The sequence below is a fragment of the Arachis hypogaea genome, chromosome 20 (genome assembly GCF_003086295.3).
Source record: "Arachis hypogaea cultivar Tifrunner chromosome 20, arahy.Tifrunner.gnm2.J5K5, whole genome shotgun sequence".
NCBI classification, from domain to species: domain Eukaryota; kingdom Viridiplantae; phylum Streptophyta; class Magnoliopsida; order Fabales; family Fabaceae; genus Arachis; species Arachis hypogaea.
Window position 1 is genome coordinate 141,211,625 of NC_092055.1, and position 264,587 is coordinate 141,476,211.

The 264,587-nt window shown below is 30.9% G+C and overlaps 27 protein-coding genes across 44 annotated transcripts; 13 read left to right on the forward strand and 14 right to left on the reverse strand.

Annotated features, from left to right (window-relative positions):
- Positions 1-1,078: 1,078 nt before the first annotated feature.
- Positions 1,079-2,940, reverse strand: LOC112786651 (NAC domain-containing protein 87). Its single transcript, XM_025830016.3, has 3 exons — positions 2,650-2,940; positions 2,275-2,552; positions 1,079-1,895 (listed from the first exon to the last, which is right to left on the reverse strand). Exons 1-3 carry the CDS (start codon positions 2,807-2,809, stop codon positions 1,500-1,502), a joined length of 834 nt encoding a protein of 277 aa, XP_025685801.1. The 5' UTR covers positions 2,810-2,940; the 3' UTR covers positions 1,079-1,499.
- Positions 2,941-6,750: 3,810 nt separating this feature from the next.
- LOC112784188 (apyrase 2) lies at positions 6,751-11,902 on the reverse strand. The gene is made up of 9 exons (XM_025827312.3): positions 10,970-11,902; positions 9,647-9,775; positions 9,490-9,546; positions 9,314-9,406; positions 8,056-8,261; positions 7,855-7,946; positions 7,518-7,735; positions 7,254-7,443; positions 6,751-7,169 (listed from the first exon to the last, which is right to left on the reverse strand). Exons 1-9 carry the CDS (start codon positions 11,276-11,278, stop codon positions 7,057-7,059), a joined length of 1,407 nt encoding a protein of 468 aa, XP_025683097.1. The 5' UTR covers positions 11,279-11,902; the 3' UTR covers positions 6,751-7,056.
- A 1,632-nt stretch (positions 11,903-13,534) lies between these two features.
- Positions 13,535-17,310, reverse strand: LOC112784189 (aquaporin SIP1-2-like). The gene is made up of 3 exons (XM_025827313.3): positions 16,877-17,310; positions 14,613-14,885; positions 13,535-13,762 (listed from the first exon to the last, which is right to left on the reverse strand). Exons 1-3 carry the CDS (start codon positions 17,189-17,191, stop codon positions 13,613-13,615), a joined length of 738 nt encoding a protein of 245 aa, XP_025683098.1. The 5' UTR covers positions 17,192-17,310; the 3' UTR covers positions 13,535-13,612.
- Positions 17,311-18,617: 1,307 nt separating this feature from the next.
- On the forward strand, positions 18,618-24,643 carry LOC112786559 (uncharacterized). The gene is made up of 15 exons (XM_025829929.2): positions 18,618-18,717; positions 19,417-19,511; positions 19,585-19,698; positions 19,987-20,091; positions 20,208-20,279; positions 20,797-20,909; positions 21,669-21,800; positions 21,901-21,969; positions 22,215-22,302; positions 22,395-22,466; positions 22,677-22,777; positions 22,886-23,003; positions 23,680-23,739; positions 23,894-24,004; positions 24,448-24,643. The coding sequence occupies exons 1-15, from the start codon at positions 18,618-18,620 to the stop codon at positions 24,574-24,576; spliced, it is 1,479 nt and encodes a 492-aa protein (XP_025685714.1). The 3' UTR covers positions 24,577-24,643.
- A 1,549-nt stretch (positions 24,644-26,192) lies between these two features.
- On the forward strand, positions 26,193-32,219 carry LOC112783247 (uncharacterized). Its single transcript, XM_025826093.3, has 9 exons — positions 26,193-26,513; positions 27,264-27,614; positions 27,706-27,921; positions 29,041-29,687; positions 29,939-30,035; positions 30,133-30,186; positions 30,272-30,378; positions 30,527-30,723; positions 31,394-32,219. The coding sequence occupies exons 1-9, from the start codon at positions 26,346-26,348 to the stop codon at positions 32,029-32,031; spliced, it is 2,475 nt and encodes an 824-aa protein (XP_025681878.1). The 5' UTR covers positions 26,193-26,345; the 3' UTR covers positions 32,032-32,219.
- Positions 32,220-32,286: 67 nt separating this feature from the next.
- Positions 32,287-33,828, reverse strand: LOC112783248 (probable NAD(P)H dehydrogenase subunit CRR3, chloroplastic). The gene is made up of 3 exons (XM_025826094.2): positions 33,370-33,828; positions 33,019-33,149; positions 32,287-32,640 (listed from the first exon to the last, which is right to left on the reverse strand). The coding sequence occupies exons 1-3, from the start codon at positions 33,573-33,575 to the stop codon at positions 32,516-32,518; spliced, it is 462 nt and encodes a 153-aa protein (XP_025681879.1). The 5' UTR covers positions 33,576-33,828; the 3' UTR covers positions 32,287-32,515.
- A 9,903-nt stretch (positions 33,829-43,731) lies between these two features.
- LOC112783951 (peroxisomal ATPase PEX1-like) lies at positions 43,732-51,470 on the reverse strand. Of its 2 annotated transcripts, none has more exons than XM_072229973.1 (3): positions 51,185-51,470; positions 50,823-51,099; positions 43,732-45,254 (listed from the first exon to the last, which is right to left on the reverse strand). In XM_072229973.1, the coding sequence occupies exons 1-2, from the start codon at positions 51,383-51,385 to the stop codon at positions 50,866-50,868; spliced, it is 435 nt and encodes a 144-aa protein (XP_072086074.1). In that variant the 5' UTR covers positions 51,386-51,470; the 3' UTR covers positions 43,732-45,254; positions 50,823-50,865. The 2 variants fall into 2 exon arrangements, with proteins under 2 accessions (XP_072086074.1, XP_025682825.1); XM_025827040.3 differs by having other exon boundaries at positions 43,800-44,105; positions 50,926-51,099.
- Positions 51,471-56,912: 5,442 nt separating this feature from the next.
- Positions 56,913-57,889, forward strand: LOC140183280 (uncharacterized). The gene is made up of 3 exons (XM_072231316.1): positions 56,913-57,107; positions 57,218-57,305; positions 57,501-57,889. The coding sequence occupies exons 1-3, from the start codon at positions 56,913-56,915 to the stop codon at positions 57,887-57,889; spliced, it is 672 nt and encodes a 223-aa protein (XP_072087417.1).
- A 4,012-nt stretch (positions 57,890-61,901) lies between these two features.
- On the forward strand, positions 61,902-63,233 carry LOC112786561 (F-box/kelch-repeat protein At3g23880-like). The gene has a single exon (XM_029296662.1). It carries the CDS (start codon positions 61,902-61,904, stop codon positions 63,231-63,233), a length of 1,332 nt encoding a protein of 443 aa, XP_029152495.1.
- A 7,641-nt stretch (positions 63,234-70,874) lies between these two features.
- On the reverse strand, positions 70,875-81,728 carry LOC112783898 (serine carboxypeptidase-like 20). Its single transcript, XM_025826974.3, has 14 exons — positions 81,595-81,728; positions 79,266-79,411; positions 77,961-78,037; positions 77,687-77,809; positions 77,124-77,226; positions 76,987-77,027; positions 76,509-76,610; positions 75,641-75,721; positions 75,292-75,543; positions 74,158-74,223; positions 73,385-73,506; positions 72,416-72,529; positions 71,222-71,267; positions 70,875-71,132 (listed from the first exon to the last, which is right to left on the reverse strand). The coding sequence occupies exons 1-14, from the start codon at positions 81,726-81,728 to the stop codon at positions 71,049-71,051; spliced, it is 1,491 nt and encodes a 496-aa protein (XP_025682759.1). The 3' UTR covers positions 70,875-71,048.
- Positions 81,729-96,927: 15,199 nt separating this feature from the next.
- On the forward strand, positions 96,928-98,251 carry LOC112783066 (uncharacterized). The gene has a single exon (XM_025825820.3). The coding sequence runs from the start codon at positions 97,027-97,029 to the stop codon at positions 98,113-98,115; it is 1,089 nt and encodes a 362-aa protein (XP_025681605.1). The 5' UTR covers positions 96,928-97,026; the 3' UTR covers positions 98,116-98,251.
- A 2,711-nt stretch (positions 98,252-100,962) lies between these two features.
- On the forward strand, positions 100,963-116,053 carry LOC112786798 (DNA gyrase subunit A, chloroplastic/mitochondrial). Its single transcript, XM_025830170.2, has 27 exons — positions 100,963-101,608; positions 102,267-102,336; positions 102,457-102,522; positions 103,373-103,474; positions 104,705-104,749; positions 104,862-104,960; positions 105,062-105,148; positions 105,604-105,674; positions 106,663-106,771; positions 106,861-106,923; positions 107,630-107,695; positions 107,813-107,901; positions 108,708-108,756; positions 109,330-109,416; positions 110,086-110,179; positions 110,364-110,434; positions 110,547-110,636; positions 111,383-111,508; positions 111,607-111,764; positions 112,330-112,411; positions 113,442-113,606; positions 113,714-113,815; positions 114,157-114,293; positions 114,606-114,726; positions 114,814-114,868; positions 115,020-115,119; positions 115,606-116,053. The coding sequence occupies exons 1-27, from the start codon at positions 101,184-101,186 to the stop codon at positions 115,712-115,714; spliced, it is 2,838 nt and encodes a 945-aa protein (XP_025685955.1). The 5' UTR covers positions 100,963-101,183; the 3' UTR covers positions 115,715-116,053.
- A 190-nt stretch (positions 116,054-116,243) lies between these two features.
- On the reverse strand, positions 116,244-119,040 carry LOC112786801 (protein C2-DOMAIN ABA-RELATED 7). Its single transcript, XM_025830172.3, has 4 exons — positions 118,815-119,040; positions 118,519-118,651; positions 117,222-117,317; positions 116,244-116,837 (listed from the first exon to the last, which is right to left on the reverse strand). The coding sequence occupies exons 2-4, from the start codon at positions 118,627-118,629 to the stop codon at positions 116,532-116,534; spliced, it is 513 nt and encodes a 170-aa protein (XP_025685957.1). The 5' UTR covers positions 118,630-118,651; positions 118,815-119,040; the 3' UTR covers positions 116,244-116,531.
- Positions 119,041-120,386: 1,346 nt separating this feature from the next.
- LOC112786800 (3-ketoacyl-CoA synthase 20) lies at positions 120,387-125,934 on the reverse strand. Its single transcript, XM_025830171.3, has 3 exons — positions 125,159-125,934; positions 121,158-121,617; positions 120,387-120,952 (listed from the first exon to the last, which is right to left on the reverse strand). Exons 1-3 carry the CDS (start codon positions 125,777-125,779, stop codon positions 120,624-120,626), a joined length of 1,410 nt encoding a protein of 469 aa, XP_025685956.1. The 5' UTR covers positions 125,780-125,934; the 3' UTR covers positions 120,387-120,623.
- Positions 125,935-137,520: 11,586 nt separating this feature from the next.
- LOC112782436 (salt stress-induced hydrophobic peptide ESI3) lies at positions 137,521-138,357 on the reverse strand. Of its 2 annotated transcripts, XM_072229393.1 has the most exons (3): positions 138,128-138,357; positions 138,006-138,095; positions 137,521-137,741 (listed from the first exon to the last, which is right to left on the reverse strand). In XM_072229393.1, the coding sequence occupies exons 1-3, from the start codon at positions 138,230-138,232 to the stop codon at positions 137,658-137,660; spliced, it is 279 nt and encodes a 92-aa protein (XP_072085494.1). In that variant the 5' UTR covers positions 138,233-138,357; the 3' UTR covers positions 137,521-137,657. The 2 variants fall into 2 exon arrangements, with proteins under 2 accessions (XP_072085494.1, XP_025680597.1); XM_025824812.3 differs by having other exon boundaries at positions 138,006-138,222.
- LOC112782434 (uncharacterized) lies at positions 137,521-143,673 on the reverse strand. 4 transcript variants are annotated; one of them, XR_011878264.1, is made up of 10 exons: positions 142,962-143,673; positions 142,542-142,605; positions 141,764-141,908; positions 141,482-141,597; positions 141,249-141,330; positions 140,831-141,064; positions 139,616-139,950; positions 139,379-139,415; positions 138,650-138,749; positions 137,521-137,741 (listed from the first exon to the last, which is right to left on the reverse strand). XR_011878264.1 is itself a non-coding variant. In XM_072229391.1 (8 exons), the coding sequence occupies exons 1-8, from the start codon at positions 143,671-143,673 to the stop codon at positions 139,388-139,390; spliced, it is 1,716 nt and encodes a 571-aa protein (XP_072085492.1). In that variant the 3' UTR covers positions 139,254-139,387. The 4 variants fall into 4 exon arrangements, 3 of the variants coding, with proteins under 3 accessions (XP_072085492.1, XP_029151954.1, XP_072085493.1); XM_072229391.1 differs by lacking the exons at positions 137,521-137,741; positions 138,650-138,749 and having other exon boundaries at positions 139,254-139,415; XM_029296121.2 differs by lacking the exons at positions 137,521-137,741; positions 138,650-138,749; positions 139,379-139,415; positions 139,616-139,950 and adding an exon at positions 140,109-140,272.
- A 504-nt stretch (positions 143,674-144,177) lies between these two features.
- LOC112782435 (UDP-N-acetylglucosamine transferase subunit ALG14) lies at positions 144,178-146,991 on the forward strand. Its single transcript, XM_025824810.3, has 6 exons — positions 144,178-144,323; positions 144,906-145,129; positions 145,218-145,357; positions 146,048-146,194; positions 146,278-146,337; positions 146,598-146,991. The coding sequence occupies exons 2-6, from the start codon at positions 144,952-144,954 to the stop codon at positions 146,772-146,774; spliced, it is 702 nt and encodes a 233-aa protein (XP_025680595.1). The 5' UTR covers positions 144,178-144,323; positions 144,906-144,951; the 3' UTR covers positions 146,775-146,991.
- A 3,783-nt stretch (positions 146,992-150,774) lies between these two features.
- LOC112784566 (uncharacterized) lies at positions 150,775-155,571 on the reverse strand. 3 transcript variants are annotated; one of them, XM_025827821.3, is made up of 7 exons: positions 155,431-155,571; positions 155,254-155,297; positions 155,009-155,160; positions 154,183-154,377; positions 152,299-153,856; positions 151,287-151,361; positions 150,775-150,845 (listed from the first exon to the last, which is right to left on the reverse strand). In XM_025827821.3, exons 2-5 carry the CDS (start codon positions 155,257-155,259, stop codon positions 152,422-152,424), a joined length of 1,788 nt encoding a protein of 595 aa, XP_025683606.1. In that variant the 5' UTR covers positions 155,260-155,297; positions 155,431-155,571; the 3' UTR covers positions 150,775-150,845; positions 151,287-151,361; positions 152,299-152,421. The 3 variants fall into 3 exon arrangements, with proteins under 3 accessions (XP_025683606.1, XP_025683607.1, XP_029152334.1); XM_025827822.3 differs by having other exon boundaries at positions 155,254-155,291; positions 155,431-155,565; XM_029296501.2 differs by lacking the exons at positions 155,009-155,160; positions 155,254-155,297; positions 155,431-155,571 and having other exon boundaries at positions 152,299-153,915; positions 154,183-154,322.
- A 1,054-nt stretch (positions 155,572-156,625) lies between these two features.
- On the reverse strand, positions 156,626-160,671 carry LOC112784565 (uncharacterized). Its single transcript, XM_025827820.3, has 6 exons — positions 160,423-160,671; positions 160,230-160,321; positions 159,941-160,040; positions 158,306-159,134; positions 158,078-158,211; positions 156,626-157,526 (listed from the first exon to the last, which is right to left on the reverse strand). The coding sequence occupies exons 1-6, from the start codon at positions 160,518-160,520 to the stop codon at positions 156,680-156,682; spliced, it is 2,100 nt and encodes a 699-aa protein (XP_025683605.1). The 5' UTR covers positions 160,521-160,671; the 3' UTR covers positions 156,626-156,679.
- A 3,828-nt stretch (positions 160,672-164,499) lies between these two features.
- Positions 164,500-167,527, reverse strand: LOC112784752 (mediator of RNA polymerase II transcription subunit 31). 2 transcript variants are annotated; one of them, XM_025828068.3, is made up of 7 exons: positions 167,166-167,425; positions 166,723-166,757; positions 166,564-166,624; positions 166,207-166,304; positions 165,703-165,799; positions 165,345-165,423; positions 164,500-164,898 (listed from the first exon to the last, which is right to left on the reverse strand). In XM_025828068.3, exons 3-7 carry the CDS (start codon positions 166,611-166,613, stop codon positions 164,605-164,607), a joined length of 618 nt encoding a protein of 205 aa, XP_025683853.1. In that variant the 5' UTR covers positions 166,614-166,624; positions 166,723-166,757; positions 167,166-167,425; the 3' UTR covers positions 164,500-164,604. The 2 variants fall into 2 exon arrangements, with proteins under 2 accessions (XP_025683853.1, XP_025683854.1); XM_025828069.3 differs by lacking the exon at positions 166,723-166,757 and having other exon boundaries at positions 167,166-167,527.
- A 234-nt stretch (positions 167,528-167,761) lies between these two features.
- LOC112784836 (8-amino-7-oxononanoate synthase) lies at positions 167,762-172,553 on the forward strand. The gene is made up of 11 exons (XM_025828168.3): positions 167,762-168,138; positions 168,248-168,390; positions 168,516-168,623; positions 169,226-169,464; positions 169,576-169,617; positions 170,006-170,093; positions 170,218-170,351; positions 170,477-170,565; positions 171,362-171,512; positions 171,589-171,657; positions 172,210-172,553. Exons 1-11 carry the CDS (start codon positions 167,850-167,852, stop codon positions 172,334-172,336), a joined length of 1,479 nt encoding a protein of 492 aa, XP_025683953.1. The 5' UTR covers positions 167,762-167,849; the 3' UTR covers positions 172,337-172,553.
- Positions 172,554-174,569: 2,016 nt separating this feature from the next.
- LOC112783083 (ceramide kinase) lies at positions 174,570-186,363 on the forward strand. Of its 6 annotated transcripts, none has more exons than XM_025825842.3 (14): positions 174,720-175,163; positions 175,659-175,778; positions 176,527-176,685; positions 176,771-176,938; positions 177,045-177,137; positions 178,025-178,117; positions 178,289-178,389; positions 178,710-178,885; positions 179,269-179,362; positions 180,797-180,946; positions 181,982-182,083; positions 184,606-184,980; positions 185,876-185,942; positions 186,021-186,363. In XM_025825842.3, exons 1-14 carry the CDS (start codon positions 174,987-174,989, stop codon positions 186,156-186,158), a joined length of 2,013 nt encoding a protein of 670 aa, XP_025681627.1. In that variant the 5' UTR covers positions 174,720-174,986; the 3' UTR covers positions 186,159-186,363. The 6 variants fall into 6 exon arrangements, with proteins under 6 accessions (XP_025681629.1, XP_072085497.1, XP_025681627.1 ...); XM_025825843.3 differs by having other exon boundaries at positions 179,275-179,362; XM_025825844.3 differs by lacking the exon at positions 178,289-178,389 and having other exon boundaries at positions 174,570-175,163; positions 178,660-178,885.
- A 1,874-nt stretch (positions 186,364-188,237) lies between these two features.
- Positions 188,238-196,017, forward strand: LOC112782838 (cellulose synthase A catalytic subunit 1 [UDP-forming]). The gene is made up of 7 exons (XM_025825464.3): positions 188,238-189,271; positions 191,462-191,657; positions 191,744-191,943; positions 192,630-192,744; positions 194,200-194,380; positions 194,549-194,705; positions 195,521-196,017. Exons 1-7 carry the CDS (start codon positions 189,200-189,202, stop codon positions 195,578-195,580), a joined length of 981 nt encoding a protein of 326 aa, XP_025681249.1. The 5' UTR covers positions 188,238-189,199; the 3' UTR covers positions 195,581-196,017.
- Positions 196,018-200,426: 4,409 nt separating this feature from the next.
- Positions 200,427-215,353, forward strand: LOC112782839 (probable cellulose synthase A catalytic subunit 5 [UDP-forming]). The gene is made up of 13 exons (XM_025825465.3): positions 200,427-200,545; positions 201,384-201,579; positions 201,739-201,833; positions 203,358-203,602; positions 205,055-205,321; positions 206,685-207,036; positions 208,183-208,320; positions 209,717-209,842; positions 210,394-210,624; positions 211,420-211,714; positions 212,535-212,731; positions 213,556-213,906; positions 214,307-215,353. Exons 1-13 carry the CDS (start codon positions 200,465-200,467, stop codon positions 214,898-214,900), a joined length of 3,168 nt encoding a protein of 1,055 aa, XP_025681250.1. The 5' UTR covers positions 200,427-200,464; the 3' UTR covers positions 214,901-215,353.
- A 2,927-nt stretch (positions 215,354-218,280) lies between these two features.
- Positions 218,281-225,434, forward strand: LOC112782705 (E3 ubiquitin protein ligase RIN2). Of its 2 annotated transcripts, none has more exons than XM_025825228.3 (12): positions 218,281-218,469; positions 218,691-218,768; positions 220,309-220,395; positions 220,495-220,616; positions 221,540-221,636; positions 221,748-221,853; positions 222,938-223,095; positions 223,197-223,334; positions 223,422-223,489; positions 223,573-223,803; positions 224,567-224,945; positions 225,075-225,434. In XM_025825228.3, exons 2-12 carry the CDS (start codon positions 218,694-218,696, stop codon positions 225,129-225,131), a joined length of 1,518 nt encoding a protein of 505 aa, XP_025681013.1. In that variant the 5' UTR covers positions 218,281-218,469; positions 218,691-218,693; the 3' UTR covers positions 225,132-225,434. The 2 variants fall into 2 exon arrangements, with proteins under 2 accessions (XP_025681013.1, XP_025681012.1); XM_025825227.3 differs by having other exon boundaries at positions 218,286-218,558.
- Positions 225,435-227,628: 2,194 nt separating this feature from the next.
- Positions 227,629-234,798, reverse strand: LOC112783606 (U-box domain-containing protein 35). Of its 4 annotated transcripts, none has more exons than XM_025826629.3 (10): positions 234,453-234,798; positions 233,443-233,674; positions 232,652-232,773; positions 232,452-232,573; positions 231,817-232,007; positions 231,131-231,453; positions 230,656-230,757; positions 230,101-230,529; positions 228,638-229,390; positions 227,629-228,456 (listed from the first exon to the last, which is right to left on the reverse strand). In XM_025826629.3, exons 2-10 carry the CDS (start codon positions 233,639-233,641, stop codon positions 228,280-228,282), a joined length of 2,418 nt encoding a protein of 805 aa, XP_025682414.1. In that variant the 5' UTR covers positions 233,642-233,674; positions 234,453-234,798; the 3' UTR covers positions 227,629-228,279. The 4 variants fall into 4 exon arrangements, with proteins under 4 accessions (XP_025682414.1, XP_025682417.1, XP_072085498.1 ...); XM_025826632.3 differs by having other exon boundaries at positions 233,467-233,674; positions 234,453-234,789; XM_072229397.1 differs by having other exon boundaries at positions 233,467-233,674; positions 234,360-234,555.
- A 4,533-nt stretch (positions 234,799-239,331) lies between these two features.
- LOC112784434 (cell number regulator 6-like) lies at positions 239,332-244,419 on the forward strand. Its single transcript, XM_025827636.3, has 5 exons — positions 239,332-239,452; positions 239,559-239,663; positions 241,306-241,420; positions 242,605-242,873; positions 243,807-244,419. The coding sequence occupies exons 2-5, from the start codon at positions 239,559-239,561 to the stop codon at positions 244,050-244,052; spliced, it is 735 nt and encodes a 244-aa protein (XP_025683421.1). The 5' UTR covers positions 239,332-239,452; the 3' UTR covers positions 244,053-244,419.
- The last annotated feature ends 20,168 nt before the right edge of the window (positions 244,420-264,587 follow it).

A 264,587-nucleotide genomic window follows, 5' to 3' on the forward strand; every position in this document is an offset into this window, starting at 1 on the left:
TTAATCAGCAAAAAAAAGTAAGCAATTTTATGTCATTAGATATAATCTTATACCATTAAAAAATATTAATAATAGTTAATTAATGAGTAATGACTATAAATTATAAAATTTACTAACTTTCTAATATTTTTTTAATATATTACAATAATTATTATTAAAAGATAATAAAAAATTAATTTAAATTATCTAAAATTATTTTTTTAATATTTAATAATTATTATTAAAATAATTATATAATTTTAGATATAATAAATATATAATTATAAATATTATGTGTATAAAATTATAAATATTATATTATATAAAATAATTTTAGATATTTTTCTCTCTAATATTACCGTTTATATGATTATGAAAATCAGATTAAATTGGCTTATCTAACCAAGTTATACCAAAAAATAATTGTAAAAAATCAATAAAAGAGTGGTGAATCAGTTGAGCGGTTCATTTTTTTTTTTGGTTTAGAAATCGATAAAAGTTATATTTTAAAAATTAATTTTTTTGGAAAATATATATTTTATATAAAAATATACTATTTTATTATATACAATCTAATTTCAAATAAATTTCTTTTGAAATTTTAAATCTTTGAATATTTAACTTTATCGATTTTAAGATGATTTGATTTTCACAACCTTGCTACTCTATTTGTTTGTTCTATCTTGTTCATCATAAAATAAAATAAAAATTTGCACATTCTTTATATATATCTATATATTTAGGTGGATACTACAATGAAGATGGCAAAAATATCTTCTCATGAAGATGCTTTGGTTAAAAGTGTGGTTTATTTATTTAGCCACACTTTAAACAAAAACAACACTTTTATAAATATCAAAATCTAACCATACAATCCATCATCCAAAGGTCAAAAAGAAATATACTCATATGAAGACAATTATGCCATCTTCATTGTAGTATCCACCATATATTTATATTCTCATAAAGCGTTACACCCTAAATAAATGACAATAAGTGCTCCATATACAAGAAGATTTACAACACGCAAAAGTTGGAATCATACATACAGTAACGATGATATGATGAGCAAAAATAATTATTAAACAAAAGAAAAGAATAAAACAAAAACACACTTACATATCAAAAGAATAATGTACATACATACAAGATCCACATTAGCTGTCTTCTATGAGAAAATCCTAAAACTCTTCTGACAAATCAAGTTTGGATATTACAAATCTATATATAGATATATCCATCCATGAACTATATAATATATATCATGCTGTTATGGAAGAAGGAAAATATGGTCACACAGTCAATCCTAAATTAAATTATAAATAGATAAAAACTTACATGCAGTTATCTCTATATAAATATAAAATTAATATTAAAAAATCGTTAGATAATTTAATAAATTTAACTAAATTATTATCTAACAATTTTCGAATATCAATTTTATATAAAGACAATTGCACGTGAGTCTTCATCTTATAAATATCATCAGAAATAATGTTTAATAATGTTTTGGTAAGAAGTTATAAATCCCAGAGGCCTAATTCCAAGTCAGAGAGAGGAGGAGCAACTACTTCTGATGATGATGATGATGGACCGTCGTACATTAACAATGCTCTAATATTATTATTATTATTCCTTATTCCCATCATATCTTTCTTGTTTTGCTGAATAGTAATATTATAATCTGATGATGATGCAAACATACTATTGACATAGTTGTTGTTGGTGGTGGTGGTGTGTTCATCATCATAATTATTAGAAGGATCCATGAGAGGTGGGAGAGAAGAAAAATCTACAAGATCATCATCTCCAATTGAGTTCATGTTCTTCATTATCCTAAAGAGGCCAGATGGAATAGTTGGGTTCAATTTTTCTGTTGTGTTCTTATGGAAAACCCTCGACACAACCCATTCCTCCTGCAAAAGAGAAAAGCAATCCTTGAAAAATACAATATTAAAAAATCAGGTGAAAACTCAGGTGCAGTCGATTTTACGTGAAGTTGATACATGAAAGTCTGTTGGATAAAAATTTAATCAAATCAGTCAAATTATCTAACGGCTCTCAGGTATCAACTTCACGTGAAGTCGACTGCAACCTGAGTTTCCACCTTTTGAGACTACATATATATAATTAGGTGAATATTCACGTATAGTTGTTATTTTTCTGTAAAGTTAATAGTTAAAAATCATTAAATAATAATTTAGTCAACGTATCAAATCATATAACAATTCTTAACTAATAGCTTTTCACGAACACAATTGTTGGTGAATTTTTACAAAAGAAATTGATGAGTACCTTAGCAGGTATAGGGAGGTTGTAAGTAGCAAAAAGGCCTTCCAATCTGAATTCATGCATAACCCAATTGGTTTTGTGTCCATTAGGGGCTCTACCTCTATAGAACACAAGGGTTTTCTTCATACCAACAAGGTTTCTCCCTTTGTAAATCTCTTTGTCTTTTCCGGTGGCCTTCCAATAGCCGGATTCCGTGGCTCGATTCGTTCTGATCCCAGTTGGATACTTTCTATCTCTTTGCCAGAAGAAGTACCAATCTTTCTCCCCCATCTTTGCTTTCTCTAAATAAACATTTACAATTTTATCAAATATGTCAACTGCACGAGAGTTTTCACTGCCAGAAAACAAATAAAGAAGAAGCAAGAAATGGTGACTTACTAGGCAAGTCCCAAGGCTCACACTTATTGAGATCAACTTCTCCAATGGCAGTTGCGGTGAAACTTGTGTTCAAAACCTTGTGAGTGAGATAATAAGAGATGATCTCCTCATCTGTAGGGTGGAACCTGAAACCGGGAGGCAAATCCAAAGCCGCATCCATAGCGATGAGCAATTAATTATGAAGTGATGAAAGATTAAGAAAGTAAAATAATGAAGGGAAGAAGGTGTGCTTAAATACACAAGACAAGATAGACAAGAGAAGAGAAGAGATACACTACACGCACCTCTCACACGTTACGCTTCACGGATCCGTGCTTTGCAAGCCACTTCCTATGCAAGATTACAAACATAATAATATTTAACGATTCTCAACTATCAATTTCAAATAAAGTTGACTGAATCTAAAATTTCACGCCGTATTAATTTATGTGTATAAAATTCTAATAAATATAAAATTAAATATAAAATTATTTTTATTTTTATAAAAAATATTTTTTTTAAAATTATTAAAAAAAGATTTTTTCTAAAATTCACGTGCAAACAAATTCTAAATAAACTATATTATTTAATATACGCCTTCTTATGTAAAACTTCTGTTACCTTTTTAACAAGTTTAAACTATTAAGTAAAAATATATAAGGAGTGTCAGGGATAAGTAACTTTTGTATTTTGTAATCATCAATTGACTATCAATAGTATTTTTAATGGTGTGAGATTACATCTAATAGTAGGAGATCACTTACTTTTTTTTATGGTTAAGTGTTGACCATAAAACACAAAAATTACTGCCCCTAGACTTTCTCAAAATATATAAATAACTATATATATTATCTAAAAAAGCGTATTATCTAAAGTTGTGAAAAAGTGTGATTCTTGTCCTAATTAATTAATTCTGTATTATGTGCTCTTTTAAAAATATAGTAGTAATTTTAGTAGTAGCTGCTGCTTTAGTTGAATCTATATATATTTGATTTCTCTATATTCTTGCGCAGCTTTAGGTGGGTGATGGTGGTTGTTTTTTTTAGCTAGGTAACTACAATTTCTAATAAGGTTCGGCTATTTTATACAATAAGTTCATATTTGCCACCCAACCACGTTGAAAATATTCTGAGTATGTATATATACATAATTGACGTTTAAAAAAAAACAAAGATATAAAAGACTAATAAGAAAATAAAATATTTAGTGTATAAACAAATTTAAAACATACTTAGGTTTATATAACAATAGTTAAAATATTTAATATGAAATGTTAGTTGCTGCTTCCAAATTATTAGGGAGGTATATATGTACGTAATTATTATTAAGTAGAGTAATTTTCTTCTAAATATACTACTAAAACCTTTTTTTTATAGTGCAAATTTTGGAATACGATTCTCCAAACAATAATACAGCTGATTAAAAAGCATTATTATTGCCTCCTTTTGAAAAGAATCCAAAATTATAATACTTTTTTATTTTATTATTCTATACAAGATATTTGATTATTCTACTGTAATAAATTTGATCATTTTTATTAAAAAAAATTCACTCACACTATTTCTCTATATTTCAACCAAAATATTTAATTTTTCACTCCCTCAAACATGCAAATCACATAATCTCACTCAACAGGGACAGTTTCAAGTATATTGGTGTGGTCAAGCACCCCACTACAATTTAGAATTTTTTTTAGTTGTATATGATAATAATATTTATTTGTCCTTATTAAATTATTAAATTTGACTTCATAATAATTTTTTACTTAACTTTTGGTACTTAATCGTTAATTTAAAAATTTTATATTAGATATTCGTTAGAATGATCAATTCTCAGATTTAAACGAAATTAGTGTTCTTTTTTTAAAATCAACTCAAGAGAATATTATTTATCTTCTTTTTAAATTAGCTTTAATTTTTGCGTAGCAACTATATTAATTGAAAGAACTTTCTTAACTATGAATATCAATAAGAGTCGGCTTTTAATTGTGTTGGGAAGTGAATTTTTAAATAATTGTTTAGTAATATATATGGAAAGAGCGAAAGTTTGATGGTAGTGTTAAGAGAAAAATTACTTAATTTTTTAAAAATATAAAACCTAAAAAAATAAAATTTTAAATTATATATTATTATTTAAATTACTATTTAGTGTTTTAATTTGTATATTAGATATTTTGAAGGTTAATCATATTTTACAATAATAAAATATAATCATAACAATAATCATGTTATATTTGCATAAAAAATAATTATCTGTATAAAATATATATTAAAATATAAAATACACATTAAAATTAAGTTAAATAATATATATATTTATACATATATATAGTAGTTAATAGATAATTTAATATTTACTTTTTTTTATACATATATTATTTTTATTATAAAAATTATTATCATGTTATATCAATTTTATCTTACTATCAAAATTTTCTAGATCCGTCACTGTAGCTCATAAAATGTCCAAAGCTCATAAATCATAAGTTAGATACGCATTTTGTAGCATTGAAACTTGATTTTTATTCTTCACCGCAACCCCTAACACCTTCCATTTTCTTCAATTCTAATCTTATATTCTCATATATTATAATAATAATTGTATTTTCATGACATACACCATCCTCAAATGAAATCCAAACCCCCAAGATTTAAATTAGCTACGCGGTCTCTAATGGGTGGATGATATTAACATTAATTATTAACTTGTGAGACAATAATCATATCCCATTATCCATCACCTCATCCTCATGATACGGAACAGATTCCGCTGAAGCATTCTTTATTTTATTCAACATGTTTATTACTTCACTACTAATAGTAACTCTGTTAAAATAATTCGTATGAGATAATATAAATTATAAAGTAACTAAAAATAGAGATAAACCAAATAAGGAAAACGTGTGGACCCCATTCTAGGGTTGTAGGTTCTAGACCTGACATGACATGGCTTATTATGAAGCTCTTATTATTTTATTTAACTTGATCTTAATAAAAATGAAAGTTTGACTTTTGCTCAACGAAAGGAAACGAAACTGAACAGCAAAGCAAAACGGAAAAGGGTTGGTGTTTGCCATAGATAGAAGAAGTAGAACTCAGAAAAGAGAAAAAAAAGGGTGACGTTTTGTGACGTAGAGAGTGAATGCTTGGTAGCTAATAATTACTACAAGGGAGAATCTATGACTATGCCCTATGCCCCTATCACTCAATCATTGGCGCCACCTAAAATACCCTCAACCGTCCGATCAGAAAACTGTCAAGTTATCCACCGCTAGCTGCCGCGGTTATTATGTTAACGAATATTCGGTGCTTCCTCCTCTCTTGCGTGTAAATAACATGTTGATGTTGCAAAACTTTTTTGTTATTTAATTTTAATTTGCCATATTGGTATTTTAGGAAGTAAATTAATGAGGAGACTAAAGCAAATAATTCTAAATGAAAAAGTCTAGGGACTAACAACTTTGTTAAATCCTGACCAGCATGTAACTAGCAAAGAAAAGTGAATCATTCTCACACAATTAAAATCATCATTGATGGCTATTTGATGACTACAAATCACAAAAGTTGTTGGCTCTAGCATTCCTCATTTTAAATTTTACAGAATAAAACTAAAGTTAAATATTTTTATACAAATTTATCTAACAATTTTCTTTTTTACAACTTTTTTTTTTTGTCTTTTCTTACTTATCATCTATTATAATTGTCTCCTCTTATCATTCATTTCAAAATTTTTGGAAGAATTAGATCATGACAAAATATCAGTTTTATATTCAAAAAATTTAAAGTTCAATTCTTGGTAAATTCCAAAAACATCAGTCAAATAAAAGGAAAAAAAAATTATGTAAAAAATAAAGCAATCCAAAAAATTTTCTTGCTTAAAAAATGTATTAAAAATATAACCATTCTATTTGCTTAAACTATCACCTCTTAGCCATGAAAAAGACACATAGTGCATCAAGTGTCATAGCAAACACATCAAATTTAATTGTGAATAGTAATTTAGTAGCAATTATAGGTGTAAAATGACACTAAAAATTTGTAATAGTGACTCATCTTAGGGCATGTTAAACTAAATTTATCTTGTTACATCATAACATAATTAATCAAACACTAACACAGCACATTCAGCAGTAACATTTTATTGCAATTCAAACTGAAATGACAGGAACGAAGGCAATAATTAATTGCTTCCATGAATCAATCAAAATTGGAATAATATCAATATCACCATTATGTAAGTTTGTCTCTACCTATTACAAATATGAATGAACAAAATGAATCGAATATGGAAACCGATATTTTTCCAAAATAATTACAAATGAAAATTGACGAGTCTATCTTCTTCTCTGAAAGATTTGTGATAGTACTCCGTTTGAGCTGTATTTTGAACGAATAATTCTAATAGTAATTGGTTTTCATACTGGCCTCATTACGAAGATGACACAGCTTCTATGGCGCTGCCGAGGGGCCATGCTGCTTCAACAAGAGCATCACGGTACTGAACCTTTTTCACCAATGTAATCTCTTGCCGTGGATCTAGACCTACAGATAATCGGAAGAAATCAGGGAAACAAGAAGATAAGGTTACTAAAATTTTGCATAATTCATCATTGCAGCAAAACCTACCAAATCCAGCTACAAGTAATGTATACTGGTATACGAGATCCATGCATAAATATGGTAGGTTCCCCTCCTCCACACGTTGATAAGCTGATTTTGCTTCCTCAAGTTTTGTTTGACAAGCTCGCTTAGCTGCGACCTCGAAGTCCACAGGACGAACTTTTACAACGGGCAAGTTTGGATTGGCAAAACCCGCCTATGAGTGATAAAGTGATTAGCATGGCAATATTGCTAAATTATATGATTCCATGAATATGAATAATAAAATACCTCCGCAGCACGGTCAAAGAAAAATGAGGCAACAAAAAGGTTTTTCTGTCCATCCCCGCCACCACCATTCCAAATCCCTCCGAATGTGCACTTCATATGTGTACATTTTGACTCATTAACTTTGAGAGCTTTAAGAGCCATGGTTTCGCATTCATTCAATCTTGAGCCAGATGGGGAGGATGAGGAATTGAATGACTTTCCTCCATAATTGTAATACCCTAAGTCGAACCAAAACGATCTAATTGTCATTGGATAACATATGCTGAAAAATGCACAAGAAATTCGGAGTTCTCTTTCCCTGTTGATTAACATAGAACCTGGCATGTCAAAAGCTTACCATCAAAGCCAGCTAAAACACACGGGTTCCCAGAATCATCAGAAACCTTTAAAATTTCTGCGCGAGCTGCTAGCAAACCATAGTGCAAGTAACTGAAAGTAAGATGTTAATATCATTTAGTCATGGATGACGAAAAGCTATTTCAGAATACTCATATCAGAAAATCAGGATTAACACTAAAAATAAGGACACTCTCAGAACCTGTGAACATAGAGGTAATATTTTCTTCCCCTTAAAAACATCTCCTTGACATATGGATCCTCTCCACCAAGTACTTTTGGAGCCTTGGCAGAATCTGTCTCTGAGATGGCATATGCCATTTGAACAGATCCACCTCCAAGATCAACAACCCCAACAGTCTTTGAATAATCTTTTCCCAAGTTCCCCAGCAAATAGTTAATAGTCACCTAAGCAAATTAGAAGGCAAGATAAGAAAAACAAAATACTGCATTTGTTCTTTCAAGGAGAGTACAAAGACCTCAGTTTCCCCTTTTTTTTTTTATCTGCAAGAGGTGTACATAGCTGCATGTCAAGTAATATTAATTCAATAATAGCAGTGGTTTACCATTTGCTTTTTGGATAGATAAAGAAATTATATTAGAAGAGAAAATAATGCATAAAAGTCTATAAGTCATCCACTCATCCAAATAAATTGAAAAAAAAAAGAGTTAGCCAAACAAAAATGATCCCCTCTTATAAGTACCAAATGGTTGCCAAATAATTAATCCTATCCCAACAAACAACTGGGCTTCTACATATCTTCTCATTTGAGACCCTACCATCTTTTTTCATAGATTATATATGCTACTTACAACTTCTCCTAATGAACTCATTTTTAATCCTATTTTGTCTAGTGTGTCACTCATCAATGCAACCAACATTCAAATATCTAATTTTCAACTTATTCTTCCATTAAATTTTATTGTTTAGCAATCAGTTGTATGAAACACTATAGGTATTTGTATCTGCAAAGAGCAGGTAAAACTTCCCTTTAATTAGGTACAGCTTTTCTACCACAAATACAATTAAAAACACTCCATTCATTCATGCTACCCAAAGCTATAGTTCCAAGCTCCCCATATTTCCGTCATTAAGTATGACAAACTTGAGATAATTAAACTATGTGATTTGTGATGTAATGATATGGTCCCAATTTTCACCTCTAGCTAGATTTGGTATGCCTATTGTCAAATTACACTCATTAGTCCATGTTACTTGAAATTAAAAAACAAGTTCCTCTAAAGCCTGTCTCCACAACTCTAACTTTACAGTTATTTATACACTCACAGCACTATTTGCAGTTTGTACATTATCACAAACCTAGACTCACTGTATACCAAATACTGGAACAGGCTTTTAACCATCCAATCAATGTCACCAAAAGATGGTCAATTTTCCCAAGCCTACGTGCATTGAAAAGTTAAAACTAATCACTAGTAATTAAGTCAGCAAACCATACCCATTGAAAAGCACCTTCTTGGGTTCCATCCAGCACAGTAACAGCATTAGGCCCAGATTTCAAAGTGCTCCTTTGCTTAAGCAATTCCCTGACCTTAAATTACCAAAATTTAGAAACAACAGTCAATACAAGAGGGGTGGAGGAGGGGGATTCAAGTAGATGAAAGAAATATCTACCGCTTCCAAGATCCTGTCAGAAGCATCCCCTTCCAAAGCTCTCAATCCTGCAGTTGCCTATATTAGGATACATATTCAATCTCCATTTGACAGTTAGCATGTAAAAGGAAAGAAAGAGAGAATAAAGATCATACACATGTCATATGTACATACATACCCCTACTCTAACAGGTGTTTTGGGGCGAAACTCCAGAGGAACAACACTTTCAGCTTTGTCCAGAAGTGTAATCAGAGACTCCGCTGCCTGTTGTGGATTCTGTGCATACGCACTCAAACCTGGTTTAATCTGCAGCATCAGAAAACAATGACATCAGAAAGGCATAAAAAGAACCATAATAGGCATTAGAAAAGAAAATGAGCAAGTGGATTGAATTTAAAAACTTAAGAGAAATATTACAACACATAATTTAAATTTTTTATTCTTTTGGTATGAGAAATTCCTACTAATATATATTGTGTGTGGATCTAATTTTGAATCCAAAATCACTTGAGATGCAAATTATAGTCTACTTGTAGGCCACCTGCTATCCATGCACTGCAGTGATGTAACTTCTTGTCCGTCATAGATTTATCCTTCATTGGATTTTATCTGTTTGATAGTGCATGTTTGGTTGCATTTCCTGAGATGAAAGCTGAAAAGGAGCAGCACATGTGACTTTAACTTTGACAAAGGAGCACGAGGCTTCAAAGTAAGCATAAACCTGAGAAAACCCTGAATCAGTTGATTGATTTCTTTGTGGCAATTTCGTCTTACTTAAATTTCTTACAATCTCATCAAGCTCCAATAAACAAAGAGCTTTGATTGCTTCATAGCAGTTTTCTCTATCATCCCAAAGCTTCCATGACAAATATAATAACCCCCTTCATTGATAATAATGTCTCTCATTTTATCAATAAAATAAATAAATAAATATCTTTGATCAAGAAAGCTTCTCAATCTTCAGTATAAGATTCACTCACTGCTCAGACCAACTAAAAGCCATTAACCTCGAGTGATGTTAGTTGAGACTACAGGATGCCCGCACACCAAGTTTCTAGTTAGTTGATGCTGCAGCTTAGCTGGCAGTTTGTACAGCTGCCTAATTTGAAAACTTAACAGATTTGCTAGTTAATCACTTAGTTTGCCATTGATAAATAGTTAGAACCATAGTTAATTAGTTGTTAGACGTAGAGTTAACTTAACTATCATGAGTTGAGATCTTCCAGGCTTGTATATATACAGTTTTGTCCACATTGAATCATTTGAGATTCATCACTCAATTCAGAATCCATCAACTCTCCACTTTCATCACCTTCTGTGCCTCGTAGAACAGAGTCTTAACAAGTGAAACGAATGTGTGGAAGTGTATAAACTCTATTCTAAAAAAGTAAAAATAATGAGTACAACACAAATTGTAAGTTTAATATCTTATTGCTTATACATGGCAAATCTTACTATGAACTAGTGAAGCAAAATGCAAATCGGCAGAATATCACCAACCTGAACGAATAGCTCGAGATCTTTGCCAATGTGAACAAGGTCGAGATTGCGGTCGAAGTGGAAAACGTGAACGCGGCTGCCGGAGCTGCCAGCATCGAAGACGACGGCGTAGGAGCTAGAGGCTCTGTTATCGGGCGAAATCTTCCGGTGCGTGAGGGTGTAATCTTCGATGGACTCGTTGGAGGAAATGGAAGGCAACACGTAAAGCACAATCGTGACGAGCACCAAAGGAACGGCCACCATCATCAGCGCTCCGCGTAGCTGGTAAATCTTGTCGGAGGACGACTCGTGCGGCAACCGCTTCAGCATTCTTCCGAATCCGAGTTCTGGCAGCTCCACGGAGGAGGACGACGGCGAGGTGGCAGTATGGCCGTCGAGGAGCTCGGTGGAGGATGGCGACCGGTGGCGGATCTTGCCGTTGCAGGAAACGGCGGCGGAGGAGGGAGAGTTCAAATGCTGCGAGTCCAGCTCTGTTAGCGTAACGGGAGTCGAAGAGATGAAGGAAGAAACCGATAAACGACGTCGTTTTGGCAATGAGAGTTTTTTCCTTTGTGATTCGTGTGAGTGAGGATGAAGATGATAAAGAGGATGTGGATGGGGGTGCTAGCTGTCGCTGCCACTTGGTACTCACTGTCTTGTCACTCACTCAATTTTTTATTTTTGATTATATAACTAAATAGGTCCTGAAAAAATTTGCATTGAAGGTTTTTTTTTTCTAAAAAAATTCATTAGATTGAGGTCTTTAAATTTTATAAATATAAGATATATAAATATTTATTTTACAGGTTATGTTACACATCTAATATGTTAAGTGCCAACTTTAAATGTTTTATACTACAAAGGATATTTCCTGCAAAAAAGAACTCAAAGAAACTTTTTCTTCATGAGTTATTTGTTTTTTTGTGCATGCAGATCTGGTGAATACTTTGGAAACAATTGTGAGGTCTCCGATGAAAAAATTTATAAAGATGTTGTAGGTCGATGCTGATGTTAGCATGATTGAGCAATTTGGTATTAGATTCTATTCTGCATACTTGGTTACTGAAAAGAAGATTATAGCAACCAAGTATAACGATGATGAGCAATATATTTGATAATCGTAGGCTGATAGATCATTCACTGTGACTAGTGATTCCAGTGAGAAATAATTTGGAAGAGAAAAGAAATGCTTCCTCTTCCTTAGAAAAAAATCATTGTGCATGCTTAGTTTTTAGACTTAGAAAAAAAATTTATAATGTTTTCGAAATTTTTTTAATTGAAAGTTGATTTAATTTGACTTGCAATAGGAGATAATAGCCGAATGATTAATATTGTTTTTGGTTTTAATAGTTAGAGCACTTGGAGGAGAGGAGGATTAAGAATCTTGTAAAGAAACACTTATAATTCATTCGATATTTCATTTATCTTTGAAATGAGAAAGTTATTGAAAAAGAGATCAGTGACAATAAAGATGATGAACCAAAGAAAAAAAAAAAGAAGATGATGTTGAGAAAGTTGATAAAAGAAAAAAAAATGACTCCAAGAAGATGAAGATCAATGAGGTTTTTCATGCAACACATAAACAAAAGATGAATAGGAGAAGAAAAGACAAAGAACAGAAAAAAGAGATGATAAAAATTGGGGACTAAGAAAGGTAAGAATTTTGTAATTTAAGATGGATTAATTTGGGTATTAAGATAACAAAATTAGAGTCGAATTTGATCACATTAATATACAGGTGGAATGTCAAACTGGCACTTAACAGTACATATCAATTCTGTTAAGACAAAAATTTATTTAAAAACGAACCAAAATTAACGTTTCTCAATTTAAAAAACGTAGTTGGTCATTTACAAAAATAAGAAATTTAATTGATACATAATTTAAATATCAGAGACCAAATTAAACATTTACTTTTAAATATAATTCAAAATACTTTTTTAACTAATAATTAACAAGTAAAATAATTAAATATATTTTTCCTAATATATCTAATCCTACAAACATAGAATTAATTCGTTATGAATCTAAATATATCATGTGATGACCAACTTATATTTTAATAAATTAATTAAATCTAAAATAAATTAATAATTAAACCTATTAATAATATTATAATAACCATTTTTATAAAATATCAACACGTATTTTTATATATAATGATTGATTTATAGTCTAAATTTTGATAAATAATTGATTATTTTATTATACTCTATTTAATTTTAATTAATTTTTTTATTTTATCAATTCAGTTATCCATCTAACTTTTAGAAACTTAAACTAACCTAAGTTTACATATCATTGCAATATTCGTAGGGGCTATACATGTTTACTAATTAATCACTTTCTATATATTTTGTCAGTCCATGCAACATATGAGTCTTATACTTCTCGTTTGAATTGTTTTATGCATATAATAATTTATTTGAATAAAATTTAATATCATGACGAATTAATATTTGTCTTGTCGAACTAAAAATATATACCATGAAAAACCATTTGAATTAATTTATAAACTTAAGTTTATTCATTAAAAAAAGATAAATATATTTTCAATAAATGAGGAAAAACTAATTATGAGCATAATATACACATAATTAAACAAATTTAAAATTACACTAGCATGGCATAGGAGTACATAAGAGTGAAATCTACTGTAATAGTTCAAGCTTTCTTGTGTTTTACTACTCTTGGTGGAAAGACAATACGAAATAACCAAGAAGCCAATATTGCACCAATGAAAGGGGCAATCCAATAAACATAAAATTGCTCCCATGTATTGTGTGAATTCTCTAAGTATGCCCAACCAAAGGCCTGAAAAGTCAACATTCAAAAATCAGTGAGGTTTGCTATAATAAAAATTAGAATTCACTTAAAAAATAAATTCTTTTTTTTATTTTATTTAAAATTTCTAATTTTTATATTTATTTTATTTATAAACCATACTAAAAATTTTTTGTTTCCAAATTAATTCTCAAAATAATTATATTTAATGTTTGAAATGTTAAAAATATTTTTATTTAATTTATATGTGACTGTTTAATGAATATGTTTTAATTTTATCAATAATAAAATTGTAAAAGAAGAAAATTCAACTCATTTAAAAGTTATTTTGAATAAAAAAAACTGAATTCAGTTTTACTAATATATTAATATTATCTTAAATTGTTAAATTTAAGTTTTAAATAAAAATAAATTCTTTTTTTACGTTAAATTTTTTAAAAAATATTCGGTATAAAAAATTAAGTCACATTAGTTATTATATATATATTATTATATACTGATCATATTATGCATATATAAAAAATAAGTCACTAAATTAGTTATTAATATAAAATATATATTAAAATATATATTATTTAATTTATTATTAATATATATTTAGTGAAAATTCAGTTACAGTCGACTTCATATAAAGTTGATAACTGAGAGTCGTTAAATGATTTGACTGATTTGACTAAATTTTCATCTAACAGCTCTCAACTATCAACTTCACGTGAAGTCGACTGCACCTGAGTTTTTACCTATATATTTTATACAAAAATGATTAAGCATGATTGTTTTCTTAGACAACTATATGCATGATAAATGTAATGAGTGAAATGAAAATTTATTTTAAAATAGTTTTGTTAGCATGAAATAGTGAAAGAAATGATATACTGACAATGGCAGGATTCAAGGCTGGGCCGGTGTAAACAGAACCGAGATGGACAACAATGACAACTGCCATGGCGATTAACCAAGTCTTCATGATTGAACTACGAGGGCCTTTCAGTGAGATTACAAGTACCACAAAGGTAATCAGAAATGTCAAAACCCCTTCAACAATTGCTCCAGTTTGTGAGTCAACTTTCAAAGTAGGCCCACCAATCATGTGCCTGTATTTTAATGGCATTACTTCCATGATTGCCACTGCACCACCAACTGCACCCAGTGCCTATGTATGCAAACACATTTTATTCATATGTCATGCATAATTAATGTCTCTTTCTAAGACTATTCCTAACTAACAGCAATGAAAATACTAGTGTTTATTAGCTCCGGATTTAAACTCCGTTTAAGGATCTGCGGTTAATTATTTACTGCATGCACAAGGTGAAATTCAAACTCCATCATTTATTTAAACGAAAATGAATTGATTATTTAACTAATCCAAATTAGTTAGTGTTTATTATCAACTCTTAACATAGACTTTTACAAGATTGTTTGTTTAAAATAAAACCATATTTTTCCAGAGTACATAATACAGATGATACATTTTGATAATACTAATAAATTTAGGTCCCAATCTTTTAATTATTATTCTTTGTCAACTGAGATAATAATTAAAGAATTTGTTACTCATGTCCGTACAAAATAGTCTAATAAAAAACATTAACCAATTTATGTTGATATAATGATTAGTTCATACTAATATTTTTACTCGTAATACTATTACAAGAATATAAATCTTTTAAAATTATATAAGTTCTGGTATTATAAATTATGACACAAAAAATTTATAACATTAAACAACTTTTATAAAATGGTCGTAAGGGGAAAAAGTCCCTGTCGGCTAAAAAGACCAGAGTCTTAAACAAAATTAAATAATAAATTTTTTAGTTATTATTTTCAAATGAAAGAGTTTAATTTTTTCACTTAATTTTAACATTCGTTATCTAAAATTTAAAAGAATTTAACATGTATATTTTTTTATTTGATTAGGTATTAAATTTATTGCACAAATAGAAATAATTAATTTTTATGTTTGTTATTTAAAAGTAATATTTTTTTATATATATAAAAATATAATTAGATATTAACATAAAAAATTTATATTGATAGTTATAAAATTAACTCATTTTTTTAAAAACAATTGAATCTTGATTCTAACTTTTAATCACAACATTAATAATTTTTTTAAATTATATGTAATAAATATTTAAAAAAAAGAAGTGAAAATATATATTAAAAAGATAAGCAGTACAAATTTAAAATTAAATAAAAAATATGTATATAATAATATTTTTTATTTAAATTATATTATGTTGTTAATTTTATTTTTTGTAGAACATAAAGGTAGAGAAAAATAGAGAAGGAGAGAAAAGAGAGGGAAAGATAAAGAAGAAGAATGAGAGTGAGGGTTTATTAATTTTGGAAGCTAAGAAAATTTTTTATTTTAATTAGAATGAAAATATCTGGTGACATATTTTGATTTGTCAAATTACTAATATAAAATATGAATTATAAATTATATATAGAATGAGAATGATAGAGAGAAATAGAAAAAAAGAGAGAGGTAGATAAGAAAATATAAGAAGGATGTTTACTAATTTTAGAGGAAAATAGTTTTTCTAAATCTTAATAAGAGAGTGTTATGTGAGACATTTTAATTATTAAATTATTTTTTTTTACCAAAGATAGGAGACTCGACCCCGCAACCTCTTAATTAAGTATAGGGAGACTATGCCATTTGAGCTATAACTTATTAGCAATTATTAAATTAGTTAGTAATATACAAATATAGGAAAAGTATAGAGTACCAATATATTATCTACCAACTTATTTCCAACAATAATTAATCATTATATTTTAAACACATATATAAAAAGACACATCTAGAAAATATATCTATAAAGACATTTCTATTAAACACAGCTATAAAAAGATATTTTTATTAGACACATCTACAAAGACACAAAGACACTTCCATTAAGAACAGTTATAAATAAGAGTTGGCAAAAGTTGGCAGAAATGTTGTTGGTAATGTAGCTGAATTGATATATAATATATAATATAGTTATACTTCAATTTTAGTATTTTAATTTTAATTTTACTTTAATTTAAATACAATTAGAGAATATTATATTGTATATTTTGATTGTTAAATTGATAATTAGTCATTAATAATGATATATAAGACAAAGTTTCATAATGAAGTAATGTTACCTGAGCTGGAAAACGAAGAGCCATGGAGAAAAGGGAGTCAGAGCCAGAACCAGCAGCATAGAAGGAAGCATTACCAGTGGGGTTGAAACTGGCACCTCCAAAGGCATTGCAAATAGTATTGAATATAGAGAAAAATGTGAAGAACACTAAAGTTGTTACCATCATAGCAGGGTAATCAACACCACCATGTGATAGGTGATGAAGATCAACCATTTTTGTTATATAACTTGTCATCATCCCAAACGTCGCTGATATGAATACCCACATACATGTCACCGTTGCATCTGCAATCGCTACCTTTATTGCATTCACCATCTTTTCTTTTTTTTTTTTTTTTAATCTTTTCAGATTATTCTCCTTTTTGCATCAATTCAGAGTTTGAAACAATTTTTGTTTTGTTTTGGATGATATTGTGTGTGATTGGGTTACCAAAAATTGTGCCGAAATAAGCTCTTTGATTTGGATGTTGTTATTTAGAGTCAAAGGCTTTTTATGTAAATTATTAGAAAGCACCAATGTTTTAAGTGACTTGATTGTTTGTTTGTTTCTATGAAACACGAACATATTGTGGATGTCTATTGTATAGAACTGTGTTTTAATAAAAAATAATTTTTTTACGGATACGTTTAGACATACTAAATATCATCACGTATTAATGTGTTTAATCTTATTCTTAACATGTATTTATGAAATAAATTTAGAAATATTATATATTATTATTTATTAAAATAAAAAATAATTTAAATATTTTATATAATTAAAATAAGATATTAAAAATAATTAAAAATTAATTTATATTTTAATATCAATAAAATATCAAAATATCATTACAATTTATCTAAATGATATTTTATATTTTACATATATTAATGTTTTCGTATCTTATAAAATTTTAAAACTTACGTGTCGATGTATCCCGTGTCTGAGCATTATAGGTTTGTTTATTTTTCACTATTAATTACTTGCTTTATTTTTCATTTTACTTATTATTATAGACCAAGAGAATGAAATAATCTTCTATTAGTTAATAACTAATATATAATTAATTTAGGTTGGTCCAGTGATAATTTATTTGTCTATTTAATTAAATATTGAAAGTTTGAATTTTATTTTGTGCATGCAGTAATTCAATAATTAACGATAAATTTTTAAATGTAACTTAGATTTATGACAGATCAATTCTTAATTTGTCGAAGTAAAAAATATGGTCAGACAAAAAATTAAGATTAGTAAAAGATAACAAATTATTTATTCCATAGAATTTTATCAAACATAGTGGATAATAGGAAATTATTTCACATTCCCATGCTACTTAGAATGACACGTTGGCAAACCATAATCGTTGACCAATAAGAAAATATATTTGTTTTTGTTGAAAAAAAGGGGAATAATAATTTTGAATAGTTCAAACTATATATTTTATGTAATGTACGTGTACCTACTAGAATTTTTGTTAGCGCACATCTCTTGCAAAGAATAAATAATGGCCATGTATGAGAATTCCTCTTCCGTAGAAATCGAACTCAAATTTTATAGACAAGAATAATAATGTAAAGAGAAACATTATTTTCTTTCTAGCATTTCTTGTATTTTTGTTATCTGATGATTGTTACTTGAAGCATGCATGAATTTGCCTATGAATCTTAGCATATTCCATGATATTGTGTAACCAAGACTATGATTTGATATAATAAGCAATCTCTTAGTTGAATTCCAATTTAATTTGCAAATACATGCATGCATGGCTCACCAAAGGAACAATGAAGTCATAAGATTAGAGCGTGAATCTGTCATTCCTATTCTTAAACCAAGACTTATATTGACATTGGCCAATCTTATTAGTAAGTTTTCTTTTCATTTCTACTTCTTGCTTTTGCTTTTGGTAATAACAAAAAGAGGAAGTATAGAGAGCCAATGGAGTATTTGTACAATGTGTATAATAGGGGTTTAGAGATGTTCGATTCAGTAGAATATCAGATGTTTATTATTTCTGTACCTGGATGGTTATTCTGGATAGTATGGATGTATTGCGTTTGAGAAATTAGTAGTATTTTATCTGGATGTTCATTTTTTAACTCATATTGGACCAAATAAATAGCCCATTGTACACATTGTACAAATACTCCATTGGCTCCTTAGCGGAATTCATAACAAAAATTTTGAATCGAATCGAACCGATCACCAAACAAATTCGATTCAGATAAAAAACCGGTTAGTAATGAACGGATAAAAAAATTAGTTAATTGGTTGAACTAATTTTATACTAGTTAATCGATTTAAAATAATAGAATAGAAAAAAATTATTTTTATCTAAAGAAATATATTATTTTATTATATTCAATTCAATTCCGGTTGAGTTTCGATTGAATCTTTAAATTTTTTAACCGATTCAATTACCAGACACTATTCTTAGAATCTTTCTAATTTATTAGCAACTTTTTTGTTAAAACTAATTTTTGTATCAACTTGAGTTCTTAAAACATTCCAAAATAGTGTTAAGTGGTAGTTTGAGTTGCTAACATAGTTGACACAATGAGTAGAACATGGTTCGGACCGAGCTGAATTTCTGAAGCTGTGTAAGAGAATAGAGTATACAATTCGAGCATGGTATCATCTGCAGTTTGAGGATATGATGGTACTCATTCTTTTTTAATTTTACCTTACCAAAAACATTATGGAAACTAATTCATTTCTTTTTGGGCTCACAGCAACTCTATGCTCTTTTTGATCCTGTATATGGGGCTTCCAAATTAGAGCAACAAAAATTATCCAATGAAGAAATTGATCAACTTGAACAGAATTTTTTGAAATTCCTCTTTCAGGTATTTTAATTTAATATAATAAAATAATATATTTATGTATAAAATATATAAATTTTGTAAAAAGATTAATTTTTTGTGATTTATTATTTTAAATCGGTTAATTATTAAAAAACGCACCAATTTAATTAGTTAATCAATTTTTGACTGATTTACTATCAAGCGATTTTTATTTTAAACCAAACTGATTTAGACATTTAGTAATCGAATAAGACCGAACCAATCAATTCGATTTAGTTCTGAGAATCATGATATAAACAAGATAGAAATATTTGTGAATGATTAATACAGGTTATGGAAAAGAGCAACTTCAAGATTGCGACTGATGAAGAGATTGATGTAGCTCTTTCAGGCCAATATCTTTTAAATCTTCCCATTACCGTTGATGAATCTAAGGTTTGCAATTATTCTTATATATATATATATTTTTTTTTTAAGTCATAATATTATACAATATTTGATATGCTTGATTGTTTAAGTAGCAAATAACATTTTTTTTTTATTGAATGTAGCTTGATAAGAAACTTTTGAGAAAATATTTCGAAAGACATCCTCGTGACAACCTTCCAGATTTTTCTGATAAGGTATAATTTAAATCTAATAGTAGTATATATTAGTTATAAAGTAGTTTCATTATGTTATTCGTTTATGCAAGATGTTATTATTTTTGTTGTAAAATATACTGAACTGAATTATGTCTCGTTATTATGTTCAGTTTAAAATAAACATAGACACTAAAAGGTGAATTTAGAATTTAAAAAATTAAATAAGAATATTTTTTAAAAGAATATTATCAAAATTTTAGTTTTTGTCCTTAAAAATTTCACTCCCATTTCTATTTTCTAAAAATACTGAATAAATTAAAATTTTGTATTTTAAAATTAAAAATTCAGTTTCAGTATCTGATTACTAAATACAATATTTAAATTTCAATCTCTTAATTTCAGTATCTGAAAACAAACTATACCTAAGTTTTTTTTGGATATATATATTAAATTAAAAGATCTACAATAGCAATCAAAATTATTGTCCTTTTTTTTTCTTTTTCAAGTTTCTGAGTTATTTATAAAAATGAATAACTAACACTTGGTACTATTTTAGTATGTTATCTTTAGACGTGGAATTGGAATCGATCGCACAATTGATTTCTTTATAATGGAGAAAGTGGATATGCTCATTGCTAGATTTTGGGCCTATTTATTGAGAAAAACCAGGCAAGGAATTATTCCACCATCAGTTTATTTATTAATTAATTAGACCAAACATGATCCATTTAGCAAAGTCTTGATTACTATTAAGTTTAAGGCTTCTGCTACGTTACCAACAGCATTTCTGCTCATTTCTGTCAATTCTTATTTATTATTATATTTAATGGAAGTGTCTTGTAGATGTGTCTAATAAAAATATATTTTTTATGGCTATGTTTAATAGAAGTGTCTTTATAGATATATTTTTTGGATGTGTCTCTTTATATATGTGTTTACAATATAATAATTAAGAGTCCCGCTAGGAAGACAATGACTTATTTGTACAATGTATACAATGAACATCCCCATACTATCTAGAATAACCATCCGAGTACTAGGGATAATAAACATCTTCCCAAAAACTTAAACTGATTTTTGTATTCACCAAGGATCGAACTCTTGACCTTTTGGATCTAGAACTCTAATACAATGTCATGATACTACTCATCTCAAAAGCTTCAACTGATGGGAAAAGGTAACACTAATGGTTATATCTCTAATACTCTCTAAACTTCCATAAAAAATATTCTATTGGCTCCTCATACTTTTCCAATCATATAAACATAATTAACTTTTCTCATAAAAAAAATTCTTTAAAGAAAAAAAAAATTCATCTCATCTTCATATGTGAAGTTAATATTTAAAAATTCATCTGATCTTCATGTATGGGTATTTATTATGTTGATAAAGTTTTGTGACATATATATGGTGAATGCATGCATGCAGGTTGGAAAAGATTTTCTTAAAAAGGTTTAAAAGACATCATAAGAATGCTCAAAAGAATAATGACGACACAGACACAGAAGATTATCAAGAAGACGCATATGAACGAATACGCCTTGAAAATATGCCTTTGAGGTATTACTAAGAAATGTAATCCATTTCAACATCCCAAAATGCCCAATTTTATGCTTAATATTTTGATTGTCTTGTCTAAATTATTTGCTACAATTTACAGTTTTGGCAATTTGTTAAACAAGACCAAAATCCAAGAACCTACATTCGAAAGAATAATTGTTATCTACAGGTATTACTACCATATGTCTCTAGTCTCAATTGTGCTAATATTTTATGAGAAACTATTCTATCTTTAAATAAAAAGAATGATCATTAAAAACTAAAACCTTTTTGTTAATATACATAGAAATAATCAAGATTAGCCCAAAAAAATATATATCGTTTAGTATATAATAACTATTGTTTAGTATATACCAATCTTCAATTAATTGTAATATATTGAAGTGTAATTAGAAACAATAATTGTTTATTTAGGCAAGCAAGTTCAAAGTCGAAAATAGACCGAGGAATATTTGTAAAGCATTTCAGAAGCATTCCAATGGCTGATTTGGAATTAGTTCTTGTGAGTTACCTTATTATAATATATATGAAGCTTTAATTTCTGAAAGTATTATTTCAATTGTATCGTTACCTAAAAACTTTTGTGCTTGATAGCCAGAAAAAAAGAATCCAGGTTTGACACCAATGGATTGGGTCAAGTTTATTGTTTCTGCTGTTCTTGGCCTGGTTAGTATTATCATTAGATTATTTGTGATTAAAAAATATTATGTATATATATGCATATTGATCACCTATTTTTCAATTAAATACTTTGCCACTAGAATAATTAAGTAAAATAATCAAACTTGAAATTTTTTAGTAGTATAATAAAAAGTTATGAGATGTTAAATATGTATTTATATTCCGAATAATAATTAGTGACAGATTTTTTTTTAGGTTACTGTAGTTAGTACACTTGAAACGAGCACAACTGATTGGAAAGTCATTGGAGTTGTTCTCTCCACATTAATTGGTTATTGTGCTAAGACATATTTCACGTAAGTATTTTAATTAAATTTTATTAAATAATTTAGTAAAATATATCAAATCATAAAACAATTCTGACGGTTTAGTTAACGTTGCTATTTATATTTTACTTGAAATAGGTTCCAACAAAATTTGGTTGTGTACCAAAATTTGATTACAAAGTCAATGTATGACAAACAACTTGATAGTGGAAAGGCTACACTTCTCCATTTATGTGACGACGTAATTCAACAAGAAGTGAGTGAAAAAAATATACAGAGTAAAGCGATAAATAAATTTTTGAGAAAAGGATAAATTAATTTCTAATTTTTTGGTTTGTAGATGTTTAAGTTTTTGAATATTTGAAAATACAGTTAAATTTTGTATCTTTTCAAAATTTGGACACATCGATCCCTAGATCTAATTTGTTTCATTTTAAAAACTCTCCTACGTGTGTATCTTTATCGACCAAATTAGTTTAATGGAAGCCACGTTTGATTTTTTCGCTGAGTCTAACAGACCTAAATGAACAGAAGGATCGATTTGTCAAGATTTTAAGAAGGTTATTTGTTTAAATGTATTTTCAAATTCTCAGGGATTTAAATATTCACGAACTAAAATGTTAATTATCTATTTGTCCTTTTGTCTAAATCTTTAAAGATTTAAATTTTAGACCGACTAAAAAAAATATATCAATAAAGTTCTCTAGAATAACAAATGTGGATAAGTTAGTTCAAATTAAAACTTTCTACCATAATTATATAAAGCTAATTTAAAGATAGTGTGTCCACATCTGTTGTTCTAAAGGATTTTATTGATTTTTTTTTCTTCTTTAAGAGTTTATTTATCACTTTACTCAAATATATATCATGAGATGTTTTATTAATTGTTACATGTATCTTAAAAGATGCAAATCTTAAATGTTTATTTGCAGGTTAAGGAGGTAATAATTTCATTCTTTATTCTTATGGAACAAGGAAAAGCTTCAAGAGAGGTATTTAATATTTATACAACAATATTAATTGAGGAATTTTGTGTGTTTCATTTCCCTTATTTATTGCAAACTTTAATTTGTGTTTTTATAATATTTAAAAACAAAGAGGGTGTTGCTAATGCTACTTATAAATTTGTATGGCAAATTGATTCAGTGTCTTGATAATTGGTGTGAGGAATTGATTCGGGAAGAGTTTGGGGAAACTTGTAACTTTGATGTGGATGATGCAATTCAAAAATTAGAAAAGCTAGGAATTGTTACCCAGGTCAGATTTAATTTCCTCTATATTAAGCTAATGTTACTAAAATTAAAGTAATATTTTTTTAATATTTAAAAATACTTTTAATTTAAAAAAAATTATTTTTAATAATTTAGCAACCATAATAATCACCACTTTAAACTCCATCTTATATTAACTTAGTCACTTCAAAAATTTTATAATACTTTAGAAACCAATAACTTGATTTTGAAACTATATATAAAATAATATTTTTTATTTAACAATTTTTAATTTAAAAATAAAAAAAATTATAAAAATTAAAAATATAATTTTAATAACATTTTTAAGTATTACTTAAATTGTTTAGCTGCTATGGCCATAGGTATACTCTACCTTTTTTTTGGTGAGTTATTTTTTTTAACTCTATATAGATATAATTACCTTTGTTGATTTGAGTTTTTTTTTTTTTTTTTTTTTTTGAAATATAGGACGTGATTGGTAGGTATATATGTGTTGGGCTGAAACGAGCAAATGAAATCATTGGAACCACCACCGAGGAACTTGTCCTTAAGGCAAAACAAGGAACCATTAATCCTAACTCTAACTCTAATTCTTGATGATGCTGTTTTCAACTATTTTTCAAACTTATGCGATATGTCAATATGTATGTAAATTCTACATGAATATAATTTTATCATACTATGCCACTAACATGAATGTGTGCAAACATTTCGAATACTCAAGTTTAGTTGCATAGTTATATGAGATACATCGTTGTTTGAGAGGAAATTATTGTTTGTTAAATTATGTATGTGTTAACAATTCTGCTAAGTGAACAAAATTTGAGATACGGATAACGTAAATAATGGGTTGCATTTTAGGTTCATTGACCATTTAAATTAAGAATTATATTTAATTAATTCAAAATTTGATTTTTAAAATTAAAATTAACTTTTTTTAACATAATTAATTCAAAAACATTGTTCCAATTTTTTTTCAATTGTTTTTCTTAGCTACCAATTTTTTTTCTCTTGCAAATCACACATTTATAATAAGAGTGATAAACGAGCTAAATCCTACCTCCTTAATTACATGATCTAAGAATACAAATTTGCTTCATCTAATGACGACTTGATATGCTACAGTGTGATTTTGTTTTTTAAAAACCCAATCCAAATATTTAATACTCGTCAACGCAATAGTGATGAGGTGAGGTGAGACCTCACAAGCATGAGTAAACGAAAACAATTAGATAAAGAAGGGGACATAGATATTTTAGGACTCAAGTAAGAAAATGCATGACAAGAGAGCCTAATAGAAAAAAGGAGCCTAAAAAATAATTGATTGAATTTTTTTTTGGGTAGTAATTTAAAATATTTAGAATGAAAAGAATAAAAAAATATTTAGAAATAAATAGACAAATTTTTTTATTTAAATTAAAAAAAAATATTCACTGATTTAAATAAATGTATAAGTATTTATTAAATTATATTTAGAGTCATATCTCAGATACCATAGGAGAAACTGAAAAACAAACGTATCTCGAATGTAATGATTCCGTTTTGTGATACGAGACGCGCTGGTCATATTTCGGATGCACTCGAAATATAAATATTATATATAAATATACGTATGATTTAGTTTATTTTTCATGTGTATTTATGTTCTAATATGTATAATTTTATAAAATCCAAAATAAACTTAAACTTAAAACTAACATTAAATATTTTCTTAATTTACATTAAAGATTGTAACATAAATTTTGTATGCTACATTGATTATTATTGATAGGAGAGGCTCCCTTAATTTATTTCGTTTTACTCTATAATGTTTGACTATCAGATCCTTTTCCTATCCGTATTAAATTGTTTGTTTTTGTTATTTTTGGAATTAATATTTGGGTATTAAAAATACTTTTTTCATGAAATTTTATAACAAAATAAAATAAAATAATATTTAGTTAATATGTGTTTAGGAATATACGTTAAAACCAAATTATTTAGCTCTTTAAAAATATAATTATACTACGTGTATATTAAAATTAATTATTATAAATATATAAAATTATACATATTAAAATATAAATATATATAAAAATAAATTAAATCATACATATATTTATTTATTTAAGCAAGGCTTAATAGTTTAAATATCGTATATATAACAACTCATTAGACATTTTTAAATAAAATTCAAATATGCGACTAATTAGTTTTTAACCTGGGCGGGTCGAGATATATGGCAACCCAAAAAAAAATGCAAAGTAAAATTGGCCCAGATATGGTTTCCTTGTTGCCTGCATTAAGCTGCAAGCCTCCAACGCTAGTTGTTATGAATAGAATTTGTTGTTGAATGCCAGAAAAACCCAGAAACCACTCTGAATAACATGTTTCCGGCGGTTTTCACTGTTCTTACGCCCTCTAATCTCTCTGCTTTCATCCCAATCAACACAAGACTCTCAATCTTCTCAAAACCAAATTCCAAACTCTCTCTCCTTCCCAGGGTCAGTAGTAACGGTCCTGATTCCACCTCACAACACTCTTCATCCCTTTCAGTATGTTCAAATTCCCTCTCTCGTTTCTTTTCTCTTTTTATTGTGATATATGTTTATTAGAACCTTATAGCTAAGTGTCACACTTTTGAAGGCCATGCTGTTTCATTCAAAGTTGTTATGTTTGAACAATTTAGTGCCAATATGCTTTGCTAGTTGGTGATACCAGGAAATATTATTCAAAATTTAGGGTTTTTGATTTTGATACATAGATTGTTTGTCCCTTGAAGTAGTAAAACTTTGGTAGTGAGTGTGCATAATATAAATTCAATATAGACAGCTATTCATTTGATGTAATACTTACTTTTGATAGAAGAAGAAATCTGTTAAGAAACAAGAAGATTACAAGATAAGAGGACAAAATTTCTTCTTTCCATCGGTTAGCTAGAAGGAGAAATTTATATGGATAATTGTGTTATTATTTACTTGTCTTGATGTTTTTCTTTTATTAAAAAAAAAAGGTAACTCAGATAAAAATTATTGAGAAAAATAATGTAGTTCAATCTCTATGCACATCTGATATGTGAAACCGTAACCCTCTTAAGAATACAATGATTTGAGCACAGAAGTAAAGACAAAGTCCTGTCTCCACAATGCACCTTGAGAAATGCAAGCAGTTCTTTCCTGCTATGTGGACTCAGAATTGCAGAAACTACACAACTTTACAGAACCCTGAACATTTTCCTTCTCCAAAATTGTTCAAATGTTATAGTTAACATTTCAGTGATAATGAGTACTTGAATTTTGTTTCAGGGTATTGATGCAGTAGAGAGCACGTCTTCTGGCCTTGGTGATGGTTATGTGGCCTTATTTGTCCGTATGTTAGGCCTAGATCATGATCCTCTGGATAGAGAGCAAGCTATAATTGCTCTCTGGAAATATTCACTTGGTGGAAAGAAGTGTATTGACACTATAATGCAATTTCCTGGTTGTATTAATCTTATTGCAAACCTCCTTAGATCAGAGTCTAGTGCAACATGTGAGGCAGCTGCAGGTCTTTTGCGATCAATATCTTCAGTCAATCTATATAGGAATGCTGTAGCAGATAGTGGAGCAGTAGAAGAGATAAATAGATTGTTGAGGCAATTGTCCTTGGCCACTGAGGTATGTGACCTCTTATTCTGTAAATTTAATTCATATTCACATATTTCACTGGTGTTCAAAATTGAGAATCTTTTGTATTCATTTTTGGCAGGTGAAGGAGCAGAGTATGGGTACACTCTGGAATTTATCTGTTGATGAGAATCTCTGCAGGAGAATGGCAAAGAGTGACATTCTACCATTATCTATTAAATACCTTGATGATGAGGATATGAAAGTAAAGGAAGCTGCAGGAGGCATTTTGGCAAATTTAGCATTGAACCGCAATAATCATGACGCGATGGTTGAATCAGGTGTTATACCAAAATTGGTGAGGATTCCTTTGTGTTTATTGGAACGCTGTTAGTTGTTACTCTCCTAATAATATATACATATTACATGCCATTCTGGTTTTACATGCTGAAAAGTATTTTTTTGATCCTTCTCTCTAGTGTTAAGCCTATCAAAGTGCAAAAAGGTCCTATATTCTTTATTAAATAATCTCAAGGTACAGTGTGCATTATGCAATAAGACTATAACATTCTCTGTTCAGATTTATCATTGTATTAGTATATATGATTTTCCCAGTTGTTAGAGAAGATTTTATTGTTGTAATCCTATGGACCAGTTCATTTTGCCCAGTTATGCTGGTGTATATCATTTTCCCTTTTTCCCAGTTATTAGAGAAGATTTTATTGTTGTAATCCTATGGACCAATTCATCTTGCCCAGTTTTGCTGGCTTTGTTAAATGGAAGGAAGAAAATCCTTGTGTTAGTAGTAGCCTATGCCATTGTCTGGTCTATTTGGCTGGAGTTGTATTCTTATAATTTTAATAAGAGAATTTTGGGAACAAACAAATCATGCTCATTTTAGAATAATTTCTCTCTAAGATTTGTTCACTTGTTGAGAGATTCAAGAGCTTTGCTCTCTGGATATTTCCTTTTTTCCCCCGTAATTCACCTTTGTGAAGAGGATCTCTTGTTGTCCGAATTTTTTTACTCAATCTTTCTGATTCACATATAAAATTCTTTTATTAAAAAGAAGTGATACAAAAATTCTTCTGGGTTAAATCGACAGTTTGTTTGTTTGTACTCCCCTGGTATGGTGTATTTGTATTTTCTCTTAGTCATAACTCATTATCTCTCAAGGTTAGTATAACGAAAGGGGTAGATAAGTCTGTTTGTATTGCATTTATTTGGTATTTCATCAGCAGAATATAATTTTTACTGTTCATTTTCTTTTATCTAAAAAATTCTTACTGTTCAGTTAGCTATACCTTTTTCTGATTTCTGTAATACTGAAATTTGTACAGAACCCCTGGTTTTTATTCCTCACAATTAAAATTGAATGGAAATAAAAAACTAGGAGACATTTTGTAAAGTTTGTTGATAATTTAATTGGTCATTGGTTCCATCAGTTCCTAAATATGATTCTCTGAGTTTCTTTCAGGCAAAGTTCTTAATATCTAATTCAGAAGGTTCTAAAGTTATTAAAAAGGAAGCAAGAAATGCATTGTTGGAACTTGTTAAGGATGATGATTATTATAGAATTCTTGTTATTGAAGAAGGACTGGTTCCTGTGCCATTAATTGGTGCTGCAGCATATAAATCATTCACCCCACGATTACATGCGTGGCCCACACTACCAGATGGAACTGAAATTGAAAAGACTCCTGGACGAAATTCCAAATTTGGTGCATCAGAATTACTTCTTGGATTAAATATTGATGACAAGAATGCTAACATAGATGAAGCAAAAGTCAATGCAATCATTGGACGGACACAACAGCAATTCCTTGCTCGTATTGGGGCTATAGAAATGGAAGAGAAGACGGTATCTGAATGTTCAAATGATCAGCTGCTTACACTTTTGCCTTGGATGGATGGTGTTGCTCGTTTGGTGCTGATATTAGAACTTGAAGATAAGTCTGCAATTGTAAGGTCTGCTGAGTCAATTGCTGGTGCATGTATCAATGAACATATGCGCATTGCATTTAAGGAGGCTGGAGCAATTAAACATTTAGTACGTCTTTTGAATTGTGATCATAATGAGGTCCAATTTGCTGCAATACAAGCTTTGGAAAGGCTGTCTGCTAGGTAGGACCATTGTTAATTTTGTGAAGTCTGATATACATTATAGGATATAAGTGGAACAAAAGAAAATTGAGGAAAATCTTAACGTAGCACATAACAATTATATTTTATGAAATTAGAAAGCCATGGCCTCTGCTAAGGTAAGACTTGGTTGTCGTAATAAGATGAATTGCTAAAATAGTTTTAGGTTTATCCATTTATTGTGTAATCATAATTGGTAAACTGAATCGATGCATAATGATTTCTTGATGCAGCAATATTGTTTGCCGGATGATTGAAGCTGAGGGTGTTTTACATCCTTTAATCAGTATTTTAAAGTCCTCAGAAATAGCTGAACCTGTTGTGGAGAAGGTATATATGTATTTCTTGTTTTAGTTAATTCTGGCAAGAGCCTGGTTTGTTAAAATAGTTACGTCAATGCTTTGAGGTTGATAAGTTGCTTCTGCAGGCTCTGAACATAGTCGCTCAGATACTAGACCCCAGTAAAGAGATGCATTTGAAGGTTAGTATTACATATCTTGCTGCAGATTTTGAGCTGATTTTTATCTGGTTGTTTATTAAATATCAAGTACATTGATTCTTTTCAGTTTTATGACGGACCAGTTAATGGATCTGAGAAGATGTTTGACACAGCGAAAAGTGAAATTCCAGCTGGGTTAAGAACTGAACAAGCCATATCAGAAACAAACTCCAGGTTGACCATAAGGATCTAAAGCAGACTTCGATGGTGTTATTGAAGTTTAATTACACGGAGTTCCTAGATTGATCTGAGCAAGAAGCCATAAAACCTCTCCGAAGTTTTTGTTGACATTGAATTTTTTCTTTTCTATTTGGATCTTCAGGAATGCTATACTGGAATCTGATTTCATTGCACGTCTTGTTGAGATTCTGAAGTCCTCTTCACCCAGTTTACAAGAAAAAGCTGCATCTGTGCTCGAGTTTGTTGCACTAGCTGACCAAACGTTGGCCTCTGTTATTTCTGCAGATATTGAATCTGGTCTCAACTCTGTTTTTCAGCAAAAGCTTCTGAAAATTTCAGGTAAGGAATTTCTTACTTGTAATATGCAATACATGAATTGTTACAAGTACATATTCTTTTAATCTCTTGAGCAAAAACAATAATGTTTTCTGCTTCAATATGTGTGTACTTGGTTGATTATATAGGAATGATTAATTTGATGTTAGATATCCTCTCTCTATTTATATTGAAGAATAAAACTCACTACAAAAGTATGGTTATAGTGTCATATGAGCCCAATTCACTAGTCAACTAATACATGTTCCCCAAAAATATTGCTTAAGCATATGCTTACAAGTTCCAAATATGATTTATTCTATTTTTATTGAGTACTTTGGTGAAGGTGGTTGCGAGTAACGCTAGTCCATACATGTCTAGTGAATGGAAGTCTTTGTTGAATATTTTCGCATTCAAATTGGCAATTATGTTTAGCCTCAACATGCTTTGTTCTTTTCAACAATGGGTTTTGATTTCTTTGATTCCCAAAACCTTCTCAGTGATATTAGTCACTGTAAGTATCTTGGATATTTAGAGAACCAGCTCAACCGATAGACTTAGCTACTCGGCAAAAGTTGAACAAAAGGGTTTCTCAACATATTTATTGGGAAAATGATTTCTTGGCTGTTCGTTGATCCCGGGATATATTACCTATGGATCAAATTTTGGCTCATAATTTGTCTTGTCATTGCAGCGGACATGGAATCTGATGTTGAAGAGCAATTTTCAGAAGCATACACAATTGAATTCGAAGAAGCCGGTCGTGCCATATCTGCAGCATCCCGGCTGATGACAAGACTACTCGATAATGAGCAGTTCCGGCACAAAACAGATTCCTCCCATTTCATCGGCTTGCTTCGTGAAATACTCCGGTCGAGGATCCCTCTCTATCACAAAGATTGGGTAGCTGCTTGCCTTGTCAAACTTAATTTTCTCTCTAGTTCCAACACTTCTTCTGATCCAATCAATGTGGAAGTTACACTTTATGAGACAATTCCGAGGCTTCTGGAACAGATTAAAAATTCGTTTTCTCGAGAAACACAGGAAAATGCTGTAGTGGAACTCAACAGAATAGTGTCTGAAGGAGTGGTGGATTCCAGTGGAGCTATTATTTCCGAGGGAGCGATTTATCCATTGGTGAAGCTGATTGAAGAAGGGAGTGAAAAGGCAGTTGAGGCAAGCTTGGCAATACTGTACAATCTGAGTATGGACAGCGACAACCATTCGGCAATCGTGGTGGCCGGAGCAGTCCCGGCCTTGAGACGAATTATTCTGGCTCAGAGACCGCATTGGGAACGAGCCCTTCGTCTGCTTAGAAATTTGCCAACATGATGAGTTCAACTGTCTGTCAGGAGCAGTGCAGGGCTACAAATCTTGAAATTGCTTCTTTTTTGTTGTAATAGTATATTTGTTGTCTGAACCAGTGTAATATGCATGAGATTTTATGTTGAAATCTTAGTGCAGTTATAGAATATCTGATTTCAAAGATGTTGATAAATAAAACAAGTAATTTTTACAAAGTATCAACGAAACAGAAATTTAACTTGATTCATTGATTATCTATCAATTAAGTAAACTTAGTAGGCATTTGTTTGAAGGTTAAGAAATATATTTCAAGAAATTATATTCTTAGAAATATTATATTTGGAATTATTACATTTGGATATTATAAAAAACTTATTTTATTTGAGAGGCATGCTATGACAAGATATTTGTATACTTCTTCTATATACATGCATTTATATCTCAGAACACAGTGTTATCTGAACTTGGAAATTGACCTTCATTGAATCTGTAAAGAACAAGTGTACTAGGCTCACAAGAGTAGGTCATCAAGAAAAGGACTACTGAATGGTAACTTGATAACTCCACTAGCAACTAGTAGTGACATAATCCAAATTGGTAGCATCAATTGGAAAATAAACTTGAGAATTCCTTTGCCTGCAGCAATTTAAATGTTTGAAGAAAACATGTCATAAGCATTGGTCCACATTAACATTATTTCTTTTCTTTTTTTTTTTTTCACTAAAATTCTTTCTTTTAAAAGTCACTAATAATTGATAACATGACATGATATTACTCTTTTCAAAACCTTAAACTCAGAGGAGAAAACATATGAATGATTATATCTCTAATAAATTCGACAAAGTATCCAAAATCAATAGTAGACTGAGTAGTTTTGTCCAACTTTTTGGATAATTTTGTTGTATTAATTGACAAGTACATAACAGTTGATTTGGTAATTGATTTTTACACGTGCAAATAGTATTTTTGTAAAATTAATATTATAAAAAAAATGAGAAAGTGAAAATGGAATACCCGATTTTTGAAATCGAGGCTCAGCATTAGTAAGAAGCCACTCGCCAGTTGTTCTGATTTTCTTCTCCACTGGCCCTTCAAATGCTTGGCCCAAGAACAAGTCGAACACTGACTTCCTCACGTCCGAATCTCTGTTCATTCATTATAAACCAAAATTAAGAATGAATGAGTTAAGAAGAAGGCGGAAACGCACTTGCAGTTATCTTCGTGGGAAGATGATATTTAAAAACTATTAGATAATTTAGTAATATTTGACTAAATTATCATGTAACAGTTTTCGACTATCAAATTCACACGAAGACACTGCATGTGAGTCTTCACCAAATTGAAGGAAGAAGAAGAAGAGCATGCCCCGCTTGTTCGCCATCTCTAAAGCTTCCAGCACCAACAATGCGTTCAATTTGGATTACAGTGGGTTTTGGTGGTCTTCGAGGCCCAACTTTTCTTCTCTTGGACGAAGAAGAAGGAGGAGGAATAGGAACATCGTTATTGGGTGAAGAAGCAAGAATTGTTTTGTTTATGGGAATAATATTCGATAAGCAAAGCATCTTCATCATGCATACAATAAAGTAGTGATGTGATGAACGTTGTTCTTCAAATTAGCATATGCATGTTTAGAACTTCAACTTGCAATTTGGATAAGATATAACAAACAGGATTCAAAATATCTGCACCACTTGTCTGTTTTTTTTTTTTCTTTCTAATGCTATCATTTTGTTTGTGACAACTGAGAAATCAAAATGGAAAATTCATTTATAGAGAGACATGTAAAATTTTTTTGTTGTCCACAACATTTTGGTACAATAGGTCAAAGTTTGTCGTAGATTCAACTTCTATTTAAGAGTTTGTTACTAACCATTATCTTATAGGAGAGTGCTAAATAAACAATGAAAATTTTGAATAACATAAACAATCACCAATCAAATGAAAATATACTACACCCTAATTTAATGCTACTAATTAAAATTACTCTTTTAACCCTATTAATTCACATTGTTTACACATTGTTCAAAAATCTTGTTGGTTACCTATACTTTTCCTTATCGTAAACAAGGTGGTATTCAAACTGGACTAATGAGCTAGTGTACTTATTACTTACAAAATAAATACAATTTATTTTCTATATCAAAAATGCTAAGACTATAATTGGTAAAAAAATTTACATATTTGATAACAAGTTATAGCTCAAATGGCATATAATCTCTTGATATTTATTTAAAAAATCGTAGATTCGAATTTCTTTATCTTTAGTTAAAATTTTTTTAAATAATTTATATTTTAATTTTAATAAATATATAATAAGTATATTAAAACTTAAATTCGGTATAATCATTTTAGGTATACACAAAAAAAATTACTAAACTAAATTATTTATATAAAATATATATTTAAATATAAAATATATATTAAAAATAAGTTAAACAATTTATATATTTATACAAAAATACATGATAATTAATTTAGTAGCTAATTATAATATATATATATATATAATTTTTGTGTGGCCATATTGTAAATGGTAATTTATTGACGTGTTAGCTTAGATTAAAACTAAAATTGCTTAGACTAATTATTTAAGTAATTAAAAATTAAATAAAAAAATAAATGGTAGAACTCGTTTTATTTGTTATTTCAATATTATTTTATCATCAACACAAGGATTTAACCTTTTCTAGCTAAAAGCACATTTATATTAGCTAGTGAATTCTCATTCACTAATTCTTAATTAAAGGTGTACTGATTACCTAAGTCTGCCATCCCTTAAATTTATGCACAGATTTTTTAATTTTATTTCTTACTTTTATCTTTATATTGACCTCATGTTGTTTTTGTTCTTTTTCTCTTTTCTCTCTTCTCTCTCTTTATCTATGCATTAGGCTAGAATTTAGAGGGAGTTATCTTGATTTACGTATTATTTTTTACACCTCTTTGCTATATTTCTCTTCTATTATTAGATTAGGATATAGGATTTCAAGTCTGTCCTTCTTATTCTTCGATTTGATAGTGGCGGCTATGAAGATTTTGGATTAGATATTAGATGTTAGTAGGTATAGACAAATCTAGGGTTTATACTGTGTATTTTGAATGTTCGATTTCAAATATCTATTAGTTGTTTCTTTTCTTTTTTCTCCCAAATTAAAAAATTTAATTATTTCAAAAATTCAAGTTTCTCAATTGTATACTGCTAGATATTCCCTCCCCATTTTCTTTTATCTTCATTGGAATATGATATATTTTTCATTGAAAATATAATTATAGAGAAAACCTACTAAAATCATGATATTTAAACAAAAAGATGTGCTCATTACCTAAGTCTGCCACCCCCTAGATCTATGCATAGGCTTTTTTATTTTGATTCTTGTTTTTTCTCTTACACTAACCTCATGTTATTTTTGTTAGCTTCATGTTCTCTCTCTTCGTCTTCTCTTCCAATTCTTTTTATTACTTATATCTATTGCTGCTAGCTTAGGATTATAGAAACGATTGCTCACTTAATATACTAATTATTTGAATGAGGTTTTGGATGTGAAAAAAATAAATTATATGTTCAAGTAATTAATTTTTGAATATTAAGTAGGTTTTTAAAAGATGAATGGCATTAAATGATTCTCTAACCTATATAGTATCACTACAACAATTCCTTAAGATAGCGACGGTTATTTTGCGGCGGTAGTGTGAAACCGCCGCGAAAAGACAAACTGCGGCGCATATAGCGGCGGTTAGAGGTTGGGACTGCAATCAGGCCGACATTTAGCGACGGTTTTTTTAAACCGCCGCTATATTTCCATCAAATTTGCATTTCGCGGCGTCCTTTCGAAAACCGCCGCTATATGTGCGCCGGGTGACTTACTGTTTTATATTTTGCGGCGGTTTTGTTTAAACCACCACAAAATGCGTATTACCACATATTGTAATGTTTTCTTTAGTAATAACTAGGGGTGTTCAAAACCGATCCGGACCGATCTAAACCGACCAACCGAACCAAAAAAACCGAAAACCGAATAAACTGATAACCGAAAAAAATATATTTTGCTGTTTTTATTGCGGTTCGATTCGGTTTTCGGTTCTAACAATAAAAACCGAACCGAACCGGTCACCTGAAAAAACCCATTATCCCATTACCCCATTACCCCATTAGCCCAACCCCATTATTACCCCATGCCCCCACCCCCAAATCAGATTTCCCTAACTCTAACCTAGCGCGTTCAAACTCCCCCTCCCAGCACAGCGCCGAACCCACCCCTTCCAGCCCCTCCCAGCACAACGCCGATCTCACCCCTCCCAACCCTTCCCATCAGCGCCGAACCCAGCCCCTCCCAGCACAGCGTCGAACCCAGCCCTCCTAGCCCCTCCCAGCAGCGCCAAACTCAGTCCCTCCCAGCAGCGCTGAACCTAGCCCTCCCAACCCCTCTCAGCAGCGCCGAACCCAGCCCCTCCCAGCATCGCCGAACCCCCTCCCTCCCAGCACCGTCGAAGGTCAGAGTCCACCGAGTCAAATAAGGAGCCTCCAAGTCAGGTATTTGTTGAATATATTTGTTGAATGTATTTGTTGAATATATTTGTTGCTGATTATTGTTCATTGTTGAATATATTTGCTGAATGTATTTGTTTGAATTTATGCTTCTGATTTTTTAATTATTTGTTTAGTGTATTTGTTCAATGTATTTGTCATTGATTTTTGGAAGTCTTTTTCATTGATGCAGGGCACGAGATAGATTTATTGGCTTGGATCGAGGATTTGGGTCCAATGCTGTGAAAAACTTACCAAACAGCAGATTCTGTGATATTTTATTTCATTATAGTTTCAATCTTTATCATGTTGTTAATCTTTTTTTTTCCTTGATTTTTTATGTTCAACCTATTGATATTTTTGCTTCTGCTTCTGCTGGTTATTGGCTAAACACGTACCAGTACCAATATACTTGGTTCTAACCTTTTAGTTGGTTGTTTGTTATTATTTTTATGCTGTCATTAATGGATTAACATCTTTTCTTTTTGTATTGTTAAGATGTTATATATATTGATTCTGTATTATTATACTACTCTTTTTATAAACTGTTTAGAGGAATAGTTCTGGCTCTTATCTTTCCGTTCCTAAAATGTATTTTGCTCCACTCTCAGCCCTCAGCTCTTGCTCATTTTCATGATTAATTGAACTTGATTTTTACTGAAGAAATTCCATTGATTTGTCATGAATGTCACAGCCTTCACAACATTTTGTTGTTAATGGTGAAAGTGAAAAGTTGTACAATTTGCAGTAGGAATTTCTGCATTTTGTCCAATTCCAGTCAGTACATGAAATTAGGAATGTTTGAATGGAAGTGTACGTTCTAATGTTTGTTAGTTGCTTATACTTCAGTACTTCACTATTTTTTTTATATTTCAGTCTTGGCTCTAGTAGTTCTTGAAATTTTTAGACTTTTTTTTCAGTAATTAATTGGAAAACCGAACAAACCGAACCAAACTAAACCGATTTTAATCGGTTTGGTTTGGTTCGGATGACTTTGATAAAAAAATCGAACCAAACCGAACCGCAGTTTAATTAGACGATCAGATCGGATGACTTTTCTCTCAAAAACCGAACTAAACCGCACCGCGAACACCCCTAGTAATAACCATCTGGGTATAATCTAGTTAAGTAAACACTAGTATCTTAAGATACATATGTTTAAATCATTGTTACATCTATTTATATATGGTCCAAAAGTGTATAAAGAGTATAATGAAGAGTACATTTAATAATACCCATAATGAATATAATAAATAGTACATTCAATAATAAATAATAATAATAATTATAAATAGTTTTTATAAATTATTAAAAATCAAACATTTTCTAAAAATAATAATTATAAATATTTTCTATAAATTATTAAAAATAATAATTAAAAATATTTTCTACAAATCATTAAAAATGTAAAATTTTATATCTTTACCAAAATTATAATTTTAAATTTTAAATTTTTTATTTTAATAATTTGTTGAGCATTTATTAAAATAAAAAATTTAAAATTTTTATTAATAACAATCTTAAACTGTATTCTTAGATATAAGAATTTATAATAACAAAATTAAAAATTAATTAATATTTTACCAAAACTAAATACTAAATAGAATAAAAATATTTTTAAATAAAAACCAATTAATGATCTGCATATTATCATGGTTAATAAATTCAATAATGCTAACTGACCAACAAATATAATGTTTTTGGCAAATATTTCACTAATTTTAAATATTAAAGACTAAATTCTAAATCTTAATAAATATTTTTAGAAAATGTTAGATTTTTAAGAATTTATAAAAAATATTTATAATTATTATTTTTTATTTATTATTGAATGTACTCTTTATTGAATTCATTATGGATATTATTAAATGTACTCTTTATATACGCTTGAATCATATATAAATAGATATAAATTAATTCGATCTACTATGGTCCAAAATTAATTGAAAATGGACCGATTTGAATTACTAGGGACGTCCTAGCATGCATAATTTGAATCACCCTATTTCGAACTTCCCTAAGATTACATGCAAGCATAATTCGAATTGGACAAATTTGAATTACAAGCATCACTGCTAATTCGATTAGGACTAATTTGAATTAGTGTTGGTTTGTCTTATTCGAATAGGACTGATTCGAATTACATAAGAATGTACTTTTGGGATATCCTGGTAATGTTTTTCAATTTGGTAGATTTATTCTCTTAAAGAAAAATCTGCTAATGCCATGAGAGAAGGTGATGTTGTGTTTATCTTGTGTTAACTGAAGTTATTATATTGTGTGTGTGATCAAGTTGATGAAAGTGAGAAGATGATGATGTGTTTATTTGCTTATACAATATGCTAACTTTTATTGTTTAGTTTTTTTTAGATCTATTTGTATTAATTTGTCTAATTTGGTTTAAATTTTAATGGATTTATTGAAATTAGGAATATGTTGTTGGCTTTATACAAAGTTGTGCTCAGGATTACAAAAAGGAAAAGCCTCCCTTAAAGAGGTTGACAAGATCCTTGAAACTCAAATTTGATGATGCTGATATTTTTGAGGATGAATTTGCATTTGGTGAGGGGGCCAAATGACATGGTTTTGCATGTCATTTAACTAGAGCTACTGATTAAGATTTATAGGACATTAGATATAGGTAATGCAAATGGTGTCCACTCTTCTTTGGTATATAATGTGAAGTCTTTTGGTTGTCTCAAATTTAATTATGTAGCCCTTTATCTTTGTAGTTTAGCTCTATATAGACCAATAAAATGCAATAACTCTTTAGTGTTATATGTTAGATTTTATTTGGCAAACAATTTATATTTGAAAAGTTATATATATACTATGTTGCGAATTTTATTCAAGAGAAAGTTGAGAATTCAGTTGCAAATGATAATTGATGAGAATTTATATGGCATGTGTTGAATGTTTTCTCACAAGAAATATAAGAATTAATTATAGAGATTGAGAAGGATATTTAAATGATCTCATTTTGAGTTGTTTTAAACGATTTTTAAAGAAGACATAGAATGACTTTGTTATCAAAGTTATTGAGAGAACATAACGTAATAACTAGTTTAAACTCTAAATAGATAGCTGGGTCATCAAGACTAGGTTGAAAAAAAAATCAATTTGAAAAACGGTCATTACGTTCTTCGGTTGGATAAGAAAAGCTACTATTATGATTACCTTTCTATATGCTAAGTTAGAGTAGGTTATTAGTTTTACACCACATTCAGATGGAGGAGGTCTAACCATTTTTCTAAAAGTTATATTGTGATTTCAAAACACATCACACTTCTCACGTTTTGTGTTTTTCATTTTTTTTACTTTTTCATATGAAACCAAAGCTGCTAAATGTAATTTTTTCTTTGAGTGTGTTTATTCTATTTACTTCTTATTCTTTTATTTATACTCTTTAGCTAACAATATTATAAGTGAGTTATCTACCCTTGTTATAGAGAATAAAATATTTGCAATGAAGTGGAAAAGAGGCGAGACATTTGTCACAAAAAACAGTTAATTGATTCTCTTGGTGATTATTATTTATTTGATTAATGATATATTATTTATCTTTACATTAGTTGAAGCATCTCAAATTCTTTTGATTCTTACTCTTTTACATGAGCTGAAGCATCTCACATTTTTTTTATTCTTATTCGTTTTTTATCTTATATATATACATGTTTATTTTTTTTTTTTTGAGTTTTAGTAATAAATTTATTTGTATTTTTTTTATAGATCAAGAGGCTTTTTTATTCGAGAATGTACTAACTTTTCATGGGTCAATATCCAACAATGAAGGTATATATATATATATATATATATATATATAGAAAAGGTTTATTTGAGTTTTGATTCTATTGAAGTGATTGTCAAGATGGGATTAAAACTGATTGGTTGACAATCGAGTTTTTGAATCAGATTATATGTTCAGGGATACCAAATCATGTTCTTAAATTGAAAAAAAAAAATGCTCCTATTATTTTGCTAAGGAACATAAATCAGGCAAATGGATTGTATAATAGAACTCGACTCATTGTTTAAGATTTTGGAGATAATATTATTGGTGCTGAAATTGTGTCTGGAAATAAGATTGATGACAAAGTTTTTATTCCTCGGACGAATTTAGTACCTAGTGATCCTGTATTCCTTTTAAATTTCAGTGCAAGCAGTTTTCCATTAGTCTTTGTTTGCGATGACTATTAATAAGAGTCAAGGACAAATTTTATCTTTGGTTGGTATTTATCTTCGACGAGCAATTTTTTCTCATGGACAGTTATATGTTGCGATATCTAGAGTGACAACAAGATCATGATCGAAGATATTATTGTCTAACAAAGATGATAACTATCTTGGAACTCCACACCTAATGTTGTGTATAAAGAAATTTTTCAAAAAATATAATTTGGTAAGTGGATTATTCAACATAATTCTTTGTTTAATATATTTTTTTCCATACCCTATAGATCCTATTTTTCCCTAATTCCTATTGTCTTTTGTGTTTGGGGTTCGTTTTGTTCCATATGCCCTAAATTCTATATTTGGCTATTGTTTAGAAGAAGCATCGTGAATCTATTGACTGAGTGTTCTTTATTGATATGCAAGTCTAACATTGCTGACAATGAATGGGTTTGGATTAGGGTGCTGCTGATGATGATCACCACCTTATTAGAGGGAAACAAAATATGTATTTAGAAAGTTCTACTATTATTGTTTTAGTTCAGTTGTATTTGTTTGATGCTATTTTAAAACATAAATATTTCTACTAATGTAAAAAGTAATAATACGAGAGAATTAAAAAAAAGTTGAACTTATGTCGTGAATAGAAATTTTCTATCCGTGCGTTGCACGATTCTTCTGCTAGTATAGATAGATAGACAGTTAGTTAGTTAGTTAGTTAGTTAATGTGGTTGTAAGTTGGTTATACTTTCAGTTACTAGTTCTATTCTGTTATAACATAGTATACTCTAGATGAGATCAAAGTATATGTAGTATGTACTGAAAATTATACTCTACTAGAAGGAAGCTTTTGTATTTCGGTATGATTTGGGTGGCATGGTTATAGGAACATGTAGTGTTCTACTGTGCTTGTGTTTTGATCAGATCTTAGTTCTTATTGTTTGACATCCCCTGCCATTGTGCAGCGCCTTGTTTCATTGTTGCTGTAGATAGGGTTCTTCGGTTGGAAGACTTTCAAGAGGTGTGATGTTTTCTTGTTAATTCCAACAGTTAACATTTGAAATCAATGTGTTCTAGGATAGGGAATGGATCAGCTCTTTAGATTACAAAAACGCTCAACCTGATCCTCTACGACAGTTTGCAGAAAAGTTAGTCAGTGAGATTAACACAACAATATGGAAGACATTATTCGCTTTTGCACCTAAACTATATTTGTTTTACTTTGGTGCTGCAATTTGCTCCTATAGAACATTGCTTAACTAAATTAGTTCAAACCTTATGCAATGACTTGGATTTCTCATTGAAGGTCTTAGACTTGGGGTTTGATATGCGCTTGTTATCGACTCAAAAAGGCATATTCGACAAGTCACGGATGAAAAGGGTGCCAAGTCAACATTTAATTGTATGTCACAACTAGCTTGGGAGGTTGAAAGAAATTTCCAGCCTCTAGACTTTGAGAAGGTTAAACAATTGAAGCACATAAAGTCTTGAGTTGTAGTTGGTGTAACCACTTACTGGTTTGTCAACAAATACGAATCATCGGTGAAGCTATGTAATTCTTTTTATTTTGGAAGAAAGCAAACCTAATATTTCTATTCTTTCTGCTGAGAAAGCTAATCCTGCCATTCTATTATAATGCACAGCCTACATGAGTAACACAGAGTGATAAAGGTTCAGTACAGAAATTTCTACTTAGCTGATCATATCACCAAGATGATGATGACAAACTATTACATAACACCAAACAACATCAATCTCACATATGCGTAAACTCCTAATTTTCATTTATTACTATCATGAACATACTCTGCACACAAATATTGGATAGTATCTGCCTCAATTGTCTTCAGTCACCGGAGCAGCAACTTGCTCTACAGTAGTAGCTTCATCGATCACTAAGGTAGCGTTTGTTTTCGGACGCAGGACACAGAGAAATGGACAATACATGTTTAAAAAGTGTTTGGAAGCAGAGACATGGACACTGAACACATTGTCTCCAAGACAGTTTTTTATACATTTGTGTCCACTCTTTTACGAAGGACAATAATGGACACGGACTTTTTTATAAATTTTGTTTTTCTTTTTGTTCATAGATATTTTTTATTATTCTACTATTACCCCTTCTTATTTTCCCTACAGCGTTGTTCTCAAAGTGGTACTTTCTTCTTCCTGTTCTTTCTCTATCTCTTTCTTTTTCAGGTACTCTCTCTTTTTGTAGAATTTTTTATTGGGTGGATAATTCTTTCCTCCTTATCGTTTTTACTTCAATACCATTTTAACCTTGTATTATATTATTTGATTTGTAATAAAAATAATTAGTTTTAAAATTTTTGAGATAAATATTATCAAAAGTAAAATTGATCTTTTTAAATACTAAAAAATATTTATAAGTTGTAATTGATTTTATATAATTTAAAGAAAAATCAGTTTTTAGATAAAAAAATAATTTTTTAAATAAAAATAGATTTTTATGTGCAAAAACTATTTTTTTTCATGTAAAAACGGATTCTTTTTTAAACTGATTTTTTATTTAAAATTAATTTGACTTATTAACCTAAACAAAATTTTTTATTAATCAAATTTAGATTTATTTTTTTTGTTAATCGTAACCATATGTATTCCTAAATATTAATAATAAATTTAAAAATAAAATAATTATATTTATAAATTTTATTTGAATATAAATACTATTATATATTTTTTTATTAAAATTTTTTGCCTCTTCAAATATTTTTTCAAGTTCTATCTGTACTCCTACGTACTCTCATTCTCTATTAAATTAATTTATGCTTGATGTAGAAAATTTAGAATCACATGGCTATTTTAGTCATTTCATATAATATTTTAGTCTTATCAATATGTATCCAAACATAATACTGAATATTAAGAATAATTTTGAGTGTCTCTGTCCTATTATCTCTGTATCAGTGTTATGTTCTGTTCTATCTTTAAAAACACACGCAGCCTAAATATTTAAGCACTTCGAATCCATGAAAAAGTACTACGCAAAGAAGACCCCACACGATACCGAATTGCTCCAGAAAATCACGGTAGCTTCCCTGATCTAGTCATCAGTAATCTTTAGACCCAAGAGGAGACATGCAGATGAAGTATTAGTCAAAATATCTTAATGTTTTCGAGATAAACAATTCAACAAAATAATTTACTTTGAGTAACAGAAGAAAGCTGGAAATTGCTCATCATGAAGTATTCAACATCAACGTCAGGGTTGTATCCCAAATCTCCATCTTCATCTACATTATGCTCCTCTTCATCTATCTCCTTGGTCCTTGCTTTTTTTTTATTATCTGAAGAATTATTCTCGCTGGCAGACTTCCTCTTGTTTTCGTTGTCAGTAGTCTTGTTTCCCAGACCAAGAATATCATCGAGAAATAGTTGAAGAATTCTGAGACGAGAATTAGTTGAAAAATCCTCACTTAACAAGCAAATTATTATACTTTATATATTATGTACTCTTTATATACTCTCACTAAAAAAATTACAATAAAAAATTTTTTTGGAATAAAAAATTTTCTTAAAAAATATTTGTTAAATTATTACATCTTATATATTATGTACTCTTTATGTACTCTCACTACAAAAATTACAATAATTAGTCTATTATTGATAAAAAAAATAATCTAGATGATAAATAGCGTTGTCAAAAAAATAATAACAGATCCAAAACCAAATCAACGTAATAAAAGAAATGGTCACAAAGAGGAGTCAGATCCTTAATTACCTAGATTTGGTGGCCATATCAAGGAACTAAAAATTCAAAAAAGAAAAAGAAAAAGAGAAAGAGAAAAAAAGCTCAGGTGAATTCAAATTAAGTGTAAATTATATAAGCGCCAGTGTTTAAATTTAAGTGTAATCCTATTGGATGAAACGGAAATGAAAGTTCAATATCTATAACAATATATAAAATAGATTGAAGGGTTTGGTATCTAATTCTGTTTTCTTATTTTACTCTTTATAAACTAAAACAGTAAAACTACTTATCCAATTATGTTTTATAAATTGTCTATTAATGGTGTAACTCCTCCATTAACTTAAGAGTTATGCACCTGCTCACTCTCAATCGTAAAATATAATAAAAAAAACTCTTCTGCAAATTAATAATAACAATGTCGTTGGTTGGTATTTAATATTCTTACATCCTGTTTGAAACCTTTAAATGATGGAATTAGAATTCAATTCCATCAAGAAATGAATTCCTACAAAAATAGAATTCAATTTCATAGTTTTAAACAACTAACTCATTTAATGAGATAGAATTGAATTCCATTGTTTAGAATGACTTGTTGATGAATTATATTATTTTTCTAAAATATTTTTACCCTTCAATAAATATTAAGTATAATTTTATTTATCAATTAAATTAAATAATATAATTATATAAATCACTTATAAATAAAATTGGTCTAACACAACCTCACCAATTGATCCATTTTGAACTTAAAATCACCATTTCTCTCACTTAGTTTAAGATTTATGCCATCCTGTGAAATCATACTAATTCTAGCTGCCTATTTAACCATCTTTGCTTCTTTTTCTTTTTATATATTGTTGGGTTTTTCTCTCCTTTGTGAGGCCCAAGCCCAACATTTTGGGGGTGTATTCTTTCACCCTAGTGTCACAACCCTAATTTAGTTTTTTGAGGTTTTTTGAGAGAGAGAGAATAGCCACCAAGTGAGAGAGAAGAGGGAAAAACAGAATTCCCATTTTTGCCCAAAGCAGTAAATTTCAAATGGCAGTTTCTCAGTTGTTCACCGTTGGATCGGCTTGAAATTTAAACTGCGTGTTCTTATCATCTTGTTCTTCATTCTGAACGGTGAAGATTTTAATTGGAGGTCTGCAGAGGGAGAAATTGGCTTCGACATCAGCTCTGTTTTTTGGGTATATTTCATCTTCTTGCCTATTATTTGTGAGCTTTGGTGCATTGATGTTTTGGCTGGTTATTTGCACATTTTTTTGTGCTTTGTTTGAGACTCTCTTGTACCTCATTTGATTATAGTGGAGTTATTTCATTGGTCTGGACGACCCGTGGTTTTTACCTCTCACGTTGAGGGGGTTTTCCACGTTAAAATCTCGGTGTGTTCTTGTTATTGCTTTACTTGCTATATTTGCTTGTTATAGTTGCTGCCATATTGTGTTGTGAGTGCTTCCATATTGTTCTTGTGTTGGACATTGTTGTCGTTTCCGCTGCTAGGCTCTTTCATACTGGCATCAGAGCTTGTTGGTATTTTTCTGGGCTTGTGATTCTGTGAACAATGGAAGCTAATACTAATACTAGTAGGATGATCACTCTTAATGGTCCTAATTATGATTTGTGGAAGTCAAAGATGGAAGATTTGCTTTATGTCAAAAATTTTCATCAACCAGTTTTTGGTACAGAGAAGCCTAATGATAAGTCTGATGATGATTGGATTTTGTTGCATAGACAAGTCTGTGGATATATTAGGCAGTGGGTTGACGATAATGTGTTGAACCATATTATTGGAGAGACACATGCTCGGACCCTTTGGATTAAGCTTGAACAGTTGTATGCTCGGAAAACTGGGAATAACAAGATGTTTTTGATCAAGCAGTTGTTGGCTTTGAAGTATACAGATGGGACATCAATGACAGATCACTTGAATAATTTCCAAGGAATTATGAATCAGTTATCTTCCATGGGCATCAAGTTTGATGAAGAGGTTCAAGGATTGTTACTTCTTGGCTCCTTACCAGACTCGTGGGAAATTCTCAGAATGTCATTGTCCAATTCTGCTCCTGATGGTGTAATCTCTATGGATCTTGCCAAGAGTAGTGTTTTGAATGAAGAGATGAGAAGAAAGTCACAAGGTACATCGACTACACATTCAGATGTTCTTGTTTCTGAGTCTAGGGGGAGAAGCAAAAGTCGAGGTCCTAAAGGTAGAGATCAAAGCAGAAGCAAGTCTCGAGAAAAGTATAAGAATATTGAGTGTCATCATTGTGGTCAAAAGGGACATGTGAAGAGATTTTGTTGGCAGCTAAAGAAGGAGAAAGCCAAGGCAAGTAAAGACAAGAGCACAAATAAAGATGATGGTAACAAGGAAGACAAGGTTAATGTAACTCATGATGATTTTCTTGTTGTTGAGGAGTTTGAATCTGTTAACCTTGTTGATAATAGCACTAGTTGGGTGATTGATAGCGGTGCTTCTATTCATGTTACATCTAGGAGGGATTTGTTTACGTCCTATACTCCTGGTGATTTTGGTGATGTGAAAATGGCTCATCAAGGTATTGCAAAATGTGCTGGTGTTGGACAGGTTTGTTTAGAAACCTCCAACGGTACCAAATTGACTTTGAAGCGTGTGAAGCATGTTCCGGATATTCGGTTGAACTTACTTTCTGTTGGTAAGTTGTGTGATGAAGACTTGGATAGCTCATTTTCTCGTGATAGCTGGAAGCTCACCAAGGGTTCCATGGTTGTTGCTAGAGGTACAAGACACTCTACTCTTTATTTAACTCAAGCAAAGATTGTGAAAGATGTTGTTAATGCTGCTGAGTTTGTTGATGAAACTGATTTATGGCATAAGAGATTATGTCATATGAGTGAGAAAGGCATGAATATGTTATCCAAGAGGAATCTTTTATCTGGTTGTAAGGTTGCTTTGCAAAAGTGCAATCATTGTTTTGCTGGAAAACAAAACAGGGTCTCTTTTAAGAGCCATCCACCTTCAAGGAAGCCGGAGATACTTGACTTGGTGCATTCTGATGTATGTGGGCCGATGAAGACAAGAACACTTGGAGGGTCTATCTATTTTGTAACCTTTATTGATGATTATTCTAGAAAATTATGGGTTTACACTTTGAAGACCAAAGATCAAGTTTTGAATGTGTTCAAGCAATTTCAAGCTTCTGTTGAAAGAGAAACTGGGAAGAAGTTGAAATGCATTCGTACTGACAATGGTGGTGAGTACTCAGGTCCATTTGATGCTTATTGTAAAGAGCATGGTATAAGACATCAGAAGACTCCTCCAAAGACTCCTCAGTTGAATGGCTTGGCTGAAAGGATGAATAGAACACTGGTTGAAAGAGTTAGGTGCTTGTTGTCACAATCTGGATTGGCAAAATCCTTTTGGGGTGAAGCTTTGAGCACTGTTGTTCATGTCTTGAACCGGACACCATGTGTTCCCTTGCAATTTGAAGTGCCAGAGAAGGTATGGTCAGGTAATGATGTTTCTTATGATCATTTAAGAGTCTTTGGATGTAAAGCTTTTGTTCATATTCCTAAAGATGAGAGATCTAAACTTGATGTAAAGACTAGGCAGTGTATTTTTATTGGCTATGGCATGGATGAGTTTGGTTACAGGTTTTATGATCCTGTTAACAAGAAGGTGATTCGAAGTAGAGATGTTGTCTTTGTTGAAGACCAAACATTGAAGGATGTTGATCATGCGGAGAAGCCAATGGTTCAGCCTAGTGATGATTTTTCTGAGCTGGATATTACTCCCTCTATGCCTATGGTAGAAGATGGTAGAGTTGAAGCTCAAAATAATGAGCATGATACAAGTGCAGGTGAAGATGGAACAGTTGATCCGATACTTGATGAAGTTGGTGATGATGATCAAGATGAAGAACCAGCTTTGGAAATTCCTGCAAATGCACTCAGAAGGTCTACAAGAGAGAGGAAGCCTTCATCAAGGTATTCTCCACATGAGTTTGTTTTGTTGACTGATGGGGGAGAACCTGAATGCTTTGAAGAGGCTGTTGAAGATGAAAGCAAAGCTCAATGGCTTAAAGCTATGCAAGAAGAAATGAAGTCCTTGCTTGAGAATGATACCTATGAGTTGGTGAAGCTACCGAAGGGTATGCGAGTTTTGAAGAACAAATGGGTATTCAGAATCAAGAATGAAGAACACAATTCTATGCCTCGGTATAAGGCTAGATTGGTTGTTAGAGGTTTTAGCCAGAGAAAAGGTGTTGATTATGAGGAGATCTTTTCTCCTGTTGTGAGGATGTCATCCATTCGTGCTGTGCTTGGATTAGCAGCATCTCTTGATTTGGAGATTGAGCAAATGGATGTGAAGACAGCTTTTCTTCATGGTGATTTAGATAAGGAGATCTACATGGAGCAACCGGAGGGCTTTCTTGTTAAAGGAAAGGAAGATTTTGTGTGCAAGCTTAAGAAGAGTCTTTATGGGTTGAAGCAAGCTCCAAGACAGTGGTACAAGAAGTTTGAATCTGTTATGGGAAAGCATGGTTACCGTAAGACAACTTCAGATCATTGTGTATTTGTGCAAAAATTTTCTGATGATGATTTTATCATTCTTTTGCTTTATGTGGATGATATTTTGATTGTGGGCAAGAATGCTTTGAGGATTAATGAGTTGAAGAAACAGTTGAGCAGGTTCTTTGCTATGAAGGACTTGGGTCCTGCCAAACAGATTTTGGGCATGACTATTACTCGTTATAGAGATTCCAAGAAGCTTTATTTGTCACAGGAGAAGTACATAAAGAAGGTGCTTCAAAGGTTTGGCATGAATGATGCCAAATGTGTTGCTAGTTCTTTTGCTCCTCATTTTAAGTTGAGTACCAAGCAGTGTCCAACCACTGATGAGGAAAAACAAGCAATGGATGAAATTCCTTATGCCTCAGCTGTTGGAAGCTTGATGTATGCTATGGTGTGTACTAGACCAGACATTGCTCATGCGGTTGGTACAGTGAGTCGTTTTCTCTCTAATCCAGGTAAAGAACATTGGAATGCTGTTAAATGGATTATGAGATATCTCAAAGGTACAACTAACTTGAGTTTGAGTTTTGGTGGTGAGAAACCTTTGCTAGTTGGCTTTACTGATGCAGACATGGCAGGAGATATTGATTCTCGAAAGTCTACTTCAGGTTATTTGGTCAAGTTTGCAGGGGGAGCTATTTCATGGCAGTCAAGGCTACAAAAGTGTGTTGCACTTTCTACCACAGAGGCAGAGTTTATTGCAGCAACTGAAGCATGTAAAGAGTTGTTGTGGATGAAGAAGTTTCTTGCAGCACTTGGTTTTAAGCAAGACCGTTATGTCTTGTTGTGTGATAGCCAAAGTGCTATTCATCTTGCCAAGAATTCTACTTTTCATCCAAGATCTAAACATATCGATGTTAGGTATCACTGGATACGGGATGTGTTAGATTCTAAGTTGTTGGAACTTGAGAAAGTTCACACTGATGACAATGGTGCTGATATGATGACAAAAGCATTGTCAAGAGAAAAGTTTGAAACATGTTGTTTGATCGCCGGAATGGCGAAGGCCTCCACCTAGTCGAGAAGGGGGAGATTTGTTGGGTTTTTCTCTCCTTTGTGAGGCCCAAGCCCAACATTTTGGGGGTGTATTCTTTCACCCTAGTGTCACAACCCTAATTTAGTTTTTTGAGGTTTTTTGAGAGAGAGAGAATAGCCACCAAGTGAGAGAGAAGAGGGAAAAACAGAATTCCCATTTTTGCCCAAAGCAGTAAATTTCAAATGGCAGTTTCTCAGTTGTTCACCGTTGGATCGGCTTGAAATTTAAACTGCGTGTTCTTATCATCTTGTTCTTCATTCTGATCGGTGAAGATGTTGATTGGAGGTTTGCAGTAGGAGATATTGGTTTCGCAAGAGAGAAATTAGGTTTCCCGGTTTTACACAGAGCAGCAATTTTGGAACGGCAGTTTCTCATTCTTTCACCGTTGGATCGACGTGAAATTTGGACTGTAGATTCTTCACATCTTGTTCTTCATTCTGAACGGTGAAGATTTTAATTGGAGGTCTGCAGAGGGAGAAATTGGCTTCGACATCAGCTCTGTTTTTTGGGTATATTTCATCTTCTTGCCTATTATTTGTGAGCTTTGGTGCATTGATGTTTTGGCTGGTTATTTGCACATTTTTTTGTGCTTTGTTTGAGACTCTCTTGTACCTCATTTGATTATAGTGGAGTTATTTCATTGGTCTGGACGACCCGTGGTTTTTACCTCTCACGTTGAGGGGGTTTTCCACGTTAAAATCTCGGTGTGTTCTTGTTATTGCTTTACTTGCTATATTTGCTTGTTATAGTTGCTGCCATATTGTGTTGTGAGTGCTTCCATATTGTTCTTGTGTTGGACATTGTTATCGTTTCCGCTGCTAGGCTCTTTCATATATTATATATATACTTAATATTCACATGTTTCAATTAATCCAAGTCTTGAACTATGCCCTGTTGGAGAAGTGAATGAACAACAATCACAAAAACCTGGTTGAGGATAGCAGCCTCAGCTTGTTCGGAATTGAGTTCCAAAACCTCCCAATCATCCTCGGTGTGAGGCTCTATCGTAACAAGAGAAGCATGAGCCACATTGAAAGCAGCTCTCACCTGAACAGTACCGTGATTCGGCAACGAAATGCACTCCACAAATTGTTTCGAAACCTATACAACCGAATTGTTCAGAACACGAATCGAATTTAACAGAAAAAAACATGATAATGAGAACGGTGGTGGCAGCAGTAGTTACCTTGATGGCGGAGGGAGAAGAAGTGGCGCCGGACCAAGCGACGAACCATAGGTTGGGAGGGTGGGTGGGAGAACGAAGCTCGAGGGCGAGTATGTGAGGGAGAGGAGAGGAGCGCGTGGATTGGAGAGTTTGGATGAGAGGGAGGGGAAGGGAGACGAAGCAATTGTCGATGGCGGCAACAAGCTCCACCTCGAATTCCATGGATGGAATTGATGAAGTGTGATGAAAAGAAACAAACACTCTAATTTGGAAAGGGGTATTTTTGATATTACACCGTTTAAGTGAGATTTAGGTGAGAATTGATTTTGAAATCGGACCAAAGTAGGTTTGATTTGTAAATGGGGTAAAATGAGAATTGGAATGAGTTAATACTCAATTTGATCCCTGAACTTGTATACAAGTCTTAATTTAGTCCCTAAAATTTTAATTATTTCTATTTAGTCCTCAAATTTTATAAACGTGCCTCACATTAGTCCCTAAGACGATTTTTAATTCAAAAACGTTATTGGAGCGTTGAAATGGACAATCAAATGCCACACTGAAACATGTAAAATGATGTAGTTTTGGTTTTAGCATTCAAATAGCTCAAAATGATGTCATGCCACTTGTTTTGTTAGATCAAGTTTCAATAAGCACCACTTATGATGTTGTTTTTGGGTTACTCGAGTATCAAAACCAAAACAACATCATTTTACAAAATTTAGTATGGCATCCTCCTGTCCATGACAGCGTTCTATTAACATTTATACATTAAAAATTGTTCCAAAGACTAACATAAATCATGTTCGCAAAATTTGAGAACTAAATAAAAGCAATTGAAACTCCAGGGACTAAATTAAGGCTCGTATGCAAATTTAGGGACCAAATTGAATATTATCTCGAATTGAAATTCTCACCGGAATTCAACTTCATGTTTTTTTTTCTATTCCAAAGCAAAGAATAGAATTCAATTCATCTATAATTTCAAATCAGATGCATTCTAAACAGGTTGTTATATTCTGTAACAAAATTAATCAAATTAATATACAATGTTTATTATATATTTGAGTACTAATGTTTAATTTTAGATAAAAAATTATACATACACCATAACACCAATGTATTCCTTAATCAAACAATATAGAAGTTATAAAGTTAACAATATAAAAAGTCAAAATTAAAGTTTTGTGTCTAATTTTTTCAGACATCATTTGTCCTTAATAATAATATTTTTTTAATATTCCATTTCCATCATACAATATAATATATAATATAATATATAATATTTATATATTTATATTTATTTAACAAACAAGATTATGAATTCAATTATAAATACTTAAAAAAATAAAATAAAAAACATATTCATAAGACTAATAATAACAAATATAATAAGAAAAAAATATATAAATCTCTTATTTTTTGGTGTGTATTTATAAATTTGAATGAATAGATATATCTTACAAAGTAACAACTATAAAATAAAAATAAATTTATTACTCTAACTTATAAAAAAAATTTAATGAATACTCTTCAAGTCATTCTTTTATTTATTATACATTTATTACGAAAAAATGTATTCATATTTTAAACTAATGTAGAGTATGAGTTAAAGAATTAGAAATTAAAGAATATGCATTTGCATTCTTATATTAAATGAAATCCCTCCATATACAAATACTATTTTATATAAGATAACTATAGAAATCTCTCAACCACTCCCAATTAGTATAACACACAAAATTTGATAAGATATTAAACGGTACTTTTAAATTAAAGTTGATTAAAATAATTTTATAATTAAAATAAAATATATATATATTAAAATAATAAATCAATATAACATAATAATTTTTAATATACTTTAATTTAGTTTTTTTCTTTTTTATTTTTATTTATGTTCTTATATTTTAGAGTTTTGATAATGATATATATTTTTAAAAATCTACAAATAAAATCAGGATATATCTCACTTCAATACAAACACAACTGTTAAAAAAGAATATAAAGATATTCATATTTTATTTAATGTATTTAAAAATGCACGGCATAAATAAGATTAATTCTTTATATTATAAATTTTTTTTCCAATAAAAAAATTAACTAATGATAAAATTTGATAACGGTAAAATGTATTTTAATTAAAAAAAATTTAAATATTATATTAAATATTACAAGTTAATGGATAAACAACTTTTAAATTCTTGAATTAAAGACATTTATCGAATAACTAATTTAGGTACTAACTATTAAAAAGTGTTACTATATTAATCCATCACAATAATTATGAAACACCTAGCAACATTTATTACTAAAAAAAAATCTTAATTTAATAATATTAAATATATAATAAATACTTGATAAGATAAAAAAGATAGCAACGTAAACATAAAAAAAACAAAGATAAATTACAGTATAATAAATAAACTATTTTATAAAAATATTTTTGCATTCTTAATTAATAAAATACTCATCATATCATCAATTTATGGTAATAATTTAAAAAAATAAATTAAAATATGTGACACATTAATGAACGAGATTTAAATCTGTAAAAAAAGTCAACATATAAAAATACAATAGAAGCATAAAAAAAATAATTTGTTTTATAATAAAGATCTATTATATTGAACGCACTAAAATTACACAAAATTAAAATAATTAAAATCACTGAATATTTTGTTTTATGCAATCAAAGTTAAAAATATAGGTATGAAAATACATGGTAATAGAGCTGGTCCAAGTAACAGATCCTTACCTGATTAGTATCCTATATACTTAAAATATGTAAAAACATCGATATAAGTTAACTTACCTACACATTAAATCTTCTTAACATATAGGATTAACAAAATTAACTAACTTAATTTACACGATTTATTTTATTGCTGAGCACTAATTTTTTATTTTCCCAAAAAATATACAACATATAAAGTTTGTATTTTTTTTTTTATAAGTGTAGGTCGACCACGCTATTACTCATTCAATGCCTCAACCAGATCCTTATCATGAACCAACCTCAAACAATACTAGAAGCCATGTAAATATGAATGGTCAATACTCTATTTATATCTCTAATATTTTATCATTATCATATAATATTTATTTAAAATATTTTTTGTATCGAATAAATATAAAGGTTTGTTATTGTACACTACTATATAAAATGTCTAATGACAAATAAAATTATAAATTTAATAAAAAATAATTTTGTAATAAATAATTAACAAATAAAAAGATTTAAAATAGTCAATACATTCATGAGACTAATAATAATAAGAATAACTTTGTTAATAAAATTTTGGTAACAACATATATCTTTTAAAATTAAAAAGTATAACTAGAAAAAAAAATCAAATTTAAACACAAATACAACAATTGAAAGATAGTGTAAAAATATTGATATTTTATCTCATGTATTTAAGTATATTCTGTACAAATTATATGGATCTTTTTTATTATCAGGTCTTTATTCAATTAAAATTTTAATAAATGGTGAAATTTGATAATGACACAATGTGTCCTAATTTCTTAAAAAAACAAAAAGACTAAATACTAAATTAAATGTTACAAGTCAACAGGTAAATAAATTAAAAAACTTCAAATTAAAAACATAGATACGTATATATTTTTGTGAGTTACTAGATAAATTTTTATTGAATAACTAATTTAAGTACGAATTAAAAAAAATACTACTACAACTATTATCCAATAGCAATAATTATGAGATACATAATATCATTTAGTGATGGAAAATAAATTTTAATGTAGTTACAGTAATTAGAGAATAAATAGTTGATTATAAAAAATCATCAAATTAAAATTTAATAATGTAAAAAATATTAACATAAACACACAAAAAATAACAAAATAAAGTACAATAAACAAAGAAATTTTTATAAATATTTATGCAATTTTAATAGACAAAATCTTTATCATATTATTATTTTATCATAATAAATTTAAAAAATTAAATTAAAATTATTACAAATTAATAGGCGACATTTAAAACTTTCAACAAATTGAATAAAAAAAAAATACAATAGAATCATATCATTTTAAAAATACTCTTTGTATATTTTAGTATAATGCAGAATAAAAATATGCTCTATTAAATATTTTACCTCATATATTATCTAGAATTTTAAACTTTGATAATCTTATATGATTTTTAGACAACGAAAAAATCTATAAAAAGACACTACATCTTTAAAAAATATGTTTATTTTCCAAAAAATAATCCTCAATTGGAAAGTTGTATATATATTCTTTGTTCACTCTTGATTCTATTATCTAAAATATATGAAATAATTAACGAATTTTTTTCGAGTATCTAACCATACAATCATTGACACATGTTGAAAAAAAGGTACTATAACATAATATTTTATTTACCTATGCGAGTGTAGAAATTAGACACCATGTTCGAACATCTTACAATTATGCTCGGAATTCTCAAGAGAATACAACAGTGCTTCAAACTACACTACCTACTCCAAGGATATGTACCCACTGTAATGCACGTCTATTTCACCATGAAACATTTGACATGTGTTGTAATGGGGGAAAGTCTCTTTACCAGGTGTAAATGCTCCTCAAGAATTATTTAAAATTTTCTTAGACCCTTCTGCAGAAGGAACCATTTTAGGAAACACATTCGTGGTTACAATCATGTTTTTTCTTTCACTTCGTGCGGTGTACACATAGACGAACGATTAGGCTCCGTTTGATTGATGTATATGATGAGACATAGACATAAAGACACAGGCATTAAAGATATGGACATAAAATATTTGTGTCTATGTATTGTATTTGGCAAAAATAAGGAACAAGACACACATATTTAAAAAAGACTGAATTACCCTTTATTCAACCACAAGTTTTATCACCATCACTGTATACCCATTACCCCAAATACTATATATCATCACCATTAAATTTTTATTTCTTCTAATATTTTTTATTTCTTCTAATATCATCTTAAATTATCATTCAAATATTAAATATATAATTTTTCTTGAAAAAAAATAAAAAACTAAAGTTCAGAATTTATCAAAGATTAATCAAAATTTAAATAAATAAAAAAATTAAATATACAATTTTTTTTTGAAGAAAATAGAAGGATAAATTTGGTTGTAGAATCTAAAAGAAGAAGAAAAAATAGAAAGGTTTGGGGAGATAAGAGGACAAATTTTAAAAATTTAATAAGGGTAAAAGAGTAAAAAATCAGTGTCTCACCAAATTGGAGGTACACAAATTTAGTGTCTCCGTGTCCTCCCATGTCCTTCGAAGATTTGTGTCTCACCAAACCAAACAGCAGACATGTGTCACCGTGTCCATGTCATAATAAGACATGGACATCAACCAAACACTACCTACCTATAGCAAATCATGGTATATATATATTTTGTGCTCAAGGATCAATGTACCACAGTATAGGAGGATTTCATCCGGATCAAGGGACGCGGCTACGCTTCTTGCAACTGTATATGTATGATACTGAGCACGAGTTACAAAATAGGATGCTGGAATACACAACTGCATGAAAGTTTGGTTTTGAAGCTATAACAATTGTTGCACCGATATAATCCTTTTATCCATATATTTCGCCAGCTTGCACAACGACTAGATGTACAAGAGTGTAGCTTGGTGATTAGAGAGTGACCTGCTAATCAACCACAATAGACAATACAGTCTCCCAACTGCTTCACAAGTAACAACCATAATAGCCAGTGATGACATTGAAATAATGGTGCGTGGACGAGATATCAAGATTCAAACTCATGCTGGTAATTTCAGAAGGATTCAAGAATTTGTTGGCTATTATGATCCACTACAATATCCTCTTCTTTTTCCATTTGGAACGCATGGATGGGATATGAATACTCGAACTCAAAGTGGGAACAAAGTATCATGCCGGACATATTATAACTATATGCTCCAGGTACAAACTCATATTTGCTACATAATTTATTGACTTCCTTAGATGATAGTTTGAACCATTACATTATTTCACAATTTCTAACTATTTTCTAATATCCTCAAAATTCGTAGATCCGTCCCGATAATCACTCAACAGTTTTGCAAGTGGGGCGACTTCTTCAACAATATGTTGTTGACAACTATGTGAAAATAGAAACAGGTAAGTTAAGATGGGTTCGATAAAGACAACAGAAACTTCGAGCTAAACTATATCAAGGCTTACAAGATGCTTTGTACACAGGAGAGACTAATGTTGGTAAATATTTTTCAATTTAATAGCTACACGATTGATTATTACGTGTTTTCGAAGTTAAAATTTCAAACTAATAATACTTTTCTCTATAATTGGTTTCAGAAAATGTTGGTAGAAGAACGATATTACCATCGTTGTTCGTGGGCAGTCGTCGAGACATGACCCAACGGTACGATGATGGAATGATTATTGTTCTTAAAGAAGGCAAATCGGATATTTTTCTCACTATGACATGCAATCCATCATGGTCAGAAATAGCTTCGGAGCTCAGCCCTACTCAAACTCCACAGGATCGTTCGGATCTAACAACTAAGATTTTCAGAGCCAAATTCGAACAATTAAAGGAGGATGTTATTACCAAGGGTGTATTGGGAAAGGTGAAAAGTTATATTTATATCACTGAATTTGAGAAAAGAGGATTACCACACGTACATATGTTGCTAATCTTAGAAAATAATGACAAGTTGAGTGATCCTACCACATTTACATGAGGCAATGCTAAGACATATGGTCTATGGTCCTTGCGGAACACTTATTCAGTCTTCACCATGCATGAAAAATAGTCAATGTAAACGCAACTACCCAAAAGAGTTCGTAGCAGAGACACGACGAGGTCACGAGATGATGACTCATATCCTCAATATAGGAGGAGATTTGATGCTCCAATCTCTATAAACCAAAATGTCATATAAATAAAGCTACGTTAATTTTGAAATGATGAAAAAAATATTTATCTGACAAATTTAAAGGATGAATGGTATATTAACACCAATATTAAAATATGATATAAATAAAGTCACGTCAATATTAAAATAAAAAACAATAGTGATCTTATAAATTTAAAAAGTAAATAATATATTAAAAAAATAAAATTAATTTCTTAAAAATAATAAAAAAGCGGCTAAATAGGCACGATCGTACCTGTTGAGCCGTTAGTCACTATAATCCAAAACAATCGATACAGTTATCATTAATATATTTAGACATTTTAATAACACATTATAACAGCAAAAATAAAATATCTTTCAAATCTTTCGTTATATATTTTGGAATATATTAATTTTTAATTTTTCAATAAAAAAAGTAAAAATTAAAAACGACATAACTCATAAATATCAAAACTAAAAATATTTTTACAATTATTTTAACTCACTATATCTCATTAAGTTCTAGTATGAACATTTTTAAATTTTTTAATTAAAAATCTTATTACATCTACAATAGAATTAAATTTTATTTTTATAAAACTTATCGAAATATATTTAAATTAATTAGTTTAAATAATTCTTACCTAACATAACAGGTGTTACTTGGTCGATTTGTTATCTCTTGGAATATATGTATTCGTTTGGTATCAGAAAAAAAAAATGCTAGATAATTAAATTTTTTTAAATTAAGTTAAACCAAGTTAAATTTACGAACCGCACATTTTTTCTTTTCGTTCTTCTTCTTTCTCCTTATCTTCTTTCATTATCATTATAGTATTTTTTTTCTCCTTTTTCTGCATCTTTCTCTCTTTTTCCTTTTCTTTTTTATTATTTTTCTTTCTAAAAAAAACAAAAATAAAAAGAGAACAAAGAAAAGAAAATACATCACAAAAAAGAAGAGTAATAAAAAAAGAAAAAAAGAAGAATAAAAAGTAAAACAAACTGTAGCATTCTATTTTATATATCACGGTTAATAAAATTTTAGTGTAAAAACTAAGAAATTTTTGTGTTAGAAAAGAAATTTTGATGCTATTTTTTTGTTTGATATTTTTTTTCAAACTCTTCTTCCTCCTCTCCCACCTTCTTCTTGGTATCATAATTATTTTTGTTTTACACTCATAATTTTTTTTATTTCACCTTCTAAAAAATATAAAAAATAATTAAAAAAAAAAGAAAAAAATATCAAACAAAAAAAAGTATAAATAAAAAGAAGTAATTATGCAATTTTTTATTTTATTTTTTAGTTTACAATAAAAATACATAAATTATGTATGAAGAAGATTGAAAAAGAACAAAAAAACATTAAAAGAACTGTAACATCAAGTCGAGAAATCTTGAAAAATTTCAGTTTGAAAAATTTCGGTGTTAAAGTTAAGAAATTTGTGTCTCACAATTAAAATTTTTTTATACTATCTTTCATGCGAAGAAGCATGTAATTCAGACTGTGGTTTATAAGTTGTAACTACAGTGATTCTATTTATTGCATGCTGATATGAATAAAGGTGAATGTAAGTACACTCCTAATAAAATCATTAAATTTTGAATTTGAAATAAACGACTAATGCAACTACTGGCTGATTTTTTTTTATATAAAAAAAATATTGGTATTTTTTTTTAGAAATGGAATTATTTGGTATAATTATAGATGAATAAATTTTGTAGGTAAAAAGTCAACACGTGGGAGAGGTGTTGCAACACGTGGAAGGCGTGTTGGATAAGTGATAACATCCTAGCTAACACGTGGGGCGTGTTGGACACGTGGCAACATATTAGCCAACACGTAGGAGGCGTGTTGAAACACGTGGAGGCGTGTTGAATGATTTTCACAATGCGTGATATACTTCAAATATCAATATCCAACTAAAACACGATTTTTCATTTCCATATTAAAAATAACAGAAATATTTGATAACCAAAGAAAATTAGCCAAAAACAGTCATAACTTGCCTTATTTAGCATTTATTAATTGTTGTAATAATTAATAAATACTAAATAAGACAAGTTCTGACTGTATTTTTTGTCTTTCTAGCATTACCGTTCTATCTCTAACTAAAACAGCAAACATTGGATGCAATGCAATCATATTTCCCTCATGCATGACTTTGAGACATTAGCACGTTATTATCACTTGGCAGATACACAAACTGTATAACAAATCATTCATTCAATGAATTTATTTCTTCAATGATATCGGTATATTTAAAGGAAGTCCAACATTTGAAACCTCTTCAATCTCCAACTATAATTCTATGGTCAAAACATTAAAAAAATCACAATCTAAAAAAGTGAAGAGTGATACTATAAAAGGTTGACATCATTATGAAGATATTTCAAATATTGTAATTAGAAAATTTAGATGTTTCTTATCTTCTTTTAATTTTTTCTTGTGTATGGGAACATATTCTGTTGATCTGTCCTAATAATAGCTATTTTATTTTATCAATATGAACAATTGACACACCAGATTAATCATAATAGTTATTCAGATGTATGGATTGACTAAGAATTGCAAACTTAAGTTGTTACTTGTCCTATTTTTTTTTACTTTCTTTCTAGCAGAGAAAATTGACAAAAAAAAAAGAGTGTTCATCTCATCAATTACAATATTGCATGAATATACAAAGATTCAAGGTATAAATCAATTAAAAAGAGAAAAAATTTCATTCTCCTCCTCTCCTCAAAGATGTTAAAATGACATTTTCTTTCAATCTATTTATAAAATATACATTTTTTTCTTTTATAACTTTTAAAAAATCTCCTCTTTATTCTATTTTAAATTTTTTGTGTTAGCTAATATTAACTTTATCAAATTTAAAAAAAAAAATATTTTTTACAAAAATATACTTTAGTAAAATATTTATTTTTTTATTATTAAATTTTGCCTTACCAAAATATCAAAATTTTGCTTGCAAAGGCATCCATACATTTCTCACCCAAAAAGTAATAAACTTACCAATCAGATGTCCATGGGTTTACGGAGAAGTATCAATAAGATTAAAGTAATTTTTTAGTGTGGATAAATAATGAAATGTATCTTTATTTTATTTTTTAAATTATTTAAAATTTAAAATTATAGATTAAAATTAGTTAAATTTTAAAATTTGATTAATTTAAAAAAATAATTTTTGTCTAACATAAAAAAGATACTTAAATCTTTTTATAAAATTCAATAATCTTTTTTTAAAAAAATATAAAGGTATTTTAATAAAAAAAATTGATATGATATATATTTAAAAAATATTGTAATAATTAAAGTGCTCTTCATATTTTTATAAAACATTTGTCTCCTCAACTCTTCCATCTTAATCTCAATAATAAGCTTTGAGTTTTGGATATCTTTTATCCTTCAGCTTGGGGAGTATATTAAACAATTCTTCTACCTTAGTCCATGACAACAATAAAAAAGTCTCACGGCCCACAAATTCAGCCCAACAAAATTCATAAATTCAATTTTAATTTTAGCTTTTATCATTTTATCTTTTATATATATATATATATATATTATTATAGATAGGAGACTCGAACCCGCAACCTCTTAATTGAATATAGAAAGACTATACCATTTGAATTTCATTGACTTATTTTATTTTTATATTACCATTTTATCTTATCTTTATTTTTATCTCTCGTACAATACTCTATATATATTTAGTTTTACTTTTATAATTCAAACTATCAAAAAATACATAACATAGTATTCTTTATGTTTGCGTACTCTTTTGTTTCCTCTTTCAATTTTGTTATATATTGTTTTTGATTTCTTATTCCTGCTATATTGTGGAGTTTCCTCGTACGAATGAGGAGGGATCCGATTGCTGATGATGTTGATGTTGATGTTGATGTTGATGCTGATGCTGATGCTGTTCCGAGGAAGGGGAAGGTTGTCACGACAAAACCACCACCTATCCTTTCGGACGAGCTCATAGAGGAAATCCTGCTGAGGATACCGGCGAGGTCTCTCGTTCGATTAAGGAACAGCGTCTGCAGATCATGGAGAACCCTAATTTCCAGTTCCCAATTTGCCAAGGACCACCTTCGACGTTCAATGGCGGTGGATCCAGCCTTGACCCACCCACGTATTGCCTATTATAGCGAAACCTACGTATACCCCACAATCGGAGTGTTTTCCGTACGATCTGTGATGGAGAACCCTCCCCATGAACCCACTAAAGTAGTTCCCTATGACTATGAGGGAAGCTTCCGCCTCATTATTGGCTCTTGCAATGGATTGCTGTGCTTGCGCGATGAAGAGGGCCAGGATGGATTTATAATCTCCCATCGTGCCATGCTGTGGAACCCCTGCACTGGATTCACTTCTCAGCCGCTTGAAATTGGAGGTCTCCTCTCCATTTGCGGATTCGGTTATGATCATGTGAATGACAAGTATAAGCTTTTTGCACTTGTGAAAAAGAAATCAGGCGAATCCGTCTCCAGAATGTTTACATTCGGCCCAAATTCTACCTGGAGAACAATCCAGGATTTCTCCCATAAAATTCGTAACCGCAATTACAGGGGTTCTATGGTGGATCATGTAGGGCTTTTTGTAAGTGGCACTGGCACTCTTAATTGGCTTTTTCACCGCTATCTTAGTTTTGTGTGGGTTCTTTCCCTTGACTTGGTCAAAGAGACTTATAATCAGTTTTTCCTTCCCGGCAGGGATTCAGATGATGATCACTGGGTGGCTCCCCAATTGGGTATCTTGAGGGATTGTCTTGCTGTTTGTTATGAGACTAAGAAAACTCATTGGACTGTCTGGTTGATGAAGGACTATGGAGTTCCTCAGTCTTGGACTAAATTGGCCATAATCCCCCACCACCCGCTACTCGATCGTCGTCCTTCAAGCCTACGGCCTATATACATGTTGAAAAATGTTCTTCTTGTGTTTTCTCCGTGTGACAAGTTTGTTTTATGTAACTTAAGTGATGGCAGCGTAGATTTTCCTAATATTGACAGCTCCAGTGATGACATGCCCAGACATCGTCCTTTAACTCAGCGTTCATATGCAAGGATCTTTCAACTCTATCATGAAAGCTTAGTTTCACCGTCGCACTTTGGTCTTCCAAGCTGCTCATCTGAGATGCGGTTAGGGCTGCATATGGATCGGATAATATCTGCATATCTGCGGTAATTATCCGCATCCGATCCGAATTTTGCGGATATTATCCGATCCGCACTATGATAGGATCGGATTGCGGATTTGGCAGTGATATCCGCGAATTCCGCAAATCCGCATATCCGCACATCACATATAAATAGTATAGTTTAAGAAAATAAACCCTAATGTAATATGAATTTTAGTGTGTTGTTTTATGAATTTTATGATATCTTGTTTTTTATTTTTTTATGTTGTACTTCGACTTAGGATAATTAAACTTAAATCTTGTGTTATTTTTTTTTTTTTTTTGTTATTCAAGAGAACTTTATTGATAATATTTTAGAATTAAATATGCTTAAACAGGTGAAAAATATATTTTTTTTTTGTAAAAATAGCCAAATGGAATTTGAAAATATTTTTTTTAATTATGCGGATATACCCGATATCCGATCCGATCCGGATACTTAGAATTAAATATACTTGCGGATCGGATCGGATCTGACCTGAAAAATTGCGGATATCGTATCCGATCCGATCCAATGAGTACAGTGCGGATCGGATAGAATTTTAGGCTATATCCGATCCGATCCGTGTGCAACCCTAGATGCGGTTAATGAAGCTAAGCCTATAATCTCTTAAAGATGGTTTCCTACACTATCTCTTGAATCCATAACTTTATTATGATTAATGTAGTGCCTTGTTTTTTTGTATTTTATAGACTCTGGCTTCATGTTTAATGTTTTTTAATTAGGTTCCTTATGATATCGATCCTCGTTTGCTTTAGTTAGAATATGTATTTATCATGAAATGCTATATAATTGATGTTTTGTATCGGTTCGATTTGACAAAATTGCGAGTGCAACGTGCAAGTACTACGTAACACCATATTTAACATGGGAATATGTCAACTATAGAGATTAGTTTATCAAATAAACCTTTTCGTTATCATTAATTAGAATATAACAACGATTCAATCAATAATAATCTTATATGCCAATCATGGCCTTCCTAAGATGGTGAAAACAAAACCGTGTTCATGACAATTTGATTAAGAGTTTTAGTTCATTTGTATGCTGTGCTCTGAAGTTTTCAAGAGACATTTAGAATGAAAACAGGTTTAAATCTTATGTTTCTGTTTATTGCATGCTGATGTGAATAAAGGTGAATATGTAAGTACACTCCTAACAAAATCATTACATTTTGAATTTCAAATAAAACTAGTATTCATTTTTCAACCAGAATAATCAATGTCTACAAACTACTTTGAGTCTGAATAAGGATATAAATACATTGCTATGATCGAAACATTGTGGCATTCACTTCTCAATAAAGTAACCTCTAACAGCATGCTACTCTCTTGACAAGCTATACCCTCATGCATGCCTTTGAGACATTAGCACGTTACTATCACTTGGCAGATACACAAACTGTATAACAAATCATTCATTCAATGAATTTCTTCAATGATCTCACAATGATCTATAATCCTTCACCATTGAAATTTCACTGCATAATTTTCGTGGCACTTGCTCTATCTTTGTTCCCTCTTGCCATGCTTGACCTATACAAACCCCTAGACCTATATGTAGGGACGGACTTAGGGGGGCGCGCCCAGCTTTTTTAAAAAGAAATTAATAGTAATAAGTTATTAAGTATGATTTATTTTTTTAAAAATGTATTTAGTATTTAGTCTAGTATAAATAAAAATTTAGTCCAACCTAAATATTAATGATTTCTAATATCTAAAAAATAAGTAACAATATTAAAAAAATCTAAAAAAGATATTATTAGTAATATTTTTTAATTAAACAAAATTTTTCGAATTCCATAAAGTGGATTCTTTTTCTTCTTGTGATCGTCCTTCTTGATTCATTTGGTATTAATTCTCGTTGTTTCAACTGCTACAACTGAGAGATCTTTTTCAGCTATGAATATTGTGAATAATAACTCAGAAACAAGATGAAAGATGATTTTTTTGCTAATTGTCTTTTAATTATATTAAAAAGAAAATTGCTGAAAAATTTGACACAGATTCTATTATCGATAAATTTTATGATACGAAGAATCGACCACTTCGTTGGTAAAAAGTACATGCATTTTTTGTACTTTAAAATATATTCTCTATCGATATATTTTTATAATACATCTTACATTATATAATTTTTTTGCATAATTTTTAATATTATATACATTATTGGCTCCCCATAGTAATATTTCTGGATCCGTCCCTACCTATATATATATATATATATATATATAACAAGTTGATCGTTGAAAGGGTAAGGATGTTTAACTGCAAATACCAGAGACAACCGAAATTAAATAGCACCTTAAATGATGCATAGCCACCCTGTTTGTTATATGTTGTATAATCACATAACAGAATAAGAAACCTATGAAGTGGTAAAAGGGTCACCAAGAAAACAATAACACAGTAGTAGACCATGCTGAACTCTATCATAGAGAAGTTTAGAGTAAAATTATGGCAAGTTTAGAATTCAGGTAATGGTACGATAATAGTATGAAGATGCAATACGAACGTACAGTAAACACATTGTATGAAAGAAACAAATCCTGTGAGTCACGCACTCTATCGTCCTCGCCTCTTTTGCTGCCTCCAGAGCTACCGTCAATCCAATGTGCTCAAAGCCTACACCCGCCTTTGAAAAGTCGCGAAGTAACTCTTCCTTACCTATTTCCTTCATTTTTTTATTCTAATTTTTATCTCATTGAATTAATTTATTATTATGTGTTTCAGTGTGTTGATATAGGAGTTTTGAAATTGAAAATATGCCTGGGCTATAAATGTTTTGTATGCCATTGTTTATGATATTAAGTTTCTTGTTGAGAAGGTATCGATTCCCATTTCATTCTTTTTCTTCTAAAAGTTTATTGTGAGGTTTTGTGTCATGGTAGTCTAATAGAGAATTAGCTTCAAATGGGAAATTTCCAAAGAAATTGAAAGGAGCTGATTTGTTTCTTATAAAACTATTTGGTGTTCTTGCGGTATGTATTCTTCTACATAATGGTTATTGTTTCTACATTTGGTTCTTGATTTAAAAAAAAAAAAGAAGATGAAGAATATTTTGGAATTCAAAACTTAGTTCATGAAAGTGAGGTTTTTTGGAAAGGAAAATTTAGTTACTTTCTTTATAATAATAGCGTTTTGTGTAAAGAAATTGAAAATAACTTCGCATTGAATTTCAATTTTGAAGAAACAGAGGCTATAATGTTATAGGAATCTTTTATATTTATAAATTATAATCATAATCACAAATAGGATTATCTATTGTAAGACCTTGGTATATGCTTATTGTGAATGAGAGCACCGTGAATCGTGAATTTATGTTTGTTGGACATTGCTGGTGAGTTAGTTAACCATTTATCAAGTTTTGTTTTAGGAGGTCTTGATTTTTCTCTTTTTTTTTTTGAAATAGGCCAACAAGATTATAATAGATTAAGTCCTTTAAGCTATTGCGGAGCTAATGAAAATTAAATGTGATTATTATACTGAAATTATGCCATTTAAATATTTTCTTTCGTTTAGAGAATGTATCCATTTCTACTCTGAAGAAAACAAAAGAAGTTTATTGAATGAGAAAATATAGGCTTATATTAAGAATTGTTGGATATTAAGTTTATTTTTCTAATTTCCTTTTTTCGTCACGCAAGGAGCCACTTTCAAGTCTGTGTTTTTTTACTCTCATATTGGTATTTGTACTTTTTTAAAAGCAAGAAATTTGTATTTCAATATTGATATTTTTGTAATTTTACAAAATAAAAATTTATTGTGTTTATATTATCAAAAAGGCAAAGTCTTTCCGTTAGAGTTATGTTATCCTTGGTCTTTATGGTATAAGGGCTTAAACCTGCTGTTTTAGAATATATAATCTTCAATTTAATAACTTTTACTTGCAATGAAACTTGTCACAGAAGCCAAAGGAGTGGTAGAAGGAGGGCATACGAAAAGGACTCATCTTTATGAGCACAGATTCTACCATGTTATTTCTCCTTCACTTGTGTTGTTAGACCTTTTTAGCTATGATCTTAGTGTTTCAAGTATCTTTCTTTTCCTCATCCTTATTTCACTGTTTAATACTTTTATTTTTATTGAATCATTGTTGCTGAATTGTATCTTCTAATTTCCTTTTTTCGTCATGCAAGGGTCACTTTCAAGTCTTTGTGTTTTTTACTCTCATTTTGGATTCAATTTTTATGTTGATTTCGTTTAGCTTAGGCACGTTTGTTTCTCATAATAGTACCGACAATTGCAAACTGTATCATTTTATTTCATTTCAAAATATAGTCGCCAAATTAGTCTTCATTTTTTCTTCATATTCAAAGGAGCGTAAAAAATAAGTTAATGTGTTTATAGTGTACAATTTTGGCCGCTGGTTTATTTTGTTCTTTGTCCGTTTCTCTGATTTTTGGGTTTTTTATCTTCTTGATTATTTATTTTAGAAATATGTATTTTTTTTCCGTCTTTTATGAAATAGTTATTTTATAAATACATAATTTGTTTTAACATTGCCTTCAAAATTCAAATAGCTTCAAAATTCTAACACTTTCTTTTGCTCTGCTAGCAATTTTGTGTACAATAATGCTATTCATTGTGTATAGAACTATAAAATATCAGTATCACCAAGAAGAGGTACGAGATTGAAACCATTCTTTTTAGATGTCATCATATGTTGTTACTAAGATTCTGAATGTTGATTTATATAATTGGTTCATTGGTTGATAGATATTTAGTATTGCATAAGGGATCAATTCATATTACTACTTTGTATTGTAATCATGTCAGTATACTCATTTGATCAGAAAATGTCCATTGGTTTGGGAGAAAAGAGATTTTTAGATTTTTTTTTCTATCTCATTAAATACCATAAAACGGTATATGGTAATCTTACTGAGTGTGCTAATATAAGTTATATTCTGTATTTATCACATGCCGTCACCAAATAAGCAAGAGATGAAATTTATGGGGAGAAGGTAAAGTACATTATTTAGTTGTTTCAATAAATAAATTATGTTCTCTGTTTATCACATGCTATTTAGTTGTTTGAATTGGGTAGTAATTATTTAGTCACATGTCATGCTTTTAAATTAAAGGCAATTCCTAACCAAATACATACCATGAAACTGAATGCCTTTAAGCTAGGGATGTTATTACAATTGATTTAAAGACCAAAATTTTATTTTATTCTTTGTTTTGATTTTTCATTTGTTTTTTGAAGGTTATTTGTGGAGCTGAAAATACTAAAATATCTCCAATTACATGACGAGTTTTCAAATTTTTTAATTTTATGTTTTTTCCATTCCAATATCTCAAATGTCTTTTTGTTCTTTGTTTTCAGTCTTAGTGTATTATTTGAAGCCTTTATTTTTTTTTTGTCTTTTTTATTTCTTTATTTATTTATACCTAATTCTATGTGAATGATTTCTTTATACTAAGCATCTTCACTGTATTATTATCTATTTCAAGAGAGCTTTTCATTTCATTTTCTCCTTATACTATGCATCTTGACTGTTATTTTTTATTGGTTGGCAAGTATTCTATTGTGGACTTGTGGTAACTACTTTATCACTTGAAATTGTTTGTTTATATTTTTAGTAGGCAGCACGATTTGGTTAGACACGAGTGAATAAATGCAACAGCATACGGGGAGCAAATTGATAGGATTGCCAATTTACGGATTCTCAAGTTTGTGAATGTTGCTTTGGAGCTTAATTTGTTAAACATTTTTACATGAATCTCCCATTTTTTCCTTTCCTGCTTCTTCTCCAAGTAATGTAGTAAAAATGTTTGTGAAAGTGGATCTAACAGGTAAGCGAATTTCATTTAAAAATGCAATGATGAAGAAAAAAATCTAAAGTTGTTCACAACAATAGGGCTTCTTTTAATTTAAAAAATTACTAAGGTTTATAAACTAGGAAAGGATATGCAATCTTTCAGAATTTTAAAATCACAAATTAATCATTTTATACAAAATTTATGCATATAAAGGAGAGGACTAATATGCTGGCTTTTATTTGATATATTCTGTTTCTTTATGGTTATTTGTTTGTTATTTTTTGTGGGCCTTACTCTTTTTTGTTTATTTCTTTCTCTCTTAATTGAATATTTTATTTTTTTTAGTTTTCTGTTTCTATTGGGGTAAATAATGAGATTTTTATTTCTACATGATGTCCATGTTAATTTTATAAGTATCATAAACATTTTTTTTATTTTCGTTGTTCTGAGTTTTTGGACAGAACAGATTTGAGAGTGAAATTTAGCTTTGTGCCTTTTTTATTTTTTTCATATTAAAATTATTTGTTGTTAGTAACTAGAATTTATTTGTATAAAATTTGTAAGAATTTGAGGTCCATGTTGATTTTACAAGTATCATTAACATTTTATTTCTTTTTCCTTTTTTTGAAATTTTGCACACACATGAATTGAGAGTCAATTTTAGTTTCTTGCGTTTTTTTTTTTAATTCTAATTAACGTTACATGTCGTAAGTTAGTAGCCATATTTGATTAGTATAATAAGTGCTACTATTGTGAATGTGGTAACCGACATACCCTCGTATACATAATTGTACACCACTTGAGTTTTAATTACTTGGATGCTATTTATATACATTTTTTGTTTCCTGACTCACCTGTTCTTTAATTGTGGAGCAGCTCTTGGCTTGGGAGAAGAGACTTTTTGGGCAAGTTAAATTAAGTAATACTACTACTTGCTTATTTTTATATGAAATTTAAGGCATTAAATATTTATATTTGGGTGTCTCGTGTGCTATTTGGTGATGTTTGTATGGTGTTGTCAGGTTTGCTGGGAAATGGGAATAAGAAATAAATGGATGTCTTTAAAGGCAATGGGAAAGATGGGAAGTGAAAAGGTGTCAAAAGACCCAAATAAACCAAAGAGACAACTTAGTGATTTTTTCGTTCAGTGTGAAAGGGTAAATCATTCTTCACAGTTTTTACTTTTTTTTTCACCATAGTATGCTAATTCTGAATGCATCTTGCTAGTTGTCTTATGCTTAATTGTGCATGATGCATCTTACTTTGATTCTTTTAATTAAAAAAATTACTAAGGTTTAAAAACTAAGAAAAAATAAGCTATCTTTCAGAATTTTAAAATTACAAATTAATCATTTTGCACAGAATTTATGTTTACACAAAAAAGGACTAATATGTTGGCTTTTATTTGATATCTTCTGTATCTTTAAGATTATTTTTTTGTTATTTTTTGTGGGCCTTATTCTGTTTTGTTTATTTTTTTTATTTCTTGATTGAATGATCTATTTTTTTTGTTTTTTGTTTGTGCGGAATAAATACTCGAAATTGTTATTAATATATGAGTTCTATGTTGATTTTATAATTATCATAAACATTTTTTTCTGATTTTTGCAGTGAAAAGAATTCATAGTTAGATTTATATTTTTGCTTTTTTATTTTTTTCTTCTAATTAAAATTTTGTGTTTTAACTTAGTAATCGAATTTCATTTGTATAATTAACACTGATGTTGTGAATTTTATAATATGCCAGCTTTTATTTAGTCCTAACAAGTATTTTCACAAAAGACTTAATTGCTTTTATAACGGAATAATATGTGAAAATGCAGGATGTAATTAATTAATTACCCGCTAATTCATCAATACGATAAGTGAAATTAGAAGCAAAGTAGTTTAATTCCATGAAATAATTAAATGGATCATTATTCAGATCATATATTGTTGAATGAGGAAATACACAAATTTTACATATATCATCTCAATAACTTTAGAAAAATTTAATGATATATGGAAAATTTATAGACCACATTGCCTCTTGTTACAATTTGTGTACTGATTTCTCATATTTTCTTTCCATGAATAAATTGTTTGTAAAAGTGCAATGACTCTTTAGGCTTATATTCTGGAACAGTGTGGCCAGCTCCCTGTATCAAATGTAACAAAATAGAGTCAACATACATCAAATTAATCTAATATAATTTAGCATTAAATTTAATTTATTTTGTATACAAACCTTTATGGTTAAAAATGTAAGATTGAATTCGTATCCTTGTGTAAACCTTCAACCAAGAAAGGAAACTTAATTAATCAAATTTTGTTGGATCAAATTCATAAAATTGTTAACAAAAGATCTTATTTTCATAGTTATCAAACTCAATTTGACTTGGTCGGTCAAATAATAAAAAATCTGATCATTGGATCATCAATTTAAATTGGGTCATTATTTAAATCGGTTAAGCAATTAACCTGATAAAAAATTTAATTACTAGATTCGAGTCTGATAACTATATTCATTTTACAATGAGTAATAACTCAAATGGCATAAAATCCTCATACTCAATTAAGAGGTTGCGGGTTCGAATCTCTTATCTTTCCAAATTTTAGATAGCCAATAAGTAATAGCTCAAATGGCATAGTCTCGTCATACTCAATTAAGAGGTTGCGGTTTCGAGTCTCATATCTTTGGTAAAAAAAAAAAAACTATACTCATTTTACAACTCAAAGGTAACTTGAAAGAAAGACAATATATGTGGGAATAAAAGCTAGCTATTTTTTCTTTTCAAACATCTTTTTGTCTTTACATTTTTATTTTTGTCTTTATATTTTTTTATCTCAATACAGAAATCAAAAGTAGCTTTAAAGTTTGGATTTAATAAATCTGCATATAGTTCAACATCAAACATAAGACTACATTCATATTGTATTAATTCTGAGGATCTAGCTAGCTAGCCTCAAGATTTAGTTGGAAACTGAAATATTGCCAAAGTAATAACAATATCTATCTAGAGATATTATGCCAATATATGAAGTTCAACTCAACCAAGACCAATAAAATACAATCATGTTAGGTGAATAAAATCAGTTACTAAAATTAGTTATTTATATCAAGTATATATATTTTTTAAATAACATATGTATGATAATTAATTTTGATAGTTAATTTTAGCATATAAATAGTACTTTTAAATAAAATATAGATAATTAATTCCATATTTTTTTACTAAGTAAGTTTAACTAGGCAGATCAAATAATCAACACTAGAAAATAAACGATAATACTAAAAAAATAAAAATCAATTTATTCAAATAGTCTAAATTTATTTTATTTAATATTTATTTATTTTATGATATATTAAATAAAATAAAAATAATAATTTTTAATAATTTTTTTTATTAAATATTTTTGCAAAATAAAATTATGTACGTACCCGGCAACTTGACCATCTACAAACCAAGGCCTCCATTCATCTATAATCTTATATCCCAATGAACTTGTCCATGCTTGGCTTCCGGTGTATGGAACACACATGTCATGATCACCACTGCCAAACACACAATAGTGCCATTTTTAAATGAGTATAAAAAAAATTATACTATTTAAACTATAATTTGTTAATAGTCAAAATCGTCTCTAAAATATATCCTAATCTCTATTTTGATTTTCGAAAGATAAAATTAATCGAAATCGTTCCTGAAAGATACACGACTTGGTCACGTTAGTCTTTCCGTCAGTTGGATGATAATGTGTCACGTTAAGTGCCACGTGGCATAATAACGTGGTGGGTTAATGCCACGTGTCACAAGATGACTAAACTGACACGTCAACCAATCATCTTGTGACACGTGGCATTAACCCACCACATTATCATGCCACGTTGTACTTAACATGATACGTCATCATCCAACTAACGAAAGGACTAACATGACCAAGTTGTGTATCTTTTAGGGACGATTTCGATTAATTATGTCTTTCGAAGACTAAAATAGAGATCCAAATATCTTTCAAAGGACGATTTTAACTATTAACTCTATTAATTAAGCAACCAAAAAGTAGATGATTTAGGATCCAACATTTTAGAATTTAATAGGACATAATGAAAAGATTGAGAATAAATAAATATTAATCATAGAGGAGGGAGGAAAAATAATTATTTTTGTGAAAGCATTATTTTTTGTACCTGCTTTAAGGCTAGCACAATTTATTGTTTTCAGCTAAGAGGAACCAATAAATCTATTAATTAATGTCCAAATGTACCAATAAAATACTAGTATAAATATAGTACAGACTACAAATATTGGTCAGTATAAATAAAAATTGTTGACTTTTAAACCTTTTTTTTTTCTCTTTTTTGTGTGTTAATTTTTTGTAGGATGAAAATAAATTTGAGAAAAGTCACCTAAATATAAGTGCTCGATAACCGCGGAAGGTTAGGTATTGGTGATACTTGATCATGCTTCCAAGAGGATGGTGGTAAGTCAGTTTGTCTGTGCATAATATCCATTTCTTAACCAAACTTTTCTGTTTTCATACAATAATAATTATAATTTGTTACTACTTTTTGTGCTTTTTAATAAATAATTTATTTTAAAAAATTAAACTGATAGGATGAGACATACAAATAATTATATTTCTAATACATTATAATTAAAATATATTTTTTATTTTTAAAATTTGATAAAAATTTAAAAAATACTCCTAAGTTTATTTTGTTTTATTTTTTTCTTAAAATAAAGTTTTGGATTTACATCAAATATATTCCTGATGACTAATTTTTTAAAAAATTTAAGATCGATTCAACAACAATTTTATAAGAACAACCCTCAACACAAGCAAATCAAACATAATTTTCATACATTATTGTTATATTGGTTTTAAATTTTTTAGAAATTTAGCCGTCGAGGGTATATTTAATGCAAATAAAAAATTTTTAAGACAAAATTGAAATAAAATAAAATTTAAGAAGAATAAAAAATATACTTTATCTTTAAAAAATCTTTTTTGAATATAATAAAAATTAAATTCTAAAACTATTTTATTATAAAAATTATAATATCATGTTATAAAATACTTATACTAAAAGTTTAATATAATATAAGCTAACATAAAAAAAAATATATGAATTATTATATTTCTAATAATATTATAACATAATTTTCTGAAAAATCTTACATCTGCTGTGTGAAGTACTTTTCTAACTGCATCATTGTTCAACCATTCGGAAGCAACTTCATCATCCTAAGAATAATAATGCTCAAACTTGTAATTTTATTTTACAAACATGGAATAATGATTAATGTAGGAGATCACAAAAAATATAAATCAATAATGTTGGAAATTAAAAGTGAATATATACTTTATAATATTTTTAATATTTTTATTTTTAAGATTTTATATATTAGAAAAGATGGTAAAAATAATAAAATTTTATTTTTTATTTTTATTTCATATTTTTTCTTTTCTTTATAACTCACAAAAATTTGAAAACAAAAATATTAAAAATTAAAACAAAAAATAAAAACACAAACCAAAAATATCTTAATAAATAATAACTTTTCAAATTGTTGGTTTTCTTTTCAAATTCATTTAAAATGCAATGCTTAACAAAGATGAAAAAAACTTAATTAAACCGAATAATAATAATAATTGAGAGTTATTAGATGATAATTTAATTAAACCTATCAAATCATTTCACGACTCTCACCTATCAACTTTACATGAAGTTAACTGTACTTAAGTTTTTATTATTAGGATAAAGTATACTTTTTATCCCTGAAGTTTGACAAAAATTTTAAAAATACTCCTAAGTTTTATTTTATTTCAATTTTGTCCAAAAAATTTTCGATTTGCATCAAATATATCCCTACCGGCTAAATTTAAAAAAAAATTAAGACCAATCTAATAATAATGCATGAAAATTATGCTTAATTTACTTGTGTTGAGAGCTATTCTTATGAAATTGTTGTTGAATTGGTCTTAAATTTTTTGAAAAATTAGCCGTTAGGGGTATATTTGATGCAAATTAAAAATTTTTGGAACAAAATTGAAACAAAATAAAATTTAGGGATATTTTTAAAACTTTTGTCAAACTTCAGGGACAAAAAATATACTTTACTCTAATAATAAAAACTTAAGTACAGTTAACTTCATGTAAAGTTGATAGGTGAGAGTCATAAAATGATTTGACAAATTTAATTAAATTATCATCTAATAACTCTCAATTATCAACTTTCACGTGAAATTAACTAAATTAAATGTAGTTGAGTTTTCGGCTAAAAAAGTGCAAAGCAAATTAAAGTAACATACAGTGCATGGAACATCAAGACCTCCATGGGTGAGTTGTGGCCAAGATGGGACAATTCCATTTTTGACAATAGCTCCATAAGGCCATGCACGACCAAACATTCTCTTCCGAACTGGCAAAGCTCTCTCTGTTACACCCAATTGCTTAAAGCTTTCTGGCAACCTATTATTATTAGATCTTGTACTTCTTGTGTCTGTTCCATTGCTATGGTAACATGGTTCCAAAATGTTATATATGTTTAGCCCACTAATAAGCTGAAATAACCATAATCATCATTAATTAGAGCATTAGAGAACAATATTAGATCATTTCATTATAATTTCTACCATTGTCTTATAATAATTGAATTACCTGGTTTACTTTAGAAAGCTGTGATGCGCAATCCTTAGTTTGAGGATTGTAGTAGCTTCCTTTGCAAACACTTTCTGTCTCCTACATCATGTATGTACCATTTTATAATGAAGAACGTTTTTTGAAACCCAAAGACAAAAAAAATTGAAGTTATGGTGTCAGGTCTAGCCGTCAAAATGAGTCATGACTCGTAAGTAATACTCTAACCAATTCCTAACAATTATCTCAGAAGGACTACGAGATCCCTCAAAAAAAATGTCTAACCCGGTTCTTGATTTTTTTTTTTGATTGATTAGCTCCTGTGCCAAAAAAAATAACATTGACTTTTTTTTAGCACAGAGACTAATCAGTCCAATAAAAGTAAAAGTCAGAAGTCGGGTTGGAGTTTTTTTTGTTAAGGGTCTCGTTGTCTTTTGAGATAATTGTCAGGATGTTTAGGGTTTTTTTTTTCCTTAATTGGACTAATTTACTAGTTAAACTTGTGGAAACGAATCGGCTCGTTTATTTTTATTTAAGAAAGATAGATAAATTCTTTTAAATTTTTAGACTTTAGTTGATTGAATATAAAAATATATAAATGTATAATAAAAATTTTTGAATTTGCATAAATAATTAAATATTAACTTAAAAAATGTTAAAATTATATAATAATTTTTCTTAATATAATTTTTTTGAAAAAATAAAAAATAAGTCAACCTGTTTAATTCGTCAATTGGACTAGTCAAGTCGAACCAATATTTTTTTAATCCGTCAAAATATAATGGATAAACCTGATTTTTCAAATTTATTCAGACACACTCACTCCTTTGACAACTCTAGTATTTAGGGTTTAGGGGTAAATTAAACTAGGTTAATATACAAAGTTTACCTTGAATATTTCTTCAGAAATAAGACCCATCCCATATGCAAACGGAACAAGAGCATTGCCATCAAATTTATCATCACAGACACCATTTCCTATCATGTAACCCTACAATAGAAATATAAAGAGTGAATACCCCACTCGATCCTTGATAATTATTTCGAAATGACTACGAGGTCTTAAAAAAAAACACCCAACTTGGTTCCTAATCTTTTTTTTTTTTGGATTGATTAATCTCTGTACAAAAAAAAACAACATTGATTTTTTTTATACAGGGACTAATTAGTCCCATAAAAGTAAAGCTCAGGAGCCGAGTTGGGTTTTTTTATTTTTGTTAAGGACCTCGTTATCTTTCGAGATAATTGTCAGCGTTTAGAGTTTTTTTCCAAATTTAAATGAATTCGGATTGTATTAGGTACCAACTTGAAACCATATATAATATACATGTGAATTGTGATCACTTAATAAAGTAAAGGATCAAGACCTTGAAATTTATTATTGGCTGCATCCTTGCATCTTCAATTCCTGAGAAAGATAGAAAAAATATATATATAATAAATGTGATTCTAAATTCTAACACATGAAATTCAACACTTTCAGTTTCATGACATAAGTTATTACCTTTGACTATGTTATTAGCAAGAGTAGGCACATAAATCCCAGCAAATGATTCTCCAGCTAAGAAAAATTGGTTGTGTTGGAACTCGGGGTACAGTTGAAACCACTGGTTTAATTTGTTCAGGAATAAAAGCATAAGCATTCATTCATTTTATTTGAATATTTTTATTTTATTTTATTTTATTTTTTGAAAATAGTAAATAGATCTCTAATTATTTTTCATATGAACAAATAAATTTTTAACATAAATTAAATACTTATATATCTTGGTTTTTGAGTCATATAAATTTGTTTATTGAAATTCATAGATTCTTTTATTAGTGATCAAGAACACATAATAAGTATTTAATTTTAAGGTACATACTTTTATCATAAAATAATTTTTTACATACATTTAATAATTAAATAAAATATATTTTACATTGTCAACCTGAATGGTCATTTAAAAGAATAGATGGGATTGAATGACGGTCGTAAAACGTTTTATATTATCAGTGTATCAAAAATAATTAAACTATCTAAAAATTTATATATTTTATAAAAAATGTAAAAAAATCTATGACAACCTTAAGGAGAAAAACGTGTGTATCATGGGCAACTCTTATATCCCCAGTTTCATAAGCTGATTCATTTTTTGCGTAAGAGAACCCAACTCCAGCAGGAGAATCCAAGTATATGATATTTGAAACCTATAATAAAAAAAGGAGGTTGAATTATTTATATGTACAATTTGTTACAACAAATTATGTAAGATTTTTAGTTGAATATAATAATACAATTTATTACAACAAGAAACATATGTCATAGAGAGTTAGAGACAAAAGAAAATAATTTTCATACCTTTGACCAACTATATTTGTTGAGAGTCAACTTAGGCAAGACTCCTTTAGCCTTTGGTTTCTCAAAATTAAATGGACCTGAAACATATACAAATAAGAAAAATATACCATAGAAGAATGATTAGAATATCTGGATAATATGTGCTGAAACATGGGTAGAAAGACAGCTTTTTGACAGATGGTATTTTACGGCGATTAACAATTGCTGCCATTTATAAATAGACTAGTTTATGATTTAGTAGCGGTTAAAATTGTCGCAAAAATATATCGCGGTAAAATACTATTTAATGATGATTATTTCATGATTACTATTAACTGTTATTAAAAGTTTAACCATACGCTATTTTTCAGCGAATTGACAACCGCTGTTGCTATCCAGCTCTATAATCGCTACTAACTGTCGGATGTGATGTAGTAAATGATGTAATAATAATTTTTAAAATATAATTTTTTTATTAAATAATTAAAACTGTAAAAGACGGATAATTAAATTTGTTTACCGTAGTATGATAAAAAAAATTGAGATGTTAAGTAGGTATTCTTATATACAGTATTTGATTAATTAGTGATTATTTTTCATATAAAAATATAATTTATATACTAAAATCAATTACTAAAATTAGTGATTATATATATATATATATAATGGTTAAAATTTAAAGGATTTTTTAATTTATATTAAATAAATATAATATTTATGAAAATGGATAAATAGTAAGATATTATAAAAATACATCTTGAGACACATCTCGAATATTGAGAGAGTAGTTACAAAATAAGTATATTTTAGATGCTGTGACAGGGTCACAACAAGTCACATCTTGGATATACTATCCGAAATATGCATATGGGCTGATATTGGATATTGAATCTGCGAAATATGCGCGTTTTATGATGGGCTCTCAGCATTCGAGATATGCTCATTTCGTAATTGTCCCGAAGATTAATTTTTGTAATTATCCCACCATTTATTTATTTTTATAAATACTATATTTATTTAATTTAAATAAAAAAATTCAATTCCAAAATTTATTTAAGTATGTAATTGAACAAATCAGTAGTAAAAAACAAAACAAAAATCTTTTAATTATAAAAACCCAAAAAAAAAAAATTTATTTAGCTTTTTTTTTTTTTATGTTTGAATAATTTTCTATTTAAATTTTGGTAATCCAAATGAGATCTGAGCCAACAGAATGGGATGATAATTACATTTGTAAATGGAAAAATAGATAGATTAGGATGAAAATGTTATCATTAAAAAGTAGAAATGGAAAAGCAAAAATAATAGAGTACTAAAAAACTTTACCATGCTCATATACAAAACCATCGAAGCTGGAACAACCGGGTCCACCATTAAGCCATAGAACCACCGGGTCCTTTTTCGGGTCGCACTCTGATTCAACAAAATAATAATATAGGTTCTTTCCATGATCTTCATCTACCGTCACATACCTTGATTCACCAAATTAAGAATAAAAATATAAGAATTTTTGCAATTCAATATTTCATATATGTATTTATATATTATATATGCATCTTAAGAATTATAATTAGAGATAGTGAACGGAGAAATTCGCTTCATTAAAATCTGTTTTTTAGTGAGTTGGTCTGTCTCGCCCTACCTAATGAGACGGTCCTAACATGAGTAAAATCTCATTCCGCTCTGTTTAATAGTGGACTGGTAGGTCAAGACCGTCAAATCTCATTTTTTTATTTTTTTTGCTATTAAATATTAAACAATATAAATTACAAAAAAATATTAAAAATTATAATTTTTAAATAACAAACATTAAAGTCTTTATAATTATAAATATGTAATAAATATAATTATAAACTAAGTTTTTTGAAACAAAATAATGAAACTAAAATTGTCCAAAGTAAAATAAATATTATTTAAAATTAAACATCTACAAGTTTAGAACATAATCAGTCAAACGTAAAATATAATCCAAAACACTAAATTAGAATTAGGGGTGTGCATGGGTCGGGTGAAACCGGGTTTGATGTGACCCAGACCCGACCCGAAATATATACCGGGCCTATTTATTAGACCCGAACCCAACCCTAGACCCGATGAAACCTATACACTTTTGGGCCACGATTATACCAGGTGAAAACCGGGCCGTTAACACTACATTACCTTGATACTTTCTTATAAGTTAGCACGTGAAAATATCCAAATGTCCAAGACTCCAACCATTATTTGACATGGTAAAATTTACTTAGAAAAATATAACAAGAACCAACTCTTCTCTAAAATTAAAGCATAATCATAATCAATAATAATATTGTCTAATAACACCAAATATTTAAATCAATATAAATAACACAATATTATACATTAGTCTAAAATCTTACGCATTTTAAATATAAAACATTAACTTATAGTCTTATAATTACTAATAACACAAAATATTAAGGTTTACAATACTTAAATTACACATAAGAATAGCCATCATCCATCACTAATAACACAAAATATTAATTGTATATGATGACCGGGCCACCAGGCGGACTTCGGGTGACCCGAGCCATGGCCCGGACTCGACCCGAAATAATGACTGGATCTATTTTTGAGACCATTACCCGACCCTAGATCCGGTGAAATCACACCAAAATAGTCCCTAAAGTGTTCGGGGGCGGGTCGGATCTTCGAACCGGGTCAGGCCATGCACACCCCTAATTAGAATATCTTCAAAAAAATTCTAAGTCCGGCGGAGAAGCCCGCTTATCCCGCCAAAGTTCACGATTTAAACGGCGCGGGATTAGACAGACTTTTGATGTGTGCTGGTATCTATTTTTTATCCCGACCTGCCTTTTTTGGCAGGTTATGCAGATCAACTTGGCAAATTTATACCCGTTTACCACCCCTAATTACAATCTTAGTTATTGAAAGATTATGTGTGCGTTTAATTTAGCTTTTGCAAAATTAGACGTTTCAATTTGTTCATGAAATATCTAACTAATAGAGTAATAAATCTCAATGTTATATCTAACTAATTAAAAATATACAAACGAAATCACACTTGCTCCTTTATATAAGGATGTACGCGGATTAGATCGAATTGAGTTAGAATTTTAATTTTATACCCACTAAAAAAATCAAATTTAATATACACCTTTTTTTTTATCTTTAGATCTGATCCAATTTAACAAATTTTGGATATCCAAATACGACGCATTTTAAAATTTTAAAAAAATAATAAACATTGTTTTTAATTATTAAATATTATTTGCTTAAATAATATAAATAAAATAACTAATATTAAAAAAAAGACAATCTAATAAATATTTTTCTATCAGATAATATCTAATTCAAAATAGTTATAGATCAGATCTAAAATTATTCGATAATCTAATGTAGCGAATCAGATATTATCTGTAAAATTTAAATTCAATTTAGTATTTGACTGAATTTCTTTCTATAAGTTCTTATTTTTATAGACATTTTGAATCATAAATATATAATATTAATAACTAGATATAAACTAATAAAGCATATAATTTGTTGTCAATGAGTTATAGCTCAAATAGCATAGTCTCCCCATACTCAATTAAGAGGTTGCGGATTCGAGTCTCCTATTGGTAAAAAAAAAAAAAAAACATATAATTTGTTGATAGAGTTATTTGAGTACCCGGCATAGTGTTTGGAAGGTAGTTTTCCATCAAACCCTGGAACTTGATTCACAATATTTTTTGTTGGTGCTGATTGAGTCACCAAGAAAAAGTGAAATAAGAATAAGCTCACAATTCTATTGGCACCAACCATCTTTGCTAAATCTACAAAAGATACAGTGTAATCACAGCTATATATATAATTATATATAGTTAGAAAGGTATCCAATACATTAATTGCAATAAATACATAAATATTATTAACAAAAGTACAGAAACATTTTTAATGCAAATAAATCCACGGTTCAAAATAACATTAATTACCTATATAAAAAATCAGTAAATAATTAACTATCACGTATAAAAATATACGTATTATTCTTGACACAAGTACACAAAAATTTTTAATGAGAATTCACAGTTTACATATAGAAATATGTATTTGGTATATTACAAAAAAAAATTATTATACTACTATAAATACATTTTATTATTCATCTATTACAAATTTGATTCTTTTATTATGTTAGGTTTAATTATTCGGTTTGTTAATTATGTTGGAAAATAAACCATAATATATATACACAAAACATTATGCTTCCAACAAAAAAAAATTAAGCATAAAATAATCAACTATACTAAACATACCTAATTAAAAAATAGTCATTTATATAAAATTATATACTTTGTGTAAAATTATATAAATACATAATAGTTAATTTAATGATTAGTTTCTAATATGCACATAATGACACCTTGCGTGAAATTAATAAATTATATACTTGAAGAATGACCAAGAAAATAATTCAACAAACAATTAATGCTAGCTTTATTATTAAGGCAAAATACTAAATGATACAGATTTCACGGATGAATAAAACCCGCTAATACTAGGGGATACAAAAAAAGAGTTAGAATTTGTCTTATTTAATATTTATTAATTGTCTATAAATAAAACTCGGTAATACTGGAGAACAAAAAAAAAACTAAAATTTGGTTTATTTAACATTTATTAATTATCGTGACAATTAATGAATACTAAATAAGATAAGTTCAGGCTATTTTTGACTAATTTTTTTTTATTATCAGACATTTTCGAATAAAACCATAATAAGTTAACATAACTTAACAAGTCATTTGTTTTATTTATAGTTTTTAGAATCGAACCGGTTAAGACTATTCGGTCACTACTGAATTATTAATTTAAGCGGTAAATTACAAGTTAAATTGATTGATTTAATCATAATTAAATAATTATATAAAATTTAATTTAATTTTTTATTTTTATAATAAATATATTTTTTTAGTTATTTTGTATCAACTAAACTATTATATTTATATTTTAATAACTCATTAATTAGTTTATATTTAATATATTTCTAAAATATTTAATTTATAAAAAATAAAGATCATAATCATAAAAATACAAAATAATAATTAAAAAATATTTTGTTTTTAAATTTATAAATATAACTTAATTTTATTTATGTGATTTATTTAATAAAAAATATTATGCATAACAAATAACAATTTAATTCATTAATTAGTTCATATAATTAATATAAACTAGGGGGCAAGTTTTTTTAATAATTTGCCAACAAATTCATAGGCTGATGTCATGCTGAGGTCCTTACTCACATACGCTAACATCATCAACTTGCGGGTTGGTTGAATCTGTTTTACCGGTTTAAATATTGGCAAATTCTATAGTGTAGATAGTAAATTGGCATCCACATGTGTAGATATGCGGTGACAATCTCTAGTTATAACAAGTGGCATAAGAAGGAGACATAATGTTCAGTGCGCTAGAGATGTTGTAAAAAAAGTTCAATAGAACTACGTGAGGAGGTTCCTAATTTGGTTGGATAATGAAATGTTAGGATGAGTAATTAACTTTGGTTGATTATGGGCTCAATTTTTGGCTTTTTTTCTCGTTTTTTGACAAAAACTTGGTTTTGTGTCAAAGACCTTTCTACTCAATACCCAATAAACCCAAAATAAATATACTGTTCATTGTACACATCATTACTGCTAATTCGTCCATTCTATTTTTTACCGTAATTCGTACCATTAGAAAACTCCTCATTGACTCCTCACCAACCCACCCTATTATTATTATTATTATTATTATTATTATTATTATTTAGACTTGGCATAAATACTTGTTTCAATATCAATTTTCTGCACATGGAGGATGCTAATTAGATGAAAGCCCAAACTTGAAACGGCGTAGTAGCGGCACTGATGTTCTTTTTTATTTTTTCTGTGAGTAATCATAGTTGCAGTTATTTTTGAGTTTGTTGGGTATTAAATAGAAAGGCCTTTGACACAAAACTAAATTTTTGTCCAAAAACAAAAAAAAAGCTAAAGATTGGGCCCATAATCAACCAAAGTTAATTATTCAAACTAACATTTCATTATCCAACCAAATTAGGAATTTCCTCACGTAATTCCATTAAAACTTTTTCTATAACATCTCGGACACACTCTAAATATTATGTCTCCTTTTATGCCACTTGTTATAATCACAGGTAGCCATCACATATCTACACATGTGAATGTCAATTTACTATCTACACCATAAAATTTGCCTTAAATATTTAAATAGTCAGAATATTAAATCAGACCGATTTAAAATTTATTTCACTAATTTTTTAGTTAAACTGACAAGTTCAATCCATATTCAATGAATATGATTTTATCATTAAGTCATAAATTTTATTCCAAATTAAATGACAATATAAGTTTTAAATTTTATGTCTCTTTATGCAAAATTTTTTAAAAAATCGGTTTCTATTACAAAAAAATGGTAAAAATCTATGATGCACGGACACTTACACGGATACGGGACACGATACGATACGGGACACGCCGACACGCGAATTTAAAAATCTTACATGACACGGAGACACGCATACATATAAAATATAAAGTATTTTTTAGATAAACCGTAATGATATTTTAATATTTTATTGATATTAAAATATAAATTAATTTTTAAAATTATTTTTAATGTCTTATTTTAATTATATCAAGTATTTAAAATATTTTTTGTTTTAATAAATAATAATATATACTATATCTAAATTTATTTTAAGAATATATATTAAGAATAAGACCGGACATGCTGACACGTGATGGTATTTAGATGTGTCCAAGGGTATCCGAAGAAAAATTTTTTATTTTTTATTGAGATACGGTTTGGACATAGCAGACACGCGTGTCAGACGAGTGTCGGTGAGTATCGTGTCCAAAATGTGTCTGACACGCAGACACGACAATTCAGCAAAGTGTCCGTGCTTCATAGATAAAAATCGATAAAAATACGAAAAGACCATCAAGACCATCAATAATTTTTGGCACCATGTCAAACAATTGTTTTATTAAAGATAAAACATTAAAGTCTACGATTAAAAGCTGTCTAACCTTTTTTGCGCCTTCTTGCATGCGTTATTGCACGTTTATATTCTCGTCTTACTGATGACATGTGCGTGCATCGATATTTATTTTATAAAAATCGGTTAAATTGATTTTTAAATTTAATAATATCTTCAATGTTTGTCGTTGATAAATTTAAATCGTCTTTTTTTTTCACCTCTTACGGGTGTTATTGCGCATTCATATTATTGTTTAAAAATTAAAAGTCGAAATGTTCGTGCGTCCATATCTATTTTATAAAAATTGGGTAAATCGTTGATGTTTATTTTTTTAATTTTAACTCATTAAGGTGTGTTTAGTTTGCGTTTTTATTTTTTATTTTTATTTTTAATATTTTTTATTTTTTAAATTTTGTAAAAAAAAAGTAAAATAATAAAAACAATAAAATTTTATTTTTTGTTTTCACTTTCTGTTTTTACTTTTTTCTTCATAAAATTTAAAAATAAAAAATTATTAAAAATAAAAATAAAAATAAAAATAAAAATATAAACCAAATGCATCTTAATTGTGCGCTTTTCACCTCTTATATTTCACCCCTTTTCACTTTTCTTTTTCTCAAAACTCTCATTTTTGCAATTTAAAATACTAAATAAACATATAGAATTTTTTGAAAGCGAGGACACAATTTTCTGAAGAAAAACAAATGAAAAAAACATGAAAACTTATTGATGTTAAACATAAAATTTGTGTGGTGGTAAATACATAAATTTTTTGAAAATATTGAAGAAAACAAATATTTTAAAGATAAATAACTGGAAAAAACAAATAAATTTATTGATGATACACATAAATTTTATTATGATAAATGCAAAAAATTTTGAGGTAATAACAACTTTTTCTAATAGATCAACACAGGCAAAATTGTAGAAATTTATTGAGAAAAACGTAGAAATTTTTTAACTGAGATATACGATCTTTTGAGGTAATAACAACTTTATCTTGGATCATTGATAAAAGAAAATTATATATGTAGGCATTAACTCAAATAAAAAAGACAAGGTTAAATTGTTTTATTCTATTACCTCTTTCTTAATATTCTCCACATGTTCATTTGAATCTTTTATTGTAACATCTTTTTCATTCTTAGGATCTTCAGATAAAAATCTAACGGTCACTCAATAACACATTCTTCTTAGCATTGAATATCATCGTGTACTTTATTAACAACATTTTTTCTGTTAGAGAAAAAATACATTTTTTATTGATTGCATGTTTTCGTCTTGCCTATAGATAATCACATAATATTGACAAGTGATGTCAGCTTATTTATGAAGGTGGCACTGATTGATGGGTTTAGAGAAATTGGATCGATCAAGTTATAGTTGGAGTCTGAAATATGCATGTTTTGGATAACCTTCATTAGTTAACAAATACAATTAAGAATAACACGATGGAGTGGTCGTAACTCGAAGATGTCATTTTGTGACAATAACATGATAGGCTTCTCTAATTAGTTGAGGTAGCCAATAGTTAAAGCAAGAAGGTTAACTTTACAACATAATTAGAAGATTTATCTGAAAAAATAATAAACAATTGAAAGATTTGTACGGTGTAGCTGAAGACAACATTAGTTATTGTTTTTCGTTAATTATTTTTCCTGCATATATAAACCATGAACATGACATATCTTGTAGCAAAGGTAACGGCAACTGCTTCAAGGGGGTTCTATGTTGGCATTGTTGAGCTACACACTCACAAGATTGATGCATTGGGGATAGATGTTGCTTTTGCAAAAGGTCATGTGCTACTTCATTGTTTTCTGCAATGTGTTAGCACATATGAGATAAAGTTTGGTAATGTACAAACAGAGCATATAAGCAACAATGAAATTGTGTCATCCAATCTAAACATATACTTCAGAAGCACCTTTGTGGCGGGAATCTATTAGCTTTCTCTCTTTTTTTTTTTGGCTAGCTTTTCAAATCTGTTCCGCCTGGCTTCTTTGACATTGGGAAGATTTTGCTTTGTCTCTCTCTCATGTTAGTGTTGTAATGCTGGAGGTCTGAATGCTCAGGAAAAAATGGTTCGAAAGCAATTGAGTATAATTGTTTGGTGTTTATTAAGAATTAGTGAGATTTATGCTATTTTACATTTAAGAATGGAAATGCAATTGGAATCTTGACGTTGCGCTTCAGATGAAGTTCAGGCGTGACCCCATGGTTTGGTTGCTTCGATGAGGAGTCCACATGTGTCGCTTCTTAGGGAGAAACATAGGAAAATGAATGGTTTATGATGCTAGTTGTACTTAATTGGCACCTGGCCGCATTTTTCACTGCTACAGAGAAGTAGTGGCATATGTCTTTGAGTACAATGCTGAGACTGAAGACAATCCATTCTTTTAGTGCAGCTCTTGGCATGTATAATTTAATAGATGCTGAGTGAAAATTTAAAATGACATGACTTTGCACTGTAGAAAATGCAAGGTCCAAGATGGAGTGTAATATTTTGTATGTTTAATTAGATTATCCCTCTACAGACTTTAGAAGTTAACTATGCTTGCAATTGATTCTTATCCTCTATATTATGCTTAAGTCATGCGACAAAGAAATTTTCTTTTAAGGACTATGATTTAAAGTTCAGTGTAACCTTGGTTTGGAATGGCTTATGCTTACCTTCATGTGTAGATATACTTGGGACCTTTTTGTAAATCAATTGGGGATGCAACAAAGTTTTAGCAGCATGAAAACTAATACTAAATGCATGTAAGCTACTATATCATACCAAATAATTACACCGTTTTATTGTACACACATGATAATTTGTAACGAAAAATGCAGAGTACACTTGAGATAGAAGGTTTCTTTCTCAACAGGTTGCAGCCCATTTTTCAAGTTAAACCGAGAACAACCCTGGAATGTAGAGGAGGAGACCCTTTACTTGGATATCCGTTGGCCAGCTTTGAGAAAGCACATGTCATCGCTGATATGGACCCCATGAGCATCTTGAGAGCACAATTTCATTCGCAGCCATTTCCGCTTGCCTTTGTTCCTATGTTAGAGTTATAATGTCTTCATCCAAAAAGAGTTTTGGTTGCTCATATAGTCTAAAGCTTTCAAACTCATAAAGTGGGAACAATTGAAAGCAAGTTTCTTGTTTCATTTCAATAAACCAAATCGATATGCTATAGTGATCATTATTGGTTGTGTACGACATGTAGCAAGGCTTATCCTTCCGCAGAACCAGTGCATTGCAATATGATTTTGCCTTTCTAGGAATTCAAACACAACGCCATAGATAACTACTTATGAAGAATACTACTACAGATTATGGATTTCCTAAATTGAGGCCACCAAAATTAATCCAAAAAACAAACCCATTCTGTGAAACATAGTCAGGGCCCAACTTCGTGATATCACCATTGGAAACTCTTTTTGGTTCCCAGTGTTGGAATTGCCTGTTCCAGAGAGTATACCAATTTTTTTTGTCTTCAAAATTCTGTTTGAACACATGCACCATGCAGTACTGTGTGCTGGAGGGATAGTACAAAAAAGCAAAAATTGAGATGCATGTGGGTACTTTAAAAGAGCGTGATTATGGTAATTGGCGGACACTGCTTTTGAGGATGTTCCAGATGAGCAAATGTTCTTGCGGCAGCCAATAATGAATGTTAGGCAAAGGTTTCCAAAGCAAGAACCCACAAGATTAAAATCATTACACTTTGTTAGCTCTGCTAGGAGGCACAATGTTGTTGGTGCACCAGTTGAAGTATTAACCATGACAATTGCATTATTAGTTGTTCTCCATTGCGGGAACAAAATATGCAATATCAGCGTTTGTTCAAAAGGAGGAAAATTTCGGTGATGTTGCGATAGAAACTTATATTCCTTCAAATCAAAACACCAAAATATGTTCAATGCCCTGCATCTACAAATTGATGAAGTATTAGCTTTGCAGAAGATGTAGAGGATAACATCCTCTGGAAAAAAAATGGAAGTCGAATCAGAGTTTGCAAATACACTTTCCATTTTCTAAGCTGACTTAAAGATATGCATGATGTCGGTAACAAATGTAGAAGAAAAGCATAAAGAGACCTAAGTGGGAGCACCTACTATTGGAACACAATTCAAGATCCATTAATGTCGCACCCCATGAGATAAATGGCATCTTTGTGTGCCTTATGTGGCCTGGTTGAGTATTTTATTTCTTATTTTAATCCACTAACTTCTGGATATTTATTTTCATATTTGTGTGTGATAAAGAAGACTTGATGAAATTGTAATTGTGATTAATTGACATCAAATGACAAGTGAAATCATACTGTGCAAAATAGCTTTATCAGGCTTCTATGCATAGTTTCATAGCCATCCTGTAAATCCCATAAAATTAGCGACTAATTAATCAATAAATTAAATTTTAATAAAAGAAATTAGAAATATGAATTTTATAGTTTAATGAGGTAGAGCTAATTAAAATAAGAATTTTTATACTAATTTTAAAAAATTTGGCCCGAGATTAGGCAGAACGGACCGAAGCGGGCAAACCGGGCCCGTATTGTGCCCAAGGCCCAACCTACACTCCATTAACCCAATGAGCTTCAGCTCATTTCATCCCATAATCAAAGGAAACACATTCTTGGGAGGGAGAGCAAGGGAAGAAGAACTCAAACCCTTGGTTCCACTTCAAATCACCATATCTCCTCACTACGAGCTCCAATCGCCGCATCGTTTGCGGCCACGCGTCCATGGCGTCAAGTGTAACGACCCAATTTCTAGTACGTTATGATCGTACTAAAAGTAAGGCGTTACTAACCTATTTTACATATTAACTATTTAATATTGAGCCTTTAGCTCGATATCGCGTTTCAATCTTTAAGAAAATGCCAGAAAATTTTGTTTTCAATTCATTAAAAATCTTATATCAAAGATCACCAAGTAATGATAATCACATAATTATTAATAATAATAAATCTTATACAAGTAAATTAAAATAAAACTCAGATACAACACCTATCCCTCTGTATAAAATTACATGATATTGTAGTAGATGTGCCGTAGGAAAGATGCATTAACATGCCACTGCATAATTAGCTTTAATATATACCTTGTACTACTAATAAGGATGCCTAGACCATTTGATTAATCATTAACGACATAAACTAAAGACTAATATGAGACATGCACCATGCTTAGGCCTAAAACTAAGGTCATTACAAACAACAGAGGTAACTTTGAGGTATCTTAACATCTGGCTTCTTATAACCTTGCTGAAACTGAATGCAATCTCTGAGATCGACTTCACACTGGGTATATTGTCTCATAGTACACATGCAGTAACCTAAGCCTTACTTGATCTTCATATTCTACCCAACGAAGAGTTCTCCTTGTGTCGTTCATGGGAGTATATCAGCAGATATGAAAGTGTGAAAAGTGTGATTCATATGCACCCTCGGTTTCAAAATGTGTTTCCTTGATTTCTATTATATCTTCATCAACAAACATAGTAGGAGTAAAGAGAGAACCAATGCCATTATACATGAACAACCTAGTCCATGTTGGGTCTTCCTCGATAACATGAACATGCCAAATAGAAATGTGAAACACTTTCTCGTCGTGATCAGATGCAGCAAGACAAAGCTTTTGGTTGAAAATAATGAGCATGTAGCAATGAGCCAGAGCTTGTTCAAGAACAAAAATCTGCTGAAAAGTGTTAGATAATATAGAGAAGCATACAATATAAGGTTTTGTTCTTTCAACATCCTTATGTGAGTATGTTACCCAATAAATACACCCATCAAGTGTAACATAGGTTGCATCTATAGTTTGCACATATGGTGGACATGTCATTACCACATGCCAATCTCTTGTAAAGCTTGTATAGATGGCTAGTGTGCATGTAGTACTTTCCGAACTATGCTTGAAGACATGCATAATGGCATAATCAAGAGTGTACGGATAGTACATAAATGCATATAGATATACCATGTCAGGTTTAAAAACACAAACAGGATCTTGAATAATTTTGGACCTTCTGCTAATAGGGTTCCAAGCTAGCAGGTAAGACTTCCTTCCCATAGAGGAGTATCGTATGCAAAAGATGCCATCTTCAACGCTAATAATTTGGAACCAACCTTCATATGTCAACAAAAAAGAAAAATGAAATGAAATAGTGTAACCACTTGAAGAATCCATCCTTATGACCTAATCAAATGACTTCAGCAGAGAGGATGGATATAAAAAATGCAACATCAGTGAGCAGCCATGATGTTTTCACCTTTCAGCAATGATTGACACGAATTCATAGCTGTTAAGCTTCGCTCTCCAGTAGTGAGATGTGCAGCAGGCATTTAAGATGGTTGAAGCATCAGCAAGGTGGAATATGCCTAAGAGAACCTCATTAGGGAGTTCTGGTAGGGGAAGAGAAACTGGAGGAATATCACTCATCCTCTTTGAAATATAGGGATTGTACAAATTAGATTTATGGGAGTGGAAAGATATGAGAGTTTGGAATAGAAGTTTTAGCTAAGTATGAGATGTGTTCCTCTGCTGTGAGGACTGGTCTTCATTTATAGAGGAGTATAGCTTTAGTGACATGGTTGAATTTTTTAGATGTATTTACCCAATTCAATTTTCTTTAAATTCAAGTATACAGATATTGATGTGTCTTTTTTAGGTAATATTAGAGGTTGTAAAATAAACTATATATCACAGTAAATAGTGAGAACAACTTTCAGCTCTGCTATTATCAGTGGAGTCAGAGTTTGTGAAGCCAATTTGAGTGAGGCAAGGAATCCTTTAAAGATCTTCTAATGCTCATTCAGTAAATGGTATTTTGACATGTTCCATTTTTAGCAATTAATGTACTTTTCATACACTGTTGACATCTTTTATTTTATGCTCACTGATCTCGAAGTGATGATGGAAATATGCATGGAGAGTAAGTGGAGGTTTATTGTTTGCAAATGTAAGAAGATGAAATCTCAGCATTTCCAAGACATATCTTGATACAATAAAGAGAAGTTTTAATTCTAGCTATGAATATAATCAAAGATAATCTCGGTGAAGATTTACCATTAATGGTGACATGACTAACAAATCAGGCTTAAGTGTGTGTATTCTTTATTCTATCCCTCTGCTTGATTTGTTTACTTTCTAATGAGTTCTACTTTGCAAAGAGGGTAGTGTGTTTTTCATTTCGATTTTTCCTTGCTATTTGGTTCCTCTAACATAAACAGGCAAACCCTCCATTACTTTAATAGCGTTAGACTTCCATAATAAATATGTGAAGGGACTTCTTAGAAATGACAACACATTATGAGATAAAATTTTAAAAACCTGATTATAGGATATATAGATAATTATCTGTGTAATTAGAATGCCATAAATGAAGTAACCGAAATAAGATACAATTTGACAGAAGTGTGAATTCTTCATTTCATTCCAATGTATTTAAATTAAGTTGCATTAGTAATTGATTGAGGCACCATGTTGCTAAATTCAGCTAGACTAATTGTGGAGGGTTCAAGTTTAAATTAAACAACGAAACCACAATAAAAAATCTAAAACCTAATTTGAAGTATATTTAATTGACTCTACACTATTGTGTCTAGGGAATTTGTTTAAAGAGTTTTTTAAATGACTACAAAATAAAAACAAAATGTACAATTGAAAGTAGAGAGAAAATAGTAAATATTATTCTAGGTCTTCCAACTGTAGTGCAATACACTTGCTTTCTTTACCTGTGCATGTAATCATCCCCATAGCCTCTTCCTTTCCAACAACCTCTCCTATATAATTTGCATGTCACAATAAGGCCATTTAAATCTAAACCTGTAATAAAACTTAAGATCATATCTTAACAAAATAAGAAGTATGTCGATGTAACATACCAAACAACATATTTTCATCCATTGGAGCATTTGCCTCAAGTTCAACAAATGGGCAAAATTTGAATGGGTTAAAAGCGAAAGTCTTAATAGGAAGGACTTCCACCTCTATCTTTGTATAGAAGTTAAGCTTGTTCTTATGAGCAATTTTTCTTACCTTCCCATTATTCATTTACGTAATAAAATTTCGCATACTATACACGACATGCTCTTTTTGTTGGGAATAAATAGTATGACCACAATCCAATCGATCATGTGTCAAATAATTTGATATTGTTATTATATTAAAATATTAATATAATAATATCCTTGATTAAATTTAAGAATTTATCATTTTGATAGTGATCATAATATTGAGAGATAAATCTTTTATAATTTAATCTAAGTTGTTCTTAGTCATCGGATTATTAAAAAAAGGACATTAATAATCCGGAAAGATCAATATATATATAATCGTCTTCATTGGATGAAGATTAATAGATCTCTTTTATTAAATTATATATATAGATAGTGCATATAGAGATATGACCATTGAACATACTCAATTTGAGAATTTCTAATGGTTATAATTACCGCATATTTGTCAATAGGATATTCTCTAGATGAACATGGTAATAGTTTCCTTTGACTTGCGACTGTCATAGTAATTAACAATGTATTTATTATACTTTGATTCCGGACACCTAATTCCCTAAGGTGCTAGTTGAATGGACATTGGGTATGATTTAAATACTTGTAGAATAAATGATTAGTCAATAAGGAATCCGTCAACTCTCGGTAAAGAGTTTGAGCTCTATGATTATAGTGACTGAGATAAATAAAACATTGGTCAAGGAAATTGAATGAATGAAGAAATGAGTTTCTTAAGTCATTCACAGATCATTATAATAATGGTAACAAGTTAGAGTTTGACAATTAAACCATACTCTAAGAGTTAACCAAGAGCTGGAAAGATGGAAGGAATTATACTTTGTTCTTTTGAGATTCTTAGTAAAAATATATTACTTCATATTATCGGGTCGTTTAGGAGTGTTGCTAGACGCAAACCTTGATTAGTAAATTTAGTATGACTAATTTACTACCTACTTAGTATTGAATTTATGGGGTCACACACTAACGAGTGTTCTAATCTTTGCTATAGAATTATTTAATTATTATTTTGATTTGAACAAATAAATAATTATATTAATTCAAAATGGAGTATTATTATATTCTTTGCTAGCACCAAGAATTTAATAATAATATGATAATTGAGAATATTAAATGAGATTTGAGAATAATTAATTATTCTATTTCTAAATTTGGATGAGATCCTAACTGATTCTGTTTCAAATTGAGTTATGATATGATTCATGAATTTGAAAGATTCATATTTGGAATTTCAAGATATGATTTAAATTTGAATTGAGAATCAAATTTAAAATCAGTAACAAATCTCATACTATATATATGTATGCCAAAAGTAGAAGAAAAAAGAGAGAATAACAAAAGTTTTATTCCTTTACCTCTACACATATAAACGTATGTGAGCCTGATTCTTGAAGAAGAATTTTATGGCATGCAAAGAGTTGCAAGAGGTTTCTCAATTTAGATCAGATGTCAATTGGTCAAGGAGTTGACAGCAAAGGTTGGTCTCGGTGTGGATCGGATGCGCATAGCGCCTTCGTACCATCGAAGGAGAAAGCGATTTTTACTAGCGTACACAGGTATTTAGATTTGATCTATATATTATTATTGGAATAAAGTTTAAGCACAAAAAAATCTTTAGGATTACTTTCTTTTCTTCCGCTGCATGTTATGAACACATGGTAATCCTTCACTTTTATTCTCTCCCTGAACAAATCCAACATAGGCTTACATATTGTTACATGAATTCTATCATCCTGCAAAATATTTTGAAACCCAAGAAACCAAAACTTGTTAGAAAGGTATTAAAGAAGAAGATGCAACATATAACAATCACTCATCGAATACTTGCTCATCTTGCAAAACCATCTCCAAGCTAAACACCTCATTCTAGTTTCACTGGCTAAAAAACTCATACAATCGGACAACACCCATGACCAACGACCAAGCAAGCTTGGTTGGATTGATGTTTTTGATCAAGTCTGTTTTTGCCGCCATTCTTTGCACCCTAAAACTGTTTCAAGCAAAACTTCTACCAGGCACAATTAGCAATAGATTTATTTTTTCATGTAACATGTACCATTCTAATATTTATATAGAGTTGTTTCTTTATCAATAAATGAAATGGGCCAAAAAACTGGAATTTTTAAAGAGCACTGGTGAGCGTCAAAGTGGGATGTTCCAAATTCAATCCTTTATTAACCGCAGGTCCTTACACATGGGTGGGAAGATATGCTACTTGCATCTGGAATTCAATTTTGCCAGGACCTCTGACCAACGAAGCCGTCACCTCTGCACTTCTTTCGGAGGAAACACTGTAGCTACAGCTACCTCGTCTATTGGGATGTTACTTTGGTGACCAGCCCTGCTGAAAGGGCAACATTTTTTTTTGGATGCTAACACTGTTGGCGGCCAATTTTTGGAGGCTTCTTTATGCATAAGCCGACGCATTGCAATGGGTTTGCGTTTTCATCATAATGGAGGAAACACTATTCATGTCGGGCGACATGTCATCACCTCCGAAGCTTTAGAGTTTGGTTTTTTTGTGGGAACACTGTTCAAGTCTCGTGTAATGCTTAACTATTATATTATAAATAGAAAATAGATTATTATGTTGATCCCTATAATTTTACCGAATTTTCAATTAGATCCTTATATTTTTTCCTATTTAATTTAGTCTCTATACTATTTTTAATTTTGTAATTAGATACTTTCTAAATCACATCCTTTACTTTTTTCCTTATTAGTTACCTTCTTTATCAAACAATCATGGAAGGTTTTCATCACCATCCCCACCCTTTCTTTTACACCTTGGCCATCACCAATGGCACCACCACTACCGCTGCAACAACAAGCACCTTCAGTAACACACCATGGATGAACAGTAAAATATGGAGCAAGCTTCCTCAGAAGCTCATCTATCGCATCTTCGCCTTTCTCTGCTTTCATTCGAGCTCATTCTATATGAAAGAGATGATACAGCATTACCTTCAACAACTCTTTTCTTGAATTATTCCTTCAAGTCTCACTCACACGTCACGAGTTTATCTTCTTCAACCACAAAACTCTCGCTACATCTACAAGAAGAAGAACAACAACAATGACACCACTGTCACTTTCACCAACCACAACAACAAGAGTTCACCGATCTCATAGAAGATCTTCTCTTAAAGGAGCAAACAATCATGGATTTTATGGAACAAGACTCCCTTGCAAAGATACAAAAAGAGATTTGAATTGGAAGAAAAGGAGGGAAGCCATTGAAGCTCTCATGGTTAATGATGAATGAACGATTATAAAAAAGGTTTTGGATTGAAAGAAAATGAAAAAAACACCATAGAACTTTTTGTCGCCATCACTAAAGCTTTTTTGATGAACAGATAAGTATTTTTCGTTCATTATGACGTCATATTTTTATATTTGGATGTTTTGTCAAATTTTAAAATTTTTCAAAAATTATTTTATCTTTTGCGTCTTTTAAGATATTTTTGTTAGTATTAAAATTTTTGAGATATTATTTTAATAGTTTATCCTATCTTAGGAACTAATTTAATTGATAACATTTTTCAAAAACGAATTTAAAAAATAATCAATGTTTTAGAAATTAATTCGAACATTAACCGATATAAAATTTTGAGAAAAGGACAAATAGGTCCCTGACGTTTTGCCCCCACGGACATTTTCGTCTCTGACTATTGGAAAATACTTTTAAGTCTCTGATCTTCACAAAACTTGAACGGATCAGTGCCTGACAAAGACATTTGGACGAATCAGTCCCTGACGGAGGCATTTGGACGGAGGGACTGATCCGTCCAAATTTTGTAAAGATCAGAGACTTAAAAATATTTTTCAATGGTCAGGAACAAAAATGTCTGCAAAACAAAAGGTCAGAAACCTATTTGTCATTTTCTCTAAAATTTTTAAGGAATTTATATGTGTATATACTTTAACTCTAATTCATTAGTTTATTAACTTTATGGCCTGCAGGATTTTGGCACAATAAAAGAGGTGCATGATAAGAAAGAAAAAAGTGGGAGTGAAGAAGACAAGAGAGGGGTGAAACCAAATGGAGAGCAGTGGCAGCATGAAGCTCACACCAACAACCACCGCATTCCTCTCTTCTCTTCTCCCAAACCCAAAGCCTCATTCAATCCTCATCCCTTCTTGTTCCGCATTCAAACCCAAACCCCTCAAAACCCTCACCGTCACCACACCCAATAATACTCCCTGTATTCCCAAATCCTACGCCGCCGATGTCTCCTCTTCCATTTCCGCTGTTACAAACACAACCGCCGCATCGTCTCCCCGAGACCTCAGGTCACGCCTCCAAAACGGTGACACACTCTACGGCCTCTTCCTCCTCTCCTTCTCCCCAACGCTCGCCGAGATCGCCGGCCTCGCGGGCTACGACTTCGTCGTCGTCGACATGGAGCACGGCCACGGCGGAATCTCCGACGCGCTCCCCTGTCTCCACGCTCTCGCAGCCACCGGCACCGCCGCAATCCTCCGCGTTCCTGAGAGCTCCGCCACTTGGGCTAAGAAAGCCCTTGACTTAGGCCCACAGGGGATCATGTTTCCGATGATCGATTCCGCGGAATCCGCCATCGACGCCGTGTCGTTCTGCCGGTTCCCTCCCGCCGGGATCCGTGGCTCGGCTCACTCCGTCGTCCGGGCTTCCGGTTACGGCATCGATGAAGGTTACCTTGGTAGTTACCAAGAAGAGCTGTTGATTATGTGCCAGGTTGAGTCCGTTGAGGGAGTGAAGAACGTTGGTGAGATCTCAGCCGTTGATGGCGTTGATTGCATCCAAATGGGACCGTTGGATCTGAGCGCCAGTATGGGGTACTTGTGGGACCCAGGGAACAGGAAAGTGAGGCAGTTGATGAGGGAGGCTGAGGCGAAGATTCTGAAAAGCCGCAGCGGCGGTGGCGTCGGCGTTGGGACTTACCTGTCTGGGTTCGCTATGCCGCATGATGGGCCCGGGGATCTCAAGTCACGTGGGTATCACATGGTGTCTGGTGCTGTTGACGTTGGGTTGTTTAGAAGCGCTGCTGTGGAAGATGTGAAGAAATTCAGGTTGAGTTTGATTGATGAAGATCATGATAGTGAGGAGGAAGAGGGTAAAGATGGTGATGAGAAGTACTGGAGTGAGTGAGTGAGTGAATTTTGATTCTTAGTTTATCTTGTTTTCACTGTTATGTTCCTCAGATTTTGTAAATTAGGTCATGTAGTTGTTGGATATGCTGATTTTGCTGCTCAATGAATATTAAAGTTTTGACTTTTTGATGCTCTGTTTATTCTATGTTTATTCTATGTTATAGCTTTTGCTGCTGATAATGCATTTTGTGAATGATTTGAGAGTATGCATTTCCAAAATGATTTGGTTTCTGGAGGTGATAGTGATGATGGTCTAAATTGGGGAACTCTGTATCTGTATAGTATTTGGAATTAGAGAGAGCATGGCAAAAAAGCAAGTTACATAATCTCAACACACCATCAGCGCTGAGGAAGTTCAAGTTACATAGTCATGTCAAAAAAAAGAACAAGCAAATCCTTAACATTCCTTAGACATATGTTTGCTTTTGAACATACACTTTTACAGGCTGTTCCTCCTGAATACTGCAATGGTATAATTGTATATTACAGAAACATCCCTAAAAAATAAACAATGTCCTAAAAAATTAAGCAATAGAAGGAAAAATTTAAGCAATAGAAGGAAAAGGAATATCTTGGGATATTTTGTTAAACTTAACTCCTATTGGGTAAATAATTTAAATAAGTTTTTTTGGAAAAAGAATTTAAAATAAAAAGTTTTTTATTAATAACAACTTATAAATGAGTAAGTCACCAAAAAAACTTATAAATGAGTTATTTTGTGTTTGGATTTTTAATTATATAAATACTTATTTTAAAGTTGTTTTGGATAAATACCTCAAAAAATACAATTTTTTTTACACAAGAAAATAGAAATTAAAATAACGATGATAACAAATATTTTTCAATATTGAATGTTAATTTTATATAACCTAATCACTAAGATTATAATTGTTTAGGCAATTGATTTTTTTTTTGCTCTCTTATTAGTTTCATTTTTTAGACAATTAGTTTTTGCCACATAATATAATTAGAAATTGGTTCTTCTACTTCACCTTCACTTTCATAATGGTGTTTTTGTATGGAGTGAATATTAATAAAATTTTAATTCACAATAGTTTTGATGGCAATGCCAAAGAAATTAGTGTGTAGTTAGTGTTTGCTGTTTTATTGTGTATGATATGGTAAGTGAAAATAAAAAACAAATATAAAATGTGTGTCAATGTATATTTTGTTGCTGTTTTTTATTTTTTTTACTCTTATTAGCCTCCTCCTTCATTGGGCTCAAGAATTTGTTATAACTAACTATAAAAATAATAGCAAGTTATATAAAAATAAAATCACATGTGAAAAATAAAAATAAAACTGAAATTTCATACCACACACAATGTTAAATACAAGGTGGATACTCAGATGCAGTCAACTTCACGTGAAGTTGATAGTTGAGCACCGTTAGATAGTTTGACTGATTTGACTAAATTTTCATCTTACGGCTCTCAGCTATTAACTTCACATAAAGTCGACTGCACCTGAGTTTTCACCTAAATACAAATTTAATAATAAAAATAAAGTGATAAAATGATAAAAAAATAAACGGAAGGAATACATGCAGTAGGTGATTCAGATGCAATATTGTTTTAAAATTGTGGTGGTGAGTCAATACTTTCAGCAGATGAATCATTAGGTAAAGGTGGTGGAAGGCCAATATTTCCAGCAGATGAAACGTTACGTAAAAATAATGGTAGAAGGTCCGTGCTCTAACAGATGGAATGGTGGTTGAAGGGTCAGTTCAGCAGAAACAAAAAACATTTTCACATAGCCAAAGTATAAAAGTTGTGAATTAACTTTTTGAAAAGTTAAAATTTTTTTTAAATAATGTCAAACACGAATATTATGACTTTTCATAATTCAAAAAAAAAAAAAAAAAGTAGCTTCTACTATTTTTTAAATGGGATATAGCCAATGATAATTCATAAAAATATTAATTTACAGTTTTACATTACCCACATTTGTAAGACCTTTCTTGAATATTAAGGCCAACAATATAACTTTTGGGGCCAAATTAATATTCCTTTATTTTAAAATAAAATAACTGTTACTTTGATTTTTTTTTATATCGATCAAGGTAGTATTTTAGATTTTGTATAAAAAAAAAATAAAAAAGAAAAGTATTATAAGAAGATTTTGATTGTTTTTTTGATTCACAAAAATAATAAGATATAACTTAATTAATAACACTATTAACGTCTTTGTTATTAGTTCTAATAATTTTTTGGAGTAAATGGTTAAATTCATTCATAAAAGATATTTATTTTTTAAATTGGTTCCTCACAAATTTTTTTAGTTAAATTTGTCTTTCAAAAGTTTTAAGTTAATTACGTTGGTCTTTCCACCACTTTTTTTTGTTGATGGTATCAAAGTTTATTAAAGTAACAGTTAAATAATATCACAACATACACTTAAGAGTTAGGAGTCTTAATTGATTATTAACATGATAAGTTCATGAAATTAGATCAAACAAAACCTATTTAAGGGGACCTTGAGGCATTAGAATCGCTTGATTTGGAATTAATTTAATCTAATTTCATAAACTTATTATGTTATCCGCCAATTAAGACTATTGGATATATGTTGCAGTATCATTTAAAGTGTCACATCCGCAAACTCTAATGCCATTAGCAATGAAAATGACATAAGCACTATTATGACTAACTTAAATTCTTTGAAAGATGAATTTGATTAAAATAATTTTCAGAAACCAATTTAAAAAATAAATAATCTTTTAAAAACTAATTTATTCACTTACTTTATTTATCAGTAAATCAATATTAAATTTATTTAAAATATTAAAAATTAAATTAAAATTTAGCCCATATATTAAAAACTATTAATGATTTTTTTTCTCCCTAAATACACAAATTGCATACATTGGACCAAGAAGTGAAGCTTGGTTTGGCAAGAAATTATCCAAATCCAGGAGTTGGCGCGCAAGAACACTCACTCGGAAACCCTCTTCACAGTGAGGGTTTTAGGCTTTTAGCTCACTGACTCACTGTTTGAGCGTTTTGCTACCACTTACTGCTTCCACTCTTTCCTTCTTTGCCTTTCACACTTCCCAATGACAACCCTATGAAACCCTCTTCTTCTTCCTTCCAAACCCAAACCCTTATCCTCAGCTCCTCCGCCATGGCATTTCCCTCCGCTCTCAGACTCTCCGCCATCCTCAGACTCTCCCCCTTCGCCCCATCCCGCCTTCCCTGGCTCTGCCAAACCCCGTCGTCCGACCTCCGCTTCCTCTCCGTCTCGTCTAGACGGCTGTCGCGGCGGCCCGTTGCGCCTGTCCAAGCGAGGCGCCGCGAAGAGGCGGCGGCAGCAGCACAAGACGGAAATGGGAGTGTGATGGTGAAGGACAGCGGAAGCGACGGAAGGATTGTGCTGACGGAGCTTCACAAAGAGGCAACTGAGGCTTACATGGCGTATGCTATGTCAGTGCTCCTCGGTCGCGCCTTACCTGATGTTCGTGACGGATTGAAACCCGTCCATAGAAGGATTCTGTTAGTATCGTCTCTTTAATTTCTGTGGGAGAAAATTTACAAACTGATGTTTTTTAATATACATATTATTTATTAGCCTACTTTTTTCTTTGAACTTTTTATTTGTTTATTGTTGTTCGGTTTGTTTTTAGTTAAAATAGATTCATTGTTGGTGGTGGTTTTTAGTTTCATGCAAATCGAATATTAGTTGAAAAAGTCCATGGATTTGCACCTGTCTTGAATTTTCTCAATGAAATGCATCTTTGGTTGCCTTGGCCAATGAATTTTAATAATGTTTGTTGTAGTTCATGTTCAGCTTTTGCCTATCATTCCATATTTCATTCATCGTGTGAAGTTTCTGTCATGTTCTGTCTATAGTTTGCAGTCTGGCAATAACGAAATCTGTGGCATTGCTGTATTGACAACCAACAATAACTGCTTTTGATTGTAGTTTTAAAGGTTTCCCTAAACTACATGTGAATAGATGAATCAATGAATCAACTTGTGCATATTTTTATACCTAGAGAAATTTTGGAAATTATAGTTCAAAGTAGTTAGCTTAATAGTAAATTGGGAGTACATACAGTCCTAGTCCTGCGTACAGCTTCAACTGTGTTGGTGAAATTTCACAATTCTTATTGAGATACGATTGCAAAACAAGCTAATATTGTGAATGCAGATTTGCAATGCATGAGCTTGGCCTTTCATCCAAAAAACCGTTCAAGAAATGTGCAAGAGTTGTTGGAGAGGTTAATATCTAGCTTTAGATGTTAAACTCTTTGTAAAAAGAAGTGCATTTGGGAGGTGTAATATCCATTGTCATTTTCATGAATTGATTGATATCCTAATATTTGATGCTATTATGGTAGGTATTGGGGAAGTTCCATCCTCATGGAGACAGTGCTGTATATGATTCCTTAGTGCGAATGGCCCAGGTAAAATATTAATTTCCTTCTATTTGTTGTTCATCTTGCTTTGTATTCTGGGATATTGGCAGTTTATCTGTAGTATCATATAGCATGGGTTTCTAAGCCATAACTAATCATATTTTGCATGTGGGGTACCAGCTGTCCTTGCATGTTTCAATGTAGATCGATTCATTATGACAAGTAATGCTGGTTTTGGGAAGAGGAGGAATGCTAAGTGTTAGTTGTCATCTGCTACATATGCTACTGTTTGGTGTATTTGGTTAGAGCATAATTGTCACACCTTATCAACAGATTTTGAGAAGCTAGTTTTCTAGGATATGATTGGGTGCTCACGCTTGGCCTCTATTTGGTGAAAATCACATAATCTTAGGAAAATTTCCCTCTTGGATATCTTGAGTCTAGAAATCTCTCCATATTTTTTTTTTAATTTATTGCCTATTAATCTTCTTTTTAAATAGGGTCCCTTGCCCTCCGATAATTTTTTGTATTTTGTTCCTCTCTTCATTTCAAAAAAGTTCTCTATTACTCTCTTTCTTACACAAAATATAACAGTAATCAATGAATTATCCTAATTTAATTTTTCATTTTTAAATTTTCTTTAAATGTTGAGATAGGATTTATATATACTTGATGTTGGCTTGATGTATTTTAGCATTATATAACTTATTGATGTGGCTTCCTTTATGAGTTCTAGAGCTTCAAAAGTTGTAAATATCCTTTTACTGAGAGTGCTGTTTTCTGTTAGTATTTTGGTAGGTATTTTATTTCCTAATATATTTTTGTGAGCTAATATATTTTCTCCAACTCACTCTTTTCTTCTCCTTTTGTTATTGTAATTTACGTCTCTTTATTTCAGGATTTCTCGTTACGTTGTCCTTTGATTCAAGGTCATGGGAATTTTGGGTCAGTTGATGCTGACCCTCCTGCTGCTATGCGTTACACAGAGTGCAGACTGGAAGTATGTCTTAAAAAATTGATTTGGCTTTTGAATCCAGATTCTACTATTCTATCACCTTCATTTTTACTATAGAGTGTGTGTGTGTGACATAATGATTCTTTAATCCATAAAAGTTTGTACTTGTTAACTACCAATGGGGCATTTGATATGTGGAATGGTTTTACAGTATAGAGGAATGTGAAAATGAGTATGTAAGATTCTTGTGAGTAAATAGTAATCCATTTTTATTCCCACTTACCTTGTGGGAATGATCACTTTGCATGGGAGAGAATCTTTATGCAAAAGTAAAGTTTCAAAATTGTCCCTGCTGTTAATTGGCCATCACTTGTTGGTTGCTGGTAGTGTTGGATTGCCACTACATTGCTGCGGCTACCAGATTGCCATTGCCAACTTTGTCCAACCATTGCTGTCATTGGACCACTATTGCCATCTCTGCTGGATCACCATGTTTGCCTTGGATCACCAACACTTGGACATCGGACTTTCATCACTGCAGTGGGTGCCATGTCATCGCTCATCATTCCCTAAACGACAACTCCTGTTGCCACTAGGGCATTTTGGCTTCTGCCATTTCCATTGGCACCAATTAGCCGCCCGCCCCCGTGGGGTGGGTGGGGGGGGGGGGAGGATTATGATATTCCCATTAATGGGTGTTAAACAAAAAATGGATATGTACCCTGGTATGGTTTGCAAGTCCTGCATGGTCAGTTTGCATCCTGAACACATCTAAATGTCATTCATGAGAAAGCTAATCTTGGTAAAGGAAAACCATTCTGCATAAAAGATGCCCCTGATAGGTAAAGATATAGTAATCATTGTTTGCTCTGGGATTCTGATGTCGGCAAATGGTTGTTTATCTTTATCCATGTTTGTTGTCAACTGTTAGTAGTTTTAAGTATATGTAACTCTTCAGCTGCTCATGAGATCAGTTTTCTGTGTATGTAGTAAATGTAAATTGGACTTGTAAAAAAAAAGGGGTTTTTCGAGATATCCTGTTCCTATATCATGATTTTAGCCCTATTGCAGGGGCTGTTGAACAAATACTTCAATTTACAATAAATTTTTTAATCAATAGGACTGTTGAAGAATCAGCATCCTATTGCATTTAGTCTTGCATATTTGTCCTCTTTGTTGTCGTCGGTTTAGTTTTCGTTCATGTGTGTTTAGTTGATAATTATTATTTGCAAACATTTTGGAGTATGTTAAATTGTTCTTATTCTGAATTTGCAGGAACTGACTGAGGCAATGTTGTTGGCTGATATAGAACAAGATACAGTCAGTCACTTGTGTTCCTTTAGCCCTGTGATTAATGGTTTAGTTTTTCCCCCTGATTTAAAGTGTAACTGATCCTCTTCTTTTTGTTCCCTCTATTTCTTCCTGGTTACAGGTTGATTTTGTTCCAAATTTTGATAATTCACAGAAGGAACCATCACTTCTTCCCTCTCGACTTCCAACGCTATTATTGAATGGTTCTTCTGGGATTGCGGTGATTTTGGGTTTCCTTTTGCTTATTTGAATTAACAAAAGCTACTGTTGCTTATAAATTGTATCTTCTCATGTAGAGCTGTCAATGTTTACGTTCACTAGGTTGGCATGGCGACTAATATCCCTCCTCATAATCTTGGGGAACTAGTAGATGTGCTGTGCGTGTTGATACACAATCCAGAAGCTACTGTGAGTGCCATTGTCAAAATTTTGAGTTTCTTTATATCCTATAAGGAAATAATGGAATCTATTTATCCTCTATTGTCAAAAGCATACATTCTTAAAAGGATTTGCTATTGTTTTATACCTCCTACTACTGAAACCTATTTGATTTCAATATCAGTAAAGAAGTAGTGAGAAGGGATGGTAAAGCTGAAAAAGAAAGTAAAAACATATAACCTTAGAGGGTTGAGAACTTGGTCTCTCTAGTCTCTATCCAATTCCTCAATTCGACGTTTCTCTCCATACATTACCTCCCCTCCCTCCTTTCCATGGTGATTTAGTTATACTATACCCAATATCATATCTATTGTACTTGTATGGAGTTCAGATTTTCTGTTGCCAGTCCTTTTATTAATATGCTTTTTTCATTCACTATTCTATGTTTCTCTAATCAAATTTCCGATTACATTTGGTGTTTGTAGCTGCAAGAATTGCTTGAATACATGCCTGGACCGGACTTTCCTACAGGAGGGCTGATTATGGGAAACCTTGGGTGAGTCTTATATTAAGCCTTAAAGATGTTTGTCGGTATCCCTCTTTTGCGCTTATTTTATTATATTATATATTTGATATTTTTTGGGGGAAGTTCTAATTTACTCCCTCTCCAAATTCAGGGCACTCAAATTTTAATCCTTAAAAACCTATAAAGAAAATGCAACATAGTTGCTGAACTTTCCAACTCTTTCTGCTTTTTTCTAGTGTTCAGTTAAAAGTCAACAAAAACTCAGTCTGTCACAGTAATAAAACTCACACAAACATCTTTTGCACTGAACTTTTAATAGGAAAAGTTGAATTTACTGTACTCCAAGTCATGTTCTAGTTAATCTTATCCTAAAATTTACATCATATGTGAAGTTAGATGGTAGGACAAAAAGTTGCACATTGCAAACTTTAGTGCATGTTTTACACATTTTTAATTTGAGAATAAAGCTTTTTATCAAAAAGTTTGAGTAGAAAGGGTCACCTGATCATAAGCTGAATGTTTGTTGGTGATAGTTGTCATAAATGCCAATTGTCATGGGCAGAGATATTATATTCTGCAGAGTCTATCATGCTTTTCATGCACCTATGCTTACCATACTCTATTACATTGGATGCGACTATATGTTGGTGATTATATGCAGATGGCTTACATGCCATAATAAGCTGTTTGCACTTTGTCTGTTGTGCTCTTTAATTTGAAATGTTGATGATCTAATAAAAGTTATGACTAATGAATTTCATATAGGTATGCTACAATGAGCCTTGAGAAATATCTGGCTATATCACTATAACTGGAGCTTGTAAAATTTGAAACCCTTGTAACTAGTATTGATCGTGATTTTTTGTTAGTTGTTTTTGTTTTAATTTTCTTTTTTAAATTTTTTTTATAGGTTTATCAAGCTTTTTCAATTGCATTTGTGCTTCCTTTTATGTATGCACTATCAGAAAATTATTTTATAGTTTGATCTATGGTTTTATATATGTTTGCTTTTCTTAAGGATCTTAGAGGCTTATCGTACTGGTCGAGGACGTGTTGTTGTGAGAGGGAAAACTGATATTGAATTGCTTGATTCTAAGACAAAACGGGCTGCAGTAATAATTAAAGAGGTGCCTCTCCCAGTTATCTTAGATACTGTCTTTTGAAATAATTGATTTATTTTATGTGAAAGCTGATTAGAAAATTATGATGGAAGTAGATTCCTTACCAGACAAACAAAGCAGCTTTAGTTGAGAAGATTGCTGAACTTGTAGAAAATAAGGTATTGCATTTTAGTTAGTGCTCATTTATTTACTTATTTCCACAAAATCTTGTTATGGCCAATTTATCATATGAATGAATTTGTTTTAGACAATCTATGAGACACTGAATCCATTTCATTCATATGGCCTACACCTAACATGACAAGGTTAGTTCTTGTCATTAGTGTTGATTCACCATTATATTTACTTGTGTATGATGTTTTAAAGCTTCGCATGGGTTGCCTTTCCCTTTATATAGAGTGATGCCGGCCTTTTTCCACTTGTCCATTTGACACCACATTTCTTTTGTTTTGTCCACTTTTCTATAGCCATTTTGCCAAGTAATGGTTACCTGGTGTGTGGATAAATACAATTATTATGAACATGATAATAACTGAAGTGTAGGAAGAGGATGTTGCTTGATTTTATGTAAGCTTGCATATTTTGTTATCATCATATTCTTTTGTTGTTAAGACATGTGAACACTACACTCTTTGATTTATTTAAGTTCTTTATCATTCCAATTTAAGTATATGAACTCTCTCTCTCTCTCTCTCTCTCTCTCTCCTTTTTTTCTTCCATGTACTTGTTATTTTTGTTTGTTTGCGTGTCTGTTGTGTGTTGGGGGTGGGGGGGGGTGGGGTTGGTGTTGTTATAGGCCTTATTTACTGGATAGCAGCTACCATATATGTTTTGTATGCTAATTTTGAAGTTCTTTTATGTCAGAATTTAGATGGGATAAGTGACATTCGGGATGAAAGTGATCGCTCTGGAATGCGTATAGTCATTGAGGTAACATATATGTCTCTACTTGTTCAAGCGTTGCTTGTGAACAAACAAAACTATAAAAAGAGATGAGAAAATTAGATTATTGATTACTGTGTTAGACTAAATTCATCCACTTTGCAGCTAAAGCGGGGAGCAGACCCTTTGATTGTTTTGAATAATCTATATCGCTTAACATCACTTCAGTCTACATTTAGCTGCAACATGGTGGGGTAAGTACGTTCTAGTTTACAAATTTTGTCCATTTAAAATATTCTAACCAATGAACCTTGGGATAGAATTTTGATGGTTGATTGCAGCTATTTTAGTTAAGGGAACTATGAAGAATATGTGTTACTTTGGTATATAAATTTAATTCCAACATTCCTGCTTAGAACTTATGTGGGTATTTTGGAGTGTTTGAGTAACATAGAACTGACTTTATGGATATATGAGATTTGACAACAAAGTTTACGTAATTTTTATCACATTGCTATCAAACCAGCCATGTTATATGGGGCGGAGCTTGGGGTAACAGAAGGTGAACATGAAAACAAGCTTAGTATGGATGACATAAGGAATTTCAAATTGCTCTATCTAGTAAAGGAATTTTCTCTTCTAGGAGATATAGGGCCCATTTGGATAAAGTGTTTTTTGTGTTTGGACATGCAATAACAAAAGTGCTTGTCTTGAGTGTTCTTTTTGACTTCCTGAAAACAACTAAAACTGACTTCTTGGGAAGTAGTAGGCTCAATTGCTAATGGGACTGGAAAAACAACCCACCCACCATCCCCAAAAAAAAATAAATAAATAAAACAGATGGGAGCTGGTTCCCTTTTTAATCTTTTACCTTGTCTATTTACATAGTTTATTATAGCATACACTGTTTTTGATTCATGTTGTTGTGTCCACTCATTAGACCAGACTTTGTTATCATTGTTGTATTGTTTCTCTCTTCGTGCTTATGTTGTTATTATCATGATGTTTCATTTATATTTCTTATCATAATATGAACGCTTTTTGTTTGCTATCTCTGTAGTATTCTTAACGGGCAACCCAAACAAATGGGGCTGAAGGAATTACTTCAGGTAGGTACTGGCAGTAGCTGACCTCACAATAGTGCTTATCATATCCTTTTCGTCGATATTTGTAGAAAGCGAGATATTTATGTTTAATGTTACAACTTGACTCAGAATATATGGAGGAGACTTAGAACTTATAGCGTATTCATGGACCAAAACTAGTATGAAGTATAATAGTCTCCACACGGATGCTGACTTATATAGAGAAACAAAGAGAGAGAGAGAGAGAGAGAGAGAGAGGATATTGGCTCTTTGTTGAGAAGACGATGTGGTTTTACTCAAGACAAACATTCTCTGTCAAGTTTTTTTCAATGAAATAGGTGCTTGGTTCTGTCATGATGAACGGCTGTTCTTGTCCTCCTCAAATGTCATGGCCTCATGGGACAAAAGATCCTAGGTGGTGATCTATATAATTTCCAGGCAGTAGTATATAGCATAAGACAGTTGCCTGCTTTAACTAATTCTAACTATATTATAAAAGAACATCACTTGCTGCTAACTGCTGGTTATATTCTGATATTGTTCCATAGATTCGGCGAATTATTTTTGTCCAATTGCCTAATATTAACTTCACTCCAGGCATTCATAGACTTCAGATGCACTGTTGTTGAGAGGCGAGCAAGATTTAAGCTTTCCCATGCACAAGCGAGAAGACATATTGTTGAGGTATGTGATAGATTTTGTAACGTTTATCTACAGTTGCATTTTCTTATGTTTTTAATGTGCATAGGGAGAATAAAGTTTTCAGGCATATACCACCAGTGGAGTAGTTATTCTTGTGTGTTTCATGTTTCAATTGGTTTAAAAGTGATAGCTGTAGAAACCTTTGTGACACCAAAGATGTATTGTTTTCCCAATCAAAGCATTTGCTGTTGCATTAGAATTACCAGCATATGCTGTATTGGATGAAGACATCATCGTTGGTCAATGAGAGTGATGACATGGTTAGCTGGAACTTTTCTTGATAGGAGTCGGTCCTTCAAGGATTGTGTCTTTGTAGTTCCTATATACTATGTTGGGGACTTAGTGAATTGCTTGAGAGGAAAATCCCTCTAAGCACTGCTATTCCATACACCATGCAATGGGATCCCATGGATTTGATTTGATAAATATACAAAATAAACTAAGCACTAGATATCAAATTGTCATTCAACATTTTCTCTTCTATACATTTTGCTAATATATTTATAATTTTCTGTTATTTGAAATGCCTAAGGAAATATATGCTTTTGGAAAATCTGATGCCTGAAGATTGAACTAGCTTTAGTCTGTTTTACACTTTCATTTTTTCCCCTATGAGCACCTTGGAAGTAAGCATTTTTCCTGAAAACTCAGGGTATTCTTATCGGGTTTGATAATCTGGATCGGGTGATTCACATAATTCGTGAATCTTCAAGTAACTCAATTGCTGCAGCTGCTCTATGTAATGGTAAACTCCTTAATTTTGAAGCATGTTTATCTATTTTGCACGATTTTATTCCTCCTTTAAATGTATATCTTCTAGACATTATCAATTGGAAATTATCCTCTGATTCTTGAAATCCATTAAACTGTGGCTCCAAATGCTCATTCATTCATCTTTTTAATGTGAATTCTCTTATATATATTTGCAGAATTCGGTCTCTCTGGGAAGCAAGCTGAAGCTCTTATGGACATTAGCCTTAGAAGGCTGACCCTTCGTGAGGTTTGTTGAACTCATCATACCAATTGCTACACTAGAATAATTTACTTAAAAAGTTTTCTATAAAAATACTTATGATAAAGGTAGTGGTAGAATAATAAGTTGTGCTGTGCAGAGTGGAAACTTTGTGGCTGAAAGTAAATCTTTGATGGAACAAATTTTGAAGTTAGAGGAACTGTTATCTAGCAGGAAAAATATACTGGAGGTATGGCTTAACTTCAAGTTATAGGTCTCATTACATATTGTTTTGCCATGTTGGAGATTATTAACCTTTTGTGTTAGCATATTAAGAGTATTTATTCTGTGCGATAATGATGATACTTGATCGTTTTGTGTGGAAATTTGTGGAATTGAATTATTTTCAAGTAAAAACCCAATGGTTGAAAAGGGATTTTTATAAACCCACGGATTCCTTTCCACACTGATATTCATAACTTCATTATTTCTAATGTGACTAAGGAGTCATGACATGAAACATTAAACTATTAGTGACACTATCTACATTGCTCATAAACCTTGAGATCTAGCATGAGTGGTAGTTGTTTGGGTTGTTTAAACATCATGTCCTGGGTTCGATCCATAGGACAGCATGCAAGTTTCATGGTCAGCCTCCTACCCACCGAAATGTTAACTTAGACAGGGCTAGGGTTAGTCGTTGGCTCTCAGTTGACTGATACCCGAGGGTTTAAGTATATTGACCCAAAAAAAATTTACATTGCTCATAAACGTCATTTAATTATTAATAAAAAATTACAAATGGAACTTTTATCTTTTTGGTTTCCCTCCAATTCCTTGTGGCTTAACTTTATTCAAAACCTTCTAATGACCCATATCCTCTCTCTCTCTCTCTAGATTATTTCTACTTACTCCCAACTCATTGTTGGCTTTTGCAATTGTTTAAAGAAATCATTTATTGGAGATGTCTATCTGACCTTTTTCTCATACTTTTAGCTTATTGAACAAGAAGCAATTGAGCTTAAAAATAGGTTTGCCAACCCCAGGCGTTCTACGTTGGAGGACACAGATAATGGTCAACTTGAAGATATTGATATTATCCCAAACGAAGATATGCTATTGGTAGGTGCCAGCAAGAATATAATGCTTAATTTTTACTTAATTCATTTACTGGTCACCAAGTGATTCATGTGCTGCTGATGTTATGTTCTTACTTTCAGGCACTTAGTGAAAAGGGTTATTTAAAGCGGATGAAGCCAAGCACTTTTAACCTACAAAATCGTGGAACCATTGGCAAATCAGTAGGAAAACTGAGAGTGAATGATTCAATGTCTGACTTTCTTGTTTGTCGGGCACATGATCATGTCCTTTATTTCAGGTTGTGTTCCTCTTATGCTTTCAAATATAACATATGCTGCCTTGCTTAATTTTTAGTCCCTTGAGATGGTGACATGGTGTAGAGCGTAGGGGATGAAGACCCAAGATTTTTAAAAATTTGTTGTGTAATTTCAAGAGACTTGCATATCCAGAAGCACAAAAAGCCATGATCAAACTGTGTCTGAACCTAACAACTGAAGCATAAATTGTTAATTAGGAACCACATTACATAATCAATTATCATCTGTAATTAATATAGTATAACGAATGGAAATATTCACTTCATTTTTCATTGTAATGCGGGTAGGACCTGGACTTGGTTGTATTGGTATGTACATTCTTCCCTAAACAGCTTTCCTGAGTTTACAGACTTCCTAAGTAGGCTTTGTTTAGTTATTTGTTAACCCTTTGTCAAGGGAGTAAAATGATAGTGACTTCATTAGTATCATTTGTTTTTTATTCTCTTAATTGTACTCATTATTTTACTTGTCAGTATGTAAATCGTTGTATTTCAGCTGATGTAGTTGCATTCAAATATGGAATGGCTTGTGAAATTTAAATTTCAGTGATAAGGGAACGGTATACTCGGCTCGTGCATACAAAGTTCCTGAATGTAGCCGGACTGCTGCTGGCACCCCACTTGTTCAGGTATCTATTTATTAATATTATTGCTCTCTCTCTCTCTCTCTATATATATATATATATATTGTCCATGTCATGAAGATTTGACTAAGTTTTTATGTTGGTTGTCGAAGACCTAACGCAACTCTCCTTTATCTGGGCTTGGGACAGATATATCATGAATGTAACATAGGCGAAGTTCTATATATATATATATATATATATCGTGAATGAACTCTTTCAGAAGTTTAAACTGTTAAGTTGAGGCATATAGATGGTTTTAAATTGAGACAGCATCCGTTCAGTACTGGTTTTGGGCTTGAAGTGAGAAATTTGCACATGTTCAGTTTATGTTTTGAAATTTAAAATATTGAAGAAGGGACAACGTGGGTTAAATTGATGACCATTTGATCATAGAAGTTCTAATATCAGGTTATGAACCATTTTTACAAAAGTTTTAATTGTTTAAATAGAGGCATATAAATAATTTTTTTTATATAATTATTAGTAAAATAAAATCTTAAAATTGCCAAAAGGATTCGGATGAACTCATGTAGCTGTAGTAAAACTTGATTCCAACTCCCTAACAAAGAAAATGAATAATAGATACTTGACCCATTTATTTTGTAGTGAGCTCAATACTTTGTTTAAAGAAAAAAGTAAAAGTATTACTGAATGGATTAATGTCACAATTTTATTAACTGTATGTTAAGAGTTCCTATTGGAGGAAGTTGATCCCTAGTTACAAAACTTGAGAACATTTGCTAGAACGAAAAGTGGGCATACACATTAAGGGGGTGCAATAAAAGGGTTCGGATGCTAAACGGGATATTGAGGTTAAGATTTTAACATTCGTACCAATAAAGAATTATTAGCCTAATTTATCGAGAGTTGGGAAACATTTGTGATTTCTATGCTTGGGAGAAAATACTTTGAATGGTATTATCTTATCCTAACATTTTGCTGTCATTTTTTATCAACTGTTGGTCAAAATCTGATCTGAAGCACAAGTTGGTGATAATAACTACATGTTATTTGTTTTTAACATTTGAGCCAGATATTATCTTTGTCTGATGGTGGAAGGATAACGTCCATTATTCCTGTGAGCGAGTTTGCTGAAGATCAGTTTTTGCTGATGCTCACCATGCAAGGCTACATCAAGAAAGTTTCCTTGAATGCTTTTTCATCAATCCGGTCGACTGGGATCATTGCAATTCAGTTGGTTTGTTTTTCCAGACTGAGTTCTCTTCATCCAAATTCTATTGTAGATCTTCTAGATTAGTTGTTAACATCATTGCCTTAAGTATTATTCATTGTTTAACTTGAAAGGTTCCTGGCGATGAGCTGAAGTGGGTCCGTCGTTGCACAAATGATGATGTTGTGGCGATGGCTTCACATAATGGAATGGTCATACTGAGCTTATGCAGCAAGGCAAGTTTCTGCTTGTTATTTCTACTAAATGCAGAACTAACTTTTGAATTTTGTAAACATTGACATATAAGCAAATCATACATTGTTTACTTAAAGCTTTGCATTAATCTTAGGTTTTTATGTGTGTGTATATTTTTGTTCTTTTTTGTTGAAATTGATTGCTTATCCTATTGGAATTGTCTCCATGTCAGTGAATTTGTTCTTTTTATAGAGAATCAAAGCTTGGCATTAATCATATGTTGTTTCTTCAAGAAATGACATGTGATGTGAATAAATACTGTCAGAATTAACTGTTGAATAGCAGTATTTTGTTTTGACACAACTACATTGTTTAACCTCAGATTCGCACACTTGGAAGAAGTACAAGGGGGGCGCTAGCAATGAGACTGAAAGAAGGGGATAGGATGGCCAGTGTGGATATCATACCTGCAGCATTGTGGAATGACATGGAAAACTCCTCAAAGTTTCCTGGGAGCAAGTAATAATGCCAAGCCACTGAATTGTTTGTGAATTTGATAACTGCTAGTGTTTTGAGATTTCTATTTGACTTGGGTAGACTTGTTAATAAGCTAAAAAAAGGTTGTAATCTAGTTGTTTGGTAACAATTTGTTATATTTTCTGTCTTTATTCACCAAATTATTTAAATGCTTAGATATCATATACTTTTATTTGTTCCTTATCTCTTGAATGTCCCTTGATGAACTGATATGAACACTAGTCTTTGTGAAGGCAATGCTGGAGTAATTTATCACGGATGTCATTGTCTAATTTGCTTACTATATGCCTGCAGTGCAAAAAGCCAAAAGGGGCCATGGTTGTTGTTTGTGTCTGAAAGTGGCTACGGAAAACGGGTTCCTTTAAGCAGTTTCCGGATTTCACCTTTGAATCGAGTTGGTTTGATTGGATACAAGGTAATTCAACCATCACTCAGTTGTCAACTTCAACAGTATGAACTTGTCTGTTCTTTTAAAACGTGTGTTTCTTTGTTGGTTATTCAGTTTGCTGCTGAGGATCGCTTGGCTGCTGTTTTTGTGGTTGGATTCACATTAGCAGGTATTTTTTCTCAGTATTGCACTTAGTATGACATCCTTGGTTCCAGTTTCGATCATTAGTTATTTTTGTTTAATGTCGGTGCTGTTATTGTGATTTAAATTGTGTACTTGTGAGATTTCATTTAGTATCATTATCTGTATGACTGTATCAGAGGATGGCGAAAGTGATGAACAAGTGGTTCTTGTAAGCCAAAGTGGTACAGTCAACAGAATCAAGGTCCAGGATATTTCTATACAGTCTCGATTTGCAAGGTAAGATAAGGATTTGTTCTATTATATTAGCAGCTTGTTTTAATTTTTCCGAATGGAGTTTAATTCTTGAGTAGATTAATATAAACAAATAAATCAAGATATTTAGGGGAAACAAATATGCCTCCAAAGAAATAAAACAAGCAAAGATCTCTTTCATATATGAATGTTTGACTGGTTTCTGAGTGTATATATGTCTGGTTTGGGTATACTGATGATGTAATGTACCAATGTGTGTCTGTCCTTCAAGCCAATAAATATGCTGTGAACCAAAACATAGATATAATTCCTTTGACTTTGCATTTGGTCTAGTTGCTACATTTTGCGTCTTCCTGTTCCAACATGAAATTAACCTTGTTACCAGAGCAGGTGACCAGTATGTTACCCAATCAGGCACTGGAAAATTTCAATAAAATTACCTGTCGCATCATTATTCCGATACCTAGCTCTTGCTGGTTTACCGATGGTTGTTTTTGTTGAATCTGTTAGGGGTGTTATTTTGATGCGCCTTGATCATGCTGGAAAGATTCAATCAGCTTCCTTAATCTCAGCAACAGATTGTGAGCCTGATGAAGTTTTAGCTATCACTCAAAGCTAGTTGTAGATCAGCCTCCAAGCCCCTCTTATCTTGAAGGTTTTCTCTCCAGGTTAGGAGAAACCGTGGTAATTTGTTCTTGGCGCCTTGTAAATTTAATGTATGTGGCATTAGACGAGTGAAAAACATGCACTTTAGGTTATAGAATTTTTGAGTCACTAGGCATTATTAATCTGTGTCTGTCGGCCGAAGACAACTACTAATTCCTAGGTTTGTCAGAGTTTTCGGAATGTGATGTATGTATTGGTGCAAAACTACAAGATGTAACTGTACCACTATTGGATATCCCAACTGTTTCTGTTTGAAATTCTAGTTCTTAAATATCCGAGAATCTTATCCAAATTTGCCATGGGAGAGTTTGGTCTTTGGTGTATGAAAAATTAGCATGGAGTTCAGAATTTGGCATTATTCACAATTCAATTTTTTTATGCTTGGATTATGATAAAATTGATCATTACAAATTTCATAGCATTGAGAAATCAAATGAGTTCAAACTAATTACTTTTTAATGATACCAAAACTTGCCCAGCTGTTACCTGTTGAAATTATTTAAATAAATTAAATCTCAAAGGCAATCAAAAATGGATCAACCATACTCAAAAGTATGTTTGGGTAGTTACACTATCTGCTTTTGGATTTTGTCTTTAAAATAGAAACGTAAATGGACAGATAGACTTTTCTTTTCTATTCTTAAAAAGTATAGAAAATATTAAGATTCTGTCTTTCGAAGAGAAAAATTGTCTTTTCTTTCTCTTCATAACAAAATGAGTTTCTGTAATTAATATGTTTCTCTCCTAAAAGCAAAATCCAAACGCAGCCTTTAAGGTCGTAGCTCTGCTAGACCCTTACAACCAGGTACATCAACCCACTCAATTTCACAAACAAGTTCACCACACTCAACATTTTTCAATCTCAAGATCATCTCTTGGATTATAGTCCCTTCTTGCCAAATGCAAGAGCTCTCTTCAGCAAGGCAGTTAACCCTATTTGGCTGAATCCTCTTCACCACGCACCCATCTGGAAGCCTCTCCAACCCCATCACCAAGCACTGAAGATAAGGCCTCAGTTCTATAATCGCCTCACCCATTTTGTCGTCCGATGATAAGGTGTCTTTGTCGTAAATCGTCTGCATGGAGAAACAGAATGCAGAACTAAAGCCATTAACTAGTGTAATTCAAGAATTACCTTATTTTTAATAACAGATTTAAGTGCAAACAATTTTAGCTATGAAAAATATAAACTAACTCGATATCCATTAAAGATTGGATTAGTTCGACAAAACTATACAGAGTGGTTTGGTGGGTTTTTGTTAAACTAACTAAATATTTGAAATAAATATGATCAGAAGGGTTTTTATTTGTTTTTTTTATCTCCGCCACTTTATGAGTGGTAAAGATGCATTTATGCTATTGTTGTGACATCATGATGATGGCAAATTGGCAATGACCAATAACGGCATTCATGAAAAAGAAAAAAAGAAAAAAAAAAGATCATTTTGTTTAATACGTACCAAATTTATTGGAGTATTAATATCCTTAATAGAAAGAATCAGTTCTTCATTCCACTCTGGATTACAGTTGTCTTTGATGACCTTAGTTTTGAGCTTCTGCACATCAAATTTCAAATTAAAGAATCAATGTGTTACCTTATAAAATGCATGTATTTTCAGTGAGAAGATTCTACATTTCAATAGGAGATATGAGTTGTTTTCTTTTTATCCTTGTAATGAAATGATGCGTTGAGATCACACCATGAAAGCATAGTTATTAAAACCGGATCAAACCAGTATAAGATTCATTCGAATCAGCCAGTCCGATTTAATGATTGGACCACATAAAGTAAAGAACCGATACGAATCGATCTTGATCAAATTCGATAAAGATTAATCCAACCGAACCGCTTGAGTTTTAAAATTTTCTCAAAATAAAAGAAATAGGGTTCGAACCCCCTCCTCAAGGAAAGAAATGGTAGTCAACAACTACCAAACTGTCTTGCTTATTATTAATATATATGCAAATTAAAATACATATAAATATTTTTCAATAAATAATTTATTTTTATTTAATTTATTTTAATTTTAATTATAAACTCACTCATTCTTAAATTAATTATATTTTTATTTAACAATATTTATAAATTCACTTATTTTTTCTTTTCATAATTATATAATATCTATTAATATTATTTTTCAATAAATACTTGTAGTATATAATAGTATAATAGACATAAACTAATTAATAAATTATTGAAATTCAAAAATAATAGTTATTTTAATATAAAAACAAAATAAAAATATTTATGATAGAGTAAAATTAACAAAATACTTATTGTTCCTGTTCCATATTGTTTTAGAATAGCTAGATATTTTTAAAATGTTAGTGAAAATATGTATTTTAAATTTTTTACTATGTTTTGTTTTTTATTTACATAGGACCGAATTAACCGGTTCAATCAGTGACTTACTAGTTAAACCAATAACCCAGTAACCTAATAACCTAACCAGTTCGATCACCGGTTAACAACTATACATGAAAGAGATACAATCAAATTAAATTGGTCTGTCAATTAGACAATGATATGTCACAAAATAATTATATTACGTATAATCATCTAACCGACAAAAAATCAATCTAATTTACAATTATATTTTCAGATTCCCATTAATCCAAAAAAATTAAACAGGCATAAAACTAAAGAGTATACGAGTTCCAAAAATTCTAATGCTTTTGCAGTAGAAATATGATAATTACCAAACTAAAAAAAGAGTTTTCCTGTAACAAAGATCCTTGAAATAATAAGATTCTAACCTGTTCCCCTATGTTGGCAACAACATAAGGGTCACTAGAAGAAGTATCTCGAACTGCGAGATTAATGCCTTTCTTAATCCTAAGTTTGAGGAGACCCAAGATACTGTCCATCGCAACACACCTTTATTAATTTCTGCACACCACAAAGATAAAAAGATATCAATTTAATTGTTACAATTTATCTATCTCTAATCTGCTGTTAACATTGAATGAATAAAACGAGAATTGAATGTTTAAGAAAAACATTATATCAACATAGGAAAGAGCAACACTGGAATCATTAATGGGTTACGTACGATGTTGTTGTGTGTCCAAATTTTTATGGATTCAAACCCCAAAACAGAGATCAGAGGAGAAAACTAGTTAGCCAAGGTCAAATCATAACCTTGGCTTGTAACAAAGTTTGTGATCTCCTTGTGTTATAGGGGCCTAGGGCATTTCTATTCTCTGTGGCCCTCTATCTCCAGCTACTCCTACAAACTAGTGTGACCACAAATATTATTAAAGATTTATATTGTGTTCAATGATCATACTCAAATTAGTACTTAAAAATATAATGATAAATCAAATTGGTATTTTTGTTAATTGGAAAATGATGTGACGTATTATCATTTAATTTATAGAACGGCTAATTCGATGTACAATTGTATCTTTTAGAAACAAATTTAAAATATTTAATCTTTTGAAAACTAAATTGATATGTTTGTAATTTTTTAAAATTTATTTTGATTATTAATCTTAAATACAATTTTAATGTATTATCAGTATAAAATTATTTTATATGTATATTTAATTATACAACGTCATGTAAAAAAATAACTTATTTTTTACATTAATTATATAAATAATTCTCTAAAAAAATTATTATGATTGGACAATTAACAATTATATATAACATTTTACATTATTGCATCAAAATTAATTTTATCATTAATCTTTTATTATAAATTAGTTTATTAGTTTACTATGTGCAGCCAAACCATATAATATAATATAATCACAAACTCACAATCTAGTTATCAAAATTAGGGGTGATATCGCGGGTTGGCCCACCTAATTTGCCCCGCGCCATCTAAGTCTGTCTCATAAACGGGGCGGACCGACCCGTCTCGCCAACTAAAATGGATTTAAAATGCTAGCTCATTTTACTTTATGGCGGATTGGCTGGCTAACCCGCTTGACTCTTTTTTTTTTTTCAAAATTAAAATTCATTAAAATTAATAAAAAAATAATAATTAAAAAATCAAATATAAATAAAAAATAGTTAAATTATAATATAATTTTTTTATTATTTTTTTTAATTTTTAACTTCAATAAAATTGTTCAAAATAATATTTGTCAATAGAACCATCTTTATTTTAAAAAATAAATCACATAATTTGAGTAAATATACGAAATTGTAAAATAAAATAAATAAAATTAATAAATAAAATAAGAATACAAACAAAAACAAAAAAAATATTTTAAAAATTTTATAATTATTAATTTTATAATAGTAATCACTCTTTTATTTAATAAAAAAATAAAAAAATAAAAATTTTCGGCCCGGTGGACCGATCCGTCCCACCTCGCCAAAACCCGCCAATTTAGCGGATTTTTTTAATTTTATAGGCTCCAAATTTTAACCCAACCGACCCGACAGGTTCAACCCGTTTTTCCACCCCTAATCAAAAACCGACACAATCGAGTAGGCTTACTCGGTTAGCACATTAACGTAACATATTATTTCTTCCTAAACTAAATCATTTAATTGACTTTAAATTGTATTTGGTAGCATTTTTAGTAGCCATAATTGCTCTAATAGTTGTTAGTCCATATAATTCATATATAAAGTCAGAACTAGGGTGACATTTGTATATCCACGCATATTTCATTGACCCTAAGAAATGAAATATATATATATCAAAGAGAGTAAAATCACACACATCTAATCTAAGTTTAATTACCAGGGCATAACATAATTAGGCCCTAGCATCATATTTGGGTAATCAAGGGTAAATTAATTCTAGATAGATAGTAAGAGGTCCTAAACCATATCCCATGCATAGATAGATAGATACCATAAATTCCAAATAAATAAAACATTCTTGAAGGTATTATTATTATTATTTGTTATTACTAGTGGGCTTTGGTGGATTGAGTTTGACTGGAAAATCATCAATTTCATCCCTCCAAGGAGTATTCTTCAAAGGTGGTTCAATATTCTTCAATGCAACCCAGACAGCAGTGTTTACCTTGAATCCAGATCCAAATGCCATTTGCCAAACCCTGTCACCTTTCTTCACTCTTCCTTTCGCCTCACAATATGCCAATTCATACCATACAGAGCTTGATGATGTGTTCCCGAACCTGTAAAGTGTCATTCTAGAAGGTTCCATGTGCCAATCATCAAGCTCAAGACTCTTTTGCATCCTATCAAGAACAGCTCTCCCACCTGCACCAGTAACAAATCCATAAAACAGATGAAGTCAATTTCACGTAAACCTAATAACTGAGAACTATCAGATTAAAATTTAGTCAAATCAGTCAAATTAAATTTCACAAAAAGTTAACTGCAACTGAATTTTCACCGTTATAATTCCAATTAAACTTGGATTAAATCTTTAAAACCCTAAACTTAATAGAATTGGAGGAATTACCTGTGTGGATGCAAAAATGGTCGAAAGCTAACGTGAAATTGGGGACGTAAGCCTCAATCATGATCTTGAGAAACTTGCGTTTAACGAAGTTGACGACGAACTTGACTTTCTCCGAGATCGGGAGAACAACCGGACCGAGGGAGGTGATGTGGATCTTGAGAGCGTCCCTGGCCACATTCATGAGTTCTTTCGACAGAGAAACGCCGACTTTATGAGCCTCGTCTTCTTCCTGAAACACACATTTGTAGCTGTTGTCGTCGGCGCCGACGTGCGTGCGAAGCGTGTGGATCAGTTGGTATTTTGAACGGCAGCGATCGGAAGGGTGGCTCGAGAGCAGAGCTGCCGAGCCACCCATTCGGAAGAGGCAGTTGGTTAGCATCATTGAAGGGTTGTTGCCTCTGTAAATGCTTGAAGTTTCATTTTCTGTACTCAGCACCAATGCATACGAATTTGGATGTACCTGTTACATTTTCTGTTAGTTGTTTAATCTCTTCAAGTGCTAATATAAATTACCAAGAGTTAGTTAAGTTAGTTACCATGTCCGTATAAAACTGTTTTACGATGTATTAAATTACATAATATTCTACTAGTAATCATCAATTAGTCTTTATTGGTAATTTTAATGGTATGAGATTTCATCCAAGAATGTGAGATTACTCACTTTACTTTTGGTGGTTAAATGTTGGCTAAATTTTAATAAAACTGCCGGTCCTCTAGACTTTTCCTAGTAAAAATAACCACTTTTACAATGATTGTCTGAATGATCATACAAAAAAATAGTTGTATTTGTACCAAAAAATTAAAATTTGACTATATATATAAAATACACATGTTTAAATTATTTTTAATATATATTTTATATTAATAATTAATTTAATAATAATTTTTTTATGTACATATAACATAGTTGTACTGTTAATAAAAGAATAAAGTGTTGATTAATGTTGGTTTAAATATGTAGTGAATAGAAAAATGGTGATTTTTTAGTACTTGTGATAATAAAAAACGAATTTAATTTTTGACAAAAATAGATAGTTAATCATATATATGACCACATTATCACCGTTTAAAAAATAAAGGAAATTAGTTAAGGTTATTAGTTAAATCTCCTAGGGATCTTATTTAAGTCTAGATTCTCATTTTTTACTCTATTTTCTTCTTTTTTTTTTTAAGTAAGAAGACTAAGTAGTGTTTTATCTAAAATATTATTTACTTTTATTTTCTTTTGAATAGAAAAATGTTAAAGCTGGCTATCATTCAAAAGTGAAAAACAACCACCAAATCTTTAAAGTGTAATTGTTTGTTTTCCACTTTTAAATTGTACGATCCACATGCATTTTATTATTTTTGTATAGAAGCAATGGAGTGATTTGAACTCTCTTGAATCTTAATAAATTTGGAAGGTAGAATGGACAAAAGTTCTAGGCATGAGTCATCATTACTCCAACTTAAAACACTACTATTTGCATGTGTCTATGATGAAGCTTTGTTTTGTAACAGTTGTAGCCATTAGGCATTAAATGTGTAACAATAGTTAATATGTTGTTGTGATAGATACAAGATTCAATTAATGCATTACACTATATATATTTTTCTGTAGAATCTGAGTTCACTGTACTTCCTACCTATAAAGTAATATAGTCTACGGTGATAGACCTACATTGAATATAGCAAGCGTTTTCCCTCACTAAATCTAGTACAAGATAATTAAGAACACCCACCAAATTTAAGGGATAAACACATGGTTTGGTATTTATAAATATCTAAACTTTTGTTTTGGGGTGTAAATACCTCTATAACCACTTAGGTAGCGTTTGGTAGAGAGATAAAGACTGAAAGACTGAGATCGAGAAACAGAAATCGAAATAAATTTCAGTATTTTGTTTGGCGTAAAGTAAAAGACAGAAATTGAAACAATAATAAAACTCTAATTTAATTTGCACAAAGAATAAAATTGAAATTAATTAATTGAAATGAGGATATTTTAGGTATAAAATGTTATTAAAATTTCAGTCTCCGTCTCTAAAAATTTTAGTCCCCTGTATCCCTACTTTTTGGAGGTACTGAAATACTGAAATTTTAGAGACAGAGACAAAAATTTTAATACCAGTCTCTGAACCAACAAACATGATACTGTGTCTCAGTCTCCCAATCTCTGTCTTAATACTTCAAAACAAACACTACCTTAAATCTTGGTTTTTTTTTTTTTTTTGGTTTTATTACATAAAGGGTAAACCTCGGATATGGTCTGTAATATTTTTCCTAAACATAACTTTGTGCTTCATATTTTTAAATTTTTATTGCATTAAAGTGTCGCTTTAGTGGGTCAAGTCATGTTGTATTGTTGTAAAATAGTTCTATCTCAAAATTTATTTATATATATGACACACATAGAATAGGTGCATTTATTATGAGCACCTATTTTGTCCTGTAGTTTATCAACTATGTTACATAAATATAAAAAAATTATTTATAAATAAATTATTTGTATATTAATATTGAAATATGAAATGGTCGCATATTTATATTTATAATAAAATTTTATAAATTAAAATTTGATTAGCACTTTATAAAATAATATAATTAAACTAGATTATATTTATAATCAAAATACAAATAAGAGTATGAAAATATATATAGTAATGCTTAATGTTTGGTGTAAAATGTTTGATTGTGTTGTTTTCAAAATATATTATTATTCTGCTATTATCTCTTAATGGTTAGATTATTTGAATGTAAAATATTTGATTATTTTAGTGGTTAATTATTTTATTAAAAAAAATATATAATATATAATATATGGAATGGAGTCTATATATATAACATCATGAAAAATGATAAAACCTTTTTTTGATAAATTTAAAATGCGTATTTTGCTTTTACAATAAAAGTATATATACTTATTGTATTTTATTTTTCTCATTATTTTCATACTTGTATTTTTAAAAAAGAAAAAAAAAACATGCACTGAGATGTATAAATAAAGTTACAAATAACATATTTCTATCATTTTTTAATTATAATAGAATTTTATTATTCTATTTTTTAAGTTTTAATCATGTTACATAGGCACAAAAAATTTGTCACACACGCTAATCAATCACTCATCATATAAGAATATAAAATAACTCTATATTCATATTTATAATCATCTTTGTGTACCTTATCCCCTACATAATTACTAGTTTAATTTGTGGCATGGGAATGAATTAATGAGTGCATGCATTCAGGTAGTGTTATATACGGTGAAAACTCTGGTGAAATCGACTTCACGTGAAGTTGATACTTGAGAGCTGTTAGATAATTTGATTAATTTGACTAAATTTTCATCCAACGGTTCTCAGGTATCAACTTTACATGAAATCGACTTCACCTGAGTTTTCACCGTTATATATATATACTACTGAAACTTTCATAACGTTTAATGCATACAGTATCAAATCATCAAACTCTAAAAACTAAAAAGAAATAAAAGAAGAACATAAAACAAGTAAAATTTATATACTTCAGTTTATCAACCTTTTATTTCATCATATCCAACTATGATGCATGGCATCTGAGTGAGAAAATAATGGAAGCAATCCATGAAGATGCATGAAGGAAGATAATTAAGCAAAGATGGTAGTTAAAATCATAAAATGTGAGCATGTGTTGTGTTAATCAAACATAAAATTATTAAGTGATTTTTAATACTATTTTCATAGGAGTAGTATAAATGTTAAGTTAAAATTTTTATGTCTTTACGTGAAATTTATAGTTAAGAACTATTAAATAATATGACTTATTTAATTAAAAGTGAAGATTTACATGCAGTTGTATTAATGTGAAGTTGATACTTAAGAATGTTGGATAATAATTTAGTTAAACTTGTTAAATCATCTAATAATTTTTAAATATTAACTTTATATAAAGACATCTACATCTGCATGTGAGTTTGAATCTTGATTCAATTTTATAATTATCAATTTCATATGAAAATAACTGCATGTAACTATCTATACCTGAAGGAGTTGTTTGGCAAAATCCACAGCAAGAACACCAGCACTGCACCCCATACCACTGAGATCATAGGTGAGAATGTTTCCTCTAAGCTTGTAGTGATTAACAATGGTGTCTGACAAAGACGGAGTAGGATTGAACAAACAACAATTCACAACAAGAATCCCAATGTCCTTACTCTGAACACCAGTTTTCTCAAGCAACTCATCAACAGCTCCAAAAAGCACCGTGTCAGTTTCCTTTCTCGCTTCATCAAAAGTGAGCTTCGGTGGAATATGCAACACTCCCTCCGGTAGATACGTCTTCGGCCCCAAACCAGACCTGTCTAGAATCTTCGCAACCAACTTGAGGCTCTCTTCTGAGAGAAAACCCACGTGCTTGGCACGTTCTAGAATCATCTCCGTGGTGCAAAGACAAGACAGGCCTGGTTTGAAGCACGCGAAGTCTACCAAAAAAACATATCTTGTTCTCCTCACAAGATAGTGGTATGTGAAAGCCGCCGCTAAACAAAACGAAGTTATTAAAGAATGCCTACGGTTCAGCGAAGACTCTTCGCCAGAACCGTAGTAATAAGCGGAAGCCGCGGCTCCCGCTAAAAGCGAGAGATATAAAAGATTGTTCATTATATTAGAAATGAAGAAGTTGAACAATGGGTGAGTATACTTGAGGATTATTATTGTTGCATAGAGGGGGTATTGGAGATTTGAAGAGTAGAGTAGGTGAATGGATATATGATGGGTATGTATGTGTGTGTTATTCTCTATAAATAAGGAAAAAAGAGTGTGTTTGAGTTTGTGAAAGTGTGACATGGTGGTGGAGAAAGTTAAAGAGAGTTGTACTGAGGGAGATAGAAGTCATAAGTGTTAGTAATTGTTGTTGTCAGAGTTGGTTTGGATTAGAGTAGTCCATGTGAACTAACTTCTTTTTTATGTGACATTTTTTGGTTGTCCAAGGTATCTTTCAACCTGAGAGGTAAAGGACTAATTTGTCGCGCATCGAGTGGCCAATGAGTTGCTGTATGCACAAGGTGGAATTCGAACCCCCGACACTTGCTTAAGCAGATGAGTGAGCTGACCACTCAACCAACCCAAATTGATTCTTTTTTATGTGACATGATACACGTTTAAGATTTTTGTATTCTAAAAAAAAAAAAGTTATCAATATAAATTATATATATTTATACATAAATATATAATAACTAATTTTCGATATTCGTATAATATATTTTAAAAAATCAACTATTTATATATAGAATATATAATATATATTAAAATATAAAATAAATATTAAAAATATTTATGTGAAATAATATGTCTTTATAAAATATTTAATAATAAATTTAATAATTAATTTATATATATATATATATAATATTTTTATTCTACATAAATTCTTCATTAGAATAATTTAAAAAGGTAATAATATAAAATTATTTTATTTATTTTAATAATATTTAATTAATTAATATAATTATATAAAAAAATTAGACTATTTTAAATTAATTTTTATTTTCTCTTAAATATTTTTCTAAAAGAGTAAAAATACAGTTATAATTGAATATCACCTCAATCTAAAGAAAAAAAAATAGTTTTGGTATTAAATAAGAGCCCACCAAAATTGAGGACGGTGATATTATTATTACCTAACACAACTTAAAGAAAATCTGAATGTTCATAATACATTTCACTAAATTAATAGCTTGGAACTTCATCAGTCTAATAAAGTTTAAAAAAATTGTAAAGTTCTACTTGTAAAATATTTTGTTCTATTATATTGGCGGAAAGACTAAAATTACTAAGCATTTGAAGGTTAAGATTTAAGGTAAAGATTACTACAAAACTGAGTATTTTTTACTGTCATTAAAAATAATATCTTAGGTAGTTTTTCGGTGGTCATTAATTGCTAGAAAAAGTGTCCAAAATGAAGTAATTTTTACCGTTACTAATTGTCAAGTAAAAATATTTTTTAATATTGCTTTTATAATTGATACATGATATTATTGACAGTAAAAAAATTAAATAAGCACTACAAAAAGAAAATTTTATGTTAACAAATAAAAAATTTATTTTAAAAATTATATATTAATCGTCAATAAAATATTCTTGAACATTTTTACAATTAATCACCATTTAAATATTAGATTAAAAATGTTAAAAATGTATATTATTTTCTTGTAGTATTTATATGTGAAAATTAAAAACAGCAAACAAAATATTGTTTTTACTATTTTCAGTTTTTCTTTTATAAAATATAAAAAATAAAAATCACTGAAAATAAAAATAAAAAATGAAAGTATAAACTAATTATATCCTTAGCTTTTCCTTTTGTATGGTTATAAAAATTTACTATATATATTGAGATTAAAATCATGTCATACATAACATTATACATTATATATATGTAATAAATAAATAACAAAAAATATATGAACTTTGATATAATCTATCAATTCAATATAATATATATGTCTTAGCTTATAAGTCCAAAGAATAATAATGTGATGCTTTTATACCCTATGCACTTTATCATTTAATTTATTGGATAACTCAACATATATTGGCTGCCTGTTCTTTTTGGGTAAATCTCGAATTCTCATCATTCCACTATCTATCCTTTAACTGGAAAGAGGGAGTGTGGTGGGTTGGTTTAGAAATCACAACAAATTTGGCCAACTATGTGGGCATCAATTAACTATCTCATCAATTTTTTTCCTTCAATTCTGTCATGCACATGTTCTTTTTAATGTAATGTTGGCAAAACAAAAATGTTAGCTATATACTAAAAATTAATTTTTGTTAGAAATATAATTATTAATGTTGTTTTTTTTTATTAGCTTAAATTTTTGTGATAAGTGGTTTTATGAAATAATATTAGAACTCTATGTCCGAAAAATCTAGAGTTTAATCCTTGGTGAATCCCAAATATAAAAAAAATAAAAAAAAACCTATGCAATAAAAGACTACTCTCGTCAAATAAATTATCGTATATTTGTATATAAATTTATATATTAGTTTTGCATTTTTAATTTGTATATATGTATTTTAATATATATCTTTTAAGAATGACTAATTTAAAAACTTATTTTAGGAATATATGATTGCAAAAACCATGTGAATATAATATATAGTGGCGGATTTAAGGGGAGTTAAGGTGGCTATAATCCCCTCCTCCGAATTTTTTTAAAAAAAATTAGTATTATTATTTTTTTATTATTATATCATTAATATATATATATATATATATATATATATATTATAGATAATTATATTTTAATATATTAATATATTGAAAAAAAATTACATGTTAGTAACTTAATATGTATAAATTATAAAAAAGTTTTTAAGTATACAGTACATCAGTGTTTCAGTGGTTTTTAACCGTTGATTTTAATTATATATTATATATTTTTTATATTTAAGATCAACGATTAAAAATCACTGAAATACTAGTATATCGGTACACTTGAAAAAGAGAATGTTTTAAAATTTATTTTAATGATAAATTAATTATTTTAGTTATATAATATATCGTAAAACAAATTTAAAAATATAAAAATTCTAAAGTATATAGTTAAATATTGACTTTATATAATATAATTATTAATTTTAATCTATATATTATAAATTATATTTTATTAATTTTTTATTATATTATATTTTAATTTATTTTTGTATTTAATTTGGCCCTCTTGTAGAATTTTAGATCTACCACACTATATATATATATATATATATTGTTTTCAAATAAGTTTGATACGTTCTTCTATAGTACAATTTCACACGGAATGTTTGATAATTGATATCACATGGGAACGAACGAAATTACATGATTCATATGAAATTACATATTAAGAAGAGTGTGTTTAGTGTGACTGTTTGAAATCATAGGTACGGAGAGAGACTGATTAGGGCAAAATTATGCCAAGAAAAACTATGTGACAAAGTTGGTTAAGATAGAATTATCCAAATAATTTTTTCATTATTTCTTTACCAAAATTCAACTTCGAATCGCTTAAATAAAAGCAGCATGCATCTATCTATTCATATTTAATGCATAATTATTTCTTAGATTTGTACTGTACGTTCCCATTCCTATATCATATTGTTAATATTCTTAAAATTTTTACCTACTAGCACCAAAACATCATCAATGCAAATATATACAGGTACTTTTTTTTAAAAAAAATTATTATTTCAAGGTATTGTTTGAGTTCTGGAAGAAAGTTTGGCGTGGATTAATATGGTCCAAAGCTAAGGTTGACAGTGGATAAATGTGAAGGCGGATATTTTTTTCTTGCTCTCCATCTTCATTAAAAAAATTATGTCTTCCATTCATGTCTTATACTTGTTATGGGTCCGCATTTAATTATCTCTGTAAAAAAGGAAGATATCTGCATGTATCTATATGGATATTATAAAAAAATAAAAAATTAATATAATTCAATATATACAATTTAACATAATCTAACACAATTCAACATAATTCTACATATACAATTAAAATCCATAACATATTTATTATAAAAAACATCTGTTAAAAAATGAATAAATTACTATTTGTACCTATAAAAGATACAAACGCTGATAAATATATTCATATAAGAATAAAACGACAATTATAATTACGGAAGATAGCTTCCGTATTCCAAAAATATCCAGATATTGATTACGTAATTGGTCCGTTATGATACTTTTGGTATACGGAAATTATTTTTCGTGATTATAATTGTATTTTATTCTTATATAGATACATTATTTATCAGTTCATGTATCATGTATAAATGATAATTTATTCAATATCATAAAAGATGTGTTTCCAATATATAAATGAAGAACAGAAATCACTCCATGGAGGCTGCTGAGGTCTAAACTTTGGATTGGAGGCATAAGGAATTAAGGTTAATAAGTTATGTGTATATAAATAAGGTTAATTACTAAATTAGTCTTCATATTTGGTGTATAAATATATATTATTTTATTTATTTTTTTTATATTTTATATAAAATTAATTTTATAATTAACTTTTATTGTGAACCTAAGATGATTAGATGACAATTAATATTAATATTAATATTTTTACAACAATTAAAATCAAATTGATGGGTAGTAGTTTTACACGGTACAGGTTTTTTTTTTTTTTTTTAATAATTTTTTTTGAAGAGTAAAAGTTGATTCAAATTGCATTGTCATTTAATTCGTCACTTTCGATCAGATCATGTTGCTGTCCCTGTCATTGAAGTGCCGTACCATGCATTATATATGCATGCACTGATGCACCTAAATAGTTTATTTGATTTGAAGTTTGAACTTTATTAACTTGGTCAAATTCGGTGGAGTCTGAACCACACAGATCAACCAGGGTTAATGTATACAACCAAAAAAGGGTTAGGTTAGGTTAGTACAATCTGTTTTAATTTGGGAACATTAAAAAAACAAAAGGTTAATGTACTCAACCAACAAAGGGTTGAAAACAATAAAAAGATCATATTGTTTCATTTTTTTTATAGATATATAATCTTATATAAGTATCAAGTAGCAAGCTAGGAATCTAATAGTATATCATTACGCTTTTTATTTTTAATACGGAGAAAAGTGTGGGGTGATATAGCGATATAGAGAATAGGGATATTTTTTCTGCATGTGATGTCAGGGGCTGAAATTGGACCGAAGGATTTAGAGTAAAGAACTCAAATAGTCTGATTAGAAGAGATCTACAAAAAAATATTTTTTTAATAAAATTCGGAGGGTCTGTTTTGATTTAAAAAAAATCTAAAAACGGAGAGTCCGTTTTCATTTTTAAAAAAATTAAAAAAACAAAAATTGTAAAAACTAATCCGACGGTCCAATTTGTGGTCAACGAATTTTTTAACAAAGAACTCGAACGATCCAATTTCTCCCTGTCCCACACCTGTGTCTAACACTTATATATACCATAACCAAGCACAACTCACACACTCCTGCAATATCAAAAAAATTTAGCCTATATCATTATTTATATATTTTAATATTCATCTTAATTTATATGATATGAGATTAATTTTGTTATATTAATAATATAAATATTTTATAAAATCATCTAATAATATTTGATTTTTTAAATAATTATTTACGTGATTAATATAAAAATAATTATTTTTTATATAATATTATTTAATTAAATACATAAATAAAGCTGTTTTATAATAACAATGCATCGAAAATAAATTTTTATTATAATACAATATAAACTTATTTTTTTGTTAAAACTAATTAAGTTCTATTTCATAAAAACATGAAGCAAAATTTTTATATTAATTCTTTTTTTCCTTTTTCATTTTTTTTACTTTGTCACGGCCCAAAATGAGCCATAATCGACACTTAAAAAAATAATCCCCTAACAAGCCTAACAAACTTAAAATATAAGTTGAATAAGAAAATTACAAATATTTTACAAGTTCTAAAATAAATAGTTATACATATTTAACAAAAATTAAAATAATTGAGAATGGTTGGATCCTGCCGGTGACATATGGAGCATATACATCTAGAAATTCGAAAAAAAATAGATATTCATTGTAGATTGTGACTCTTGATTAGAAAATCTCACATAGTCAAGCATTTGTTCTTAAAAAATATTTTTAGAAAAAGGGATGAGTTTTGTCAACTCAGTGACTAGACAATACACCTATAATTCACATGAGACCATATAGTAGTTGGGCGGCTATAATAATAATAAGTGAATCAATAAGGGAGTTTTCATACAGAAATCAAATCAAAAGTCCACAATTGGGCGGTTCCACCTCTAAGGGTAGCCCTTTCCTCTCGTGTATCATAACAGAATAACAGATCTAACGTGTGGCCCACACGTTAGGCTAGCAACACCCCTGCCAGGTGGAGTCTGAGTTAGATGCATCTTAGTTAACGTCATAACCGCCGTTAACTATGATTTTCTAATACAAACCTCCCAAACCAATTCAAAACATATAATTTCAAATACAACAAATATTTTATCTTTCAAATATATAAGATATCGAATCGAATCAAATCAAATCAGATAATACTTTCTCATCAAAAATTTTTTTCAATCATACTTTTTCAATCATAAGAGATTTCAAATATATTTCACAATTTTTAAAGTAAGTGAATACCAACAAATACTTCAAAAACAGATAATCAAGTAAAATCAAACATTTTAGAATAATGCAAAACTTCATCAAAAATATATGTAGTTTCATGTATAGTTTCGAAAGTATAAACTTCATAAAAATGAATTATTTAATTCTAATAAATCAATTATTCTAATCAATTTAAAGTCGTTCAAAGCAAATATAATGAGTATAATTCAAAGATCATAATAGATATAGGTCAAAATAATTATAGATGCACAATCAAACCATTATAAATGTAAAGCCTACTCACAACTTGGTCCTAAGGAACCGAAGAGACCGAACCCGGAGTGCCGAATTAAAGTGTGAGAAATGTTGGAATAGAATGGAACAAAAGGATACAGGATTTGGACCGAGCCAGTGGCAACAACTTCAATTCAAACAGCAACAACAACTACGTCGCGGATGTAATCTCGACAACACCAGCAGCATTGCTATCACTTCTAGCCCGTAACGAACAATAGCAAAAGCAAATTAATCAAGAAAAAGGGCACGAAAATGGAGCAAGACAGTAAAGTAGATAAAAGCGGAACAGGAATAGAAAGAGATGTCAAATACAAGAAGAATGTGGTTTGTTTTACAAATGTAAAAGTATAGCAGTGGTGGCTCTTGGCGGCAACAATTCCGACAACTCCGGCGGCAACATCCATGGCCCTAGAGACTCTGACAACCAATGGAAGACTAAAAGCAGAAGCAGAGCAGGACAATCCCTTCTCTGGTGACCTCTTCCACCTACAACGGAGGAAACCGCAATGAAAGTGGAAGAACAGAAGGCCGACTATGTGTCACGGTGGTGGAAGGCAGCAACATTTCTGTGACGAGCTCCAGTAGAGCTCCCCTTTTTCTCTCCCGTTCGCACCCTCCTTCTCTGCCCTGTTTGGCGACGATGATGACCTCAACTGGGACGGCAACAGCTTCGATCAACAGCAGCGATGGCGACAACACCCACCACCATCACCTCTCTTCCCAGCGACGGGATTCATTGCGTTTTCCTGCCCCTTTCTCGAAGTCTCTCTCTTTGGGCTCTTTGGTGGCAGCGACGACGGCGACGACTTGATGGCGGCAGAGGTAGCTCCTCCTCCCTCTTTTTCGTTGTGGTCTCTCTCTCTCTCTCTCTCTCTCTCTCTCTCTCTCTCTCTCTCTCATGCGCATCACTCTCTTTCCTCGTGCCTCTCTACGACTTCCAGCTGCGACGGCGGCGTGGCTCTCATCACCAACATCATCCTCTTTCCCCCCTCTTCTTCCTTTCTTCCCTCTCTCCGTTTTTCTCTCTTTTTCTTTCTTTCATCCTCAGCCATGTGTGTGTTAGGAGAGGGCAGCTGTGCGTGTTTGTTATGAAAGGGTTTGTATGGATAAAATTAGGGTTAGGTTTGGGAAAAGGGAATAAAGGGTAATGTAGGAATTTTGATATAGTTAGAGAGTAGGATAGTAACAAAATAAATCAAATGTAAAATGATTCAAAGAAAAATTTGGGACGTTACATATATTAAGTGGCTAAAATTTAACATAGTTGAAAAATTTAATCAATTTCGCTAGGTGAATAATGAGATGTGTGAATAACGTGAATAACGGATCGTGTTTCAAATTTATTAACCATCTAATTTCACTTTCGCACTAAATCCATTATTTTTATCTAATTTTATTTTGACCTAATTATACCCTCTTCTAACCCAAATCCCATTTTCACCGCAGCCAGCCGTCCATCATCTATCCCAGCACGCCTTCTTTGCCGGCGAAAAACTCCCAGCATTGCCGTCTCCCACCGTCACCAACCTCGAATGCTCTATAAATAACAAATATTCCATTTATATGAAGAACAAATATCTCATTTACATAAAAATACTAGTATATTATTTGCTAGTTTGTTATTTTATGCTAACAATGTATAAAAATTAAATTCTAATAAATATCAATTATTTTTGTTAGAAAATAAAAAAAATATCACCATCTTCCAACTTCCAACTTCCAACTTCCATGCCTTATTAACATAAGTAATAATCCACATACAATATAAACTTGAAAAAGAAAATGCAATATTAGATAAGGTACACATCCGATCCATAAATAAATGAATCACATGCCTGTTGGACTTGATATATACAAGTATACATACATCATCAATGTACTGAGTCTTGATACAGCAAATACATATCAATATATCATGGTCAGTACAGACCAGAAGTTCATAAAGACCAGAGTAGGTACATTCATAATATACATATATACATACATATATTCCGAACCCATACCCCTCTAATAATCAAATAAAAAATAAAATATATTTTTTTGTTCTTAACGTTTGATATTTTTATTTTTAATATTTTTAATTTTTGTCAAATTTATTCTTAAAAATTTTAATTTTGTCATTAGTATTTTATATAAAATTAATGTCTAAAAATAAATAAAATAAAAAATTTAATTTTAATATATTATTAATATAAAATAATTTTATACATATAATTAATTACGTAATGTTACAACAATAAAAATAATTAATTTATATATTGAATAATGCGTATATATACTAAATAATCATAAAAAAAAATATAATTATATAATTGTATAAAATATTTTATACTATTAATATATTAAAATTAAATACAGTTAAATATTAAAAATAATAAAAAATTAAATATTAAAAATAAAAAATATATTTTATTCTTATAAAAAAGCCGATTCATTAATGCAATGGATATAGTACAAACATAGCACAAACAAAATATCTACTTGCATGGATATCCGAGTTTCAATTTTTTAAAATTTGTTGACCAAAATACGTTCATTAATATTCTTTTAAAACAGCTGGCATTCCTAGTAGTATCTTCAAAGAGAACCGTTGCAACTAATAATACATTAAGAAAATAAAGAAATAAAAATTTAATTATTTTACATATTTTATAATTTTATCAAATTTTTAATTAAATTTTTATATTTTTTAATTAAATTTTTATACTAATGAGTAATAGCTCAAATGACATAGACTTTCCATACTCAATTAAGAGGTTGCGGGTTCGAGTTTCCTATCTTTCCAAATTTTGCCAATGAGTAATAGCTCAAATGGCATAGACTTCCCATACTCAATTAAGAGGTCGCGGGTTCGAGTCACATATCTTTTCAAATTTGCCAATGAGTAATAGTTCAAATGTCATAGACTCCCATATTAAAAAAAAAAAAGTACATATGAATTGAGATTTTTTTTTTTCACTGAGACACACACAACAATTTTATTCTAAGAACAAAATTTTCATATTTTTTATTTGGAGGCCGTTATCAAACGCAAACCAATAAATATATTCAATAATCCACTCTATTAGGTATTTGTAATTTCCAAACATAAAATAACTAAATTCATCACAATGCCCTCGACGTCGCTAACATAAAACTTTAGAAAAAAATTCATCACAACTTAAATATTTACCTACATAAAAATATGATATATGCATAATCACATATGTATAATCACATAAGTAGCTTCGGAAGAAAAATCTATCACAATCTCAATAACACAAAATTAGAATATTGACTGAAAAATCAACAGGACATAACATGAAATAATCGTATGTAAATTTCAGCAGAAAATTCATCACATCCTGAACACTGTTAACAATGAAATTTAGACACAGTTTAGATAAACAATTTAAATAAATTAAAAAAAAAAAAGAGGTTAAAGTATAAGAACTTTTATTAATAGTAGTTTATAAATAAATTATTTTGTGTTTGAAATTTTAGTTATAGAAGTATTTATTTTAAATTTGTAGCGTTTGGATAAATAACTCAAAAAATACAATTTTTTTCACCCATAACGGTGTTCTTGTATGTGGTAAATAGTAATAAAATTTTAATTCACAATAATCTTGATGGCAAGGCCAAAGAAATTATTGTGCAGTTAGTATTTGCTATTTTATTATATATGATATGGTAGATAAAAATAAAAAATAAATGTAAAATATGTGTCAATATATATTTTGTTATTTTTTTATTTTTTTTACTTCTATTAGAATGTCCTCCTCTTTTATTGGGGTCAAAAACTTGCTATAACTAACTATAAAAATAATAGTAGCTATATAAAAATAAAATCACATAAAAAAAATAAAATTAAAACTAAGATTTTATACCATATACAATGTTAAATACAAATTTAATAATAAAAATAGAGTGATAAAATGATAAAAAAAATTGGAAAGAATATATGTAATAGTTAGTTCAGGTGAAATATTGTTTTAAAATGGTGGTAAAGGATTAATATTTTCAGCAGATAAATCATTACATAAAAATGATGGTGAAAGACCAATAATATTACATAAAAATGATGGTGAAAGACCAATACTTCTATTAGATAGAATCTTGAATGAAAGTGGTGAAAGTAATTTTTTTTTTATTTTAAAATTTTTTTTTTTTTATGAAAATGATAGAAGAATGACTCCTCAAAAGAGCAGTGATATATTTTTATTTTTTTAAAAGATTATGAATTAATTTTTCGAAAAAATAAAATTTTTTTAAAATAATAAAATAATGCTAAACACGTCTACTATTAATTTTCATAATTTAAAAGTCAAAAAAAATAACTACTTTTTATAATAACTATTTGTAAAAAAAAAATAAAAATATGCACAAAATATATTACACACTCAAACCAATAGTCACTTTTTCTTCTTTCTTTAATTTGGTTCCTCTTTACCGATTTCCTCTTTGATTTTAAATTATCTAATGTAAATGTAGGATTATAACCTGAAGGTTGTCTCAGATTCTAAGGGCAATAAAAAAAATATTTCAAATAAGTCAAATTATCATAGAAACAGAATAGCCAGCTCTGATGCGAATAGATTTTCTGAAGAGTTTCATAAGCTCAACGAAGAATTTAAGACTAGAATTGTGTGAATGTGGAACAAAATGACATTTTTTTTAGAATTTTTAAAATATAAAAGTGTTTTTAATTAGCTCTCCTATCCGAATTATGAAAATATTTATTTTTTATAGAATAGTCTGTTATTTCAAACATTTTTATCACGAAAAAAATTAAATTAAAAAAATTATATGATATAAAAATTTAATTTAAAAAAAATAAAGACTTAATTAAAAAATTGATAAAACTATAAAAATTCCAGAATAATTAAACTAGAGTAATCCTTTTAAATATGAATAAATTTTTTTGAAAGAACTTTAATTTTACACTCAGCACCTTAAATTAACTCGGAAATAAATAAATAATCACACAAAAAGTATCTACCAAGTCCTTATACTTCATTAGAGAGAACAAGAACAGAAAATGAAGCACTGTACTATAAGAGAGAGAAAAAAAAAGAAATAAATAAATTAATTAAGAAATATACATATAAAGAAGTGTCTAACTATTAATATCATACAACTAATACATAAATGGCATATATAATCCCTGGTAAGTATCCAAGTAACGTAAGCACCAGATCTATCCAGAATTCAACCTACAATAATATTTCCAAGAAAACAAATAAGATTAGGGAAAAAAAACTTATAATTGAATTGTAACAACCAAAATTAATAGTCACAAGAACAATTAAACATTATAATTCATCACCCTGTCAAAACAAGTACAGAAAAAAATTATATTGAAACAAAAAAATGAAGGAAGAAGAAGAAAATTAAATAATTAAGCCACTAATTAAGATTAATCTTGTGATAAGAATTTTGGATCATATATGAGAGGAGGGAAAAAGAGAAGTAATTACTCCGCAGCCATAACGAAGAAAAACACCAACAGGAGGTATAAAAATGGCCAATACGATTTCAAGAAAAGTTTCTGCACCCATGATATTATTGATTTTGACGTGGTGGTTCTTGTTGAGATTCAGTTATGGAAATTTGAGGTTGAATAAATGATGAGTAGTGTGGCACAAGAAAGAGCAATGAAAGCGTTATCATTGATGGATGTGTTTCGTTTTTGATTGAGAATCATAAAGCGGTTACGGTGGCTCTGGCCATTATACGTGGTGGAAGATGCAAGCGCTTTCTACGCCACCACTGCTATACGTATGACACGTGTCTTTTTTTACTATCGGGTGGCATTTCCCTTTCGTTTTTTCGAGTTTCAATAATCTTATGTACTGTAATATATGTGTCAATATACTTACCATCAAGTCACCAAAAAAATATGCGATACTTGTTTTTTTTTTTTTACTGTATTTCAATTAGGCACGTGAATGATTAATTTATTACGGATCAAAATTTCATTTAAAATTACCAATTACATTGGCATAGATGAATGAGGGTCTGTGTCTTTTAACCAGATGGATGAGAGTCTGTGTCTCTTAATCATTTTTTTCGAATTCGGATTCTGTGTTCCTTAATCATTTTTTTCAGATTCGATACTCACTGGAGGATGGGAATAGAGTTTGCTTGCTTGAGAGGGTCGCCCACTTTGCTTCTGCAGTATCCGAAAGATTAGTTATCGGGCTTCCGACCTAATGAATACCCTGGTGCAAACAAAAAAAAATCATTTAAAATTGCTTAGATAAGATGAGATTCAATTCTTTAATATTTATTTAGACAGATGAATATATTCGACTAATACAAATTGATTACATTTTCATGTGATTTTAATATCCTTAAATTTTGATTAGAGTTAATAACTAAGTTATTTTAGAGAAATATGATGTGACTGAGTGTATGTTATATAATGAAGACTCACATGCTATATTATCTTCATGTAAAATTGATAGTTAAAAATTGTTAAATAATAATTTAGTTAAATTTATAAAATTATTTAATATTTTTTAAATATCAACTAAACGTAAAAACAATTGTATGCGAAGTTTATCATGTTATATGCATCATATGTTCTAGAGATGTTGTAATCTCTAAATACCTAAGTGGTTAAAATCTCAAAAACTTAAAACCCCTACTAAGAGTGAGTCAATGCAATTGATTAATACTTAATAGTAAAAAATAAAAATAAAAAGTAAAAAAACAATGCATGGTTTTGAAAACTAGGCAAATGAGCCACAGGCCAACTAAAATTTCTTCTTGCTCTGAGCATATGAATGTACTATAAGACCAGCAAAGCCGAGATACAGAAATTCAGGAATCAAAATCTGTTCATTACCTCAAGGAATTAACTGCCGTTTTTATTCTCTCTCTCTCTGAAAAGAAGGCAATTTAATTATTAATGTACCTATAAAATAGTTTTGAACTACTCTGCTACAAATGAATGAGAACAAGATACAAGAATAACAATGAATCAAAATGTGCATCTTGGACAGTCACAGAGATGCTGGCAAATTGAGAGCCAAAATATGAGCAGCAATGAACTCCAAATATGAGAGCTTGAATAACACATTACTCCGATCCAGTCGCCTTCTTCTGCGACATTTGTTTGCCGGATAGACTGTCTAGGGCCTTCCTTGCAAGCTCATAACCTGCTAAGTTTATGGCACCCAAAGGAGCAATCCAAAAGAACCTGGGAACTGCACCTTTATATAAGGCAAGAGGTCCCTCCTGCCGTAATATAGATAAGGCAACTACGGCAGTTGAGACAGACTGACCCTGTGTAGTCATCATTCTAGTTTTGATTACGTCAAAGGGCGTTGTGGTGACACCAGCTAATCCACCAGCTATAGCTCCAACAACAACTGCCTCCCATGGCTCCAGTTCCCGCTGTATTAGTCGTTGAACGGCCTTAAGAAATGCCACAACAAACATGACTCATATAGGAAAATGTTATAAAATGTAAGGATCAAATACCATGGAGTATGGAAGTTAAGAAGATTCACTCAAATTATCATAAAATGCAGAGTCTATATGCATAGAATTTAGAGTCTTTTTTCTTTCACCAGGGCTTGGGACTGGGCTACCTGACCAATCTATCTTAGCAGAGCATTTTTTCCATCATTTCTTCTGTTTTTCCATGGTTGATGCAGTCATTGACATCAATCCAAGTGGAAAAACCAAGCTCTCATTCAACTCTCTCTGCGCTTATTTAGTGTTCTATATCTGTTACCTATACAAGCCAGGCTCTTAGTTATAGGGCGTAATAAACCGGTTAGCCTGACCTAATAAAAGGGGAAAAAAAGGGGAAACTATCAAGAAATATAGGCTTTATGCTTACACAAAATTATTCATCTTATTGTGGTTGAATAGAATCTGGAATTAATAGAAAGAAATATCTGCCTCAATAGTTATGCTAATTTTCAAACAATTTTATTGTGCAAGAACCTTCGTAATTTCCAAGCATAAATTCAAGTCTCAAGTCCCTTAAGAGACACCCAGAACCAGAAGCATGAATCAATTAAGTCCTGTAAGATACAAATGTGAGTTAAGTTGGAACTTCCGTTACTTCTGTTGAGGAACGTGCAGGTAAACCATGCCACATGTTATGTTCTTAACGTGTCACATTGCAGTTAACAGTGACACACCAACATCTAACAGAAGGACTAGTTTGACTTGTGTTCTATATTTTAGGGAACAAATTGAAACATTGGATCTTTTAGAGATCAAATTGAACTTATACGTAATCATTCAAAGACCATTTTGAGCATTAAGCTTGGAAACAACATACCTTTTTAGATTCATCATATAGACCCATGCCAGCAACATAAAATGGAACTTCGCGACAAAGGGTAGCTCCAGTTCCCCGAAAGAAACCCCCAAGTCCATCTTGGCGCCAAGTCCCAACTAATGCCTCACCCAAACTGTCATAAAGTCCTGCCTGCAACCGCTGCTTCAACACCTCACTGGGTATCCGCGTAACTGTTCCCAAAATTGTGCTACATAATGATAATATAGAATTTACCTACATAAATGCTAATATGCTAATTAAGGGTGTGTCTAGGAAAGCTACAAGATTAAACTTAAAGATTGATTTGATGGGATGTTTCTGAAAACCACAAAGTAAATGGAAAACGAAAGATAATAAAACCGTGATCTGACATTATATATCACATACAAAGTTATATATGTAGTTATGTACTAATTACCTGGATTTCAGGAAGTTTTGTTGGAGAACCTTGTAGCAATACCAACTTGCTTGCTTCAAATATCCCAGTTCGCAAGGCATGACTGTAGCATGAAAAGCATGCATGAGGCAAGAAACAAAAATTACAGTTTCATTCTTAACTTAAATCATTGAAGGAGCTGCCTCCTCTCTTTTCAGCTTATTTTGATTAGAAACGAAGCTGGGAAGAAAAAGGAGAGAGATGAAAAAAGCAACCCTGACAACTGCCCAAGAATTGCAGGGATTGATCCCTTGTATAAACCCCTTGCTCCAATCTGTGGAACCATGGAAATGATTTCAAAGAGCGATAGTGTTGATGCCTGTACTTGGGTCTACAACACCAAACAAGAAAACAGTAAGGCCTCCCTTACAAATTGTTACAAAATTTAAAACTCTGAAAGGATTATGGAATCACTCAATCACATCTAATAATATGTAAGCAGACAAATATATCAACTTCAACGGTAACTAGAGATTTCATTAAGTTAAAGAACTTGCCTTGATTGTATCAACTGGATGCATTAGTGCACAAGAAAAAGCACATGAAAGGCCACCGGCTATGGCTGACCGTAGAACACTCCCAGCAGGTATTTCATCAGGTGACGGAACAGCAGCTATGCTTGCTGTCTCGGACGAAATACTCCTGGGTATGAAAAAGATAAGGGTTAGTTATGAAGGATGGATCCTGGACATTACTTGCAAGTTACAAGCTGAGACAAAAAGGGAAGTAACTACCAAATTGAAGAAAATATGAGGGAAAATTGACTGTATTTTCTAATGATTAATCTGTAAAATTGGGCTACATTACACAGACACCTGGTGAATGTTTTCTAATGAATCGGAATTAGTATGGAAGCTGAGAAATAATGTAACAATATATCTCAACACTAACTACAAGTCTAGAATTCTACTCTATTATCGCCAACATTGTTGCAGAGTTACATTGACTGCAAAAAAAATCATTAAACTCCAAATAGAGTGAAACGGCCACTTGATAAAAGTTTAAAATGGAAGAAGGCCTTATATAACTAATAGATACTGGTTTTCAGAGAGCAGAAATAACAGTGACATAGATGTCAAACCTGGCCAGGAAAAGGAAAATATTAACAATCCGAGACTTATTTGTGCTTTTCTCTATTCAAACAAAAATCATTCTTTTAAACTTAATTTTGACATACTCATATGCAAACCAAACACAAACTAATTCTTCTGAAAGTAACTTTTTGCAACTTAATTATTTTTGAGGTAGTTTTTCTAAAAGCTAAACCAAACATACACCAGATCTTCTGAAGTTGCATGGGCATTGCTATCTCTGTCAAGCTCCTTAAAGGACCTCTTTCCTGTAAGATGATGAGATGAGGGTCATTTCAGATAACAACATAAATAAAAGTTTGTCATACACATCTTGAGGTACCTCAATAATTTTATATGCATCACAAAACTCATAAGTCAAATCCTACATCATTTTAAACTCTACTAGCCATTCATTATGTTTGGTAAAGAGACTATTTCCACCTGTTTAGGCACAATGATATTGCTATCCTTCTGCTAACGTATGCGAAAGTGCGAACACACATATCCATACATGTATCAAAGCATATCTTAGTAACTACATTTCACAATTTAAACATTAAAAGCACAAGTGCACAACACAAGCAAAGAGATTCTAGGTTCTGCACCATTAGAGATGCCATACCTTCAGCTTCCTTGTTTTCAAGGGTTGCACTACCATCTCCATCTTCATTTCTTGATTTGCAGCTTAGTCCAACTACACTAGATGGAACACCACCTACCTTTGCAAATCTAAAATCCCTCATGAAATCATTGACATCTAATCTGAGCCATTTTGCAACTGCTTTCTTATAACTAAACCGAGATGAAGAAGGCCGTCGCGGGGATGTTTGCCCGAAATCAATCCGATCTTCGTGCACTACCTTATCCAAATGTGGAAGAGACTGACACAACTGATCAATAAAACCCATCATGCACTTTAATGGAACATGTTTCCCTTCTGTCTCCCAGTCACCCTTTTCCGAAGTAGGTCTAACAAACTGACTCTTTGATCCATTTAGCTTCTCTTCAGGCAAAACAGCGAGCTGCATGCAAGAACATAATTCATCTTCACCGTCCATTTTCTTAGATCTCTTTACTCCTGATTTGAAAGAAAATGGCAGAGCTTGTATTAAGCCATTAACAACCTCCTTCTCCTTCAACCCTGTACTCCAAATTTCACCTTCATTCACATGTACCTTCATTGAGAACCCCTTTTTCTTCGCATCACAAATCTGAAACTTGCAAAGTTGCTTCACCCAACAACACTCAAGATCCATTGCGGCCTTCCTAATATTCACTTTGACAACACTAATCGAATTGAAGAAACACTCAAGTGGTTCATTTCCTGACATCATCACCGATCAAAAACCCTTGAAAAAAAAAAAAGAAAAAAAGAAACAACGCTATAAACATTTTTCACACAGTTCATCGTTCAGAACAAGAAGGAAGGGATGGAAGTTCGTTACCATAAGGATCACTCTGATTGTAACCGTCTATGAAGCAGATTGGAACGGAAGAATCTAGCAAAGATAGCGTGCTGGAAATTTAAGCACTGATTGAAGTGATTCTGCGCCAAGAGGAAATGCTTCCAAGTTTATTTTGACTAGTTTGACTCATTTAAATAATTTATTCTAAACTCATTTTAAAATATAAACTACTAAATTAAACTAAATTAAAAATATATCACTAATTTAATTTTCATTTTCCACCGTTGCGTATCTCATTTTTTACGCGATCTCTTCTCCGGCTGCGTTCGATTCGCGTTAGCCATCTGCTTCTGTTCGCCGTCGCTTTTGCGTTCACCGCCGCCGCCGGCGCATCTCCGGTTCACCGCTTCTTCTCTCGCCGCTTCCTGCGCTGTCCTGTCCCTCCTCTGCTTCTTCTTCACCATTTCTGCGATTTTCTTCTCTCAGATCTAACTCTTCAGCTTTCTCTGGCTGCATCTATCTATTAATGGTGTTCACCATCGAATCTTTCATGGATTTTTTACTATCCTTTTTACCAGGTAAACTTATTATTATTCCGTTGAATTTCACTCACCTGCTAGATGATGGAATGGTCCTGTTTCTTTTAATTCTGATATCATCAAGTGAGAATCATGTTTTATGCTTAATTATTATGATTTAGGTTTACTATTATTATTATAATAATTATGATTATGTGGTTACAAAAATGGTTTTGCGGTGATTATTTGATTGATTAGTTTGTTGTGTATTTAGACATTGGATTCATTTGCAGCTGTAGTCATCAATCATGTATTGTTCATGTTTGGATTAGTAGTAACAAGTGCCTTTTCTATTTGTATGATGAAGCAAATGCAGTATAAGCATGTCAAACTCCTTTGAATTTTCTTCGTGCTTTAGGCAAACAAGAGAGCATTACTTATGAGATTATACAAACAAAATATTAAACATTATTGATTAGTCTCCAATACTTGCTCCGGTAAAATATAGTCTTTTAGGCTTTGTGTTTGTTCTTCCAGTGCATCTCTCTTTCACATATATGTAGTTATGTGTAGTATGTAACAATGTAGTTATCTCTCTTTGTGTTGTTTCTAGTATGTTGATTCTTTTCTGGAATTCTGTAGGGAAGATGTAAATGTACCTTTAACTGAAATCTCCAATCTGCCTCTCATGGACAAAGGCAATGGCTGCAGCTTCTCAGCGGTTACTTCAACTGCCATCATTTCAAGTGTCATTTTTGTTATCACATTGATCTTGGTTCGAGTCCTTTTTGTCATATATTGTAGCAGCAGGCCTATGAGCAGAAGAGCTCAAAAACCTGTTAGTACCCTCATTATTTTGGGATCAGGTTTGGGCTTATTTTCCTTCCTTTCCATCCATATCACAATACTTTTACCTCAATTGCATCATGAAGTTTTGGTTTTATTCTTCTGTAGGAGGTCATACTGCCGAGATGCTTGATCTATTGGCAGTATTACAGAAAGATAGGTTTTACCCAAGATTCTATATAGCTGCTGCGACTGATAACATGAGTTTGCAAAAGGCCGAGTTGCTGGAGAACTCCCTTGCAGCAGAGGTACTATTTTTGTCTGTCTCCAGAAGTGCCTTATATATTAGTGAACTTTGCCACAATTATTCCCAAGAACACCATGTTTTGTGGTGTGCTTTGTGTGTTTTGGGGCTCTACATGGTAGTCGGGTGCCTTTAGTCGAATGAAGTCTTGAGTCGTAAAGAGATTGGTGGCATCTTGGAATATAAGATTTAATGGTTTGTGAACTTGTGCACCTTACCTTTGTTGCACTCTATATGAATCTATAATGGTAGTTTAAGGTTTTATGCATCTTGTATAGTCGTCTCTGTCAATGATTATTATAAGGAAAAATAAAGAGATTACATGAAACTTTCTTTGAGGATAATATATTGGTTGAAGTCTACTGTCTTTGGAGGTGGGAATAACTAGACTTCAGACTTGACTTTATGATCGTAAAATGTACCTGTGTTCCATTCGCATTTCCAGGAGTATATCTATGATTCATAGGTGATTTGTTGCAAGCAGTTTATACTTCAGGGGTCTAATTGAGTGCTATCAAACTTGGTGGAAATTATTGTCATAAAGTACATTCTCATAAAAGATAAATCACTATTTCTGTATTGTGTCATTAACTTCTTTCTGAAGAGCTGCTTGATGATGTGCTCTTAATTTTACTTCTGCTTATTGTCAATGGTTTATAGATTCTGCTCAGGAATATTTGTTGTTTTATTGCAGAAGGGAACACCGATAACCAATGCTGGAAAGTTCATGAAGATATATCGGAGTAGGGAAGTTGGTCAATCTTATATAACCTCAATTTGGACTACTTTAGTTGCAATGGTACATGCCCTATGGCTGATGATTAAAATTAGACCTGAAGTGGTACTGTACTACGTCTATCCTTAATTTCTTCTGTCCATAATTTTTGTCACTTTTCTTATATATTAACTATTGTTACTATTCAGATACTTTGCAATGGACCTGGAACTTGCATTCCCATTTGTGCAATTGCATTCGTATTTAAGGTTCTCATTCCCTTCATTGTTATATTTTCATCTCTTTTGCTTCGTTTATCCAATTTATTTGACTAGTTTAGCTGAATGAAATCTTGTATACCTCATTTTGTTTTTTATGCGGAGCCAACACACAGTCATTCACCATTAAATGGGGTTTAGAATCCGTCTCATGTGAATCTTACACATCTAATGGGTGTACAAAATAAAAATCAGTCCAGGAAACACATTTATTAAGCTGATACTGAATTGTGTTTTAACCATTTGCGTAGGTACTTGGGATCAGATGGTCATCAATTTTCTATGTCGAGAGTATTGCGAGAGTGAGGAGGCTCTCCTTGAGTGGACTGCTTCTGTACAAGCTGCGAATCGCCGATCAACTCTTTGTTCAATGGCCACGGCTGCAACAGCAATATCCGCGAGCTATCTATGTTGGCCGTCTTATGTAACTCATTGGTTCCTTTAATATCAATTGAGAGAATTTTGTATACTGAATCCAAAACAGCAAAACATAATTTTGCCTTGATGATTGAGAAATATTGTTGTATAAGCAAATCCTTCCTTACTTTGCAATGGGTTCATGGACGTGGGCTTTTTGTGGCAGTTTCATTGTTTTTAAATTTCGAATAGTAATTCTTCTAATGGATATGTCAGAATTTTTCTATACATCCTTAGCTTATGACCTTCTTGGTTGAATTTTATATTTATATTTTTTCTAATACAGAAGTGAAGTATTCTATAGAGAGTAAAATTTTAAAATTTTCAAAACAGGTGACATACCAAGCACATTTATTTATTAGTTCCATTGCAATGATTACATCCATTGTATTTAGTAGTAATTCTTCTAATGGATATGTCAGAATATTTTTTATGCAGAAATTATTTTTTACATGTGTACAAGAAGTCTCTAGTACGGGTTATGACATGGATCGGGGACTTGCGAGTCGAGACGGTCGCCGGATTATCTGACTGGAGCAATGGGGGATACTTGCAAAGACACTCCGACGCTCAAGTCAGAGTGGATCTGAGAGATATAATGTGTGTAGAATGAATGACGTACCTAAGGTCGAATGTCGGTTAGAGATTGTAAGACCGGTTTGAGCCGTCATCTTTTTATCTTATGTGGCTAAGATAAGGAAGGTATTTGAATTCGAAACTTTGGTTAGGATATTGGAAGTTATTAATCCGTCTTTGTGCCGTGAGGATGACTCAATTTTGGAATTGCCGGGTTCGGTCACCATTCCGAGGACGGATCCGGAGATCGGGTCCGGAACAATATGGAATACACATTGGTGTTTTTGCTCAATATTGAAGAGGGAGGTGTTTTACCGCTTTGTGGGGGTCAGGTTCAACACGCGAGGGGCGTGGTGACAGCCACCATCAGCGGCGTGACAGTTCTCTAGCAACGCACGGTGGACGTGGTGATGTGGCGAGCTAGCAGGCATGGAAGCTCTCTGCCAACATGCGGTGGACAACTTCTCCACCCCAGTAAATAGCAAACGCAGCTGAAGCTCTCTATGAATTTTTTCCCTCAATGCCCATTTCATGTATTATGTGTTAAAGAGAGAAGAAATGAAGTGAGGTAAAAGAAGAGAGTTTAGTGTGTTAAAAAAAAAAAAGTAAATATACAAAAAAAAATTATTATCTTGTATTTATTTAAAAAAATTATATGTAATTATACGGCACCTGAAGAACATATTATCAATTATTTGAATTATTTAATTTATATAAGTTGATAAATTTTATTTTTTATGTATTTAAATTTTTTTTTTAATTTTTGTTATTGTTATTATCTTAGTATTATTATTTTTTTTGTATTTTATTAATATTTTTTAATAATATTTTTATTTCTCTAATATAATATTTTATTTTATATAAATATGAATATATAATTTTTTTGAATTTTTTTTGTTATAATGAGATTATTTTTTTGTATATTTAATAAATAATTTAAATATTAATAAGCAAATAAATATTTTTATTTTTTATAAATGAATATGCGAATATTTATTAAATATTTTAATAAATAAATATTATAATAAATATATGAATATTCATAAAATATGTTATTATTAAATATCGCAAAAATAAATATTTTAACAAATAAATATTATTAAATATTTTATTTATTTTCGAAAATAATTTTATTTGTATTTATTTATTTTCGAAAATAATACTTATATTTATTCTCGAAAATAAATAAATATAAATAATTTTTATTTTTGAAAATAAATAAAATATTTAATAAATATTCACATATTTATTTTAAAAATAAAAATATTTATTTACTTATTAATATTTAAATTATTTATTAAGCGTACAGAAAATTAATTCTATTATAACAAAAAGCTTCAAAAAAAGTATATATTTATATTTATATAAAATAAAATATGATTATATTAGACAAATAAAAAAATTATTCGAAAATGTTAATAAAATACAAAAATAAAAATTATAATACTAAAATAATAACAATATTATATTTTCATATGATACTAACAATAATAAAAAATTAAAAAAATTAAATACATAAAAAATAAAATTTATCAACTTACATAAATTGAATGATCCAAATAATTGATAATATGTCTTCAGGTGTCGTAAAATTACGTACTATTTCTTTAAATAAATACAAACTAATAAATTTTTTTTTTTGTATATTTACTCTCTTTTTTTTTTTCGACACACTAAACACTTCTTTTTCTTCCTCACTTCATTTCTTCTCTCTTTAACACAGAAAGCTCGCTACACAGAATGCATGAAATTGGGTATTGAGGGAATCAATTTATAGAGAGCTTCAGCTGCGTTCGCTGCTTACCGAGGTGGAGGAGCTGTCCCTGCATGCAGACAGCCTCCAACACGCCCACCCCGTGTTGCTGCAGCTCCTTGGGAAGGCGCGGGAACCTCTGCAACGCCTGCTTGATTCGCAGGCAACACGGCCACCGCGTGTTGCCAGCGAGCTTCCACGCCCGCCGCGTGTTGCCAGCGAGCTTCCACGCCCGCCGCGTATTGCCAGCGAGCTTCCACGCCTGCTAGCTCGCCACATCACCACGCCCACCGCGTGTTGCCGGGAACTGCCACGCCGCTGACGGATCCTGTCACCACGCCCCCTCACGTGTTGAACCTGACATTCACAAAGCGGCAAAGCACCTCCTTCCCCAATATTGAGCAAAAACACCAATGTGTATTCCATATGAAAAATAATTTTTGAAAAAGGTAAAAATTAAAGGAAGAAAAATTATTGTCGAGAAAAAGGATTTTTTTTTTTTAACGTCAGTTTGGGGAATGACTTGCAATAGTACCAAAAGTTAGTGGGAAAGCCAATATTGCCAGCAATTTTCGGGGTGCTAATTTCTATTTCTGTCTTAGGCTATGGGTAGAGGGAGATTCAAGAAAATATTGAAAGAATTTATCAAAAGTGGTTGAAGTATAAATAAACTCAAGAGATACATGATTTTTGACAAAATATAATGATATTGTTTAATTTATGTAATTGAATTACTTAGTTAGATAAGACTGTTGTTGTTAATTTCTGTCTCCATCTCAGCAGTCCCCTTTCAATATTGTTCTCCTCATTGTTCATCTCCCCATCTTTTTCAATTTCGCTTTTTGATTTTCCCTTCCCTTCCTAAAAGGGTTAAGAGTTTCGCTCTGAACTATATTGTACGATAATTACATAGTATCATAAGATGCTTCCCCCAACGCATGAAGTAGCATGTTAAACAACTAAATAAATAGATTAGTTTTTAATTGCTATACTTTGTCTACATATGTGATTCTATATGCCATTTCTCACAAATTTTTCAACAAATCACTATTGGCTTTTGGCAGCCTTTTATCAATGTGACAAAATCTTGTAGAAATCATCTCTGTTTCTATGTTAATTTGATCACCTTAAACGGAGATAGCTTTTAAAATATCTTATAGTTGATCAATCATATCTTTATATGGAAGGATGAAGGTTTATCTTTTTGGTTTAGATACTTAGTAGCCCTAAAGAGTCTAGTATTAGTATAGAAGATTGGAAATGAATTCAAGGCACATCGATTCTTTAATCACTAGGATCAAGATAGATGTTATTCGAATTACAGCTCATTAGTATCAATTTTAATGAAGAGAATTTATAAATTCCAGTCAGTTGTTTACAAGTTTACAGAACATTTATCTTTTGTCTAGGGGATTGGCTATACCTAGACAAAGTTCCAAAATACATACAATTCCTCTCAACACTTGAACTTAACCTTAATCCCTCAGTCACAAAGCCAGCTTTCAAAGCAATCTTCTTTCCAAGCACACAATCTTTACAGATAACAATGGCTAGCCCCAGTCCAGCACCAACAGGCATGGGTTGAAGGTAATATCTGCCGTTCAATATTAAGCAGAGCAGCAGTAGTGCCTACAGTTTCTCAGGCTTTTAGTAAGGCGAGTGGTGAGCAAAGCCTGGCAATGTTCCATGATAGTTTAGCGGCATTTCTTATGATAAACTTCATGTAGAGAAGCAGCAGTTCTTACAATTGTACCTGATTTACAATATATAATGATAATGACATTAGAATTAACAGAACACATTGGAATCCATATATGTATCAAGTGACAGAATGAATGCAAATCCTTTTTCTTTTTTTTTTGAAAGAAAATATCTCAACACACTCTGGAGAGAAAGTTCAGATGAATGCAAATCCTAATTAAAAAAATAATAATAATAAAATAAATGATTATTTGAATGCAAAACTTAATTAAAAGAACAAAATAAAATGTCACATGACTTCAAAAATTTTATCTATGCACATACAGGTAACTAGTGCCAAGCATGCAGCTTCAACATTACTAGGGATAAGATGCAACCTCTAAGTAAATATAGATTGCGCAAAACTTAAGATTCCAACTAGATTTCCCCCATAATTTTCATGATTAGATATTTTAACAAGATTGTGATTAATAAAAGAATAATGAAATCCTACCTGAGTAAGATAATAATTAGCCCAAAGCTTTTTCTACTTTGGTCTGGGGAACATCTTCTGGAGTTGAGAAGAGTGCTGCATAGTAATAAAAGACCAAAGTCATTGCACGAAAAAAAAAAAAAAAAAAAGCAATTTGTATATACAATTATACAGGATCCCAAAAATTTTCTATTTTCTGTGATAAAGCCACTAAATTCCTTTTGGTTTGCGTCCCTCCACTGGAAAATGTGTAATCCATGAAAATTTTACATAGCTCCTCTAATACATATTTTAGTCAACATTCCTGGGAAATTATGTTTCTCCATTCCAATTGAAGGTTTTAATGGAATTGAACGGAATCTATTAAATTAAGTAACATCAATTCCATAATTATTTTGTTAATGCAAACAATGGGAGCTCAAGGAAATTTAATGGGCTTCCATCCCACTCCACCCTACCACTAATCCAAATGTAGCCATAGTGCTTTTTATGATAGCATGTAGACTACAGTACCATGCCAGGAATCAACTATCCTAAACGTTTAAGCAATTAGGTACAAATTTGTCAGTGATTTTATGGGTATGCTTGTTTTGAGTTCTAGAAAAGTAATTTTACAACATCCACAAAACCTGAAAACTGATTTTTCTTAAAACCTACTCTCTCTAGCTTTTTCAAGAAAGCTGAAAGCCAATTAGTTTGAAATGGCAATTATTCTTCGTGGTGTTTGTTCATATAGGATAAATAAAAAGCTGCTTGATCATTCTAGCAAAACAGCAATGAAGAGGTGGGGAAACAAGTGACGCCATTGTATTCTACTATAACTTTGCTTGACCTCCCTTAATATAGTCTATTTTCCACATAATTAAAACATTTATAAATGTAGATTTGCAAAAGTGACACCCACAACTAGAGTATTATATTCAGCCCAAAATGTGCTTATGCATGCAGCATCTATCAATTGTTGTGGATGAGAGACAAACTCAATTATTTCACTGAATGCAAACAATTATGTATAAGGAGCATCAATATGTACCTGCAGTGTTGAGCCACCACTTGAGAACCACCAACCTACGTTTCATAAAAATAAAGAACCGCTTCCAAGCAAACACAGCTTTCATTTCCAGAACATTTTACTGCAATGCCTAAAGCCAAACATTTACCAAGGGTAATTATCTCGTTTACTCGCCAACCATTGTTGATACAAGTTAAATGCCTCGAACAGTCGCTTCCTCTTGCAGTAAGTACTGAAGAGAATCTGAACTGGAACATGATCATTCAATAAACCTGATTTCAGTATTTTAGCACAAAGCTCTTCTGCCTCTTTTAGGTCACCCCTAATACAAAAGCCCCTAACAAGTTCAGTATAAGTTATTATGTCTGGTTTGCAACCCCTTCGCACCATCTCATCATGCAATTCAAGTGCTAAACCAAGACGTCCTAAACTGCAAGCAGCACCTATCAACAAATTATAAGTAACAATGTCAGGAAAGAGACCTTTAATAATCATCTCCTCCTTCAGAGTACAAGCATCATGGAAATTTCCACACTTGACTTCTGCAAGAATTAAAGAATTATACGTAAATACATTGGGGCAGACACCAAAAGCCAGCATTTGATCCCTTGTAAAAAATGCATTACTACGGTCTCTACATCTTCCGTAAAAGTCAATTATTATGTTCCACATTAAAGGCTTGGTAATGATTGTGTTGCTCAACATGTACGAAAGCAACTCTTTTGCTTTAGCAATGTTTCCAACAAAACAAAGACCACGAATCATAATCTTATATGAAATTTGATCAGGCAGAACTCCCATTTTAGACATGACTCCAAGAATATAGCAAGCTTCACCGGTTTTGCCTTCCTTGCATAGAGCATGAATAAGAATATTATAGGTAAAACCATCAGGTTGTAAACCTTTCTTAATCATCTCACATGCATATCCATATGCAAGGCTCGTTTGTTGATTCTTGCAAAATCCATTGATAAGAACATTATAAGCAACCACATCTACATTAGTGCACTTCAGAAGCATCTCATTCCAAAGGCTAAGAGCCTGAATAATTGCACCATTCTTAAAGTAATAATCCAAAAATATAGTAGAGGTAACTAAATTCGGAATATCATTGTGATTATCATGTAATATTTCTTCAAGCATCCTTTTAGCTTCCTTCAAAAGACCCTTCTCGCACAACGCATGAACGAGTATGTTACAAGTAACTCTGTTTGGCTGAATACCAGTATTGGTCATGGTGGAGAACAGATGCAAAGCTTTATCTACACTATTAACAATGCAATATGCCTTGATTAAAGTATTATAAGTAGCAGAGTTGGGGTGAGGACCAAATTCTAACATCTCTCTAATAAACCAATCTGCCTTCTCTGCAAGACCAGTTCTACACAGCCCATTTACTATATGGTTGTGGGTAAACACGTCAGGAATGAGACCCTTCTGCACCATTTTCCTCCGAAGCCACATGGCTGCTCCCAACTTCCCTTCCAAGCACAACGACCTAATGGTAGCTGCATGTTCGGTGTAGTTATAGACAAATGTGCATCCTTGAAGATCTATCTTGGCCAAAGATATATTTTCCCTGGACATTTCATGAAATCCCCAAAAAGTTCATTTGTTTTGGACTCCACACATTTTCTTCTACATATACATAAAAAGACACAAAGCATAAAAACACATATTGCATCCCAATGATTATTTAAGAATATTGTTCCACAAACTTCTGCGACAGACTTCCTTTATAAATAAAGGCATAAAAGAGAAGCATATTGCCATAATGGAACCTAGATATATCTACAATTAGTATTAGAACAACTCCTTTAGAGTTAATTTTATTATCTTAAAGAAATAATATTCATTTATTTATTTATTATACATACTTCAAATTTTGATGACAACAAAGCTAACCTCATCATCTTTAGTCGCTCTAAACTGTCCTTTAGAATATTATCCAATACATTGAAAACAACATCTGGGCCCTTCTTGTCACGGAAGCTCTTCTCATTTGAGGAACAATCCTGAGCAATTAGATGGCACTTTTTCCCAATAGCTGATATTAGATATTTGGTAGACGATAAAGCAATATCATCTTCACATCTAGTGCTACACCATATCAAGAAGCACCATAACAACATTACTTGACAAATAATATCTAAGTTTCAAATTGAAAGAGATCATGGTAGATGAGAGATAGATTGTTAACCTTTAATATATATAACATAAAAATCGATCTTATATTCTATTTTGTATATTTAAAGGTTCAAAGTAGATGGGGATATTTGTAAGATACATTACACAATGTGTGTTACAATATGAATAAATTTGACAGTACATTATAGTATTAGTATGACAATGCATCTCAGAATTCAGAATATCATTACAGAACAAGAATTATTCAGTGTTAAGATATGAAGTTTACTCAATATCAAAGCCAATATCCACCTTCTGGGGAAGCCAAACGCAACAAATAAGACATTAGGGAAAAATACAAAAAAAAAAAAAAACAAAACAAAAATCCTTGTACTTTCACGTAACCCAAAAATTTGGCAACATATTTTTCAAAATTGAATTCTAACCAGGTGGTAAATTGTTCTATACTTCCATTTAGCAAAAAGGACCTTTCAGCTCATGGAAGTAAAGTTGCATGAAACTAAAACTATTTAAAATGTCTACCATTTTTCAAAAGCTCATTGATCTGGCACACAAACGGAAATAGAGAGATCATTAAAAATACCTTACAGAGGGGGCAAGGTTGTTTTCGGAGCCGAAAATGGCTGCAAATGTGTCTGCAATATCTCGCCTGATTGACTCAATGGTCCGGTTCAAGTATCTTATGAATGCAATGTGAGTCGATGTCAAATGTGGTTCTCCACAAGCAACAAATTGCTGAAATGACACAACCATCAACAAATAAATTAAATACCAACAGAGCCAAATATCTACCAAAAAGAAAAAAAATAAATAAAAAAATGCACTCACCGCCATTCAGCTGAGATCTCTATTAAAAATAAAAAAACCTGCAACTGAATTAAATTCTCCATTTTGGAATCAGCATGAAGAATTCAAATATGATAAAACTATGGAATGAAAATCAGACTAACATAGGTGTGATTTGGTAATGAAATTGAGATGTAAATTGAAAATTGCACTACACACCTTTCATCAACAACGCGCGCAACTTCAGCAAACGCTCCACTCAAGTGGAGAAAACAGCGCACTCGCAGCAGATTAAGAGAACGAGAGACGAGGCTGCAGCGGCGAACTCGCAAGCAATGGCGGCGGACGTGCAGCTGGCGAACAAACAGAGAAGAGATGAATCGGAATACTCTATCTAGGCTAGGGTTTCTGCATTTCTGGCTTACTCTTTTTTCTTCTTATGAATTATATATTTTAAAATATTAAAAAAAAAAAATTGTGTGCTAAATTTCTCTTATATTTCTATTATATATAGTAGAAGTAGATAATAGATTGTAAATAAGAAAATATTAAAATATAAAAAATATGTTGTAATATTTACAAATACATAATTATTAAATTTCGGATAAATTTATAGATAAAAAATAAACAATTCATAGTATGTATGCAACTGAATTTATAAACAAATACATAAATAATATATAAATTCTTATAAACATTTATGTGATGCTCACATTGGCACTTGTGAAAAAATACGTTCAGAAAAATTGCAAAATTTATTCTTAAAGTTACAATATCTTTCCAATTATCCATTCCATTTTGTTAAAAACTAGAAGTTTATATGCTATATAATTTCTTAGAGAGTACTTTAAATATCATTGAAATTTTTTTTAGAAATTAGAAAAATTTATTAACACATTGCAAACATTTTGAGAATAATGACATAGTATCAAAATTTTTAGAATCCAATACTTATTGATCAGCAAGATTTTATGTCCGCAAATAAGTGATTGTAACTACTATTTCTTCCCATCTATAACGGCAATGAGTTTGGAAGAAGGGATAGAAAAGAGAGAAAAAAATAAAAGTTTTGTGTAATCAATGTTTTTTAATTGTTTCAAATTTATTCGGAACATTTCTGTTACGCAGTTTTAAAACTTCATTATCCAAGATGAAAACTCAGGTGAAGTCGATTTCATGTGAAGTTAATATTTGAGAGCTGTTAAATAAAAATTTAATCAAATTAGTCAAATCATCTAACGGCTCTCAGATATCAACTTCACGTGAAATCGACTGCACCTGAGTTTCCACCTTCCTCCGATTAGTGATTAGGTTGCACAAAATATGAATTCTATCTATCTATAAGCCACATCAACACGCCAAAATAAACCACAGAGTAACATGAGATGTTGCTAAATTAATTGGAGAAGAAACATTAAGACAAAAATTTCTTGCACTAATTACTTGTTCAAGTAACCTATAATACATGTCAAGAAGGATGAAATAAAATGTGAATGCAGAGTGCCCAACATGGGAGGTGAACAATACCAATGTAAAGGTAAGTAGCACTATTCCATGCCCAAAGTGATTCCATCCAGTTCCAATAGTCACTAATATTATAACCACCAGAAGAGTCAAATGCACTTTTCAGTAACAAAAATGCAGAAGGAGGAAATGCAATGAACCCTAAAGCGAGATTGCATGTGGCCAATAACAAAGTTCTCATGCTCCTAGCTTGAATATCCAGCATCAATGGTCGAGCCATCAAACAAAACGGGACGATAAGTAAAGCCCCTATTTCTGCCGTGGCAAAGTTAATGACCGACATGAGAGACAAACCGACGAAAGTAGCCGATAAAGTTACTGACTTTAAGTTAGCCCATTCTCTTTTCTCCGCTTCTGAAGGAACAGCTACAGAAGTTGGATAACCCAACATTGAGAACAAAATTACAAGGCTAAGAACTGCAAACGAACCCCATACTGTTAAGTTATTTGTTGGGGTGAGACCGGGAATTCGACACAGGAAATATGGAAGTAACGAAACGGCAACACCCCATAGATGAATGACAAAAACCTTCTTGGCAGAGTTTATCCATTTCCAGGATTCGAGGCTGAAATCTACTTCGGAGGCAACTGGGGCTTGGGGAGTGGTTTTACTGGAAAAAATATATAGCGAAGCTGCAACTATTGGAAGGGGTGCACCAAGTAATGCAAATGGAATCATGTAAACTCCAACTGACACGAACTTACTAGGAGATGTCAAGAGGTACAGAAAGAATGACTGATGAAACTTCTCCAGAAGGTTGTTTATGGAACGTACAACTCCTTCGATCAACCTGCAACAAGTACAAAACACTTTCTAAAACAGTTCTTCAAACAAAAGGAGAAAGATCTTCTGACAAATACATGTTTTAATACAAAGTACATACGCAAAAGGCTGATGATATTTTATAAATTATTAAATGACTTGCCTCCTTCATCAGCAAAAGAAACAAAATGTATGCAATATAACTTGTCACCACCCAATTGAATTCACCAAGAGAAATATTTCAAGAATATTCTTTATCCAATAATTTAGAATCTTCAACTTTCTTAGTACCAGTAGACATAATTTCACTCTAATTATTGACACCAAACTAAGCCTTCAAAGAAACCACCTAAAGTTTTAAGTTTTTATGGTTTGTAAAACAAGTTTGAGAAATTCATAATAATGATTTGTTGATATTAAATGGCAAACACAACGGAAGTTAAGGATGGACCACCAAATAATTAAGAATATGAAATGAGTTAACATTAAGAATAATGGTCAACTGTTTATTCCAATTCCAATTCCAATACTATAATATTACATATAGAGTCAACGACATAGCATGCGAATAACACGTACCTTCCACCACGGAAAATAAAGTCAATATGCCTGTTCATTTTAGTAGGAGAAACTTTTGGTGAAATTTCCACGGTAATTGCATCAACTTGATAATCACGGAAGGCACCATGTGGACCAGTGGGAACACCCAAACCCTAAGGAATAATGCAGATATAAAGAATATTTATTACCAGGTAACATGGAGTAAAGATAATAGACACATTCTCTTGAATGGAAAAAATAAAACACCTGGTAATACATTGAGCTTGCTAGTGTAGCAGTGCCCTCCACATATTCATTAGCAGGAATACCAAATTTCCACTGAGGATTTAGGCGTCTAGCATATTGTCCTATGCATTCCAAAAAAACACCTAAAGTATTGAGCCACTTAGAGCCAAGTAGAGACCACATCTTGCTCACTTTTATCCGCAAATGTTGTTTATGTACAGCTAGGTAGTTTACGATATTGATTAGGTCAAGGTTTGGCATCTGCCCATTGGAAGCCTCAGCATAAATATTAAGACTGTCGTCGAAATGGTTACCGTCCTCTGCAACTTTAACTACAAGAGCAGCAGCTATTGTTCCAGCACGTCTAAAACCACTGTATAACTTCCCCTCAATAGTGCTGCTCTCATTACATGTTTCACTATTAACTACAACCCTATGGAATTGTGGAGCCTGATATTCTCTCAGCCACGCAGAAACTGAAGAATATTCCCCATATTGTGAATCAGCTACAAGCCATATGATATCCTTTGCCAGCCAAGTGACCCGTGACAGCAATGAGAACACTGAGTATGCAACACCCAAGGACAAAGCCTCCCCCAAAACTACTTTCTTTGGGTTGTAAGGCGTAACTAAGACAATAGCTTCCTTGCCATCCCCGCGTGATGCTCTAATGATTCCAACAGTGTTTATCCCAATTGATGCACAGCTTATATTTTTTGAGATTATACTGGAATCAGGACTGGTAAAGAAATGTAATGGATGGAACTGATTCAACTGAGGATAGAAATTGTGATAGGTAACTTCAGCATCCAAGCCTAACATATATTGTGCAATAAGTTTTCGGCTTTCACTGCATATAACAGAGTGAAACATTTCATTTATTTCTTACAAAATTGCATGAGGGGCAGGTGAAACTAAATCAACTACCATGACCAATGACAATGAAGGAGGGCAATGTGAAATTTTGATCTTTATAAAGTGACTGAATTATGTTCCTGAATGGTGCATCAAGTATTGGTTTCAAACCGATGTATCCCTTATGCAGTAGAGTTTAATACCTTCAACGTGGAGCTGTCTCTTAAAAACTGTCTTTAGTTGAATGACTAGTCAGTGATACATCCTTCAACTTATATATATTTTTGCTATTTTAAGAGTTGAACTCAAGATCTCTTAGAGGTTAAAGTACTTACTATCTTGACTAATCTCAAATTTGTTAACACACACTTAATAAATAAAATAGTAAATTAATAGGCAATGGTGTATAATAACAATAATATATTTCAGCTTTGCAGCAATTTTGATTTGTAACTAAATGAAAGATGTCATAATATATTTGATAACTATTGCAATGGTAGTATAACATTGAAAAAATTGGAAGATGAGAATGTTCTAAGTTCTAACTTGGATCTAAATCTTATTTCTGTGAACAGGAAAGAGCTTATGAACAAAAAGTTGACACAAACAAAAATTAGCAATTTTTTCTTTCCGCATTATCACAAATCTACTTAGCTCAGATAAATCAGTTCAATATATCATGTTTGCAAGTGGGAACACCGGTTTTCTAATTTTTCACAGCCAATGACTGTGAAGTTTGGCAGAACATGCAAAATTTACAAATTCGCTAACTACTAGCCACATGAAGAAAAATTAGCTTACATGGGTGATCCATTGGATCTAAGCTTCAAATCAGTTAAGTCCTTGACCAACTTGTTTGCCTCAGCGACATCATGAGTAGATAGCATGTTGGTTGCGGAACCTGCTTCAGTCAAAATAGGTAACACAGCAAAAGTTCACACAAGTTTTGATCATTTGATTAAAAAAAGAAAGGGTTAAGTGCCCACTAAAAATAGCTAGTAGTAGTGGCAGTTATTTGGAGAAGGGAGTAAAGCACATAATCAAATATATTAATAACTAATACTATATATTATACTGTAATTTGCAGAACCTGGCATGAGGGCATTCTCGGAAATGTAGGTGTTCTTGGCAAGAACAGGGAGGAGCAGAAGAGCAACAATCCCAGCAATGAAGCAAATAACACTGCAAACAGAAAAGTTGGAAACTTTATTGAAACCCCATTTCAGATCAAGCTTGAGAGTTTAGTGGGCACAACAATTGAATGAGGGAAAGAGCGAAGTTACCTGACGATGGTGCTGTGAGTGATGACTTGGATGGCTAAGTACATGAGTACGCGTGGTCTGGGCTTGTTGGAGTTGTTATGGGTTTTAGCTTCGGCCATGGCTGCTTTTCCCGACAGCGAGATCTCCGATGAATCCAATCTTATCGTCACTCCATGTCAAAGAAGAAGAAGGATGCAACGCAGGGTTGGAAATAGAATTAGAGGGGGTGGGGGCGGGGGGAGACAGTCACACAGAGAAGAAAAATCCAATATTAAATTATTAGAATAAATTACTATTTATATCCATAAGAGATTAAAACACTGATATATGTATTACATTACATCGAAACTAAACTTGTATTCAAGCAAAATGCTTTTCGTGTGACAAAAATACCTCCAATCCTCCAAAGACATGGTACTTTTGTGCATTTTGCTTGAGTATAAATTTAGTTTTAATTTAGTGTGGATATATATGTCAGCGTATTCATCTTTCATGATTACAAATAGTCATTGATTTTAAATTAATAATATCTTGAATTTGGATTTGGATTTTAATTTTCTAAATTTTAGATTTTATTTGAGAGAATAAAGTATAATGTTTTACTATTTATTTTATATTATAGGTGGAATAAAAAAATATTTAAAAATAAAAAAATATATTTTATTCTTTTAAATAAAAATTTAAAATTTAGATGATCCAAATTTTAGTATGTAGAGTGTGTTTGAACACTTTAATAATAAATTTTATAAAGATATTCTTTAATTTAAAATTCAATAAAAATATAATTTTTTATTTTTAAGAGAATTTTAATTCTTATATTCATAATCAAACTAAATCAGACCAAAAAAATTTTGATTTATAATTTTATTATTATTAAAAATTAAAATGTTAAACTTATATTTAATAAATAAATAAATAAACAAATAAAGAAAACACAATAATAAAATAATAAAAAATATAAAGTTTAGGGTAATTCACCTCTATAAACCAAAGTAACTTTAAAATTACCTGAATCTCCAAATTTAAAAACGTTTTCTGGTTGTCTTGTTCAATAATTATATGTAAATAGGATTCATTGAATTCGAATTAAGCTAGTTAGTAGTAAATCGAATCTAAAGCATTCGAATTGCTTTATTTCGAGTTTAAACATAAATCGAATAAAAAAGGTTCGATTTACGCCTGGTACTGGCTAATAGTAAATCAACTCCGTTAGCTTCGATTTACCATGAATTATACTATATATATATATATATATATATATATATATCAAAAAGAGTTAATTCGATTTAGTATATGCCTAACATATATAAATACGAGCTGAACGTGAAATATTCACTATAATGGGATTCACATTAGTGATGAGAGTTTTTTAATTCTGGTGCACTATAGAGGGCCGATTAAAAAGAAAATGCGATCATGAATTAAATTTACTGATAAGGACCCGTTGAGTGTTTTCCTCAAACATTCGACGAGTTTCACTGAGTTTCAGAATACTATATTCCAAAAACTAGGGCTGCATGATGTGAAACGGGTGGAAAAATTATTCTATAGAATTTCGATTTTCGTGTTACACGATGACGTGAAGTACGATACATTCGTCATAAGCAATGACGAAGATTTGCAAGTTCTGTTCCATTATCGTCGGCAATTTTCCGAGGTGAGGACTCCGGAGCTGTTTGGTGAAGCTTGTGGATGTGGTATGTAGTTCTGGAGGTTCAAACCAGAATCCTCAATCTTCAGGACGTCCAACCTACTCTAGTTTCATGTCTGTTGGTGCCTCGTCAGCTATGTCGGTGATTGTACCTGAGGCAGTTTTAGTTGCATCTCCGTCCTTTGCAGCTAATCTGAACCACAGTGGTGACGTAGGAATTGGTGAGATTGGACCTTTGGGGGAGGTTGCGATTGCGACACCTGGTATTTTTATTACGGTCCCGATTTTTAGAGAGGGGGAATATCAAATGAGTTTGAGGATGCACTGCATGATGATGATGATGATGATGTGGAGTCCGCTACGATAGCTGATGATAGTGACGATGATATAGCAAGGACCACTCTAGTTGTGGGTAGAGGAACATCTAGTTCAGGAACTCATCAGTACCTCCCACATTTTTCAACTTTGGAATTGGATGCCATGACACAGCAGGGGGATCCGAAAGTACCTGTTGGTTTCGAGGCCAGAGATAGACAGAATACAGGAGCTGTGTCTGAATTTCAAGTTGGTCAGCAATTTCAAGATAAAGAGGAGGTCGTGTTAAGCGTTAAGACTTATAGCATCCGCCGTGGGTTGAACACAAAGTGTTGGAATCCGATCATCGCAAGTACTATGGCAAGTAAAAGGAGTTTGGCTATAGTAAATCTATCCTAAACCTCCAATGTGCGACTCGAGGCCCCTTGTCGCTCAACGTCAGCTGATAACCTGATCATCTGAAAACTAAAACATTTAATCAACAAGGAAGTAAACTGATAAATTATTAAAAACATGATGCATAACCCGAAAGCAAGTACTTCGACGCCAAATGGCCAATGAAAGACATCAAATCCATCCGGCTGGAAACTAGGGAACCTCCAGAAGATCCACGATTGCAGGAGCTGCAAAGGACTAGCTAACTTGACGACATTTCTATTCGCCACACGACACATGCACCAGTATAACCATGACAGAGCAGCAGACCCCCAACTATACTGACCTATGTCCTCTAGCTTGGCGACGTAGGGTAGCCAACGATTGTGAAGTCATGTACCAAACTTATCACCGAACAGCTGTGTCGATAAGAGCATCATGATATATGTCCAGACATACCTCTTAACCGTCTCATCGTCTGTCCCCTGCGGAAGCTCACTAAATGTCTCTTGCATCCAAGTGCACTTCACTGTGAACTTGTCGATACAATTCGCAAGAGGCAAAACACCCAACAACCCCTCCAACCATGCACACACTGGGTGGCTACCCTCAATATGTCGCTTAAAGTCTGTGAGGCATTTGCTCACATACTGACCGTCGATCGGGAGCCCTAGCTAGTACGCTCCAAAGGGACCAAGAGAAAATATGAGAGAGAAAATATTCAATGATAAGAGATCTCACTTTACTCTCTAAAGGAAAAATATAAAATTTAGAGGATCCAAATTCAGTTTTATGACATTTAAATTTAAACTAAACTTTACTATGCATTTGTAACCAAGAGGAATAGTTCTATTATGAAATTAAACTTTGACTATATATTTACATTTGGAATAATTAGAGCTTATTTGAAATGTTAGAAATTAGAATTCATTTTAGAGTTGAATTTTTTTTTTTGTTTTGGAACAACTAAAAATAAATAATTTAAATTTATTTGAGAATTTTTCGTTCGTAAAACAGACTCCTAAATTAGACTAAAAGGGTCTGATTTCTAAATCAATTCTCACACTCTTTAATCTATTATAGTAATTCCAAATCATGGGATTAAATTTCAAAAAATAAATTATTTTTTTAAAGAAAATAGAATTCTTTTTTCATATTAAATGGTTTCCAAATAAGCTCTTAATATAATCGTCAATGGCGATATCAACTATTAATCCATACCTATTATTTTAGCAAATCATTAAAATCTACACACTTTTTAAGATTTCAGCTTTGAGCAACAGACTCCAAACATACGCAAGAAGTGAAACAAACACCGGTGTGCAACTTACAATGTTACCATTCTCATTTCAAAGGCATCATTATATCCTTTTCTGCAAGGATGGATTGAATCATCTATTTGAATCATCTCTGTTCTTTTTTTTTTTTTTCGGTCTTGATGTCTATGTTCATTTTCTCAATAATTCTCTTTTACAATGATCATTAGACTTGCTTAATGTTTGAGTACTATTAATACTATGACCTTATTATTATTTGCCTTAATTGCATATACTGTTAATTTATTACTGAACTCTCTATTGTTATATACTTTTCTTTTCGTATTTTTCAAAAAACAGTTCATATCATATGGTTTATCGAGCTATCTAGCTACACTTAAACTCTATAATCCTCTATAATTTAGTCTACAATTTTTGGCTGGATTTCAAAAGCAAAATTTTGTTTATCCTAACTGAATTTTAAAAAAAGCAATACAAAAGTAATAAAAATAACTCGGTTGCATAAGAACTTTGATCTATCATTGTAACCACTTCAATATGAATACTCCCTATACTTTTTAAAATCGAATTACATGCCCTAAAAAATCACTTCCGCTTCCTTCTATCCATTGAAGGATTCCTCATGTCATTTTTTGCAAGACCAGATCCAGGGGGCATACCATATGGCATTGGAGAAGGGGCTTGAGAAGATGAACCTGTCACTGCAACATTTGTGGCAGGTACTGGTGGCAATGCAGTCACAGGTGGCTGAGCCGGAGTTGAAGCTGCAGGAGGCGCAGTTGTGGCAGTAGGTTCAGGAAGTGATCTAGGCAAAATGTGCTTTAGCCGATTGTTCCTGTAGTTCTTCCAGAAGTAGAATTGTTGTCTATGTGCCAGCTCCTAAAACACGATACAAACAGATTACAGAATTTGAAAAAAGCATTATTTATTTCGAATACATCAATTCTTGCAATGCAAATCATTTGGCTTGGTTCTTGGTAGTTCATAGTAAACCACCTACACTAATCGTCTATTAGAGACGTACCATAAATATAGCAGTGAGAATAAAACCTATCATCGTCAATACCAAATTACCTATCATCTCATGATCACACTACCAACAAAAGAGATACAAATTAAATACCCCAGAAAAAGACGGATAGAGTCAGGTTGATTGCCAAAAAGGACACCCCAATTTTCGTCTCATTTTATTATATGCACTCAAATTATCTTAGCTGTCTTAGCAACATTAATGTGATCTATAAAAGGAATACATGGTAATGGTGTAATATAGGCGAATGCATGATTAAATAGAAAGGTAGAATATAAAAATGTTGCTTCTTTACCTTATTGTTAGGGTGTGCCATTGCATTGCGAAAATTTGCATTCTGTAGAAGCTCAAGAAAATAGAGGCAATGAGGATACCTAACATTTGTAGAAAGAGAGTAACCATCAGGAAAACAACCTAGCTTTGATTCAAGGTTTTGAACAGACATGCAAAATAAGCAGATGGCAAAACACATATTAATGGATGCTAGAACCAATTCAAGTTCTTTGCCTTGACATTGAAAATTGATATTATGCATTCGGAGATTAAAATTCTCAGTTCTTTTTCCCTGATTGAAATAATTGCTTTTTAGTGAAATTGTATTACATAATTCCTCTGTTCTAGTTTCAGCAGGATGCTTTGATAATAATACTTACATAATAAATTTAATATACTCAGGGCGCTGCCAATATTGAAGATACTTTAAGTATCCAATGAAAGCTTCATCCTCAAAATACCGATTTTGAGCTAAATCTGTTAAAAATAGTAGATATAAGAATAAGACTAAACAACATTACATAGGTGGCTAACACAAACAAGCAAATGCCAAGCATGCTTTATTTATTTATTTATTTAGAAACAGCAATATCATTACTACAAAAGAAAGAAATTACTAAAAACATCTGTTGTGCAAGCTACCCAATCCCAAATTTGTCAAAGAAATCCCCCATTATAAAAGCCAATGTCCTAAAGTTTATGCCAAGACAGATATTATCAAGAAACCCGCTTAAAAGATGATAAAGCATGCCAATTACTTGCAATATCCTTTTTCCAGAATTTATTCCCAGTTTCCAATCAAACCATTTGAAATACATGAAATCTAACAGATTATCAAAGTAATTCATACTCTCAAATCATAAAAAGTCAAACGAAAATCATACAGTGAATATAGGTGGGGTTAGCAAGGCATTGAACAAATTCCAACTCAAGCAAAAATCGTTGCCGTCCATCATCTGGATCTTTGTATGTACTCTTTGGCCTGAATAAAATGCAACAACCATTAGCCATCCCACCCAACCCATAATTGCCCCCTTTTATGCAAAATAAATAAATAAAAGAGAAATTTCATGGAAGATGAAGAGAAGAACACCTTATGATAAAAGCACAACACAAAACAAAGAACAAATATAGAATACTTTAATGAAGCAATGTCACACAATCCCTTGACACATCTATTAAGAAAAACCCCTTAAAGGTCACATGCAAAGAAATGAAAACAGAGAGGAAATTTTTCTTACGCTGATTGATCAGTACCACCTGAGTTCCCACTTTCTGTTTTGGAGGCCATGAAACACTCAACTACAAGAACAAATGAAACAGGGCTTCAAAGGGAATGAACAAATTGGAAATATTAATTACAAAAATGGAACTGCTTGTTACTATATGATCTGGCTCACCTTTGAATCATTGTTGTTAGGAAAAGATTCCTTTCCTAAGATCATTCATAAATAACGGTTACTATCCATTTAGTAGGCATATTGAATTTTCAATTCCAGAAATTCTATTCCCAGGAATAGAATATGTCTGGGAATGAAAGATTCTTGTGTTTGGTATACACTGATATTCAATTTTAACACTTTCAATTTGTGAATCAGAATTGTAAACTCTAAAATTTATACAACAAGAGCAAAACAACAAGCAGCAACACCAAAGCTCAATTTTCACATTCGTCCTTGCAAATATCAAGCAATTGAAAATTTCTAAAACAAAAACAATTACTCATGGAAATTAGAGAGAAAAAAAAAAAAAGTAAAAAACCTGCATCAAGAATGAACACTGCAAAACTCAGGCTAGAATACACAAGAGAGAGAGAGAGAGAGAGAGAGAGAGAGAGAGCTACCTGCGACGGAGCAACAATGAAAGGCGACGGCAGACGAGTGAGAAGGGCGGCGACGATGAGATAGAGCAGCAAACAAGATGTGGAGGCAACCAGCTAACGCACGAAGACTCGGACGAACGGCGCGACGGTGACGGAGGCGGCACGGCGAACGGTGGTTGCAGTAGTAGCGTCTCCGGGAACAGAAGAACAGAGAGAGAGAGTGATGAGTGAAGGGCCTGTTTAGGGTTTGAATTGATAATTAACTTTGACTCTTTCAAAAAAGCCAAGGGCGTATATGTATTTTCCAAATTTTAAAGATTTTTTTGTTTTCTACGAAATTTTTTAGTTTTTTTTGTTCGATAGGTTAAGGATTAATTTGTCACAAATCGAAATTTTATTCAAGGGTCGCTAATCAATGGGTCACTGACACTTATTTAAGCGAACAAGTAAACTGATCACTCGACCAACCTAAATTGGTTAATCTTAAACGATTTAAATGTGTGCGGTACAAAAAGTCACACACCTATTTATTCTTTTTGTCGTTAATTTAGTTTATAGTAAAGGGTAACATAGTAATTTTACTTATGGTAGTTATGATGATTCAGCCTAAGCAAACCAAGCATAGCAAACACTTAACTGCACTGCTCATTAATTCAAAGAAAGTAAGAAACAAACGTAGCAAACACAAACACGAATTGTGAGGCAATGGCTACTCCAAGTGCATGGTGGGACAACTGGGTTGAAGAGGCACTTGCAACCCTCGACTCCCTCAACGTCCTTCGATCTCTAAGACCCATTTGCCTACGGAAGGGGAATCACCGAATGATTCCCTTTGAAGCTGTGCTTCAAAACGTGCCAGACCCTCCAAAGTTTAGGGAAGACAGAGGTGCATTCGAGGTGTTCGATGAAATGCAGCAATGGGACAGGGCCTCTGTGGAGGTGGAGATTGGAGAAGCCACGTTCCTCAGATGGATGCATGACACTCCAAGTTCTGGTACCCTTCAAAATGTTTTTACTCTTTTGACGAGATAATACTCTGGTCCCTGAACTTACACGTAAGTCTCAATTTAGTCCCTGAGATTTCAATTGTTTTTTGGTTTTAGGTGATGAGATTGGTTATAACACAGCTGCTGGTGATGATGGATTTGGGGTATACAATGAGAAGTTTAAAAAGTTAATTTTGTTTTCTGGAAATGACTATCTTGGTTTGAGTTCCCATCCGGCTATTGGAAGGGCTGCCGCAAAGGTGTCATTTTGAATTTAGAAGGATCTTGTATCTTTTATCTTTCGGAACTTTAGTGTATAGGTTTTTGTGTCGTCACTTTTCTTTCTTCAAAGCTCATTGCCGTAGTGATCTTTGATCTAAATCAGGCAGCACAAGAACATGGAATGGGACCAAGGGGTTCTGCCCTTATTTGTGGATATACCAATTATCATAGGCTGCTTGAGTCAAGCTTGGCAGATATGAAGAAGAAAGAGGTTAGGACTGTCTCGCAAGGATTCCTTTTGAATATGTTTTGCTTATTACTTAGCTCTGCCTTGTTGCCCAATTTAAGATTATTTAACTGATAGTTATGATGAAACTTAGAAGTCATTGAATACTGGGAAGAAAATAATAATGCTCAGCAGAATTTGATGCAAAATTTGTTTATTTATTTTGTTCAACATTGAGAATCACTCCTCTTTAGTGAAGGCTACGGAGAAAGACGTTGCTTGAAGTCATATATTTAATTGATGTAGTAAATAATAAATAAGTTGAATACATAGATTGTGTTAGTGCCACTACCAAGACTGGCAATTAATCTATTTTCAGGGAAGCAATACTAAGCATATGCCTCCTAAAGTTGAAATAAAATTATTTAACTTTTGGTTTGTCGCAATTTCAATTAACTACGAATATGCCATCAATGGTCATGTTTGAATCTAACCATTATTTCCTACACGTTAATACTAGGGAAGTTACTTGTATATTATCTATGCACATTGTGATAATAAGGAACATATTATGAGGTTGGCCAATTCTTAAGTCTGGACAATAAGTCAACTGCTAACCCATTTTTGGTTTAACCTCCATGCTATAGGATTGCCTTCTTTGTCCCACAGGGTTTGCTGCCAATATGGCCTTGATGACAACAATAGGAAGTATTGGTTCTCTCTTAGCTGGAAAAAATGTGACTGCCGAGGATGAAAAGATTGCCGTCTTTTCCGATGCACTAAACCATGCATCAATAATTGATGGTCTTCATCTTGCTCAGCGGCAAAAAAGTGTAAAGGTGTTCATATATAGGCATTGTGATATGTCCCACCTCAATATGCTCTTGTATGTTTTACTTTTCCTGTAGTTTACATAGTCTTAAGTGGATTCTCTTTTTCCCTTCAGGTGTGGGTTATCAATATCTTGACTTTGTTCTGACTTCTATGATTTTAACAGAACACATTGTAGAATGAGAAGAAAAGTTGTTGTAACTGACAGGTTAGTCATTTTGCCCTGTTACTTGCAAAAGGGAACTGTAGAAATAAATGGTCATGGTTTAAAATTGCTGTTGTTTATACATAAATATTTCTTTCTTATAGCCTAACAATATTTGTTACTGATGTTCATATACCTTCTTAAACAAGGACGGTAAATAGGTGAAGTTAGGGGATTTAATTGTATACCCTTGTGATCCAAATTTGTTTGAGATTGAATGGGCTGAACTGTAAATAAACTATAGTTGAATTCAAATATTTGAAACAAAGCAATGGCCAGTCCACAGTTCAACCTGGTCTATTACGTAGCTCAGTCTTATTTTTAACGCACGCCAGTACTTCTGTCGAAATAAGATTTCCATGTCATTGATGGCTCATCCAATTCTTTGCAGCTTGTTCAGCATGGATGGTGACTACGCACCAGTAGTGGAGCTTGCAGACCTTCGCAAGAAGCATGGATTTTTGTTAGTCATTGATGATGTAAGACCTCTTAATCTGTTTCAGTTTTAGCAAATGTCTAGGCCAAAAAGAAGATGGCTTCTATCGGGTACATAGTCTAGCACAACTACAAGCTATTAAAACTCCAATTTCTGTGTATATTCAGGCTCATGGAACATTTGTTTGTGGCAAAAATGGCGGTGGCGTTGCTGAGGAATTCGGCTGTGAAAAGGATGTGGACATATGCGTTGGTACTCTAAGTAAAGCTGCAGGTTGTCATGGAGGATTTATAGCATGCAGGTATTTATACCGTTGCCCTTTTAAAGGTTGATCCATTTTCTTTTGGGGTTCATCCACACCGTATACAGAATTACATTTCATGAATAGTTCATGAATGACTAGTGCTACTCTATGACTTCTTATAGTAAAAGGTGGAAACTGCTAATACAATCACGAGGTCGTTCTTTTATATTTTCAACTGCTACACCAGTTCCTGTTGCAGCTGCTGCACATGGTGAGCTCCTATCTCTTACATGGATTGATATACTCAAGCACGTAATACATTTGTTATTACCTGTTAGTTACTATTTCCAATTACATGTTGATATCCGGTGTGCTCTTATGATAGATTTGTTATCTATCATTCTCACTTTTAACTATTGTCATTGTAATGGCTCATCTCTATCAGCAAAAGCTAAGTCCAATCTTAACTTTGAAAGAAAGCTGTTGAAGTTCTTCATGTTCTGAACAGTGCTTTTATATATCTCTAGAAGAGTAAACCATTATTCTCACCCTCGCAAAAAAATTAGTTTGTGAACAAATTGTTTGGTTATTAGAAGATTGTTTGGTTCAACTTAACAAATCCACCCAATGAGTCGATTTGTCGGCAAATTAATATTACGAAGGTAAAAACGACGAATTATTCAAGAGTCAAGACTAAATTGAAACATTTATAATCCTTCAAGTATCACGGGATAATTATCATATACTTCTGCAGAGTGATTCTATTTGAATGATTCTTCTGCATTCACAATATTGCTGAACTGCAGATCAATTTTAATTTGAGAGGAAAGAAAATGGTTGTTGATATTGGAAATACAAGAGTGTCATAGGGTTTGCAATTTTATTCTGATGCAACGGAAGAACTGCTTGGCATACCCACAATTTTTAAAGTGATAATTGCCGTACACCTCTTTCCAAATATTCATCCAAAGATTAAATTTAAGCATTATCATTTCTTTTGCTCATGTTTAGCTAACATTGCCTTGTAATGACTATTAATTCCTTGAAATCAACATGCAATTTACCAGCTGCAGTTGTGGTTGCAAAACATGAGGCATGGCGTCGAAAGGCTATATGGAACAGGGTGAAAGACTTTCATTTGCTGACAGGAATCCCAGTTACAAGTCCCATTATATCGCTAATTGTAGGAAGCGAAGACAAAGCACTACAAGCAAGCCGGTAAGGTTTTTTATGTCGGTGCCCACTGCTCACTGTCTGTTCAATAAGCTAAGCATTTTCAATAATTGTGGAGCAGGTATTTGTTGCAATCTGGATTCCATGTCACTGCTATCAGACCACCAACTGTGCCTCCTAACTCATGCAGGTTTGATATCCTCACTATTTATCTCAACTACAATTTGTGTTTGGAGTCGCAAGTTAATTATTTATTTTTAACACCTTTGGAGTTACAAATTATTATAATTGGTTTGGTTTAGAATTTGGAGTTGTTAAAAAAGAGAAAAGAGAAGGAAAACTGAATTGATTTCTCAAATCTCATGAATATTTGTTCATTGATTTTAGTTATATTATTTAACACACAAATCTCCAAACAAAATATTTGATTTATAAAGACTAAACCACTAAAACCCAAAAAGACCTCTGAAAAATGAAAGTCTCCCACGGCTCTCTTCAATTGTGAACGTTTGACAAGATGGTCCAATCATGAACGCGTCTCCATTATCGCTACCTTTACGGATGGACTATTTTATCAAACGTATATAACCTCTGGACTTTTGGTGCTGTGAGAGACTTTGTTCTTTCAGGTCTTCTTTGTCGACACCAAAATTTTCCAGAATGCTTCATTTTTGTTTGATTCAAAACTTGCTCATAGTTAAAACATAACTAATTGGATGCTGTCCAAATCTCTATTATTTAGGCTAAGGGTAGCTCTGAGCGCTGTGCATACAAGAGAAGATTTGGAAAACCTTGCAGCTGCACTCTCTCGCTGCATTGATTTCCAAGAAACCCGCATATACAACTGCAATAGTTATGCAAGATTGTAGTTATTGAATTCAACTCCATCACTGCCACTATTCCTCAAATAAGTAAAACCATTAATCAGTTCCTGCATTAGTGTAAGTATAAGTACTTACTCCAGTGCCTCACGGGGTCTAATATATGTATTTTATATAATGATTTATTTACTTGAATAGTAAGTATATTTTTCTTTACAGTTAACAAACAATCAAGTATGATTTTATTTTATTTTTTTGCAACAAATATGTCATTGTTTGACTCTATTCTTGTAAAATCAACCACCAATATTCCAAATTTTGAATAACATGAACAACCACCAATCAAATGAAAATACACTACACCCTTATTTAATGCTACTAATTAAATTTACTCTTTTAACCCTATTAATTCACATTGTTTACACATTGTTCAAAAATCTTGTTGGTTACCTATACTTTTCCTATTGGTTTATAACCTTCCATCTTCTCACTCCAATTTTTTCGTTCTCTTTTCTTGTCCTGCATGCACACAATGCCTTCATCAACTAGATCATCAAAGCCAATGGAAAAATAAAAAATAAAGAATAAAAAGTTGTCATCGAAATCGAATGGGCATGACACAATGTACAATGTATCAAATCCCAAAGCTTGTACTTATGATAACAAATGATTCTCCTTCAAAGATTCAACATCATAGTATAAAAGATTTGGACATTAGTTCGTCCCAACGCCAGTGTTGTCTTTTGGAACATGTCTTTAAGTTAGATCCTTTCATCAAAGAATGACTTCAGGCTTCAGCAATTCATTTACATTTTGGGGTGCTAACTGCTAAGGTATTGAGGAAGAATAAATTAAAGGTGTGAGAGGATTCTTTTTCATTTATTTATTTTTGTCGTCAGAAGCTGATAGTCGTCATATATTTGGTTTTTGTTTGACTATTTTTTTTTCTTTTTTATTTTTCCCACGGTATCCTTTAATTCGGCAATAATTTGAATTGATTGAGTGGTTAATTCACTCGTTCGCTTACGTATTGGGAGTTCGAATCTTACTTTATGTATAGAACAATTTATTGCCAGCGATGGACTAAGTATTAACATTGATGCTGATATTGACTAATAGAGTGAAGACAAAGACGATCTACATAAATAAAATAATGAATTTTACACGAATAATCAATAATAAATTATTATTTAAAAAATTATTTAAACATATGAATTTAATTGGATAATTAAAAAACTTTTTACAAATCAATTTATTGAAATTAAATTCTAAAATAAAAAAACACTAAAAGAATAATGAAAATAAAATATAGAAAAATTATAATTTATAAAAAAACTCCAGAATAATTAACCTTTTAATAAGTATCTGTCATAGGGGCTTGTGGTTTCTGAAATGGATTTGAAACTTTCAATGGAGGCGTGAACTATTCCAATGAGAGTTGGAGCTTGTGAATCAATTACATGACGCTTTGAGGCCGATGAAACTATCTCTAGACAGAGAAGATAGAGTCGTTTGGAGGTTTGACAGGCAAGTAACTCCTTTGTGTAGGTGCTGCAGGCGGAAACACTACCGGATGATGTAACAAGCTACAACTTCACTAAGACTATTTGAAAAGGTGTTGTCCCCCAAGAGTTGAGTTGTTTGTCTGGTTTGTTTCTGATAGACAGGGTGAATACGAAAGAAAGACTGGGCCGTCTTGGAATTGTCAATCAAGATGATAATGTTTGTGTATTATGTAATAATGATATTGAATCTATCCACCACTTATTTCTAAGCTGTGAATTTAGCTGGTAGGTGTGGTGCGTTTGGTTATCTGAACTTGGCAGACATTGGTCCTTTCCTGGTACTTTGAAGGATCATTTTCTAAGCTGGACAGGTACAACAATTAAGAAGGAGGAGTATAAGAAGTGGTTTATGAATTTTTTTGCCGTGTTTGAAACATCTTGCTAGAAAGGAATATGAGGGTGTTTCAGAATAAAAGAAACACTGCATAAGAGATCGTCAATATGTCTCTTCTTCATTACAAGATGGTAATATCCGAAATAACGTTGGGATATTTTGATCTAAAATATGTCTATGTAATTTCAATAGGTGTTATCTTATCTGTTTTTTACTTATTTGTTCCATTTTTGTGTTGAGCTCCTTTGTTTCAAAAAAAAAAAAATTCACCTTTTAATGAGCATTACTTTTCTCAAGACAAAAAAAAAAAAAAAAAAGAAAAAAAGACCTACTTTCCTCTAAACTCTAATCATATCATACAACACAATAATAGGGCCTAATTACTGTGTAGGATTGTAGGCACATTTTTCATATAGTAGCTGAAACTTGCTCTAAGAACTCCTTAATTTTCTAAAAATTAAAATTAAAGTGAAAATTTTTTCTCTATTTTTATTTTTCTCTTAATTATTTGTGTTAAAATTTTCTGGTCCATAATTCACTCAGAATGAGACAGCTACCAATAGCATAGACTAAATTGGGTCAATAATGGCGTCCATGATTCAAATCCAAGTCCAAAATAAAAACAAGACGAACATAATTTACTTTTTTCTTCAATTTTCCTTCTTGTAAATTCGAAACGTGGATGTTCTACAAAAATCCCAAAATTTACCTAGTTTTAGGCTTCTTTTGTTCTTAACAGAGCCTGGAAATTTTTGGGGCAAACAAAACCAATCTCGTTTCCTTGACTCTTCCATTGTGAATGGAGGGAGAAGGAAACGATTGCGCTTTCATGGGAGAAGATTCTCATCCAGGTGCACCTTTACACGGTAACTCATCAATTTTGAGCTCGACGTTTTTCTTAGATCATGTTGGCGAAGTGTCTCTCGTCTTCAACTCGGATGGGCTATTTTGGGAACCAATTAATTCACCAAATGCTGTGAGTTTAATCGTTTCGCTTTTGATGTATCGTTGTTTGATCCATTACACTTCATGTATGTATGTGATTCTAATGTGACATGCAAAACCATAGTCAATCCCACAGTTTTTTTTTTAAGTTGACATTATTACTACATGGGAAATGTAAGGATAAGGATAATTAAGATGGACTAATTTACATTAATATAATGTTGCATAGAATGATCAATTGGGGTTAGATTACTCCTCCATAAAGATAATTACATTTATATGGCTTATTAACATTGGATTAATGTTTTGTAAAATAGATGGTTATTATTTTATCCTTAGTTTGTAGCTTTGAGATGTCTTTTAAAATCCTAAATTTATGGATGTTTGCTAACTAGTCCATTGTTCTTCTTGGCCGGAGGTTGTCATATAAATCACTAACTAAAAATTGTTTATTGACAATATATACTTGATGATTTTTGTTTGCTTTTATTTTACTATGGAGTGTTTTATTTTGTTGTTGTCATAGTCAGCCATGGTGGAAGGAGAGGTTGATGGTGATTGTGGATGTTACTCCAATGGCAACAAAAGAAAGCACAGCTTGAGAAAAGGCATCTTGCAGCTTTCAGCACTGGAAATGAAGCGACCGGTAGGTCTAGCCAGAGAGAACATTGTGTGTAAGTGTGTTAAAAAGTAGTGGCTGAAAATGTTATCACGATGTGGTAGTGGCTAAGAGAGGGGAAAACAGGGGAAAATAATGAATCAAAAATAGATTTTGAGATGACATTATTGATCTAAAAATGATACCAATGAATGTTAAAGCACTCAAACATGATTAGGCTTTTAGATCAACAGCTTTGATGTTTACTTGAAATAAGAGGAACATAATATTATTTTTGATTAACTAAATAGTACAAAGTAGAAAGTAAAAAGTGGTTATGAGTTAATAACACATTAGGGAGAGTTGGAGCAACACCATATGTGGAAAAACATGGTAAAGTCTTGCCTTATATGTTTCTGTAAAGGGACAGTGAGAAGAAAATAAAGAGATGGTAAGATGAATGTAAATTTAAATTATTTGTACATAGATATGGTTTAGGATATGATGCAGCGATAGAATTTTATCTAGATAGTTGACTTATTTTTTGAAAGAAAAAGAAAATCCTTTTTGCTATTATTGCTGTATTGTATATGTATTGCCGATTAGGATTTTCAGTATTTTTATCTTACAGGTCAATTCTATATCTCTCATTCCATGCCCAACCCTATAGAAATGGTTTAGGTTTACAAGTATAATCATTGTTTGTGCAATGAATAGTGAGATCAAATGCTATTGTTGTTGTATTGTATACTTTGGTTTCATCTCACACTATTTATCTTAATGTTTAATGGATCAGGATGGTTCAATTTGCTTCGGCATTAAGTCTAGGTCTAAAGCTGCTAGTGAGATAAAACTTTCTGACATATATGCTGTTGAATTATCCCATCATGGTCCGATTCATATAACAAACCTGCCTCATGCTACTGAGCACCTACTTTTTGGAAATGACATAAAGGTTTGTTCTTGTTACTCATTATTAATTCTTTTCCTTACAAGTTTATTAGGTTCCAAGGTGTTATATCTTTCTTATGATTGTGCAGCTGTACCGGTTTATAGTCCATGGTTTTATAAGGAGCAAGAATCAGCTATCTCAGTGGATTCCCACTACATATACTTTTGGTCATAAAGATTTTCGTGTATGTGAAATGTGGGTAAACAAGCTCAATGCGTTCTTGGACCGTGATGTTGGAAGGCCAAGGAATCTTTTGGTATACTCTACTATTGGTTCAATAATTGCTATATAATTTTCAATTTCTACTTGAATTGATTTGATTGAAATGAACATGTCCTAGAGATTGTTTTTTGATTCATTAGGTTTTTGTTAATCCAAAGAGTGGGAAACGAAATGGCTGTAAAACCTGGGAAGCTGTGGGTCCTATTTTCTCCCGTGCTAAAGTTGAAACGAAGGTAAATCATTCACATAATTAATTTTGGTTGACTACTTTGGTGGACCATGCTGATAGTTTGATGCTACATTGATAAATATTTAAGTCCATTCCATTTTATTTTTCTAAGGTCATATCCTATCTTGAAATAGGTTATACCAACTCCATCTTGAAAATCTTCTTAAAATATTTTTTTAGTTTGTGGTCAATGGCTGAAGTGTAAATTATCCAGCTTGCATGAAGTTAATGCTTCTCATATATGGAGTTTAATATGTCATAATTTTCCGTAACTTTCACATTTCTTAATTGTTGATCTTGAATATGAAATATTGTTTCAATTTTATAATAATAAATTGTTTCCATTTATTAGAGCTTCAAAAACTAATTTCTAAGCTTTCCTTTGCTTTACAAGTAGTCTTCCTTCAAGCCACTCCAAGATAAGCAGCCAAGTAGCCTGAAAAAAACTTACCACTAACAGCGAAGGTTAAAATGAACACAAATTTGGTTTGTTTGTGATCTAACAGTCACGCATAGTGTTTGAGTTTCCTAAGATAGGCTTTAATGAGGACCACTCAAATAATCTTTTCACTCTAGACTAAGAGATAAAAATTGACTATGTTAAACTGAATTTAATTAAATATTAGTTTGGTGATTATTTGGGTTATGATAGGGGTTGAGATGATAAATACATTATTTTGATTGAATTTTCTTGAGATGTTTGGTATTTTTCATGGCTATACTTAATCGTAGTACTATTAAATTTATTCATGTCATAAATTTTTTTTCTTGGGATTTTATTTGTAAATTAGAACAAACAAGTTTGCATTGTGATTTTCTAAAGTTTATATTCATTATTGTTTAATATTGATGATCAGTATTCTAGTAGTCATTCTTGCTATTTTCCAACAGGTGATTCTAACAAAGAGAGCAGGACAGGCACTTGATGTGATGTCATCTATGACAAACAAGGAGCTTAACAATTATGATGGTGTTGTAGCTGTTGTAAGAACATACTTGCCTTCTTTATATTCTTATCATAAGTAATTAAAGCAAAGTTGTTTTAAGGCTCAATATATAGAACAATATGGTAATACTGTGAAATAGGGACCAGTTTAGCTTATTAGCTTAATAAAATGAGTCATGTGAATATGGTGATGAGTTTCATGGCCTTAGTTTCTAGCCAAGACCAGCCAAAGTAGCAAATATCAACTTTTAAAGGCTCATGGAACCAACGACATTGATAAGAAAGTGGTGGAGTTCCCTCTTTTTTGTAGGTGAGAGGGAATCTTTACAAGACCTTAGCATTGTTATTTTGTAAATTATGTATTACTGAAATCAGTCTCATTAATTACTACATAAAGGAAATAAGTAGTAGAGTGTGTTGCCTTGATGTGATTTTAGAATGATAGACTGTGAGCCAAAATAGTAAATGGGAATTAGTGTGTTCTCGATATCCCTGTATCTTTCAGCGGGCTGTATCAATATTTTTCAAGTTCCCTTTTCTTTAATTATTGTATTCTAATTTATAAGTGGAGTGGTTTCAGGGTGGTGATGGATTTTTCAATGAAATCCTCAATGGGTTCCTTTCCCCCAGGTTTAAAGCTCCCAACCCACCAACTCCTTCAGACTTTGTTCATCCAGCAGATGATAATGGTGATTCATCAGTTCTCAAAGAAAATGAAAGAGCCCAAGAGATCCCTGAACAATGTGAAGATAAGATTCCCTTTATTTCAAGTGAAGACCAATCTGCAGCAAAAGCATCATATAATAGTGAGTATCAATTTTCAATCTTTCATTCTATTTCATCCAATCAATGCTTCTACAACTAACACATTCACTTATATGGGATGTGGTAGAAAATACAGTAACTTAAATAATTACTGTTTTATATATCAAGTTGTATTAAGATATCTTTTCCAAATCTCAACCTAAACTAAAATGGATGAAAGGAGGAAAAGAAAAGCAATATCAAAGTTATAAAGACTAAATAAGGTTATATTGAATCTTCAAAGGAGAATGTGTCATTGTTTTGAGCTTATTTTATTTTATTTTGTTCTAGCGATCCCTTTCTCGATGTTTTGTTATCCCTAATGTAATTTTCCTTCTTTAACAATGTCCTCCTTTAACCCAACCAAAATTCGTTATTTTTTAAGTTTCAGGAGAAACGGATGATGAATTTCATATTCTCAATCAACGGTTTAGAATTGGGATTATTCCTGCTGGTTCAACTGATGCTATTGTTATGTGGTGAGTTTTTTTTTTTTTTTTTTTTTTTCCAATTTTTATTACTTTTCATTATCAATATAATCAATAGAATGATTTGATATCTTCATATCTAAAATATGTTTGACTAATATCTTTGTCAACAAATAGACAATTTATTTTCTAGGGCATAGTATCATTTTTGCTTCCAAGCGGCAAAACATATGGATGACAATTGATAAGCTATGGTTCATCCCTTAGACTTAGACAGACACTTGCTAACTTAATGATCAGTGATGATATTTAGTAGATTTATGATTGATAAATTAACCCATCATAACATAATAATTAGGATTACTGCTTCCTACAAGGTTTATATATTTGAAATTCATAGTTCTAACAACTCTAGTTGTTTATTTGAAAACATCAAGAAATAAAATTACAAGAAAGAATAGCAATCAAACAATAAGACATATATTGGCACTTCAAGGGGCGAATTCTTTCTCGCCATGGTACTTTGAGAGGACACAACTTTGTCGCTTTTGGTTCTTTTTTTTTTTTTATGGGATAACCCATCTCTACATGACTACATCTATCCCAATCCTATGTGCCTCCTACAAAACCACAAATAGAATATTCTCTCTTTCCTTTACCTTCTTGATAGAATTAGTTACAATCCCCTCCCCCCTCCCCCCCAATATATATATCCTTGCCTACAAATGGTCTTCTACATTCTGTATTTTCACTGTTGATTTTGTTTGTGACATTATTACCTCATTGTATTTCTTTTGGTGCTTAGCTCATGGTCAATTCAATAGACGATGGATGGCTTTTTCACTAACTAAATTTTGAAGAGATTGGCATGCTTCATTAGATTGTCTAACTCATTGGGTTTTATCCATATATTCATTATCTATGCGTGGATGTCCCATCCTCACTCGGAAATTCTTACTATCTTAATGTAATTTTTTATTATTAAAAATGGAATTAATTTGTGTTTCATTAGAAAATTTCAGAATTAAGCTTAAGAGAATATCTTTTGTAATATAAAAATTAAAATTACTTTTAGAGATTATGTATTGAATAAGGTAATCATAAGAGATTGACGCGAGGTGAATAATTTGGGATTGAATAGTGAAAAGACAATCTCATTTTCAAAGCTAAAGGACGAAAACTATATGTATATTTGCTTTTGCCAAAATTTAGACCTCAGGTAAGATTTAAATGTTACTTGAAAACTGAACAGATTGAAATATTATATAATATCATTTTGTGGATTAATCCAAAGTTCTAGGTAAGAACAGAAGTGCACTTGAATTCACCTTGTCTGACTTCATTTTTTGGTATGTCAAAGAAAACATTACAAGATGTTGCACATTTACATATTACACATCTTATATTTGTGCACTCAATATTTGTTTCTTATCTATATGGTTTTATATTATTGTGGTTCATAATAAAAAACTAATAATTGTGTAGTACAACTGGAACTCGAGATGCTGTAACATCTGCGTTACATATTGTCCTTGGAAAAAGAGTGCGCCTCGACATAGCTCAAATTGTACGGTGGAAAGCCACTCCGAGATCTGAGATCCAACCATATATGCGCTATACAGCCTCCTTTGCTGGGTACATTTTTTTTTTCATGAAAATATTGTTTTCTTTATATATCAATATATTATAATACTTTGGCTTCAATTCAATAAAATTATGGATTCCTGCATTTTCTAGAGCAAATTGAATTTTGGACAATATCATCACTTATATGAGTCATATAAGTTGTTCTTACTCTCCTTGTTTTTGTTATAGGCTATACACAGTGTTTGGTTTTGATACTTGAATTGTCTATTAATATTTATAGTTGTTAAAACAAAATCAGGTTAATGCTTACCTTAGTTACTATAGGTTCATGCATTAGTCATTTTGGTGTTCAAGGTTTTAATATGTTAAAATAGTTCATGTAATTACATAAGCAATAAAACACGATTCAATTTAGTCCTCTGACATGAGCTAAGTTTGTCCCTCATGTTTGTTACCGACAGTGACTATTTTGACTCATCAAATACAGGGATTAAAATGACTCATGCGCATACCTACAAGAACCAAAGTGAACATTAAAATAAATTGACTAGAATCCTTTCCCCTGTGCAGTCCCTCTCTTACTTTAGCGGACTTTAACTCATTCTATTTGAACAAATGTGTTTGACTTTAACCGGTTACAGATTCAATATCTGTCACACTATGATTTTGAAAGTTGAGGAATTTAAATGAAGAGTCATTCTTACTTTGTTACATGAGAATATTTTCAAATAGCTTTGTAGTAGTTCTTTGGACTTTGGATTCACTACTTATGCCTTACCAACAGAATATTTTCAAATATTTTCACTGCTTTGGATAACCCGTTTTATAATTCCATCTATGATTTTATCATTAGTAACTACCAAAGGTTAGTCTATGTTCATATTTATTCTTTCTATTACTACATTTAGGCCAAGAGTAGTTGGAAGATTTCTTTATGCTTGCTATAGCTTATAGGCTTCGAGATATGCATCATAGTGTCATTTAGCATACACTATTTGGATCTTTACTTGTTGTGAATGCCTAATTTTGTGTGAGCCTTAAAAATTTTGGTTAATACTTTATTCTAAATAGTAACATTCTCAGGTATGGATTTTATGGTGATGTCATCACAGAGAGTGAGAATTATCGATGGATGGGTCCTAAGCGTTATGATTATGCAGGAACAATGGTATTTTTAAAGCATAGGTATTCTTAAATTACCCCTACTTCAACTATCATATTTTGAATGCTAGACTTATTGGTCAGAGATATACCAAGTTGGAAAATATAATCATATGAGCACTATTTCATAATAAAAAAAATTGTACAAGGGTTTACAATATATCAACACTGGCCATTTCTTACCTAAAAATCAATAATTGTAGCCTAATGATTTTAAACCGTATGCCATATATGAAAGTTATTGACATGTCTATCCCTCAAACAACAACAACAACAACAACAAAGCCTTGTCCCACTAAGTGGGGTCGGCTACATGAATCAAACGACGCCATTGTGCTCTGTCATGTATCATGTCTACAGAAAGACCGTTTACATGTAGATCTCGTTTGACCACCTCATGGATGGTCTTCTTAGGTCTTCCTCTGCCTTTCGCCCTTTGTCCATCTTCCATCTCATCCACCCTCCTGACTGGATGTTCTATCGGTCTTCTTCCCACATGTCCAAACCACCTGAGACGCGATTCAACCATCTTTTCCACAATGGGTGCTACTCCAACTTTCTCCCTTATATCTTCATTCCTTATTTTATCCAATCGCGTATGACCACTCATCCATCTCAACATCTTCATCTCTGCCACACTCAACTTATGTTCGTGCTCCCCTTTAGCCGCCCAACACTCCGTACCATACAGCATAGCCGGTCTTATAGCGGTGCGATAGAATTTACCTTTAAGTTTTAAAGGCACTTTTTTGTCGCATATAAAACCAGATGCGCTCCGCCATTTTGACCAACCTGCTTGGATCCTATGATTTACATCCTGTTCAATCTCTCCATTATCCTGTATGATGCACCCAAGATACTTAAAACTTTTAACTTTTCGCAGGATGTTTTCTCCAATCTTCACCTCTATATTGGAGTTTTCCCTTCTCAGACTGAACTTACATTCCATATATTCCGTCTTGCTGCGGCTTATGCGCAGACCATACACTTCTAGAGCTTCTCTCCATAACTCAAACTTCTTATTTAGGTCTTCCCTTGACTCTCCCATAAGGACGATATCATCGGCAAAAAGCATGCACCATGGCACAGGCTCTTGGATGTGCTCTGTGAGTACTTCCAAGACTAATGTGAAAAGGTATGGACTTAAGGATGATCCCTGGTGTAATCCTATACCAATAGGGAATTCCTCTGTCACACCACCTTGAGTCTTCACACTAGTTGTGGCCCCATCATACATGTCTTTAATTGCCCGAATATATGCGATCCTTACTCTCCTCTTTTCTAAAACCTTCCATAAGACCTCCCTTGGTACCCTATCATACGCTTTTTCCAAATCAATAAACACCATGTGTAGATCCCTTTTATTACTACGATACCTCTCCATCATCCTTCTTAATAGGTATATCGCTTCAGTGGTAGATCTGCCTGGCATAAATCCAAATTGGTTCTCTGTTACTTGTGTCTCTTTTCTCAACCTCCGTTCTATCACCCTTTCCCATAACTTCATAGTATGACTCATAAGCTTAATCCCTCTATAGTTTCCGCAACTTTGTATATCCCCCTTATTCTTGTAGATAGGTACCAAGGTGCTCTTTCTCCACTCATCAGGCATCTTCTTTGACCTTAAAATCTCATTAAAAAGCTTGGTTAACCAGTTGATGCCTTTTCCTCCAAGACCCTTCCAAACCTCAATCGGGATATTATCAGGTCCTACTGCCCTGCCATTTTTCATCTGCTTTAGAGCCTCTTTTACCTCGAAGTCTCGAATCCTTCGATAGTAGTTAAAGTTTTGATCTTCTTCCCTTGTGCATAATCGACCAAGGCTCGGAAGAGTCTTCTGTCCCTCATTAAATAACTCGTAGAAGTAGCTCTTCCACCTTTCATTGTACAGAACTAATTGTACAGAACTAATTTTCAATTCATCAGTTCCAATAAAATCTATAGTATTGAAACTTTTCTAGTCTTAGCCCACTCTTAAAGATTTTGTTTACATATGTATACTTTTTGTTTTCCCATTAAAAGTATATAACCTTGGTAAACTTTCAAACATTTCTTTCTTTCTAGTTATACGTGGGAGAACTTTGTATAGTCACCATTCCAATTACTATTTACTAATATATGCTCGATAACAAATATTGGAGAAATATTATCAGATGGGCTAACAACTCAAGATATGCATCATTCGGCTTTGTTCAAAAGTGATCAATACAATTTCTCGGTAGTCTAGTTGTCTACAGCATCTTTATAGACATTTCTTTCTTGAAAATGCTTATTGGTGGCTTGATATCCTATTTGTAGTATGTTTCAAATATTTTATAAATAAGTGTCAAATTTAAATATATTGCTACCTTGCATAAAACTTCTAATACTTATAAGTATCTAGATGTTTATTCAATTTAACTTGTTTGTTCTAAATAAATACCTTGCATTACAAGTTGATGAAAGTATGTCTTTGTTTTTATTAGCATTAATTGCATTGTTATTATTTCTTAACACTATAATTGTTTCCTTTTCTTTTCTTTTCTATTGAATGAATCGCCATTTAGGTCATATGAAGCCGAAATAGCATATCTAGATGTTGGATCAGATGAACCTAATTTAACTTCCAAAAGGAGGCATGAAGACAACATGTCAGAATTGAACACACAAAAGTCAGAAAGACGTGTTTGTTGTGTTGATTGCAAAATTTGCAATGAAAATTCAGATCCTACATCTACTGGAATTTCCAGCCTAACACCTCATTTGTACTCCGAAGGAGGAAAATGGAAGAAATCTAAAGGACGTTTTCTTAGCGTAGGAGCTGCTTTAATCTCTTGCAGAAATGATAAAGCACCTGATGGGTTGGTGGTTGATGCACACCTTTCAGATGGTTTCCTTCATCTTATATTGATTAGAGAGTGCCCCCATGCTTCTTACTTACGGTACATGCCTCTGATCTTTCTTTCATACACTATAATTTTCTTAACGAATATAACTCAAATTTGTTTATCATATATGGAATATTGCATGCATTGGAACGTGAACTACTATCCTACGTGATATGGTAAATTAATCTTGATTTCCTTTTGTTTAATTTGATCTAAATCTTACATCACAACACACATACAATTCAATATTGATTGATTGATTGCACTTTATTGTGCTATAATCGTTTGTACAAAGCCTACGATTGCCTTGCTCCCTATGGTCGTGTTTATTCTTCTATAAATATCACCTTTGATGATCTAAATCTGGACGTATCTCTCTACCACAAACGTCTCACCCATGTTCAATCTTTACTCTTTTCCTTATCCCAAATGGATATTTTATACCTAATCTCTGCTTGAATTGTGTCCATCATTCAATGCTTTGAAATGGATTCCCAGAGCCTAGTTGGAAAAGAATTCACTCTCTTCCTTAGGTTTGAACTTCCAATCAGTAAATTACATCTCCCTAGTTGATAGATAATCTATGATCTTATATGATATTATAAGGAATTATTAGAATAATATATAATTATAATAATCTTTTATTTATAAAATTTGAAAATAGCCTTTTTGTGTCACGAGCAACCATCCTCGGAATAAATAGGTTAATGATTTATTGCACAACCATGTTAGGAGTCTTTTGTAGACTCCAACTCATTATAAGTGTCACATAAGGTCTAGTTGCCAATGGCTCACTAAGAAGGCCATGTGAAAAGTTGGCAATGCAAATAATAGTATCCTTTTGATCATTAGGGAATAATTAGCTACTTAAGTATTAGTGATCAGTATCAGTATTTGTATCAACTTTGCACAATGAGTAAGATTTCCCTATTTGCACTAAATAATGCAGGCACCTAATTCAACTAACAAAAAGTGGTGGAAGCCCATTAAATTTTCAATTTGTTGAGCATCATAAGGTTGGTTTTTCTCCAATCCCCATCCATCATTTTATCATTTGAATAAGTTAATAAAATTATTTATCATGCATTTTGCAGACCCCAACATTTACTTTTACTTCTATGGGCAAGGAGAGTGTATGGAATCTAGATGGTGAGATATTTGAAGCTCATCAACTTTCAGCTCAAGTGTTCCGTGGCCTTGTGTGCTTATTTGCATCTGGTCCTCAAGTTTAAGTCCATGAATGCTTTGTTTATATTTATTTCCTTTTCCTTTTTTTTTTGTTACAAGGAAAATCATGAGTAAGCTATTCAATTCAACATAGGTTGTTACATCCAAAACAATGTTTCCTCATGTAATATAATTATATAAATGTAGCAATGCCTAATCGCCAGTTTTTGAAGCATGTTATTACATAGCAAGCAGAGAAAATTTGTAGCATATGAAGCTTTTTTTTTTTGGTGCTAAGTTCAAGATTTTTTATTTGTATTATTAGTGTTCCATATAATCTAGAGAAAAGGTCTAAGTATCCTTTATAACTTATAAGCCTTAGCTTGAGCAACCTGAAATGGCAATTGTGTGCATAAGAAACAGTCTTTTAAAAACTTTATGTAACATAGAATTGGAAATTTTGAAACAGAGCTTCACTAGTGTTAACAACAAATAAATGGGAAATCCCATGAATTCTTTAAGTCATTTCTTGGTTTTTCTACCAAGGTTATTTTTTTCGAAACTTAGTACTAAAATGTCACTTTTTGAAACTAATTATTCAAATATTACCTTTTCTATATTACTTATTATAAACAACTATAATTAAAAATAAAATAGTAAATTAGTTGTCACTATGGCAAAAGAGTGGCATTTAGATAATTAGTTTCAAAATACTAATATTTTGAAAATAAATTTATAAAAAGTGACACATTAGTAAAAAAAAAATCGTTATTTCTTTTGAAAAAGATTTTTCCTTTTCAATAATAAAACCGGATGAAGCATTTCTTTCAACCCTTTCTTTTATATATATACTATGTACGTCTCAAATATTATGATGATGATGATTATTATTATTATTATTATTATTATTATTATTATTATTATTATGTCTTTTAGGTTCTTTTTCTCCATTAAATCCAAATTTCTTTAAAAAAAGATAAATTCTAATATTAATTATACTCTTTCTTTTTAAAAGATTTATAGTAAAAGTGTAAAACCATACTTACAAAAGGAAAACACAATAGGTACCTATATTAAACTGATTGAATTTTTTCGATTAAATTTTTTTTTTAAATTTTGAATTGTGATAAGAATTTTGTTTCTTAAGTAATAGTTATGTGGTAATATATATATATATATATATGTGAGTATTTAACCAAGAAAAAAGAAGATCAATATTATAAAAATAAAAGTTAAGGAAGACAGAAAAATAAACTTTTTAATTGAGCGAGAGATAATCAATATTTAAAAATTGTAATGAGTAGTATGATAATTTTTTAAAGACATAAAAGTTAATTTTAATATATTAAAATTTGTATATTTTTTACATAATTATTCAATCATATTTATTCTTTTAAATAACTATTTACCTTATAATTCACTTAACAGTATAAATCTTTTTTAATTATAATTTTTTAATTTAAATTTATTTATTTTATATATTTTACATAATAAATAACTTAAGATATTTTATTTTTTTATATTATTTAAAAAATTTAGTTATATACATATTAATATATGATATAATTTTTTTATATTTTTAGTTAAAAGTGTTTTATATAAATTAATTATTTTAAATAAAATATAATTGATAAGACATATAATTTGTATAAAATAGTAGTTTAAGTAATCAACAGAAAAAACATTATCTTAACATATAAAAAATGAGAATCTTTTTTTCAAAAATTTTAAAATATCATCTATGATGCACACACGGACACGGGACACGACACGATACGAGACACACCGACACGCAAATTTTAAAATCTTACATGACACGCGGACACGCATACATATAAAATATAAATTAATTTTTTAAATTATTTTTAATGTCTTATTTTAATTATATCAAGTATTTAAAATATTTTTTATTTTAATAAATAATAATATATACTATATCTAAATTTAATTTAAGAATATATATTAAGAATAAGACCGAACACGCTGACACGTGATGGTATTTAGGTGTGTCTAGTGTGTCCGAAAAAGAATTTTTTATTTTTATTGAGACACGGTTTGGACACAGCAAACATACGTGTCGGATAAATGCCGAAATGTGTCCGAAACACGGCAACTCAACAAGTGTTCGTACTTCATATAATATCATAAAACATAGTAAAAAAACTTCGATTTGAGAGCACTCTTAATCTTCACGACCTTTTCTGCTTCGGTTACCGTCAGAAAATGGCAGTGATGTTCTATTAGAGTATTAGGTGAAAATACCTGTAATTATGCCACTGTAAAATGAGTTTGACTTCAAATTTTTCACAAAATAAATGGTCGCTATAAACTAATATGCGATGAGGTGTAGAATTCTTCTCAATCCTAAATAATGTGACCACGACGAGAGAGGACGAGAGAGGACGGGAGCAGAGTGGAGAAGAGCGATGGAACAGGATTATGAGTTATAGAACGCGAGACTCCACCACTTTGGCGACGACGCTCGCGATTGGCTATGGAGGCACGAGGCTGGAGCTCCCTTGCAACTGACGGCGACCGTGAGAATTCTGCCGGCGGCGGTTGCATTGGAGGAACTTAGGGTTTCCTTCTAGGGAGATGCTCCTGTTGGCAACTGGGCATCGTGCGAGGATGAGACATGCACCACTCTGCACAAGAGGGCAACACGTGTCAAAAAAGAGAATATCTATAAATCTGTATGAAACTTGATATGTAACTAGATGGCTCGAATCTTTTTTCTTTGAATTTTATACTGCAGTGACCCTACGCCATAATTCCCATAAACACATCCGCCAGTACGTGACACGTGGTTCCCGCTGAATTTTACACTCCACTGCATCCCTTGTTCGTCCGATACAGAACAAATCCAACTGCTTACAATCCTCCACGATCTCACATATCAGCCTTTGATTAACCAGGTTCTACATGGCTGGCATTCCTCCACGAAGACCACTTTTCCACCATAAGATCCTGAACCATCCGACGGCTAATATTTTTGCATAGAACCTAAGAACATGGCAGCTAAGCAAACAACAGCAACAAGTAACAACAATTCAAGGGACAGAGTGGCTGTTGAGTTGGCTAAACAGTTTGGAGAAAAAATAAAGGAATGGATCAAACTGGTGGAATCGCGACTGGGCCGCGCGATGTCCTAGGAGTTAGTAACGGTTCCGACATTGGGGTTAGTATCGTATCCTCTTTTGTCTTAACAAAAATTAGAAAAAAAAATCAGCTTCTGTTTTATCCATTTTCGCAAATGATATGGATGATTTTGTTTTCAAAGTTTTAATTGGCCAACTTTTCGGTTTTTGTTCATAAGATTCTGGACGATCACAATGTTGTTCTCGTTTTGATTTGTTTAATTTTGCATTTACTTATTCTGCATCAATGTATGAATGGTTTTTCCCCAAAGTTCCGTTATCTGTTCTTGAAATTTTTTAAGTAAATAAAAGAAGAATTTCGTTAAGACAAGAATAATACAAGATAGAGGATAAGAGTTTTTCTTTACAAGTGCAAAAAACAACCACAAGATTAATCGGTTTAGCATAGTTTTTCAATCTCTCAACAAGCCTATAAAGATGATGAAAGATCACAAGCTTTACACCAAATAGATACAGCACGTCTAATCCTATCACATAACACTTGCTTTTATGAAACATCCATGATCCGTTTACACACAAAACTCAGCCACCAAATTCGTCACGGCTCACTCGTATAAAATATATGCTAGAATATAAAATACATATTGAAAATGTATGAAACAACACATGTATTTGTACACAAATATATAGTGGCTGATTTGATAGCTGATTCTTGGTGGGCACGTAGCATTTTTGTTTATGAAAATTTCTCATTGATTTGATAGCTGATTCTTGGTGGGCAGTAGCATTTTTGTTTATGAAAATTTCTCAATGTGCTCCAACCAAGTACTCCAAGTAGTGGTGTATACTGCACAGTGGCACAATGTTGTTGCCTCTTTCCTCCTTCCAAAACCAACAAACATAGTCAATAGGGAACAGATCTATAGTTATAGAGATGAGTGATGAAATCAAGTGAGCAAGATCTCGCGTTATAATCCAGTTGACCAGGATGATATGTTCTTGCAATTGAAATGGGAGATGGAAGTTGTAGTCTGTATAGTTATAGAGATATAGAGATCACATGAGTGCTCTTTATTTATTCATTTTCCCTTCCAATTGAAGGGAATTCTAATTTCTATTTGCTGCTAAATACTTTCTTCTTTTGTTGGATTTGTCAGTGCAAAATGTCTTGGAAAACTCTTAGTTCAGTTGATCCAATGAAATTTACTTAGGATTCGTTTGTAAAACTTCAAAAGTTACTTTTTTTTAGCTTTTTACTCGTGAAAAGTAGTAGTATTAATGTCTGGTGCAATTTTCAAAACCAAATTGTAGCTTTTTAAGAAGCTAGGTGTCACGGCCTTGGACACACTCCAATGCTATCATGTACCGTGTCGGCACTCGGACTTACTCAACCTCTTGAGCTAAGATCAAGTCAGCCTAACCCTCAGTATTTAGCAAAAAAACTAAGAACACGAGAACACAAAAGAAAGGAAGCTTTGGTGGAAAGAACACTTTATTGCTCAAGTGTTTGTTACAAATGACTCACACACTCAAACTTTAATTCTCACCTCCTATTTATAGCCATCGACCTCCTCAATGGATGGTTAGGATTAAATCTAATTAACGGTCTAAATTAATCATCCAGAACTTTCATTACAAATATCTATCATATTACAACTTTCTAAATACTTCTAGATTATTCCATACTACTGTTCATACTTCTATATACATCCAGACTCTTCTAGATTACTCTATGACCTTCCAGAGTCTTCTAGAACCTTCTAGGACATTCTAGAACGTTTCGGAACTATCTAGAACATTCTCAAACACTCCAGAAACTATACAAACATCGTTAAATCTAACCTTTTAAAATTTATCGTGACTGAAGAAGTTATTTAAGTGTTGATAAAGAAGTTAAAAAAAATGACTTCTCTCATAATAAAAAGATTTTCATCACATTTCTTTTAAAATAAACACTTTTAGAACTAAAAAATCAAACACAAAATAACTTATTTATAAGCTACTTTTAATATAAGCATTTATTATTTAAGCTATTTTTTCAAAAGGAGCTTAATTAAGTTGTTTATCCGAACTGGGAATGATTGATTCTGTGTTCAATCAAGATTTTCCAGACATCAAGATTATGATAAAGGAGAACTTGTTTAATCTTAATAGTGTTCGCCTTTGGCCATGTCACATTTTAATTTTTGACCTTAAATTTGGTACCGACATGCTTAATGTTTTCTAATATGATCCAATTCTAACGTGTAATTGATATACCTTACTTGCAGTGTAAACCCTTAAAGAATTTGAATGGTAAAATCTGTCAGATGTGTGGCGATACTGTTGGATTAACAGCCACCGGTGATGTTTTTGTTGCTTGCCAAGAATGTTCCTTCCCACTTTGTCACCGTTGCTATGAATGTGAGTGCGAGAATGGGAACCAATCTTGCCCCCAGTGCAAGACCAGATACAATAGTCACAAAGGTGCTAGCTTGTGCATAATACATTATTTTATTGTTACACCTTTGGGTCCTGAAATGAATTTTAACAGACATGAATCTGGTTTTCAGATAGTTCCCATTTGGAGGGAGATGAGGATGATGATGAAGATGATGATGATGTTGATGATATAGAGAATGAGGTAAATTATGGAGAAGGAAACATTAACAAAGCAGGGATGCAATGGGAAGAAGATGCTGACCTCTCTTCTTCGTCGGGACATGATTCTCGGATGCCAAACTCAAATCTCCATATCACAAATGGGCAGCCGGTAATGTAATAAACTTGTTTTTGATATTTTCAACTTGAGTATGCTAGTAAGTTTATATTTGATAAAAAAAAATTGAAGTATGAAAAAGAAAAAGAAAAATTCATGCTATTTTTGATATTCTCAACTTGAGTATGCTTGTAACTCAAACTCTTAGACTCATAAACTTTCAAGATCTTCCACCACGTTTTCTCTCATTTTGTTCTTGTGCTTTACATTCTCTCTTAATAGTTTATCTATGAAGCCTTGTGAGTTTGGTAAAGTTGCTTCTTACATATATTTGTTCTGCTGCCTTTAATTTTGTGCTTGATGTAGAAGTCAATATTTAAAGAATGCTCAGTGAAATAAGTCATTGTATGTGTAAGGAAATAATATAAATCAAGTCTTTATTGTTATTCATTTAGATAGGAACTCTATTTATGTTTTCATATATATATAATTCAATGGCACTTGTGCTTTCCTTTTCTTGGAACACATTGTGTTAGATAGGCATTAGAGATCAGCAAGCCACATTTTAGAATATGTTCGCCACCTTTACTTTTTCTCTGCAATGTTTATTGATCATGATCATGAACTACGCTGATAGAAACAACAAATAGTTTGAAAACAACCTTCTGCAAGTATTTCATGCTTTTGCGTTGATTTACTAAAATGAACAAACAACAAATTAATCTCTTTTGTATCGTCAGCAATCTGGTGAAAAACCGTGTGCTACTCCTGATACAAAATCTGTTCAAGCTACATCTGGTCCTTTGGGTCCATCCAAGGCTCACTCACTTTCCTACACCGATTCAAAACAGCCAGGTATCAAAAGTTAACCCAATGTGATGGGTAGTATGCCAAACTTTATTGTTATTTGGAATATTCAATTGAACATTTCTATCATTGCAGTTCAAGTTACTGTAGTCAACCCACCATAGGACAAAAAGATCTTATATTCAGGTCCCTTAATTTTGAAATAGAAGATAAAATCTTGTTTTTGCTGAAGCTACTAAATACCTAATGTAATTCCTACACCTATATATTATATATACATCCACACTAAAACTAACTAAAGTATGGAATATTCTTCTTTGGTGTCCAAGTTCAAGAAAAATTAATTGTGATTTTTGATGCAAGAATTGAGGCGCTATTACCTTTAGTGTTTTGTACATTCTTCTTTTTATATATGTTAATAGTTTACTAGATTCAGATAGAAGTTTTAGAAGCTTTTTGGTTTGAAAAATTTTGGAAATTGATATTAGTTACATGTCATGCTTGGGAGGAGTAGGTTATGAATGGGTATTAGGAAAGGTGGGATTTGAGAGGCAATATTGAGAACTACTATACAAGTTTTCAACTTTTGGGTGTTGATGGAATTATGGCATTGTCCTTATTCTTTCAACTTTGTAGAGAATTAGGACTCGTTGCTATCATTATTCAAGAATTCCAGTGTGGTGAGCATTTTCTAAATCAATTATATCATACTCCTACCGAAGTGTTGGCCAACACAATCTTTTCCCAATTTACCGATACATGTTTTATGGAAGATAGTCCAATAACTGTTGAACTTTAGATCATCCTTTGATTAAGCGGATTTCTCTAATCTCTAGGCTTTACATTTGAACTCATCTGGTGTTTTTCTCACTGTCAAAGGTCAAAAGTTTCAACAGCCATAATCACTGTCAGATTCCTTCTGTCAATTCTCACTTTTATTAAGGTGCTCTCTTTTTCTTCATAAAAAAGTTTCACCAATTTGAAATGTTAATCTGCTAGGTGTCCTAGTATTAATACTATTGCTGTAATTAATATCGAATTAGAAAAGGGACTGTTATGACGTTGTGCATGAGATAATACCTCGCAACCAAATCTTTCATTTTGTTAGTAATACAAAATTACAGATTATTAAATGTCTTTCCTTCTTTATCTGATATTAAGGTTCCTAACTTGCAGTTCATAGTTTAATTAACAAGTATTGGTGGTAGGAAACCAAATCTTTGTGGCAGTATGCTATATACATCACTATTTGGTGGTGGTGGTAGCATTATATACTTAAGAGTAATTCCTCTCTTAGATATGTTGAGGAGTTGAAAAATTCTGTCACGTTGAGAATTTTTTTACCCTTTTGTTCTTGTAAAGGGGAATCCTGTCATATTATTCATGTAATCCTTTTCGCTGCCAGAGTTCATTGAATAAATGCATTCTTGCTGTTGTGTTGTTTCCATATATATAGAAATAATTTAGTCATCTTGATTTTTCCCCCTTTTTCACATGATCCAGGTCTTGAGAGTGATGAAGAGGTCAGAAGAGTGCCAGAGATCGGAGGTGAATCTGCTGGACCTTCAGCTTCCCGTCCAGGCGCCGGTCCAACTGGTGGGCAAGAACGTGGTCAGGGGACTAGGGATGGTCAACGGAAGAGAGGCAGAAGCCCGGCAGACAAAGAAAACAAACGGCTAAAGAGGTAATGTTTGTGTAAGGTTGGTGATATAGGGAAACAATAACTGATTTTTCTAACAAGAAAAGAATACCAATCTTTCATCTATTTGTGGTTACTTTCTTTTGCTTTTCCTGGTTTTTTGTTGCATTTCTAATTGTTTCTTTCGTTGGTGGGGTATGAAAATGGAAATAGGCTACTGAGGAACAGAGTGTCAGCTCAACAAGCAAGGGAGAGGAAAAAGGCATATTTGATCGATTTGGAAACCAGAGTCAAAGACTTGGAGAAGAAGAACTCAGAGCTCAAAGAGAGGCTTTCCACTTTGCAGAATGAGAACCAAATGCTAAGACAAGTATGTCAGTATTGCATTTTTATTATACCATGTCATTGTCACAATGACATTATAGTTGTTCTATATATTCTCATCACCATTGTGATATTCATTTGTTTATGGAGGCGTAGACATAGAAACAATTTTCTTTTTCTTTTTCTGTATCAGAGACAAAATTCTTGTATTTTCTGTACTTCCTAATAGTGGAGACAGAAAATATCTGTCACTGTTTCTCTATCTCTTTCTGTTTTCCAGTTTTTTGTTTCTTTTTGTTCATCTTAGAGACAAAATGCAAACGCAACTTTGCATTCTGTCTAAAGCATTAAACACAGTCATGATTTATGCTTTCTTTTATAGCTTCATCTGCCGACAAAATAAAAGCTGCAAAACAATTTAAGTCTTTATCTATTGTTTCTGTGGATATATACTTTAGTGAAAGAATATAGAGGATATTTGTGTGATCTCTTCGATAGTTTACACTCTTTAGGATCAGTTTGGATAGGAATTTATGTAGATGAAATGAGATCGAACTTTTAGCAAATGACTGTATATCTTGGGTTTACTGAACAATACATAACTCGGAGAATGGGTGGTGGAAATTGCCATACATTATGAATCTCTAAGCATCATGCTAAGAGGCCTGTTGTCTTTCCCATATTATGTCAAAGTAAATTGCTCATCTTTATGTGTTTGGTTCTTATTTATTTGATCCTATATGTTTGCAAACTTTACATGTTATGTTTCACTCCTCTGTGGCTGCTGATGAATTTGGTTTTCTACAAAAATATATAGCTTTGGTTTTGTAAGTTGTAACTTTGTGTGATTTCTTTTTGCAGATATTAAAGAATACAACAGCTAGCAGGAGAGGGAGCAACAGTGGTACAAATGCTGAATAAACTTGATAGCAAATACAGCAGAGAGAGAGATAAACAAGAGAAGTTAATTCTAATGATTCTTTGTAAGGCACATTGAAGTACCAAAATTACTAATTGAATGTTTTGATTTGTTTAACAAGTTTACTCAAAAGGGACATTTCTGTTAGGAACATGAGTTTCTATTCTTTAATAGGTTTGTTACTGTGACATGATCGGTAATTTTGGTACTTCAATTGATTTGTTGGAGCATAAAACGCCTTGACAAGCTGGCAAGTTCCCACCAATCGAATGATGTTGGTACTTCAAAGATGTTTGCCTCATGAAGCCACACCAGAATCGAATCCTAGTGGAGCTGCTAGGTTAGTGTGTGTGTGTGAGTGTGTTGTATGACCCCAAAAAAAATAAATTTTGGTGTTGGCTTTCAACAGTGTTTTCAAATAATATAGAGACTTGATGTATTTTTTTTTTTTTACTTGAAACGGTTATAGACTTGAACGTGAGGTCAAGATACCATCTAAGGCAGCTAGAGCTGGCAATGGGTAGGGTAGGGTAAGGTTTAGACTCTATCTTAACTTTACCTGTGGGTTGAAAATTTTCTTAAAATTTTATCCTACCCTATCCTACCTGCGGGTTGAGAATCTCTCAATCCTAACCCTACCTGCACCCTAAAGTTCTAAACCCTACCCTATCCAACCCTATCTGCAAAAAACAAAAAAAAATTTAAATAAATATAAAATTCAACCAATCCAATTTCATACATATTAATAAAATAGAAAATAAGAAACTAAGTTCAAATTAAAATTAAAAATAATAAAATCTTAAAAAAATCCAATATAAAATTACAAATAATATGATCATCAACTAGTTTAGTGATTATTTCAAGTTTTTATAAGAAGAATATTGTGAGTATAAGACTCACTTTCTTCACTACATACATAATTTTTACATATATATTATATAATATATTAAGGATGCGGGTAGGATAGGGTAGGGTATACCTAAAACCCGTACCCTACTCTATCCGCAGGCAAATTTGCACCCTACTCTACCCTACTCGCAGCGGGTAGGGTAGACAACCCTACTCGAACGGGTTGGTTCGAGTTGGGTATCCGCGGGTAGGGTATATATTGCCAGCCTTAGAGGCAGTGGCCGACTTGTTTTAGTGCCGAGGTTCCGTCGTCCGAGTTTCTTGTGAGGAGGTGGGGGGTACCTACAAGAGACTTCGATGCTTAAGTTAGCAACGACTTTAAGCAGGTCTTTAGTAGATTAGGATTTGAATATACTTGAGGGTTGTCAGTGTATTTATAGTAGAGTAAATAACCACCTTTTAGAGTAGTTTCACTTTTTTTGGTGGATAATCGTTCTCTTTATTTTGGGAGTTTGTTGAGATCTATCTTATAGATGACATAGAGATAATAGGAGATATTTAAGAAGGTAGTTACTTATTTAAATAAGCAAGGCTGGACCTCTTTGTCGTACCCGACCTCTTATGAGGTCAGGCAAGTAGAAGAGGCCACCCATTTTTGGGTGGGTCTTTATCCTTATTGGCCCTGGCTTTATGTTTTTGGGCTAGGGTATGAACAGTACCCCTACTTGAGCCCGGGTTTTTATAAGGTCAGACTCGAGTATTTGCGGCTTCAGTTTCCTTCGTTGGGTACGCCGCTTTCAAGAGGTCGGGTACTCGACGTGTTTCAAAATTTTTGAAACGTAACGCTGCTTGATGACACGACCTACGTTACGCAGTAGTTTCGTTGGAATCCGTGCGTCATATTAAAGTGGTGTGTGAAATCTCTCTTTTGCCTCTTGTGTTTTATAAATGCTTCACCTTTTTCTTCTTCTTTCTTTTTTCTATTTCTGAAACGTTTGCTTTCTCTCCTCCTTTCACTTTCTTTATTCTTCCTTCGTGTAACTATTTCCTAGTTCAAGATTTTGTTATCTTGAGGTTTTAGAGGATTTTTATTCATTCTTTGGAGAAGATTGTTCGTGTATTGCTGTTTGAATTGTCCTTGTTTTTACACTCCTTTAAGATTGGTTCTTTATTCCATCTTTTCCTGTTTTTTGCTTTATTTCAGTGTTTTTGGTAGTATGTTAGTTTCGAATGAATGGTGGTTTTGAAATGTTGCTGTGATAAAGGAATTGTTTTTCTTTCTTTGAATATTTGTTGTCGCTGTGAACTTTGATGTAGTTTTCTTTTGTGTTGTCTCCAAATAGTGCCACTTTATATATTTGAAGGTGGTACCACTTCTGTATTTGGCAATGTATTGAGAAATTGTAAAACTTGTACTTTTTAAGTTGTTGACAACAACCCGACTTCCTTTAATTGGTACTCAACTTGCTTTTGTGATGATTTCTTTGTTTGTTGCATTGTAGGTATAGCTTTTATGTCTCGATTTGTAATTCACAACATGTCAATCAAAATTTCATCCGACCTGACCTGAGTAGATCATATAACTATCCTTACTCCCATCATTGTAATTGATAGAGAGTATGTTGAATAATTTCGTAGACATGATAGCCTGTGTGTAAATCGGGAGGATAAGAGAAATTATGAGATAACTGTTGCTGATTCCAAGGAAAGGGTATGTTTTCTCCAACTTGATAGGTCGGAATGCCACTTCTTCTATGCCTATGATTGCTTCTTTACTAAGCTAGATATCTGCTTTCCTTTTTTCGATTTCGAGATTGATGTCCTCTGAACTTGTAATGTCACTCCTACCCAATTGCACCCTAATTCTTGGGATTTTTTGAAAATATACCAGCTGTTGTGTCGGGAGTTTAATGTCCGACTTTCTTTAAAGGTCTTCTTTTGTCTCTTTGTTCTTACTAAGCCTTTCCGTTTTAATTCCAAAAAATAAGGTTGTGTCTCTTTTCGGGCTGTCCAGGGAAAAAAGATTTTTGCTATTTTTGACGAGTCTTTCCATGATTTTAAGAATTATTTTTTCAAAATTTGAGCTGTTAAGAATGTCCGACCTTTCTTTTTTTACGAGAACGATGAATCCCGTTTTCCTTTATATTGGGAAGAGAAACCAGTGATAGTTAAGCACAATTTGGATGATTTAGACGAGTTCGAGAAAAGCATAGTTGGCTTGTTCCAAGAGTGTTGGGGTCGTGCGCCCTATTTGGATACCAAAAAATTTTAGGGAACTCAACCAACTCCAATCCGAGCTAGGAAGCCTTCTTTCTATTTTCTTCTGAGGTGCCATTAATCCTACATTTGATGCCTAACTTTGATTTTGATTTCTTGATGTTGTGCAGAAAAGATGGCTCTTAAGTCGGCTGCAACGAAAAATCTACAGACCGCGAAGAAGAGTGCTGTTGCTCGCAATCTTCAACTGCAAGAGGCCGGTGGGGTGGCCTTGCCTTCCAAGTCGGACTCGGGCGCCTCTGCTTCCGTGAAGATTACGCCCGACCCAGGTCTTCGGCTAATTTCCTCCACCTTAGAGAAACTAGTACCTCCTCCCTCTAAGCAAGTAAATCATCCGTCCCCTTCAAATCCTGAGCCGGCCTCCAAGAAGCGCAAGACGTCGAGTTCAGCCATCTACAAACAGGGTTTTGATGCCTTAGTCTGGAGTAAGAAGCACATCTTTCTCCATAGTATTATAAGTATGGATGATGTAACTATAAAATCTCACCTCCAGGTTATGGCCCGAGGAAAGGTTTAGACAGCTAGGCTCTGCACAGCCTTGTTAAAGAAGACCTCCTTAGGCGCCACCCAGAGCACTTTGGCCAATTTACAAGTAATCATCCAATTAAAATGTGCCACGTCATAGAGGGTAATTTACATATTATTTTAGGAGGAGTCGAATAGAATTCACCTATATATATATATATATATATATATATATATATATATATATATATATATATATATATATATATATATATATATATATATATATATACACACACACACGCTACTAATTAATAACTCTATTTAAAATTAAAATAATAAAGAAGAGAGAGTAAGTGTGAGCAAATAGGACGTATAAGGGAAAAAGACAATAAACACAATTTTATATAACATTTTTAATTTATTTAAAATAAAATATTTTTAAAATTTGTAATTTTTGTGTGTAATCTGTAATTATAATTGGACATATACATTGACTTAGGTATTACTTCATCTCTTGGTATTATTATTCATTAATAAAGCCAACCCTTAAATTTTGTGTTATGCTATTGGATAAGTCATAAGTTATATATGTTGATTATGAAAGGTACTAACAATAATTGCACCCAACAATTATAATGGACTTAAAAAATAATCAAAACTAGGATTTTTGGGCGTGGCCTAGTGACATTAATATTTCTTCACCCTACAAGCAAACACAGTATAGTGGTGGACTCACAATAATGCCTCTAATGTTGTTTTTCTCTTTGGATTAATTAGAATTGAAGAAGCTGTTAATGTAAGCATCTATCATAAGAGAAAATGACACATAGCAATTAGGAACAAGCCATGTGTAAAAGCTATGCTTTTTCTTTTTGCTAGTTAGATGATGACAAAAACAAAAATCTTTGTTGGCGTTGTTATAAAGAAGCAAAGAAAAAGATTAAGATGTAAATGTGTCATATGCAACAAAAAAGGGTGGCCTTTGGGCGGAGAAAGTAAGAGAGGGAAATTAATTAATTATTTTTTAATTTTAATTTTGAGCAAAAAAATATATACATATAAAGGGAGAAGAAAAGAATATATATAATGAGTGGAATAATAATAATTAGCTTAATAGCTTTATTTTGTTATATTTTCACTTTGAGGCTCAAAAAAGGAGAATAATAATGGTGCTTTTCTCTTGCACAAGTAAAGTACACATATATCTTCCTTGAGTTGAAAGGCAAAGAATTTATAAATATTCTTATTAAGATTGTGTGCATGACATGATATAGATGAAGTAAGGAGCAAAAATGGGAAGAAACTTGGGCTTAGTTGCAGGTTCGCACAACAGCAATGAATTCATTATCATACGTCAAGATGGTGATTTTCTTGTAAGTAATAACAAGTAACATTAATTAGTATAAACTCTCTTACTTAGTTTAATTATTTATTTTCAGTATTCACTGATGCTATTCATCATGTGAGAGAGCACCAGAAGTAAAAAATATGAATTTTATTTTGTCTTAGCATTCTATTTCTATTGCTTCTATTTTCTAGATTTTTAGAATAAAAAATAAAAAATTTCTGTAAGTAAAAATACGAATTTTTTTGTCTTAGCATTTTATTTCTGTTCTTTCTACTTTCTAGAATTTTAGAATAAAAAGTAAAAAAAAAAAAAAACATTTCTGATACTATAATGTGACAGTGTTATAGCATTATTAATAGGAGATATAACTATGACATAAATATGTTATTATGTGAAAATATTTAGTAATTAAAAAATATTAGTAAAAAATTACTAAAATTTATTATTTTTTATTTTATTTAATCTTCCAGGACAACAAAAAAATGTTAAATAAAAAAGTTCAGACTGTTTGGTTTTTTTTTTTTTTTGTCTTCCTAATAATTGTGACATGCAAATTCAACTAAATTGTGGTATAACAGATTTTAACTATTAATTTTTATAAAAATAAATAAATTCTCACCAAAAAAAATAATTGATGTCAAAAAATTATTAGATAGATAGACATATTTGACTAAGGTAAAAACTTAGGTGCAGTCGACTTCACGTAAAGTTGATAGGTGAGAGCCGTTAGATGAAAATTTAGTCAAATCAGTCAAAGCATCTAATAACTCTCAGTTATCAACTTCACGTGAAGTCGACTGCACCTAAATTTACACCTTTGACTAAACTACTTAATATAATACGTATTGACCTCTTAATTATAGAGGGATGAGTGGGAAGGGTTGTGCGGTGAAGTGTGCCAGCTATGTGGAGAAGAAATAGGAGTTACTGAAGATGGTGATCTCTTTGTGGCTTGCAACGAGTGTGCCTTTCCCGTTTGCAGAAACTGTTATCACTATGAACGCAGGGAAGGAAGCCAAGTCTGCCCACAATGCAAAACCAGATATAAGCGTCTCAAGGGTATGTATGTATGTATGTATGTATAAATCAATTTTAGTGTTGATTTTTATAAAGATGTTTTTAGGTGAATATGATAATTAAAAATCGTTAAACAATTTGAATTGTTTAACATAATATATGTTTACGTCTTAATTATTATCTTTATATGTTATAATGTAGGATGTGCGAGAGTTGAGGGTGACGAAGAAGAGGATGACATTGATGACTTGGAGAACGAATTTGAACAAGAGATGCATGTCACTATGCCTCTCGAGGTAAATAATTTTTTTTTTCAATTTCGACCTACTATATTAGTATTTTCTTAACAACCAAACTTTTTTTTTGTTTTTTTTTTAATTAAAAAATAAAATACATCATTAATTAGTAATAACTATATTTTTATATGACTATCAAAAATATTTGGTGTATAGATAGTATTTTTTATTTTTTTATCAATAGTTTCTTCTAGCTCTTGTTCCATAATTCTGGATTTTTTTTTTATATTTTATACCATGTTATATAAAAATTGAGTAGGACTAAAAAATGTATATTTAAGTAGGACTCTTTTGTGTATTAATTATAGGAATTTAATTTTGATGCAATGATAGTGTAAAGTAGTTTTACACATGCATCTAATTACGTAATGTTACATCAGTAAAAATAACTACTTTTTATATTAATTGCGTAAATAACCATCCAAAAGAACAAATATAATTATATGACTGTGTAAAAATACTTTACAATGTGAGTGCATTAAAATTAAACTCTAATTATAGATATTTTTATTCTGTTTTATTAAGTTTTTCTTGTCTCATGCTAGTTTATTTTGTTGTTTTACAAATTTTGATATAAACAATCAAAAAGAAGGAAGTAATTTAATGTACTTATTATGAGTTTTTCATTATTTTTTGAGTATATTAGAGTATATATGAATGCTCAAACGGTTGCTAAATATATTGTGACAGATTAAACTGTCATTAAATATAAAAAATTATGACAAAAATAATTTAGTGACGATTTAAAACTATCTCTAAATATATTGTGATAGTTAAAATCAGTCATGAAAATATAAGAAAAATTATCACATGATTTAATAATTTGGTGATCGAATCGTCACTAAATATAGCATAAAAAATACCTTAATAAGTGTTATAAATTTGTAACGATTTTATACTTTAAAAATGGTTACAAACAATTTAGCGACGCTCTTATTAACGTAGGTTCAAAATCGTCGCTAACCATTGTAAAAAAATTTAGCAACAGTTAAAATAGTAATTAAATAGTAAAAAGACCGTCATAAAAATACTATTTTGTTATAACAGGTGAGAAAAAATTTTATACCGTACAAGATTAGATTTAAAGAATAAACATTGAAAAAATCTATTTTATTCTTCTCTGCTAGTATGTATTATCATTTTATTTGTTCCAATACTCCCTTTGTTTAAGAAGTACATTTAAGCCATTACTTAATGCTAAAGAGTCTAAAGTTTTGCAAAAGATTATTATATCAAGTAATATCAAAAGTTGGCCACTTTTCATGTAACTTTTAGGATTGCTTAAATTCATAAAATATAATAGATTAAGAACCTTAATCAATCCCCCCCCCCCTCTCTTTTCTTTAATTATTTATTTATTTTCTGAACTATAATTCAAACAAGTATATATGGAAGTAAAGTATTGTTTCCATTGAAATAGTACTTAGTCAAATCATGGAATATATATAGATATAAATATTATTTTCTGAACTATAATTCAAACATTTCTAAAAACTTAGCATGCATGTAATTGATTTTGGACAGGATGATGAAACATCTCAAGAACATCATCATAGTGCCTTAGTTCCATCATACATGATGAGTAAAGAGATGATTGGATTGCAATCCCGGGCCATGGATCCTTCGAAGGACCTTGCAGCTTATGGCTATGGAAGTGTTGCATGGAAAGAAAGAATGGAATTGTGGAAGCAAAGGCAACAGAGACTTGAAGAGTCTCATCATCATCACCAAAATCATGCTTCACCAGATGATGACACTCAATTCCCTCTGTATGTAGTTTCTTTTCACTCTCTGTTCCAACTTCTTTTACTTTAAGTAAAAAAATTTTGAGAAAAGGACAAATCGATCCTTAACTTTTTTGTCCGCGGACATTTAAGTCCCTAAAGATTTAAAAATACATTTAAGTCCTTGACCTCTTTAAAATCTGGACATATCGATCCCTGGGTCTAATTTGTCCAATTTTAAAAACTCTCTCACGTATGCGTTCGTATCAACCAGGTCAGTACAACAGAAGTCACGTTTGATTTTTTCGATAAGTCCGACAGACCCAAGTGAACATGAGGGATCGATATGTCCAGGTTTTGAAAAGGTCAAGGATTTAAATGTATTTTCAAATCTTCGAGGACTTAAATGTCTGCGGATCAAAAGGTTAAGGACATATTTGTCCTTTTCTCAAAATTTTCATTATATTATTTAAGTATATGTAAATTAAGGAAATGATTACAAACATCATTATATTTTAGATAAATTTATGTAAGTATCTTTATTAATTTTCATCATATTCTTATACAAAACTATTTCTCTTAGTTGCCACTTACTCACTCTTCTTGGTTTAATAGCTATAGGTTAGCGGTGAAAATATTGAATTAATTAATATTTTATAATTAAAAAATAGAAATTCAGGTGCAGTTAACTTCATGTGAAGTTGATAGTTGAAACTTGAAAGTCGTTAGATAACAATTTAGTCAAACCTATTAAATTATTTAACGACTTTCAGTTATGAACTTTATATGAAATTAATTACACCTGGATTTTTACCTTAAAAAAATACTATGTGAACAAATTAATTTTGTAACTAAATTCAACTAAATTTTTTTCTTCTTCTTTTTATACTACTACTCCACCTTCTTCTTCAACACTGCCAATAGATTATTGGATTAACTTAGTTGAATTTATTAGTTACCAAAATACATGGAACGTGTATGTATAAAGTGTCTCTCTCTCTCTATTGCTCGTTGCAGAAACGATTAATAGAAAAAATATTTTTTTTTCTTTTAGTAAAAAAATAAAAAGTTGGGGAACGTAAATTCAAATACAAAACAAATGTAAAAAAAATATTTGATATACAAATAGTAGTATTACTAAAATACCCTTATACTCATATAATTAAAAATATAATTGTTAGTCATTCATTAATTATATATTTAAATTATTTTTAATTAATAAAACAGAAAAAATACTAATTTAAAAAATATATTAGTATCAACATAATATCTATCATAAAAAGTATACACATTTAAATTTAAATACAATTATATATGATAGATATACACTAAAATAAACTATTAGTATAATGAATTAAACTGGATATATATTACAAACACATAGTGACTAATTTTAATAATTAATTTGAATGTACAAATAATGTATTTATTTTTATAATAACAAATTTATATATCTCTAACAATTATTAAGCATTTTCATTGTTTGTTGTTGATCAGAATGGACAAAGCAAGACAACCATTATCAAGAAAGATGGGAATTCCATCGAGTAAAATGAACCCATACAGAATGATGATAATAATAAGGGTGGTGGTTGTTGCTTTCTACTTCCATTATCGAGTAACTCATCCAGTTGAAAACGCATATGCCTTGTGGCTTGTATCAGTGATATGTGAGGTTTGGTTCACTCTTGCTTGGATTCTTCACCAATTCCCTAAATGGTTCCCTGTCCAAAGGGAAACCTACTTGGATCGTCTTTCCTTAAGGCAAGACTCTTTTTATTTCATTTCCTACTCTATTATACGATGTAAACTCAGATGCAGTCGACTTCACGTGAAGTTGATAGTTGAGAGTCGTTAGATAAAAATTTAGTCAAATCAGTCAAACTATCTAACAGCTTTCAACTATCAACTTTACGTAAAGTCGACTGCACCTGAGTTTCCACCCTATTATATATATGTAACAATGTTCTAAAACTGAACCGACTTTTGAATTTATAGAATCAGAGGTTTAAATAAAAATATTCAAAGGTTCTACTAAAATTTAATCGAAATTAAAACGATTGTAATAAAATAATATATTTATGAATAAAAAATATATTTTTTTAACTGATACTTTGACTAATTTTTTAAATTTTTTTTATCAATTTGATGTCAATCAATTTTTACTTAAACTGATTTTTTATTAATCTAATTAAATCGTGATATTCACTCGTTCATTATATATTAAGATAAAAAATTAATTAAATAAACGGTTATATGAAAATGATAGGGTGAGAATTTTTAAATATTTTAATATATTTTATTAAATTTTTTTTAACGATTTTTGAATAAATTATTTCAAAAATAAACATTTATCGTACTAAATTTCAGTCAAGTTTTTTTTTGTTGTTGTTTGCTTTGTAAAAAAGAAATACACTATCCATTATAGGAAGAAAGACGGAAAAAAAAAAAATCTCCCACTTTATATATTGAATTAACATTATTTTTGTATTATATATATTATTAATATAATTCTAGAGAAAAGATTTTAATATTAAAATTATAATATTTGAAAAGAAAATATTCTTAGGATTTTATGAAATTGAATGATATTTGACAAAATGTTCTAAAATTTAGGCAAAAACAAAACACTTTCAACATTTTATCAAATATCATTTATATACATTATAGGTTATATGACAAGATACTTTTTTCCTCACGAAAATATTATTTATAGGTAAAAACTCATGTGAAGTCGACTTCACGTGAAGTTGATATCTGAGAGCCGTTAGATGAAAATTTAGTCAAATCAGTCAAATTATTTAACGGCTCTCAATAACGGCTCTCAGATATCAACTTCACATTAAGTCGACTGCGCCTGAGTTTCCACCTTATTTATATCATAGTTCATATTTAGTTACTCATGATTTCTTTACCATATTTTTCACATACAAATTCCTAGAATAATCTTTAAGAAAAGATAACAACTAAAATGTTTAGTCATACAAATACATATTGCAATTTAATCAAATATATATCATATTATGTAACTGCATTTTAGTTAATATTGTTACATTTAAAACCATGCATGCATGGTAAATATGCATGTTCACATGAGTATATATTAAAAATGAAAATTTTGATATAGGTTTGAAAAGGAAGGAGAAGGTTCAGAATCAGAGCTTTCAGCAATTGATATATTTGTTTCAACAGTTGATCCACAAAAGGAGGCACCATTGGTGACAGCAAACACTGTTCTTTCAGTACTGGCTGTGGATTACCCTGCTGATAAGGTTTCTTGTTATGTGTCTGATGATGGAGCAGCAATGTTAACATTTGAGGCCTTATCTGAAACTTCTGAATTTGCAAAGAAATGGGTTCCTTTTTGTAACAAGTTCAATGTTGAGCCTAGAGCACCTGAATCCTATTTTGCTGAGAAAATTAATTACCTTCAAGATAAGGTGCACCCTTCATTTGTCAAAGAGAGAAGAGCAATGAAGGTAACATCTCTTCATTTTTGAAGAATTCTCAAGCTATTCTTAAAATACCAGTATTCTAGTAGTTTTAGCTATTGATTCCTATAGTAGAAAATATATATATATATATATATATTAATTAAAATCAACTATTAAAATTACTAAAATATCGATATTTTAGAAATATTTAAAAATGGTTTAATTATTCTGTCAATTTCTATAATTTTATTGAATTTTTAATTGGGTCTTTAGATTTTTTTCTTTTCGATTGAATTTCTATGCTTATCATATTTTGTAATTAAGTCCCTATCATGACAAAAATGTTGGAATTAACGGAATATTTCGTTAAACAAAATGAATATACCTAACACTTAACTGAATATTCTGTATAGTTTAACAGAATATTTTGTTAATTCTAATATTTTTTATTACAATAAAGACTTAATTACAAAATCTGATATAGTATAGAGACCCAATTAAAAAAATATATAAAGATCTAATTAAAAATTTAGTAAAATTATAAGAACTGACAAAATAATTAAACATTTAAAAAGTTTACTATCCTATATATAAGCTTATGGTGCTGGTGAAAATATATAATTTTGATTTTGATTTTTGTAAAATAGTTTCTGAATTCTAGAAATTTAAAATTTTGATTTTAGTCATTGTTATTAATTTATTCATTAATGATCATATAATACATTAAATAATCATGTTACATACACACAGTAAAAAAAATCAATAATTAAATTAATCATAGTGAATGAAACAATATAAATATTTATAGATAAATACTATAATAATTTAGTAATTTATTCTTAATGTATATTTAGTATTTTTTATGTTAAATGAAAACGTGACATGTTAACATATTTATATGATAAAACATATCACATTCTTAGTATTTCATGTAATAATTTACTATAAGAATTTTGTCAATTAACTACGATAAAAATAGTCCAAAAAATCATTACTAATGTGTCACAAAACATAATTTGTGAAGAATTAATTACCGTTCATCAATTATAAAAATTATAAACAACAAAACCAAAAGCTTTATTACCTATTTTAATAGGATTAAAACTTGTTTAAGACAAATGTCTTGTTAATAAGTAGATAATATAATAGATTTGTCTCTCTAGCATTATCCAATTAATATATAACATGCAGAGAGAATACGAGGAGTTTAGAGTTCGAATGAATTGTCTGGTTGCAAAAGCTGGGAAGGTTCCTGAAGAAGGTTGGACAATGCAAGATGGAACCCCATGGCCTGGCAATACTATTCGTGATCACCCCGGAATGATACAGGTAACAATCTCGTTACGTTACTAACAACATTTCTACTAACTTCTACCAATTCTTGTTTATAACTGTGTTTAATGAAAGTGTCTTTATGATGTGTCTAATAAAAATTTCTTTTTTATAGTTGTGTCTAATAGAAGTGTCTTTATAAATATATTTTCTAGATGTGTCTCTTTATATATATGTTTAAAATATAATAATTAATTATTGTTGATAATAAATTAACAGATAATATATTGATATCCTATACTTTTTCTACAGGTAATCACAAAAAATTAGTTATTTTTTATAACGTAATAATACACGATCCAATATCCTGTGAATACGTACTTGCAGAAAAACTATTAAGTATTTTCAGTACAAAATTATAGTTTTTATATTGATATATTAATTAAAAGTTTAATTATTCTGTTTGTCTCTATATTTTTTAATTTATTAGATCTTTACACGGTTTTAAATTTTATAATTAGATCCTTTCTAGTATAAAAAATATTAAAGTTAACTGAAATTTATTTTCGTAAATTGAAGGTATTCATATTAAAAATATAATTAGACTTTTGACCGCATGTATTTTAGAAGAAATATTCTATTAATTTTAACGCTTTTGACATGAAAATGACTTAATCACAAAATTAAGATTAATAATCAAATTAGTCCCTAAAAGATAAAGTATTCTTTAAATTCGTTCCTGGAAGATTTTTTCAATCAAATTGGTCCATCAAAGATTAAAAATTAATTATATTTGTCCTTCTTCAATCACACCATTAATAATTTTCGTAAATGAATGACGTTGTGAAACATTAATTGACAACATACATGATACTTGACATGTTTAATTGAATATTGACCAAATATGTTTATAAAAATCTATTAATTTAGTTCCTTTTCCCAATTACATAAATCATATTCTCAATATAATCTAGCGACTAAATTGATATATTTTCAAAATATATTTGATCAGTGTCCAATTAGATATGTTAGGTGTCATATATGCTATCAATTAACATTCCACATCATCAATTGTTGACAGAAATTGTTAATTTAGTAAATGAATGACAAATATGATATGATTACTTGATAATCTTTAAAGAACCAATTTAATTGATAAAAATCTTTTAGAGACGAATTTAAAGAATGTCTTAAGGACTAATTTGACTATTAATCCTATAAAATTACAAATAGTATAGAGATTCAGTTGAAAAAAAAATATAAGAACTCAATTAAAAATTTGTTAAAATTATAGAGATCAACAAAATAATTAAACCTTAATTAAATAATAAGTCACTAATGAGTTTTATAACAAATTAAAATCACTTTAGCATAGATGATATAAATCGATTAGAGAAAATAAATTCTTTTATTTTACTTTCAAAACACCTAATAATGAGTCGTATTTGCACAGGTTTTTCTAGGAAAAAGCGGGGGACATGACAAGGATGGTAATGAACTACCACGTTTGGTATATGTTTCAAGAGAAAAGCGACCTACTTTCAATCATCATAGAAAAGCTGGTGCACTTAATTCACTGGTAAGTATTGAAAATTAAAACATCTATCAAGAACCTATGATCCAAAAACCTATGATGCATGGATACTGACACGGACACGGGACACAATATGGGATATTTCGACACGCAAATTTTAAGATCTTACATGACATGGGGATACGCATATATATAAAATATAAATTAAAATTTTTAATTATTTTTAATGTCTTATTTTAATTATATCAAGTATTTAAAATATTTTTTGTTTTAATAAATAATAATATATACTATATCTAAATTTATTTTAAAAATATATGTTAAGAGTAAGACTGGACATGCGGACACATAATTGTATATATGTAGGTGTGTTCAAGAGTGTCCGAAGAAAAATCTTTTATTTTTTATTAAGACACGGTTGGACACAGTAGACACGCGTGCCGGACAAGTGTCGGTGAGTGTCATGTTCGAAATGTGTCCGACACGCAGACACAATAACTCAGCAAAGTATCCGTGCTTCGTAGTCAAGAACTAGTTCATAGAATGAAATTAAATCGATGATGATGATGATCATTATTATATGTGTATTTGAACAGGTGAGAGTGTCTGCAGTGCTTTCCAATGCCCCTTTTGTGCTGAACTTGGACTATGATAATTACATTAACAATAGCAAGGCTATAAGAGAAGCCATGTGCTTCATGATGGATCCATTGTTAGGTCAAAGGGTTTGCTTTGTTCAATTCTCTCACAGATTTACTAATAATGATGCTAATGCCTCAATCCATGATGATGACTCATATCACAACCAAACAGCTGCTTTTACTGATGTAATTACAATCTAATCCTTTTCTTGAAATTAATCTCCCAATTTTAAATTATGTTTGCAGTTTCTAGTAGTGTTGCAAATTTTAAAATAGCTACTGATTTACAGCGACCAACAAAATTGGTTGTTATAAAAAAGTTGGTAGCTACTGACACTAAAACTATACTATTCCGTCGCTAAATAAGAAATTAGCCAACAAAATGAAAAGTTAGATTTTGAAGGCTACTATTGCATTAAAGGTTAATCGCATTAGACAGGCCGATTCAATAGGATTAACAAAAAAAAACAGGTCATTTAACTGAGCCGAGTCGGCATGAAAAATTAGTTACTAGTGAATTCTTGAATTAGCAGTGTTTAATTTTTTAAAATTCTTTTATGAAAAAATATATACTTTATATAGAAATATATTATTTTAGGAAAAGTATAGGGTACCAACATATTATCTGCCAATTTATTACCAATAATAATTAATTATTATATTTTAAACACATGTATAAAGAGACACATCCAGAAAATATATCTACAAAGACACTTCTATTAGACACATCCATAAAGACACTTCCATTAAATACAGTTATAAACAAGAATTGGCAGAAGTTGGTAGAAATGTTGTTGGTAACGTAGCGGAATTGTTTTAGGAAAAGTATAATTGATTATTTTATTATATCTGATTCAACTCTTTAAACATCTAATTTCATCCAACGAATGATGCTGCAATTTCAAACACTGCTTTCTGAATTAAAGAGTATATAACAAGAAGCAAACTCTCTTTAATTTAATTTAATTATTTAATTTGCAGGTTAAGATGAAAGGTTTGGATGGTATTCAAGGGCCTACATGCATTGGGGTAGGATGTGTGTTGAGAAGGCAAGCATTGTATGGTTATGATGCTCCAAGAAGAAAGAAGGGTCCAAGAAGGACATGCAACTGCTGGTCAAAGTGTTGTTGCTGCTGCGGATGGTGTTGCATGGGAAAGAAGAAGAAGAGGTGCAACAAACACAGATTAGATATAATGGAGAGCAGCCATAGAAAAGTACATTCTGAAGCATCTATTCATGAGAGTGCTCTCAACTCTATTCAACATGTAACTCCACGTAAGTCATTTCACACTTGTATAACATTTTATTGGTTTTAATTTTGTCACTACTATTGTTGGTGTATAAAGTATTAGTTTGTTACAGAATTATTATATCAGTTATGTAAGCATGACAGCTGATTATTTATTATTGGCGGATTGAAGTTGTTAGTTAGATTAATTAGGGGTAAATTCTAGCTAACAACTTCAACCAACTAATAATAAATAATTAGCTGCCATGCATATATAACAGATTTAATAATTATGTGAGAATAACCATAAAAATAGAAATACTTTATACATCAACAATGTCAATCAATGTAAAAAAATTTTACATGGATAACTAATGATGTATTGTCACATTAAAATAAAATAATTAATTTTTAAACTCAAACTTATTACTTTAAATATCATCTAAACACATAAATTTAAGGTTTAATTATTTTGTCGATCCCTATAGTTTCATTGAATTTTTAATTAGGTCCTTATATTTTTTTCTTTTCGATTGAGTTCATATACCATATCAGATTTTGTAATTAAGTCCCTATTGAATATATCTAACACTTTACTGAATATTCTATATAATTTAACAGAATATTCTGTTAATTTCAATATTTTTATCACAGTAAAAACTTATTTACAAAATCTAATATAGTATAGGAATCTAATTAAAAAGAAAAAAAATAAGAATCTAATTGAAAATTTGATAAAATTATAGGACTTACATATTAATTAAACTTAAATTTAATTAGATAAGAATGATTGTATAGAACTTTTTATACTGTTGTCATCTGATTAAATATTAATCTTACTTTGTGAGATATTAATTGTATATATAGGAACTGAGGGTGAAATTTCGGGTCCAATAACGGAAGAGAAGTTGGCCAAAAAATTTGGACAGTCTCCAATTTTCATTGCATCAACTCAATTGGGTGATGGCGAGGCAGTAAAACATGGCAGTCTCGCTTCTCTTCTCACAGAAGCCATACATGTCATTAGTTGTGGCTATGAAGAGAAAACAGAATGGGGGAAAGAGGTAACAAAATTATTTATGGATATAGTTGGTTATAAATTCAAAAATGATAGCTAAAATGTGAATAATGGTTATATTAAGTAAGTTAGTCAAGTATATCAATTTATCTAAAGTTTTTAATTATTATATATTTTCACACGAAAATATCTATATATTTTTGTATTCGAAATATAAAATATTTTTAACACGTAAATATAACTATCATATTGCACAGATCAATCATGTGTATATATATAATGATTAATTTTTTATATACACATAATATTTTTATATATAGATACCAAAAATCAGTTGTCAATTAGTATTTGTATAGGAATATATATTTACCATTCATTAAAAGTTTGATTATGCTGCGGTAAAAAAGTTTAACAGATTTGATTATTCTAAAATAAAAACAAAATTGACCTCTGTTTTTTCGTGTTTATAAAATAATTTTTGAAAAACAAATATTTTTGTATTTAAAGTACAGTGAAAATTCAGGTGCAGATAACTTTATGTGAAGTTGATAGTTGAGAGTCGTTAAATGATTTGACAGGTTTGACTAAATTGTCATCTATCTGGACCTGAGTTTTCACATTAAATTACACATAACTGTGTTGAATACGATGGAAACTCACATACAGTTGTCTTCATGTGAAGTTGTTAATTGATAATCGTTAAATAACAATTTAGTCAAATATATTAAATTATCTAACCCTTCTCAACTAACAACTTCACGTCAAGATAACTAGATGTGAGTAAACATTTGTCGGATTTTTTGTGTGTGTTGTTCACAGAAATATTTTTGGTATGTAATATAATATAATATTTTGAACATGATGGGTCAGATTGGATGGATCTATGGATCAGTTACAGAAGATATATTGACAGGGTTTAAAATGCATTGCCATGGATGGAAATCTATATACTGTATTCCTGAGAGAGCTGCATTCAGAGTATTTGGTCCAAGAAACCTTGCAAATTATATGCAACAAGTGTTTGAAAGTGCCCTTGGATCCATTGAAATTTTCATGAGCAAACATTGTCCTCTTTGGCATGGATATGGTGGAGGACTGAAGTGGCTAGAGAGAATTTCTTATGTCAATTCCATGCTCTCTCCTTTCACATCAATTCCTTTGCTGGCATATTGTACTCTGCCTGCTGTTTGCTTGCTAACTGACAAGTTTATTATTCCTCAGGTATAAGTTTATTCTGCAGTAAAGATTCACATGCGCTATTTTCATGCGAAATTAATAATTGAGAAAACCTTAGGAAACCCTAGATAACCCTAGGAAAACCTTAGAAAATCCTAGATAACCCTAGAAATCCTTAGTAAACCCTAGAAAATCCTAAAAAACCATAGAAAATTCTAGGAAATACAAGAAAACCCTAAAAAACTATAGAAAACCCTAGAAAATCGTAGAAAACTCTAGAAAACCCTAAAAAATCCTGATTTAGTCAAACTTGTCAAATTTTCTAACGATTCTCAAGTATCAACTTCACATGAAAACAACTGCACATGAATTTTTACAATGCTATATTGTTGTTGTGCTCCAAAATGTCTATGCTTACCAAATTTCTTTTTGACATAACTTGTAGCTTAGCAGCATAACTGGCATGTGGTTCCTATCCCTCTTCATCTGCATCTTCACCACAAGCATTCTAGAGATGAGATGGAGCAGAGTTACAATCCATGAATGGTGGAGAAACCAGCAATTTTGGGTCATGGGAGGAATCTCAGCTCATTTATTTGCTCTCTTCATAGGCCTATTCAAAGTCTTGGTAGGTGTAAACACAAACATGATTCTGACGACGACGACAATAACAAAAGATAACGATCATGACCATTCTGAATTGTTTGCAATAAAGTGGACAACATTTCTCATTGTTCCAACAACATTGTTGATGTTGAACATAATTGCCATTGTGGCTGGAGTCTCACATGCAATAAACAATGGCTTTGAATCTTGGGGTCTTCTATTTGGAAAGCTCTTGTTTTCATTGTGGGTAATTCTCCACTTGTATCCATTGCTGAGAGGTATGATGCACAATAATAATAGAACTCCCACCATTGTTCTTGTATGGTCAATCTTGCTTGCATCATTCTTCTCTGTTCTGTGGGTGAAGATAGATCCATTCTTACCCAAGTCAAATGGTCCAATTTTAGAGGAATGTGGATTGGATTGCAGTTAACAGAAGGCCTCTATAATTTCACCGAATTTTCAATTAGGTTCTTATATTTTTTTAACTAAGTCTTACCGTGACAAAAATGTTGAAATTAACAGAATATTCTGTTAAACTATATAGAATATTCAACCAAGTATTAGACAGATTTGTTTTGTTTAACGGAATATTCTGTTAATTTCAATGTTTTTATCACAACAGAAACTTAATTACAAAATCTGATATAGTATATAAGGACTAAAAAAAATATTGAGTTATTGTTTGGTTTTGTGTTGTATGTCATAGGTAACATTATATTATTGTTTGTTCTTTATTTATTCAAATTCGATTCCAATTGAGGGAGTCTTAACCTTATTCTAGAGAATTTTTCAGAAACATGACAATGACTCTTGAATATATATGTATCATGAGACTAGACAAGATTTGTGTCAATTGATGGAGATATAACTTTTTGAGATAAAAGAATTGGTACATGTTTGACTGAGCTTTCCTAATATATTAGTTAATTTAATTTGATTCATGTCAATACTCAAGTACTAAGTTGTTTATTTTTTAAATTAATGGATTAATTTGATCATCGGATAAAAGTTAGAGAGACTATTTTAATTAAAATTCTTTTTTTTTTTGTTGTCTACATTATTTTTTTAATTTGGCAAATCAAGAACTAGTTCGTCACAAATCTAAACTCTATTTGAGAATCTGTCATTGGCCAATAAATCGTTGTATGTACAAAGGGAGATTACTTAAGCGAATAAGTGAGCTAACCACTCTACCAATTCAAATTGGTTTATTCATCATTTAAAACTAAAGCACCTTCTTTATCAATTTTAAAATTGAATGATCAATTAGATCATCAAATGAAATTGGAAAATTAATATAATTGTTATCTCGTTAAAAAAAAAAGACTGTATGATAGAAAAATTTAAAATCAAAGACAATATAGCCACCTCAAAATGACTTGATATAGGAAGAAAAGGAACTCCTCTAAAGTTATATTGTCATTTTAGAGAAAAAAGTACACTATTAATCACCATTGGATTAAGATAGTAAGATTCATATATAATAAATGTTATAAATTTAAAGGTAATTAAAGTATCACTTTACCACTTTACTAACATTATTACTTTAGAGGATGAAAATTAAAATAACATAGACGGTAATATTAAAACCAAATCAATTAAAAATGATGATTTATTCAATTTTTTATTTAAAAATTATTTTTTAATTTTAAGTATAGAATTAAAATTTATGATTTAGAATTTAAAAAAAATTGATTAATATTGACTAAAAAAATTTAACTCCTTAATTGAACTCTTTTAAAAAATATATTATATGTGAGTTGTTACTTTAATTTTTATTTTATCTATAACATAATTTTCTCCATATATGTCCGAATTGAAAAATCATATATTTATTTTATATTTAAATAAAAAATCTCTTAGATAATCCAAAATGGCTCCATATTTGGCATATTTGGCATGAGTATTACTCATTAATTACTTGTTATGTAGCTTTTGAAATCTTAAAAAATATTATATTCCTATGATCATCTAATAGTTCTATTTTTTTTTTCTCTGAAAAATTTATTCTCCCCTAGATCTATCTTGATGTGAATGCTAATCGAAGAAACCCCAAACCTCATTTCCACACTGTCATCCTATAGATCAATTTAATCAGGTTCTTTCCCTGTTCATTTTGTTAATTTACCAGAATAGTGGTTATGAATTTATCCATTTTGGGTAAAAAATTTGTTTTCCTCATCATCAATTACCTTGTGATGTTTTCAATTGATTTGGGTTTTGTTTATTGTGAGAAAAGTTCTAAGATTTGGTTTCTTAGATTTATTTATTTATATGTTATGAAAAATTCAATAATCTTTTTAGAAACCTCGAAATTAAAATAGAAGATGTGCTATAATATATTGACGAGGAAGGTGAATTAGTTTCCCTATTTTTTTTTTCTTTTCTCCAAAAATGCATACGTGAATGTTAGAAAATGTAACATTTGATTTGGCTGCAAAAATTTGAAATTAGTTTCTTCTTCAACTTTGCAATTTTTTTTAATTAAAAAAAGTGTAGCATTATTGTAGCTAACTATTTTTTTTTTCCTTTTCTTTCTAATAGGTTGTATATATATATGGAGAGCTATGTTGGAAATAAAAATTGTGAGAAATAGTGATGGTGTGTTTTAATAATAAGTTGATTTTGAAATGGTGCATTATGGTGTGTTATAATACCAATGGCTTTGAGGATCATAGCAATTTCTGGGGTTTCTACAGTGTTAAGCTTTATTGCTTTGCACTTCTGCTCAGAATTTTCACTATACAAACTCATTTCTGATGGAATAATTAACTTAGAAAATAATAATAATAATAATATTAATAGTAATAATACCAAGATTGATGAGTTGCCTTTTGATTTTTCCACCACCATTGGGTTGTTGGCGAATTGCTTCATCAATGTTTTCATTCTTATCAATCTTTGTCTCAAGGTCAGTTTCTTCTTTTACTTGTTTTTTTTTTAATGTTTAGATTTTTATTTTCTTAGAATAGTAGCAAGTGCTAGTAATATTAAGTATTCCCAGATTTAATATAAGAATTTAATTTTGATATAGTGTTAGTATAAAATAATTTTATATATGTATACGTAAATTAATATTTAAATTAATTTTTAATATTTTTTTTATTAAATATATAATAGTCTTCGGTCAATTTTTTGATGAGTTAAATCTTAATTTGACCCTGAAATTTAATTCAATGTTCAAAATGACCCTCACAATTTTGTTGACCCTAATTAGAACCCCTAAATTTACAATTGTGGCTCCGGTTTGCCCCTGCGATCATTTTCGTCACCGTGGAATCTGACGCAATTACATGATATAGTGGACCCTACTTAAACGACGATGCATTGGATTTGCACCCAAACCCTCTGGAAACCATGTCGTTTCAGTTTTTTGTGGGTTAAAACTCTTTTTTTCCACTACGACTATCATAAATTGCAAAACATCAAGAAAATCCTTTCATTACGTGGTTTTCTAAAGGTTTGGGCGCGAAACCAATGTGCCGTATAATGTTCACCATGTCATGCAATTGTGCTAGATTAGCATTCCAGTGAGGAGATGATTACAGAGACAAGTGGAAACCACGATTACGAATTTAAAAATTCTGTTGTAGAGGTCATTTTGAGCATCAAACCAAATTTTAACGACCAAATTAAAATTTAACTTATTTTTTAATAGAATTCACTAATAAAAAATATTGAATTGGCACATGAACTCACACACATAATAGTTCAGTGTTCACGTGTGTGAGAATGAAAAAACAGTCCTGGCCTAAAAATCCAAAACTGCGTCCCTAACCCTTAATAAAAATATCTGCTTTTAAAATTTATAGATTGAGTTGGGTAATTACACTCATTTTTTTCCTCTCGAGGACTAAATTGTAAATATGATAAAACAAATACGCAATAAGCATCCTCTCCTCTGAAGCAAAGATCGTGAGCTTCCTCCTTTCTTTCCTTCCTTCTTTCTTTGAATATCAACACATTCGGTGTATGCCGTGGCCACTGCCTTCAGTTTAGGTCAATCCTCTTTTCCCTCGCTAACTCAATTTCGCTCCTAATTCCATCTCTACTTCCCACTCCGTACTTAGTTCCTCAATTTTGTGATGGTCAGTTATGATTAATTCATCTTTTTATTTCATTTCTATAACTAATCGATGCTGTTACGCTGTGTCTGATTTCGTCGGTGATTTTTTTTTTGTTTCTGACTTTTTTTTTGTTGTTGTTGTTGTTACTTGCAGGCTATGTTCTTCACGGAGTTGTATTCTTCTGAAACTCGTAAACTAATTGAACGACTCGTTAATTATATTATTTACAAGGTTATTCAGATTCTCTCTGTTTATTCAGCTTACGAATTGTGTTGTTATGATATGCATCGAATTGTTCCTTTGTTTTAGATTTTCATGTTTGTATAGATGATCCGAAGGTTGAATTCTTCATTAGATTTCAACTCCTCCGTTAGCATAAATACAAAATTTTCTTTCCATTGATACTTGAGTGAATACTAGGCTCCTACTAATTGGTGTTAGAATCCCGATGTTTGGATCCCTACATAGATATGAATAAGATGGAATGTGGGAGTGAGGGGGCAGAATTGGAGTTTTTGGCACGGGAAGAACATTCTAGTATTTGAAGAATAGGGTTTTTTCTTATACGTGGTCCATCTAGGTGGAGCATGAAGGAACTTCATAATTTGAGATGGTACTACTAGTGGTAGATGCTCTAGATGACTAGACTTATGGTTTGTATCAATGTTTGAAGTGTCACAGTCCTCGATTTCTAGTTGATGTGAGGTTGTAGCTTTTGATTGGATTATGAAATACAATGGAGGTTTGATGAAAAGAAAAGCATCACATGTAGGACGAAGTGAATTGAACATGAAAGAAATATGTCTTACAATTTTGAAGTCAAGAAGGTTGTAGAGGAGGCAAAGACAAAAAGGATTGGAGAGGATGATCATCTCAAACCTGAAAGGGATTTTATCGTGGGAGATTCAATAACCAGTTTGCTAAGAAAATGGTAAGGGGATATAGTTAATGGAGTGGAACCACCTTTGAAGATCCAGGAAAAGGAGAATCTTGATTTGACAAAGTAGTAAAGATGATGGGTAAACCAATTATATTGGGGCAAAGTTTGAGATAATATTAGAGTGGTATTTCGCACATGAAACAATAGTGTAAGGGACGCCTGCTAGTCAAGTCGTGGAAATAGAAAAAGAAACTTACATATGGCAAAAACGGGAATGAGAAAGTTAGTTGGTGATAGGACTAGGTTGAGGTAGTAGGACTAACAGGGGTAGTTGTGACTCGCGGTAGTGTGACTAACAGGGGTCATTGGTGAACATCAGCAATGGACATGGAAAATCTACCCATGGTTGTGATGGATGGGAGAGTGTAGTTTTTGATGCCGTGAAAGTTATGGCTTTTGTGGAGGATCCAAAAAGGAGGTTGAGGTTCCGAGTATGTGTCGCTTTCTCTGTGAACCTAGTTTCCATTGTCTAGAGGACTTGAGCTCAATGTTGTGTTTATCCCTTTTTTCACTCTGTCCATTTTTTTAGCATTCTGCATTAAGTCAACAGTGTATATGCTGTCAAGTGTCGACACCAATTTTAACTGCTGCACCTTGCATAGGTTTGTGGTTTAAATAAGAACGGGCATAGTTTGAAAAATACGTAATTAGTGCTAGCTATTTCTTTAGACTCAAATTGTTCCAATATCAGATTGTGACAATATGGAGGTAGTTGAATTGCGCTACCCACATTATGAAAAGCATTTATATAACTTACGAATTGTGAGAACTTGATAAGTCTTATATCTATCACTGCTTAAGTGTTATTTATTCATGATGGTGGATGAACAGGGGACATTTCTACCACTGATTGTGCCACCGACAATATATCAGGCTGGTCTTTGGTCAACATGGTTGACTGTGCTCTGTTCTTTAAAGGTATGGTCTGTTTTATCAGAGATGAAATATAAATAAGTGCATTGACTTTTGTTAAATGCAAACCAAAACAGAATGTCATTCACTTGTTATGTTGCTTAGATGTTTCAAGCTTTGGCTAGAGATCGTTTGGAGCGGCTGAATGCATCTCCATCTGTGACACCTTGGACATATCTTCGTGTATATTCAGCATTGTTATTCGTTTTCTTCATTGATGTTTTCTGGTATTCTTTTCTTTCTGCACCTCTAGAACGTTATTCTTGTTCATAGTATCACCATGGTTGTGATGATTGTCATGATTAACGTTCATTACAAGAATGTTGGTTCTTTAACACCCTTGTTATTAGGAGGGTATTGGTAGCAATGAGGCATTTGAGGCGTGAGGACAGCATTTTACATTTAATTGATTATATAAATGGAAAATTAACTTGCATGAATTGCTCAATTGTTTGTCAAATCTAAAGTCATTCATGCGTTCCTCTTGGTAGGTAATCATGGCAGAGTACCTTGGTAGAGTTGATCGTTATTGTGATTATGAATTTCCTATGCTGCATCTTTTGACAGATCCATCAGCATCTCCATATTTTGTACTCTTTGCCATGCTTTGACTGCTCATGTTTCTTTTTTGTTGAGGCATAATAGACTATGGAATGCTTGGTTGAAGGTGTTAGTTCTATGTTTCAAGGATGTAACATACGGATAGGGAATCTCTTATTAACCATTAAGAAAAAGGAAAGTGGGGGATGAATCAGTAATAGTTGGGTCGGTTGTAGTAGGAATTGATAGAATGTTACAACTGAAGGTTAATTTAAATTTTGTTACAAGGGAAACTCTACTAGGAGAATTTGGTTATGAATAGGAGGAGTGAATCTTTACTGCAGGTTTTATATATATATTATTTTTAATGTTGCTTCTTGGATTTGCATTGTGATAAAATCCTGGTTCTAGTCTCTAATATATATTTCTGTGGAGCCAACAATCTACAGTTCATGCTTTTCTTGTTTGGATTTGTAGTATGATTATTCTGCCCTTAGAGCCATTTTAGATTTAATTTCCACGAATGCTAAACCAAGTACTATTAACATCATTATTGTAATTTTATTGCTTTAAGAATGCTCCTGACGCTTTTTTTTTTTAAATCTCCTAGGATAAGGTTTTGTGTGTCAGTATATAGAAGCGATCCGTCCTCTCTGCATCTGTTACTATTCTTTGAGCCATTAAGTATTGCTTTTGAGACCCTACAGGTATTACTACTTAGTATGTATCACAACAGATTTGGGATTCACTTGTCTAGTTTCTGATGTTTGCAGTGGCTATTGGTGTAATGATACTGTTTTGTGCATTTCGTAATGTAGGCCATTTTGGTGCATGGATTTCAGTTCCTTGACATATGGCTTCCTCATTCAGCTTGCAACAGCAGTGATTGCCAAATGCCTAAACTGTTTAATACACTAACAGCAGGTAGTTTTGATTTAAATTTGATCTTTAAACTTCTAATAATGCATCAACATGATTGCAGTCATCCCGAATTTGCTTCTTTCTATTTTAAACAAAATATTGGATCTCTGACTCACATCTTGGATGTTCTAATTATATGACTAATTTGCAATGTTATTAAGTTGGTATCTTCTGCACCTTGCTTTTCCTTATTTTATTGTTTATGATAACAAAGCATTAATGTTACCACTTTGTCCGAACAAGAATATTTTGCTTTTTCACTAATAGGAGACCAATCATTATGATGATCTGTACAAGGACAGACACTGGCAAATGGGTCGAAGAGTAACCCTGTCTCACAGAAACTTGCTTTTGAAAATCTATCATCAAATGTGCGAGAATTATTCTCCAATCAGGTAGGCCAAACCATGGTGTATATGGCACATTGCTACAGATGTCATTAGAAGAGGACTGAGATGAAGGAGAGGAGATTTGAGATAGGTGTGGATGTAGTTGGAATGGGTACAGAGGAGGTAGGACTGGTGGCATGGGATGTGGATGAAGGAGTGGAGCTGGAAGAGGGAGATGTATCAGGTTATGGGACTGGATTTGGGAATGTGGCTGTTGAAAGTGCATATTCGTGAAACACTATCTTTTGAAATAAAAAGTGACCATTTGGATGTGGCCAATTTAACCCTTTGTGGTGGAGGTTTTATCTCAGAAATATGCACTCAGAGGAGTGAAAATGATATTTTTTTTTTCATATTTATCCCTCCCTTACATACACCTTACTAACTTCTAGGCACCTGACACCTCTTTTATCTTAATTAGAGTTGATGGATATGTCTTGCCTCCACTATCTCATTCATTTTATATTTTATATTTTTTTATTTCCTCTGGTTCAGAATACCTAGTTCTATTTCTTATTTTTATTTTTTATTGTTGTTGCTGTCCATATAAATGGTTGAAATAGGTAAAATAGTCCTGTTATTGTGAAATTTTTTTGTCCTTATTGTATTTTCCTTCTTGAATATATATTGTTTACCTTTCAACTTTTTGTTTTTTGTGAATGTAGTTCTAGTTTCCTTATTAAGTGGTGCATCTGCAGGTGTCTTACTGGAATGGAAGGGAACTCTTATTCGGAACTTCGGGTTTTTCCTCGATATGGCAACATTTTTAATGGCACTTGGCCATTACCTGTACATATGGCGTCTTCATGGGATGGCTTTTCATCTAGTAGACGCAGTGTTGTTCCTAAACATACGGGTAAATATGTAATTCTTAATCCTGTATCAATTCTACTTATGAAAATATAACAGACATTTACAAATAATTCTTTTTGTATCTGTTTGTCTTGTTTTGATCAGGCATTGCTTGGTGCAATTATAAATCGTATTAAAAGCTTTCATAGGTTAAGGATAGCTCTAGGAGCACTTAATGCTGCTCTTCCTGATGCGACAGATGCGGAGTTAAGAGCATACGATGATGAATGCGCTATTTGTAGAGTATGCGAATTTGTCACCTCTTACTCTTGGGGTTATCTTTGTTTTGGTTATACATGTTAATGGCATTTTTTTGTGGGTTAATGTTAGGAATCCATGGCTAAGGCAAAAAGGTTAAACTGCAATCACCTTTTCCATCTTGCATGTTTGAGATCCTGGTATGCTTTGGTTGAATTTTTTTTTTCTGTTTTATATTTGGTTGAGTTTTGCTAGATACTATTGTTTGCTAAATTGATTTCAGGTTGGATCAAGGCCTGACTGAAATGTATACTTGTCCCACATGCCGAAAGCCTCTTTTCCCAGGCCGGTCAGAAAATGAAACAAGCTCCAATGTTGGGGGAATATCTAGTGACGAGCAACTGGTACGCAATACAAATGCAGGACTGGATCGGCAAAACTCTGCTAGAAATACCATGCCTGCAGTATTGTATCCCAATCATATACCAAACTCGGCAGACAATGTCCCTTGGAGGTTTATATCTTCACTCAGTGCTTTGTGGTCTTCTATATCTCTGTTACTTCTGGCTGTTATTTATTGTTAGGGTTTTGCTAATAACTAATAAGTCTCTTAAGATACTTGTTGAGAATGCAAAAGTAATTTTTTTATAATAGAAAAGAGAAGGTTCTGATCTTTTCAATGATATTAAATGCACAAAACGTCAAAAAGTTGTTTTCTCTTTTTTTTTTAAAAAAAAAATAAGAAAACTATTTTTTTTTATTCATAACAAGTTTCACTTAGCAAAATCCTTATTGTTAAAGTGCGAGTTCTGAACTGTTAAATCTGTGTTAATGGATGCATTCATTTAGAATATTGAAGCTCCCTATTTTTTGTTATAATATTACTATAATTTTTTTTATACAATATTTTTTCAAAGAATTTATCATGCAGAAGACAAAATGATATAAATTCTTTATGGCCCCAGATATTAGTATCGTTAGTAATTCCCAGTCCCATGTAACGTTATGTACCTGTTAGGAAGGGTAGAGAGTGGGCTGGTGTCAAGGGGGACATAATTGTTATTGAGTAAAGTATAGGTGAGGATGAGTTTTGGAACTAATAGGAGAGAGAATGTTCGAGGGGAGAATAAAAAGGAAAATAATGGTTCATAATCCTTTTTAGTTTTGGATATTATGCATAAAAAGGAAAATAATGGTTCATAATCCTTTTTAGTTTTTACTTACAAACTCGGTGTATGATGCACTACTTTTTGCTGAGTTAAGTTTTACTTATTTAGGGGTGCAGGACTGGACTCAGGCTGGTTGCATTCTTGGCCAAATCAGGGTATTGATGGAGCTGGTCCATCATCTACAACAATCAGAACGGTTGGATTAGGAAGAGTTCAAATGATGATGAGGCAGCTAACATCTGTGGGAGAAACCTATGCCCAGGGTGCCTTTGAAGATGCTTCCTGGAGCCTCTGGCCTATTAATCCCTCCCAGGCTTCTTCTAGTAATCCTACCGTTTCTGTAGGTGAGAGGCCGTCAGGAGGATCAGGTAGCTTACATAGAAGAACTGGTTCGCAATCTGCAAATGATAATATGGCTAATATTCTTGCTATGGCCGAAACTGTTCGGGAGGTTTTACCTCATATTCCAGATGACATAATATTCCAGGTATTTTTCTTTCATTTGTCTTTTCTTTTTATTGGGGGCAATATATTATGTGATTGCATCATGAAATAATTTCCAATTGTGTAAAGACTTGTATGAGCATACAAAATGACAGTTAGTTTGATACTGCAGGACTTGCAGAGAACAAACTCTGTCACAGTTACTGTGAATAATCTTCTTCAAATGTAATGTATAATGGTATTTGACATCAAGGATTTTGAAGAATCAAGTGGAACTTCAAGATGTTGCTCTTGAAATGTCCCTAGAGTGGCACAGGCTTCATTTTATGTATATATTATTAGCAAATTTAACCTGTTATCCAAAGATAGTTGAGGAAATGTGTTCATCCTGGATTTGTAGCAAAATAAATGTGGTATATGTTCATGTGTTGCGCAAGTTCTCTCTCAATTTTAAGGCTGATGTACCACTGAGGATGCTGTAATTTTTCTTACCGTTTAATCCTGGCAGAGACAGAATATCCTTAAACAGTAATCTGTTTTAACTGAATTTCAATGGGCAAGACATCGGAATATAATAATAATAATAATAATAATAATAATAATCTACTATATATTTACTATATTTAAAGAGGAATCGGAGAGATTTGGTGTCTAAATGTCCTTTCCGGTATTAACCCTCAATCTCCCACTAGATTATGCAGTATCTTTTTAAAGAATAAAAAAGAGAGAGTAATATTGATGTATTGTGTCTGTTTGTTAAAAATAAATAAATAATATGTGAATAGAAAAGCTACTAGGATGGCAAGAAAATATTGTAAAGTCATGCTACGAGAACAAAGTTTTCAGGCACATAGATAGTTGTTGTCATTCATTTGACAATGTCTGCAACTCAAGAATCAAGAGGATAGTTAGCAGAGAAGAAAGTAAGAGTGTAATTTACCTTCAAATCAAGATAGTAATTCTCATTATAGAAGTTACAAATTTAAGGTTTGTTTGGATTTACTTCTAAAAGATCTTTTTTAAGTGACATTTTTTAAAATATATTTTAAAAAAATAAAATTAATTTTGCATTTGGATGTTTCATAAAAGTTATGCTTTTAACTATCGATTATGTCTGAGTACAATAAAAACAAAGTACCAATTTGTATATTTATTATGTTAAAACATCTTTTTTTTACATAAAAAAAAAATATTTTTAAAAAAAAATTATGAGAATTATATTTTTTTTAAAAATGTCTTTTTTTTTAATATTTTTTAAAATTTTGCTTAAAAAATTTACCAAGCACACAAATTTAAAATAAGATCTTTTTTACTAAAAGAATATTTTTCTTACCACTTAATGGTGATTTTTTTGGAAAGGAAAACAAAGAAAACAAAGGAAACAAAAGGGAGAGGAAGGCCTCCTAAAAACCAGCAGCTAAGTCCCTTGTAAGTAAGACGCGAAGCTCCTCCTAAGGCTCCAACAACTCAGTTTGGGAGATATTATTCACTGCCAAACTTTGCCATAACATCCGCAACATGGTTGGTTGATCTCTGAATTATCTTGACATCAGCTCTCCAATTCCAAGTCAAAATATCATGAATTTTAGAAACCAAATTATGATCAGCACTTTGGATATTAATAAAACGGTCTTGGACTAGGAGAAAAGCTTCCAAACAGTCTGTCTCACAAGAAATCTGCCTGTACCCTGCCTTCCAAGCCAAAAGTAATCCCCTCCAAATAGCAAAAAGCTCACAACGAAGATCCGTTCCTAGCGGCAGAACCCCAATACAACCACCTTGTCAGGCACCATTCGAGTTTCTGATAATACAGCCAAAGCCAGCACAATCGCCATGGATATTAGCATCACTGTTAATCTTAAACATCCCCCCAGGAGGAGGAGACCAAGATGAGCTCGGGCAAGATAAATGGACACCGTTAAACTTAGTAAACAAAGACTTTAATTCCTTATCAGATGCTGAGATTAATGATAGCACTTTATTAAAAGGCCAAGAATTCATAAGATTGAAAACATCATTATTCCTGTCTTCCCAAATCTACCAAAGACTAGAGAAAAAAAAGTAGCATTGATATTTTTCCATTCAAATATCTACTGTTTAAAGGATGAACAGTGAACATCATTAAGCTGTAAAGTTTGCCAAAGATAATCACGCAAACAATGAAGGATAGTTTCTGGAACTAGAGAGCGTGGGCATAAATCAGAAGAAGAAAGCCACAATAATGTCTAAAAAACAGCAGTTGGAAGAGCATTAATGGTGATTAACTATGTACTTTGTCATTTTATAATTTTTTTCTCACTTAAGAGAATTTTTTTTCATATTCCTTAACCATTTGTGATTAATTAAACTAAGGTGGTGAGAAAAAAAATCACTAGAAAATTATCATTTTAAAAATTTTAGGATGTTTGATAAATTTTTTTAATTTTTTTTTTAAAAATTATAATTTTTTTTAAAAGGATATTTTTACTTTAATAGAGAATTGTTTTAACATAATAAATAAACAAAAAAGATATTTTTATATTGTGTCAAAAAATATTAATAGATAAAAAATACTTTTACATAAGATTTTCAAATATCAAATTATTTTTATTTTTCAATTTGTTTTTTTTTTTAAATCACTTTAAAAAAATATTTTTAGAAAACTCACCTAAACAATTTAATATACAATGAATCAAATCAATTACAAATGTCACCTCAATTAACTCTGAAAAATAAGACCAGATGACTTTGGTATAAGGGTAAATTTGGGCTAGATTGATCCATATAGCAAACTGGAAAACTCGCCCATGGTAGATAAATATTTCCTCAAAATCATAATCCATGAGTTAGACTTCTTAGAGTTAATACAAGTTATTACAGCAAGAATAAATACCAGAAAGAAGTGAAGAATAAATCAACTACATTCAAGATGTACAAAAATAGAGAATATACTGAAAATCTTCCTATCATCCTATCATCCTAGCTACTGCCCTTTAATGTTCACAGCATAGAACATGTTTCTTCCACCATCTTTTGGTTGTTGAGTTAAGGTTGCTTCCCTTACAGATAATCATTTGCCACTTCTTTTGCCAGAGAAAAGCCGATTACACCTATAAAGTGTTCTTTTCATCAAAGTTTTCTTTTTCTTATGTTCTTATCTTTCTTGCTAAGTATTGAGAATTAGGCTGACTTGGTCTTAGTTTAAGAGGTTGAGTAAGTTCGAGCGCCACTTGCAAATAATGCTCCCTAAATTAACCAAATAGCAAGCTTTGGGTGGTAGACAAACAATTTGCATCTAAGACTCGTCACATATCATACAAGAACCTTTTTATGCAAGCTACACAAGAGAAACAAATGAATGGAATACTAACAATGAGAAAGATAATGCTGCATCATATTTATTGAGACTTCCATTCCATAATTGCTGACAGGAGAGTGTAATTAGGAATTAGATGCTTGTGTGGTAAGGCCATATTTGTCATTGGTGATTTGTCATTCTCTTGAAACCACTTTTCAATTGCTTTACGATCATATGAATATCCATCCGCAGCAACACAAGGATCATCCATCACATCCTGCATGAAATGAAACACATTTTGAAAATTAACATGATGGTTGAAAAAGTCATGTAGATGTAAGATCATGCAGGTAACTCCTTAATAAAATTTTATGATTTACAGAAGTAATACAAGAGTGGAAGGATCTGAATCAGTTAAAATAAGTCGAATGCTATCATTATGATGTACTTAAAACTACCTGAAGTATTGGACAGATAAAGTGATTGGGAGGTCTGGATCTAACAAATACTATTGAAGGAGATTCTTGAGTCCTATCAGCAATTTCTTTCAATCTTTCTAGTTTAGGAAGAACATGATCTTTCAAATCAGGCCGGTCTATTCGCCGAAGTTCAGCACAGCTCAGTCCTAATTGAGCTAATTCTAATGTCTCTTGAAATGGCCAACTTCCTGCCTCTGGATCCAATATATCCGTCAACTTCCCAGCACCAATTGCTGTTTCAACCACATGAGTAATTCCTATGGCTGGTTTTGCAGTCAATAACTGTAATATAACTATTCCCAAAGCATAAACATCTGATTTTGGAGATATCAATCCATTTCTTTGATACTCAGGGTCTATGTAGCAGAGTGTCCCAACAGGCTCAGTGTCCTTGTACATGGTGGATAAATTATCTGACTGAAGCATTGTCGAAAGGCCAATATCACCAATCTTGCTGACAAGGTTACGACCAAGAAGGATGTTCGCTGGCTTCAAATCACGATGGATGATTGGTTTTGGCTTCGAACTGTGAAGAAAGGATAGAGCTGATGCAACTTCCCATGCTATTCGATACCTCTCAAACCATGGAATAGGGGTGGCATTGTTTTTCCGGAGTAATCTATCATCCAAGTTACCATTCTCCATATATTCATACACAAGGCATCCATGCTCAGGACATGCACCAAGAAGAAGAAGCAAGTTTGGATGACGAGTTCTGCTAAGTATCTCAAGCTGGAAACATAGGGAAGACATATATTAGTGCTGTTGTGAGGTTAAATCTAATTCATACTCATTATTTGATGTTCTATTTCTTTGACTATTGTTATTATAATTATTCATGATTGTGTTGACAGTTATGCAGATATTAGGATTATCTTATCTATCCACTCTCTATTATTGATTTTCCAGTTTTTCTCCTTTCATTTTCTTGTTGCAGATATGCTTTCCATTTTAAATGCATATTATCTAAGTTTATGAGTTTAAAATCATTGAAAGAAGCATTTTTCACTTTTGGACTCATTGATTGCTTTACAACTACAGGAATCTCAATTTCAGTGTTTGAAAGGAACAGAACCAAATTCTTCTAAGGGGATACAAGCAATTAGCGAAAATGTAGGGACCTTGATCGGTGTTTGAAAATTTAACACTTTAAAAAGCAAGTTGGGCATATACCCACTTGATGGGAAGTTTTGAAAGTCATCTAGCTGTTGGGATTAATTTCTTTTTGGTTTTTAAATTCTGGTATGATAGGGTAGGATTTGTTACTTAACAAAGGATATGACAAGATTCTGTTTGAGAGTAGTTTAGACATAGAAGAGTTCATCTCTGTTCTTTCTTCTCTGGCTATATAGTTTGTATTTTGCTTCTTTTGAATGATAAGAGTGAAAACTTTCTACAATGAAAATTATTTTGCATAACCATTATATGTATAGTTTCCATACCTCTTGCTGGAATTGCTTGCTATTGTGGCCCCTATTAGGGTGAAGAACTTTAACAGCAACAGTTGTATGATACAAACTGCACTTGTACACCTTTCCATATGCTCCCATTCCAATTTTCAAATCTTCAGAGAATGATGAGGTAGCGGACACTATTTCATCCCACGCAAACTTTCGGTACAACGGCGTGGAACCAGTAATAGCATCCTCCAGCTTTTCTTTATCTTTAGCCGCACGGATAGCCTTTAACTCTGCTTCTTTTCTTTCTGCAGCTTCTCTTTCAGCACACTCTTTCAAATATTCCGCTTCTCTTGCTGCAGCTTCATATTTCTCTCTTTCATGTCTTGCCAATTCTTTGGCCATTTCCTCCTTAGCAAGAATCTCCTTTAGTTTCATGGATTCTTCTGATCGCCTCTTGCTGAGGTCATTTAACTGTTCAGAGCAATAAAGGATATTAGTTAGTCCACTTGATAATAGTAGTCGAAAGAATTTGATTTCAAGAAAGAACCGGATCCATGAGAGGGTCTGGGGTTCCATAAACAAGCTAATAGATATTACCTTTCGTGATGCATCTATGCTTTCGCTTTGAGCTACTGCATGCAATCCTTGGGCTTGTCTTAGTTCAATTCTCAACTTTTCCAGCTCAAGGTTAACATTTTCCTGATAAATGACCACAAAAAAATTCACTTGCAAAAGGATTTTGCTGAAGCAACAACTAAAAAAGTATAAAGTATTCTCATATGCAGCATAAGAGCCTTGAGCAGCTGAGCACATATTTGATGAAAGTGCAAATAGATTTGCATATGCATGAAATATGATAAGCGCAAGGACTATAATTCTAGTCAGATTGTTGTTGCCGGAGTCTAATGATAACATGAGAACCACATACTATGTGAATTATTTGCTCCTAGTTTTTGTTCAAACTAAAAATATATCTGATAGTGCTAATCAAGAAGGTACCATCACTTAAGGTATGAGTTGCAAATAATACAAGTTTGATTTCCTCAAGTTAAAGTATTAAAATCTTGATTACCTGCCTATTAGGTGAAGGATGTTCAATCGCTAATGGTTCCTCCTTGGCAGAATTTTGATCAAAATTCAAAGATTCGGTATCAGATATAACGCTTTTGTAACTAGAGGAACGATTCAAAGCATAATCAATATCAGAGTTTCTGGAAGAAGTTGAAGTAATGTTCTCTCTCCCAAAATCTAGAGATCGACCTCTAGAATGATTAGTTTCAATTAAACCAGTACTTGTCTTCAATAATGTCTGATTTATACTTGAAAGAGCTTGGAATCGCTGTGTAGTTAAGGAAGATGAATGCGAAGGAGCATATGATGCAAGCGAGCCAGTGTCTGTATACATCCAAGAAAAGGTAAGTATTTTTGCTACAGGGAAGTAAAATTGGACCAGTTATATATATTCTCTTTGTTAAAATATAGTAAATCTCGATTTTGTTCCCTTCAAAATTTTTCGTTTATTTAAGTCCAAACATTTAACAATTATTCAGATCTAATGACTACAAAAAAATCATTTTAATTTAGATGCAAAACTTTTTACAAAGTATTTGGTTAACTTACCTTCCAAGAAGCTCAAATTACTACTTTAAAGGACTTAACTGAATTATCATAATCTTTTAGGCTCTTACTTAAATTTAACATATTACTTACTTTATACATGATATTCTGCTGATACAACAATACAACTTACTACTATACCTGTCTGAGTGGTTGAAGTGTAATTTGATGAGCTGCTGGAGGAAAAACTGATTCCACTAGTGTCATCGATAATGCTATCATCAACTTGTATGTCTGATGGTCGTATGGACAGTTTTCCTTTCGATGTAGCATAGACTGTACAAAATCTTGGAGTGCATACTGAGATTTTTGCAGATATACCCTTATGTTTACTGAAAGCAATATTTCAGTAAAAGGAAGGTTATGATCAGACGGAGAAAAAGAGACAGAGACTAGGTAAAGATAGACATCTTATTTCTCCGTGTTTCAAACCAAAACTACTTTCAAATGAAGGGGAAATTATATATGCAAATTTGATCATTGCAAAGCATTTGTGACAGCTTAAGATTTTCAAATGACTGGTTTTCTTGAGAATCAAATACTACATGATATTTGCAATGCAATAGTTAAAAAATGACAAAAGTATCATTTTTGCTTAATGCTTCCTTTTACAAAAGGCCATATCACATTTGGTTTAACTAGTTACTTGGTTAGTGAATAATGAAAAAAATGAGAAGGTTGATTGATTTTGTTTCAACTGATGAAGTACCTTGTTTTCATAATTCAACAGAGTGATTAACAGCTATTGCATAATACATTATTGTTTGAATAAATACCTGGTAAATATGCTACGAGATGATGCTCCAACGACGAGTTTGGTTATAGCACCCTTAGCTACTTCCTCTGCTACTGCACCTGCCACGTCATCTGATTCAATCACCACAATATCTGCATGGACCTGGATCAACAGTATAAGAAATATAGAACCAATTTTGAATTCATCATTCTAGTTAATCTCTATGAACTAATTTCTTACCTTTCTCTGCTCACACATTCTTTTGAAAGGTAGAAGCTTTTGATTTGTCTGCCACTCCACTTCCTTTCTGAAAGCGTTTGCTACATCGGTACGCACTTGTGAAATAGGAATCACATTTCCCACTGGAAGTTCAAAAAAACAAGGATCAACTATGCATTAGCAACTCATCACATGTGAAACAATAGAGTAGGTGACATAAGTTACTCTTTTTTGTATTCAATAAAAAAAATATTGTTAATTACTGCTTCCAATTGATATCTTTAGTAGTAGAAAAAGATTATGAGATTAAGATACAGGGCCAAAATATGTTTTCAGCATTTTATCGTGTTAGTGAAAAGCAATTCAAGTGTAGAATTCTCGTGAGACACAAAGCAAGACTACTAACAAGAACACTCATTGAACATTTAACCAACAGATCAAATCCTTGCAGCTTTTCAGAGGATACACATACACTAGAATTTAGCAAAAGCGATGCATATATAAAGATGGCCTAAATTCAGAGATAAAAACTCCATGAACTTGTTCCTCAGGACAAAGTTGTAAGTCATAGTGTTATCAATATCATTGATTAGAAGTATCTTAACATAATAAGAAAATATAAAGACAGTAAAGCCTTATCCAACTAGGTAGAATTAGCCGTATGGATCAGACTAATTGCCATATGGTGTCCCGTCTGATCAATACTCATAATCCATATATGATATTTACATTGAAAATATTTGGAAAGTTTGAAAGCATAAAATTGTTTCGTAATTCTAGAATACAACGAAAACAGGAAGCACATATATTACTTGGTGTTGGAACTCCTTTTATACCGGGATGGACGTGTATCAGCTTGAAGACAATCATACCCTCAGGGACAAACTTATTCAGTGCCCACTGTACCACAAATTTGCTTTTCTTGTTACCCTTAATTGCTAGAGCAACAACGGATGAAGGCGAATGCTCAGATATACTATTTTCATCTGCCTTATCTTGAATCCTTTCCATATTGTGTTACCAACGTCAAAGACAATGAATTCTCTGCAAATAAAAACACAAATTTGAATGCTTAACCAGAATAGAAGAAATTAATTTAGTGGAAGCCTCTAAGAAAAAGGATGCTCAGTGTTGTAATATTAAAAAAGATAAAAATAAACACACAAAACACCAACTTTTCAAACAACCCTATTCATTGTTACAAAAAACCTCATCAATGAACAAGGGACCAAGGACCTAGCACATTTTAAGCTCCAAATTCAAATAATTAAAAGAGTAAACAACCAATTTTAGCTCCTAAAAGAATAATCCGCCGAAAATTTCGCCATCGAAAGAAAGAAATACAAGCATGGTCTTCCAAATATGAAAAACATTTGACAAAATTCCCTTTCTTCTTCTACTTAGCTTATATTTTGGAGCATTTTATCAGATATTATGTATCTTTAAGGAGAAGTCATCGCTTGCTTCTTTCTTTTTGGACTAAATTGTCAATATCACAATAATTTAGATATTAAATTGGTGATTTACCCTAAAAATGAAAAATCCTTCTTTTTCTCCCTTGGAATGCAGAGAATATCCAATTACCACTGTTCTCAATTCAAGCCAAAATCAATGAAGCCACATGTTACACATAATTCATAATTTCTATGGGGAAATGAAAACTATTAAGATCCAACAATCATGTTAAGAATACAGAGTACAAAGAAATTGAAGAAGATTCTGAACTAACCAATCAAAACAAACAGCTACTGCTAAGTTGAAACCTTGAATGACAAAAAAAAAAAATAAAAGAATGAAAAGCAATGAAGTGTTTGCCTCAAACCTTAGCTTATGAATCTTATCTGAAATGGAAGTTTCCGCATTTCACCACTCAGATTCTGAAACAAAATTCGGTAACCAGAAATATCAAACAAAAGGTTTTGATTAAACGTGGAACACAGCAAAACGTGAACTTAACCACGCCTAGAAGAAGCGTTGACCGTTCAGTCAATGACCTCAAAATGTAAACTTTTTTTTTTCCTTTTTTTCTAGAATTTTGCTAACAAGTATTTTAAATTTCTTTTTTATCATTGTTGAAAATAGAAAAGTTTTTATTGGAAAAATAAATGAGATTTTGAAATTTTTCATTTTTTATAAATAGAGTTTAGGTAAGCATTTAAATTTTATCTGTTTTTTAATAACAAAAATTCTTCATTTATAATTTTAAGGTTTAATTACTCTGTTGGTCCCTATAGTTTCGTGAAATTTTCAATTAGGTCCTTATACTTTTTTTCTTTTTAATTGAGTTCTTACACTAAATTTTTTTTTTCAATTAAGTCCTTCTTAGTAATAATTGACTTAATTTTATAGGGATCCAACTAAAAAAAAATTAGTATAGAGACCTAAATAAAAAAAAAGTGTAGGAACCCAATTAAAAAAAAAATTGGTGCAAGGACTCAATTAGAAAGAAAAAAAATATAGGGACCTAATTGAAAATTTCACGAAACTATAAGACCAACAAAGTAATTAAACCTAATTTTAATGTATTAATTAAACTCTTTACATAAATTTGTTTTATCTATATAAGTCTTCATGTAAGGTCATAAAAAATTTATATAAATAATTAATCATATATTATCATATTAATGAAAATAATTATTTAAATACATAAATCTAATTGAATAATTATGTTAAATTTTTAGAATACAATATTAAAATTAAACTTGTTTTAATGGGGTATTTACTATTTAGTCATTGAAAATTTGAAATTGATTAAACAACAACTTGTAATCATGAATTGACGGCAGAGAATTTTTTAAATAAATCTCCTAATTTTCAAAGCATTTTCTTGTCTGGAATGTGTCTAGTCAAAGAAGAAAAAAAAAAAAAAAAAGAAGGAGCCGTCAGAAGCAATAACCACCAACCATAAATTAGTTTATTTCTGGGTTTCGTGGATATTTCCATTATATAAACCCTGGAAGTTGTTAAATAATTACAAAAATAAATAAAATAAGACAAAACGGTAACAAATTGCCAAGTTGGTTTGGTTCTAGAATTTAAGAAAAAAAAAGTATGAATGAACTGGTGTCATAATCTTGGTGGTAGCGAGACGTAAACAGGTTTGTTAGGTGAGAAAATCTGAATTTTTAATTAGATTTAATTAATTTGTGTTCTATGAATATACTTTAAAAGTATAATAATAAAAAATTAATATTTTTAATATATTCAATATATTACAAATATAAAAAAATTAATTTTTATATTTTTTTAGAACACAAATTAATAATTTTTTTTAATTTTATGAATGGGGACCACTGTTATCTAAGTTCACGAGGTGTTAAATTTCGTTCATTAAAATTTTGGGACCCACTATTGGTGTCATCACAAGATATGAGATTTCTTGGGTCCCACGTTACTTAATAATAATCACTTGATATTATAGAAAGTTTTGATTTTCTTTCCAACTGGATTGAAAATTCTAAGAATTTATATTTTTCTATTTAAACTATTTATGAATTAATATTAGAGATATATATAATTATATGTGAAAGATTCACATTCATATTCAAACAAATCAATGCATAGAACACAGAGGTGTATTTATTACAGAATCGGGAAAAAAAGACCCACATATTTATTTTCTCTTATTCTCTTTATTTTATTTATTTATTTGGATGTTATTATTTTGATAAAAAAAATTATTTTTTAATAAATTTTTTTTTTTATTTTTAATATGTTTAAAAAAATTTTAATAATAAAAATAAAAACACTAAAAAAATAAAAAATATTTTTTTTAAAAAAAGTTATAATTTACATCTTTTTCTAAAAGATCTTTTTCTTTTTAAAAAAGAATATTTTTTATGTAATAAATAAATAAATAAATATTTTTATATTATTATACCCAAATATAATTAATAAATAAAAAAATCTTTTTGTATGAGATATCCAAACATAAAATTATTTTTATTTTTTTGTAAAATCTTTTAAAAAAAAGATAATTAAAAAAAAAATTTTTTAGAAGTTCACCCAAACAAACCCTATGTATATTTACAATATGTATGCAAACAATCACTTAATTATATTTGTGATTTTATTAAGAGTTAACGCTTATTTTGGTACATGAAGTTTAACTTGATAATAATTTTGGTTTCTAAATTTTAAATGTATTTAGTTTTATTATCGTCAACCAAATTTGATTATTTTAGTCACTAATTTAGTTAATAGAATATTTATGTATGTGATTAGTTGTCAGTTGTTGCTTTGGCAGTTTAATAGATAACTCGTGATTTTAAGATCTAAAATTCAATTTAAACTCTCCAAAAACTTAATTTGATCTCTCAATTAATTAAATTTTATGGATGTAGATTCCTCAGTTTAATTTGTCTATCATGGACTAAATTAATCTGACATTTTTAGTGTAATGCTAGCTAATTATCTTTAGGTTATACCAAATTAATTTGGGTTGATCAAATAATTAATTCACTTCTTTATGTGTTAGAGGTTCGAATATCAATTTATATATATAATAATTTATTGACCAATATTAAACTCTAAAATAATAAGATTTTGATTCACATACAACATATTAGTTATTGACCTATCAAAATAAAAAATATACCGCCATGGAAATAAAAAAAAAATCTTTAGGTTATGATTGTTTGTTGTTCGGCCATTAACTCCTCGAAAATGTTATTACTTTACAAAAGGGCAACAAAACTATGAGATTTGACATAATTGTGTTTTCATGGTCTAGACTCTAGAGGTTGTGAAATTGTTGGGCTATCTATGCGTTTGTAGAACATAAATCTAGGAGATTGCTTCTGAGGATAATGTCTCAAATATCTTTTTATAGCTTTATGTATTTACTTTTAAAAATGTTATTATTTGTGGACAATAAAATCAGCTATTATATATTTATATATAAATATAAATATATATATATATATATATATATTATTTAATTTATTTTTAATATATATTTTTTATTTTAATATATATTTTATATTAATAATTTATTTTAGTAACTGATTTTAGTGCACGTATAACATAATTAATTTACTTTAGGTAAACTAGAAGAGGTGATACTAAACTTATAAAATAAAATAATAATATTATGTGCATACAAAATTAATTAATAAATTAATTATTTATATAAAATATATATAAAAATATAAATATTCATTAAAAAATTAAATTATATATATTTATATATAAATATATAATGGCTAATTTGATAACTAATTTTTTTTACGTGTATATGTCTCAAAAATAAAATTTATTAATAGTTGTTAGATCTATGTGAGCAAGTGTAAATTAACTGAACATTTTTATTTACACGTTTCACACTTTGTATATCAATAGTTTTCCCTCATATATTTATTTTCTATTTCCTTGTGTTTAGGCCTAGATATTGCTATGATGTAACAAGCAATTAGCATGCTTAAATTAAAAGTTTTAATCCAGTTATATCGTATGCTTATATATTAATTTATTCCAATTCCCATTAGTATGTTTTGACATAAACCCCGTAAATCAATGTATTGAAAAAGAGGAAGTACAGGGAGTTAATGGAGTATATATACAATGTGTACAATGAAGATTTAGGGATGTTCGATTTAGTAGGATATCAGATATTTATTATTTCTAGTACTCGATAGTATGTGTGTATTATGTTTGAGAAATTAGTAGTATTTTACTATTTTATCCTGAATATTCATTTTTTAACTCATATTAGATCAAATAAACAACCCATTATACACATTGTACAGATACTTCATTACCTCCTTAACGAGATTCATTAAAAAATTAAATTTTCGTACAACGTTTTGAAACTTAATCAAAAGAACCGTAAGAGATTAGCTCTTAAGATCTATATTATTAGTGAAAAATTTTTAATTTTTTATTTAATAAATATAAAATAAATATATTTAAATTTATATTTTTAATAATTTTTTTAATTTATAATTTTAACATATATTTTTAAAACACAAGATAAATAAACCCTAAGTATTGGAGTTCTTACAAATACATCATGATTTTCCGGTGATTAAAGTGAAGCACTACAAATTTCCAACTTAGCGGAAGTCACATTTTGATATAAAATTTTAGATATCTATGTCATAACAATTAATAAATGAAAAGTATAGAAAGTCAATGGAATATTTGTACAATGTGTACAATAGAAGTTTAGAAAGTATTAGAGATATAACTATTAGTGTTACATTTTTCTATCAGCGTTCTTCTGGGATGAGTAGTATTATGACATGGTATTAGAGTTCTAGATCCAAAAGGTTTTATGATATGAAATGTTTATTATCCCTATGATTATTCTGAATATGATGGATAATGTTCATTTTGTAACTCATATAAACCATTGTACATATTGTACAAATATTCCATTAGTTTCCTAGCAGGACTCTTAATAAATATTCCATTGATTTAATTTTAATCAATTTTCATCATGTGTGTCGGTGCACATGTGCATGCTTATTATCAAATTAAAAGTAATAATATTGTCGATTTAAAAATTACAATTTTTACTCTTATTCCTTAATTTTCATAATAAATCACCAATTCACCATCACTAGATTTGTTAACAAGTATTAAGTAAGTAATAACCTAGAGATTTTTCTTCTTTTATTTATTTTTTATTTTTTTTCTTTCTACCCGAAACTAAGCTATTTTTATCAAGAAAAGCATGGGAGCAGGAACGTAACATTAGTGTTTTATTTTCACTTTTTCTTCACATACATCAAAATCTTGAATACATCAAACATTGTTAGTTTTTATTTCCATCATCAACATCAAAACATTCTTGACAGAATATTCTTCATATCTTAAATTGTATAGTGATTTTATTTGGCTTTTAAACTAATTTCAATAGATCTAGAAATAAGATTTGTAATTTCTTCCGTTCATGATTGATTGTTTTTATTTATTCATGCATTAGATGGATGAAAGGAATGAATTGCACTATGTGAAGCTAACAAGAGATCAATCTCCATTGGAAGATATCACACCTGGAGAATTGAATCAACCAATTGATGTTCCACAGGTTTTAATTCATTTGAATTTTTGTTTCTATAATTTCTGCATTCTTCTTCAATTTGATTGGTAGGTTTACTTTTTTTTTTTTTTGTTCTCACAATTGTTTGATTTGATTACATCCATATCGAATTAAAATTTGTAGGGCCATAAGAACTTTAATTTGTTTAATTTCATTTCCTCCAATTCTTGTCCTATAAATGTGGATGCAATCAAAGTACACGAAGTTGCACAATTTTGTTGGTATTCTAATTTCTAAGTGAGGTTACTCGTAAAAAAAAATAGCTATCTGTATTTGATTTTTATTCTCTCCTTAAATTTATTCGAAAACGACATTCAATTGTGCTAAATAATTAACAACAGGAATTTGTAATCACAAAAGAATGAAAGATCTTGTACACAAAAGTTTCTTGACTGCAAATAATAAATCCCTGTTTTTTTCCCTAAAAATTTTCAGATCTAGTTGCCGTATTTGTACCCAATACAAATACCGTATCCGTATTCTTCCTGCAACATCTCAATCGTAGGGTCTAGCATCACGATGGATGCTTTGATGAGCATAAATATTTTCTTTATGAGAAAGTATGGGAAGCCAATGGAATATTTGTACAATGCGTACAATGGAGGTTTAGAGAGTATTAGAGATATAACCATTAGTGTTATTTTTTTTCCATCAGCGTAAGTCTTTGGGATGAGTGGTATCATGACATGGTATTAGAATTCTAGATCTAAAAGGTTAAGAATTCGATTCTTGGTGAACCCCAAATTTAGCTTAAGCTTTTGGAATGAGTAGTTTTATGACATGAGATGTTTTCTGAATATTATAGGTGATGTTCATTTTGTAACTCATATAGCCCATTGTACACATTGTACAAATAAGCCATTAACTCTCTAGCAAGACTCCTTTGTTTATAGAAACATAAAATTATGTTTAATAGAGAGATAGATATAGATATTATGTTTTATAATATTAAATTAATATATTTTATATTTTTTATAAAGACTTATATATAGTTATTTTTATGTGAAATTGATAGTTATAAATTATTATATAATAATTTAGTTAAATATATTAGATTATCTAAAAAATTTTAACTATCAATTTTATATAAAGACAAATATATATGAATCTTTACTTAATAGCTAATAAAAGATATCATTTATTTTTTATTTTTCTTTATTTATATTTTTATTCATTTTTAATAATTATATTTTGTATTGTTAATTTTGTTGTCTAAATTTTGTTTGTAGAAAAAAATAAGAGTAAACTAGACTTTTATTATTTATCTCTTTTTATATTTAATTTATTATCAAACAAAATATAAAAATATTAATTTTTGTTTTTCTATTTTTTTTATATCTTATTCTTAATATTTTTTTTTATATTTTTTTATTTTTTTCATTTATTTATCTTTTATTGTTATTAAAATTTATTAATTTTAATATACTAACACTGTAAAATATTTTACATAATTGTTCAATTACATCTGTTTTTTTAAATAATCATTTACACTGTAAATATAAATATAATTATTTTTACTAATATAAAATTAGAGAGTAACAGTGTATTAAAATTAAATTTGTCAATATTATAATGATTCTTTGCTTGTATTTTTTTTAATTTTGAATTTTGAACATCTTGTTAATTACAGTTGGCTGTTCGGAAGTGCATTGAATGTGGGCAGCCATTGCCTGAAAGCTATGCACCTCCTGCTGATGAAGCTTGGACGACTGGAATCTTTGGGTGTGCTGAAGATAATGAAAATTGTATGCTTTATTACATTACTACATACATAACAAATTTTATGAAACTTGGTCTTCTTTTCTTTGTTGTGATATATCTAAATTGGTTTCTAATAGTTTTCGTATTGAAAAAATTATTTTAATAAAAGAAATTGACAAAGTGATAATTATGATGTTTTATAATATTAGACAAATTAATTTTTAATAAAATAAAATAATAAATTAGTTATTAATATTTTTTAAATTGACAAATTAAATCTTAATTTTTTTCTAGAAACTATTGTGTGTGTGTGTGTATATATATATATATATATATATATATATGAATGATTAAATTCATTAAAATTTTTAAAATAAATTAGTTTGTTCATTTATTTTCTAATTAAGTACTATTTGTCGAATATTCTAAAAGATCATAAATTAAACTAATTTGTCAATATTTTTTTGTTAAAAATTAATTTGTTCAAAAAAATATTGAAGACCAATTTATATAGTGAAATAATATTGTCACTCTTATTTTGATAATAGTGTCACTCTGTATATGATCAAACATGATTTTTTTTTTTTTGCAAAATTATATGTAGTTATTTTCACGTAAAGTTAATAATTAAAAATTAGATGATTTGGTATATTTGATGAAATTATTGTTATATAATAATTTTTAATTATAAATTTTACATAAAAATAACTATATATTAATTTTTATTTATTTATTTATTTTTACATTATATATTTGCATGAATTTATAAAAAAATTATTAACGATATCCAACTCCTTTATATATATATATGATTTAGCTAAGTATTACGAGTTATAAATATTGAACTTTTAGATATTTTCTTTGTTCAATAATAATATCTAAATACCTTAATATATTTCCAAACTACTATAGGTAGTGCAAATCAATACTAGTAAAAAAATTATTCTTAATGATTATTTATTTTATTTTTAGTGATAATAAAAATAATTACTAATATATTTATTGATAATTAAATATTAACCGTCTTATATTTTATTGTTAAAAAATTTTAATAATAATTATATAATTATCAGTAAAAAAATTTTAATGAACACAAAAAATATATAATTGATAACTAAATATCACAAATTCTGCTGGTCTCCTAGCACTCATCTTTTAAAAATATTGATGCGACTATTTTATGTGTTAAAAACTTTTGAATATATAATTAATAAAAAAAAGATTGCAGGCATGACAGGGTTGTTTTGCCCTTGTGTATTATTTGGACGGAATGTAGAAAGCTTGAATGAAGAAACTCCATGGACAGGGCCATGCATTTGTCATGCAATCTTTATTGAAGGTGGAGCAGCTTTGGCAGCAATAACCACAATCTTCAATGGCTACATAGATCCAGGAACAGCCTTCCTCATTTATGAGGGTTTGCTTTTTAGTTGGTGGATGTGTGGCATTTACACTGGTCAAGTTCGACAAACCTTGCAAAAGAAATATCATTTGAAGGTATAAACATTATATTCAATTCACCTTCCTTCGATCATTTCTTTTCTACTAATACATTAAACGTGCATCATTAATATCAAATACTGAAAAATTCACTTACAATTGTCATCATATAAAGTTGATAGTTAAAAATCGTTAGATAATTTAACAAATTTAATTAAATCGTTATTTAATAATTTTTTACTATCACATTCACATAAAAACAACTATACGTAAATTTTTACTATTTTAATAAAGTTATTGGCTGGGAGTAAATTGATAAAAGTACGCATGAAAAAAAATATAGAAAAAACAAAAAATTCTAAAGATTTTAGAAACTAGTTTAATATGCTTTAAAAATTGTTTTCTCAAGTCAAAACTGCTCTTTCCATGAGGTGAATATTACTATATTTCATTATAATTGTGATATTATAAAGATTATGTGACTATAATTTCATGTCAAATTAGCATAAAATTAGATGAGAGAAGGGTAACTTTGTTGTTGAAATAATCTTTTGGGTATTTTGGATTATTATTTTAAAATTTGTTAGATGTATCTTTGTCCATTTTTTTTCTATACCTTTTTGTGTATATTTTTTGAAATAATTTTTTATCCTAAATTCTAAATTTAAACTCTAGTTAGTTATGGAAATTAATTAAAAATTAATTTTTTATAATTATTCTTAGCTTATTTTATATGCTTTTCTATTATATTTAATTATTTCTTATGATCTGTATGTATATCCAAAATAAGCCGTAGTGTTTGATTCAATAATAATATTTATTTTCTTACTTATTATTATTTAAACAAAACTTATTTTGTATGTGTATAATTTTAATTTCAAATTTTATAGTCAATTTAGTCAGCGTTCAAATATTTTATGATCAGAAATAGTTATTTACTCGTAATTATATTTATTTTCTTACTTATTATTGTTTGAATGATGATTACAGAACTCGCCATGTGACCCATGTTGTGTACATTGTTGGTTGCATTGGTGTGCTTTGTGCCAAGAGCATAGAGAGATGAAGGGAAGACTCTCAGATAATATTGGCTCAGAGATTACTATTGTAAATCCTCCTCCTATTCAAGAGATGAAAACCACTAATAATGCTAATAAAGAAAAGGCTGAACCCTCTTCCACTAGGAACAATAATAATGATCATACCGGTTTAGAACTACACGTTGTTAATATTTAGAACCAACCATTATGGGTGTGTTTGGTAACCACGTTTGAAGAAGAAAAGCACGTTAGAACTTCTTGAAAGCTTCACTTTTTTGTTTGGCTAAATTTCTTCTTTACAAACACAGAAGTGATTTTGTTCATAAAATCACGTTTACAAGAAGTAATAATTTCTAGCTTCTCCGTTGCACTAACGTGCTTTTAGCCAATACCTTCAATATTTATTTTTTTTTACCAACTTTATCCTTTATACATGTTATTGCATTATTCATAGAATTCTTATTATTCTTCTCTATATGAGTTTTTTTTTATTATTTATTATTTATATTTTTTATTAATTTTTTTATTTGACATTATATATTTTTATAGTTATAATTTTTGTGTATTATATTTATTATTATCTTTTTATAATAGAATTTATTGATTCCATTAAGTAAAATAAATTAAATAAAAAAATTAATCATAAATAATAATAATAGTTAAAAATTATAATGTACTAAAAAAGAGTACTAAGAGTATTAAAAATATACTATATAAAAAACATATAAGAAAAAAGTATAAAAAAAATTAAACATGTATAAAAAAATAATATTATAATTTAATATCATGTCTTTTTAAGTAATTATCTATCTAAAAGTGATTTTAACTAATATTATCCAAACAATATTTATTTTATCAAAATCAATTTTGGTAAAGAATTGCCAAATATAAATCATGTTGACACAAACTTACTTCTATCCAAAATCAATTCTATAAAATCACTTTTATTCAAACTCCAGTTTGACCAACCACAATCCAAACACACACTATATATCCTTGTCAATTTTTTTTTCTCTTATTTCTAAGTTGAGTTCTTATTTTACACTCTTACATTATTATTATTATTATTGGACATGTAATTAAATTGTATATGCTATTTATAGATTATTCTTTTGAGTATCTCTTTGAGTATTATCTTTTATTTAACCTATTATTTTTTATAAGAAGAATAAAATGAGACTGATTTATTTAACCTATTATTTTTGTGGAAAAATATTCAAGAAGGGTCAATAAAATTTATTATTTTTAGTTGTTAATTTAATTTTTTTAGTCTAATAATTTAACAATATATTTTTAATTTATATTTTTAAATATTAATGACTAACTGCTGTTCAAAAACAATAAATTTTATTAATCCTTTAGTATTTTTTATTTTTGTGGGTTAATTGGAACCAACTATTTAATTAACATCTTATTTTTACGCATTTAATTTATTTGAGAAAATAAAAAAAAAAATATTTTAAACTTTTCATTTAAAAAAAAAATAAATACAACAACAACAAAGCCTTGTCCCACTAAGTATGGTGTTCTGTCATGTATCATGTCTACATAGAGACTGTTTATATGTAGATCTCATTTGACCATCTCATGGATGGTCTTCTTCTGCCTTTTGTCCTTTGTCCATCTTTCATCTCATCCACCCTCCTAATTGGATGTTCTATCGGTCTTCTTCTCACATGTCCAAACCATCTGAAACGCTATTCAACAATCTTTTTCACAATGGATACTACTCCAACTCTCTCCCTTATATCTCCATTTCTTATTTTATCTAATCACGTATCACCACTCATCCATCTCAACATCTTCATCTCTGCCACATTCAATTTATATTCGTGCTCCCCTTTGGCAGTCAAACACTCCCTAACATAAAGCATAATTTGTATATGGACAAAGGTATTATTGTGCATGGAGTGCTGACGTGTATTCATTTTTCTTGATTTTCGTGCTTCCAACAAACTGAAACTCGCTCGCTCATCAATATATATCCCTTTACATAGTAGTTATAACGGTTAACCGTGCAAAACACATGCTATATATCTCTTCAATGGATATAACTTCCCGCGGTACACGTGACACTCTTCCTTCTCGACGGAGCAGAAGTGGAAGCGCGGCAGCCATATCCATAACGGCGAACGAGAGATCTTCAACGAGGAAGCCTAGCTCGAGTAGCAAAAGATTCATGAGAGGCAATAACCGTTCAAGATCGTCAAGAACAGCGCAAAGTAGTTCGGGTGCCACGTCACCGCCAGCTGGCATGATGAAGAAGGTGGCTTCTGCGTGGGCGATGTCGCCAGGAAGGTCATCTCTTGGCTCTCCGTTTGTTCCAAAGGCGGTGTCTGAGTCGCCGACGAAAGCAAATGGCGGTGGCGTGGTCAGCAAGGTGTTGAATTACTGGAAGCAAAAAAAAGCTTCGGTAATTGAAGAAGAAGGATACCACAGGTTTAGGATTTTGCATAACAGGCTTTTGCAGTGGCGGTTTATCAATGCTAGAGCTCACTTTGCCATGGCTCGTTTCAAAACTGTAGCCGAGGTATGTTCTAATAAATCACCAATTGTTCTGTAAAATATTATAATGTTGAAAAAAAATAATAGGTGTATATCAAAATTGATTTTAATTGTTAATGAATAGGAAAAATATAGGTAACTAACAATATTTTTGAACAATGTGTGAACTATGTAAATTAATAGGGTTAAAATAGTAAATTAATCTTAAATTTAATTAGTAATATTAAATTAGGATGTAGTATATTTTTATTTGATTAGTGGTTGTTCATGTTGTTTAAGATAGTCATTATTTACCTAACACTTTTCGAATAAATCTTAGTTATTTTTTATTATTATAAAATTATTTTTTTATTTTTATTTTTTAAATAATTTAAAATTTAAAAATGAACTGATATTAGTTTAAAAAACTCATTCCACTAAAAATAAATTAAAAAAATGTTACTATAAACAATACTATGCATTTAACATTTACTGTAACAAAAAATATATAAAACTAATTTTTAGTAAACCAACATAAATTAACTTAAAGTTAAGTTTATAATTTAGTATTTAGGATTAATAATTTATTATTTAAAGTCTAAAATTTAAAATAAATTAAATAATTAAATAAGTACCTAATATTACTCGTTACTCTTAGTTGTAATAATAATAATAATAATAATAATAATAATAATAATAATAATAATAATAATAATACTTGCTGCTGTTCATATATAAAAATTATGTGTATATATCAATATCATAATTTTTTATTTAAATAAATAAAAAATAAATAATTCTCAATGTACGCAAAATATAAGAGTGTTTCCAAAATATGCAAGTGTGATATTTTGGCAACACCCCCAATGCGTGATTAAAGGGAACATTTGGCAATAGAGAGTGAAACCAACCACATGGGTGGGGTTACAATTTGTGCTTGCATTTGGGAGAGTGAAACGACATCGTGGCATTGCAAAAATAATAGCTATTAGCGCTACTTTGTTGCCTAGCTTAAAATAGAAGACAAACTTTGCATGGAGTAATGGAGAGTAAAGAGTAACAACTTTCCAGTTAAAAATCTGAATATGCACTTTTCATTTTTGTAGTTAAAAGATCTAATGATTGTAAAAGAGGTATTATAATGTAATTATACAAATTGAATAAAGACCGTCACGATTTTTTCGTGATCTCAAGAGGAGTGTCAGGGGTTAGCAAATTTTGTGATTTGTAGTCATTAATTAATTATTATTAATATTTTTAATTGTGTGAAATTACTCATCTTTCTTTTGATGGTTAAATGTTGGCCAAATTAAATTTTAATAAAAGTGCTGATCCCTAGATCTTCTCTATACTAAAAAGAGTAATTAAAATACGGAGTTAAACAATAGTTACTTGTTTCATATTCTCAAACATTTATATGATAAAAAGTAATTAATTTTAACATAATACATACTATTAATTTCAAATAATAATTATATAAATTTAAAATGAATTGAAAAAAGTCATATGCATGTAAATCGAACAAGTTAATATATGCTTCAGAATTAGTCAAATACATCACTTGAATGTTAGTATAAATTTTTAGCTTTAATGATTATAATTGGTATTATTAGTTATTGTGTAGGATAATACATATATAATTTATTTTAGTGATTTAGAGTTATAAACTTATACCATATTATTATAGCTAGAGTAGTAAAATGGTTACAATGTTATTGGCGATTCATTTAATTTTAATAATCTAAATAGGTGTTATTATTGTTTAAAATTGATTTAGTGGACGTATTTAGCTTTTATAAAGAGACATTTGAGAATTTTACAATTATAATTTTCTGATTTCTTTCAAAAAATTTCACCTCCATTATTTCGCCAAAAGCAGCTGCCAAATGCATGCTTCTGTGTTCGGTTAGGTAGCGTTTATTTTGAGGTACTGAAATAGAGACTGAAAGACTGAGACTCAATATTGTGTTTGTTAGTTCAGAGACTGGTACTAAAATTTCTGTCTCTATCTCTAAAATTTCAGTATTTCAGTACCTCCAAAAATTAGGGACACAAGGAACTAAAATTTTTAGAGATGGAGACTGAAACTTTAATAACATTTTAATTTTATACCTAAAATACTTTCATTTCAATTAATTAATTTCAATTTTATCCTTTGTGCAAATTAAATTAGAGTTTCATTCTTGTTTTAATTCCTGTCTCCCATTTTGCACCAAACAGAATACTGAAATTTATTTCAATCCCTGTCTCTTAGTTTCTGTCTCTCAGTCTCAGTCTTTTCATCTTTGTCTCTCCACCAAATACTAACTTAATGTGAAAAAATTTCCACACAAACCGCATGTCCATGGGAGATGTTTCCAAGTTCATTTCAAGATATATTTCAAATGGTTTTATTGTGAAATGATGTCAAATCTTTGAGTCCAATACTCTTTAGAAAATATAGAGTAAACTAGCACAACTGTTTCTAATTTTTAAATATGTTGATAAAGATATCTTTTAAACTATATTTGCTATATTTTTCAAAAAACAACTAAATAGATATTATAGTGAATAATTATTTACTTTGATTTGATAATTCATTTTCATTTCTAAATATAAAAGATCTTAAGTAATCAATATTTTTCTTTCTATTTGTATTACATTTAAGACCATATTTACTAATTAATTAATTCCTAACTTACTATTTTAGACTACTAAGTGCCAGCTCAGCTAACCATCTAACTAACTTTTACTATAAATATCTTTTTTCATATTATCTGATGCATTGTCCAAATTTTTTCCTTTTGATCCCGTTAATCTGAGTCATTAATTACCATGTTTAAGAAAAATGATAAAGAAGCTAGGTTTTGAGAGAACAATGAGAAAATAAAGTAAGATAGAAGAAGAGAGAGAACACACTTATTGAATGTGTGATAAAAACTACTAATTCATTAGAATGAGAGAGATTTACACCTATTTTCACTGTTAGATGATAGTTATATACATCAACTAATTAATTAACTCTTAACTTACTATTTTAGACTACTAAGTATGAGTTCAGCTAACCATCTAACTAACTTCTACTATAACCTATCAACAATTTCTATTAAAAATGTTACATTTCATTTTAAAATCATCATTTTTAATAAAAGATTTTTATTAATGACAAAACTATAATTTTTTTTACCATTTTATTCTTCTTGTTCTTCTTCTTCTTCTTTCAGGAAAAGCTTGTTCTTCTTCTTCTAGAAAAAACAAATTCTTCTTCCATTAACAAATTAAAAATACAAGAACAAAAACCAGATTCAACAAAACCAACAACAATTCAGAAATAAAAACAAAAGAACAAAATCAATAAACATCAATTCAAAAATCAAAACAAGAACAAAACCAACAATGATTCATCAAATCAAATCAGATTCAACAAATCAAATCTAGATTCAACAAATCAAAATCAGATTCAACAAATCAAATCCAGCTTCAACAAAGAAGATGCAGAAGCACTCAAGCAGAAACAGAAAGTAGAAGACGAAGTAGAAGATGCATAAGCAGAGCAGACCCAGAAGATACAGAAGCAAACTCAGAAGATGCAAAAACAGAAGAAACAGAAGACGAAACAGAAACATATTCAGAAGAAGCAGAAGACGAAGCAGAAACAGATTTTCTGGCTCGTGACGGCGACGGCGACGGCAGCTCCAAGTTTCGCCGGCGCCGGCAGCTCCAAGAAGAAGAAGGAAGCAGATTCAGAAGAAGAAGCAGAACCAACGGAGCAGCGGCGTGGCCGCGTGGTCGAATCGGTGGCGACGGCTCAGCGGCGTAGTCTCCTGAGGACGACGCGACGGCGGCGGCGGTGAGCCCTAGCGACGTGGTCTCCTTTCCCTTTTCTCTTCTCTCCCATCGCAGTCCCTCTCTCCTTTCTTTCGGGGACGGCGACGGCAGCTCCAAGCTTCGCCCGTCCCCTTCCCCTCCCCTCCCCTCCCCCCTCCCCCCTCCCCCTTCATATACCCTTTTCTTCCCCCCCGCGCGCGCGCACGCGCGACGCGTTTTCTTTTTTTTTTATTATTTTATAACTTTTATTATTAAAATAGGGGTAGTTTAGGAATAACATAAAAAATTTAATAAAAAGAACGATTTTAATAAATAAAAAAAAACGTTAAAGATGATTTTAAATCAAAAAATTACATCGGGACGGTTTCGATTCTGACCCTATAATTAACTAACACCTAAATTTAACGATTATGTTATATGTACATCAAAATCAGTCATTAAAATTAACTATTAGTATAAAATATATATTAAAATATAAATATACATTGAAAATAAATTAAATTATATATGTATTTATACATAAATACATTAGTAATTGACTTTAGTAATTAATTTTAATGTAGGAATAGCATTTTTGTAAACCTAATTGGTGCAAGTGGATTCCAACGTTAGATATCAACTTTTACATATTGATTTGCTTCATAATTATGTTCCAATAATTCTATCAAACAAGTGCTGCTTATTAATTGTTTTCTATTAATTTCAGATGCAACTCTTTTCTGTATGGTTTCGAGCTCTCCAAATAAGAAAGTTGATATTACAAAAGAGAATTGAATTACAAAATGCCAAACATTTGATGAAGCTTTATCAAATAGTGATTCCGCAAGATTCTTTTCTTGATGAATGGGCAAAATTGGAGATAAGAAATCAAGAATCTTATGGGGGATGGGAGAGGAAGTTGCTAGCACTATCCACTACAATGCCTTTGTCTCGCGATCTTAAGGTACTTACCTTGTCGACTCTTTATTTATTTATTTATTTTAACAAGCTCGTAAGGAAGTTATGAATTTAATGATAATTAATTTTTTTTTTGTTTTAAAGAATTCTTTTTCTTCATAAAATGATATTTATATTGCTGTAAATAAATTTAACTATTTTGCAGTAAAATAATTAATTATTTTAGTAACTAATTACATTATTTAAAAAATATATGACATATATATAATATACATAGATACTTAATGATTAATTTGATAATTAATTTTTAGTATTTACTTTGCCTAATATTTAGGGACTAATTTTAGTATTTTTAATCTAGAATAGTCCTACACAAACACAAAAGAGGTTGCAAAAAATCAAATAAAAATTTGGGCAATTTACACAAATAAAATGAATGAGTAAACTCTTTACGCAAATACAACATTGGCAATTTTCAGACGCAAATGCAATAAACGCAACTATATATAATCTGTTACACCCTGTAGCGGAATTCAATTGCACGTAATCTGCTACAGGGTACCGCGGATTACGTTGAGGGCTGAGTTAGTCATAAACCGCTACACCCTGTAGCGGTTTATGACCAAATGGCATTTGTGCATAATCCGCTACACCCTGTAGCGGATTATGAGTATAGTGGTGTTTATATGTTAGGGTTTAAAACCCATGATGCAAAATAATCGAATTGATACAAAATATAATCGTCATTCGCAGTAAGTCGTACAAAAATAATAAAGGTATAACTACATAACTAATACAGATATAACTGTCACAAGTCGTTAACCCTAAAAGAAAATAAATAAGTCATAATTCATACATGCATAACTGTCGGAAATAAGAGAATCGGACGCTACTGCTGGTCACCGTCAACATCATGGTCGCCTCCGAATGGACCAAGTAGGTGCGAGCCTATGCCACATCGAGTCGGACGCCTAACCCTAGCCGCTCGCCGATCTCCCAGCGGAGCCTCCTGTGCCCCAACTCCAAATGCAGATGGTGGCGTCCCCCCATCCCGAACCAAGTGTCGTACGGGCTGCCTGCGGGCTCATTCAAGTCGACCGGGAGCCGGGTCTCAGGAACCTGGGTCTCAGGCATATCCGCTGGATGTGGCCTATACTCCGTAGGGTCTGAAGGACCGCCTGGAATCGGGCTCTGGTACTGATGAACGTCGTCACCCCGTATGATCTTAGCAAAATCCACATAGAAATGGGGTACACCCAACTGATCGTCTAAATCCATGGTGAAAGAAGTGGTAGCAAGATCGGCTAACAGCTGTGTGCTACACCCATGTAGTATCTGAGAGCTAGATACGTGGGTAAAAGATGTACCACCCATACTAGCCTCCGCGGTGCCACCAACATGAGTGTCTGTAGGGTACCGACGGGACGATCCTGCCTATACTCAGCAGATGGACCAGGATCAGGAACTCTCTGAATACTCAACACAGAACGAACTCGCTCGTCCCAATGCTGATGTCATGTCCTGTAGTAAGTGGGGAACCATCTATCTCCACCTTTGCCGTCCTTACTATGAAGATACTCTATGTTGAGCGCTGGCTCAGGCAAATGCTGTACGCCCCCTAGCTGTGGGAAGACCCTGTCTACCTGATGCCACTCATTCACTGCAAAGTATATCAGGCTGGTGACAGCCCGCCATAACCGGCTGTGCTCCTCAGTCAGTATCTCCGGATGGATGACTGCCAATACGTCCAGCGAACCATAAGGCTCCCACACAATCTGATAGACAGGAGGCAAGGTCAGCATTGTACCAATGTATACATATAAGTGTGAAAAAATAATTAAAAGAACGACAAACAAAAACAAAATACTTACATCTCGATGAGTGAGTCGATCCAATGCCAGACGATACTGTATAATCCGCCGTTCCTTTCCATCAGAAGAGGGCAAATAGGTGGCCCATCTGAGTTGCAGAAATAGCACGTAAGTATGTAATTTCAAATATAGAACGTAATGAACTTGAAAGAAAGAATAAATTAAACTATATCTGGATGCCAATGGAAAAGAGAAAGCATCAAAACCCGGCGGCCTCAGCGTGGGAAACCGCCAAAAGATCCATGACTGTAGTAACTGTAGGGGTCCTGCCAAGTTGGTGACGTTTCTGTTCGCCACCCTGCACATGCATCGGTACAGCCACGCCAATGCAGCGGCGCCCCAGCTATAGCTGCCTATGTCGTCAAGTCTCGCCACAAAAAGCAACCAGCGAAGGTGGACCCGATTAGCACTCTTGTCCATGAACAGCTGTGTCGACAGAAGCATCATAATATACGCACGTGCATATATGCGCACGGCATATTCTGTTGCCTACGGACGCTATACACACATCGGGTTGGCTGCATTTTCAGAAATAAAGAACACCGGCTTAATTTCTAACAATAACATCACCAAACTATAGCTTATGTTTCTAGTCTTAAGCTACTTGGGTTTTGAAATTACTAATTTAACTCTCTACCTTGACTATTAAATATTAAATGTCAAAGTTTAAATTTCAAATTTTCATTTTCAAACCAAAACCTAAACTAAGTCTCTATCTATCTAATTAATGAATTACTTCCTTAATATTGAATAAAATATACATTTATCAAAATAGTGTTTGGAAATACAGACACTTACCTCTTCTTCGATGGTTCCGGCTACGTGAGCAACGCCGTCGAGCCGGTACAACCGCCGTTCATCCTCCATTCTTCCAAACTATTTAAGAATTTGAATTTTCTCTCCCTTCTCTCTACTTTCTCTCTCTAACTTTCTTTCCAAAATACCTCAAATGATTTCCGCTACAGCCTCACGCAGTATATATAGACACCACTATACTCATAATTCGCTACAGGGTGTAGCGGATTATGCACAAACGTCATTTGGTCATAAATCGCTACAGGGTGTAGCAGTTTATGAGTAACTCAGCCCTCAACGTAATTTGCGGTACCCTGTAGCAGATTACGTGCAATTAAGTTCCGCTACAAGATGTAACGGATTATATATAGTTGCTTTTGTTGCATTTGTGTCTGGAAATTGCCAATGTTGTATTTACATAAAAAATTTCTTCAATCATTTTATATGTATAAATTGCCCTGAAAATTTGGCTCGTTTGGTTAAGAATTTAGAGGAAATATTTCTTTAATTGAGAAGTATAGAAGTTGAAGCACAAACAAAAACTATTTGTTTGTTTGTAATTTTGTATATGATGAGCATTATATTCCAATTAAAGAACCTTAAATTTAACTAATTTTGATTGGTCTAATAATTAATTTATTAATTTATTTAAGTAACTATTTAAAAATTTAAATCTTATTTTGTATATATAGTAATTTATTGATAAACAACAAACTCTTAAAGCAATAAAATTCCAATTTTGACAAATTAAACGCACACAAGAATTAGACATGCCACAGCTATAGCATAATATAACTGAGATGTCATATAAGTTTCAACATCTCATCTGAATATACAACTCATAACGTTATCTCAGCACCATTATAAGGAAGCAGGCACACCATAGATATATAGAGTACCACAAATTCAGTAATATAGTATTGGTAACATTTCAAGTACATCGGAAGTACCGGTGTACCAGTTATTTTAACCGTTGATCTGAGTTATAAAAAATATATATAATATATATTAATTGAAATCAATAGTTAAAACAACTGGTGCACCAGTACTTCTTGGTGCACTTGAAATGTTTCCTATAGTATTGTATATACAATTTTCGAGAATATAGATAGATTACGATTTGGTTAGGTAAAATTTTTACTTTTTAAAAGTAATTTAAAAAAAATAATTTTTAAAAGATAAATTTTTAAAAATTATAGTATTTATATTTGTTAAATTAAATTAAAAATATTTTTTAACAAGCATAAATAATAACAAATATATTTAATAAAATATTTTTAAATTTAAAATACTATAATAAATATGTAAGAATTAATTTAGATATTAATTAATATATGAGATTATATTAAATTTTTTCATTTTAATTTGATGCACACAAACTATCTTTAAAAAATATTTCTATCTTTTGGTAGTATTTTTTATTTATCAAATATGAAATAAAAAATTTATATTTTTTAAAAATACAAATACTTTTTTAAAAAACTTTACCGTCTTAACGTCGTCCTACCAACGCCTTATGGTAGCTGTGGTCCAATTGGAATGCAAAGCCATCACCAAAAAGGGTTCAACAGATTGAACCGGAGGCTCATAAGTGGTACGGTAAATGGACTATTAAAGAAATAAGAATGGGTTTACAGAAGGACCCATCATGAAAGAGCCAGATACAGGTTTATTTACTAAGTTCAATGTTCTAAACCTGATTAATTAGAACTTCATGATGACATAATGCTTGTTTGAATGTCATTGGATTTATTTTAGTGTTTGATAAAATTTTAATAGTAAAAATAAAAATATTAAAAAAATAAATTTTTTTTAAAAGAATTATAATTTATATATTTTTTAAAAAAATTAACATAATAAATAAATAATTATTTTTATATTATTATACTCAAATATAGGGGTGTACATAGGCCGGGTGAAACTGGATTTGATGTGATCCAGATCCGACTCGAAATATATACCGGACTTATTTATTAGACCTGAATCCGGCTCTAGACCCGATGAAACCTATACACTTTTGGGTCACGATTATACAGAGTAAAAATCGGGTCGTTAACATTACATTACCTTGATATCTTCTTATAAGCTAGCATGTGAAAATATCTAAATTTTCAAAACTCCAACTATTATTTGATATGGTAAAATTCACTTAGAAAAATATAACAAGGACCAACTATTCTCTGAAATTAAAGCATAAACCATAATCAATACTAATATTGTCTAATAACACCAAATATTTAAATCAATACACATAACACAATATTATGCATTAGTTTAAAATCTTATGCATTTTAAACATAAAACATTAACTTATAGTCTTATAATAACTAATAACACAAAATATTAAGGTTTACAATACTTTAATTCCACGTAAGAATAGCCATCATCCATCACTAATAACACAAAATATTAATTGTGTATGATAACCGGGTCGAGATCGGGTAACCCGAGCTATGGCCCGGACCCGATCCGAAATAATGAATGGGTCTATTTTTTAGACCCTTACTCGATTATAGACCCGGTAAAATCACACCAAATTAGCCCCTAAAATATTTAGGACCAAATTGAATCTTCGAACCGGATCGAACCATGCATAACCCTACTCAAACATAATTATTAAATAAAAATATATTTTTATATAAAATTTTTAAACATAAAATTATTTTTATTTTTTTAAAAAAATTATTTAACAACTCACAAATAAATTTAATATCTTCTATTTTAGGGTTTAAGTCCCCCTCTTAGGATAAGGACAGGGTTTAGTCATGAGTTTTCGCCAAGTAAATATCTTGCGATAAAGATTTTGCATGGTGTGTCTGTATAAATAATACGAAATTATTAAATTGTTGGCTTAATCTTATATATTGATTAATAAATATTTTATAAAGTTAAGTACTTTTTCCGTTCTTAAGGTCTTAGGTCAAAATTAAAATCGTCCCCAATATTTTTTTCATATTAAAATCATCCTCAACATTACAAAACATTATAAAATCATCCTTTTGTCCATAAATAATATTTTTATCACAATTTTGCCCTTAAAAAACCCTTCACCCCCACTCCCACTAAACCCCTTTATTAATCATCATTATTACCGAATTTCTTTCTCTCTTTCTTTTTTTTCAGACTTTCCCTGCCTCTCCTTCACCAAATTACGAAAAAAATTATAAAATAAAAAAAATAAAAGAGGCAGAGAGCATTTAAAGGGATGAGAGGAGAAGTGAAATCAGAGTGGGAAGCATTGAGATCGCAGGAGAGATATTTGATGGGGAGGCCTTCGAACTCATCCTCGTCCAAAAATCGAAGGTGGTGGGCGACAGTTTCGAGAGATCGGAGGTGGGAGTTTGTGATAAGGTTGGAGATCGATGGGATAGAAAGAGTGAAGTTAGTTGTGAGAGGTTGAGAAGGTGGAGAAGAGTGGTTGGATCGATAGAAGCGTCTTTGAGTTCGTCGTCTTCAGCTTCAAATCCCTCGACATGGCAGCACTGTGACATGTTCTGGGAAGGGAGAGGCAACGCTTGTAGTTGCTGTTGGCTTTCGACAGACGGCGACAGTGGCAGTTGGAAGAAAGAGGAAGAAGAAAAGAAGGGGAGGAAGAAGGAGGGTAGAACCGGCGTACTAAGGATGGCGGCGGCCAGAGGTTGATGGCAGTAGATTTCTGCACCGTCATTTCCTTCTTCCTCTTTTTATTCTTTTTTTTTTTGAAGAATATTAAACATCATTCCTTTTTTATTTTATTTTTTTGTTTCTGATTTTGAATATGAAATTGCGATTGATGATTCTTGAATTGTTGTTAAATCTAAAATTTCTGTTAATTTATTTTGGGGATGTTGCTGTTGCTGTTGATTCATTTTGATTTTGTTGTTGCTGAAAGTGTGTTGCTGTTGCTGAATTTATTGAAATTGCTGAATTTGTTATTGAATTTATTGTTGCTGAATTTGGTTGTTGCTGTTGCTGAATTTAGTTTGTGGGTGGGTGATAGTGAAGAAGGTGTAATGGTGGCAGTAGTGATAGCTATGAGGAAAGAAAGAGGAAGAGGGAGAGAGAGAGAAATGCAGCGATGATGATGATTATGCATAATTGTCCGAAAAGGAGAAAGAAAAGGTGAGGGTAAGAAGGGTTTTTTATTTTGATTTAAGGGAAAAATTGTCCAAAAAATATCGTTTACAGACAAAAAGACGATTTTATAATGTTTTATAACGTTGATGATGATTTTAATACAAAAAAAATTGAGAACGATTTTTATTTTGATTTCATACCTTAGAGATAAAAAAAGTAGTTAACCCTATTTTATATATTGATCATGGTGTGTCTATCTTAAATTATTAAATTATTATAAATAATACGAAATTATTAAATAACTAAAGTTAGCTAAATTTTAGTATTCAAATTTATAATTTATAATTTATAATTTATTATTAATGATTTATAATTTAAGATTTAAATTTAAAATAATCAAAATAATTTTTAAAAAATTGACTGATGTTAGCCGAAAAAAATCGATTACTTAATATTACTTATTCTTGCTTGTATCTAGCATATATTTTTTTATTTAATTATATATTCTCTTTACAGGTTAACACTGTGTCTGTGCATGAAGCCTTGAACACAGCCATTGAAGCAATGAATCTCGTTGAACCATTGATCATGAGATTCCAAATTCAGGTTCGATTTTTCTATTTTAGAATCATATTTATGATGAATGATATCTATATATACTAATGTTTAATAAATATTAATCTATTTTTTATTCATTAAATAATAATAATAATAATAATAATAATAATAATAATAATACAAATAATAATAATAATACAGATATTCTCCACGTCCAAACAATTTTATAGTCCAAGTTCATTCAAGCAATTTTAGTCTACACGCTTTTTCCGCTTTTTTCTTTCGTCACGCTTCTTCTCTTCTTCTTCTCTTTTTCCCGCGCTTCTTCTTCTCCTTCTCCTGCGCTTCTTCTTCTTCTCACGCTCGTTTATGCACGGAGTGTCTTCTTCTTTGCCTTCTTCTTCGCGTTCCTCCTCCTCCTCCTCCTCATTCTCCTCCTTCTCTTTCGCGTTCCTTCTTTTTCACGTGTTTTCTCCTTATCGTTGTTCTTTTGTTGTTGTTGCTACTGTATTTTTTTTTTCTTTTCCTCCTTTTCTCTTTGGTGAAGAAGTAGTAGAAGGTGAGGAGCAAGAGTTTTGAATTGTGCAGAACAGAAATGAACCGAACATGTTATTATGGTGAAACAATTGTATAGTACTAAATGAATAGAACATTATCCATTATATAAATTTAAATTTGAACAGCTTTCCGCATAATGAACCAAACACGTACTTATGGTGAAACAACTGTATAGTACTGAACGAACGAAACATAATCCATTATATAAAATCAAATTTAAACAGCTTTCTGCATAGTGAACCAAACACGTACTCATGGTGAAACAATTGTATAATACTGAATGAACAAAACATAATCCATTATATAAAATCAAATTCGAAACACCCTGTCTACAATTTAGAAATTATAAATTCAATTCAATTCAGATTCAGATTCAGATTCAGAATACCTGCATCAATTCAATTCGATTGAAAAAATAATCCATTAACAAAATATTGGTGTTGTTGGTGATGACAATAACAAAAGAGGAGGAGGAGGAGGAGGAGGTATACATGAATTTGAAAGAAGAAGAAGACGACGTATACATGTATTTGAAAGAAGAAGAAGCGCGGGAAAAGAAGAAGATAAAGCGTGTGGAATGACGCTCTTTTAATGAGAGTGATTTTTGTTGGTGTTGGACTTATTTAAATAAAATTTGGATAAAAAAAAATACTTAGATGTCTAACATAGCTCATAATAATAATAGTCAAAATGGCATTTGACACCATAAATAAGATGTTTTAAGTCCATGTTTTAAAACCATTTTAAATTAAATCCCATTGTACAATACACATTAGTGTGTAAATATGAGAATAAAATTATAAAGTTTCTTACATAGAATAACGTACTAATTATAAGATTATTGTGAATTTAGCAGGTTGAACGAATTCTTTATCTAGTTACAGAAATAATTACCACATCAAAACAGGAAGAACAGTACTTACAAAATCTTATGGAGTTAGTTTCAATGATTACTACTTTAATGGTAAGCCTAGACTTCATTTTGTTATTTTTATTTTTTATAATTAAATCCCAAAAAAAATACCAAAACAAAAGTATGGATTGACAATCTACTCCTTAGTCCTTATTGTCTATTTTGGCACTCCTTTTTAAATAATAGATTTTTTTAATTTAAAGAATAAAAAAAAAATCATTGTATCGATATAACTGCAAATGGCTGCTTCAAATCGTTGTCCGTACATTTTCTAAATTTTACTTGCATGATAATCCATTGATTTATGAAAAATTCATCTAGGGAAAAATGTTGAGAATTATTTTTTTCAACCAATAATCAATTAATTGTTATTTTTTAACATTTTCTATTTTTTGACTAATTATTAATTAAAAATAATTAATTTTATAATAAAATCAATTTATTTATTTATCTCTAATTTATTTTTTTTTCCTTTCCATATTTTTACAGGAAAAGGAGAAAAGCATTCAAGTGTGTCTTATCTCTTTTGCAAAAAACGGAGCCCAAAATTGGCATTGATCCATCATATATTGGCATTTGGAAAAATAAAAACAAAATCATGTAAACTTGATAAAATAATATTCTACGAGAAGTTGGTGAAAACTCAGGTAAAGTCGACTTCACATGAGTTGATACTTGAGAACCGTTAGATGATCTGATTGATTTGACTAAATTTTCATCTAACGACTCTCAAGTACCAATTTTACGTGAAGTCGACTTCACCTGAGTTTTCACCCGAGAAGTTACATAATAAATAGGATTTTATATGAAATGTCATTGTTTATATCTATATGTATGAAAAGAATTGTAGTAATTTGATTTAAATTTTAGTTTCTTATTTTTTTCTCACACAATTTTATAAAATAATTCAATAATAATTATTATAGTAGACCTCTGAAATTAATTAAATAAATTTTGAATTACTGAATTATAATTGTTTTGTGTTTATTATGTTATATAGAAAATAATCAATAACATTAAACTGGGCTTAATGAACATATACAGTATCCGCTAAGACGATAGTATAAATAATGATGAACTAATAGTGAAAAATAGTTCATGAACTTTTAATTTTTCATCATATATAGATACATGCAACTATACTGTTTTAACAGCAAAAATAATCTATATATATATATATATATATATATATATATATATATATGAATATATATTAAAATATGAAATAACTGCATATTCATATAGTTATAATTAAACTTTTTATATAATATAATTAAATTAGCTCTATATTTATTGTTAAAAATAGAAATAAAATATAAAAATTATAATAGTTAAAAAGTTTGATTATATTATTGATTCGTTCAGATATAAAATTTGATTATTGAACTTTGAAAGTTATTGATTATTTTAATGATTGATTATTTGTAATATATATATATATATATATATATATATATATATATATATATATATATATATATATATATATGAGAATGAAATTTTTATATGAGAATGTATTTATAGTTATTGAATTTATTTAAATAATTAAGATTAAAATATACCTAATAAATGGTATATAGACAATGCATTTATAGTTATTGTCTTTAATTTTTATTTAAATATATCTAATAAATAAATTAAAATAATTAAATTACCATAATTATAAAAAATTAAATCACATAATTGAAAAATAAAATCAATTAAAAATCTAATTATGTGATTATTTTTGGTATTTGTCTAAATAATTTTTTAATCTTTATAAGTTATTTAAAAAATTTATTTCTGTAGTATTTGAAAATTTTTTTTCTAGTTATTGATTATAGAAAATTTAAAGTTATGAGTATAGTGTTTATTCTTAGTTTACTTCTTTAAATACTAAAATAAAAAAAGTCACATAATTAGAATACATTAAAAAAATTCAAAATCAAAATTAAAATTTAAAAAACCTAAATTTTATAGGATCAAAACGAGAAAAGAAAATAGAGTATGATATGAATTATCAATTATGTATGTGATCAAGACGCAAAACTAAAACAGAGTGCCATATGAATTATGTGATAAATAATAAACACTAGTATACGTCTTTGTTTTTTTTAATTATGTGACTTTTTTGCTGTTATATGAAATTTAGTTATTTAAATTTATTTATTAGGTATACTTTGATAGAAATTGAAGATAATAATTATAAATACAATAACTATGAATGTATTTTTATTCTTACAGGATACATTTTTATATATAATATATATAATTATATATTTATTATATTTAATATTTTAATTAAATAAAAATTTATATATTTGCATTCATGTAAAATTAATAATTAAAATCTTTGGATGATTTAATATATTTGATTAAATTATCATCTAATAAAAATTTTTGAGGCAAATAATTTTTAATATTTTTTATCATCATTTGATCAACACAAATACTAAATTATTTTTAATAAATAAATTTTACTAAATATGTATACAAACTTTAAAAATTATGAATATAAATTATATTAGTTTATGTGTAAAATAAACTCTAAAAATCATAAATATAAATTATATATTTTTTATATGTAAAATAATATGTAAATATAAATATAAATTATTACTAATCAAATATTGATAAAAAATGCTTATATTTATTAGTAATATAATATTGTTGATTTTTATTAATTTTTTTGAGTAAAGTATTGTTTTTGTCTTCAACGTTTGGGGTAAGTCCTATTTGTGTCCCTAACGTTTAAATCATCCTATTTTCATCTTTAACGTTTATAAAAATGATTCAATGTTATCCTACTATCAATTATACCAACAAATCAGATTATATTTTTCAATTATTCTCACTTGGATGTATTCATCCTCAATTAGGTCTCACTTGAATGTGTTCGATTTTAATATTATACCCACTATTTATGTTTAGATTCAATTATCTCTCTAGAAAAGTGAATTATGTAAATATTGTAGGAATTAGTTTCAACATTTGATGAGCTATTTTTCGGAGTAGATCATCGATTCTATCCCAGACATTTGTATTTTAATTTCAAAAAGAGATTTTTAAAACTCAAACTAAAGCGCTCATGATGTGTAATTGACGTCAGGATAACATTAAATCACTTTTACAAACGTTAGAGATACAAATAGGACGATTTAAACGTTAAGAACACAACTAAGATTTACCCCAAACGTTGGCACAAAAACAATACTTTACTCAATTTTTTTTACATGGAGAAAGGGGTTATTGTGCATGGCGTGGTGACGTGGTGATATCGTCATCATCAACGTGCTTCCCTTCCAACATCAAATAAAACCCTCTCCCTTAGTAGGAAGCGCTTAACCACACCATAACTTCATCAATGAATAAAATACCCATAACGCCCAACCACACTTCTTCACGGAGCTCCTTCACCGGAAATAACCGTTCAAAATCAAGATCGTCTAGAACCCCGTCACCGCCAGCCACGATGAAGAAGGTGCCTTCTGCGTGGGCAATGTCGCCGGGAAGGTCATCTCTTGGCTCTCGGTTTGTTCCAAAGGCGGCGACTGAGTCGCCGAAGAAAGCAAATGGCGGTGGCGTGGCCAGCAAGGTGTTGAATTACTGGAAGCAAAGAAAAGCTTCGGTAATTGAAGAAGAAGGATACCACAGGTTTAGGATTTTGCATAACAGGCTTTTACAGTGGCGCTTTATCAATGCTAGAGCTCACTTTGCCGTGCCTCGTACCAAAAGGGTGGCTGAGGTATGATTCTAACGCTGGCTTTGATGAAACTTTTTGAGATGGTGCATGAGGAATTCATTTTGCGTTTAGGTGAAAACTCAGGTGAAGTCGACTTCACGTGAAGTTGATAGATGAGAGCCGTTAGATGAAAGTTTAGTCAGACCAGTCAAATCATCTAATGATCATCTAACGATTTTCAGGTATCAACTTCACGTGAAGTCAACTGCACCTGAGTTTTCACTTTACATTTAATAAATTAAGAAAATTTTATATTTGTGTTTGTGGTTTTTAAAAATTGATTTGTATTTTTTTACAGTAATGCTAAGAAGATAAAAAAATACTCAAAATTTATTTTATTTAGCATTCATTAATTATCGCAACAATTAATAGATGTTAAATAAAAAAGTTATGACTGTTTTTTGTTTATTTTCTTTAATTATCAAACATTTTCATTTTTTTTAACTTAGGAGTGTTAGTCGAACTCGAGATTTCTAGATAGAAATAAAGAGCTATAGTTCGTTGTCATTTGAGACTATGCTAATGAGCTATAACTAAAATGACATAGCTTTTCTACCCTCACCTAGAGATTTCTAATTCGAATCTCATTTTTAACTTTAAAAAAATTAACTTGTATTTATTAAAATTAAAAAGTCTAATATAATCTCATATATTAATTAATATATAAATTTAATTTTTATATTAATATTTATTATAATTTTTAAAATTTTAATATTTATTTTACCAAACTTATTTATTATTATTATTTATGCTTATTAAATTTTACTTTTAATTTAATTTATTAAACACAAATCTTTTAACTTTTAAAAAGTTAATTTTTATAAATTATTTTTAAAAATACAAATTTTACTAAACTAGCCTAAATTATCAATCACTCCGCATTTGTAAAAAAAAAACTATTAAATTAGACCTTAATCTATATATAATATTCACGCATTAATTAGTCTCTTAAAAAGTAAGAAAAAAAAAGTCAAGTTTTAAATTGCAGTTGTGGTTCCTATAAGCAATGTGATGATGCAGTTAAATATATATAGTCTAAATACAACTGCAATCTATGCATTTAAATTTTAG

Bases quoted from the DNA above. Each gene is read 5' to 3' on its own strand.
- LOC112784189 (XM_025827313.3), bottom strand. From the start codon at position 17,191: ATGGTGAATGCAATAAAGGTAGCGATTGCAGATGCAACGGTGACATGT. The intron at 14,886-16,876 runs GTAACATTACTT...TTGCATACATAG, and splicing joins CTCTTCGTTTTCCAGCTCAG to GCACTGGGTGCAGTTGGTGG. The intron at 13,763-14,612 runs GTCAGTATATCA...TTGACTTTTCAG, and splicing joins CAGCCTTGAATCCTGCCATT to GCCTTTGGTTGGGCATACTT.
- LOC112783951 (XM_072229973.1), bottom strand. From the start codon at position 51,385: ATGGAATTCGAGGTGGAGCTTGTTGCCGCCATCGACAATTGCTTCGTC. The intron at 51,100-51,184 runs GTAACTACTGCT...TCGGTTGTATAG, and splicing joins CTTCTCCCTCCGCCATCAAG to GTTTCGAAACAATTTGTGGA.
- LOC112786801 (XM_025830172.3), bottom strand. From the start codon at position 118,629: ATGGACAGTATCTTGGGTCTCCTCAAACTTAGGATTAAGAAAGGCATT. The intron at 117,318-118,518 runs GTTAGAATCTTA...TTTGATGTGCAG, and splicing joins TTGCCAACATAGGGGAACAG to AAGCTCAAAACTAAGGTCAT. The intron at 116,838-117,221 runs GTACGTATTAAA...TTCTCCATGCAG, and splicing joins TTAATACTCCAATAAATTTG to ACGATTTACGACAAAGACAC.
- LOC112786651 (XM_025830016.3), bottom strand. From the start codon at position 2,809: ATGGATGCGGCTTTGGATTTGCCTCCCGGTTTCAGGTTCCACCCTACA. The intron at 2,553-2,649 runs GTAAGTCACCAT...ATGTTTATTTAG, and splicing joins TGAGCCTTGGGACTTGCCTA to AGAAAGCAAAGATGGGGGAG. The intron at 1,896-2,274 runs GTACTCATCAAT...TCTCTTTTGCAG, and splicing joins ACCTCCCTATACCTGCTAAG to GAGGAATGGGTTGTGTCGAG.
- LOC112783083 (XM_025825842.3), top strand. From the start codon at position 174,987: ATGGAGGGAGAAGGAAACGATTGCGCTTTCATGGGAGAAGATTCTCAT. The intron at 182,084-184,605 runs GTATTCTTAAAT...ATCGCCATTTAG, and splicing joins ATGGTATTTTTAAAGCATAG to GTCATATGAAGCCGAAATAG. The intron at 185,943-186,020 runs GTTGGTTTTTCT...TGCATTTTGCAG, and splicing joins AATTTGTTGAGCATCATAAG to ACCCCAACATTTACTTTTAC.
- LOC112783248 (XM_025826094.2), bottom strand. From the start codon at position 33,575: ATGATGAAGATGCTTTGCTTATCGAATATTATTCCCATAAACAAAACA. The intron at 33,150-33,369 runs GCATGCTCTTCT...ATGAATGAACAG, and splicing joins AGAGATGGCGAACAAGCGGG to AGATTCGGACGTGAGGAAGT. The intron at 32,641-33,018 runs GTATTCCATTTT...AAATTGCTGCAG, and splicing joins GCCTCGATTTCAAAAATCGG to GCAAAGGAATTCTCAAGTTT.
- LOC112784188 (XM_025827312.3), bottom strand. From the start codon at position 11,278: ATGCTGAAGCGGTTGCCGCACGAGTCGTCCTCCGACAAGATTTACCAG. The intron at 7,947-8,055 runs GTTCTGAGAGTG...TCTTACTTTCAG, and splicing joins TATTACCTCTATGTTCACAG to TTACTTGCACTATGGTTTGC. The intron at 7,736-7,854 runs GTAAGCTTTTGA...GGTTCGACTTAG, and splicing joins TGTTTTAGCTGGCTTTGATG to GGTATTACAATTATGGAGGA.
- LOC112782435 (XM_025824810.3), top strand. From the start codon at position 144,952: ATGGACAAAGGCAATGGCTGCAGCTTCTCAGCGGTTACTTCAACTGCC. The intron at 145,358-146,047 runs GTACTATTTTTG...GTTTTATTGCAG, and splicing joins AGAACTCCCTTGCAGCAGAG to AAGGGAACACCGATAACCAA. The intron at 146,195-146,277 runs GTACTGTACTAC...GTTACTATTCAG, and splicing joins TTAAAATTAGACCTGAAGTG to ATACTTTGCAATGGACCTGG.
- LOC112784566 (XM_025827821.3), bottom strand. The intron at 154,378-155,008 runs GTATTTTTAATG...GATATGGTGTAG, and splicing joins AACCTTGCCCCCTCTGTAAG to CACTAGATGTGAAGATGATA. The intron at 153,857-154,182 runs GTTAGCTTTGTT...TGAAATGTCCAG, and splicing joins GAGCGACTAAAGATGATGAG to GGAAAATATATCTTTGGCCA.
- LOC112786561 (XM_029296662.1), top strand. From the start codon at position 61,902: ATGAGGAGGGATCCGATTGCTGATGATGTTGATGTTGATGTTGATGTT.
- LOC140183280 (XM_072231316.1), top strand. From the start codon at position 56,913: ATGGTGCGTGGACGAGATATCAAGATTCAAACTCATGCTGGTAATTTC. The intron at 57,108-57,217 runs GTACAAACTCAT...CAAAATTCGTAG, and splicing joins ATTATAACTATATGCTCCAG to ATCCGTCCCGATAATCACTC. The intron at 57,306-57,500 runs GTAAGTTAAGAT...AATTGGTTTCAG, and splicing joins CTATGTGAAAATAGAAACAG to AAAATGTTGGTAGAAGAACG.
- LOC112784565 (XM_025827820.3), bottom strand. From the start codon at position 160,520: ATGGCCGAAGCTAAAACCCATAACAACTCCAACAAGCCCAGACCACGC. The intron at 160,041-160,229 runs GTTCTGCAAATT...TGACTGAAGCAG, and splicing joins CGAGAATGCCCTCATGCCAG to GTTCCGCAACCAACATGCTA. The intron at 159,135-159,940 runs GTAAGCTAATTT...TGTTATATGCAG, and splicing joins AGATCCAATGGATCACCCAT to TGAAAGCCGAAAACTTATTG.
- LOC112784752 (XM_025828069.3), bottom strand. From the start codon at position 166,613: ATGGCCTCCAAAACAGAAAGTGGGAACTCAGGTGGTACTGATCAATCA. The intron at 166,305-166,563 runs GTAAGAAAAATT...CATTTTATTCAG, and splicing joins GGTGGTACTGATCAATCAGC to GCCAAAGAGTACATACAAAG. The intron at 164,899-165,344 runs GTAAAGAAGCAA...ATCGTGTTTTAG, and splicing joins TGGCACACCCTAACAATAAG to GAGCTGGCACATAGACAACA.
- LOC112786798 (XM_025830170.2), top strand. From the start codon at position 101,184: ATGAAACCCTCTTCTTCTTCCTTCCAAACCCAAACCCTTATCCTCAGC. The intron at 102,337-102,456 runs GTTAATATCTAG...CTATTATGGTAG, and splicing joins GTGCAAGAGTTGTTGGAGAG to GTATTGGGGAAGTTCCATCC. The intron at 110,435-110,546 runs GTTTGTTGAACT...TGTGCTGTGCAG, and splicing joins GAAGGCTGACCCTTCGTGAG to AGTGGAAACTTTGTGGCTGA.
- LOC112786800 (XM_025830171.3), bottom strand. From the start codon at position 125,779: ATGAACAATCTTTTATATCTCTCGCTTTTAGCGGGAGCCGCGGCTTCC. The intron at 121,618-125,158 runs GTATAGATAGTT...AAAATGTAACAG, and splicing joins TTGCCAAACAACTCCTTCAG to GTACATCCAAATTCGTATGC. The intron at 120,953-121,157 runs GTAATTCCTCCA...TTACTGGTGCAG, and splicing joins CCATTTTTGCATCCACACAG to GTGGGAGAGCTGTTCTTGAT.
- LOC112782434 (XM_072229391.1), bottom strand. From the start codon at position 143,673: ATGATGTCAGGAAATGAACCACTTGAGTGTTTCTTCAATTCGATTAGT. The intron at 141,598-141,763 runs GCAAGTTCTTTA...TTGGTGTTGTAG, and splicing joins ATCCAGTTGATACAATCAAG to ACCCAAGTACAGGCATCAAC. The intron at 139,416-139,615 runs GTAATGTGTTAT...CCTTCTTTTCAG, and splicing joins AAGAAGGCGACTGGATCGGA to AGAGAGAGAGAATAAAAACG.
- LOC112783898 (XM_025826974.3), bottom strand. From the start codon at position 81,728: ATGGTTGGTGCCAATAGAATTGTGAGCTTATTCTTATTTCACTTTTTC. The intron at 76,611-76,986 runs GTCTTGATCCTT...TTTCTATTGTAG, and splicing joins AGCCAATAATAAATTTCAAG to GGTTACATGATAGGAAATGG. The intron at 74,224-75,291 runs GTATGTTACTTT...TATTATTCTTAG, and splicing joins GTCTTGATGTTCCATGCACT to GATGATGAAGTTGCTTCCGA.
- LOC112782838 (XM_025825464.3), top strand. From the start codon at position 189,200: ATGGATCAAACTGGTGGAATCGCGACTGGGCCGCGCGATGTCCTAGGA. The intron at 189,272-191,461 runs GTTAGTATCGTA...CCTTACTTGCAG, and splicing joins GTAACGGTTCCGACATTGGG to TGTAAACCCTTAAAGAATTT. The intron at 194,381-194,548 runs GTAATGTTTGTG...AAATGGAAATAG, and splicing joins GAAAACAAACGGCTAAAGAG to GCTACTGAGGAACAGAGTGT.
- LOC112782839 (XM_025825465.3), top strand. From the start codon at position 200,465: ATGGGAAGAAACTTGGGCTTAGTTGCAGGTTCGCACAACAGCAATGAA. The intron at 210,625-211,419 runs GTAATTACAATC...TTTAATTTGCAG, and splicing joins AAACAGCTGCTTTTACTGAT to GTTAAGATGAAAGGTTTGGA. The intron at 211,715-212,534 runs GTAAGTCATTTC...TTGTATATATAG, and splicing joins TATTCAACATGTAACTCCAC to GAACTGAGGGTGAAATTTCG.
- LOC112782705 (XM_025825227.3), top strand. The intron at 218,769-220,308 runs GTTATTCAGATT...GTGGATGAACAG, and splicing joins TTAATTATATTATTTACAAG to GGGACATTTCTACCACTGAT. The intron at 221,637-221,747 runs GTATTACTACTT...TTCGTAATGTAG, and splicing joins TTGCTTTTGAGACCCTACAG to GCCATTTTGGTGCATGGATT.
- LOC112783066 (XM_025825820.3), top strand. From the start codon at position 97,027: ATGGAGAGCAGTGGCAGCATGAAGCTCACACCAACAACCACCGCATTC.
- LOC112783247 (XM_025826093.3), top strand. From the start codon at position 26,346: ATGTTTCCGGCGGTTTTCACTGTTCTTACGCCCTCTAATCTCTCTGCT. The intron at 27,922-29,040 runs GTGAGGATTCCT...AGTTTCTTTCAG, and splicing joins CAGGTGTTATACCAAAATTG to GCAAAGTTCTTAATATCTAA. The intron at 30,036-30,132 runs GTATATATGTAT...TTGCTTCTGCAG, and splicing joins CTGAACCTGTTGTGGAGAAG to GCTCTGAACATAGTCGCTCA.
- LOC112786559 (XM_025829929.2), top strand. From the start codon at position 18,618: ATGGCTCACCAAAGGAACAATGAAGTCATAAGATTAGAGCGTGAATCT. The intron at 22,303-22,394 runs GTGAGTTACCTT...TGTGCTTGATAG, and splicing joins CTGATTTGGAATTAGTTCTT to CCAGAAAAAAAGAATCCAGG. The intron at 24,005-24,447 runs GTCAGATTTAAT...TTTGAAATATAG, and splicing joins AGCTAGGAATTGTTACCCAG to GACGTGATTGGTAGGTATAT.
- LOC112784434 (XM_025827636.3), top strand. From the start codon at position 239,559: ATGGATGAAAGGAATGAATTGCACTATGTGAAGCTAACAAGAGATCAA. The intron at 239,664-241,305 runs GTTTTAATTCAT...TGTTAATTACAG, and splicing joins AACCAATTGATGTTCCACAG to TTGGCTGTTCGGAAGTGCAT. The intron at 241,421-242,604 runs GTATGCTTTATT...AAAAGATTGCAG, and splicing joins TGCTGAAGATAATGAAAATT to GCATGACAGGGTTGTTTTGC.
- LOC112783606 (XM_025826629.3), bottom strand. From the start codon at position 233,641: ATGGAAAGGATTCAAGATAAGGCAGATGAAAATAGTATATCTGAGCAT. The intron at 232,774-233,442 runs GTAATATATGTG...TTGAACTTCCAG, and splicing joins AAAAGGAGTTCCAACACCAA to TGGGAAATGTGATTCCTATT. The intron at 228,457-228,637 runs GTAGTTTTAAGT...CATTTCATGCAG, and splicing joins TTATCTGTCCAATACTTCAG to GATGTGATGGATGATCCTTG.
- LOC112782436 (XM_072229393.1), bottom strand. From the start codon at position 138,232: ATGATTCTCAATCAAAAACGAAACACATCCATCAATGATAACGCTTTC. The intron at 138,096-138,127 runs TGAATCTCAACA...CACGTCAAAATC, and splicing joins CAACCTCAAATTTCCATAAC to AATAATATCATGGGTGCAGA. The intron at 137,742-138,005 runs GTAATTACTTCT...ATATTATTGTAG, and splicing joins TTCTTCGTTATGGCTGCGGA to GTTGAATTCTGGATAGATCT.
- LOC112784836 (XM_025828168.3), top strand. From the start codon at position 167,850: ATGGCTACTCCAAGTGCATGGTGGGACAACTGGGTTGAAGAGGCACTT. The intron at 168,624-169,225 runs GTTAGGACTGTC...TCCATGCTATAG, and splicing joins CAGATATGAAGAAGAAAGAG to GATTGCCTTCTTTGTCCCAC. The intron at 170,094-170,217 runs GTAAGACCTCTT...GTGTATATTCAG, and splicing joins TTTTGTTAGTCATTGATGAT to GCTCATGGAACATTTGTTTG.